The 288358-nt window shown below is 39.6% G+C and overlaps 6 protein-coding genes across 11 annotated transcripts; 3 read left to right on the top strand and 3 right to left on the bottom strand.

Moving 5' to 3' along the window:
* Window positions 1–24168: 24168 nt before the first annotated feature.
* mlxipl (MLX interacting protein like) lies at window positions 24169–90055 on the bottom strand. 3 transcript variants are annotated; one of them, XM_004911762.4, is made up of 17 exons: window positions 89716–90055; window positions 69312–69418; window positions 68687–68769; window positions 63949–64038; window positions 55282–55329; window positions 53140–53314; window positions 52473–52553; window positions 36172–36305; window positions 35187–35673; window positions 32361–32419; window positions 31206–31446; window positions 30429–30508; window positions 29584–29703; window positions 27860–27987; window positions 26985–27108; window positions 26327–26456; window positions 24169–25070 (listed from the first exon to the last, which is right to left on the bottom strand). In XM_004911762.4, exons 1-17 carry the CDS (start codon window positions 89952–89954, stop codon window positions 24949–24951), a joined length of 2448 nt encoding a protein of 815 aa, XP_004911819.2. In that variant the 5' UTR covers window positions 89955–90055; the 3' UTR covers window positions 24169–24948. The 3 variants fall into 3 exon arrangements, with proteins under 3 accessions (XP_004911819.2, XP_004911820.2, XP_031752574.1); XM_004911763.4 differs by having other exon boundaries at window positions 30429–30505; XM_031896714.1 differs by lacking the exons at window positions 69312–69418; window positions 89716–90055 and having other exon boundaries at window positions 68671–68756.
* Window positions 90056–102450: 12395 nt separating this feature from the next.
* vps37d (VPS37D subunit of ESCRT-I) lies at window positions 102451–134222 on the top strand. The gene is made up of 4 exons (XM_004911761.4): window positions 102451–102786; window positions 111812–111983; window positions 128762–128844; window positions 130478–134222. The coding sequence occupies exons 1-4, from the start codon at window positions 102541–102543 to the stop codon at window positions 131267–131269; spliced, it is 1293 nt and encodes a 430-aa protein (XP_004911818.2). The 5' UTR covers window positions 102451–102540; the 3' UTR covers window positions 131270–134222.
* Window positions 134223–147112: 12890 nt separating this feature from the next.
* Window positions 147113–150345, bottom strand: dnajc30 (DnaJ heat shock protein family (Hsp40) member C30). The gene is made up of 2 exons (XM_002933623.4): window positions 150257–150345; window positions 147113–149517 (listed from the first exon to the last, which is right to left on the bottom strand). The coding sequence occupies exon 2, from the start codon at window positions 149310–149312 to the stop codon at window positions 148380–148382; it is 933 nt and encodes a 310-aa protein (XP_002933669.1). The 5' UTR covers window positions 149313–149517; window positions 150257–150345; the 3' UTR covers window positions 147113–148379.
* Window positions 150346–150414: 69 nt separating this feature from the next.
* bud23 (BUD23, rRNA methyltransferase and ribosome maturation factor) lies at window positions 150415–166461 on the top strand. Of its 2 annotated transcripts, none has more exon segments than NM_001011475.1 (12): window positions 150415–150468; window positions 152804–152841; window positions 152949–153044; window positions 153158–153240; window positions 153329–153425; window positions 157136–157232; window positions 157466–157516; window positions 157899–157984; window positions 161296–161341; window positions 162218–162279; window positions 163915–164004; window positions 165947–166461. In NM_001011475.1, coding segments are annotated over 12 exon segments (849 nt in total). In that variant the 5' UTR covers window positions 150415–150420; the 3' UTR covers window positions 166002–166461.
* Window positions 166462–175477: 9016 nt separating this feature from the next.
* stx1a (syntaxin 1A) lies at window positions 175478–266853 on the bottom strand. Of its 3 annotated transcripts, XR_001169884.3 has the most exons (11): window positions 266316–266853; window positions 230760–230837; window positions 228126–228225; window positions 191520–191594; window positions 190224–190297; window positions 186466–186574; window positions 184191–184264; window positions 182735–182872; window positions 180686–180738; window positions 180002–180112; window positions 175478–176775 (listed from the first exon to the last, which is right to left on the bottom strand). XR_001169884.3 is itself a non-coding variant. In NM_001078723.1 (10 exons), the coding sequence occupies exons 1-10, from the start codon at window positions 266343–266345 to the stop codon at window positions 176698–176700; spliced, it is 867 nt and encodes a 288-aa protein (NP_001072191.1). In that variant the 5' UTR covers window positions 266346–266792; the 3' UTR covers window positions 176590–176697. The 3 variants fall into 3 exon arrangements, 1 of the variants encoding a protein (NP_001072191.1); XR_001169885.3 differs by having other exon boundaries at window positions 180002–180738; NM_001078723.1 differs by lacking the exon at window positions 180686–180738 and having other exon boundaries at window positions 176590–176775; window positions 266316–266792.
* A 12015-nt stretch (window positions 266854–278868) lies between these two features.
* On the top strand, window positions 278869–282598 carry LOC116408594 (fibrinogen-like protein 1-like protein). Its single transcript, XM_031896200.1, has 3 exons — window positions 278869–278920; window positions 280049–280219; window positions 281652–282598. Exons 1-3 carry the CDS (start codon window positions 278917–278919, stop codon window positions 282596–282598), a joined length of 1122 nt encoding a protein of 373 aa, XP_031752060.1. The 5' UTR covers window positions 278869–278916.
* Window positions 282599–288358: the final 5760 nt, after the last annotated feature.

The raw sequence follows: 288358 nt of genomic DNA, 5'->3' as shown, positions 1-288358 counted from the left end.
AACACATTGCACACTGGTTTGGACTCAGCTTCTTGAATTATATACTTTCCAGCAACTGTATATGCACAATGCAACTAAGCAGTGTGGCCTACAGTTTACTTTGATTATTTGGAACAAACATACGTACTTAGCTTAATCCTCCAGCAATAATTTCCTACCTGGGATAATTGTTGTGATCTCTATGCTACTTTAGCGCTGTATAAGCTGTTTAGTGTTATTTGTTAGGGGCCAATATTCTTCTCCTCTCTTGTTACCTGATCACTAGACCTTATGTTTTTTCAGCATTCAACATGTTTATTTATCGGGGTATTCATGCACTGAAATTTCTCCTCTTTTCTACAGCATTTGTCCACATGTAGCTTTGCAAAATAACCATTTTTCATGAGGCACGCATAGCTAAACATTTCTTCTTGATATGCAGTGAAAATAATCCTGTACAGATATAGGATATATTTTCCAGAAGCCCATTATGCAGAAAGGTGCAAATTACAGCATCTACCATCTCCCATAAACCCCATTTTATTCAAATAATTCAAATTTTTAAAAAACAATTTCATTTTTTCTCTGTAATAATAACATAGTGCATTGTACTTGACCACACAATATAATTAATCATTATTGGGGTAAAACCGTACTATTGGGTTTAATTAATGTGTAAATATTTTTTAAGTAGACTTAAAGTATGGTGATCCAAATTATGGGAAGAGATCTTATCCAGAAAACCCCAGGTCCCAAGCATTCTGCATAACAGGTCCCAAACCTGTATATGGGTCACACCAAACTTCTTGATCAAGAAGTTTAGGTCTTTTTTACGACCACAAGTGTATTTGTGTTGTGTTTGCGCAACTTTTACCACAGCCAGCTGTGCTTAAAACCCCACTCATTAAAGATACTTGGGTCAATATGTGATCCTTGCACTTCTGTATAGTTGCACTCACAGCCGTTTGCTTCCTGTATTAAATTTAGTGCTGCTGGAGCAATTGAGATAGAGATTAACTCTGGAGCTACAGCTTTCTCTGGACCAGGCCATAGCTCCTGTGTCCTTCATTGCCTGTGTCACTGTTCATAGTGCACTTGTGGAAATCCTGCCAAAATCAGTTTGCAGGTTGCATTTAAATTGCACTTTGCTCTCGGCATTTGAGGACGTAAATGAGAAAGAATTAAACATATATTAGAACATAATTACTGCTTGTATGAAGATGATTATTATTACATGTGTCTTATTAATGTTTGGAGTGGGCATGGTGGTGGGTATATGCAAATCTTGTTTTGGAAATCTGGCACCCCCAGGGTCCCTAGAGCAAAGTCTATTCCTCTGTGGCTGCTTTATAGATGATTTGATGATGAATTGAAACCATGAGATATATACTTGGTATAGTATGGGCATATTCTTTATATATTAGTACTTTTAAAACAATGATACATTACCTACTGAGTGGAAGGAAAGGTCATAGAATACTATACAATGTACAAAGTCACTAAAATATATAAATGTGAAAGCAGGCAGTGCTCTATAAATACCATTCAATCTATATCATCAATTCATTCTACAAACATAACTAAATTGCTGTTTATGCACATACCCTGTATCATTCATTATATAATATATTTAAAAGATAAACCACTAATTGATGACTATGAATAAATGTAGGCTACATACCATTACAAAACATAATTAAAACATACATTATTTTCAAAAGGTGCATTCTCTTTACTACTTTATAAAAGTTGATAAGTAGAATTTAAATTCTGCTGTTAGGCGTAAGCAAGGCTGCCATCAGACACTTTGGGGCTTCATAAAGTTATTTATTAGGGCACCCCATGAAAAGAAATGCGCAATACCAAAGTTTTTGCCACTCCCCTTGTGTGCACTACACAAATAATCAACTAGTGCATATTTCTGGTATAAAAGGTTGAACTTTTTGGGTGAATTTCTTTCAGCCACAGTTTCAATGATGTAAATTCACAAATCATTTTACTGATAAGCAACTTTAAAAATAAAGTTTCCCTGCAACTGCTGGGAAGCCCGGGGACTATAGGGGGCTCTCTGGGACTGATAAGTAGTTTCAATATATTTTCAATGTATAAGTTTAGGGGCCCAATAACCAATCATCTGTCTGCTGAAAAGTTAATGTAGAGATAGCTCAAATAAATCAGTAAAGAGATCCCCATGTAAATAGCTGATGTTACTCTATAAACTAAATGAAGCTCATAATAATAGTTCCAGTATTCATTTGTTAGTGCTAATAAGTTGGTTCATTGGCAGTTAGTGAATTTTTTCTGAGCTTATACCCTACAATTTTGGCCCTGTCACGCTGCTGTTTGCTGAAGTTCTGTACGATTTGTAAAAGTAAAATAATTTTTCCATAATTTACCCAAATTGCGTACATCTAGAGGTCCCAGTGATCTTGCTGTGTTGCCCAATATCTAGCCATTTCACTGCTGGAAAGGTCATGTGGGTGACGGCTCATATCATTTTTGGGAATGCAGTCATCTGCCTGTTCTCTAAACATTTTAAATGGTGCTGCCTCCTTTTATGCAACGTCAAACTTAGAGTGGACATTTCCATTGCTCAGTAGCTGATATCCAAAACTATTCCACATAATACACAGTTACTAGTACCAGGACGTTGTCTATCAACTCTCTATAGCCAACACAATGCTACGGATGTTTTTGCCTATTGGATTCCAATTTTTGAATTTTTGGCTTAGAGGCAAGTTGTTTGCATAAAAACCCAGTGTAGAGCCAAACAGAGCGTTCCATAGGCTGCCAGTCCACATAGAGGCTACCAAATAGCCAATTATAGCTCTTATTTGTACACCCAATAAGTTTTTCATGCTTGTGTTGCTCCCCAACACTTTTTCCATTTTAATGTGGCTCATGGGTATAAAAGGTTGGGGATCCCTGACATAGAGTTAGGTTGCTTTCTCTGAGAGACAGTTCAAGCAATTGCTGAATGAGATTGGCTACACCCTTGCTGTGATGTCACTTAGCAACTAGCAAAGTCCCTTCCTCCCTCTTCCATACTGAATAGCATCCTCATATCAACTGTTTGAAAGTTTCTTCTGAGAAATGTAAGACTGTTCTCTTTATATACATGAAGCTTCCGATTTTATTGGCAGAGTTAGGTCTGCACACTCTCCCAGTCAAATACAGACAGTAGAGATTGCTAAATATTGTACTGATGTTTAAGGCAGTTTGTTTTCTTTTTCAATCACTGGTTCTGTATATGTATGTATGTTTATATTTTTTTATATGGTGCTTCTTATATATACAGCGCTGTACAGCAGAAAAATAAATTAATACAACTGGGGGTTAATAAAATAATAAATAAATAAATAATACAAATTACAATTACAAAAGTGTCAAAGAGACAAAAGTAGGAGGAGGTCCCTGTCCCATAGAGCTTATGAACCAAAAATGAGGTGGCATTTTTACATTTTTCAGCAGTCCCTCACGCCATAATTCATTTTTGTAATTAATTAAATATGTGTATTATAGGGGGGAGGAAATTCTTACACAATTAGAATATTATATTTGCTGGGGGGTGTCTAACATTTTAAAATTAAAAGACAAACAATTTGAACTGTGAATCATAAAAACTTTTATTTGGCCCTTGAAAACCAAAGCCAGAATTACATAACATACCAAATGATAGAGGTGTCTTAGTGCTTCATGTTCCCCCCTCACATATGTAGACTTGAAGCTTGTGCAGTGCTAAACATGTCTAAAAAGTTTTTTAGCTTAAAGCAATACACTGACAGAACTGGGCAACATCACACTGATCCAATCTGTTTCTGCCAGTTTGCAATGAATGGACTGATTCGGCAGCTGACATCTGCTAGGTAAAGCAGTCTGTATCCTGTCCTGCAGAAGACCCACACAGTAGCAGCTCAGTCTTTGTTTACAGTGCTGAACATGTCTAAAAACATTTTTCCTGCACATGAGCTTATAGAAAGCTGGCCATCATGTTCTCTTGCTCTTCTGCACTAAAAACAAATATCTGGTGTGGATTGCAATAGTACTTGGCTGAGGTTTGCTCGTGCTACTGTTTTGCTTTGGTCCTCTCCAGACAGACCTGCATAGGCGATAGGCCTTCATTATAATTCAAATGCAAAACCATGGGCTGAACAAACACTCCCCCTATCCTCAGCCCCCTCTCTATTGGCCCTTCTCCAGACTCCCTTTCCCAAACATCTATTCCATTCAAAAGTTTCCCTGGGTGTAGACTTGGAATAAAAGTGGGTGTGCAGCAGAATTCACAGATGCCATCTTCTCCCTGTGTTTGCATTCTCTATCAGTTCCCTGATAATGAATTTTGCAGAAGAATGTACAGTCACAGCTGATTTTGGATGTAGATTCAACTGTGCATGATCCTGCAAGATCAGTATCAGTGAACTGACAGGAGCGGATGCAAAAACAGGGGAACATGCCACTTGCAAACTCTACTGGTTAGGTCACAAAAAATGTATCTTGAATGTATGTCCAGAAGCATTGTATGTATTATATGAATTTTGGTATAATCGAGAACATTTTCTCTGTATGTAATAAGCATAAAAATTGTATTTTCAGGGACCCGAGAAAGGCAGCTTACTGGGCACAGAAGAGCACTGATTCAGGTGTAGGGGATGATTCTCAGCAGAGCTCTGCCTAATGGAAGATCAGTTTATGAACATTTTTTCTTTTTAAACAGCATCTACTGACTAACTTTGTTTCAGAACACCTGGCCCCAAGATAAAAAAGAATACTGCATACTTTAAAAAAATAGACAACCAGGGTTTTGAAAAAGTAAAATCGGTCTGTCAAATAATATTAACAAAATAACAACAGACTCTCATAATGGTATCTTCGTTAACTCTTAGAATGGTATCTTCGTTAACGCTCTCTCTCTCTCTCTCTCTCTCTCTCTCTCTCTCTCTCTCTCTCTCTCTCTCTCTCTCTCTCTCTCTCTCTCTCTCTCTCTCTCTCTCTCTCTCTCTCTCTCTATATATATATATATCTCCTATTGTTAAGAGAGGCACAAAAACTCTATGAAGGGTTTGAATCCAGTCTGCATGTACAATTTTATGCCCCTGGTTAGTTATATATGTAAATTCTGCATTCCCAGTGGGATTAAATTAAACCCTTTAGGGGTTATTTCTGTTTTTCCTATGTCCTTTGGCTCAAGATTGAATGAACAATGGAAATTATACTTTTTATACATAAGTTATGGGGGTGTACAATGTTTTTTCCAAAGAATATTCTAAGTTAGGTAGACATGTAGTAGATTTTCTACATATTGTACACCCCATAACTTCCATTTTTAGTGGCATTCAGTGACACAGTTACCTTAGAACTTGCTCACATCAAAGAAAAAAAAGAATAAATTGTTTAAGACAAAATCTTTCAATTATGCAATTTTTATTTATTAAACTCTGCACACAACACCATTATTGTGAATAATCTTTAAAACTCAAGATATTTTGAAAAACTGAAAATATTAACAATATGTTGGTAGGGAAAATTTATATGCATCTACTATTATTTTAAAAAATATTAGAATTTAACATAGTTATTTCTATTAGCCTTAAAATTACAGTAGGTGATATGATATGTTATCTTCTACAGGTATATTTCTTTTAACTTATGATATGGTATTTGATGAATGTTTCTAAATTCATAACTGATAGTTAATGTGAAAGATGTTTTTCAACAGCTTCATACTTGTCCGGTTTAGGTTCCCAATCAATATTAGAAGGCAGAACAGGCTTCTATTCTAGATCTATGTCACCACAATCAAGCCTAATAGTATCTATGAGTAATTGAAAGAGGAAAGAGTTTGAAGGACGAGTGTAGACTAGCTTAACAACCCAGTCTTTTTTGACTTTGTAAACCCCAGTTTGTGCCTCAAAGATCCAAATGAGTCACGTTCAGGACCAGTTGTACAAACTCTGACCTGTTCTCTTTGGACATTGAAATTGTGGTCAAGTGCTCCTAATTGGGTTCTAGCAATCATCCCATCCATAAAGTAATGATGATGCTTAACTCTATATTTTAGCAGATTGCTATGGCAAACTTCCAATTCTCCAGTATGGCAAAAATGTGATAAATGGGCAAGGTCATCCAGAATTTTGCGCGATAATGCCCTCGAATTGCTCAAAAACTGTAGAGTCATCTAGCGTTCATTTTCTCTTGTGATCCAAATGGGGTGCAAGGGCACTTGTGCACACTCATGTCAGAGATGTCCAGTTTGCCACTGATGTACAGTACATTTGTTACACGATATAACAAGGACATCCACTTCTCTCTTAACAAATCAGGGTTGCCATTGCAGGTTCTTGCACGCCACCACAGGTGATTTATAGTTGGTGAAATTCACTCTCAAGGATTTCGCAAAATGCCACACATCAAATTGATGTTTAATATTTTCATATTTCTCATTGATGAGTCTGCAGATGGAGGAGTGGCGGTCGGAACAGATCATCTTAACAATTACATTTTGCTGTGTAAGTTGCACAAGGGATTTCTCAACTGCAATTGGTTCCTTGTGTGATGAAGTCTGAGGTGGAGAAATTTGTTCAACACAGAAATTAATAATCTTGTTTGTTGTCTGTTCCATTAGTGTGTAAATACAGTATTTTGCAGAAAATCCTGGGCTATCGCTTTGTCCGTCACCAGAGACAGCAATGGCCTTACCATTAAAAGACTCCATAAGCTGTTTCTGTTCTTTCTCGCAGTAATAGTTTAGTACTGGAAACATGAAAATATTTTGATATCTGTAATGTGTAGACTGAGATATTTGGTGTAGATTTAGAAGTTGGTACATATTGGAAACCTTAGAGAACTTGCAACCACTAAGTAAAATCGCCGAAGCCATCAGAATATTACCATAGTGCAAATGACCTTTGTGGGGATGGAAATGATGACCTGATTGACATGTAGCTCTGACAGAGAGAAATGACCCACACAATGACTTCTAGATCAATCACAAGATGGATAGTGAACACAGTGGGCAGCCCATAACAATTCATCAAGACATGATTCAAATACGATGAAGGTGCTATCATCCAAAGGATCTTTTTCTAAAAAAGAAACCAACATCTTCTGTAGTATCCATTGTAACACCTAACTCTTCATTTTCATCTTCTTTTGTGTCATCCATACTGATTTCAAGTGGTTGGAAAGATTCATTATCATTCACTGACATATCATTATGTGATAAAATTTCTGGACATGAATTCTCTTCTTCATCTGTTTCTACATCACTAATATGATTGTCAGGAATGAATTCAGTGAAATATGATTTCTCTTTGTCTGAAGATGAAGAATACATTCATTTTCGCAAAAATTTGCATTCCTTTATAAGAGTTGCACGTGATCCAAAATCAGACAGATTACACATGTACTTTTATCTTTCATTTTTGTTGAAGCTAAAGTTGAGGGGTTTCTTTTTTAGAAGGTTTTTGATGTGTTGCAACTAGTGTGTTTTTTCCTAATGAAATAATCAGTATTTATCCCAATTTCTTTACATCCTGTCAAAGAAAAGCATTGGTTTCCATGGTGGCTAAAGATCTTTTTGGATTCTTCTTTTTCCTTTTGGCTTTTTTGGTTTGAAAAATAGTTTTAACCATGGTTGCTTCTGTGAATGATGTCTTAGAAACAATATAACTATAGCTTGCAAAATTCCCATGCCTGCTGATAAGTCAGATGATTGATCTGCTGAAGCTGAAGAAGGGAATACACTTGGCATTTTTTTTTTACTTTTTCTTTTGACCTTCACAAACATATGGAATCATCTGTAAAATGAGCTGAACACAGTCTATATAGATCATTATTGTCTCCACTTAATACCTTTACTGTAAAGGCATTTAGATCCCCATAGTTCTGGCCTGTTGCTAATAGCCAAGATTTTATTCTATTTGTGTTCTTAGGGAAAACATGCATAATAATGCTAGCTGGTTTCTAATTTCCGGTGCATCCATGTTTGCAATCACGAATAATGCACTTAGGCATAATGACTGTTAAAAATTAAATTAAAAAATTGCAATGTGCCTCTTATAGCTACATACAATTTGTAAATAACAATATATAAGGCTGATAAATGTTAACAATGTAATTCAACATCTTCAATAAAGTTATAAAAAAAATAAAATACCAGACTAGATTGAACTTGAAAAAAACATGACAGCAAATATCATGTTTTATGTCATGTTATGTATATAGTTATAGTGTTGGGACCATACACTATATAGTACTACAGCTTTCCTTGGATTTTAGAATTTTGATAACATTTTTACTATAACTTCATGTAATTAATATGTCCGAGCAGCCAAAAGTTCTGCAAAGATTCATTTTTTAGATTCATTCTTTAGCTAGAGCTTTTCTAGTGCATACGCAGATTTTTGCAATGGGGGTTGTAATGTTAATCCTGTAACTTGATTGTCACAGGACAGAGCAATGGAGAAATGTCATAGCATGCACCCAAAGTCCCACCAGTGATGTCAGTGCCCATTTTGAGTTTTATGTAATAAAATCTATATTTCACTGCATGACTATTGGATTAGGTATCTGGCCACTATTCACACTGTTTCAACGGTTATTTTTTTATTTCAATTATTTTATTTTTGAGATCATTTAACACTTTTATCCATGCCAAGAAGTTAATTGCATTTTTTTTAAGCACAGCTTTGCGTTTTCAGTTTGGGGCCCCTACATGCCACATACTAAGGTAAACCTATGCACTTTGGGTATCAGACTATTCAGTGGACCCCTGGCATTAGTGTTTTATCTTGGTAGCTATTGAGATGTAGGAGTTAAGATCCTGTAAACTGGAATCTTTTAGGTGTTTTTTCATAATTTCTAAAAAAAAATAACTTCCGTAAAGCATTGCCAGTTAGTAATTTGTAGCAGTACTGATTAGAGAAATGTATTGTCTGTTTCACGACACAATCTGCAGTTTTGCCCACTGCACAATTTTTCACAAAGGGCACACTAGAATGTTGTTATTTGTATTGTTTCACCAAAAAACTATTATTCACAAGTTACTAAAGGCAATTAAAAAACACAATGTAATAACATAAAATACATGTAAAAGCAAAAGCTTGCCTTAGACTGTATGGAACCCTGGATTACCACACAATAAGGTAATATCCACTATACCATTTCACAGGATGATGGAGTCAATTTATTAAAAAGTGTATTTCCTAATGACCTACGTTTTCAACAGCATCAACTTCCCCCCCGGGTCGACGTCGGATGAAAGTCGAGGTCCCTGGTGACATTTTTCCTTCTGGCTTGTGCAATGAAGTGCTGGTGAAATGTCTCCAACCTCAAGGTGCATCAATGGTACCACTGAGGTCCCGGCACACACACACCTGGGGTGGGGGGGAGGGGCTGGCAATAGGCTGCTGGTGCCTTTTACCTTCTGTGCCAGTGAAATGAAGTAAGGTTACGGGGTCTCTGCGAGTGGTGCACCTTGAGTTTGGAGACATTTCACCAACATGCCCCCCCACCCCCGTGGCAAGCTCGGGCGAAAGTCATGGGGTCCCTGCGAGAGAGGTGCATTAGTCAGGTCAAAAGGCTGTTGTGTCTTTTACCTTTTGTGCCAGTGAAATGAAGTTGGGTCGCGGGGGTCCCTGCGAGTGGTGCACCTTGAGTTTGGAGACATATCACCAGCACCCGCCCACCGCTAACTCGGACGAAAGTCACAGGGTCCCTGCAACCCCTGTGCTAAATGTGCTTTTTCACTGTTAACTGTTGTAATGAGATCTACCTTATATCAAAATATTTTTTTCATAACAGTTCCCCATTAAAGATCCTTTTTCCTGTATTATGTAATTAAAATCCAAAGTTGAAAACTGGAAAAATTCCTAAATATCCACTATATGCAAGTACTAGCTAGAAAGCATGGGGTGTGAAATAGGGCCTATAATCTGACCATATTGTTGTAAAGAAGCCAAATAAAACCCATTGCACACTGGTTTGGACTCAGCTTCTTGAATTACAGTATATATTTTCCAGCAACTGTATATGCACAAAGCAACTAAGCAGTGTGGCCTACAGTTTACTTTGCTTGATTTTGTATCAAACATACGTACTTAGCTTAATCCTCCAGCAATAATTTCCTACCTGGGGTAATTGTTGTGATCTCTATGCTACTTTAGCGCTGTATAAGCTGTTTAGTGTTATTTGTTAGGGGCCAATATTCTTCTCCTGTCTTGTTTCCTGATCACTAGACCGTATGTTTTTTTTTTCAGGATTCTTTATGTTACAGCATTACATTACAGCATTTGTCCACATGTAGCTTTGCAAAGTAACCATTTCCATGAGGCACTCATAGCTAAACATTTCTTCTTGATATGCAGTGAAAATAATCCTGTACAGATATAGGATACATTTTCTAGAAGCCCATTATGCAAATTACAACAGGGCCATTTCCCATAAACTCCATTTTATTCAAATACTTTAAATTTTTTTAAAAAGATTTCCTTTTTTGTCTGTAATAATAAAATAGTGCATTGTACTTGACCATACTTGACCATAATGATGAATATAATTCATCATTATTGGGGTAAAACAGTACTATTGGGTTTAATTAAAGTGTAAATAATTATTACATAGAAAAAGTATGGTGATCCAAATTATAGATTTCTTTCTAATCCAGAAAAAACAAAGCTCCCAAGCATTCTGCATAACAAGTCCCATACCTGTGTATGGGTCATACCAAACTTCTTGATCAAGATGTTTTGGTCTCATTTGTGTTGTGTGTGTTCATAGATGATTTGATGATGAGTTGAAACCATGAGATATATACTTGGTATAGTATGGGCATATTCTTTATATATTAGTACTTTTAAAACAATGATACATTACCTACTGAGTGGAAGCAAATGTCATAGATTACTATAAACTGTACAAAGTGACTAAAATATATACATGTGAAAGCAGTGCTCACTAAATACCATTCAATGTATATAATCAATTCATCCTACAAACAACTAAATTCCTATGTATGCACATACCCTGTAACATTAATTATATAATATATTTAAAAGATAAACCACTAATTAATGACTATGAATAAATGTACAGTACATACCAATACAAAGGATAATTACAACACATTTTCAAAAAGTGCATTCTCTTTTCTACTTAAAGGAGAAGGAAAGGCAAAGTCACTTGGGGTGCCAAAATGTTAGGCACCCCCAAGTGACTTTAATCGCTTACCTTGTACCCTGGGCTGGTGCCCCTGTTAGGAGAAAACAGCACCAACCCGGGGCACCTGTAGCGAGCGCTTCCTCCTTCCTGCTTCGTTTCGCTGCGACTAACACAATAGGCGCATGCGCAGTAGAGTGAAAAGCCGACTTCTCTGTTAAAGTTCCACTATTCACTCTACTGCGCATGCGCGCGCGAGCAATACAGGAAGGAGGAAGCGCTGCAGGTACCCGGGGCTGGTGCTGTTTTCTCCTAACAGGGGCACCAGCCCGGGGTACAAGGTAAGCGATTAAAGTCACTTGGGGGTGCCTAACATTTTAGCACCCCCAAGTGACTTAGCCTTTCCTTCTCCTTTAAGTAGATAAGTAGAATTTAAATTATGCTGTTTGGCGTAAACAAGGCTGCCATCAGACACTTTGGGGCTTCTTACAAGTTATTTCTTAGGGCACCCCATGAACACAAACGTGAAGTTTCCACTCCCCTTGCTTGCACTACACAAACAATCCACTAGCAGGTATTTATGGTATAAAAGGTTAAACGTTGGGTTTATTTCTTTCATCCACAGTTACTATGATGTAAATTCAGAAATCATTTTACTGATAAGCAACTCTGAAAATCAAGTTTCCCTGCAACTGCTCGGAAGCCCGGGGACTATAGGGGGCTCTGTGGGACCGATAAGTAGTTTCAATATATGTTCAATATATAACTTTAGGGACCCAATAACAAATCATTCCTCTGCTGAAAAGTTAATGTACAGATAGCTCAAATAAATCAGTAAAGAAATCCTAATGTGAGTAGCTAATGTTACTCTATAACAAAATGTAGCTCATAGTAATAGTTCCAGTATTAATTTGTTAGTGCTAATAAGTCACTTCATTGGCAGTTAGTGGAGTTTTCTCTGAGCTTATACCCTACACTTTTGGCCCTGTCACGCTGCTGTTTGCTGATTCCCCTGTATGTTTTTGTCAAAGTAACATAATTTTTTCACAATTTACGTCTATGGGTCCAAGGGATCTTGCTGTGTTGCCCAATATCTAGCCATTTCACTGCTGGAAAGGTCATGTGGGTGACGGCTCATATAATTTTAGGGAATGCAGTTATCTGCCTGTTCATTTTAAATGGGTTCTGCCTAATTTGCAACATCAAACTTAGAGTGGACATTTCCATTGCTCAGTAACTCATATCCAAAACTATTCCATATAATACACAGTTACTAGTCCCAGGACATTGTCTATTAACTCTCTGTATCTAACACAATGCTAGGGATGTGTTTGCCTATTGGATTCTGGCACCTCTGATTTTTAGATGATCTGAGCACAACCCAGCATGGAAAGGACAGGGACTTCAAGTCCTAGAATCTATTTCTTCAACATGGAACATGAGAGGGCTTGAATATACCTACTATACAAGCCCAGAAGATCACAGTCCTATGACTGTAATCATTTTGAATTGAATGTATCTTTAGCTAAGATCTTATTAGCACAAAACAATCCTCCTACATATTGACATGAAGTACCACCTATGTTTTTAATAAAAAAAGAAATAAATTGCAAGCCAATATATTTGGGTTTTAGATTTGTTCTACTTCATTTTATTTTTTTACACAGAACAAGACAATAGTTTTTGGGCCAGTTAGGGCCGTGACACACGGGGAGATTAGAAAAGCAATGTATATCAAAGGCCATGGCTAATCGCCCCGTGTGTCATGGCCCCTACATGATATACATTTACTTGTAGCCTCTTCTTTTGTAAAGCTGTATTGCACCCTGCATGTTGCCTTCTGTTCCTGTGTCTTTGTGGCCTGGCTTGCCAGTTATTGCTTTTCTTCTGCATTCAGGAGCTGTTGAACTTCAACAAACTTTTTGTTCTTTCGCCTTCTGTCTTATGTTATTTTCTCTTGATTCTCTTCTTGGGCTTATGATCTTGGCAAGCTTTACTGTTGCTTTTTATATTCTTGTAAGAAATACAAGTATCTGTACTTTAATCTGTCAATGGGAGATTTTTGGAAATGCAGTAATCCGTCTGCTCTCCAAACATTTAATAAAGTGCTCCCTCATTTTTGCATTGTCAAACCTGCAGTGTACATTTCCATTGCTTAGTAGCTCGTAGGCAAAAGCTGTTGCATATATTACACAGTCATTAGAACCACGAGGTTGTCTATCAACTCTCATATATTCCATATTATTCAAAGGATCTGGAACCACGATTTGATAAATATGTTCAATCTGTTTTTCAACTGTTGAGGAGATGTAAGTTGGCTTACTATCTGCAATCTCTACTCGATCTTTTCTGTAACACGTTGTAAAGCAGTGCCCAGCCTCAATATCGCCATGAATCTGTACAGCTGGTCCAGATACAGGATTCATTTTGTCCCAAGGTGTCATGCAAGGCTGAAGCCCCTCAGTTTTAAACTGTTGGTTAAGAAGTGTTTGTGCTGCATCTATGATCCTGTAAGTCAAAAGTTGTTTGGGAGTCTGCAGCATTACTTTATGCCTTATTCTTAGGTTCAGTTCAGGGATCCAAAGTTTTTTACCATTAATGGTATTGCTGTCAATTTTTTGCCTTTTACTCTCTCTTTCAGTTAGACGCTCAGTCTTCCTCTTTCTTGAGAGACTCTGCTTATTATCTGTCTTTAATTTTTTAGGATCTTTCTCACTCTCATTTACCATTTCATTTCTCAGGGGCTGCTCTATTGCTTTATTTGTAGTAGTTTCATTTTTGGTAGGTAGAATATCACATGAATATTTTCTTTTCATTCCTTTTCTAGATAAATCAGTGTCCATAGTAAACTCTGAAATAGCTACGGTCAAAAAAATGGAACAAATAAGTTAAAGCAAATTGGCTATGGCTTGTAAGGCCAAGTATAAACAAAGCAACTAGTCAGTTACATGTTGAACATTTAAATCATCTGATCAATGTAAAAAATTCACAATTCCAATAATTGTTTTTAAAATATAGCAGATATAAAAAAGTCTACAATATAGTCAGTTACTCATTTAACTTTTCTGTTGATGGCAAAATAAATAGACTTTTTCATATACATAGGGGCTGATTTACTTACCCACGAACGGGTCGAATGGAGTCCGATTTCGTTTTTTTCGTAATGATCGGTACTTTGCGATTTTTTCGTATGTTTTGCGATTTTTTCGGATTCTGTACGAATTTTTCGGATCCAATACGATTTTTGCGTAAAAACGCGAGTTTTCCTATCCATTACGAAAGTTGCGTAAAAAGTTGCGCATTTTGCGTAGCGCTAAAACTTACGCGAAAAGTTGCGCATTTTTCGCGTAAGTTTTAACGCTACGCAAAATGCGCAACTTTTTACGCAACTTTCGTAATGGATACGAAAAACTCGCGTTTTTACGCAAAAATCGTATTGGATCCGAAAAATTCGTACAGAATCCGAAAAAATCGCAAAACATACGAAAAAGTCGCAAAATATTCGTTTTCAAGTCGGAACTTTTCCAATTCGGGTCGGATTCGTGGGTTAGTAAATCAGCCCCTTAGGGGCACATTTACTAACCCACGAACGGGCTGAATGCGTCCGATTGCGTTTTTTTCGTAATGATCGGTAATTTTGCGATTTTTTCGGCGTCTTTACGATTTTTGCGTAAAAACACGATTTTTTTCGGCGTCTTTACGATTTTTGCGTAAAAACGCGAGTTTTTCGGCGTCTTTACGATTTTTCCGTAAAAACGCGAGTTTTCCGGCGTCTTTACGAAAGTTGCGCAAAGTCGCGATTTTTTCGTAGCGTTAAAACTTGCGCGAAACGTTGCGCCTTTTAAGTTTTAACGCTACGAAAAAGGCGCGACTTTGCGCGCAAGTGTTAACGCTACGAAAAAATCGCGACTTTGCGCAACTTTCGTAAAGACGCCGAAAAACTCGCGTATTTACGCAAAAATCGTAAAGACCCCGAAAAAATCGCGTTTTTACGCAAAAATCGTAAAGACGCCGAAAAAATCGCAAAAAATACGAAAAAGTCGCAATATGTTCGTTTCCAATCGGAATTTTTCCAATTCGGATTCGAAATCGTGTCTTAGTAAATCAGCCCCTTAATGTTTTTGTACTAATTAATCTAGTGATTTTGATGATACCAAGCTTTTGTCTAATTGGTTTAGAAAGATCACTCATTAAAATTACATTTAAAATATTAATAAAAAAGTCTATATAACAAAACACCCCCATAATGTTTGAAGCAGAGCTGCACTCACCTCAAGGTTGAAGATAAAATAAACCGTTGCTGCAAAGCTGCTTCAAACCTAACTGAGGCGGTGTGATGTCACAAACAGTCAGCACAGCAAGTGTGATGTCACAAACAGTCAGCGCTCCCAAGCTGAGATGGAGTTACTTGGAGACTTTGCATTGTTTTTGTGTTTGTCCAAATCATAGCAATGTGTCACATGACAGTGATACTAAATGATGCGCTGATTCGCCTAATTTTTGGTACTTTTGCTCTACTGTGCATCCCACTGCATCTGCTCTATACGTCAGTGTCCTGCAACCTACTTAACTCTTATTAATTGATCATTTAGATTTCTGCTTGTATCTTTTTATCACTGTTACCTGCTGATTTGCTTGTATTTGTGGTAGCCACACCGCAGTGCTTAGTCCTCAGTGAGCCAGATACAATTTTATAGTTCAATACATTTTGCACTGGCGTTTTCTGCCTAACTTGCTTGATTTGATGATAGATGAATGTGGCCCTGGTTCTCCCAGTCAGCTGCTTATATATTACACACGGGGTAAAGGCACAAGGAGAGGTTGTGCTAGGAAATGCAAGTTGATCAAGGCAGTTGGACCATCAGTTGAGCTGAAAAACTAAGGCAGCAAATTCTCCTGTCTTGGCTCCTGATCATGAGACCCTATGTTTTTTCAGCAGGGCCATCTCCCATAAACTCAATTTTATTCAAATAATTCACATTTTTAAAAATGTGACTAAAATATATACATGCGAAAGCAGGCAGTACTCTCTAAATACCATTCAATTTATATAATCTATTCATCAAACATGTAATAACTAAATTGCTATGTATGCACATACCTTCTAACATTCATTATATAATATATTTAAAAGATAAACCCCTAATTAATCACCCCTAAACTACATATAAACAAATAATTCACATTTTGACATTTTTTTTTCTTTTTCTCTGTAATATTAAAACAGCACCTTGTACTTGATTCCAGCTAAAGTATAATGAATCCTTATTGGAGGGAAAACAATCCTATTGGGTTTATTTAATGTTTAACTGTAGACTCTAGTATGGAGATGCAAATCATGGAAAGACCCCTTATCCTGACAGCCTCAGCCCAGTGCATCCCAGTACAGTATCATTTTCTACACTCTAACTAGTTAGTGCCATCCTGTACATCTTCATTGATCACTTTTTTAAAAATATTTTATTATATTTATAGTGGGCACATTTATCAACAGAATAATCAGATATTTTTACAATTTAAAATGACTAACATCTCTACTTAATTACAGGATTTAGCTTTCACAAGCATCACACATTAATCGGTATAAATAACATTCCCTATTTCTAAGGCCACTAGTGATCAGGGATGAGTGACAAAGTTGGGCAAAGATTTTGTACCTTATAGGTCACCCCAGAGTGCAAATAAAAATTCAGCATTAACAGTTGTGTGAAAAATTAAAGAAAAGCCTGAAATTTAGAAACCAATGCACTTGTTAAATGAACGAATAATGTAAGCGTGTTGTTACATGACTTTCATGGCTTCCCATCAACTTTCTGCATAGTTGTCAATTTCAGGTTGTTTTAGCAGTCAGTGGTGACTAATTTGTCCAAGGTGACTCTCAGTTGTTTTACAGGGTATTTTAGGGTGGGATACCCTGGTTTGATTAGTACTAGTAGCAGAAAATGCACGGTATTAGGAGCTTTGAAGTTGGGGCACATCATTATTAACAGTGGCCATGGGTAAAGAAATATAATGTTATACAACAGTCACAGTTAAATAATCACTGATCTCTAATCTGTTTTGGCATACTCTGTGATTTACAAAACCACATGACTAAAAGGATGGAGAAGTCATTTTGTTAGTGCCATACCATGTGTCATTTGTATCTACATTGACTATTCAAGCTTCAGATGCTGAAAACATGATAGTAAACCAATGACCAGCATAATTCCTCTTGTTTACTAATCCCTTTAAGCCAGTGATCCCCAACCAGTGGCTCGTGAGCAACATGCTGCTCACCAACCCCTTGGATATTGCTCCCAGTGGCCTCAATATAGATGTCCATTTTTCTGACTTGGGGGCAAGTTTTGATTGAATAAAAACAAGATTTACTACCAAATAAAGCCCCCTGTAAGCTGATAGTGTGCATAGAGGCTGCCCTATAGCCAATCTTAGCCCTTATTTGGCACCTCCATGAACTTTTATGCTGCTTGTGTTGCTCCCCAAGTCTTTTTACATTTCACTGCGGCTCACGAGTAAGAAAGGTTGGGGACATCCAAATAGTCAAACGCTTTGGCAGATTCTCTGGGCTACAAATTAACTGGGAAAAATCCATAATCTTCCCCTTGGATGGACAAACACCACAAATGACAGACCCAGAATGTACCCTCAAAATCGCAAATTCCTTTAAATATCTAGGTATACATATTAATAAAGACCCAAGCCTTTTCTTGCAAGATAACCTCCATCCACTCCATAACCGATTTAAAGACACCCTTAAATTCTGGACAAAACTACCTTTAACACTAATTGGAAGAATTAATATATGTAAAATGATTTTTCTCCCAAAGTATCTATACATCTTCAGCAATACTCCCACCCACATACCCAAGAAAGCCCTACAAGACATTGACCGGACACAATCCGAATTCATCTGGGGAAACAAAACCCCTACCCTTTCCAGAGCAACACTTAGTGCCCCCATAGACCACCTAGGTCTAACATCCCCCAACTACGAACTATACTACTTAGCTTCCCAATCCTTCCACGTGGCCAATTGGAAAACATTTGATACCGAAAACCCAGCATCACTATTAGAAGCCCTTTACTTCACCTCCATTGAAAGTCTACACAACGCCCTCTATAGAACCCGAAAAGACATTAGCCCTTTACCGCCTGTCCTGGATGCCACTAAAAGAGCGTGGGACAGCATGACACATCTCACCAATGCAGCAGGGCTACTATCCCCTGATGCACCAATATGGGGCAACACCAACCTCAAACACTTTGCAACATTCCCAGAAGCAGAAACCTGGGCCAAACTGGGAGTCAAACGTATAGACCACTTGTATACAAACGGAGCCCTAAACACCTTACTCCAATTACGCCAAATTATCTCCCGACCCGACCTGTCAGAATTCAGATATGTCCAAATTTCACACCTTTGCTTAGCCCAATTCCCAACACCACCGCCACAAATACAATACACTGATTTGGAAGAATTAATAACCCAACCAACCAGACGAAAACTTCTTTCCAGCACATACAAACACCTGATATCCAAGAGGTATGACCCACGGCCCAGAGTAAAATATAAATGGGAATCAAGCGGTATTCGCCTAGACCCAGATGACTGGGACGAAATCATTGATAACCTATACCAACCCCTAGTGAGTGTTAGGGACAAGCTCATACAATTCAAAATTATTCACCAAACGTACTTTACACCCTATAAGTTGCACACCATTGGAAGACTTGCCTCTCCCACTTGTTTGAGATGCAAGGCCCCCTCCGCTAACTTCTTCCACCTGATATGGGACTGCCCTGATACGCAGAAATTCTGGAGACAAATTGTACACTTTATGGCTACAGAATTGTCACTCCCTCAAGTCTATAACCCAACTACATGCCTACTAGGCTTACTTGACTCCCTGGTGCCCAGAACATATACTAGATGCCTCATGAGACTGCTTTTCTTCTATGCCAAAAAGACAATAGCCATGCACTGGATGGGCGCAACCCCACCAACACTTGCCAAGTGGATTAACTCGCAGCTACAGTTGTACAAACTCACCTACTTGGCCAGAGGCTGCATAAACAAGTTCGAAGGCGTCTGGTCCCCATGGCTTGAATCCACAGCAACAACCGCGGAATGAAGAAAGTGACTGTCCAGCTCCCTTTCCCTCCCCTCTTCCCTATCTCTTTCTAACCTTTCCAGTTAAAAACAAAATCAATAAAAATACTTTAAAAAAAAAAAAAAAAAGAAAGGTTGGGGACCCCTGACTGACCTAACATAACAATTGTGGAATGAAGTGAGTTTGAAGTAACAGTTTGCTGCAGTACTTTCGGCTATATACAGGTATGGAGATCCAAAATATGGGAAGATTCCTTATTCAGAAAAACTCAGGTCCAAAGGATTCTGGATAATAGGTCTCATACCTGTACTGTATAGCCTGTAGTGAATTTTACTGTATTTTAAGGAAGGAGTTCCATCTACATACAAAATGACAATTTTGAATTCAAATGTATAAATATATGTGTGTGTGAAACAGACACAAGCAGAATAGTAATTATATGTGACAGGAACGGTTTCTGAGCAAGGGATTCCATGGAAGCTGCATGTAAGTGTGGATAATCCATCAGTCCTGGCCTATAATTGCCTTTGCATCATCTATTTTCTTGGTTAACAGGATTATGTCACTTGAAATGGCATTTTGGTTTTGTGTTTTAAAGGCACATTTCACAGCAGATTGATTCTAATGAAGGAATTTTCTGTTACGAGGAAAGCATCTTGTTCCTATTTTGCCCATCAGAACAGAAAGATGAGAACAGCGTTTGTGCATTCTGAGGGAAAAGTCTTTCAAAACTTTCTATATAGTAAAAAACTAAATCTGTTCTCTAAAAATGTACTGCCGTACACTCCAGGCATTCATAATGGTGTTCCATCTACTCACTGCATCCTACATCATCACCTTATTTTTTACCTTTTTGCTAGTACATTTTTGGCTAAATCCATAGCAACGTGGCCTGGACTGGCAGTCAGAGCTTATTTGTGAGAGTATACACCTTGATGCATATTGTATCAGCATCTGCCCCTGCCTTTATTTGGATACCAGTAAAATTCTCCGCCAAGGTTCTCTAAACCTACCCCAAAGTCACTTTTGGGGCATTTTGTGAATAAGTTTCTATTCTGCCTTTAGGGCTGGATTGGATCCCTGGCCCTGCTAAAACATGAGTCTTTCCCTATATAGTTTATAATAATGGCCCTGACACTGGCCCTAGCCCTAAGTTCCACCTCTCGGGCCTCAGGCACAAGGCTTCTTCTTTTGTTGGGATCACATGCAGCTTTCTGGATATTCTCTGTTTTTGGGTTGTGGCAGAAAACAATTCTCATAAAAATATACCCACCAATCCACCTGTACATCCCTTTGAAGCAAATTGCAGAGAATGTTAAGAAGAATGACCCTAAAGGGGTGGTTCACCTTTAAGTTAACTTTTAGTATGTTATAGAATGGCTAATTCAAAGCAACTTTTCAATTAGTCTATATTGTTTATTTTTTATAGTTTTTTTTAATTATTTGCCTTCTTCTTCTGACTCTTTCCAGCTTTCAAATCGGGGTCACTGACCCCGGCAGCCAAACTATTGCTCTGTGAGGCTACAGTTTTATTGTTACTGTTACTTTGTATTACTTATTTTTCTATCAAGGCCCTCTCCTATTCATATATTAGTATTAGTTTCATTTAAGCCACACCCTGGTTGCTAAGGTACTTTGAATCCTAGCAACTGGATAACTGCTGAAATTCCAAACTGGAGAGTTCATAAACAAAACGTTAAATAGTTAAAAAACCACAGAAAAAAATTAAGAATGTCTAAGACTTTCTAATTAAACCCATGGCTTGAATTTGTACAGCAGGCACCAAGAATATTGTCCTGTAGACTGTGCTTAAATGAATTTACACACATTCTGGAATTAGTTGAGTCACTTATTTATGACACAACGTGTAGTTAATTTTACAATTTTATGCATACTCATTCATACATGAGTAAAGTAGGCCTGCAACTGAATATATGATGTGTTGCAAATACCTTTCAGTTACATACTGGCATCCAAGATCAATTGTTATTAACTTTGATAGAAACTCTGTTTTCTTCATCCTTACGACTTTGTGAGAGCAGAAAGCTTTAATACTGAGAGAATAGAAGAAAACTCCATATAACGGCCATCTCACTGGAGGAGTATCTGTAGCACTGGTGGTTCCTGTGTAAATACCAGCATTGCTATAAAATCATTTGTAAAGGGAATAAGTAACTTCTAAAGCTTGTTTGGCGGAGAGTTGGATTTATTTTTTGGGAAAGGCTAACAACAGGTTTATATACCACAGTGAAATATTCTACTTGCCTGCACCTCTGCAACATAGAGTAACATCCCCCATTTCATTCAACTACAGGTATTGGACCCCTTATCCGGAAACCCATTATCCAGAAAGGCCCTCTCCCATAGATTCTATTTTAATCAAATAATTCACATTTTTACAAATTATTTCCTTTTTCTCTGTAATAATAAACAAAGATATAATTAATCCTTATTGGAAGCAAAACAATCCTATTGGGATTAATTACTGTTTAAATATTTTTTTTAGCAGACTAAAGGTCGAAGATCTGAATTACAGAAAGACCCCTAATCTGGAAAACCCCAGGCCCCAAGCATTTTGGATCCCATACGGGTCAGGTCCCATACCTGTACTCAATGGGTGAATATGGGTGAATGTTTATTTTTCTGTTTGCACTCATTGCCTGGTGGCCTAGACTAGGGTTCACATTAGTCTGTTTCTGGGGGTGAGGCCCTGTTTCAGGACCTTGATTCCTGGTCCCCATCTGCCTCTAGTACGAAGGTTAATAGGGGTCAGTTTTAATACGCTTGTTATATAGTAATAACAAGGCTAGAAATGGGCAGAAGAGAAATAATTAAAAAACCTATAAAAATTCGAGACCAGCTAACTAAAAAGTTAACAAGTGAACAACCCTTTAATAATTAATTTTCTAAAAAGTATTTCAATCAATTTTCTTGCCTGAGATCCCTTTGTTATTGCTTATCAGGGGCTGGCTGGTACAATGGATGGTTAACATTGAGATTATTGAGTTATATTTTTTGTGTTATTTATGCATTTGAATGAATAAATCTGCTTCGGCCTTTTATCCCCTCCAATGATTGTGTGTTGCTTCATTTGTTCTTTTATTGTTACTGTGCTGTCAATGCTTCCCATGGGATAGAAAGGGAAACCCAACCTCTGACCCCACCTCATACTTTTGGGGGTTACAGGCATGACCCATTATCTCCACCCCACTGTATTCCAATCTACCAAGCTTCAGTTATCCCTCTATGTAACCATAGGACAGACACATTTATTGGTGAGCCCATTGCCTCCTGCGTTTGCTACTGAACTGTTTATACTTAATGCTGTGTCCTGGGAGGAGCCGCTGAGGATACTGATACTTCTATACATACTTTATTAAAGATTATCTATAGATACTTCCATTAAAAGTAGCTTTCTGTGTCTCTGCCCCTATAGGTGCATGGTTGCTCCTAGTGTGCCTAGTCCACGCCCAGGTAGTTGCAAAACCCAGAGCCATATTTATATAAGCACCGGAGGGTGTGTGCCTACACCCAGGGTTGCAGCTTTAGGGGGCGGCACTCAGGTGCATATATTCAGTAAAGTTTTAAAAAAACCAATTAAATTCCCTAGCCTACACCAGATCATACCTGTATGAATCTGGGGGGGATACAGAGAGCAGTGTGTGTGGCTGAAGTGACATCACTTCCGACAGACATGACGTCAGATGTCATTTCTGCAACCAGAGGGTTTAGGTCTGGGCACTGGACCTCAATACATCTCTGGCTAAACCAGGGGCTCATACAGGTTATACAAGATATATTTTATTATTGATTTAAAAAAATGCACAAGCATTACAAATTACAATTAAAACCTTTATTAGAGTTTGAACAGAAATTCTCACATTTAGGGTTATAAATAGCTAAATACATGATCAAAAAATGATCAAAACTGTTTTTCAACATACTAGACAACATGGAAAACCTGAAATAAGACTAGATGGATTTAAAAAGAAGTGCAAATATTACTTTAGTAAAATGTATCAACTAATAACTAGTCGAACTGCAGGGGACTAATAAGAGCTGATTGCTGATTGGCTGGCACATGTTAAACCTCTGTACAATTCTCTACAATTACTCTAGTTTAGTCATTTTGGTCCAGAGCAATGTTATTGGTGCAAAGGAGGTGTGGCAGGAGGGCCCTCAAACATCATCTGTGGCAAATGCATTGTAAGCTTCAGATAAAGACTATGCCTGTACAATACCTCAGTAGATACCTGCCGAGGGACTACTGAAAAGCTCAGTGTTCAGCATTTATTTAAGTGGTTACAAAATGAATGACCTGAAAGGCACCACTAAAGTGATATGGGGAACGTTCTGCCAAATGGATGCTAATAGGTTCTACATGCAACACATTTATCAGTTCCTTTAGGTATATTAGTTTACCTTCAGGTAGAAAGGAGTAGATCCCTAACATAGATAGATATTATTGACACCTGATCATTTTCTATTGGATGACAACCATAAGTGGTTTTCATAATGTAAATGACTGATACATGAGGCCTGTAAAGTACAGAGAGCACTTTTTGTTTCTATGTTCCCAGATGCATATGTTTTACACTGGGTGAGTTGAAACCAGGATATGTTCTGATGATGGTCAGTTAGTCACCAGTGCATATGTTTTTTATAAGAGCAAACAGATTTTTTTATATTTAATTTTAAATCTAAAGCACTAAATTCTTAGATGTTCTTAGTTTTAAAGGTGCCCTCTGCCACGTGACTTGTGCTCTGATCAACTTCTTTATTTATTTACTGTTGTGCCGCAAGTTGGAGTGATATCACCCCCTCCCTCCCCCCCAGCAGTCAGTCAGTAGAACAATGGGAATGTAAAAGTAAAAAACTCAAATCCAGTCATGCCCCCCCCCATATACACTAAGCAGGAGAAACAATAACTTATCTGAAAGCAGTTCCACTGTGTAGTGCTGGCTCTTTCTGAAAGCTCAGACTCAGGCACAATGCAACTAAACTGAAATACATTGTTTTGGTGCAAGAATAACATTTTAAATGGTAGTGAGTGGGTACACAGTGAGTGGCAGAAGGCTATACAGTATATACGTTTCTATTACTTTCTTACTGTACCCAATAAGGGCACTGCCATAAGCAGTTCTGTGCTGGCACCAATGTGAATGTCTGTTATCTGCTTGGGTCTGTCAGGGATGTAGCCAGTTATCCTGAAGTGTGGAATTGAAACATTCAGCAAGTTTGGGCAGGCATACAATGAAATCAGGCCCCTTAGACTTTTTATAGCCTATAAATTCAGATCTGAAACTAAAATGTAATAGAGTGAACTAAAGGCACTATGTGTCATTGATTCAAACACTGATTTTACCAAAATTACAATTTGGATTTTAATAACATTCTATGTCTCAGAAACAACATGGTGGGGCATACAGACAGTGTTTCACATTGCACTGCAGTTCTATTAACTTATTTAGGTTGTGTAGTATTCTCTCTTTCTGCTAAGCCCTTGATAAATGTGCCCCTGTGTGTCAAGAGACAAAGCACAAGCTTACAACCTGAGGCACACAGTGATTCTTCTGGTACTGACCCGAGGAAAAGCAAACAGTCCATAGTTTTAATGGGCTATCACATGAAGAAGTTCATTGGGATTTAGTACAAACATTCAGCAGTCCAGAGGAAGGGGATATTTGGCTGACTGGCTCAGTTAGAGTAAGATATCTTCATTGTCCTGCCTTGTGACAGCCTGTAATGCTTGCTCTGGCAGGAGCGTTGGGTCACTGAGAATGGACGTGGAGGTGCTGAGCTGGCAAAGGGAACTTAGCACAGCTGGAAAAAAAGAGAAAGAATAAATCACATACTGTAGGAACTGTCAGATATTAAAGGACCACTATACCTACATTTTTAACTTGTGGAGTTGTCCAATGGAGCTGTTAAAGGCCAAGGAAAGGCAAAGTCACTTGGGGGTGCCAAAATGTTAGGCACCCCCAAGTGACTTAAATCGCTTACCTTTTACCCCGGGCTGGTGCCCCTGTTGGGAGAAAACAGCACCAGCCTGGGGTACCTGGAGCGCTTCCTCCTTCCTGTATCGCTTGCTCATGCGCAGTAGAGTGAAAAAGTCGAACTTTAGAGAAGTCGGCTTTTCACTCTACTGCGCATGCGCCTGTCGTGGGGTCCTGGCAAAATGAAGCCGGAAGGAGGAAGCGCTCACTACAGGTACCCCGGGCTGGTGCGGTTTCCTCCTAACAGGGGCACCAGCCCGGGGTACAAGGTAAGCGATTAAAGTCACTTGGGGATGCCTAACATTTTGGCACCCCCAAGTGACTTAGCCTTTCCTTGTCCTTTAATAAATGAACAAATTGTTTGGCTACAACTTTTTACACCCCTGTTGTATTTTAGGCATTTCTTTGTACAACAGAAAACATAGTAGCAGTTTCCCTACTACATTTAATTCCCTCTAAAGCCCCATTCTGCTGATCACCCCACAATTATGCCATATCACAAAACTATTGGCTGCTGGTCCTACCACTAGCATAACTATAGAGGTAGTAGACCCCTGTGGGGGAAGGGGCCCAAACTGTGGGGTCTGTTTCCCCTATAGTTGTGCAGAAGACCCCCACTCCAGCAACTCTCCTATCTGAGGGGATTCGGGCAGCTAGGGGCCTATTATGCCACTGGGTCCTACCCCATCTATTCATAACTGGTGAACATAAAATGATGGCATCGTTGTGAATCCCTTGTTTTAAGTACAGTATTTGAGAGGAGCATATTGGCTCTAATAAAAGTGTAATAATAGTGGAGCATCAATGACACGCTGTACAGAATATACTGAAAGCTGAACACAGAATTCAACTTTATTCTCTCTGATGTTAATATACAGGTACATAGGGGTTAATTCAGGAGGGTTGTGCCTCATAATGTGCCTTATCGTGGCTTTCATGCTGTAATTATCTCCAATAAATGCCTTCTTATTCTCCCATCCTCTGTTAGCAAATGCATTTATTCTTAAGTAATGAAAGAGAGGGCAGGGAATTCTCCCAGCTCAAAAAAAATGAAAAACCACCCATAGCGATTGGCACACATACAGGGCCGGAGGGCAGGGAGGGAGCAGTGCTGGTCCAGCCACTCGAGAGACGTTTGCCTTAGATCTGCCAGACTTGCTGTGGAAACCGTCCTGTTAAATGACTCAAAGAGAGGCCTGATGATGAGGCTGAACTGGGGGCAGTCAAGGAAACGAACAAGAATAACAAAAAAATATGCATTTCAAATTTACCAAAAGGGTTTCATTTTAGTGACTGCATATATATTCATATTATATTCCTATGTATATATTCATAAATTGATATTTTCTTTGCCACAGAATAAAATGCAATTTTATGTTTATGCCATTCCCATAGAGCAGACTCTGCCCTACTAAGAAAACAACCATTTCTGTGGCCAACTGCCCCAGAGTGTACACTGGCAATGGTACATGCCAACCTTGACACTTGGTGTGATGGAATTATTTGCTTAAAATGGATTCTATAAAAGATGGCCTTTTGGAGATTTCAGTATAACAGGTTTCCTGATAAGGGATCCCATACCTGTATAAAAGTAATTATCTGTGGAAAATAGGCTATGGGGATTCTGGCTGCTACTCTTTACATAGCCTTTACCTGCACCCTTCATGGTACATGCCACTGGATGTGTTGCTTAGGGTAAGCAGGAGGCATTTGCTAAGCAGTTATCCCACATGAAGGATACAAGCCAGAACTTCCAGTTTTGCAGGGTCCGCATCTGTACATAGTTCTGAAACAGCTGGCGCATGAGCTGGAACCGCTGTTGTGTCATAGGAACACCAGAGGCTGGTAGCTGCTGTTGACAAAGGCTGCATGGAAGATCAAAAAACAAGAATGGGCTTTAATGATGCAAATTGTTTTTTTTGCCTGTAATGCATTATTTTACCCAGAATCCACCCTAATTACAGGGCTTCTTTGTGCCAGAGAACCTTCATCTGCACCTATAAGTGTGCACAGCAAACATAACTGTTATTTTAGCAGGAGGTTGATGTTTAGGGAATGTTTAGGAATGCTGCACCTATCATATTCATGCTTCCTATGTAGTAATTTAAGGGTGTGAGATTAGAGCGTACCACAGGAAAATGCACCCAGTTTCTGTTCATGGGATTTTTAGAAGTGTATTTATCAAATCATTGATAAAAACACTTCTAAAATACCATAGGAATAGAAAGTGGTTGAATTAGAGGTGAGCTCTAATCTCACATTTTAATAAATCTGCCTCCTAGTGTTGGTTTTAATCATGTAGCAATAAATGCAGAATAGAGTGTCTGTCTCTGCTGACTGAATAGCCAGGCTGTCAGTAACTATCTCCGTTGCTTGGATATCTGAATTAACAGTGGGGGAACTGGTGCCACAAGACAGCCTTCAGCTCAGAAGCACTAGAAATGATTGTAACTGGGTGGGAGAGAATAGTACATGTGGAGAGGGGTGAAAGGAGGAAAGAATGTTCCACAAGGGAAAGTGAGGAAAGGTTGAAGGGGGAGAATGGTACAGGGAAATAATGTGCCTCGCTCAGGGAGGGCCTGTAGAACTGCAGTGTTGTGTGGTTTGGTTTCATACCTAATGCTGTCATTCAGCTCCTGGATCTGGCAGCGCAAGTGCTGGGCCTCTTCTTGCAGTTGGGCTCTCTCCTGCTGCAGTTTATACACATACTCCGCTGTCTTCTGCAGGGTGGTTGCCTTGCTGAGCTGGGGATACAACAACACAGCCACTCAGAAAACATTTCACTAACATTCCATCAGGGCCCGCTTGGAAACATAGTTTCTGGCTTTTATATACATGCAAAAATTAGTCATGTTTAAATAATTCTATGACTTTTAGAAAAAATGTAAATACTCATTTATTCTGTCTACTCTGTTCCAGCTTGGAGCTTTCTGTATAGTCACCATTAGTGAGTCGTATTAATCAATAGGTACATGCTCTATATTTGCTCCATATCAGGTAGATATTTAAATTACCGCTGCACAGATAATCTGTGAAACTCACATTAATAGGCTGAAGAATTTGGTGATAAACAAACATTTTAATCCACTTTAAACATCCACTTTTGTGGGGCCCCTACTATCATTGAAATTACCCTTGAATGCTATGTCCATAGGCCCAACCTCTCCAAAGCCCTCAGCTGGTTTTATGCTATTCTATTGCAAGGAAATTTTGACTCTATAAACCACATTAGACTAAAATGGGCCCAGGACTTCCCTCAGCTAGATGAGGAAACCTGAAAAGATAAAGATATACTTGAAATTAACAAGAGACAGCTACATTCACATTACATTTCTCAATAGACCAGGGCAATTATTTTCATGTGTTCTGGAACTGTCCCAAAATCCAGCAGTTCTGGGCCACGGTTCTGACCTATATTAACACCTCATTGGGACTTCCAAATATCCGGACATCTGCATTTTGCCTACTGGGATATACTTAAGGCCTTACTCTAGCCTCCAGCGACAAATCCTGCACTATGCCAAAAAGGCTATCTTATTGACTTGGAAAGCCACAGAGCCTACAACCCTGGGATTCTGGATCAAGCTGGTTGATGACACTTCCATGGCAGAAAATAACCTACCTGGCACGAGGATGTCCTGCCAAATTTGAAAAAATATGGAACCGTTGGCTGGCCGACCCATGAATGAGTAGTATAGCACACTAACACAGCCTAAGCTGGTTGCTTAAGAATCCTTAGTTATGTAGATGGATCCAATTTCACTGGATCTACCTGTGAAATCGGAACACCCATCACTGTCTTCTATCACCTTTCTTCTCTTTATACTTCTTACCTCATGAAGGAGCAATATGCAACCAATGTTCAGTAAACTGAGCAGGGGATTCACAAAAGTGGATGTTTTTATTTTTTTTGCATAGAATCTTTAAAAAAATATCCATATCCATTTTTGTGAATCCCCTGCTCAGTTTATGCAACATATACTGAACACTGTTGCATATTGCTCCTTCAGCTGAACAATACTTTGCTCCCCACACAGTCAGGTGACAAAGCCAGGTAATCAGGAATGATCAAGAATCACTTGGCAATACAGGCTACTTAGCACAAGGAATGGGACCTGAAATGAAATTACCTTTTGTTCCCCATAGTGATGCATGTTATATAAGAACAAGGGCTCCACAGCATAAATTTGGATACCAAGAACCTCAATATATTTAGCTAAACACAGTTCAACTGTCAGTCAGTTACAAATCTGTATAATTTGGCCACACACGTGGATTACTGATGACCCACAGGCCAACAAGCTGCAGATTTGGTGCAATTTTGTATGCCAGGAATATACCTTATTGCTGTGCTGTCCATGTAGAGTTGTAACCAGATTATGCAGAGTGTCAAACCCTATCTTGATGTTACAGCGCCGCTTCTGCTCTGCTGAGATGTGTGTTATCCGCCTGCTGTCCCCCTGGGGAGACACATGAAGGTAATGCATTTGAAAGGAGAGATCTGTTCAGTAAATCTGGTACTGATTATTTCATGTTTATTCTTACCATAGCTATTTACACTTATACAGTTATGAATACAGTTTACAGGGCTCAGCTACAGTCAGGTGATCCCAGTTGTGGCCAACAAAAAGGAATTTCCTTAAAAGCCTGGGTAAAATCTATATTGAAGAAAAAGAATTCTTAATAAACCAGGTAAAAGTGAGTGTAGGACTGGCCAGACCTGGGAAGATGTTGGCCAGATTTTAGTATATTACAATATACGGATAATCCACATTTTGTTTAAAGGGGAGGGCATTTTTGGTAGCTTAATGCCCAGAATCTCTTAATGTCTTAATATATATATATTGATAATAGGTGAGTGCAGAGGACCTCTTTTTGCTGTCTATATGAATTTTGTCTTCACAGCCTCATTGCACCCCCACCTGTTTAAAACATTGCACCCTGTTTAAAATGCGGAGGCAGTTTTACTAAAACTCATTTTTTTCTTTAAATATGAATAAATTCATTTCCACAAATGGCATTTATAGAATGTCATTTATCAAAAAATCTGAACTGAAAAAGCATGCTCGGGAAAAAGTTGCTAAAACATGGCAATGCATTTGGCTGGGTGGGGATGCTGAAACACTGGGAAAGGGTTCTTAGTGACACTTACAGTAAAGCAGCTTTATGGAACTTCTGGACTCACCTTTTTACACCCAGTTCTAACCCAGGAGGTAGAAGACTGAAAGCAGGGGACACTGAGTGAATCTTTGTGCTCGCCTCCTGCTGAATAAAAAGCCAACAGGACATTTAGCCAAACAAAGCCAACATAGCATCTGCCTCCTTATCTTGGGGCCAGGGCTCTGTAAATAACACTGTGTGCTGTATGCACTAACGGATAACTGGTCATGTGTTTATACTAGGCTATTCCTCCAATTCCGTGTTCAAGCACCAAAAACAGTAAATATAATGTGGTCCATAATGCCAGGGTGCACACTGCAAACCTTTATTCTCTTCCTGTTCTAGTCACCTTCCCACTTTCTTTGTCCCAACCCAAATTCTTTGTCTTCTTCTTCATGCCCCAAATAAATTCTGCCCTCCCACACAACTGTTTTTATCACCTCCATAAATGTATTTACTCCCCCAACATATTTTATCCTATGGCATAAAGTGCAGAATCCCTTCTGTTCTTGCTGTGCACTTTGTGCAGTGCAGGGTATTAGGGCACATTCACACCAATATCCTATACACAAGGCCAAGTCCTAGACTTTAAGAAGAAGTGCTGGGCCCCTGAGAAACCTGGACATTAACTAAGGCTTGAATGGTAGCCTATAACAGGCACAGGGCAGCTACATGTAAGAAGCTGCCCAGAAGCTTTCTGCCCTACTATTATTTGGAAAAATCTTACATTTCTCTTTAGAGTAAGAGAGGCAAAATATCAAGGTAGTTTTTGATAAGGGACTAAATTACTGTACTTGCTCACCACAGACTGATGTTGGAGAAAGCCTTTCTGTTTTGGGTTGCAGAGATGAACACGACCGGGTGGTGGAACCAGATATGGAATTGTTGCTCTGGGGGCTAAACATGGGGCTCACAAATATTGGGGGGGGAGGAAGAGGAGGTGGTGATGGTGAGAAGTTACACTGAATTGTAGGCGGCGCAAGGGGCTGTACAGCCGAAGCAGCAATACCAGGGAAACAGAGAGGATCCAATCCTGTACCTGTCTAAAGAGAGACAAAGGCCATTTACTATTCAGTCTAAATGAAATGAGAATCTGCTGCAATTATTGTCACCTACAGGAACTACGTGTTTTTGATAATTTGTTTTATAAAGTGCACAAAGATCAAGAAACTACTGAATGTTCCATTAGAATGTGTTTGACTAAAGCATGTAACCAGCCTCCCACATGTCCCTGTGCTCTTACATTCTGTTGTTAGAATTATTTGGCACTCACATAATAATTGTTTGTCGCTCACATAATAATAATAACCCACTCTGGCTATCTTCTACACATACTACACTTATAGAAAGTAAAAGGGTGGGGGCATGTGGGGAGGGTAGTGGTATCTAAGAAGTGCAAAAGTGAAAGTGACTGCTATACTTCAGGAAGCGGGGATGGAAATATACAGGGTTGGACTGGGCCAGCAAGGCACTGGGAGAACCAGACCCGATCCCAGTATTCTGCAGATCTTTGTACTGGGAAAGTTGGATGAGAAAACATGGAAACCAGAAATGGCATGATGTCTGGTATAGTTAAGACTGTAATTTCACATTTGTGTCAATATTTTCTAAATTATGCCCAAATATAAATGATGCCCAATATATTCTAAATTATGAGACAAAAATGTATTTTCCTTTTCAGTTCTTGTTAAGTAAATATGCACAAATGGCAAAGGTTATACTTATACAACAGATAATTCCTGACTGTGTATCAGTGCTCTTTATTGTTCAAAATAATCTTAGAATAGCAAAGGACACAAAGCAGGTTGGGAACACTCCTTTTATTCATCAAATGGGCTATTATTGCCCAATCTAACTTAATGGTTATAACATGTTATTTAGCAATCAATAAGAATGCTGGTTGTGTATCTGTAAATAACTGAATAAGACTGGTGTGTGTGTCATTGCCAGTTGTTACCGTGCTGCTTGGTCCAGTTAGCCCACAAGATGGCGCATTCGTGGAGGAATCTGACTTAGCTGTGGAATAAAGACAATAGTCAGAGCAATTCTAATACATATTCAGTGTTATATTTTAAATTGGGGGTTAATATAGTTGCATGTTTAATGGGTCCCTATCACACTAAATTGTTTCTCTCAGTGCAAGTTTACACACCCCACACTCTGGGTGGAGGAAACAACACTTAATCTGTGGAGCCTAGAGCCACTGGATTTCAAAGCACTGTGCCCAGAGGCACCTCATTGGTTCCTTTCAGAGCTATTGTCCTTTCACTCCACCCACTCACTACAATCTACCTTCTTAAACTGTGCTAGATTGCTGCCCCTCACCCTTTTGAACTACATCCCTGAATTACCCTTAAAGGAGAAGGAAAGGCATTTTGGCATTTTATTGCCAATAGATTCACCACATTAGTGCCACCTACAACAATATATTTATTCTGCAGAAAGCTTTATACCATACCTGAGTAAACAGCTCTAGAAGCTTTTTCTATTTGCTTAAGACAGCAGCTGCCATTTTAAGTAGCTTCCTGCTACAGTTCTAGCCCTTATAGATCAGATCACATATTCCTAAGGGAGGGGGGAGGGAGTTCTTAGCATTCTTGTGGGAGGGGGAAGCAGGAGAGAGGAGAGAGCTGAGCAGACTCTGGCCCAGGGAATTAAGGAGCAAGTCAGACACCCAAACAACATGTTTACAAAAAAGGTGACAAAATCCTGTGTTTCTTTTGATAGAGGACTCGGTGCAGCATTTCTGTGAGTGTTTTTGGCTGTATGTTTACACAGACCTTTCTGATAAAGCTTACTTAGTTTTTACCTTTCCTTCTCCTTTAAGGAACTCTCCCACCCCTTTTTAAAACTAAACCCAGGCCGACTTTCAAGAGCACTAGTGTGGTATCCAATTTTTATCCAGTTTTGGCACTTATGGGTCAGTGTCCCAGCCATCTGAATAGCAGCACCTATTTGTCCTCCTAGTTGTGCCATTAACGCACCCTCTTACTCACCCATGTGCCACTTAATCTTCCTTAATCTTCCTGTGTGTATTTATTATTTAATGTTTGTCCTATTACAATGCTGCATATTCAGTGTGACTATATAAAGATATACTATACATGTATACATATACAGATAGAACACTGGTAAAACCTTATTAGCAGAGCTTAAAAATTCACCAATCATATGCCAAGAAATCATTTGGTATAGCCAGTACCTAATTTGTGCATTTACATGACTCCCTGAAACTTCAGAAATATAAGACCCAATACATGCGCAGATTTTATCATTATCCAACCAAAATTTTCTAACCTAATTGACTAAACAACCAACACCATGGTACAAAACTTATCGGGATGATAATTTGGAGCCCACACACGGTCCTAAAATTGTATAAAACAGAAAGGGAATGCAGATCTTATGACATTATAATTCATACTGTGGGTGAGGCAGGCTGAATAGTTTGTAGTGTATTTACAGTACCTTGTAGATATGTAAAAATCATGATTTCAAAGGTACAGTACTGCAGTAATGCCGTGGCCTTGCATAACACACTAATTGCACTTGATATTGTAGCGTATGACTATTAACCTGATGTGATCTGCTTTAGCCAAGGAACCTTAGTTGGTAATATTTCAGATTGCTCTGCTACACTTTTCCTTTTGGCATCAGTTGAAGGTAAATGCAGCTGTCTGGGCAGGGTTAGCAAACTGTATGGGCAGTGAATTGGGGTTAGGGACAGGGCTGCATCCATTGGTATACTGACTGCACATATTAACCACGCCACTAATATGGAAATGTATAGTGGATAAGCTACAATTGATGCATATTAATTATCAAGTCTTGCACACTGTGGCACTGCAACCACAGATTACACACAGCTTGTGCGTCTCACTGATTGGGAAGGATCTGTGAAGAGATGGAAAGTATTTTAGTGGATAAATGAATTTTGCGAAACGCCAAAAATGACGTGCATAAAAAAAATCTGTTGTGTGTGTCCAAAACATTTTTCGGCTGTTTCGTGAAAAAATCAGAACCACAGAAATTCGCTGCAAGTCCATGCCTGCTAGTCATCACTAGCAGTAACCCATAGCAACTAATCAGCAGGTACAATATACTGGTCATCTGTTAAAACATAAATCCTATTAGCTGCTATAGATTACTGATCCTAGGCAAACTTAGTGACATTTATTACATATGGGGGTACTATTTCACAAGCTATGCACTTAATTATGTCATTTTATAGGGTTTACAATATAATGATACCATATAAAACAATACAAAAATTATGTTGATCCCTTCCTGTACAATATCTTATTAAAAACCATGGCCATTAATATAAAGTTGGTCCCCTCTTTGCAGCTATAACAGCCTCTACTCTTCTAGGAAGGGTTTCCACTAAATTTTGGCCTTGTTGGTGGGATTTGCTTTAAATTAGAGGTTGGGCACTAAAATTAGTTGACCAGGCCTGGTTCCAATTCATCTCATAGGTGTTCATTTGGGTTGAGGTCAGGGCTTTGTGCAGGTCAGTCATGTTTTTCCACTTCCATCTCACCATGGGACCTTGTTTTCTCTCAGTGTCACTGCTCTGCTGAAAAAGGAATGAACCTTCCCCATCTGCACAGAATTGTCAAGCATGTCATTCTATGATGTTAATTCTCCTGGGTAGCAAAGATGCCTGTGGTTTAAATAGACATTTCCAAAGGAAGTCCACATACTTTTTGCCATATACTGAACTTCTTTATGATGACTAAAGGAAGATGTGATATCCTACAGAAACAGGCTGCATTATGCTCACCTTTCACAGAAATGTGTGATGGGCTGCCACAAGTAACTTGTTCAGTGGTCTCCACTGCTGGCTTCCTGGCCTTGTTGTTTGCCAAGCTCCCGCATTGTTTTGGAACAGAGAATATGTGAGAAGCTTCCAGGGAAGAGTTTTCTGAATACAAGGGGTAGCTATCTGCATGGGTGGGTGCAGTGTGGCCAAGGATACTGCTTTCTGTGACTGAGCCAGAATAATTATTTTTTGGGCAGGATACTTGTGGGAATAAAATGTCTGCATTTTGCATGGGAAGGTTTTGGGAAATACATGGCATTGTTAATGATTGTTCCTGTGGGAAGGAATCGCAGTCTGCATTGAATTCATCACAAGATACAGGGTAATGGGGCAGGTTCTTTGGTTCAGCTCTGGGAGAGACACAAGGCACTCTGGCACTGGCATAGCTTGGGGAAATAAGTGCACTGGCAAAGCAGGACTCTGACTTAGATCCGAAGTGGCTGTAAGGCTGGAAAATAAACAATATAAGGGACACTGAGACATTCAAGAGAATCCAGAGATAATAAGTAAGCAGAACCAATGTACAGTATAATGAGTGTACCAAATAAAAAGAAAAAGGAACAGACAGATAACAGTATGTAGGTATCTACAGATAGAGAAAGAGAAGTGGTTTACAGGAAGAGTGAAGAGACAGGAACATGGCACTGAAAGTGAAAATCATAAAATAGAATACAGAAAAGAAACAGCACAGTGTCACACACAGACATATATTCCATGGGACCTGATATCCATCCTGCAGCCGCTAGTTAATAAACTACAACTCCCAGCATCTTCTACTGGTATTTCAACAACAGTAAGAGGGCTACTAAAAATATATAGCAGACAAAATGGCTTACATTTCTCTTAAACAGAGATAATATTAACTGTAAAGCAGCAGTAAAACTAACAACATGAATAAATAAAAGGTCAAGGAAGGAAATGTAAGTTGAGATTATTGTGGCCATACCTGAGGGATCCTCTGGCAAGCAGCAGCAGCAGCAGGGGGATGTTGGCTGGTGATTCCTTCATTGTAGCTGGAGAAACAGTTCTGCTCTTGAAAATACACAGGAAGTTGCTGAGTTCGGGGACCACTAAAAAAATCTGTGGAACAAATCAAGTGAGCTCACACCATAACGGGCAAACTATGCAGCCAATCAAACAACAGCAAACCAAGAAAAGCAACCTATTTCAAAGTTGTTGTTTCCATATGGCGCCAGCCATGGGTACAGAACGTAACAGAGATACATAAACAGCTTAGGGTAAACATCTGTGTATAACCCTAAATGTTTATTGATAAAACAAAGCACATTTAGGGGCTAGGATTCAGGCCAGTGTCGGACTGAGATGTCAGGGGCCCACCAAAGAACCTTGGCACAAGGGCCCACTTTGCACTATTATTATTATTATTTCCACTTTCCCACTATTATTCCTCCTTTGCTCATTTAGTCTCTTTAGTATCCTAATCTCTTTGTTTCTCTATTCTCTCATACAAGAATAGGGAATGACCATGAAATAGGCCGCCGGTAGTTTTCCTGGTATCCCCATGGACCAACTCCAGCAAATAGTTAGAAGCAAGAGGGCCCACTGACACCTGGGCCCACTGGGAGTTTTCCTGGTATCCTGGTGGGCCAGTCCGACACTGATTCAGCCTTAGCAATGCTGCCTACGACTGCTGTGTAGTCTATTCATAGCAAAGCCTGCATTTTGGGGTCAAACAGTAACCTACTGAGAGATCCACTGGGGTTCATGTTTAACCACACATTACACCAATAATATTAAAGAAACTAAAGAACTAATCATTTAAAATAAACTAATGGCAAATTAAGCACAAATGATGCAAAGTTTTGAGTAGAAAACCTTACATGCCTTTTATTCAGTGTATTGTGTCGGGGGGGTTCATTTAAGCGGTCAACATTACTTACTGAGACCCTATTTTTATGGCAGCAATAAATTATGATAGTGGCCATGTCCGCTAGGTGACATTGAGTAAGACGGTCATAGTTTGAAATCTCCTGTGGCCTTCTCAGACTTATAGTATGGAAGGCTGACAACTTGGCTAGGCCAGTTTCTGTCATACGCAAGCACACTGAGCCATAAAGCAGTGTAGACAAGACTCAGCTCTTGTACAGGCATAGTTTGGTGTTGATTCTGTATTGCGTGGGCTTCCAAACACTGTTCATCAGGTTTCTAGCTTTGCTGAGCCTACTTCTGATGTCCTCTTTAGTGCCACCATCTTTCCATACAATACTGCCAAGGTAACTGAATCTAATTGTGAATGAAAGTTGTTTGCCAATAATCTTCACTGATACTGGTGTAAAGTACAAGCACACGTGCTCTTTCTTCTGCATATGACAGCTAGTATGGGGCAGAAAAGTTTAGGTCCTTTAATATTGTAAGGAGTGTTCACCTGATACCTGCCACCAACCATTTAGCACTTTGGATTGTTCAGTGTATGGTATCTTTTTATTCGCTACAACCCTTATAAAAGGATTGCACAGGGGTGTGACCACTAGCCTATGAATAAGTGCCTCGAAAAGCCATCCTTTTGTGCTAATAAATGATTTTTTTACTTATGCTAACTACTGCATGAACTTGATTGGGAATCTCACGCTATGACTATTCACCATATAACTGTGGACCATGGTCAGTTTGGAGATATCCCTTACAAATTCAGCCCATTTTCACTGCACTAAGCACATGAAAGAATAATAAAGTAGTTATTGTGATTTTTAATAAATACACAGTATCTGTAATTTTGTTAAAATCGCCAATTCCGAATAAACAAACAAATTCAGCCATTTGGCTGCCTTTCACTTTAAAATCATGCTAGGTGACACTATACTATTATATACTATATACTATTTTTTCCAGGGCAAACATACAGTGTTTTTTGCTTTTGTGCCACACAACCCAATCAACTACAAGGGACAGTAACATTAAAACACACAAATATTTTTGTATCAGAAACTACTAGTAGCATTGATGTCCAACAAAAGTTGGAAAATGGCAGCAAGTGTTACAAATACAGGTGTTGGGGTAGGCTAATCTTATATTACCCAATTTAGGCAATTAAACACCCTAACCCGTAAAGTCTTGGACCCCCAAACTGGGGCCTAGCTAAGTTAAAGAATAGGTTAAAGAATAACAATATACTATTAACCCAATTTCATTATTCCAGTGGGGAAACGCCAGTGGGGAAACGGCATTAGTCAGATACACAATACATGCGCAGATTTTATCATTATCTGTCCGATCAACTAAACAACCCTTTGCCATGGTGCAAAAATTATCGGGGTTATAATTCTGAGCCCACAAACGGTCTGAACATCATAGAAAACTAGGTTTCTTACGATTTTATCAGTACGTATGCCCAGCTTTAGATACATTTCCATAAACTCAGCCTTTTATTATTGAATTTGAAATCAATCCCAGGAACAATGGAACAAGGTCTGTGGGGAAGGAATAGAGATACTTTACTGTGATTATGTCTTTCTAATGAAATAAGCTGGGGAGCCCTGACAAGGCCTCCCCTATCTCCATCCATACTGTGACTCATCTACAATATTTATTTATTGCCATTTTATGTTTTTTGTAATATTTCTGTATGGCTTTTTACAAACACTGATATTAAAATATTGTGGTTTTTATTCTAAGTAACAGATCTGTTTTTGGATTGTTGGTAAATAGTTTCTGGTGTAACAACTATAGTTGTATTTTGCAATATGAGACTTCCTGCTCAGCGTGCTTGTGTTTACGGTCTGACTGTGGGGGATGTCAAGAAGACAGAAAGAAGAAGAGTATGCAAAAAAACTGTCACATTGTTGGTACCAAAATAAATATCAGGGCAGGGTAAGTCTAGTGGAAAAGTCCACTTAGAGTTAAAGGGAAACAATACCCTTGAGCACCACAAGCCTTTAAAAAAAAGTCCATATTTAAAACACTTTTGTACATAATAAGTCTGTTTCTAATAGTATGTGCCATGATTTATTTGCCACTGAAAAGCTGCCATTTTAATTACTATAGTCCACCTCTGTCTGGTTCATAGCTACATAGTTAATTTTGGTTCAGCAAAAGAAAAAAGTCCTTTTGCTGCTTTAAATAAAAGTTCCTTAAGTCTAAAGGGGGGCATCATTTCTGTGTTAAAAAAAATATCACCGCAGTCTTCCTATAATCCACTCTAATTTACTTACAGAGTAATTATGTCCCCTTACAAGTGTCTTTTCTTCAGAGACAACAACCCCAACCTTGATATTATTTAAATTCTTTAATTCCTTTTGCCAGTTTGTTACACATCTTGTGCACTATTTCTGGCTCATTAATATCTCTCTGAAGCACTGCACATACTCAAGGTGAGGCCTTACCAGGGACCTATAAAGGGGCAAAATAATGTTTCATCCCTCCAGTTAAAGCCCTTTTTATTGCTTTATTTGCTTTAGCAGTCTCTGAATGTCACTGCCTAGAGTTGAACAGCTTGTTATCTAAAACATAACCACATTTTTCTCAACATCATAGCTACACAAGTAACAGATCTGAGGTGTGAACCCTACAGGGTCTTACAGGTATGAACAGTGCAGGGACACACGTGAACAATGTAGTCTTACTGGTGTGAACAATATAGTCTTAGAGGTGTGAAAATTCAGGGGCTTACAGCCTGCATCTGAGATGTGAATAATGCAGGGGGACAGTTAATCTCAGTACTGATACCATTTAAAGCTTACACAAAGGTAAGCAGTCACAGCAGCCAGACGGGGGGGGGGGCAACCAAGGGGAGCCTTCGGGCCACCAGTTGGACAGCACTGATTTATTGTATAACTGGCATTTATATTCTATTTCTAATAAAGTGCATAACCGTGCAGTTTTTAACATTGAACTTCATTTGCCAGTTTACTGCCCAGTTCTCCAATTTAGCCAAATCTCTTTACAATGCAGAAACATCCTGCATGGAACTTATACTTTTGCACAATTAAGGAACATCTGCAAAAATAGAAACAGTACTTACAATGTCAACCTCAAGGTTTATAAAGGTAGATAAATTAAAAACCTCTGCTAAACATCACTAACAACACTGGTCCAATTAGAAAATATTCCATTTGGCACCAATTTTTGTAATCTGTGCTTCAGCCGTTGCATTGTAGAAATATTATGTTTTAGGCTGTTTTTCTGCTTTAATAAGTAGTCTTTTGTTTGGTGCTGTATCAAAAGCTTTATCAAAATACTGTAGATCACACCTACCGCCATCCCAATGTTTAAGCAGCTGCTCATCATGCTCTAGTCTCTTTTAATCCCTACCCCCCTCAGTTCAGAGTCTCTGCTTTTTCCCTGCTTTCATCTACCAACTGCTCTCCCCTTGATAATAAGAGTCTTATTTCTTGTTTAATTTTTTTACTAACATTATTAAAAAAATATTTTAACAATTTTAGCTTTTTTTGCAAGCTTTATGGATCTCTTTGTACTTGATAAAGATTCAGCCGTCCTGGCTAACTTGAATGTGTTTTCCTAATAAACCTCACCATTAGCCTTTCTATAAGCCCATAATGGTTTAGCTTTGTGATGCCTATATTTGCTTACAACAGGTATATACTAACATGAATATTTGTTAAGCAGCATTTAGCATACATTCCTTCTGTATTTAACCCTGTGAAAAGTCTTCCCCAGTTAATATGTTGAAAAGATGTCCTTATACTTCCAAGGTATACAGTATTAAAATTTCCTCATTTTTTCCCCACTGTTTAGACATAAAATGGTGGCTCAAGGCAAAATATTTAAATTGAACATTTTATTGATATGTCAAGATTTTTTGATAGGTTACATATACCATACATAACCAATATAGATCCCTTTAAAGGGAAAAATAAATCACTTTACAGTCTTTTATTCTTATACTAGCCAATATTTTTTCATAAACAAAAAAAGATATATTTTGACAACACCCACTTCTAGGCATTTATAAAATATACAGAGAAGAAATGTTCTGTGGGGAAAGGAAATACAAACCAGAAATATAAAACCAGAAAGAAAAACAAACAAATGATTACAGAGCAGCTTTACTAGATTTATTTTTAGACTAGAATTATTTTGACAAACATCTTTATATTTTATCATTACTGTCTTTATGGACTACTTTCAAATGTAAAGCTTATGGTCAAGGGTACTCTTTTTTTCCATTACGCACTCATTGACATGGATTTTATGATTGGATAACTGAATAACTATGACATTTATGATGAGACCATGACAATGACTTACAAAAGTATGATAGAAGCTGAAGGCAGGCATGCATAATAGCCAACCACAGAGGAAGACAGATGATCAGCATGCACGAAGTAAGGTTTAGCAGAGCGGCACTAGTGCGAATGACAAGTTTTTTTCACAGCAGAAAGCTAAGCTGTGGCTAAGCATTGCAAATTAACTAAAAAGCAAATATACTTGGTATTAATGATGTGTGGCTCAGGAAAAACTCAACCCACACCTTAACCTGCACACAACCCTAACACTTAATATGTTGGTAGGACCTACACCCATTCTGTACCGGCACCTTTCTGCTCTGTGTGCTACATCTGCACTCACCTTAGGTTTCAAGACATAGACACAGAAAAATAGTGTACTTCCTCAGTCTGTCCCACATCCAACCTAAACCCGCAGTGGTCTCCCAAATTTCAACCCTAACCCACCTCACCTAAGGGTAAACCTAAGGGTCCCATGGGTTGCAGGTCAACCCTCATATCACTATTTTATACTGTACTTCTAAAAAGGGGCACAGAGATTTTTGCATCTCTCTTTATGTAATGCTGTTCATTTAGAAGGAAAAAGCTATGGAACCCTGTACCTACTTTGAAAAACAGCCATTAAGTATATGGCTCGCTTGCACTTGACAGCGCTGTGCTCTGTGTTGCATTTTTAATCTGCTAAGTGCAATAGCAGCACTGCAAAAAGCTAAACACAACTCAATGGTAATCAATGGTACTTCAAGGGCAATTTTGCATGAATTTGTCCCTATTGTCAGGGGAGTTTCTGGCCCCTGAGATGCCTAAGGCAGCTCCTGCAAAGCTGCCCCCCTTGGGCCCCCACACATACCTTTACAGCACCAGGGGTGCCACATCATTAGTGTAGAGAGCGCAACTGTGCCGAATTTCCGTTTTAAAAACCAGAAATTCAGCTCTGAAGTTACCAGATGCTTTTTTGCTGCCAAGTGGCAGCAGCCACACTGACTACAGTGGCCTTTTATTAGTGAGCTTCTTAGTCTGAATGATGAAGTACTTAAAAGCCCCCGGAATGAAACACTTAAAGCTACATCACATGGGACAATGGTGGAAAAAACACCCTATGTCTGACTATCATTGCTCCTTATAGCAGTAAATGAGAAGCACTGCTTTGGACACATATAGTGAGAACATAGTAGTCACAGTTAACAAAAATACAACATACAGCAGTTTCTCAGTGTACAAGGAAAAGATATTGCGGCTGATTTACAAAGCTTGATGCTACATTGCACCAATACAAGTGTTTTTCTAACTGGCAGTTCTGGTCAAAACTTATTACTGTTTGGTTCCTAAGGGCAACTGAACCAGCGCAATTTTGGGTCTTAGCTTTGTTAATAAGCCCTAGTTTATTTTATAGGGTTTTCACATGTAAAACAATGCTACTGGAAAGGACAAGAAGAAATCTTTGGGTACATTACCACACAAAAACCACTCCTCGGCTTATGACCTTTGCAGTTTGGCAAAAAATGGGCTGACAGGATGGGCTTTTTTATTGTTTTCCCCTTTCGGAAGTGGCTCCTCCCTGCCCTGTGGCTAACCCCCCTCGCCCTCCCTGATTATATGGAGTGACCTGGGTAACCACTTCCTGATCTCATCCGCTGTTAGCCTTTCTCTGCTCAGTTATGCTACCCCAAACTTTCAGTACCTTCTCTCAACTTTACTGTGGTAAATAAACTATTAATTAATTCAGTGCAGATTTTTATAATTCATACATTACACCATAATCTGATATTAAAGGAGAACTGAACTTTAAAAATGAATATGGCTAGAAGTACTGAATTTTATATACTTAACATACAGCACCAGCCTGAAAGTTCTGCATCTCTATAACAGAAATGATCCAGGCATTCAATTTTGTGCACAAGAGCTCACCATTTTGGATTTTGTCAGTGGCACTGCACATGCTCCCTATGTTATGGGCAGCTGTTGAGAAGCTAAGCTAAGGGGTTGTTGCAAATCATCAAGTAGAAAATAAGGTTTGTCTGTCATAGAAGCTGATGCTACAGGGCTAATTACTTAATTAAAATGCAGATTTCACTGGTTTCTGAGCGAATCAGCCTGTTTTTGTGACTTAAATATTCAATATTTACAGTATATTGTAAGTCGGTACCTCAGTAGAAACAGAGTTGGGAGGTGCTAGAGGTATCTTTGGAGGCACAGATCTTCCCAGCTAAAGGGCTATGGTCACCTTGGGCTGATAAAAAACCCAAAACATATAATGTATAACATTTCTGCCCTACTTCTTTGTTAAATTTTAGGTCTCTTTAACTTCTCAATTGTGTGTTGGCTTACACCAACAGCAGCTCTTCTTAAAACAACCGATTTGCCAGTTAAGAAGATATGTCATTAAGAAGGTATTCCATTTCTGTCACTTGTTCTGCTTACAGCACCACTCATGGGGTCAAAGCTATGAAACAGCAGAACATAGCGAGAGAAGTGTAGGGAGGTCGTAGAGCCTTATCTAAGTTGCCTATAGGACAGTCATTCTGAGCTGTTCTCTTACCTTTTCTCTTAGCTGTGGGAATGGGAATGCAATTATTGCACACAAATATATTGCAAGCAAATATTGGCAAACCTTTGGCCTCCTAGAGAAATACAATATGTGGTTGGGTTGATAAAGACATAAGACATAAACTGTTAGTCACCAGGAAACAAAGTTGATAAGATCCATAAATTGCACTTGATGTTTATTAATGCATGTTATTTTATGTAAAGGAAAATTAATTTGTAGAGTGGAATGAGCAGGTGGCCAAATCAAGTTCATTTTATATTGGCCAATATAGGCCAGTTCCGGCCTATGGGGCAAGTGACTGATAAGTGAGCTAACCTGTAAAGATAAAAGCATTGTGTACCCATGATGTGATGTACTTCCACACATCTCTACTGATCTACAGGCCGACTCTAGACTCTTTCTGGATCTTACGATATCAAACATACGCCGTCACTGTGTAACAGATACATTTGCCTATATAATCATGGGGGGGGGGGGTTTACCCCGTAGTGTTATAAAGGCAGTTCTTCTTTATAACTCTTTAGTCCAGCTTATTAGAATGTTTTGGTGCCCTGACCACACAGTTGCATATTCAGTTTGTGCTTCTTGTGTGCAAAGAAGGGTCAGCTTCAAGGAATTTTTTCCCCTCTGAGGCCCATGTTTCTATGGTAAATCTGCACTATATGTTAGTTAGTAACTCAGTAAGTTAAGTTTAAAAATGACACATGTCCATCAAGTTGACCCATTTATGTCTTTATGAAACCTGCCTCATTGCTATCTGATCCAGAGGAAGGCAAACAAAAACCCTTCCGAAGCCTCTCCAATTTGCCTCAGAGGACTCCCAAGATGGCAACTGGACCAGTCTCTGGATCATCTTAGTACTAAGAACTATTTTCAATAACCCTGAATTTCCTCAATGGCTAAAAGCCAACCAACCCCTTCTTGAAGCTATTTAATGTATCTTTAGGGAGAAAATTCCACAACTTGGCTCTCACTGTTAAAACCTTTTACGAAGAAGGTGGAACCTCCTTTCTTCTAATCAGAATGGATGCCCTTGTTAACAGCCTGATTGACTTGTTTAAAAAATGGAGCCTGGTTACCTTGGTTACCAACCTTCTGACAACCTGCTGAAAGGAACAGGGTCACTTTATATAAATTGTGTTTAAAAAAAATCAATTCTAAAGTCTAGACGCCCACATTTGTACTCAATCCACAATGATTTTAACACAATGCAGATAAAATGTTTCTGTAATTACATGCAATTGCAAAAGAATGGTCACAACAATTTGCATGCAATTTACCAGTGTAATGCCCCAGAAGGTAGGGGTAATTCCAGGGCATTCTTGAATCCACACACCATCCTTTGGGCCTTGCAACTTACACAGAAACGGGAAGCAACTGGTGTTTTAGACCAAGTATAGAGGAGTGTTTATATATACAAGTACTTTGCTAATGGCATTTAAAAGGACACACTATTGTGTCATTTTTGCACCTGCATTCATAAATAAGCCCTTATACCTGTGGTTTCAGAAAATAATTAATTTCTGAAAGGTAATGGATTAAACCACAATATTTACTGGGATAAGTTGGATGTATACAGGGCTGCCATCAGAAACCTTGGGGCCCCTTACGAGTTATTTATATAAAAATAAACGCAGGTGTGCAGTATAAACAGTTTTGGTCATGCCCCACAAATGATCAGCTAGCAGTAAGGTAAGTTTTGCTAGAATAAAATGTCGAATCATTTTACTAAAAAGCAATTATAACTATACAGGAAAATGACTCTGCAACTGCTGGGGCCCTGGAAACTATAGGGGGCACAGTGGAACAGATAAGCTGCTGCAATATATGTGCATGGAAAATGTCTGGTTTCCAGAGTTTAGGGGCCCATTTATCTCACTATTGGGCCCATTAACAAGGCATTCCCCTGCTGAAAAGTTCATGTAAGAGATGCTCATATAATTCAGTAAACAGATCCCAACAGCTAACATTACTCTATAAATAGCACTTCATATAAATAGTAAAAATGGATACTTAATGTGCTAATAAGTCAGTCAGTTCTATGGGGGTCACTGTAGTTTGCTCTAAGTTTAAACCCTTTCCACCTACCTGCTCCTGTCATGCTGTTCTGTGTTGTCATTGTTTGATATGTAAGTTACAGATGTTTTTACTAAAGTAATGTTTTTAAAGTAAAGTTTTTCTATAAGTTATGTAAATTGCAAGTAGTAAATATAAATAGCTACAATGATTAAATAATGTGCTAATAAGTCAGTTAGTTCATTAGTTGTCAGTGAAATTTACCTGCCCCTGTAAAGCTTCTCTGCATTGTCATTGATATGCAAGTTTCTAAGAAAATCACAGCAGTTTTCACAGAAGTTACGTAAATTGCAAAGTTGTAGCATAACTTTATAAGTACCTTACACAATTTGTGTAACTTTCACGATACAGCTGGGCCCCCCTTGGAAAGATTTGGCCAGGCCCTGGACAATAGAGGCCCTGGTTGTACAGCTTGCATCTAATCCAATAAAGGTTAATAATAACAGAGGTGGACTCCATGACTGGGAGCTCTGACTCACTGGCTATGGCCCATGCGCTAGTATCATAAGGCACCATGCTGCTTTTTGACTCTAACAGGCTTTCTTAATATTTGCCATGTTCTTAATCCACCCAGGCTGTGCCACAACCCAACAACAATCCACCTTAAAATTACTTTCTTTCAGAAGATGTGAGACAGTGAGCAATAGGATGATTGGCAAGGAGAGTATGATATCTGAGTCAATATAATATTGCAGAATGTGTATCTGCGATAGGCACAACTACCATAAAAGCCCACAGCTTTGCCCCTTCCAGCCAAATGACCCTTTTTCTATGTTGTGCTTTCAGTTGGTGTTTATCTCATTATCCCAGAACTGAAATCTTAATATATTCTTATAAGGCAGTGGCACACAAAGAGAGAGTCACCCATGGTTCAATCTCAGCTACCACGACCAAAATGCCTTTCAACTGTCTCTACACTGTCAATAAAGTGAATTGCGGGTGGGAAGGCATACGCAGCACTTGTTTGTCAAAGTCACCCAGGAGTTGCACAGGAAACTTTGTGTGCCGCATATGCTTACCATCCGGCAATTCACTTTATTTCCAGTTAGAAAGCATTTTGGGGCGGATTTGTTACCTGCGTTAGTTGAGATTTAACTGCAGACGACAAATCTCCCTGTGTGCCCTAAAAGTACAACTCCTGGGATCCAACTGAGACCGAGAAACAAATACATCTACAGCTGGTTTCTGCTGACACCAAACCAGTTCAAATGGAAACAATATTAAAGGGGATCTAACCACCTCCCCAAAAAAACTTTCATCTGCTTTCTAAAAAGGCCCATTTCTAAAAAATAAGTTCAAAAAAGAAGATTCATATAAATTGAAAAAATGCTCCGACAAGTTTTTATAAATTCATTCTTGAGTGTAGATCCCCTTAAACACATCTTTAGCAAACTCATTTACCCCAGAGATAACATTAACCCATCATTATGAAAAAATATATATATTTTTTTAATTTCTTTAAACTCCTTAGCAATAAGGAAGTACAGACAGTGTACCTGTGGCCCTAACAGGAGCAAGCTGGGGCCAGTCCTGAGTTTCTGCCATCTCCTTAGGTTTCAGTCCTTTCCTCTTTATCCTCTTGTTCTCAGTCTGGGTTTCTCTTTCAGTCCTCCTCCTTTTTAGTCGTTTCTCACTTTGTGCTGCCTGCTCTCCCTTTTGAATCAGTCCCTCTGGCTGCAGGTTGTTCCTCATTTGTCCCTAGCCTCGTGCCCTGTGCACAGACCTCAGATGTAGGCTGCAGATATGCTCAGAGTTCATCTCCCAATGCTCGGTGTATGCCTATTTCCACTATTACAGTACCACACCAGCATAGATCCTGTTATGGCTGTGGACTAAAACAAGTGTTCAGGTTCTTCAAAATCAGAACTGAAATGGTGACTAAAGAAAAGGAGGACTTGTAAATCTTAGGGGCTGATTTATCTAAGGTCTAGCTGAGATTCTAAATATTTTCTTAGCATTTTCCTAACAGTTGGACCTTACCACACAGTTTGCAACATAGGTATCACTTATCGCAATAGAAAATCATATGTAAACTGGAAGCTGGTAAAGCTTGGATTTGAGACTATCCTGTCTTATGTGAGATATAAAAATCTCAGAGTGGGATTCTAGATTTTATTATTGGCTTAATCATATTAAAAGCCTAGACTTATTTTAATTATCAGTGGTTTCTGGGCCCATTGGACCCCTGTCCGGTTGAAATATTTGCACTGTTGCCTTCTTCTTTGATTCTCTTCAAACATCATTGGAATTAATGTTATTGGAAAGATAGGCTAGCAGGCAAGGCTACTGAATAGGCCACCAGCTAAGGTGTTCACTCGCCATGAAACTTCCCTTGGAGAGGCATTGCACTGAGATCTTCCTAATTCTGTTCTGCCCACCGGAATATTTCTGCCTTCAGGGCAATCATCTTCTAGCTCTAGAGTTGTGTTACCTGAATGTTTGTTGCTGCAGGGGAGCTATCCTTCATTTCAGAATAGAAAGTACAATGGCAGATGGGGCGTGGGGTAAAGGTTATTGCTTAGGTCATTTCCTGTCAAGTTAATATCCTGGCAGGTCACACTTTCTTCAGGTTTCACCCTGCCTAACAATTCTCCATACGATTCTTGACAAATATTGTTTTGACCAGGAGTACATGGGATGCCATGATATTACTATAACCATATTATAGATTGACAACCCAATGCTTGTGTACCCACAGGACATAAATATGTGCACTACTGCTCTGTATGCATGTCATTGGTACACAATATTGAGCAGATTAGCAGCAGTCCTATGATTTTAAAGCAGCTTCATACTGGCCTATAATACAGTACATATAGGTAGGACTTCCCATTATAGGACATCTAAAGTATGAATTAATTTGTTTTTTTTATCGTAATATATAAACCCCTCACTTTTCAATTCTAAAACTGGAGACACCTACACACAACAGTAAAAACGTGAATGCAGTGTAGGACTTTATTTTCATTGCAACTTGGGTATATTTGGATATCTTTCAGTAAGGCTCTCTCCTACTCAGTTTTTTTTATTCTTGCCACCACTGCCTATTTGCTAGGGTAACTGAGAGTAGTAAAACTGCAAAACAAAAACTTAAATAATTTAAAATTATGCAGCAAGTTCAGAGAATAAGAGCTTTGTATCTGGGTACATACTGGGGTTATGTGTAACCGATATCAAAGAGATGGACCAAGAGGTGCATGTGGGTCACAGGTTGTCAAATATTTGTGTACAAAATTTCAGGTCTATGCAATGCTGTGGTCAAGAATTTTCCCTCACAACCATATTTCAATTTTAATCACATTTAGATTATAAAGTATACACAGATGTGGTGACCACAGTACAGCTATGTTACTTGCATGTTGTGCTGGCTCTACAGGCTGCATAAGGAAAATACATAATAATTGAAAGAACATTTAAATGTCACTTATCTGTATAAGGAGCTCAAAAAGACAAAATAATGATAGGTCATTTATATTTTGGTGTTACCCATAGCCCAATTACAGTACAAATAATACCATCAGAACCAAGTAGTATTGACTAGGAGGAAGCAAGTATTGGAAGACAGGTATAACAGACCAAGTCCAATAGTGGAGAACAGGCAATCCAGAATTAATACATTTGGGCAAGGGTTATAGGTAACACACTTTAAAGCCCATGTCCTTACATGCACATTCCTGCTCAAGTGTGTAATATCCAAAAACCAAAGAATTATTTGAAAGGACTGGTTTAAAGCAGGATCTAGCTGCAGTTTCACCTTTACTGGTCACACAACATGTTTCATAGCATGAGGCCCTTTATGTGTGAGATTTTAGACAAACACAGTCATTTGGAGTATCACACATGAAACTACGAATTCTTGGATTTTTTAAGCCTAAAAGAGGGGCACCAATAGGGTAGTCAGACAAAATATACATATATACATCCATCTTAGCTCCAGTTCCAGTGAAGCCTACAGTCTAGGGTCCCTGTCACATTTACCATGGTATAACATGTACATACTTTCAAGGCCACCTTAAAGGTAGCTATACTCCGGCTAACAGTATACCCTATCTAACCATGTGCCTGGGGGCCGAACAGGTAGGTAATGTACAATAGTCCATACACGGTTTCTGATTGTTCAGTCAGCCAGCCCTAAACAACCAAAAGAGCAGAAAGTGAAGAGATGCTTCAGCTCCTTTTCACTTACTCGTCTGCCAGTGCACCATACACTGACAGATATGTAGCCTCCGAATATAACATTCTCCAGCATGTCCAATCCCCAAACTGACCTAAATCCATTAACTAATAGAGAGCCGCTCTAGACACACTTGAATTTTGTATCATACAATGTGTGTGGCCAGATGAATAGTCTCTGCATTTCTTTAGCAATGCCATGGGACAGTAGGCATTTTGATACCACCCCCCATTGATTGTTATCGCTTACCTTATAACCCGCGCTGGTGCTCCTGTTAGGAGAAATCCGCACCAGCCCAGGGTAGCTGCGAGAAAGCGATCCTCTTCCTTCTTCTTGCCGCTTGCACAGTATAGTGAAAAGCCAAACTTTAACAAAAAAGCCAGCTTTTTCACTCTACTGCGCCTGCGCAAGCCCCGGGATTCCGAAGATAGAAGAGTGACGGCAAAGGATCATTTGTTCAGAGCTAACCCGTGCTGGTGCAGTGTCCAGCCCAGGGTATAAGGTAAGCAATTACAATCCCTGGGGATGCCTAACATTTTGGCAGCTCCCAGTGATTTTACCTTTCCTTATTTAAAAAAAAAAAAAAAAATAGAACTGCAGATGGGGGGAATAATTATTAAGCAGCACTTGGCAATCTATATTTTTGGTGACAGGGTTCTAATTTTTTATTGCAGCCTCACCTCTGAATGCAGGCAGGCTGTTTCACAGTCAGTGCCGTCATAGCATGAATATGAACTAAGCATTAGCGCACACACACAAATATATATATATATTTATATACACCCTATATAGTATATATTTTTAATTTTAATCAGAAATTAGCTTCTATTTGATGATCAAGTAAAATGGTACCAAGCTTCCAATTTCTGTTTCTTCTGAAAAAAAAAATCAACAATAAATTCTTATCTGTGTTCTCTAGAAACACAGCTGTAAGTCCTGTGATCGGAAATAGCAATATATACACGGAGACGATGCAAGGTTGGGCCAGATTGCATCAGTCTAATGTGAATGAGACTTTCCTTAGTCTGGCTAAGAAGAAAAGTCAGTTGTTTCCTCTCTTTCCTAGTAATGAGCTCTTGTGCTTCTTCCTTTTCTGTGACTTCTGTGGTTTGTCGAAAGTAACAAAAATTTTTTATAAACATCCAGAAGCTAAAAATATTTATCTGCACAAATTGACATTGTCAGAAAGGCAAAAAAAAATAAAATAAAGCGATGGTTTGAGTTATGGTACTAGCAGGACATGGATGGATAACGCAGCTACTTACAAAATGAAAGATGGCTCCAAAACCAATATAGAATTAAGTCATGTAAGATAATGAAACTAGTTGACCTTCTGTTCAGTATAACTTCCCAGCACTACTGTAGTCTATAGCAGACCCACCTCAGATTTATAATATATTTATAATATATTGCCTATTTGTGTCTGTAAGTTACCCTCCCATATAGATTGTAAGCTCTACAGGGCAGGGACCTCCATCCTCTTGTGTATTTGACTCTTAACTTATTGCAACTGTATTTATCTTGTATCTATCTGTATTTATTGTTGTACTTTGTATTTATCTAGTATTATCTTAATAATCCCGTTTGTATTAATATATTCTACTGTACAGCACTGCGTACATAAGTAGCGCTTTAGAAATAAAGATATACATACATACATATATTTCTTCTGCATCTAACCCTTAGAATACAGGGCATTTGGTGCAAAGGCGCTGTAAATAGTTGGACTGTATTTTGTACTTTGCCATTGTACTTAGTTACCTAGATCAACTGAACACAAATTAGGACCCCTGTTTGGAGGGACACTTTCCATTGTCGTGTTTTTATTATTATTGATTATTGTTGCACATAAAGCCAAAAAAATGCATTTTATCTGGTGATGGTTGAAATATTTTGCACAAAGATTGGTACTAAACTAAATGCAAGTAAGCTACTGGGCTATAGAAATGGGTAATAGAAAAAAAATTATCAATTTTTGCTTGCATTTTTATATGCTGTATACAGTATGTTAAACATTAGAGAAAAGATATAGCACCACTGTAACATTTTTTTAAGAATTTATTTTAAAAAATAATTCATACTCTCAAACTACTGATACCAACAGTACTGCATTTTTGACTCACTATTTTCATTCACATTTAGATCACTGTAGCTTGGAGAGGCCTTAACGGAATAATGTTGGAGTGGGTGAGACCTTAATTTTAAGAGTAGATCGGTATAAATTGAGATAAAGCTTAATAATGTACCTGTTATATCTACAAAGTCGTCTGGAGTGGGCTGAAACGTAGACAAACCTGGCTGGATCATATCGGAATTTCCAGCATAATCTGCAAAATAATGGCAATTTTTTTTAAAAGAAAAGCACAGGTACAAGGAAGAATACAACAATTTTCAAGCCAAGGCCCCCAAACAGAGAAATAGTATAAAGTGAAGTAGATCCCTGCACCCCAATCCTGCACCCCAATCCATAGGAGATATAAGTGCAATTTAGAATGCAATCTCCATGTTTTTTTCCCCACAGTCCAGAGTTGTTTTCCCCAGAATGCGAGAGTCATTGCGTCCAAGTTGCCCACTGTGTGGACATAAATGAGCCCTGGCGAGCTTATCCCTTGGTTTGTGGCAACAGTTTCTTAGGGACTATTTTCTCATCCAGGAGGAGCTTAACAACCACCAGATGCAATGGCCCTAATCTCTCATGTCCCCCTCCTGCAGACAGGTCTACCTATCTGACCAATGCTAACGTGGCATCCTGTAGTATTGAAGAACATCTCAGTAGAGCTATTATTTTACAACAAAATGTGTTTTTTTAAGAAGATAATATTCTGCTATTTTAAAGATGTAACAAAGATGTATCAAATTTCCCATGCAATGCCGGGGTACCTGAGCAAGAGTGGCCTATACATATAGACATACCATAGTCTGGAGACTGGTAAGCATTCTGCATGCCATGAGTCGTGGTAAACAGGGTGTCAGAAATGTCAGTTAAAAAGTAATCCAGATCATACAGCATGTCTTCTTCTGTCCCACAAATATCCTCCAGTCTGGGGCACCCATAATATACCTGACTGCACCTCCAGGTTGGAGCAGACTGCCAAAAACAAATCAATAAAAATTATTATTTCCTGATATAATACAGAGCCCCAGTGATCATGAATACAGAAAGGCTGATTTCCCACATTTAATATAAACATTAAAGGCAAGGTATTTTTAGAATAAATTGTTTTCCTTTTCTAATATAAGATATGTAATCAGCATGTGAATAGCAAGGGATATAAGCCCTAAATTTCACCAAGCACCAATGGTGAGAGAAAATTAATGAACTTTAGAGCTAAGTAGTAGTGCACCCTATTTTAGCATAATAAGCCACATTTTATTACTCATGAGCAGATACCCTAATACTGCCATGTTAAATCACGGAATGCAATGGGCATTTAGAGAAAGTTACACAGCTTAATGTGTCCCTGACTGGGTCAATTACAAAAAACATACCACTTGATATGTGAATGATCTTGTATAAATAGTTGAAATAGTTAAATAATTTCAAGTTTCAGTCATGTTTTTTGCAATTAAATATGTTTTTGTGCATACCACACGGTCTAAAATATATTCAGCTGTGTAGCTTTCTCTGATTGGCCATTGAATCTCATGAGGTGATTGGTTGTCTAACAATGCTTCATGATCGGTGCTTTTGCATTTAAATACGGTATCATGTTCTATTTTTCTTTAGCCTATGACTGTCCCTTAGATATGAAACGCATAAGGCTGCTAATTCTTGTTAATTATATATCTTTGGTGGCCATTTGGTGGCATTTTTTTCCTGTTTGTACAGTATCAGTCTATGGGTGGGTTGCTGGTTTTGTAACCATGTCTAGCCACATAAGCATCTACAACTGTTTTTGATGCCTCAAGCAACCTATTATGATCAGTTTGGTTCCTTGTTCATCACAAAGAGCAGACTCTGATCTTAACAACCAATATTGTTTTAATAGACAATGAGTCCTAAAGTCTAACATGACTGTTATTTCATCGACTGGAGAATTTAAATCAAGTTGCCTGTTAAATTAAAAACTAGGTTTTTAAGGTTCTCATAACTGTATAACAATAACAGTAGTGATTGTCGGGAACTTCTGTAGAGTAATCGTGGGTGGGATGGCATATGCGGCATATGCCTTGAGAGGCAACTTCAGCGATTTCGGGAAATTGCGGCGCCGCATATGCCATCCCACTGGCGATTAACATTTAAGCTGTGGGATGGCATATCAGGGAGATTAGTCGCCCGCGACAAGGGAGATTTGTTGTGGGCGACTAATCTCCCCGTCTGCCACGGCCCTTGAACAGAAGGCATTTAAACAGGGCAAAATTAAAAAATTAAACTAAAACCACATTCTACTTCCTGATCCCCACAAGCTGTATAATGAGTTTCTCTTTATTTAAAAAGATAAGTTGTAGCTGGGGGTTTACTTTTACAGAGGCTTTTCAGTGGGTTGCTGATTTGTTTGACTTTGCTCTTTGGAATAGAATAGAAGTAGAATATGGCTTTAGTTTAATTTTCATATTTTGCCCTGTATAGAGCAAAAAATAACAAAAACATGATATTCGAGAATAAAAAGTACAGTAGGTATAATGAACTTTTTAGGAGGCACTCCCGTGCCTCTTCCTAGCAGATGTATTAGAGCTAGCTCATATAACTAACTCCAGCACAAACAAAAACTAACATAATAACTGACTTCGGCACAAATCCTGAATGTAGAAAGTATTTCTATGCAAAGGGAGGACAAAAGAAATGTGTTGACCTAACTGTCAATCAAAGCTGACTCCAATTCCTGTATGAAGAGAGAATGAAGTTGCTGAAAGGGAGATTGTGAGAATTAACTTCTTTATTTCAGAAACAGTACAGGATTTTTAATTAATTATATTTATAAAGTTTTTTTTATTTCAGTGAGGTGAAGCTTATATTACATTTTAATTTTTGCACGGGTCTCAATTATTCAGGAAACCTAGTATTTTATACCCATTGATTTGTTATTACATTACATGTATTCCTGACATACCCACCTTTTGCTCATTAAATGATTTGTTGCCATCCTGATGAAGTTTCCGTAGCTGCAAGACAACAATATTGTAAAATAAGACCAATGCTGAGGTACAATAAGCAGTATTGAATTACCAATTAATTACCCCTTCCCACAAGCTCAGTTGTCCATTAGCATTAAGTTATTAGAAACTGTAATACTGACTGAATGTTTGAAACAATGAATGCCAGAGAGACCTTTATTTCATTTTCCAGCTGCTAAAAAAGTCAAACGATTGGGTTTGAGGTAGAAAAGCCCTGATTGCCTGACCGTGTGGGCAGTCTGCAGACATACGTTTTTGGTAATTAGGTAAGCTGCAGTTCACTATAGTTTGTAAAAAAACATGACAAAATATATTGTGTTGACCCACTTTCCATAGTGATACCAGGTCTAATGGGGGCCTGATGCATGATGGAGGAAGATAATAGTCTTCCTTAAAATATTATCAAAATATGTCTTATTAGCTCATTATTTTTTAACCTTGCCTGCCACCATGATTTAATGTTGATTATTACTAAATACAAGATTCTACTAACATCTGGCTCCCCAGTGTTATGAAAAGCTACTCTAGATCCTGCTCTATAGATTTCAGCTCTAGGGGTGGAAATCAGAGACCTTGCTTTTGAAAACAGGTCAAACTCTAAAACAAGGAATGTTGGAATTATACAATGGTGCAAGAAATCAATAACCATTTTAACAAATTCAGAATCCCAGTTAAATTCTCTAAAACTGAAATAGTATTTGTAGCTTTTGGAGCTGAAATGCTTGGCTTGGAGATGTATTTTGAAAAACTGGTGCACCATCTAGTGGCAGCAGCTGAGGTAAGACAAAACACAGAGTCACTCTTTCAATTGCAACAAGTAAATACAGCACACCTTATATAGTTAAGTGCTCAATACTATCTACTACAGCAGCGATTCTGGGGCTGTTGCCACCTCTCTCTTGCTCCGTGCTTACAACTTTAGCATTGCAGCAGGTCCAGAGGGTTGTTGGTGTTGGGAGAAAATTACTATAAAGATATGGAAAAACAGTGGGGGGGGGGGCAAATTCAGACTCACTTCTGGTGGGTGGAAAACTTAAGTTTATTAGAGCATCTCTGCTGTGCCTTTCATATACTGCCCTTATGGTAAAGCCTTCTGCCTTTTTCTGTTATGAATGCCTTCTCTAAGGAGCTCTCCTATCCACTTCTCCTTTAACTCTCTTCCATTTACATATTCAGTACCAAAACACCTCCGAAAAGCCCACTTGTTTCTCCTGTCTGTGCCCCCTTCTGTGTAGTCCTACCTCTTCTCCCCCTGGTAACCCCCCAATTAGCAAACCTACCACTAGATATTCCTCCCTTATGCTCACTTCCCAGCCCTCTTTCATCTTGTGTCTCCTTCTCTTTTCTTCCTGTTAGCTGCAAGGTGGGACACTACATTTATAAAACTAGGTGTGGTTGTCATGGAGGCAACACAGTTTTGGGGGAGGAGAGAGTTTTTTTCTGAATCTCCATCTCTTTTGATGCATAATACACTCACCCTGATTGGCCAACAGTCATAACTTTCCTGGGCTAATAGGGAATGCTATCCCATTTTTAGCATACAGGTGGCAGGACTTACCAGACAGAGGTAAAATCAGGCTAATTGGAAATGTCCCAAACCAGTAGGGGAGTTAAGCCTGTTATCTGTATGTCTGATGTACCACAAACACACCCATTTATTCTGCTTTCCGAGGATCTGGAAGCCCCACCTGCAGCTTCCGCTGTACCAGAACCCCCAGCAACTCTACACATTACACTGGGAGTTGTAGCTCAACAAAAGCCAGTGGTGTGGCGATATATATTCTTTTGTACCGATTGGAGGACCTTTAGTTTAGTATTACAGTGTAAAGAGATTAACTCTGTTTTCTGTGAATTAAAGTTGCACTAATGGATGTCCTTAATGTAACCAATCTGTAATAATGCCCCCTTTATTGGAGCTCCCTATAGTATACTTTCTTATAGTGTTAGGTTGTTGCTGTTACTAATGTATTACCAAAGAAGTATTGTGTTTGAAACTTTGAAAATGTCAATAAAAGTTACAAATAATCCAGTGCATAGGTTTGAAGGCATGTATACCTATCAACATTTGTCATGCACAGATGTCATAAAAAGGACTACTGTAACAAATGTCTATTTGGTTGTACATAATATATATTTAATATGCCTGCCTATTGTGAAATTGAAAAAAATTGCTTAAAAAAAGTTGTTTTGTTCATAATGTTCAAATACTTTAATAATAAAAAGAGATATATCAGATAAATTAAAAAAAACTCTAAAGGAGGCAGCAGGAAGTGGAACAGGGCGGGACTAGTGGGGTTTTTGGGGAAAATTTTAATAAACCAGCCTGAAACATTACTTTTTAAAGAACATTCCTTCTATATTTAAAATAATACAATCCATTGGCACAATATTGTTTTCACACAATATGTGCCCTTTAAATACAACATGTATGTTTCATGTGAAATTCAGATGGCTCCCCGGATCAGTCATCATAACCCGTGTTGCACAGTCTGGCACAGTGCTTTGCCAAATCTTGCCTTGAAAGGCGAAGAAAGAACAAGAACTATACAGGCCTATGGTCTTTCAAGTAAGGGTAAACAAATCTTATATTGAAAAGTCATTCAGAATTTATAACACAATAAGATTACATTTAACTTACCCTTTAATTCTCTTTTTTTCTTGGTTAATTCTAAACAGAAGCATGGAAAGAGCGTGCTGCAAATATCTGTACCCGACATTTCAGACTCAGAGATTTGCACCGCGCTTGGTTCTGCCTTGAAAGGCAAAGAAAAAAGAGCAACTATACAGGCCTATGCGCTTTCAGGTAAATGTAAAGAAATCTTATACTAAAATGTTGTTCCAAATTTATAGTTTAATAACACAAAAAGTTCCCCTTTAATTCTGATGTTTTCTTAATTCATTCTAAACAGAAGCATGGGAAGAGAGCTGCCCAGCGTGCTGCAAATCTCTGTACCCGACATTCCCGTCCGACACAGAGATTTGCACCGCGCTGGGTTCTGCCTTGAAAGGCGAAAAAAGAACAGCAACAATACAGGCCTATGGGCTTTTAAGTAAGTGTAAAGATATCTTATATTGAAAAGTCTTTCACAAGAAATACTTTTTTAACAAAATAAGAATAAGTCGAACTTCCCCTTCAATTCTTTTTTTCTTGATTAATTCTAAACAGGAGCATGGGAAGAAAGTTTCCTGGTGTGCTGCAAATCTCTGTACCCGACACTCCAGTCCGACACAGAGATTTGCACTGTGCTGGGTTCTGCCTTAAAGTGGACCTGTCACCCAGACATAAAAAGCTGTATAATAAAAGTCCTTTTCAAATTAAACATGAAACCCAAATTCATTTTTATATTAACACATCCAAACCCATTATAAAGGCATTTAACAATGCCTTTCCCAGCTGTCAATCATATATTGCTTGCCCTTAGGCATAGACAATAACGTTAGCTTTCCATTCAGCACAACCTAGATGCAACTGCACATCTCACTTTCCCTCCCTCCTCATTATCTAATTGTGTAACCAGTGCATGGGCATGGGAATCTGGTCCCCCATTCTGGCACATACAAGATTTTGGCATGATACAAAGCTTGCCTTCATAATAGTGCCCACAAAATGGTGCCTGTCTGCTTGCTTTGATTGAGTAATTCCAAGATGGAAGGAAACAAGATTTATATTATTTATAGAGATTAAGTAAAGTTTATTTTGCTTAACTAACAATATAGAAAATAATTTGGAGTTATGTCTTAGGATGACAGGTCCCCTTTAAACAGTCAAGAAAGAAGAGGAACTATACAGGCCTATGGGCTTTAAAGTAAATCTAAAGAAATCTTATTTCGAATAGATTCTATATTTGAAAAAATTTCCCAGGGAATTAAAAAATCTGCCGGAATTCTTACTGATGTGTAGTTTCAGCAATTGTTAAATGAGAGATGTTGGGACCCTAAAAGCTGTGGCTGATTAACCCATAATGTGTTGCTTCTAATGATTATTACTTGCACTAAACTTTTTTTTGTGTGTTTTTGCAGAAGACTGGTTCCATCCATTTTCCTGGGAAGATGTCTTGCACCAAAACAAGAATAAAAACACGCATCGATGAGCATTTTAAAAGGGAAATATGTTGTGTCCGATATATTATTACCCTCTCGTCTGACTCTTTTCCCCTGTCCCTGCATTAACCTCTTAATGCCCAGAGGGAAGTCCTTCCAGCCATGGTTCCCCAGAGGTTTCCTCCACAGGGGGTTTTTCCTCTCCTGAGTGCTGAAGGATGAATCTTTGTGAGTCCAGAGATTTCAATAATTATGCCCCTCCCTGAAATACTATATATTTTATTGAACAGCAGTGATAATTTTTATAATAAATGTACTAACTCTGATCTTGATTATTCTTTTTATCATTTCTTATGGCTTCTCACAGCCTGACACACAGACACACCTAAATGCAAGGATAAGCTGGGAATCACCCGTTCTCCCCATTCAGTGATTACTGATGATGTCCCCATGTTGAGGAAGCGAGAGGACAGGGACCTCACGTTCATAGGCGGAGGGTGATTTATTTTGTTTGGGGAGACTAAAGAATTGCCCACAGATACAGACTAACCTAAAGCTAATGTAAGATTTAGTGGATTAGTTGGACCAAGAAAATGTGCAGAAGTGCAGTTAGAAGCTCTTTCTAACACTAAATGGCTCAGTATGTAACTGCTCCCACATGCATTCTGTGAGGTTCAAACTGATGTCACATTATAGGTGTTCATTTGTGTTTGCATTTGTGTTCCCAGTCATTCCCCTTAATTCTAATGAAGGGTAATATTTTTGTGCTAAAAAGGGGGAGCTTTTTTCTTTGCAATTTTTATATTAAAGTGTGCTGCAGACTGAATGTTGGCATGGGTTTTTAACCTTGAGAAAATGCTGCACCAAGTATTAAAAAGTATAAACTGATGGAACATTGAAGCATGATGTCCTAGGTAAGTTAGATTAAATGACTTTTGCTTAATTTTATGGAGAGGAAAGGAGTTGGTACTGATATCCCAGGCATGTTACATGCAGCCAGATGCAGTGGCACTGAAACCCCAGGTACATTATACGCAGTAAAATATAGTGGGTACTGAAACCCCGGGTACATTATATGCAGTGAGATGCAGTAGGTACTTCAACCCCAGGTACTTTACATGCAGTGAGATGCAGTGGATACTGAAACCCCAGGAACATTGCATGCAGTGAGATGCAGTAGGTACTGAAACCCCAGGTACTTTAAGATGCCAGATATTTAGGCATTATCCCCCATACTGTAACATTATCATTAAAATCTAACATAAGTTTGTTTTCTACTATGCAGTATCATCAGGGATCCACCTGAAATAGCTAAAAAAGAAACAAAATAATGGCAACAGTAAAAATAAACTACAAGTGCAAAAACAAAAAGTACAATTTGCTTTTTCAGGGTAAAACAATGACAAATTGCAGGTAGGGTATAATGTGCAAGACGTAGGCACAAACCATTGTGTTTTTTGCAAATTGGCCAGGCCCTGCACTCTTCTAAATTGCTGCAGGTCTCTAAAACAGACCCGTATGCTGCTGGTGCTGCACTCTGCACCTAGCACTTTTGCACCCCTTAGTGGTCTAGCACCGGCATCAGGGCTCATAGGAAATGGCCCATAACATAACATACTGTTATTATGCTGGTATCTAAAACCAGTCTGGTCGTTTCAAAAAGACATAACTGGTTAATAAACTTTCTTCTGTACATTGTTATAGTAAGGCCCCTTTGTAAGGAGGTCAGGCCTCATGTTCCCCATATGAGTGCAGTTGTCGCTGTCACTTGTTTCTGTGTCCTGCTATAGGCACAAGGAGTCTGATCTGATTTTCTATGCAAGAAGTCACCACAAATCATTTCACAGGGAATAAGCTAACATGCATAGCTACATGGTGGAATTTAGTAACTTTTAGTATTTCAGATATTTTAAAAGCGATGATACCTAAGAATGCGAAACTTCTGAAATCCTATTTTTGGAATGCTTAGATGTCTATGCAGCTGGACACATCATAATACAGTGGAATAAGAATACTTTCCACTAAACAGTTGATTGCTTAAAATAATGCTGTGGAGTAGTGATGGCTGGAAATCAATAGTCCGCCACCAGCCCACTAAATAGTGACTGCCTATGGCATCTTACAGCAGCCCCTCTGGCATTTGCCAGAATCCCCAGATTGCCAGTTCAGGCCAACTTTCATTTCCCTTTTAATGATCAGCATTGGCATTTGGTATGTGGACAGGAGGATCAAAGTTTTCCCACCTGCCTATCATCTGAGGAGCAGATGTAGAAGACTAGAAGTGTCAGGAGAGGAAATAAAGTGTACTAGCAAACTGTTGGGCAACCATGGATTTTCTTTTGCAGTTATTGTCAGTCCCACGGACATCCGTGCTTGGCTGACAAGGCAGACAAATTATAGCACAAACTGGAGTACTGTAAAACTATGACTGTAATCCAGAAAAAACAGTGTGACCAAATCACTTGAAAATTCAAGCACATGTCTAAAAAATCTGAACTGATTTGTTTATTTATACTGCAGTTTATTTAAAATGCAATCAGTGCTGCCCTGCAAAGTATTTATGATGTCCTTGAATCTTTTTAGTAGTCCGATCACTCTAAGTAAAAAGCAAAATATTGTTTTTCAACTATATGTATGTGTAGCAATGTATTGTGCACAAGAAAATCTGATGTCTACGAAACATGTTGACCTAATGAGGGGAGGCCCCATATTTAAGACTGAAGACACATGGGGTGATTATTCGCCATGACTAATGCTGCCATAGGTAACAATACAAATCTCTGCGACTAATTGTGTGCAGTTTGCTCTGCACAGATTAGTTCCCCCAACTTTTTAAAAGTTTGTGGCTTCTAATCATGGTATGTGTCTTTGTCCTAACACTAACATTACAAGATGGCATTTTCTCTGCCAGTGATAACATATGTATTTAGCATGCATTGACAAGAAGCACATCCACCTGTCAGTGCACATGGGGTATATTTATTAACATTGAAGACAAATATCACAGGTGATGTTGTCTATAGCAATCAATCAGATCTTTGCTTTTGCTTTCTTGTAGTTGACTGACCAAATCTAATTGGTTGCTATGGGCAACATCACCTGTAATCTCTGTTTGCACTGTTAATAAATACACCAATTTCAGCACAAAAACAATAAAAGTGTGTATTTCTGTGGCAAAATCTGAACCTGTATGTACCGTGGGTGGCAGATGCTTTGGTTCTACTATACTCTTCAGTTGGTGCATCATGTTCTGTTGTACTTTTGCTATTACATCTGTGCGTTGGTGCTTAATATTATAACATATTGACATCAAGGAACTGGTGGTTTACACGATAATCACGTTTAATCATGATATAAAATAGTAATGGCTGAAAATAAAGTTGAAAAATCAGTCAAAAGGGTAGTGGGGATAGTAGCAGTGCAAAAGCCTACAAGAGTATACATGTTGCACTACCTCCCTCTCTTTTAAAGCTCTGTTCTGCACATAGTTCTCCATGTCCCAGCCCCCACACAGTTTTCAAGCACCCATCCACCCCCTTTATAGCCTTCTGGTTTGTGTGTTCCCTGCAGATTTTAATATCCCCCAGTCCTTACTTTGGTACTGCTATCCCCTCGTCACCTTCCATTCCTCCCTCACTTCACAATATCACAATGCAGGGAGGGAAGGGGGCCTCCAACTTATAACTACGGTAGGCACAGCGAGGAGACATTGTGTTTAGGGAAGGCGGGAAAGGAGCAGTCTACTTTCCTTATCATAACTGTTCGGAATAGACGAGGATTGGGATGCAAAGAGTGAGCAGTGCCAATTCTGGGTGTGCTGCCTTCTCTCCCACTCCACACTTAGAACTTTACTGCCTATAGTATTTTTGTTTTTCAAAATTATGTATATGTGCCAATAGTTTACCAATTGCCCATGCACAGGCTACACAAAAAGAAAGTGAGGAGGGCAGTGACATCTACAAAGTGCTGAATGGAAAGTAAAATTAATGGTAGCAGTGCCCCTGAGCACAAACCCCATTCATTGCACCAATGTTGAAGGGAGGCAAACAGACCCCTCCAGCACCCACCCACCTTTGTATGAAGCTATAATGTTTAAATCTTGGCCCTGGTATAGTGAATATTTGACCCACCACAACTGGAAAGATCTTAGACCCCAAGGCTAGAGTTTGCATGCTAGAAAGGACAATTTCCTCTTAAAATATATAAGTGTATATATATATATAATTGCATGCTAAGCTACTGTTTCCTTTCTGATGTCAGCTGGACATTACACCCACATGATCAAAAAAAAAGAAAAGCCAGCCAAAAACATATTCCTTCACTGAAGAGGTAACTGTGAGAAAGCACATTGAAGCTATAAATAGGGTTGCCACCTTTTGTTGAAGTCAAGTCCAGGCAGGGGACAGGGGTGATGGTGTCACGGAGCAGGGCTATAACACAGATATCAGCGATTGGCTGATGACAGTGTCATTCACTTCAGAGTCCCCTCTGGATTTCCTCATCTGAAAACCAGATAGGTGGCAACTCTAACTATAATAAAGCACACGAGGGCCTAAAATTCCTTACTCGTTTCTTGTAGTAAATTCTCCACTTGTTGTATTCTTTCATCACCGCTTCTATACGGCGCTTCCAGTAGTTGCCTTCCAATACAACAGCCTGTAATAGAGTGATATTGAAATAGAGTTAGGGATAAGAACACACATTTATCAGTCTCATAAACATAATTAAAAGCAATAATGGCAAGCTGGCACAAAAGTATCATCTTCTTCAAAGGTGCATTGGGTATGTCTGTACAGTAATAAGGGGTTACTGTAAGACACTACTGCTAAAATTACAAAAGTGAATAAATACTATATTGGGGCTAGGTGACAAAGATTAAGCATTCCCAGAAAAGGTGGTGGTCATGGTTGATACATACCACCTTTGTGTCTGGTCCTGGTTGATATTTAATGTATCATCTTGCTGTCTAAGGCCATATAATGCTGCATCCTTTCTTGTACCTCTCCTCAATATAGTCCAGGTCATTTCTAAGGTGGAGAATTATGCCTCCACAAGGGTAGACTTCTACTGAGCTCTCACTCCTGAACCTCTCATTTAAAAACAGATATCCAGGTCATAAAACAACATTCACTAGCAAAAAGAATAAGCATTCAACTGCTGTATATCTAAACTGCAATGTTTTTATGTACTGTTACCTTGCATAAAAGAGAGGGAACTTCTGGCCACTTTCTTCGTGCTATAAATGCCCTGGTATATGTGTATATACAATAGACAATGCTGATAATTTACTTCTAATTGTTTTCTGAAGCAAAGCACCATTAACGATGCAAAGTACCATTACTGAATGGCAAAAAAACTAGGGACACTTTGTGGCTCATGGTAGTGTAGATTTGCCATTGCCCTTATACATGTATATAACTGTTTACTTTGTTTTAGCAAAACAAAGCCTAATCTCTTTCTCTCTCACTGTTAAATTAGCCATATGCAATGCAAGCAGCAGTGCAGGAAATGTTAATGAGTCATTCAGATAGAGAGTAAAGCTGGCCATACACGCATACACTGCGGGAGGCTGCTGATATCGGTCGACTCGCTGATCGGGTGGGTTAAAAGATTTTGATCGGGCACCATAAACGGCACCAGAGCAAAATCTGCCTTCAGAACTGAATAGGCAGAAGGAGGTAGAAATCCTATTGTTTCTACCTCCTTATCTGTCGTTTCAGCCCTGAATGTTAGTGGGCGATTGGAACGATCTTTCGTGCAACCGATGGTCGCACGAAAGATCGAAAACCGCCACGTGTGTGGCCACCTTTTTGCCTCACGGGACAGTAGCTCTGATCCTAAGTACAGTATATATACAATCCCTGCTATAATACCAGATAGAGCTTTTTTGCTTGCCAGAAAGGTAGCAGAAATAGTAACATAAGTACCAGGAAATGGATTTCTCCATGCAAACATAAAAAGTGCCAATACATTTTCCAGCAGTAAATATACAGTAAGTATATATTTTTGGGCCCCAAAGTACAACATCTTCCACAATATTACACATTTAATTTTAGACAAACTGAAGCTGTTTACACCAAAACTATTTGTCAAAAGGGGAACTCTGGCTTCTGAACCAAAACACAGAAACCCCTAGTATACATATCATTGTAATCTGTTGAAAAAATATAATTACAACTTCTCCACAGTTTACTGACAGCATACAGGAACTACATAACCCACAATGCATTGCTTTGTATTGTTCCTGTTCTTATTCACATCATGTGTGCAGGGAATTGTGGCATTTGAAGGATGCAGGCTGAAGGCAGGCTGAGGACATTCGACTATTGTAACATTTTATTTGAGTCTCAAAATAGTCATCCTGATCAGCAGCAGAACAGGGGGGCAGGCTTAGTTAACTGTTCCAACCCATATTATTACATTAAATATAATCAAATGGCTGCATATTTCTTTTTTAATTGATGTATACTGCAAAGTTGCTTGACATTATGTTTACTTTTCACTTTTGCTCTTAATAAGACAATAAAAGTGTTAATACAAAAAGGAAATGCTTAATCTGTCTTTAAAGGACAATGAAAGGTTAATATAAATTAAAAGTAAGTCTAAAGGCATTCTTTTTAAGTACTTAATGCATATCTAAATTCCCAGATCCCTGCTTGCTTCTCTGAGATATGGTGCTGGCAGCCTACAGCAGTGTGAAGCCTACAGTGACATCACTGAAATCTCTCTCCCCTTCCTGTAGGCTGCCAGCGGCAGCCTTCCTATTCTCTGAGCATGTGTGTAACGTGATCCTGTCTCCTGTTCTGAGCTACACATGCCCACCAGCCAATCAGAAGCGGATCTGGCAAAGGGGAGGGGGGAGGGAATGAAACACATGTGCAGTATGAAGCAATACCTTTTTAGAGATGGCTGGCTGTTCTAGAAAATGTGAAGTAAGTGTGACTGAGTAAATATTTGATTAGGTGAGCCAAAAGGGTGGTGTTTTTACTAAACAATAGGAGGACTATTGGGCAGTATGCTTTTTAAATTTTGACTTGCATTCTCCTTTAAGTGTCATTGTCTAAATGTGCACATGAAATAACAGCAGTGCTAATATCAGTTGTGATACCTGCTCCTTCCCTTTATAACCTAGTGTGTACCACAGACTGGCTGTCAGGAGCTAAACACATAGCCTTTGCCCCTGTTTTTTACAGTTTGCACCTTGCACACCAGTTGTAAATGAACCCTCATTTGTTGCCTTTGAGTTAATATGTAGTAATATGTACCCATACTGCTTTGTTCCACATAAAAAAAGGATTAAACCCATTTCCTTAAAAAAAAAGAAAAAGAAATTATGTTTACTTTTCAAAAAGTTGTGTTTGGGTGGAGTTCTCCTTTAAGAGAATGGGCAAAATAGGGGAACAGCCATACAAAAGCCTAACATCGCCAAGCATAATGGCAAGCGTCAGTTTGGTATGTCTGGGTTTGGTGGATGCCGGGGAAAGCAGCCTGTATGAATGTGTAATTATGTATGGAATCAAGGGGCGCTGCTGCCATGAGGCGAGTTGAGCCAGACAAGTTACCAGGGGCATCAAAAAGCATAAACTTGGTGGCCAGGAAGCCTGAGGTGGCACTGTATGGAATTATGGTCTAAGCACTTATTCATGGTGTCTGATAGGGCCCCTGGTTCAGTGAAATCCATGACATTCTCACAATTCTGTGCTTTCTACTTTGCAACAAGTTATGGTTATTTCCTGTTTTTTTGCATGATTATTGCCTTCATGGAAAGTGAGATAGGAGTGGCAGAATTTGTAATGCCCTGCACAGAGCCTTGACCTCAACCAAACTAAACAACTGAGGGATAAATTGAAACTTTTGCAATGACCCAGGCCTCATCCCCAACATCAGTGGTTAACATCCCAAATGTTGTGGCTGAACGAAAGCAAATCCCACCAACAACATCTAGTGAAAAGCACTCCTAGAAGGATCAACTTCCTATTTACATCCTTGGTTGTTTGACAGGCAGATGTCTACATACATTTTGTACAATAGTACAATAGTTTATGTAACACATAAGAAAACACACAGCACTAAAAATCAGGAAAGGGCTGCAATGAATACATTTTAGATACTAGACATGAATACCAGACATGTAAATATTAATTCATTACTTTAATCTTTTGGTGCTTAGAGAGACATGCTGACTGCTAATGTATGTTCAAAAGGGTTACATTTTTGTACAGATTTTCACACTGAATTATGAGAATGCCCATTACGTTATCTGGCTGCATGCTTTTCATGTGGTTCAATGGATTTCATAATAATCTTATATATCTATACATGGCCTGTGTTCACTTCTGAACTTCCAGAGCAATTACTCTTAAGTTCATCAGCAAAAATAGACCAATGATAATGGATTCTTTGTGTGAGGTTTATCAGCCAACCCTAAGCTGCACAAGGCAAAGTTCTACTAAAGGTGGCCATACACGGGCCGACTATAGCTGCCGATATCGGTCCCTTGGACCGATTCGGCAGCTAATCGGCCCGTGTATGGGGAGAGCAGAGCGGCCTGGCCGACCGATATCTGGCCTGAAATTGGCCAGATCTCGATCGGCCAGGTTAGAAAATCTGGTCGGATCGGGGACCGCATCGGCTCGTTGATGCGGTCCCCGATCCGACTGCCCCATTGCCGCCCACATAATCCGATCGTCTGGCCCCAGGGCCAAACGATCGGATTATTATTTTTTTTACCTAAATGGTCCCCCATATCGCCCACCCGTAGGTGGGGATATCGGGGGAAGATCCGCTCGCTTGGCGACATCGTGTATCGTGTATCGTGTATGGCCACCTTAACAGTCTTTTCAGTTGGATAAGCACAATTTGACCATGCACATTAATTGCCTTCTTTGGCTTATATACTACTTATCTACCTGCAGGACAACCAATTAAACATTCTGATTCTCTGCCCATTAGTGGCTAACCCTCAGTCCAACAAACCATTCAAACATAATTTCATGAAATTTGTATAACAGCAATACTGCAGTTCCCACAGATCTAACCAAATGGAAAATAGCCAGTATTACATACAGTGAAACTTTGCCACTAGGCCTTGTGTTTTACATCCTCCAACCATTGCTGAGTCTGCTGTGTCTGTTATATTTTGCCTATAACTAAACCCAAGGAATCACATAGCTGGAAAGCCAATGTATCTTTCTATCTGTCCAGTGATGTGGCACTTTCTTACTGCATAAACGTACATAGGCCCAAGACTTTATTCTCAAAACTATTCAGCCTCCCTGTTTGACTCACCCTTCTTGTAAATTACCTCTGGTTTCCGGTGATCATCTCCCTCTGATCCGGTCAGTGGAGTCACAAACCCACACACTGGTGTCTTTCTTTTTTCTATATCTACAAAAGAAATTTGTCATGAGCACCAAGAAATAATTTGCTATGTAGGAATAATACTTGTTAGAGAGGGTATTTGCTGCTCTATAGGAAACAAACCTATATTGACAGGGACAGTAAAACAGGTCCTGCTGATTTGAGAACAATAATTAAAGTTGCTAGATCTGTAAACAGTTAAAATTTGTTTTGCACTTTTTAGTCACGTGATATTGGGGTTTTTTTTAGCTGAATTGGTACAGCTGAAAGCAAGACTAACAAAAATGCTTTGGCTGGCTGAATCTATAGCCTAACGGTGTATACACCAGTATGGGAGCATGTGACACACATGAAACAAAGCAAATTCTGACTAATGATAACAACATCTTCCTTGTATCATTTTATTGTCATTTTTCTACTCCTCTTTTTCTTCATAGTGTTGGGGGCATTTTGTAGTTATTTGTAACTTTGTAAAAAAAATTTTGGTGGGGGAGCATAACAATGACTCTTATTTCCTCAGGCTCAGTTTACATTCAGTATGTATAAAGCACATTAAGCGATATACTTACACTGAAGATACCAAGCCCTCCAGATGGCATTATTTAGTCGGATCTTGTCTCTCCAAAGTAGACGTAACCCCTTAAAGTTCTTCCATTTTGGGGAGACCAGTTTTCCACTATAATTAAAAAAAACAAGTATGAATACCATGCATTTGTAATTATAGCGCTGTTGCTTAGTGTAATGTTAAAAGGCAAACACATGGCCATATCAAGGAGTTGACTGATATCAAGTAGAGAAGGCCAAAGACATTGGTAATTGGAGGTGCAATTTGGGAACCAAATTTTGCTCAGAACTTCTCAGCATAAAATTATACCCCTATTTCAAGGAACAATATATTTTTTAACGCTCAGGGTGCAAGAATGCACCTCTTAGTGCTCACTTACCAAACACTTGTGTCCCAAGGATTGCTGCTCTCTGCACAGAGCGCCAGATCCAAAATCCAGTGCTTGGTGCAGAGAGCATTGTTGGGAGCTCAGCAGTGACCTGTTAGTTAGTTAGTTAGTTAGTTAGTTAGTTAGTTAGTTAGTTAGTTAGTTAGTTAGTTAGTTCCTTTAAACCTCCTTTTAATAATTTCCAGTCTGCCTCTCTTCAGGCTGAAATTGAAAATGCTATCTGGTCTTTAGAGGCATAATAGTCATGGTGCAGTCTTATGACCAAAACTGGTCCCTTTGAATCAGAGTGGCGTTTTCCAAACTGATCATTAATTTATACTGCCTTTATATTTTTTATATAATAGTTGTCATTGTCTTTTACTTGATGTTGGTACCAAGCTATTCTGTTTGTCTTGGTTATTTGTCATCTCTTGTTAAACAAAATATTGTTCCAGGAATGGCCTCAGAGAGGAGGGAATTAACTTATTCTCTGACTGTTCATACAACAAAAATATAAGGAAAGGTCACCTTTAATTAAAAAAGTGAGAGCTGAAGTAAAAGTGTTTTTATCAGTCCAAATATAATACATTGTAAATTAACAGTTAAAAGCTGTTTGTTAAGTCTAAAAGATAGACAGGAACTAGCAAGCAAATTTGTTTTGCAGTCTTCATTTCCTGTTCAGGGAAACAGCAAGCTGCACAAGGCACAAAGCTGCAGTAAAATGTATTTTTGAGGGGCACACAGCAAAATGGATCATTAATATCAAATTCTACCTAACTTTGTTGCCAATATCAAATTCTACCTAACTTTGTTGCCAGCGCCGGATTTGTGTTCCATGCGCCCCTAGGCTGCCCACCCCCTCCTCCCCGAGCACGCATGTGTGAACTTCCCCGCCCCCCCGCGCGGCAGCGAGTGAGCATGCGCAAACAGTTCAACTGCCATACGGAGCAGTGGGGAACAGTCCCCATTGCTCCGTATGGGGGCAAATTTTACGAATTTAGTTGCAGCGGGGCGGCATGCCCCCCCTAAATTTCTGCCGCCCTAGGCCCGGGCCTTTGTGGCCTTTCCACAAATCCGGGCCTGTTTGTTGCTGCCTTCTTGTTACCCCATCCCCAGCTCAAATTTTAATTGCAAATAGCGAGCTTATCACTTGGCATAGTGTTGCTCATCCTATGGTACTAACCACAAGCATACAGGTGTCAGGTGACTAGAGCTCTGAAGCACCTATGTGCCCATTTGTTCTAGGGCAATTAAGGTGTACCCCCCCAGGCCTGGATTGGCAGTCTGGATTCTGGTAAATGCAATAAGAGTTGTTGTAAGAAGCTATAAACAGTCACTATTTATTGGGCTGCTGGGGGCCTTTGTGTAATTGAAATGCCAGGACCTGGAACTCTCTGCCTCGGCCTATCAGACTCTCCCCTTCCTTCCAAACGCTCCCTAAAGACCCATCTGTTTACGGAAGCATAATATATCTAAGCTGATCAGACATTTATATATGTGTCATAAAACATCAATCAGTATCCACACTCCTTTTGTTTCAATGTACCCCTAACACCTGTAGATTGTAAGCTCTTGCGACAGGGCCCTCTGATCCTATTGTTACTCTGTATACCTATATATATATATATAAAATCTATTGTGAAGCGCTGTGTAATTTGCTGGCGCTATATGAATAAATGATGATGATGACCTATTTTGAATCCCAGTCCAGACCTGTACCCACTACCCATTTAACTGCACCAAATATGTACATACACATTAGCATTGATCTGCTGCTACATGGGGCACTGCGGCTTGAAATGTGGACAGCCACCTTACGTCGCCCCCCACCTTTATACATGCGCATTTGCTTCTTTCCTCCCTTCCACTGCACAAAGTACAGACATTTAAATAAGTAAAGCAAGGTATTACTTTAGTGATGCTATAGTTAACAGGAAAACTAAACCCTTAAACTCTATAAAATATATTACATTAAACAGCCCATATATAAAAACTTGCTTCATCTAAATCAGTGCTGTCCAACTTCTGTGGTACCGAGGGCCGGAATTTTTCCGACCTACGTGGTGGAGGGCCGATAATGGAAGCCAGTTTTGACCACTCCCCTTTTTGAAACTGCACCCACTTGATACCACACCCGTGTTATCACATGACCATACCCATATTAATGGTTGTAGTACAGCAAAACCTGCCATACTCTGCCTGCCCTACCCTGCCTGTGTGTGCCATACTCTGCCTGCCCTGCCTGTGTGTGCCATTCTCTGCCTGCCCTATTCTGCCTGTGTGTGCCATACTCTGCCTGCCCTGCCTGTGTGTGCCATTCTCTGCCTGCCCTATTCTGCCTGTGTGTGCCATACTCTGCCTGCCCTATGCTGCCTGTAGCCTGCTCCTACAGTCTGCACAATAACTATATATTAAAAAACTTTTTAATTGCAGTACCACCTCAGTATATGTTCTTCTGTAGTGTGCAGGGATTATTTGTGGGTTTCTACTGCTCTGAGGTGTGAACAGGGGAACAATGGGGGTGATTACAGCCTGAGCCTGAGGTGTGAACACTGCAGGGGGTGAACAATGCAGAGATTAAAAGGTGTGAACAACACAGGTGATTACATATTTAAACAATACAGCCTGATTACAGCCTGAATCTGAGGTGAGAACCATGCAGGGGACCAGTTAATCTCAGTACTGATACCATTTAAAGCTTACACAAGAGTAAGCCATCAAAGCAGCCATACAGGTGGGGGGCCACACAGAGGGGGGTCGCGGGCCGCATGCTGATCTAAATCAACCAGTTTCATAAAAAAAGCCCCCTGGGATCCTACGATTCACGGTGCACACAAACAAATTAAGAGCACACATACATGCTAGGTCACATCAGCCAAGTAATGGAAAAAGCTCTATCTTTTTCTTCCACACTTCCTGTCAGGAGATCTATGAGGGCACACACAGACCATTACAAAATGGTGGCTCAATGGAAAAGATGTACAAGGGCAATATTTACTAATAAATATGATATAAAATACCTGTTGGTTAAGTATTCATCCTGGGGGTATAGTATTTCTTTAACTCTGATTTTAGAGGGCCACATGGATCATACTGTAAGTATTATGTTACTATTAGGAATGCATTCAAATCTTCCATGTAGAACAAATCTATACTTTATATTTTATTAAGTAAAACTGTATAGAAAGTCAGTTGTGCTGCACCCCATACCCGATGGAAACAGGCTTTATGCTTTATTCAACAGGTGGGGGGTTTCCTGTATTTGTCATTGTTTGTGGAATCTGAGCAGTGTTAATATTTACTCTTTGCAGGTACAGAGAGCATCAAGCAATGGAACATCTGTCCTTGTGTGCACATTTGGAAGTGCTGTTGTTACAATAACAAAGCATGCTACAATTTAAAGGAGTACTAAATCCTAAAAAACAGATTAGTCAGTTTACAGCTACTTATAATGTATCTGCTGACACCATCACAGGCATGATTTGTACAGATAAATGCAGGCTCTGCCAACGAGAGGTAACTAGTGGTGATTCCAAGCATTTGGCTGATGCTAGTGTAGGGACCCATAGGGTTAAGTACCCTATGGCTTCATATCCCTACCTTTTGCTATCTTTCCTTATCTGTACTGTTATAGGGCAGAGCCCTCTACACTCAGGTTACAGTTCTTAAGCTATCCTTAATAGGTTTAGCCAGGTTGACCACTCCCCTTGCAGACTATATAGTGTCTTGCAAGGAGGAGTGTCTTCCTCTTTGGCTGCCGTTGTCTCAGGCATCAGACCACTGAGCCTGGAGGCATAAGGCCCCAGTAACAAGATTGATCTATTAACTAAAGTCGGGGACAGGGCCCCATGAATGAGAACAAGTAAGCACAGCAGAATATTTCATAGCACTCTCTAGGAGAAGTGAGCACAGTCAGTCTAGCTAGAAAGGGCAGCCATTAGCCCCAACAAAGGAGTTGTTAAGGGTTTAGCCTACCCCGGCTCTGTTTGCCTTGCGGAAGGGACCAGTGTAACGCAGGATTCAGGTAGTACTTTGCCCCTGAACCATAGTTGGCTGGAAGGAATCCACTCCAGTAAAGGGTATTCATCTCGGGTTCTCAGCTAAAACTCCGCACCTCTCCAAGTTGGGCTATACTGTTACTAAAGGTCACCCATGCGATTTACCAATGTGATAACATCTATATCTATCTGCTTGTGAGTATATATATATATACAACCCTGCATACTATCTGTGTCTTGGACCAATAAATCTGTATTATAGTTCACCATAAAGAATCCTCTGGCGTCCATTAATATTATGTTTTATGGTGGCTTTATAAAAATTCCCAGTGCCTTCTGGTTAGCCCCACCAGAAGGATGCCCTTTTTGTAGCCACACCTTTCATATACAACAACTTTCATATAATGGTCATTGGACTTAAGCAGGATGTAAATAACATAAGCAGGCATCATTTAAAGCAGTGCCGTCCAACTTCTGTGATACCGAGGGACGTAATTTTTCTGGCCTACGTGGTGGAGGGCCGATAATGGTAGCCAGTTTTGACCACTCTCCTTTTTTAAACCAAGAGCATTTAAGACCATACCCACACTAATGGTGGTAGCACAGCAAAAACCCAAATGGTTGGTGCTCACTGTAAGGATATCACCCTTCATTCATATGTGAAAGAATTATATTATGTTATATTATGACACACCCTTATGCCTCCTCCTCCCCTGTGGACAGCACAGCAACCCCAGCATATAATTACACACCTTAGGGACCATATAATGTCTATTTCCAACTGCTAACAAACTCCCAGAACAAACCACTTCCAGGTTCACCTCCCACAGGCAGCATAGGGCAGAGTATGGCGCACACAGACAGCAAAGGGCAGGCAGAGTATGGCACACATGTTTAAACAATACAGGGGGTTACAGCCTGAATCTAAGGTGTAAACAATGCAGGGGCCAGTTAATCTCAGTACTGATACAATTTAAAGCTTACACAAAGGTAAGCAGTCACAGCAGCCAGACAGGCCCGGACCGTGGGGTCTGCTTCCTCTATAGTTTTTAAAAATATAACTGAGTACCAGGAAATATTTAGATACCTACGCTCTGATCCTCACGGCTCCCTAATTTTCACAGCCAAATTTGATACAAAGTAGATGAAAACACTAATTAATAAATATAACCAGGCAAATATAATCAGGCAGAGACCGACTCTAAGAATAGCCCTTCATAATCTATATGCTAGTATTGAGCCGAGGATACTAGAGTAACGTTCTTCCACCTACAGGTCAACAAGTTCAAATCCTGTCCAGTAATCATGACGCAAATTGTTGATTCAGAATGCAGGATTCAGAAACATCAATATTAAACATTTACTATATTTGGACATGGTAATTTGTCAACAGAAATGACATGCTTTCCCTTCTAACGGTGCATAGCCAAACGTCTCTGTTTGAACAAATTATTAATTCCCACTCTATCTACTGATAAAAGTGCTACTTTCCAGCAGAAGGTACAATGTATTAACACTTTAGGTGTTAAAGCAGTGCACAGAAGTAGTGGAGTATAAAATAGAATGATAAGGGTACAGATGGAGCTGAAGCAGCAAGTTTACACAAATGACAAGAAAATATGTGTTGCCTGAGATGCTTTCAGCTACTTTTCTGAAACCTCACATCTTATTGGCATTCTTCTTTTTTTAAACCTTTTTTGACCAAAAGTGGGGTTGAGTCATTCAAACAAGGCAGCAGCAAAGTCTAAAAGACAAATAAAAAGCAAGAAGCTAGACAATGTAGTGGGCAATGTATAGGTGTGACAACTGGCTGTTCTCTTACCAGCCTGACAAGGAAATGGTAAGTCTTAGTTCATCAGATACTTCTCAACTGCATAACCCAGTGGGTGATGAAGGCCAGCCAGCAATTAAAAGGTCTCTGGTTAGAATTGTGTTCCTGGCCTATCATATGTCTACACAGGCAAGGCACCTCATACCAGAGTGCAAATATACTAGAATATGACCAGTTTTTGGTGCCTGAAAGTACAATAAAACCATGTTGTGGTAAGCAACCAGGCAACAAAAGTTGTAAAATAGCAATTAGAAAAGTAAAGGTAGAAAATGTAGAACTAATTGTTTTTAAAGCTCAGACTAAGAGCCACCCCCCCCAAGAAAAAGTATTTAATAAAAATAATTTGATTATAAAGGATTCAGAAAAAAGCTCTGTTCTTATTCAGTGTATACAATAGAGGGGTCAGAGTTTCAAGATCCACACCATAGGGGAACACATGGCTCAGCTCAATCAAGTCAGTGTCTGGCAGCAGATATTGTACTTAAATGTTTACTCCAAGTTATTGTGAACTAAGCAACAGGGGCTGATTAAATACACCCTGAAGTACTTAGAGAGCATAATAGTTCTGTTTCAGCCAGGTCACTTTTTCTTTTCTTCAGACTAACTTTCATCATGTTTGGTACCTATGGATTGGAGCTTAAAGGAATACTGTCATGGGAAATAATGTTTTTTCCAAAACAGAATCCTGCATTGAAATCAATTTTTCAAAAACAAAGATTTTTTAATATTTAATTTTGAAATTTCACATGGGGCTAGCCATATTCTTTATTCCCTAGGGTGCCACAGCCATGTAACCTGTGCTCAGATAAACTTCAGTCACACTTTACTGTTGAGTTGCAATTTGTAGTGATATCACCCCCCCCACCCCTCTCAGTAGCCAATCAGCAGAACAATGGGAAGGTAGCAAGATAGCAGCTCCCAGTAGATATCAGAATAGCACTTAATAGCAAGAAATCCAAGTTCAGCTTCGGACTCTAGTTGCATGGGAGTAGGAGAAACAATAGGTTACCTGAAAGCAGTTCTAATGTGTAGTGCTGGCTCCTTCTGAAAGCTCAGACTCAGGCACAATGCACTGAGATGGCACCTACACACCAATATTACAACTAAAAAAAATACATTTGTTGGTTCAAGAAGAACAATTTAAATAGTAGAGTGAATTATTTGCTGTGTAATTTAGAAATAAAAAGCATACTATAAAAATCATGACAGTATCCCTTTAATAAAAGACCAGCTGGTCTAAAATCTTGCTGCCTTCTAGGTCAGAGCCAATAGTTACATAGTTAGTTAGTTACATAGTTACATAGGGTTGAAAAAAGACCAGTGTCCATCAAGTTCAACCCATCCAAGTAAACCCAGCACACTTAACCCACACCTACCAATCTATACACTCACATACATACACTATATATACAACCACTAGTACTAACTGTGAAATAATGATTAAGAAGATTTCATTTTAAATACTGTCTATTGTAAAAATTCCTGAAGGATCAGGTGGACATGGCCACTGTGTGACATGCACTAAATCCAAACATTAGTGATTGGAGTGAGTGCTGTTATTGAATATAGACTTATGAATTGGAGGAAAGCGTATGTAATTCCAGAATTTAAATAGGGAATACAACCATAGTCTGGCAATTATAGACCTGTAGATTTGACATCTGTCATGGGACAGTTCCATATTCAAGCTTGGTCTTGGTAATGTTGTTTGCACATGGATAGAAAACTGGCTCAAAAATCATATACTGTTTGTGCTTATCAATGTTACATTCTTTACATAGAGTGCCTAGTGGTGCCCCAGGTTTTGTATTGTGTTCAATTTTATTTACTTTATTTATTAATGACTATGCAGGTAAATTAATATCATCTATGATGTGGCATGCTTGCAGCAGAATCTAGAAATCTGGTAATTTGGGCAGCTAACAGGCAGATGAGATTACAGTGTTGATAAATGTAAGGTTATACACCTCAGATGTAATAATATCCAAGCTACCTATTCTCTTAATGGAACTACAGCTGGCCAAGTTGGGATTGTTTACACAAGTAAAGAGGTGCTTAAAGGAGAAGGAAAGGTGGTTAAACAACAATGTCACAAAATGTTAAATTGCTTTTCCCCAACTGACTTATTGTATTAGTGTTTTAAAAAGTCCATGCAATACTGATGATATTGTCCGTTAGACTGCATATCTTAATTTCTTTGCCATTGCCATCTTTGCCAGAATACAGTCACTTCCTCCCCCTGCTACAGTCTAATGCACATGGGCAAATTTTTTTTTAGTTGAGCCCAAGCGCATCCTTCTTCTGAGTTGAATAAGGAGTCTCTTTCCTATGTGATGGCCCCCGGACCATTGCTCATGTAGGGACCCATAGGTATTAGAGTCCCTATGGCTTTAAATCCCTACTTCCTAGTTCCTAGTGCTGTTGCTGGGCAAAGCACCATGTATCTAGTTCATACTATATTGTGCTTATTGGTTTACTAAGGATGACCACTCCCCTTGCAGACTGATAAAGTGTCTAGCAAGGAGGGGTGGCTTCCTCTTTGGCTGCCTTCTGACTCTCAGGTGACATCTCCATCGAGCCTGGGATCAGACTTGGCCCCAGTAAAAGCCATTTGCCCTAGAGCACCCCCGTGGTGCTCTAGTGAAAGTCGGGGACAGGGCCCCGTGAATGAGGTGAAGTTAGCAGAGGGATAGATCCTGTAATAGCACACTCTATATAGTGTGAGTCAGGGCTATCTAGCATGAGCAGCACTCGCTCCACCATAGGAGATCTTAAAAGGGTTTAGCAATACCCAGGCTCTGTTTGCCTTACTGAAGGGACCGCAGTCAGACATAGGTATCAGGCAGTTTCTTCCCCTGATCCACCGTTGCTGTAGGGATCCGGCCCAGTACCAGGTGATCATCCTTAGGATTGCTTATATCTCCTTATCTACCTCCACCGTGGTGTTACTCTGCATTGCATAACTACAACTGTTATTAACTGCTTCACCATCTACCTCAGTATTTGTGAGTATTACCCTGCATCATCCTGTGTGTAACAATAAATGTTAATAGTTGATCAGCAAAGAACCTTCTGGCGTCCTAATTACTAGCACTACACCATACAGCATCAGGGAGGTGTAGATCAACACCATCCTCATCTCTAAAACAGCTACTAAAGGTCATCTCCCACTTAGCGGAGGCCCATCCTGGGAAAGGGGGATCGCATGTAACACATGCTCTACCTAATACTAGTCTGGATTGACCCTTTACTGGCCAAACAGGTGTTACACTCACAATAAAAGAAGGGAAGCAGGAGTCTTTTGATACAGACAGTAATTTCTATTGGCATAAATTGCAAGATTCCTGTAAGACTAAAGAGCACTGCTGCGGACATATGTTAGTAATTACTGTTTTGCTAATAGATACAGATATTGTCATTATTAGACTTTCCTTCTCCTTTAAGGGGAGATACAATAACTATGTATAAATTTATAAGGGGACCATACAATAATCTCTATGATGCTTTATTTACCAGTAGGTCCTTCCATGAGACACGAGAGCATCAATTTTGGGTTTTTCAAAGTTGTGGAATTCTTTGCCCGAAGTAGTTTTACTTTAGATAACATCAAAAAGAGGTTGGATTTTTCTAACAAGTGAAAAAATACAGGGTTACTTGAATTAGTCCTTAGTACAAGTTAATTCAGGAACTGGTCTGATTGCTATCTCTTATTCAGAAGATTCTTTCCCTTCTAAGGCAACCTGGAAAACTGGAGAGGCTTCAGGTGGGGTTTTTCGATCTTCTCTAGATATCCAGGTAACGCATTTAGACAAAATGTTCAATTTGATTGAGGTTTGTCTTTTTGCAACCTTAATTACTATTTTAATATCTAATAGAAGACTAGATGTTGGACAAATCATAATGAAAAGGTTTAGATGCCACACTTACCAACCAGGACCCCAAGGTATTTGTCTATCCTGTTTATCCCTGTTCATATTTTACACCCACTACGCTTCTAGTGCGCATGGTTGCCACTAACCACTATGCAGCTCTGCATTTATAGACCAGGCATAGGGCCTGAGGATATTTTTTTCCAGTGGCTGTGATGCACTTTCAGAGAAAGCAGGGAGATGTATACAGGGGGACCTAAAAACGATGGTGGGGTTAAGGACTTATTGCTTCTATTTGGCCATATGGCTGAACACAGTTCTTTCTGCAAAGGGGCAAGTCCTTAGTCACTTTCTGTGAGTGTTGTTCGATGTTTCTTTTTAGTTTGGCAGCTGGAGATGCAGTTTATCTCAGTACAAATATGCTCTGTTTAAGGTAAAGCAAGCAAAAAAACAAGGAATATCAGGGCAACAGATGTACCTGCAACAGTACATGAACCATTGGGCCATCAGTTTAAGCTAGAAACTGCATCAAGAGCATGACTCCTTTGGAACCACAATGATGCCGGAATTCTGGGCGCAGCATTGTGAGAAAAAAACACAACTGCATTCAACAATTTGCACTTTGCTGGACCGCACACACTTTCTCTGCTGTATAAAAGATTTCTAAATAAGGTTTTGCATTATTGTCTGTTTGGTGGCAAAGTACTACAGTTTGCATTTACTAATCTCTTTTCTGTTTAGAAAATATTTGTCCAAATCCATAATCTCTGCTAGCAACTGTCTGTCATTGAATGGCAGCTCTAAAATAATGGTATTTGACTACTTAAAGCAGCGTCTTATAATGTACACTGATATGTATGTTAACACGTTTTGGACTGTCAGAATAAAAAGACTCAAAGTCAGATATTTTTGTTGCATTGACTTATTAGGAATTCATATCAGTCTCCCATGGACAAGTTACATGTTTTTAGATACTGTTCTTCTAGTGACCATTTTTCTATAACAATATTAGAGGCATCGACTGTAGAATTAAGTGACAAAGTGTAAGAGTGTAAGAGGCTATTCACAAAACAAATACAACTGAGATAGTCCGGTACAAATACAGCTAAAGATTACATCTATAGATATTCCACTATGTAATGCACCTTGAAACTGCATTGGAATAAGGTGTAACTGCTAAATTAAACTATATCTGATTTACATTCTAAAGAATAGGGCCTATAATTCCTGAGTGAATAAGCCCTTAGGCAAAGCCTATCAGATTGACAGCTGGGAGTTTGCTACAGAGCCACAAAACTAGAGGACAGAAAATGTACTAATAAGGGGCATCCTCATATTTACCATTTACATTACATATAAAAATAGTCTTACCAAATACATTTTATCTCAATCCCTTTATAAATCTCAATACATTATATTAATTTTGGTATTTAAAAAAGAACTTAGGGGTTCTACAGCGGCCCACTCTGTCAGTTAGAGTGATCTGTTATATGGATTAATGATGTTTTAAATGTTCTTTTATTTTCGTAATATTACATTTCTGTCTAAGTTTAGAACAAGCGATTGTGACATGGCAAGAAAAGCAATATGAAATGCCAGTCTGTAACTGAAAGGTATTTACAAAGCCATGTACAGAAACTTCAGTTTCATACCTTTTCCGCTTTTTTAATTTCTTTTTTTTTTTATTAGGTCTGTACAGGTGCCATATTCACACTCTTGTATAGCAATACAATTCATAAACTAAATGAGAAGTTCGGCAATTAAAAAGAAATCTTAAAGAGGGGTTTATTACAAGTTTATAAAAGAGATTATTATAGGATGAATTAGTCTATCAAATGTACTTGTAGGTGGCAGTCACTTGCAGTGCATGGCAGAAGGACCGGAAGTTGAGTTATTCTCTGTGCTCCTTTGGCTGCCAAGCCCTGAAAAAAGTGCCACCCCTAGGATATTGGGTCCAGACAATGATACCGTAGAAATATTGAAATAGGTTGTAGTTCATATAAGTATCACTCTCAATATTGTTTTTAATTGTTAATTTACTGAATATATTTGTAATGTGCTTTTCAAAACTTCTATTTAAGAGCTATTTACAATACTGGTAGGTCAACCATTTATCCCAGTGTCACTGGCTGGTCACTCCAGTGACACTGACTGGTCTCTAAACTGGCTCAACAATGTGTGTATAACTATATATATATTTTGGCTGTTTTCTTTACATATATGCATAAATATTTATCCCTATATGTTGTATATTTGTCATACATGTATACATCAAAGCTCAGAGTGCAGACAGACATGTTGGGGCACACGCATGCACATAAACATCCCCTGATTCTACGTCACACATATGTGCACAATGAACGAGTTTGGGTACTTGCTCATTATGAGTGTGTGCCCCAACATGGTTGTTCACACTGGAGCACCCTCCTGATGTGGGTGGCATAGTGCAGGCAAGAGATTTATAATGTGAAAAACTGTGCCCATTCCAAATATGTCCATTTTACAATTGGAAGATATTTCTTTGCCTGTGGTTTTAGACAGGGTCGGACTGGGGGGTGCAGGGTCCACTGGGGCCACTACCGCCTTCACCCCCCCACTGGGGACCCCCACACCTGTCCAACCCCTTCACCCCAGCGCGCCTAGATGAAACGTACCTGAAGCGCGTCGGGAGAGGGAGACCACCAGATCAGTGGAGCGCCTTGCGGAGATCGGGTCTGGCTGGGGCCCACCAGGTCTTTTCTCGGTGTCCCGGCGGCCCAGTCTGACGCTGGTTTTAGAGGTATCTGGGTTTTTTGAAGCCCCATTGGGCGTTATTCATCTTAAAGGGGAACTACCAGAAAAAAAAGAAATATCTCTTTTTTAACTTAGTGTTTTATATTCCTCTCTCAGCAGTCTATCTTAGGGGATTTTTCTGCCAGGCTGCATGTCTGAGTCAGTGCAGGCAAGACACAAAGTACACGTGCTATTCATTGGTTGCTTGTTAGACTACTTGTGCTTCTGTCTCAGGCCAGGCGTCTAAATATAAATACCTGTAGTACCAATGGGGGCAAATACAAGACCGAGTTAAAGGAACAGTAACACCAAAAAATGAAAGTGTATAAAAGTAACTAAAATATAATGTGCTGCTGCCCTGCACTGGTAAAAGTTGTGTATTTACTTCAGAAAGTCTACTATAATTTATATAAATAAGCTGCTGTGTAGCCATGGAGGCAGCCATTCAAAGGAGAAAAGGCACAGGCACATAGCAGATAACAGATAAAACACTATTGTATTCTACAGAGCTTATCCGTTATCTGCTATGTAACCTGTGCCTTTTCTCCTTTTTTCCAGCTTGAATGGCTGCCCCCACGGCTACACAGCAGCTTATTTATATAAATTATAGTCGTGTTACTGTAGCAAACACACCAATTTTACCAGTGCAGGGCAACAGTGTATTATATTTTTATTACTTTAAAGCTCTTTTATTTTTTGGTGTTACTGTTCCTTTAAGATAGCAGTGTACATACTTCATAAATCAGTGATCCCCAACCAGTGGCTTGTGAGTAACATGTTGCTCACCACCTACTTTGATGTTGCTCCCGCTGGCCCCAAAGTAGGTGCCCATTTTTACATTTCTGGCTTGAAGACATGTTTCTAAAGCACAGAGACACAGTTTTACTCCACATAGGGCAACCAAATAGCCAATCACAGTCCAGCCAAAGAAATGTTGTCATGCTTGTGTGGCTCACCAACATTTTTTACATCTGTGTGTGGCTCACAAGTAAAAAAAAGGTGGGGATCATATTGCCTGTTCAAGAGGAAACTTCCACGATTTCGGGAAATTGCAGCGCTGCGTATGCCATTCCCAGGCAATTTACATTCGAGCCGGTGGGATGGCATTCTCTGGGAGATTAGTCGTTCACGACAAGGGAGATTTGTCGTGGACGACTAATCTCCCCATCTGTCACAGCCCTTAAGTATTCTGCCAATGGCTGGCAGTAACGCCAGGCTGGTTGCTACAAAACGATTTATACGGTATCCCAGGATATAAGGTATATTTAACAATGTAGTGCAGCTGGCCAGGTTATACATGAAAAATGTCCATCAGAACAATTATACCAAACACAACACTTGAGTAGCTCAAGAACAAAAAGGTTAAAGTTCTGAGATGGCCACAAGCAGATTAAGTGGATCTAAGACCTGGGTGTCTCCAAGACATGGACCCTCTTCCCATCAATGCCAGGGCCATTTTACTAAATAGGCAAAAATATGCATTAGTAGGGTTGCCACCTGTCCGGGTTTTGAAAGGGCTGCCTGGGTGAAAACTGCCTGTCTGGATAGCTGGACTGGGCTGTAAAGTAAATTAAGCCTCCTAACATCATGACCTGCACACAAAATATCATCAACTGCACCCCCAATGTTACCTGCCATGCCCACCCACTTACTAGTCTTAAAAGATGGGCATCCCTAGGCATTTGCCCAGGGCTCACCAGGACAGGTATCCCACCAACAGATCTATGTCTGATGTAATCTTTGACTGAAGCATCCCCCAGAAATGGCAGATGCCTCATTGTATTCAACTAAAAAAGGCTCTACAACATAATTGCTTACATATTTTTTCTCTTTTTTTCATTTTTTGTTTTTCCATTTTCTCTTGCGGTGGGATTATGGTTTATCTGCTCCCATGACTGTTGGTCACAGATGATTTCTTTAGTGTCTGCCTTACTTTATTCAGGTTCACCTGCATTCTGGTAGTTCTATCACAAGTTTCCTGGGCACTGGGTGCTACCAATTAGATCTTTATTATGGGCCCACTGGTACCATAAGTGACCCTAATTGATGCCACCCAGTTCTGACCCCTGTTGACAATGTGCATTTTATAGACTGTTATAGACTTTACACTCTCCTCTTGAAGCACTCATTTATGGGTCACATAAAGGATAGATGACAGAAACAGATAAGCAGGAAAATGAAGGGCCTATCACTTACAGAGCTGTTATGTGGAGTGTATGCAATGAAGGACTCAGCATGTTAGTACACTAAAATGTCACTGGTTGAAGGCACACATGTTAAATTAGGGCCACAGGTAACAGAAAATGTAATGCCATGACCGTCTTTAAAAGACACCTGTCTTAATGTATAGCTTTTTGTACATATACAGGCTTATTTATGATTGGTCAAGCCTTATAGCAGCTTTTAGGTGCTGAACTTTTTATTATTTAAGAATGCCCACTTGGGGGTAACCTTGCATGAGTTCCTTAAAGGAATACTGTCATGGGGAAACATGTTTTTTTCCAAAACACATCAGTTAATAGAGCTTCTCCAACAGAATCCTGCATTGAAATCCATTTTTCAAAAACACAACAGATTTTTTTATTTTTAATTTTGAAATTTCACATGGGGCTAGCCATATTCTTCATTTCCCAGGGTGCCACAACCATGTGACCTCTGCTCTGATAAACTTCAGTCACTTTACTGCTGAGCTGCAAGTTGGAGTGATATCCCCCCCCCCCCAGCAGCCGATCAGCAGAACAATGGGAAGGGAGTAAAAAAAGCAGCTCCCAGTAGGTATCAGAATAGCACTCCAAAAGGCTTGAACAATCATAATTGTGCCCTTAATGTATATATGTGTGTGTGTGTGTGTGTGTGTGTGTGTGTGTGTGTGTGTATTTATAATGTATACTAAGTTTACCTACACCTATGCTAAAGATGTTCAAACTCAAATCATGTTACTGTATATTGCCTAACAACAGGGTATATACATTTCTATATTAAGTCATAATGAACCAGCTGTGTTGTTTACAGGTGAAAGTGCCTGTTTTTCTTGTGCTTTACCCCAATGCCCTTTAAAGGGAGTGTTCACCTTTGTATTAACTTGTAGTTATAGATGGACCTGTTAAAAACAATTTCGATTGACCTTTATTATTTATTTTATACGTTTTTTTTTTAATATTAGCCTTCCTATTAAGCCTATTTCCAGCCTGCAACCAATCAATAGTTTTACTGTTATGCTTATATTTTGTTGCTTATCTCCCTTTTAAAGCTGATCTTCTAAACTTAAAATGCTGATGTCTACATCAAGCTAAAAGTTAAATATCCCTATAAAACACCTCCAGAGCAAATCCCAACTTTTTCAGCTTTGTCAAGGTGACAAAAACCTTTTACAGGATAAACTGATAATGCTTAATACACTGCTGACTTTTATATATACACAGAATTGGTTGGGCACATTGCACAATTTTGACCATACTGCCTGGCCATCTGGACATGTATGGTCAGTCAAGGAAGTGTTTCAGTTCAATAATCCTGCCAATTTCCTTCTCAATTTCTGCAACAACTCTTACTATTCCGATTGGGCTAGAAAGGAACAATAGAATGGTAGCCAGGGAGAATTAGGAAGGATTAACAGCAAAGTAGTGCAGTACAGATATCACCAGTTGAAGGTTCTGATTCCCACAAAAATTCCACAGTTTCCCATCCCGCTGCAGGAGGTTTCAAAAGGAGTGTGGGAGATTTATGTCTTATTTAAAATTCTGTACCCATAGAATAAAAGCAAATTTTAGCACATTTCCACCCTATCTGTTTAAGACATGATTTATGAAGGCAGCTGTCAACCAGAAACAGTGATCACTCTCAGGTTTACCTGCTTATTACAAGCATAATTTCAGGCATAGGTTCTTAAGAAAACATTGCTCACTTGCAGACCTAATCTAGGTTTTCTGAAGAAAAAGTTAAGATGTATGGTACTGCAATAGTGCGCCTATATACTGTACATACTGCAAATCATTTTGTTCTGCCACCCTGATGTGACAGGTTGGGTGGGCCACCTCTAGCAAGTACATACCCTCAGGCTTACACTGCCAACCAACCACATCCCAACCCTACCCACATTGCTTCCTTACTTGTGTTTTGTACCTATCTGCTTTATTAATATCAATTTGTATTTATTTTAACTTTTGCTGAGTGAAACATTAACTCACCTACAAAATATTTGTAGTGGCATCAAATATAACCTTTCTTTAAGAGATGCAAACTAAGTTGGCTTCATTAACCAAATTGGTAAAAACAAATTATTCACCTTATTTCATTACTATTTTCTGTTGTGGCTCAGTGGGTAGCAAATCTGCCTTGCAGCCTTGGGGAACAGAGTTTGATATGGGCCTGGACACTATCTGCAAAGACTCTGTATGTTCTCCCCACAACTAAATGGGTTTTTCCACTGTACTCCAGTACACTCCCAAAAACATACAGGCAGATTTACTGGCTACTGATTAAATTGACCATAGTGTTTGCTGAATGTGATAGGGATCTTAGATCATAAATTGCACTAATGTGAATCATTAGTAATCTCTGTATAGTGCTGCAGAATATATTGTCACTATATAAATGACAGGATATAAATATAATTCAGGAAGAAACTTCACATTATTAAATGGGATCATGGAAACCAATTTAATCAGCATGGAAACCCACCCTAGAAAAGTTAAGAATCGTTCTTCTAGTCAGTTGGCATTTTCTAGTTATCTAGTTTTCTAGACTTATGTACTGTGAAACAGCAGTCTGCGCTTGTTCATGAGGCCGTGTTTAACCACACACAGACAGAGAACAGCCCAGTGTTTAATGCCACAGATGTGCTGATCACTAGTCCATTAACTGATCCAGCGCCACACATTATTATTCCATTAGTCCCAACATAAAAGAGAGTGGCTATATTAGCTGTCCCATAAAAGTAGCTTTTCCATTAGCTTTCACACTGCCACAACTTCCCTCTGGTCTTTTGATTACCAATTTACCTAGAGGCATAACTCTTTTTGGCGCTATAACTAACATTAGCCCTTGAGCTTTTATACATCATTTCATACATGCTTAGTGCAGCATTCATAGAACTAGCCATATTATAAAGAAAGCGTTAATTACATGGTTTTTGGCAATGCAGCAGGTGATGTGCAGAGCTAGCAGCTGATGTAAAACAAAATGGCAGAAAGGCCAGAATTACAGATGCCACCAACCACTTCCCAAATAATGGGCCAGATTCAGTGTCATGACAAAAACCCTTCTCCAAACTCAATTTCAGATTTTTCCATAGAGCCCAATGCAATTCAATGAGAAAAACGTTATCATGGTTTATCTCATGAAAATTCTATTAAAGTCTATTTGGAAAAAAATAGAACTGAGTTAGGAGAAAATTTTAAATTAAATATCACTCAATTTTTCACATGATAAACTTTAAAATAACGGTTGCAAATAAAACTGAATCTGGCCCTTAATTTATTGAGCATTTTCATGCAATCATCTTTATAGTGGAAAGGTGGCCATACATGGGCAGATTTAAGCTGCCGATTTGGGTTCTTCAGACCAATTTGGCAGCTTATTTGCCCGTGTATGAGGACCTTTCCACTAAAAAGATGTCTGCATGATATTGCTCAATAGATGTTGGGCCAGATTCAGTATCATGAAAAGGAGTTATTTTATGGTTTATCACTCAAATTATGAGTGAGATTTAATTAATTCTCCTAACTCAGTTCCTGTTAAAAAACACAGCGATAATCCCCATAAATGCCATAGACACATATAAGTTTGCAAATCACATGGGCCTTGACTAAACTGTAAAATATATCCTTATTAAATGTCCTAATTTATTAAAGGGGTATGACGCTCATCTACATCTACACATCCATTATTACACCAACTTAAAAAAACAAAAACATTTTTATTGAAAAACTGGAGAATATGGCCCAGCATTTTAATAATAGTGGCCCAAGCAAGTCATGGGAGTGCCTGAAGTATTTCATTATGGTGTAGCCATAGCAATTGGTGTGGCCCCAGAATTTTTGATACATGGGCTAAAGCACTTTTTGAGACTTTGTCCCCAGTACTTCATGGCACAGTTGGCTTAGCATATGATGACACAGTGAGGCTCATTTATCAACGCTGGGCAAATTAGCCTGTGGACAGTAACTCACAGCAGCCAATCAAATTTTTGCATACATTGTTCTTCCTGCAGCTGGCTGAAAAAGGCCAATCACTGGTTGCTATGGGCTACTGCCCATGGGCAAATCTGCCAAGTATTGATAAATGAACCTTACTAGTGACTTCAGCAAATTGGCCCCAGAATTTCATGACACAATGAAACCAACATTCCATGACTAAGTATTGCCCCAGAAACTCATGGGACCCTTTGTGCTCTAGCACTTGCTCCCTTGAATAAAAGCATATTGCACCATTGTGTGTGACCTGCGTCGCCTGCCTCTTCCTAAGTTGCGCCTGTGCCTTCTAAAGCTGTGCTCTGCTCCTCACATTGGATTTTTGATCTGGCGCCAGAAGCAGAGTACATAATTCCACTGGGCGCACATAATTGCTAGGTAAAGACTATGGGAAGCCCACTTGTGCACCTTAGTTTCTGCACCATGGGGGCACAGCCTGGAAATAACTGACCACTAGGAATAAAAAATATTAATTTTACAATTACTTATTGATATAAAGCCTTCTGCACTCATTGGACAATGGGAACTGTAGTACAAGAACAGCTGGAGTAGCAGCAAAGGAACCATTCCTTGCTGATACTTAGCTGGAAGCCCACTGATCCCTTGAAGGTGAGTTATCTTTTTGTACCTTACAATCAAACCAGCTTTGTTCTTTTTAATTCCAAATCTTTACTAGACCCCAACAATAATCCCCCCCAGTTCAACACGTCCCAGTAGGGTTCAGATTTCTGGCACCCCAAACTCCTATTTACTATCACCCCAAACAAAATTAACCCATGCAGCTCCAAAAAAGATCCACTGTCTCTGCCCTGACAAATGTATCCCTCTGCAGCTCCACTGTTCTCCTAGTTTATGAGCTCTGTATTACTTAGCTATTTATATAAATCCAAGATTCATGCATAAAGGTTGCACTTTTCCGATCAGCTATCATATAAGGATGCAAACAAAAGCAAAGAGTTTACGAATATGTGGTATGTGCATGATAAAGCTACACACACGGTTTCCTGGCTCAGAGAATCCAGCTATCACTAGCCCCTCCCCTGCTGGGCTGCTACAGTTACACTGGGAAGGAGAGCAGCAGAATAGAAGCAGGAGCGGAGGAATATTTAACTCCTCAGCCAGCAAGGTGGGGTACAACTACACAGGGGCAGGATTATTGACTTTTGCCCCCTTGTCACCCCCTTCTTCCCGCCATGCACTTCGCACAGAACACGTTGACGCTATAAACTTGCAAGCTCCCCTACAAACAATTATCAGTTAGAGACTTGCTCAGCATAACATTTTATTTAGGGTAGTTTAGCCCCTAATACCCCTATGTTTAATGGCATTGCAGCTGGTATGTAGCCATACAAGCCAAATGTGTGTAGCCCTTGTACCTACCTGTATGCCAGACTCATACACTCGAACAGCCGAGTCAGTGTGGGATCAATGGTCCCGGCTGGCAGGTTCCCTGGCCGCTGCAGTTCACTTCTCCTGTGCTTGTCATCTCCATGTGGGGACGATACCATGAAGTGCCCGCTATGAATGATCTGATGCCGGGGCCCCAGTCCCTCACAGTCTGAGTCCGAATCAGAGTCTGCATTAGAACTCCGGAGTTGATTCGTGCCGCAGCCTGCCATGGTGTGGGATAATCCCAACGTACACCGAAGCGCAAGTGACAGAAGAGCAGTCACAGACACGCCCACCCACCATAGGTGAAAGGCCCATCCAACCAGAAAACCTCCAATCGCCTGCCATAGATCAGCATAACCACGCCCCATTAGACACTGTTCTAAACCTGCAGGCTGACAGCCCGAGAGTCCCACCCATCTCCCAGAAGTGACCAATGACAGCTGCAATGTAAGTACGGGGTAGCAGGTTGTGTACTTGGTTTTGGCTGCAGCACCTCGGAAACCTTCTCTCAGGTTATGTAATTCCAATGTAAGGTGTTATCCCAGAATCCTCCTTGCCGCCTTGTGATTCATCACTGGTTGGTTCCATGGGATGTGGCAGCACAGATTGTGCTTTGAACTTTGCACTCTCCTTACTTTAGCTGGATGTCATGCCATACATTGCCAACCCCTCTCTATGTTTCCATGTAACGCTTGCCTTCTCATAATGTTGTAGTGGAATCACAGCAAATCCTCTCTAAACATATCTCTTTGTAAATATTCCCTACCCAGCCTGTTGCACTTATGCTAAGCAAGTCTCTTAACTAATAATTGTATGTGAGGGGGGCTGCAGGTTTAAAGCACCAATGAGGGGGGGGGGGTACAGGGGTAATAATCGGCCCCTGGGTTGTTCTACAGCACTTTGCTGCCTGAGAAGTTTGCTCTGTTCCTGCCCATGCTGCTCTGCCCTGTCCTCCCTCCCAGTGTAAATTTTAGCCTGCCCAGCAAAGGGGGAGGGGGTGCTTCATTGAGCCAGGAAACCAATGCAGATAGCAGGAGAAGGACTATAAAATAAACTATTGAACAAATATTAATTTATTTAGCTTAGCTGTAATAATTAAGGCAATTATGAAAAAAATATGCCTGAATGACAATGAAAGCCCTAACATATGCACCGTCTGGGGTGTTATTCACCAGGGATTATATTTACTGAGCCAGGTATAGATTGAAATTCCAAATAGGCCCTGGCATTTCAAGCATAAAGAGGTCCGAACAGGCCCCACCAGCCCAATATTTTATTACTGTCTGTGGTATCTTACAGCAGTCCCTAGGGTTGCCAGCTGGTCGGCATTTTACCAGCCTGGCCAGTAAAACACCTGCCAAGGCAAGCAATCAGATCTCAGTCCATACCTGGCTCCAATATAACATAGGAATGTATACTATAGCAAGGAATTAAAAAGCAAGGAAAACCCTCTTTACCGAGGGGCATCAAAATGTTAGGGTGCACCCATAATGCTTGGGACCTGGGGTTTTCTGGATAAGGGGTCTTTCCTTAATTTGGCTCCATACCTTAAGTCAGTGATCCCAACCAGTGGCTCATGAGCAGCATCTTGCTCACCAAGCCATTGGATGTTTCTCCCAGTAGCCTCAAAGCAGGTGCTTATTTTTAAATAATTGGCTTGGAGGCAAGTTTTGGTTGCATAAAAACCAGGTGTACTGTCAAACAGGGCCTCCTGTAGGCTGACAGTCCACATAGGGGCTACCAAATAGCCAATCACGGCACATATTGGACACCCCCAGTAACTTTTTGCATGCTTGTGTTGCTCTCCAACTTTTTTTTATTTTTGAATGTGGCTCATGGGTAAAAAAAAGTTGGGGATCCCTGTTAAGTCTACAAAGAATTGAAACATTAATTCAACCAAATATGATTATTTTGCTTCCAATGTATTACATATATCTTAGTTGGGATCAGGTACAAGCTACTGTCATACCCCCCAACTGTCCCGCTTTTCGCGGGACAGTCCCGGTTTTTACAGCGCGTCCCGCTGTCCCGGATTGTTCAATGAATGTCCCGCATTACGGAAATGCAGAACATTCATTAAACTATCCAGGCCAGCGGATCGCTCCGGCTCCTTCTTCTTGGGCTCCCGCTCCTTATTCGGCTCCTCGTACGGCGGCGACAGGTCCTTTTATAAGGTTGCGCACGGGCGCAACCTTATAAAAGGACCTGTCGCCGCCTTACGAGGAGCCGAGTAAGGAGCAGGAGCCCAAGAAGTCTATGGGGGCTGCTATGTATGAGGTAATCACTATGGGGGCAGTTGGGGGGGCACTGTGTATGGGGGGGCTCTGTGTATTGGGGGCTCTGTGTAAGGAGGGCTACTGTGTATGGGGGGCACTGTGTATGGGGGGACACTGTGTAAGGAGGGCTACTGTGTATGGGGGGGGCACTGTGTATGGGGGGAACTGTGTATGAAGGGCTACTGTGTATGGGGGGGCACTGTGTAAGGAGGGCTACTGTGTATGGGGGCACTGTGTATGGGGGGGCACTGTGTATGGGGGGAACTGTATGGGGGGACACTGTGTAAGGAGGGCTACTGTGTATTGGGGGCACTGTATGGGGGGGCACTGTGTAAGGAGGGCTACTGTGTATGGGGGCACTGTGTATGGGGGGCACTGTGTATGGGGGCACTGTGTAAGGAGGGCTACTGTGTAAGGAGGGCTACTGTGTATGGGGGCACTGTGTATGGGGGAACTTTCTATGGGGGTATTGTGTATGGAGGGTACTTTCTATGGGGTGCTGCCTATTGGGCCATCGTGGGCACTATTTTAATAATGGGGTGTGGCAATTGGAGCGTGGCCACAAAGTGGGCGTGTCCAAAAAAAAAATTTTTTTTTTTGGCCACGCCCACTTTGTGGCAAGTCTTTTTGTCCCTCTTTTCATTTTTCAAATGTTGGGAGGTATGTACTGTTTTATTAGTTGCCCAGGACAACAACATCTTTGGTTTCTCCAAATCAATACACCATATTACTATTAGGAAAAGGAAAAAACAGAGCACATCCAAAGTAGCATAGTGTAGTACTTTACAAATATCAATCCAGATTTAGAGACACTCTCACCATCTTTCATAAGGGATAGGAGCATCAGTGTACCCAGCATCATTTAAAAATTAGCGGTTGCTAAGGGGTCCTCATAGCAACCCATAATCACTACAGTACAATGCTAATACATACTATAAAATTAACAGCAGCTAAATTCAAACCTTTATTAAGACCTAGCAGGTCAAGAGTATTTAGCCTATAAATCCAAAACGTTTCTTGTTGGTGTAATTCCAAAAATCTATCACCACCTCTACTGGAATTGGAAATGTGTTCTAAGCCTATAACTTAAAACACATCTGCGTTAGAGGAATGTTTTTCTAGAAAATGCAAAGAAACACCATGCTTCCAAAAGCATTTCTTGATAATACGAACATGTTTACTAATTTAAGTGCCCAGAGAACGTTTGGTACATCCCACATATTTTAATCCACATGGACAAATCAGTAGATAAACCCTATAAATGGTCTTACACTTCATAAACCACTTGGATATTGGGATATCATACCTAGAAACCACATATCTACAAGTGCAACATCTATTGCTGTGGCACTTGTATGTTCCTGTCAAGTGTCCATATAACCGTGCTGGCCTGAATTTTGGGAAAATGTTTGAAGAAGCTACCATTTTATTTAGGGTTTTTGCTTTCTTACGAAAAAAACAACGGCACCAGCACTTGATCTGCCTGTAAGATGTTCCAGTGTCATTTTAGTATTCTTTTTATAATTGGAATAGCTAAATCTTGTTAGAAAAGGAACACAATTTACCTGTTTGATTCATGTCAAAGATGCTTTTAGAAAAAAAGGTCGATCCTAGAGAATTAATTGTGTACATTTGTAAATTCTTGTAGACCTGTGTTTTGTGTTTTCTATGCATTTATCAGGTCTACCCTTTCTTATAATTGTGAGATACAATTTACCTTGTCATGGCTTGATATATAAGTTTCTATGTAAATTTTCAGGTCAGAAACTCCAGTGGGGGCGGACAAGTGCCCCCCTTTCTCCTATATGTGGTCACCCATGCTAACTACCAAAGTATGTGCCATGTAGCAATCTCAAAATCAAAATTGCACACTCAAAATTTTTAAAAGACATAAATAAATAGTCATGGTTAATAAAGCAGAATATAGTAAAATTGTAAAAAAAAACATTAAAATCAATATAAAAATAAGAAATTCATAGCACTATGTTGTGTTGTCATGCAGAAAAAAAAGCAATCAACAATTAAAGTAAGATGTGTGTGTGCTCACTTGTGAGTGTGAAAAAGCCCCTCACCCCCCAAAAAAGAATAAAAGTATCAGAGAAGTAAACAAACTTACTGTGGAATTATAATAATAGAGAGGATATTAGAACATGACTAATTAGCAACTGTAATACATCCCTTATCAACCCAGCCAAAACAAGAATCTTGGGCCAGTGCCCATATTCTTTACTAGAGGAACAGGGGCACCACCTTGCCTGATCTATCAAGTGTCACTGTGGTCTTACATCTCTGCATATAGCATTACTGCCAGTGTCCAACTGGCATGCCAAGGGCCCACCAGAAAACCTTAGACCTTGGGCCCATTTCAATATTATTATATGATTTACTTTTCTCACTCATCCTCTTTATTCTCCTAGTCTCTTTTCTTTACGTACAATAATCAATCTTTCCACCTTTGTTTTCTTCTTTGTTTCCATGCAGAAATATGGAATGGCCGTGAAGTATGCCAAATGGCTAGGAGCTGGAGGGCACACTGACAAATGACTATTGCATTGTTGCACTGAAACCAATACAAGCACATTAAACTGATTACATAAAGAACTATTAAGTGTTTTAAAGCTCGAAAAAAAAACTATTTGTGAAAGAATAAAAATATTACTTCTAAAATATCTGTGCTATGGAATTGTTTGGATACAGCGCTGCGGAATATGTTGGTGCTTTATAAATAAATGTTAATAATAATAATGCCCACACATCAGACCTGAAAATCTTTGCGCAGTCACAACGGAGTTAAAATAAATAGATATTCTGGTTACATAAAGTATAGTTTGATATATAATCTAAATACCAAATTTTTCACAGGAGATATAGATTCCTAAAGCTTTTCCTAGTCTACATTTCACACTGTTGTGTTCATGGCTGTGGTAAAGAATGTGTTTGCTGTCACTTGCAGGCCCTACATTTAATATCTGGAAGCAGTCACATGGTCAGCAGTGGGCGAAAACACAGCACCACACAAGAAAATAAGTACAAAGGTCCCTGTGAACAGCTGGAGCAAATACACTGGGAGGAAGAACATGTGGAAACTTGCACAAATTAACTGTTTCACTTCCAGGTGTCATAGTTGGATTACTATCAAAACAGCATGTGTTGCTTTGAGCTTCTGCAGTTACTCTAGCCAATTATAGTGTTTGTTGTGGTTGCTGAAATATAAATTATAGCATTTTCATAACCTAACTCTGAGAGATATAGTTCATCATCTTCTAGTTGTCCTTCCCTTGTTTTCTAGTTGAGTCCTTCTAGTCATTAGCCTTCGTAATGGCAGCACCCATGCAGCAAAGGGATTACAAATGTCAAAATACATTATTAATAGGCTAGGGCCACTATATGAATAACAGCAATACATCTGTAATAAAATGTCTGCTCATGATACAGAGATTTTGGTTTCTAGAGAAAGACGCAGCTAATTGAAAGAGTATTAGTGACATAGTTTGACTTTAGGCAAAATGGTCCCCCTTTAGGCAAAATGGCCTATAACCAAGATTTTTTCACTGTTAAAGGGGTTGTTCACTATAAAATTAACTTTAAGTATGGTGTAGAGAGCGATGTTCTGAAATAATTTCCAGTTGGTCTTCATTTATTATTTTTTGTTTTTTTTTTAATTTTTTAACCTTTTGTTCAGCAGCTTCCAGTTTGGTATTTCAGCTATTTGGTTGCTATTGTCTTATTTTCCCTAGGAATCAGGCACGGATTTGAGAGACTGGAATATGAATAGGAGTTGATTTTTATGTAACTCAGTCCTGAAAACACACATCTCGGTGAGAGTTCTGTGCACCTACCCACTTCAGTTTTTTCTCTTGATTTCCAGTTCCATCAGTAAGGGTGATGGCAGGTGATCTGTGATGTCTGGAGCAAGAAATTCCCCAAATATATAAATATGACATAACCTTATGGACAATGGAACTCCACCAACCTCGCTGCCTCCCAACTCTCCCTGAACTAGGGGTGCAGAAATGGGCCAACTAGCAGCTAGGCTGCTCTTGGGTTTGCTTACTGACTATTAAATAGTTGCTTTATTTTTTCCTAGGGGACCCAGATCAATTTGCTTAATGTGGACTTGCTTTAGAATGAATGGTTTAATGTACTTTAATCGCAATTGTCTATTGTAGATAGAAATGTCACTGTAGACCCACCCTAACAAGCAATGAGTTTTATGTCAGGGACTCAAAATTATTTTTAAAACCCCTACAACTGAACTCAGTAGTATTCAGTCTCTTTCTGGGCTGACTCACTGGAAAATGAGTCTCATAGTCAGCACTATGAGAAGCAATAGGGAGAAATTAACTAGACCAGTGGGTGGAATGGGGCAGCAAACATTCTATTGTATAGAATAGAATACTATTGTTGTATTAAACTGTATTATTAAACTGGCAAGTCCATTACTCACTGGAGGATACAGTCAGAACAGAACTTACAGAATAGCCTAAGGCCACATATGTTGTTAATACGTTTGCCCCTTTGCCATGCCCTGCACTTAAGTGATAGCCTGGAGCAGGAGAACACTTGGCTATTTATATAGCTGGGATTAGTGTATGAAAGTATGAGAATTAAACACATCTCCAAACCATAGTCCGTCTGCAAAGGGTTTATCTCACCTGAGCATCAATTTACCTTATCCACTCTGTTGATTTCCCCACTTATCTATGGATCATTAGGTTTATAACCTGACTGCACTTGGGTAGAAAATACTGTGCTCAGCTTGCAAAACAACTGTGTCCTCATGTACCAGATCCGTCATCTGCTATTTTGTTACTTAATGTTTATCATTCCTTAGACCCAGAATCCCAGGAAAAAAAACACACAAACATCACTTTAGATCATATAAAGACAAAGTTATATAACCTGTTCCCCTGTCATATGGTTTGTACATGTTATAAACACATAACTGTTGTTCTCAATTGTCTAGAGCAGTGCTGTCCAACTGGCGGCCCGCGACCCCCCTCTGTGGCCCCCCACCTGTCTGGCTGCTTTGATGGCTTACTCTTGTGTAAGATTTAAATGGTATCAGTACTGAGATTAACTGCCCCCCCCTGCATGGTTCTCATCTCAGATTCAGGCTGTAATCAGGCTGTATTGTTTAAATATGTAATCCCCTGTGTTGTTCACACCTTTTAATCTCTGCATTGTTCACTCTCTGCAGTGTTCACACCTCAGGCTCAGACTGTAATCACCCCCATTGTTCCCCTGTTCACACCTCAGGAGCAGTAGAAACCCACAAATAATCCCTGCACACTACAAAAAGAACATATACTGAGGTGGTACTTCAATTAAAAAGTTTTTTAATATATAGTTTTTTAATATACAGTGCAGACTGTAGGAGCAGTGCCAGCATTGTGTCACTGTAGGCTGCCTGTGTGTGCCATACACACAGGCATCATAGGGCAAGCAGAGTATGGCACACACAGGCAGGGTAGGGAAGGCAGAGTATGGCACACACAGGCAGAGTATGGCACACACAGGCAGAGTATGGCACAAACCAGCCAAGAATGGCAAACACAGTGAAAGTATGGCACACGCAGGCAGGATAGGGAAGGCAGAGTATGGCACACACAGGCAGGGTAGGGCAGGCAGAGTATGGCACACACAGGCCAAGTATGGCACAAACCAGCCAAGAATGGCACACACAGTGAAAGTGTGGCACACAGACAGGGTAGGGAAGGCAGAGTATGGCACACACAGGCAGGGTAGGGAAGGCAGAGTATGGCAGGTTTTTGCTGTACTACAACCATTAATATGGGTATGGTCATGTGATAACATGGGTGTGGTTTCAAGTGGGTGCGGTTTCAAAAAGGGGAGTGGTCAAAACTGGCTTCCATTATCGGCCCTCCACCACGTAGGTCGGAAAAATTCCGGCCCTCGGTACAACAGAAGTTGGACAGCACTGGTCTAGAGCTTTGAAGTTGCATCATTTAAATAAGTGTTTGGATTAAACTTGGCTGAACATTTAGAATTTGACCAAGTCAGAAAAAGGGCTACTGTACAGCTGAATCCTGAACCAGACCCTGGATGATGTAACAAAATCTGATCTCCAATGCAAGTAGCATCAGATAAAGTTGGATGGTGTGTTTTGTTCCCACATCTACATCCAACAGTCAATGTATTCCAATGAGAGAAAAAAGTCTGTCTGAAACCATCAGATTGTATGTCTCGCCTGGTGAAGATGCACTATGCAGCGTTCCCTTCCCACAGGCATGTTTGTGTCGGATAGCAACCCTTTTTTTTGTAGTATACATATCACATTTTTCTGTTAGTCCCATTATTTTAATCCAAGCATTCTGTCAACCAACACCATCTGACAAAAATTCCTAAGGATTTATCAACGTGTAAATTCACATTTTTGCAGTCATTCATTTATTTGCACTAAAGTTCACATATGCGAATGAGGGTTTTCAAAACTAGAATGTTCAATATTAATTAGGCACAAAAAACTCAGCATCTACAAGCTTGCAAAGGGAATTTTGCTAGCAAAATTTACAGCATTTTTTCAATTTAAGTTTTTCGAAAGAAAATGGGGCCAAGAATTGCCCCTGGTTGTGTAACCAGAACAGATGAGTGGCCAGAAATTTATAGAGAAACAAGAGAAGGATAAAGTGATGTGCATAGGAATTAAGCGCTTTAAAAGTAGGGGGGTAATTTTTTTCCTTGAAACTGAATGAGGACTCTACTGAGAAATTCAGGAATGGAATTTTAGAAGTAAGTAGCAGCAAGCGAGAAATGTTCCTTCTGCCATGAGGCAAAATGAGGATCTTGGCTCAGATGGCAGTTTGCTATTTGCACTATTGGTGGCATTTAATAGCAAGTTACAATAGTCTAGGCAGGATTGAACAAGGGCACAGATGAGTGACTGTTGTTTGCGAGAGAGAGGTATGAATATTGGCAATATTGATTAGGAAAAAGTGACAGTTTTTGACAGCGGTGATCAAAGAAGATTAAGGAGTAAAAGATTACCCCCAGGAGTCGGACCAGGTTTAAGTAGAAAGATAATTAGTTCTTTTTTAAGGTTCAGTCAGAGATGTTATTGATTCATCCAGGAGGAGATAGTTGGGGAGCACTTGTTTTGGAACTTCATTTCAGAGGTTAGTGAAGGTAATAATAAAAATATATCATTAACATACAGAAACTATCTAAAGCTAAATGAATGCATGAGGTCCAATAGACAGAAAGTACAGTATGAGGAGAACAAAGAAGGAACAAAAGGCACCCACAAATTAAAGGGGAACTGGGTAAGAGGTTTTGTAATAATTGATTTAAAGCATGCTGCACTACTTTTAGCACAAAATAAATCCCTAGCCTTAATGAAATGTTTGGGTGGTGTGTGTTAGCAGTAGCAAATACCCCTTTTATGGTATCCAATGTGTTAGAAGAGTTACATCGGGGGAATATGTTTACTATAGGTTTTAGTGAAATGCTGAATGGGAGCTGTTATCCAGAATGCTTGGGACCTGGGGTTTTCACAATTTGGATCACTGTTCCTTAAGTCTACCAAAAAATAATTTAAAGACCCAGGCATAAAAAGCTGTATAATAAAAGTCCTTTTCAAATTAAACATGAAACCCAAATTTCTTTTTATATTAACACATCCAAACCAATTATAAAGGCAATTAAAAATCCCAGCTGTCAATCATATATTGCTTGCCCCACCTCTATGCCCTAAGCATAAAGGTGGGGCAGACAGCTTTCCGTTCAGCACTACCTAGATGTCACTGCACACGTTTTCCCCCTCCCTCCTCATCATTTAATTATGTAGCCAGTGCATGGGCATGGGCAACTGGTCCCCCATTCTGGCATATAAACAAGATTTTGGCATGATACACAGTGTCCACAAAATGGTGCCTGCCTGCTTGCTTTGATTGAGTAATTCCAAGACAGAATGAAACAAGGTTTATATTATTTATAGAGATTAAGTAAAGTTTATTTTACTCAACTAACAATATAGAAAATAATTTGGAGTTATTTCTTAGGGTGACAGGTCCCCTTTAACCACTAATAACCATAACAGGATTGTTTTGCCTCCAATAAGGATAATTATATCTTAGTTGGGATCAAGTACAAGGTGCTGTTTTAATATTTCTGGAGAACGGATCCTGTATTGTGTTTTGCTCACAGCATGAGTAACCTAATGTGAACACTCCCTCCATATTCCATCTATTTGTCTATTTAATAGCCATGCAACCCTACAATATACTGTTGTTTTTTATACATAGATGGTACCTCAACACATTCCCATGGGCACTTTTGAGATTTTGCTTCCTGGGCCATGCTCAGGATATAATTTTCACCATGAGCATTTTACATTCCCATCAATGGGGGAAAATACATCTTATTTTGTAAAATTATTTGTTCAGATTAACACTGGACAACCGATTTTGTGTAATGCCACATATTATTAAGTCTAATTGAAAAGCCCTACCTTGAACTGTTTAAAGAGACATGCAGAAAACCACTGATTCCCCTACTTCTGTTCAAACCTAGACAAGTTGCACATTGTAAAAAAGATACTCTATATATCAGTGGCCTAACCACCAGGAGTACAGAGGGGTGCAGCATGGGACCTGCCAGAGATGTGATGGTGCAAATTCAAAGACTGATCTATAAAAGTCTTCCTGCGCCTGGGGGAACCCATGTGTGTGTGTGAGGAGGGGATTGTGGAATCTTACAGGAGCAATAATACATGCAGGCCTTCGTGCATGTTGGCTCAGCTGAATGCATAGGGGCCGTACATTGATTAACAGTATGATGAATAAAAGAGACCTTCACAAACTACCCTAAAATGTGGTATTGTGTTCACAATGCTAATAAATAGGGTTGGCATCATAAACCCATACCTCCCAACTGTCCCGATTCTGCAGGGACAGTCCCTCTCTTGACAGCTCAACCTGCAGTCCTGGATTCTTACTGAAAAGTCCCTCATTTCCCTTTGATTTCATGCGCTGAAGCTAAAAAAAATACAAATCTAATTAAAAGTAGGTTTTGGCAGAGAGCCCAGAAATCTTAAGGAGCGTCACCTGCACTTAGATACATTGTTTCTCACTTTTAATTAAATAAGTAGGTTTTTGCAGAGAGCCCAGAAAGGTAAAAAGCCCCCCCTGAGATACAATTGTAACTAATAAGCTAAACAGGTCTCTTGGGGGAACTGAGACTTTCAGCTTAAAGGGCAATTTCACCTTTTTCAGCAAAACTGTAATAACACATAAAACAAGACCCCAAAACTCCCAGAAATGTGTTCAAACTTTAAATAACCTGCCAAATTTAGTCAAATGGGAGTGGTATTTAGGGGGTGTGGTCACAAAAAAGTTGCATTTATTTTTGTCCCTCTTTCCATTTTTAAAATGTTGGGAGGTATGTAAACCCATTTAGTTAATTGGATGTGTGTTTATCAACAATTCATGAAAGTGTAGCCCGCAGATGTTGGTTTTGGCTGTTAGAGGGATGCAGGGAGCTGTACTGTAGTTTATCATATACAAAAATACAGATTGCTCATCCCTGGACTTTTCCATGCATTCCTGTGGCAGCCACACTTGACCATACACAGTGGCTGTGGGATGTGGCTTCCAGCATTTGGCAGTGTGGGTGGAACCAGAGGGGACAGAATATGTCTGGGCCGCTGCTACTGGAGGAACAGGGGTGAGGGCAGGAATGTAAGGGGCAGGTTAATGTACAGTTTATATACCTGTATCCAGTACCAAGATGTCTTGATTTGGGGGACCTTAAATTGCTGGAGAGCCAGGAACTTTCATCTACACTTCAATCTTGAAATGCCCATGTAATTGTCTGCAATTTTCATTTTTTTCCCCATATTATTAGTTTGTTTTACAACCAGATACATGTGGGTTGCACTATAAATGACAACAGAAGTAGCATGTGATCTTTGCTGTAAATAATCTGATTTAGTGGGATTGAGTGTAAATGGCTTAAATTGCAGTTTTGCCCCAGAAGTGTGGCGCTAACATGCAAAAATGTGCAATACTGATTAGGAGCAACTCTGGATATTGATTGGTAGTTTATAAGAGGTTTACAATGCCCCTTATATGATATGAAATTCTGGGATATATTAAATATAATAGAATTATTTCATACCTTTTTGTGAATACCTGCTCTTATACTGGAAAGTTTCAGAAATGGTTCTCTAAAATCACTTTAATTGCTAAGAAAAAATAGCCTTTATTACTTTCTTTCTGGCCATGAATGAATAGGACCACTACAATAACTAATATGTCATGAATATACAAAACATAAAAAAAACCCATTATATATATATATATATATATATAAAATAAATATATATTTATTTGCGAGGAGGGTGTATATTTAGCACTGTGTATAGGCAGACACAGCTCCAGGCGGCAGCTATTATACTCCAAGCTGGACACATAGCGAGGACTCGGGGCGCCCTCTACTGGCCGCTCCGGGTATTGCACCCCCCCGCTGCAGACTGCGGGGACCGCGGGTATTGAGAGTGGACCCGGAGCCCGGCAGCATGAACCCGGGGAGCCGCTCCCATTCGTCCCCGGAGCAAGAAAGCGCTAAGCCGGGTGTAACGCGAAGCCACACATCCTCGGAGGTCGGTAACTCGAAGCCCGCCGCACGCCCCGATCCTTCCTCGGAGGCCGGTAACGGCGGCTCCAGCCCATCGGACCGGTTCGGGGCGCTGAGCACCGAGCAGCTCCGGCAGCTCCTACAGGACGAGGGGAAATTGCAGCGCATTGTCCGCCTGAGCGAGCAGGTACCGGATGGGCTGTGTGCCATTGGACTAGATAGAGGTGTACAATACATGTATGTGCTCGGATGGGGATGCTGCCTGTGTGTGCAGCGGGCATAGACACACTGACATGGATGTGCATGGGCTTATCGTGTGTGTATTGTGTATGTGCTGATATGTGCATCTGCCTCAGGAGATATAGTGCAGCTGCAGACCCTGCCTGTTGAGCTTGGAGCTGCCATACACCCCATTCTCTGAACAATGCACCCCTATCCTATACATAGCTGGCTGCAAGGTGCTTGCCTCCATATACACCCAACAGCCTTTGTCACCCAAACACTGTGCTGGGCTATTCATGAACAGGGTGGCTAGTGTTGGCTTTAGTATAGGGCACCAGGGATAGCTGCTTGCCCTGTTAGCAGCATTGGCCTGGGCTTTGTATTGTTCATAGGTGCCCTGTATGGCAGGGGAGGCATGGCCACCCTACCCGTAGAGGCTGCTGATGAAAGAAATGGAGCTGCTTTGTTTAATAGGCTTTCCTACTACGCTTTATAGGCTTTCCTACACTATTGGATGGAGGCTGATTTTACCTGTGGCTCTGATATCCAACCTGTGGCCCTCTGGTTGTTGGTGAACAACAATACACTGATGCTGAGAGTTGCAGTTCCAAAACAGCTGGAGGGCCACAGGTTACAGGTGCCTGGCCTGTACACACTCCCAAATGACTTAACACACTTTGTCTGAATGGTGCCTTACAGGTGCCGCCTCTGTATCCTAGGGATGTATGTGCTGATGTGTGTGCTGCAGGCCTGCTTGTTTACCCTTTCATGCCGATGTCACTAGCAGCCCTTATTGCTACTCTGCCTGCCATATACAGACACTTTCATGTCAGCGTTGTGTTGTTCCCTATGTGCATCCAGCTCAGACAGGTCCATTTGTGGTGTGTGTAGGCAGCACCTATTTGCCTTGTTTGTAAATAAGCGGTGCCATTAGCAACCACAGATGCTGCTGTATGGATCTCAGGGAAAGCCGTCGCAGATATCATCCTTTAGGGGGTTTTTCTACTTATGTGGAGACTGTTCATCCTCTCCCCTTGTGTTTGCCAGGCCTAGATCCCTACAATGCCCACAATGGAAGACTCTCCCCACACCTAGTCTACGTGCAGACCTTGCATCACCATGCACCTTCCTAACAAAAACAGTCTGGGATGGCCGTCCGGCCGTGTGTTTGCTAGGCAATGTAACGTGGCCTTTTTTTTCCCTTTTGTCTCTGCACAAATCCCTGGCATCATTTGTATCGTGATGAGCTAAAGCCTTCTCTAAGACACAGCCACATAGTAACATCTGTGCGTGTTTATATGTATGGGCAGAGCTTCCAGCAGCCACAGACCTGTCTCATCCATACGCTGGGCCTGTACCACCCACATATCCTTCTGATTACACAGCCTGTAGCTAGGGGAAAGCTGTGATTTACTCAGAACCTGTAGCGTCTTTGTGATGCATCTGGCTCAGGCCTTCCATCGACCCAAATATATACGTGAAGGCCTTGTGAATATTCTGTTAGCCTTTATAGGCACGATACACCTGCAGCACAGAGGGTCTGCACATTGCCCAAGCTCCATTGCAATGGATTAGCCCATCAGTATTTGTTATGATACTGCAGGCCTGCTGCTGCTTCTGCCTCCTATTCCCTATGATGTGCCAGTGCATAGCCTTTATTTCTCCCTTTGTTTGGCCCACATATCCTCCTTCCTTTCTTTATTAGCAGCCTCCTCTCATTGTTTCATACCTTACCTATATTCAGTGTCTGTTGCTTCCCAAGATTATTCTTCCATTTCCATCTTTGTCCTCTTGACTCTTATTATTATTACACTCTTTTTATTTAAAATTATATTTCAATTCATTTGTGTATATCTTTGCACCCTGGCTATAGGGCTTCTGCTTGTTGGCTTTTGCCTGGCACTGCTTTTGTTTTATTACAAACTGTGTAACTTGGTTCTGATGCAGCCCATAGTCACAACACTGGATTTTCATAGTCACGGTCAGGTATGATTTTAATATACTATATTCTGTAACTGAACAAGGAATGGCAACCTGCTGCCATCTAGTTGGGTTACTAAAACACCAAGCTACCTGAGATGGCCATCAGTGTTATCAGTTGAGTTTATTAAAGGAGAAGGAGAGACAAACTCATTGGGTGTGCCAATTTAGGCATCTCCTAGTGATTCTACCCCAGGATGTGGTCCCTCTTTTTCCAGAGTATTGTTTGCTGAGCACTAGGCTGACATCTTTTTCTTGTCTTCTAGTTTCCTCTATTGGGCTATGGTGAGCGCGTGTGCAGTACAGAACTTTTTCCCAAACTTGTGAACTGCGCATGCTGCCTAACAGAATTAGTGCAGGGGACCCCAAAGGATGGGGAAATGTTTGTGGGGTAGTGAGTGACTAGCATGACAGGGGTGCTTAACAATTTTGCAAACCCTCCTTGATTTTTAATTTTCCTTCTCCTTTAAAGTAGTGATCCTCTATGCACTATCCCCTTTACACAAGGAGATTCAACAACAATCTGCAAAATTGGCCAGAGAAATGGAGAAAGTGTGCAAGAAGCAAATGTGGGCAAAGGCCCCTTATCAGTTAAAATTGATGAAAACCCCCAAAATTAGGGTGATCTTCTTAGCACTTTTCGTAAATACTAGGATTTTGTGTCTGTGAAAGTCAGTCAGCAACCCTAGGGTTAGACGACTATACAGGAAGTGCGGGGACAAGTGCAAGACAGTGCAAGGTGGCCAAGGCTGCTTTAAGACTACCCTCAAGCTGGACAATTTACAAGGTTCTCCAGTTTGAGGGTAGTCATGTCTGATGTGCAAATGGGGTCAGATGTGCTGTACTGGACCAATAGCATGTTGAGTAGATAAACTGTAATCATAAATACCTGCTTTTTAGAAAAATAATTCTATTATGAACATTTGTTGTAACAGAAAGTGAGAAATATGATGGTTATGCGGAGCTCAGTGGATTAAAATGAGAGGTCTGCCATATCCAGGGGATGGAAGGTGATGGTGGGCCCCCTATCCGAGTGGGCCCGTGGCAATTGCTCTTTTGCCCATTTACAAAAATATCGCTGATGGTGGGCTAACTAATGCCACTTTCCAACCAGTTGCCCCAGGCCCTGAAAGAATGCAGAGTGTTTGAGGGCTGTACATGGTAGGGGCTCCTTTTTATTTTTCTTAATGTTCAGGCAAACACTACTGCTCCTCTTTACTTTCTCATCAGCATGCAACATCCACTGGCCAACATGGTATATCATCTGCAGGATACATTTTCTAACCTGTCTGATTCCAAACCCACTGATATTTATAATATAATGATATCGGTTTGTAGGTGGGCCCCCATACACATACCAATCGTACAGAGATATTATTGATGAATGTACGGCCAGTGTTCAGCAACCTTTGTCCCTCTTTCCTAATCCAACCAGTGATGGTGATACTGGGGCATACCTGCAAGAGATAAACTTGATGGATATTTGTCTATTTAGCAATCCAACTATACTACATTCAATGGCATGACTTGTACGCTAACATCATCCATAGGACTAATTGGCTTTCTGTACATTATCGCCTTCCCCACCCATTCCCTGCGCACATCCCGATACCAGAAATTCATTGTATCCTTTCTATTAAATATTATGCTTTGAATTACTGATAAAATTCACCCTGCTGCATTGTTGTTTATGCAGTAATGGAACTCTTTCAACTTAGAATGCACCATGATGCTTCAGAGAGGCCATATTAAAATCAAAAATCCCCTGTAAAAACAGGGAGAGCATGTAGGAAATATACAGAGTTAACATTGTTAGACGTTCTCTTAAGCTATGTTATTGGATATCCCTAAGGCAGTCTGAAGCTCATAGTGAGCATTTCACAAGCTGGAAGGTTCCCAGGGACCAATGGATACCTACCATATTACTAGATGCTAATTCTCTATGTAATAGATAATGATTTACTTGTAACCTCTGCCCTTCCAACAGTTGTCAAATTACTTTCATAACTTTGGAGGGACAGCAGGTGGGCATATGTGGTATAAATAACAAATACCAGTTATTGCATGTATAGTTTTACCAACACTTTTTCTGGCAAAGGACCTCCTGTGAGGCAATTGTCTATCTACAACTGCCGTTTTTTGCCCTATTCTAAAGTGTTTATGATGTTAAAAATTCAAGGACTGCCTATACATTTACATATAATATACTTTTGTGCTCCACTTGAGAATGCAGAGCCTCTATTTAAGTGGAGGCAACTATGTGTGTATGTTTGGCTAGTACCATCTATAAAAGTAAGTGGCTGTATGGCAGTGGATATGTGTGTTTGACTAGTACCATGTATAGAAATAGGAGGCTGTATATCAGTGGAGGCAGCTATGTGTGAGTCTGTTTGGTTGGTGCCATGTGGAGAAATAAGAGGCTGTATATCAGTGGAGGCTTCTTTGTGTGTATGTGTTTGGCTAGTACCATGTATAGAAACAAGAGGCTGTGTGGCAGTGGAGGCAGCTATGCTGAGCCCTGTAGAGAATCCAATACAAACCATCTGTAACAGGAGCTGCTGCTGGTAAGTGAAGGCTGCTTGTGAATCTGTGTTCCAAAGTGATCCCTGCATAGTAGCCGCAATATCTGATGCAACAGTGTGGCTACCATGGGAAACAAATATGTCAGCAGGCGCAGGTGCTATTAACATCGCTGTTTTCCCCAACAGGATTGGGTCAACTGGAAACCCCAGTGTTCGTGGGTCTTAGGGCAAAAAATAAACTAAACATGTAAACAGTTTAGAATTGACACATACCATATATAGGATATATACATTTCCTATGCAATGCAGGACTCTTACTGCCAAAAAATACTAGAAGCTGGTTAGTCAGAATTATCCATAAATGTGTGTTTTTGGGTTTCGGGGGCAGCTGCCACATGTGGCCTGAGTTCAGTTGTATTCTTTACACTGGCCATTCTCTCCTTGCCTTATGACTGAATGGGCACTGATTGTATTTGTTACAATTGTAGAGAGAATTCAGATAACAAATGCTAAGCTAAACCCCATATTTAATAAAAAACACAGTTTGGGAAAAATTTAATAAATTATCTTACTTTTGCTACTTGTCTAGTAACCCATAATCAACCAATCACCAGGTATACTCATAAGCTGTTTGAAAACAAAACATCTAATTGGTTGCTAGGGGATACTAGATGTGGTTAGACATAAAGGGCTCCTATCAACCTAAATTTGCTTCCCCCACCAGAGGTACCAGCTAATAGAGCCCGAACTCCAGTTGGGGGAAACAGCAGTTTTAAAAAAAGACTATTGGTCCCCCCAACCATAGTGCAGGCTTTATTAGCCCCCACCTCTAGTGGGGGAAGCAATTTTAGGGTGATAGGTGCCCTTTAAGTCTGCCCACATCTATGGTATAGTTTAAAAATACTGACCTGCATAATCCAAACTCCTAGCAATCAACTCTGGATGTTTTTCTTCTGCCAATTGCTCAGCTGGCCTATGCCCCCTTGGTCTGCCCCACATGGGTTGTCCGATGAGTCTGCCATTGTTGGCACATTATATGAACATGGGAACAGAGGATAATAAAGGCAGCTTAATCACTAATGCACATCTTGGGATCAGTGGCATAAAATCAGGCCCACAGGACCCCCTACCACTCTTTTCTGTAGATCCACAGAAAGGGGAATTAGCAAGCAGTATAGGGACTGTGGCACTAGAAGGAGCAGGGATCATTGGTCCTTTCTGGGCGTTCTGTGTTACCGGACTCCTTGCTAGTTACACCGCTGCTCAGATCTCTAGTAGCACCAGTCATAATATCTCTGACTCTTGTACTGTTCTGCATATTTACCTACTTCCTTCAGAAGCAAGGCTCCATTAATACATTTTATTACACCTCCTTTAAAAGGCTGTACTATAATAATATCATTGATCTCATGTGAAAAGATATTTTTCAGCATCCACAAATACACACAGGGAATATTTGGCAATATTATTGTGCTAGTGTAAAAAATTGTCTAAAATAAATGGCATATTTATATAACTAAGTTGTTTACGCAAGGCAACTACAGGCTTCTAAACCATGCATATGTCTTACCATATGTAGAACATATGGCAAAATATATGCATGGTGCAGTAAAATATATTCATGGTGGTTTACATTAAAGCTGGTAGGACAAAACTTACCATATTCCAGGGCCCTTGAAGGGGAATTGTAGCTTATATGCATTAAATTGTAGTAATGCTTGTTTAAAAAATCTATTTAATGGATGGTTTATTATTTATTGCAGTTAGCACTCATGCTGTGAGTCGCTGCCAGACCTGCTCTGTCTGATCCCAGTCTGAGCCAACAATTTGCAGTGCAATTCTCACACATAGCAAGGTTGGCTTATTTGCAATAGGAAAATAAGAGTTTGGTTTAGGAAGCACACTAATAAACCATTTGGATCTCAAACACAAAAAAAATAATGTAAGCCTTTGGAAAGAATGAGTGATTACCTGTGTTCATCAATTGGCAGGAAAAATAGTGAAAGATAAATTGAATTGATAGCCATAGGTAAAAAAGAAGTAATTCTGTGTATGCAGATTTCCCCATAGCCTCCACTGATTTGGATAGAAGTTAGCCTGAACTGTAATGGCTGAATCTCTATAGACAGAGTTAGTCCACAGTTTCATGCACCTCAGTGGTCAGTGCAGTTCATGTGGCCCATAAAGGATTTCATGAAGCAGTTTCATGTTAACCCTTTATGCATAGCCTTGGTATAATGTGTTTGTTTAAAGGGTATAAATCCCAATTTTTTGTCCTGTATTCTGACAGTTACTCCGAATCACACGTATCATGCATCAAGTAAATGTTATGTTCAGTTTTTCTGGATTTTTCTGGGTTACCTTACTTGTGCAGATGGCAAATACTTTTCAGTCATTTTTAGACAGCTTTATGCCTTAATACCTGCCAAGGCTGGGACCAGTATTACAGATTTTGCTCCAATGTAATAGCTGGTAAATTTGTAAGCCCCTGGCCTGCCCAGAATCTAGCGGAAATCTACCCTTTTTCTCTTCCCCAATACTCCTAGAGTTACCTGTGATGTCATAGCCCTGCCCCTTTCATCATATACTGTAGTCTGTGATGTAGAAACAGTCCAGAAACTTGTAGACAACAATTAGCAGTTATCATGTACTTGTCTTGTACAATATGAACAATGTAGACAACCAGATTTGTTTGCTCTGTGTTACTGAGTCAGGCTATGCTTGGTTCTGTGTAGTTTGCATTAAGGGGGCACTAAGAGGTTCAGCAGAGTGCATAGAACTGCTACTTTTTCCTGTTCATTGAAAGATATTGTATGCATAGACATTAGCAGCCATGAATATCCTTGGATATCTATCCTAGATGATAACATCATGGCCATGGCCTGTACTCCGCCCATCCTCATACTTTTCCTTGCAAGGTGTAATTGTGTGCTTGGCTGGGACCCTTAACTCACAGATAGGGTTGCCACCTGCCCGGTAATTTACTGGCCTGGCTAGTAAAAATAATGCCTCATAAAGAAGAAATCTAAAAAAAATGGTTTGTTTTTTTTTGGAAAGGGTGGCATTCCTGACCCTAACACTCCTTAAGTGCAGACATGTCACCTCACAGATTCTTTGGGCATCAACCTGAATTGCAACCCCTATTTCACCCATTCACCTGCAGCAGGGGTGCCCAGACTTTTTCCCCCGGCAATCTACTATGGCTCCTCCCTGCGTACATACGCAGTACAGCATACATACGCATACCCAATAAATGCACCGCATTTCCGCAACTCCCGGCTTAGACGTGGCCCACCAGAAATCCACGTGGGATCGACTGGGGGACTGCCCCCCGACCTACAGTAACAGCCCAGTCACCACCCTAATAATCCAATGGAAAATGCAGTTGAATTACCTTAGAAAACAGGCAGCATAGGACAAAGCTGGGAGAATTTTTGGGGGTGTGGCCAGAGCATAATAGGGTGTGGCTAAGATACACCAGATAAATACAAATGCTTGGTTGCCATTAAAAGAATTACACCAGATAGCTTTCATTTTAAACATTTGTGTCGCCATGATATGATTTAATAATCAACATTTCTTGTTACAATAGTAATAGCAGAAATCGTAATTAAAATGTGTGCATAATTAATTTCTAAATCAATTAGTGGATCACAAGCCTAGCTCCCTGACTCCTGGGTCCCCTGAGATAAAGATGAAAAAAAACCCTTTCACTTTACATTGCGAGTTGTGACGTATGTTTGGAAAAAAAAGGGTCACTACAAGGAGAGACTCCACTCTGGCAGCAGAGGGGGAAAAATGGTGGTGGCATGGGGCAACATTCTGTGTCAGGCCAGAGAAAGGCTATGAATAAGTATGTTTATTCCATTATTATTTCCTAATTATGTGCTGTTTTCCCAAAGCTCAGGGTAGGATAGCCACCTTTTCTTCCCCATAATACCGGCCTTCGGGTCAGGGCGGTCCCTGGCATCATTTGAGGGCGGGGTGGGAAATGGGCGGGAAAATTGTGAATGTGATGGGGGAAATGGGCGTGGCCGGGCAGATGTGGGGGGATTTATAGGGTATTTCAAATTCCCCACAGATACTTTGCCAGTACATTTGGAATGCTGGTGCTAGCCCTAGGTTAAATACCGGCCAGGTGGCTACTCTAGCTCAGGGGTGTATTAGCATGAGCACTCCTTTTAGGAATCTTTTTCTGGGTCAGTAAATGGGGATTAAGAGTTGGAAGGGTCAGGACAAATGTTTTTTTCACAATTTACAGAAGGAGCAAGATGGGTGCATTTAAATTTCATAAGCATTTCACACACACAGGCAAATGGGTTTCCTTACCTTTATGATCTAAGCTTTCTAATACCCTGATTGACTACTGGCTGCTTCTAGTCCTGCCAACAAAAATATACCAGTGAGATATTTTTAAAGCAAAATAATAATATGTGTTTTTTGAAAGATCAGGCAGGAGTCACTGTCTCTGTCATCCCTCCCCTTTAGGTGCAATCACTTCAAGAGGAGAGGAAAGCTTCTCTGGCTTCTAACTTTGAACTTGCTCAGAAAAACCTCTCCCTTCGCCCGCGTCTGGAAACTGGGAAAGCCAACCTGGCTATCAAGTATCAGCTGCTTCGGGAGACGTGCGCGTCCTGTCGAGGGAAGCTAAGGAAGATCCGTGAGTGATTTCTCTGTTCCGCTTCAATATAGTAACCAAGTAAAGTGATGTTCTCTAAATATCATCACAACCTTTGTTTTCTTTATGAGAATACAGATTCTTTATTATAGGAATGGCACTATTTAAAGGGGAACAAACAGTAAGGTATTCTATTAAAAAATGGCATAACTAGAAGCACATAATGTTTTCATATTATAACAGAACTCTTAGTGAACCCAACAAGCCATTTTGCTGATACTACAATAGATATTGTTTTTATAATAGAGAACTCAACCCAAAATCAGTTGGGGGGGGGCAATTTGCTGACTCCAATCCAGGGTACAAGGTTAGCAATTAGAGTCACTAGTGGCGCCTAAAGGATTCTTCTATAGATGAGCAGATTTGGTCCTGAGGATCCAAGCGATAAACATATATTATTTCTCTCTACCATTAGATTAGCTTTGCCCTTGTTGCCTATTTGAAATAGCTATATAGTTAGGATACTGGGTCCCACAGGTCATTTTATTTTGGCCTCCCCTATAGTGTTTTACTGTAATTTAGAGCAAGGACTAGGGAAGCTCACTAGGGAAAATTCTAGGAACTCTCATTATTTCTCACTTGACGTAGTGATTATGCCAGGTACCAGTACTTTCATATTTTCGCACACCCATAAACCTCCATATGTAATTTAAGGCACTAAGTTTGCCCAGAAGCAGTAATTTATTGCAACCAATAAGATGTTTGCATTTAAACAGGTGACCACTAAATACCACCTGCTGATTGGTTGCTATGAGTGCACCTGGGCAAACTTAGTGCCTTTTATTACATAACCCCATTAGTATCTACATTATTCTCTTTTTATTGAATTTTATTGAATTGCTATATTAACCCTAACTTCAGAATAGAAATCACAGTCTGTGGGAGAAGTATTTAGTTTGAGTGGAGTGTATAAAAGAGGTGTCTAAAAGAGGTGTCTCAGATCTGCTCCAAGTACTGTCAGAGAGTGTTCTACACTTGATAGAGTGTTCCCCTGAAACCTCCCAGTGCCCCCCACTAGATGCTGCTACTGACCTGTCATAGTGTTTGTGCAATGCACCTAATTTTCCCCTTCTCTGTACCCTTCTGACTTAGCTGAGTACCATATCCTCCAGTTGACTGCTTCATCGTGTACATTACATCCCAGCCCAAACACATTTGTGCCAGTTAATAGTTCTTAATAAAATCATTTATGATCGCAAGCATGAAGCACTAAAATAGATGCAAAATTGAGCGTGATTTAGAGCCTTTTACAAGATACTTGTATCCATAAATGTTTATAACAATTTACAGCAGCACCAATGCATCCAACCAGCCTGCTCTGAATTGCATGCACATACACACATTATTGCAAGGGAGCCCTGGTATGACCTATAGATCTCTGCATTCATTTTAGCTATTCTAATTTTTTTATCAATCAGAGAGATTTCAAAACAGGCAGATGGAAAGAGCATATGAATAAAATACACTATAAACAATGCATTTGATACCAGTCTGTCCAAAGTTTATATCCAGTCATATACACTGCTTGTATCTGTTCCTACTATGGGGTTTTTAATTCTTTTACTATATGTGCTACAAGGTTATACCAAATATCTTCTAAAATATCTGATGCCAAATATGTCTTTAATGTGAACCACTAAGCATCATTTAGTTAGGGTTAATCTTCGGTAAGAACTTGGTATAATGGAGTGCATTTACTTAGCAAAGATTACGCCTTTTTTATGTGATATTAGCTAGATTTTTAACTCTACTTATTTTTTTTTGCTCTAAAACTTAGAAATTCAAATAAGTGCTTCCAAAAGTTAAAGGTTTGATATTTATTAAGCGCAAAAAAAAAAACTTGAATGTAAAATTCAATGGGAGTTGTCCTAGGCAAAATGTAAGCAATATTTTCGGGTCCAGTTTTCAGAATTTTTTTTGAGAGTTTGCAGATCCATTGAAAATGATGAACAGAATACGGATTAAATGCATTAAAGAGATACTGACACCAGAAATTAAACTGTTTTTTAAATATGTCATAACATTGTTTTTGCATGAGCTTTATAATTTTGCCTTAAACATATTTGGGCAATTCTTTTACATTACCTATCTGATCCCCATGTTCCCCTATGAGGGTGCTGCTATATTTGTGCAGCAGTTAGCATTAGAAGCTTTAGGCTAATGCCAGATGAGGTGTAGGGCAGATATTTTTGGCAAGCAGAAAAGCGCTTGCCGAAAATACCGCCCTACGCCTCCTACATGTGCCTGCACCCGAATAAATGGAATACGCTCGGGTGCAGGCACATGTAGCGGAAATACACATAAAAACGCAAGACTTTTAAACTCTTGCGTTTTTATGGGTATTTCCGTTACATGTGCCTGCACCCGAGCGTATTCTATGCGTACATCGGCTACATGTGCCTGCACCCGAGCGTATTCTATGCGTATATCGGCTACATGTGCCTGCACCCGAGCTTATTCTATGCGTATATCGGCTACATGTGCCTGCACCCGAGCATATTCTATGCGTATATCGGCTACATGTGCTTGCACCTGAGCGTATTCTATGCGTATATTGGCTACATGTGCCTGCACCCGAGCGTATTCTATGCGTATATCGGCTACATGTGCCTGCACCCAAGCGTATTCTATGCGTATATCGGCTACATGTGCCTGCACCCGAGCGTATTCTATGTGTATATCGGCTACATGTGCCTGCACCCGAGCGTATTCTATGTGTATATCGGCTACATGTGCTTGCACCTGAGCGTATTCTATGGGGCACATTTACTAACCCACGAACGGGCCGAATGCGTCCGATTGCGTTTTTTTCGTAAAGATCGGTAATTTTGCGATTTTTCCGGCGTCTGTACGATTGTTGCGTAATGGCTACGAAAAAATCGCGTTTTTATGCAAAAATCGTAAAGACGCCGAAAAACTCGCGTTTTTACGCAAAAAACGTAAAGACGCCGAAAAAATCGCAAAAAAATACGAAAAAGTCGCAAAATGTTCGTTTCCAATCGGAATTTTTCCAATTCGGATTCGAAATCGTGTCTTAGTAAATCAGCCCCTAAGCGTATATCGGCTACATGTGCCTGCACCCGAGCGTATTCTATGTGTATATCGGCTATATGTGCTTGCACCCGAGCGTATTCTATGTGTATATCGGCTACATGTGCTTGCACCTGAGCGTATTCTATGCGTATATCGGCTACATGTGCTTGCACCTGAGCGTATTCTATGCGTATATCGGCTACATGTGCCTGCACCCAAGCGTATTCTATTAATTTGGGTGCAGGCACAAGTAGGAGGTGTAGGGCGGAATTTTCGGCAAGCGTTTTTCTGCTTGCCGAAAATATCCACCCTATGCCTCGTCTGGCATTAGCCATAACTGACAGGCTGTAACAATAATAATATCCATTAAAATAACTATATAGATTACTTCCAATACGTTTTTTCACTCCATTATGGCTTTGTTGCCTTATAGCCTAAAAAGTCTTGGAAATAATCTATATAGTTATTTAAATTGATAATTATTATTTTAATTAATACATTCGGTGTTGGACTGGCCTACAGGATACCAGGAAAACTCCCGGTGGGAGCAGGTGTCACTGGGCCCTCTTGCTTCTATCTATCTAACCCAGGGGTCGGGAACCTTTTTGGCTGAGAGAGCCATAAACACCACATATTTTAAAATGTAATTCCGTGAGAGCCATACAATATGTTTGGCCTCGGATGCGGCAGGGCAAGCTAGGGTGGGTGCCAAGGATGCCGGATGCGGATGCGATGCAGAGAAGGACGTGGCCTGCGCTCAGCGGATAGAAGACGTGTTCTAAGGCTTAGAACACGTCTTCTATACTCCGTGCGCAGGCCACACCCTCGTTATTTTCTTTTTATTAAAGATTTGGCAGCGAGCCAGATACAGCCATCAAAAGAGCCACATCTGGCTCCCCAGCCACAGGTTCCCTACCCCTGCTCTAACCCTTTATCATATGTGAGATTTGTGAGAGTGTTAAGGGCAGTTCACCTTTAAGCAGTATGTTATAGAATGTCCCATTCCAAACAAATTTGTAACTGGTCTTCATGGAGATTTGGGGATACAAACAGCAGTATCAAAATTCTAACATGGAAATGAGAAAACGCTTTGTAAGTAGGGATGCACCCAATTTTGGGATTCGGCCAGACCCCCAAATAATTTGTGAAGGGTTAAAGAGAATCACATGCACAGTGCAGAGAAAAAGTCCAACTTCCCGAACAGCTTCCCAGTTTCTGACAAAAAGTCACTTGGTTTAACTTTTAGTATGTTATCGAATGGCCAGTTCTAAGCAACTTTTCAATTGGTCTTCATTATTTATTTTTACAAGCTTTTGAATAATTTGCCTTTCAAGCAGGGGACACTGACAAAAAATGATAGCTTTGTGAGGCTACAGCTTTATTGTTATTGTTACTTTTTAGTACTTATTATTCTATTAAAGTTCTCTACTAAAATCAGTTTTTTATACAAATCACACCCTGGTTGCTAAGGTAATTTTGATATTAGCAACCAAATAGTTAGGATCCAAATTGGATACTAGATTTGGTGCATCCCTATTTGTAAGCCTATGTTATTTCATAGAAGTAATACATAAAGGAAACCATAGGTTGAATTCATAGTGTATGGGACATCCCATAACCCATGGGACCTTGGCAGATTCATGTTAAAGATAAAATGTTTGTCAGTATTAAAATTCTGCTCTGATAGGTGGGAGCCTGGCTACCAACAATGTTATCCCATAGGATTCAGATGCACCCCTGATTATTCAGATCACATTCCGGCACCTCATATTTAGCAAATAACTAGAACTTCTTTAAATAACAGATATAAAGCCTGTTTTGCCATACGTTCCGAAAACTGTATTTAATAATAAATGGGGCATTCTGTTATTTTTCATAGGAGCCGGCGCATAAGGAAAAGTATTTCCAAGAACAAAATCTTTTACCTGACAAAGGGGCCTTAGAGCTCCGAAAGCTTGTAATGCATTTTTATTGTTAGCCAATATAGGTATCATTTCTACAATACTCTATTAATACAATACTACAATATTTGTGTGTTTTTTTTATTATGAATTTATTAGAACAATCAGATTCCCAACTACAGAACGGGTTTTGTCAGTCTCTTCTCCGGCCTCTTCATTATCCCAGGATTAACGTTGCTGGGAGAATATATCGTTTGGCTGGCCTTTCCCATGATATTGCCTTCCTTTTTTGAATGAGTAGAAGTAACTTACAGTATCTCCATCTTTTGGCAGATTAGATTCAGAAGCTGATTCTCTCATTATGTTGCAGCTTATTTTCTATCCAGCCATGTAATGTTTAGTTTGGGTTCCAATTCAACCACACAGGAATCTACTTTTTTAGGAAATTCAGTAAACTTCCTTCTCTCAAAGCAACCAATGAGATGTCTTCTCATTTTCTTGCTCTCGTACTTGCAGATGGGGGTTCCGCCGGACAGGAACTCAAATGCATTAGCAATAGCATAAACCCCACAGTCATGAGTGTTTTCTTGTTCATCAACATCCAGTATTTCCATAGTTCCTTCAGGATCATTCACTAGTTCACTATAGCATTCATTTATCTGTTTCTTCAGTAAGGTACCGTGGTGTTTAGTCACAGCGCTGTCTGCAATCTCCACATGATCCATTTTAAAGCAGCTTGTCAACCAATGTCTCTCTACACTGTCATAATGTATCTGTACTGATGGTCCTTTAACTGCATGAAATCCAATTTGAGAAAGGAGGCAGCTTTGAAGCCCCTCTGCCTCAAACTGGATTTTCAGCAAGGACTGAGCTGCATCAATGATTCTGTCGTCCAGACATTCCCTGCCTCGCAGGGCCATTTTATGCTCTTGTGTCAGGTTCAGTTCAGGGATCCAGGCATCAGTCCCCTCAGGGAAGGGCTGGCCTGGAACTCCAATGTACTTGCAAGAATCATCAGAGAATTCATTCTCTTCATCTGCATAGAATCTTAAGCGTGATTTGTATTCATCCGTTATCTTTTCTCTCTTATTCTTTTCCTCGGCCTTGATAGTCTGTCTGCTGTACTTTCTTCCTTTCCTTGCCTCCTTTTTGTCCCTTCTCTCATGTAAGAAGGGTGTGATTTCATGCTCCTTATTCATCCAAGGAGTGAGATCGGGATCAGTTTTCCATTTGTCAGTTTTGTAAGTGGATGGCTCATTTGTGCAGGCATACAGGGGTCTGTATAAGCCCACAGAGTCCCATTCTGGTTGTTTCTGTATTTCTGCCTTGATAAGGCGTTTCTTAGCTTTCCTCTCTTTTCTGGCCATCGTTTTGCTATTTCCCTCCGTTAGGCAGATAGTGGAGGGTTTTTCTTCTAATTCCACCTTGATGGTCTGTTTCTTATTTTTCTTTCCTTTCTTTGTAACCTTTCTGGTCTTTTTCTGCGTTTTGTTTTGATGTTCCTCTATTTTGCAAAGAGGGGAATCAGGTTCAGGTTTCTGTTCCTCCTTTTTGCAAGTGGTGGAATCATCTTGACTTTCATTGCATGTCTCAGGTCTCTCTTCCTCTAGGCTGTTGGTTGAGAGATTCTGTTCCTTTTCATCTTTGCATTCAGATTCTGTTGTTTCTTCAGGTTCCAAATTTGAGATATTCTTTTCCTCTTCACATTTGGATTCTGTGGTTTCTACAGATTCCACAATTGCTACCTCTTTGGTGCTTTCCTCTATTAAGCAGAGGGTGGGAAGCTCACATATCTGTTCCTCATCTGCGCAGGCACTGAAGTCTGTGCTTCTTTCTTGCTCTGCTTTGCAGGGGACGGGGAGCTCGTTTCTCACTGTTATGCAGGTGCATAAGGCAGTGTTTAGTTCAACATTATCGGTGCAGGTTTGCGGTTCTTCTAATTTGTTTGTTTTCTTAAAAAAACAAAACTTTGAAAAACATCCAGAACTCTTTTTTGTCTTCGCTTTATCTTCTGCACTACATACATTTTTTGTTGAATTTTTGCTTATATTTTTTATAGAACAAAGTTGAAAAAGTTTAAAAAGTCGTCTGATACAGCCAAAGCTCCTAACAGAGGCCATGGTATAACCACAGTCTAAAGTGGAAAAGATAAATTATAATTAGTAATTATGTTATAAAAGCAAGTTCTTACAAAGTCTACTAATTCTCATGATCACTAGTGTAATGTAACAATAACTATCATGCACTCATACACAGCTGGTGCACAATTAATCCCAAACAAAAATGACCTCTTAGACAGTCACCAAATCTAAATATAAAGAATTGTGATGTAAATTATCTATTTTGACCCGGTCATGTCCATTTTGACACAACTGCGCCTAATTTTAGCAGAAGTTTTGCGTAACAATTTGCCATTGGCAAAATTTGCTGCGAATCCATGCCTGCTGAAAAAATTAGCTCATTACTATATATAAGTTCTTTAGCGCAACTTTTCTAAAACCTTATGCTGCTAGTGTATACTGGTTTTATAGAAACAGACAGTCATGTCATGATAATGTCACATGACAAGGCATTTAGGTACTGGAATTAAAGATCAGAATTACAATTGGAATATCAGGTTCAGGTTAAAGCAAATTTTGTCGTTATAATATTTATAAGATTCTTTAAGATCTTTAACTTTTACATACAAATGCATTTATAATTTTTTGTACGTGTTTATGTACACAAACACACACACACACACACATACATAAAAATTTCTTGTGTAATCAGGACTTAAGAATAATAAGTGAAATGTGTTAAACAATTCCTATGAATATAAATATAAAATGCAAAAGAAGTGTAACACCACAGTTATGGAAACCCATTATCAAGAAAGCTCCAAATTACAGTACGGCCACCTTCTATAGACTCCATTTTAACCATATCATTCTAATATTTAAAAATGATTCCCTTTTTTTTCTCTAATAATAAAACAGTACCTTGTATTTAATCCCAAATAAAATATCATTAATCTATCTTGGAAGTAGAACAATCCTATTGGGCTGAGTTAATGTTGAAATTATTTATTAGTAGACTTAAGGTAGGAGATCCAAATTAGGGAAAGACTCCTTTTTCAGAAAACCCCCAAATCCTAAGCACTATGGATAACAGGTCCCATACCTGTACTAAATTGCATTCAATTCTATATTTAAGCATATTAGAACTTGTAGCTGGAACTTGTCAATCCCTGTGTATTTGTTGCAGAAGTGTCTAATTCTAATATGTGTTTATGCAGCTTTTAATGCAAATTGTAAGCCCTTATGTCATTACACATTTATTTATAGTAATTTCATGGTAGACTTTCTTTATTTATGTATAAATAACATACTTTCTAATAAGCAATAAAGAGAACGATCAGTTCTGAAACACAACTTTTCTAAAACTTTTGTTCATCTCTGCCAGTGTATACAGATTTGCAAACTGTAATAAATTAAAATAAACACATTTGGCCACAACTTGTACTCACCTCTGCCAGTCACTGAGTCTGAGTAAAGACTGATCACACTGTGCCTGTGATGTGTGTAACCCTTCTTGGGCATTGTGATGTCACAATGTCTGTATCATGTCACATGACCAAGCATTGTGGTACTAGAGATAAACATCATAACGAGTCATATAAATGTTACAGTATTGAAATCTAAAACTGGAATTTCAGTTTTGTCATCGTAGCAATTATAAGACTCTTTATGATGTTTAACTAAATTACATGCAATTGCATATATAATAGGCACATATATATATAAATACCTCTAGTGTAACTAATACTCAAGTGAAATGTATTAAACAACTAAACAACTGCAATAGATACAAATATAAAATGTATATGGATTGCTGTATTGAAGTATATTAAAACAAGACTGTACAACAGTGGCAGGTTTGGGAAGCATCAAGTAATTTTAGCTGCAGCGACTAATTCTGAAACTGTATGTGTTAATACAGACTTTAATTCACATTGAAAGTGCTTTTGTTATTATTCATTGTTTGAAGTTTATATATATTTTTATAATGTTTATACACATCTTTTAGAATAATCTTTGTTAACACAATTTAGGTTAGTTTACATAGGCTTGCTCATTTATATAGGAACAACATACTTTCTAATAAATTAAACAAACATATTTGACCAATTTGTACTCACCTCTGCCAGTCACCAAGTCTGAGTATAGACTGATCACACTGCGCCTGGGATGTGTGTAACCCTTCTTGGCCATTGTGATGTCATAATGTGATGTGGCAATGTCTGTATCATGTCACATGACCAAGCATACCTCTCTAGTGTATCCAGTACTCAAGCAAAATGTGTCAACAGTTGCCATGGATACAAATATAAACTGTATACGGACTTCAGCTCTTCAAATTTATTATAAAATTGTATAAATATCTTATAACTGTTACAGTGCCAAATAATAAAATGATGAAATCTAATTGATGCAGACTAAAAGCCATTAGTTAAAAACATAGTTTTGACTCAGATATTGCCAAGTGTGTGTTTATTTTACTGTGACCATATACTTGTACACCTGTATGAACTGTATTGCCAGGCAGTGTAGCAATAGTTAAAAATCATAAATGTACATCTTTATTCATAAACAAATAAACATTAGATGTGCCCTAACCTAAAAACACAAAGCATGGGGTCATAGATTGGTGAGGGGCCCCTTGTGTTTACCCAAACTGATCATTTTTAAAATGATGTACGTCCCACTATGGTTATGGGTTGCACTTGAATCCAGATGGTTAAATCAATATCAATTCAGGCCGCTGATGTTTTACTCCATAATTGGCAAACAAATACATTTAAGAATACATTGGAGGTGAAATAGTTCCTTACAAAGGGTTAAACGTATCTCAGTTATCATTAGTACATTATATGTATCTGTACCACATCATGTGCAATCTACATCCCAGCATACAGATTCACACTCCAAGTGAGAACATTGAGGCCCATATAGTTTACATATAAAGGCGCAGGCGTGTTACATACTTAGCCAGAACCTTTTTTAACATATTCAGATGTGAGCACATTTACCTGTCTGGACTAAGTCTGAAGGGGTGATATGAGACTACATATGGAGTTCATATATGCTTGCCAGCTACAGCTGCTCAATTTAGAGAGGCGTAGTTCAACATTAATTGTAAGTTGTATAACTGTGTGTATATACTTAAAGATGTATATAAAAGGTTACTTGAGTTTTAGAGCAAGTAGACAAACATTTTTACATGGGGCTAATCTGACAAGCCAATGCTGTAATGTAAAAACGCTTCATCTTTGGATCAAGTTAATATAAAATTAATATTAGGGAGAACATGGCGCTGCTTTATGAATCCTGTGATACAACAGAATTTTGACTCCCTGTACCTTTTCTACCTTTGCTGCTTACCTAGTTACCTCTCATTCAGTTGTTTATACTGTATGTCACTGTGGTCTAGAAGCAACTCTTATGGGTAAACTGCAAAGAATAAATTGCTAACAAAACCTGGGAACAAGGAATATGCTTTGATCATTTTGTGGACTTCTAGTCCTGAACATGCTTTAACACTTGATTAACTGTATGTTCAGATCAACAACACGAGGATCATTTACAAAGACCCAGATAAAAGTGCAATAGCACTAAGGGCGTAAGAGCCATAAGGTGGTAAGTACAGGGATCTATTGCAGCCTGGGTCTGCCACCATAACTTGGGTTTCTAAATGATGTTCAAGTTAGGGAGACGGGCTCTGTGTAGTAAGAAGGGTTCATTGGGACCGGGATTCACTGGGATTTTTCTTAGTTTTCGGGTGGGCCAATCTGACCCTGAGCCAAAACCAAAGATCATATTGTTCCATTCATTTACAAGACATCTGTAAAAACTGAAAAAATAAAAATGTATGTGTTATGAGTCATTTCTTTATTCGAATTTTCAAGAATGTTTTACTGATAAATCTTGAAAATTTGAGTTTGGCAAAGCTGAATTTGTAAATTAGAGACTGCAATCTTGAACTAGAAAGGGAAGTTTGAGAACAAACTTCATGTTGGGTTGAAAAACGTGAAGTCACTGAATGAAATCTGATCTGTTGTTGATGCCGCCCACATTTTCTAACCTTGGACCACAGTTATACAGTAAAAACCACTGTGCAAAGTTTGGGGACCTTGGTTTTAATAGTGATGGAATGGCAGCAATTTAAATGTCAAAGATTGACATCTGATTGGCAGTTGGTGGCTCCACCCACTTTTACTGTTTTTGCACTGCAGTCCCCTAGTGACCAACTATGCAAAGTTTGGGAACTCAGGCATAAACACGTCAGCATTTTACACTTTACAATGGAAAGTAAATAGGTGAAATGTGATTGGCTGTTGTGGCTCCGCCCACTCTTCTAACCCTGAATACGTAGTCAACCAGTGACTGACTGTGCATAGTTTGGGAACCCTGACATAAATAGTGTGAGAAAGGCAGCATTTTAAATTTAAACCAAAAGAATTCAATAGGTAAAGTCTGTATATGTCTCTAGATTTTGTATCATGAAGAGCATTTGCAGTGTTCCCTTATGCTGTATGGTTGGCTAGTCTTTTATTTTAGAAACCTCAAAACCTGCAATACCTTTACTAAACTACAGTTTTACCTTGATAATTATTTTTTTTTTATAATTTTTGAATTATTTGCCATTCTCTTCTAAATCTTTCCAGCTTTTACATAGGGGATTTACCCCAGCAGCTAAAACTATTACTCTGTGAGGCTACATTCATTGTTATTGTTACTTTGTATTACTTATCTTTCTATTTAGGTCCTCCTCTATTCATATTCCCAACTCTTGTTCAAACTGCCTGTTGCTAGGGTAAATTGCAGCATAGTAACCAGATAGCTGCTAAGATACCAAACTGGAGAGCTGGGAACAAAACCCCAAATTGCTGAAAAACCATAAAAAATTAAGGTCAATTGCAAATTGTTTTAGAATATAAATGTTGTTTTTATACTAAAAGTTAATTTATAGGTGAACTACCCCTTTAAAGGAGAAGGAAATTTAAAAACCAAGTAAGGTCTCTGTAAATACAGCCATAAGCACTCACAGAAATGCTGCACTGACTTCTCTGTCAAAAGAAACAGGATTTGTTGCCTCTTTGTTTCCCTGTGCCAGAGACACGCAGCACTCTCCTCTCTCCTGCTCCCCCCTCCCTCAATAATGCTAAGAACTCCCTCCCCCCCCTAGGAATGTGGATCTGAGCCAATCAGCAGGAAGCTGACTCATAGTCTAATCAACTGAGCATGTTCATGGGTCTTGGTCTTGGTGCAGGAGTGAGGCATTATGGGAACTTTCTTTACACAGCTTAGTGTTTTTTTTCCTATGAGGCTTCTGATCCTCTGAACAGGAGAAATATGGGGAGTCTTAAGGGCATTATTGAGAGAACTGAAGGTATGCCTGCAGCTTGAGATTAACTCTTTATTAGCCTTTCCTTCTCCTTAAAATAAAGAAAGTGATCAGTATGTGTAAAAGAATGAATGATAAGGAGCATGGGAGCATTCTCTACCTAAAAGTATCATTTTATTGAAAGGGTACCGCACACACAGGGGCTTGATGCATGACCGGTGCTCTTCCTCAGGCAAGGGAGGATTTTTTTGTCCCTGAGGAAGAACAACGGTCGTGCTCGAAACATTGGAATTTTTTCAATAAATACATTTTTCTTATGCATCAAGCCCCTGTGTGTGCGGTACCCTTTCTATATATTTTCCCAGTTAACCTGCACCCAGGGCATTTGGACTTGTTACGGTGTGCTCCTCTCTGTTCTCTCTCTCTATATACAGTATAACATATATTCAAGGGTAAAGCATGCTGGGAGCTGTAGTCTAGCACCATTAGGACTGTTTTCCTAAAGCAATATTTCTGAATAAAACCCAGCCCCCAGCTCTCTACAGCCAGCGGCTGCAATAAAATGCTACAATGAGAATCCCACCTGACCTGTATAAATCTGCCTCCATGCACTTTTCATCTGTATTTGATGGAAGCATTAAGCACAGTTTCCCCAGCCCTGAACAAGTCTGTTTTTCTCCCCATGTCTGATTCCTGTGTCATATAATGGAGCCAAAATGCCAGAATAATCTCTGTATGTAAGGTAGCAGAGAGATGCCTGACACAGTGTTCGGAATCGGCATTCTCAACAATAGGAAGAGAATGTTGGCCCGGCAAAAAGTCACAATCTCGTCAAATAAGTGGAAAAAAGCTATGAAGCATCAAACATGCTGTTCTTCTTACAATGTACATTTTAATTAGTATGCAGTAGGTTTGTATGTAAATACTAACATTGGGCGAATCTGTCCTGTTTTGCTTTGCCTATAAATTTGCGAAAATGCTGAAAAATTTCGTGAAATGCCGAAAAAATTTGTGATATGTGGCTACTGTGTGACTTTCTTAACACATGCAATATTTTTTTGCATGACCGCAACTTTCCTCATTTGTCAAATATTAGCTCCATTATATTACACTGTAACTAGACTTGGGGATAAAGGACAGACTTGTTTAATGTTGGGAAGGCTGCGCTTAATGCTACAAATACAGCAACAAAGAACATGGAGCCAGATTTACACAGATTAGCTGGGATTCTCATTGGAGCACTATTGTCCATTAATACAGCTGTGGGCACTAGAGAGCTGAGCTTGAATTGTTATTGAACACATTTGCTTTAAGAATACAACCCAACATGCTCTAACCCAGGGGTCGGGAACCTTTTTGGCTGAGAGAGCCATAACATAGTAACATAGTAACATAGTAAGTTGGGTTGAAAAAGACATACGTCCATCAAGTTCAACCATAATGCCTATATATAACCTGCCTAACTACTAGTTGATCCAGAGGAAGGCAAAAAACCCCATCTGAAGCCTCACTAATTTGCCGCAGAGGGGAAAAAATTCCTTCCTGACTCCAAGATGGCAATCGGACCAGTCCCTGGATCAACTTGTACTAAGAGCTATCTCCCATAACCCTGTATTCCCTCGCTTGTACTAAGAGCTATCTCCCATAACCCTGTATTCCCTCGCTTGTACTAAGAGCTATCTCCCATAACCCTGTATTCCCTCACTTGCTAAGAATCCATCCAGCCCCTTCTTAAAGTTATATAATGTATCAGCCAGCACGACTGATTCGGGGAGGGAATTCCACAACTTCACAGCTCTCACTGTAAAAAATCCTTTCCGAATGTTTAAATGGAACCTCCCTTCTTCTAAACGAAGTGGGTGCCCTCGTGTCCGTTGGAAGGCCCTACTGGTAAATAAAACATTAGAAAGGTTATTATATGATCCCTTTATATATTTATACATAGTTATCATGTCACCTCTTAAGCGCCTCTTCTCCAGTGTAAACAGACCCAACTTGGCCAGTCTTTCTTCATAACTGAGACTTTCCATACCCTTTACCAGCTTAGTTGCCCTTCTCTGGACCCTCTCTAACTCAATAATGTCCCGTTTGAGCACTGGAGACCAAAACTGAACAGCATATTCTAGATGGGGCCTTACCAGCGCTCTGTAAAGGGGAAGAATAACCCCCTCCTCCCGTGAATCTATACCCCTTTTAATACAGCTCAAAACCTTGTTTGCCCTTGCAGCTGCTGCCTGGCATTGCTTGCTACAGCCAAGTTTATTATCTACAAGGACTCCAAGGTCCTTCTCCATTAGGGATTTGCCTAGTGCAGTCCCATTAAGGGTATACGGGGCTTGCATATTTTTACATCCCAGGTGCATGACCTTACATTTATCCACATTAAATCTCATCTGCCACTTAGCTGCCCAGATTGCCAGTTGGTCAAGATCCTACTGCAGGGATGTCACATCCTGGATAGAATTGACTGGTCTGCAGAGTTTTGTGTCATCTGCAAACACTGATACATTACTCATAATACCCTCCCCTAAGTCATTTATGAACAAATTAAACAAAAGTGGACCCAGTACAGAACCCTGAGGGACCCCACTGAGAACCTTACTCCAAGTAGAGAATGCACCATTAACAACCACCCTCTGTACCTGATCCTGTAGCCAGTTTTCTATCCATGTGCAAACAACTTCACTAAGACCAATAGACCTTAGCTTAGAAAGCAGTCGTTTGTGGGGAACGGTATCAAATGCTTTGGCAAAATCCAAATAGATTATATCTACTGCATCCCCACTGTCCAGCTTCTTACTTACCTCATCATAAAAAGCAATTAAATTGGTCTGACATGACCTGTCCTTCATAAAGCCATGCTGATTACTGCTCATAATGCCATTCTCCACTACATAATTTTGAATGTGATCCCTTAACAAGCCTTCAAATAACTTGCCCACCACGGATGTCAAACTTACAGGCCTATAATTGCCAGGCTGAGATCTTACTCCCTTTTTAAATATGGGAATGACATTCGCCTTCTTCCAATCCCTAGGTACCATACCTGATGAAAGAGAGTCTGAGAATATCAGAAACAAGGGCCACTGCAATTCTGCCCCTAGCTCTCTCAGTACCCGAGGGTGTATTCCATCTGGCCCAGGTGCCTTGTTTACATTTATCGTGTGTAACCCTTTAAGCACCATATCCTGTGCCAACCACTGTGTAGTTGGAGCTGAGGCAACAGTGCAGCTATTGGGTGGGACTTGGCCCACTGGCTCCTCTACTGTATACACAGAAGAAAAGAACTGGTTAAGCACATCTGCCTTTTCTGTATCCGCTGTAACCATATTGTTATTATAACTCAATGGGGCCACACCCTCAACCTGCATCTTTTTACTATTAATATACTTAAAAAACTTTTTGGGGTTAGTCTTGGCCTCGGCCGCGATGCGCTCCTCATTTTCTATCTTTGCCTTCCGGATTGCTGTTTTACAACACTTGTTATAGTGTTTATAATCATTAAACGCATCTACTGTCCCCTCTGACTTATATTTCTTAAAAGCTTTCCTTTTTTTCCCTATTAACTTCTTTACCTCAGAGTTAAGCCACATAGGGTGATTCTTAACACTTCTACTTTTTCTTATTAATAAACACCACATATTTTAAAATGTAATTCCGTGAGAGCCATACAATATGTTTGGCCTCGGATGCGGCAGGGCAAGCTAGGGTGGGTCCCAAGGATGCCGGATGCGGATACGATGCAGAGGAGGGCGTGGCCTGCGCTCAGCTGATAGAAGATGTGTTCTAAGGCTTAGAACACGTCTTCTATACTCCGTGCGCAGGCCACACCCTCGTTATTTTTTTTTATTAAAGATTTGGCAGCGAGCCAGATACAGCCATCAAAAGAGCCACATCTGGCTCCCGAGCCACAGGTTCCCTACCCTTAATCTAACCTATTTCATGATCATTCCCCATTTCTATATGGGAACATGGAAGCTTGATAGATGGAGGAATAGAGGATAGTATGTAGAATAGGATAATAAAGAGGTGGAGAGGAGGAATGAAAGTTTAGAGAGCGGCCCATTATCCAGGGTTTTCTGGTGGGCCCCTGCCATCTCAGTCTGACACTTGATACATTATTATTATCAAACTATTTAACCAAACTGATACAGGGCCTCTCTGGAATTCTCACTTGGTATGGAACTGCAGGCTCTTGTGCACTGGTGCTATCCCTATTAACCTTTATTTCTCACAGTTTCATTTACACCAGCACATTCTTCTATCAGCAGACGCTTCACCATAATTTGGCTGTAACCATCACTAGATGTTTTCAGTATTACAGTACAGTAACCATGATCTGTGGTAGATATTAATATGACTGTTAGTAGATACTATGAAAACAAACATGCATAATGTTGATGGGAAACTGATCACGGCCTTAATTTTTTTTATTTTCAGAGTGCCTCTTGCAGGAATGTAACCCCCATGTTGCACTCAGTCACCTACAGGAGGAGCTGCAGAGCACAGAGGCAGAATGTGAGGTTAGTCTGTGCGTGCATTTCGATTTTTTTAGCTTTTGCCATTCATGTTCGTGTTTAGCAGAGTTGGACAACCCAGACCTGTAGAAATATCAATATGCATGGAACTGTAGTCACCACATAAGTATGAGGCATAACGCAATTGTCTATAGAGGCATGCAGAATCACAGTGTAAAAACAACACATTAAACCAATGATATGCAGCAATAATGTACCTTCCTTCCAACAGCAGCACCCCATCTGCACAAAAGCACCCACAAAACTGAAATGTTTGTTGTTGCTATTATATACTTTATACAGTACGTGTAATATTAAATCTGGTACAGAAGATATGAATATATTTGTATTTCAAAAGCTGACATGGCTTGGACTACTCCATTCAAAATATCCCACCTCCGTATTTTTGCAAATTTAATATACATGAGGTAAGATAAGCATTACTGCTGACACCTTATAGCATCTGATATTTTTATATTATATTTATGGTTAATATAAGGGCATTTAGGTAGGCAGTGAAAACCATAGGGATACTATACTCTTAGGGGGGCTTACACTATATAGGATGTTTACATGGAAGCCTACAGGATCATTTCCTTATCTAAAGCTGACTGTGGAATATACCCAGGCTGATTTATCAACGTTCAAATTATGGTTTTTTAAAAACTTGAATGTTTGATATTTATTAGGCACAAAAAAATTGAAAAGAAACTTGAACGTAAAGCTCCAGCATCTAAAAGTTTGGGAGTCCATGTCAGTGGGAGTTGTTGTAGGCAAAATTTATGTTTTGTTTTGTTTTTTAATTTGAGTTTGTTGAATTTTTAAGAGAGAGTTTTTAGACCCATTGAAAACAAGAACAATATGAATTTGTTTTTCATGGTTTCATTCAATCACGTTTTTTAATTGACCTTGCTAGTCAAGAAATGAAGTGTTGTCATGTCCCACAATGTGGGGGATATAGCTAGATAGCCAGGGGATTTATATTCTTGTATTGTAAAGAAACAATTTAAAAAGTAAAAACTCAAACAATTTTTTGGCTCAGTTTTAATATTTCTAGCTTTATTGTGCTAATTTTTAACATGTTTTGTCCCTCTAGGCATATATTAATAGGTGATTCAATAAGAGTTACCACATTTGAGTTTACTCTTTCTATATTATTGGATACCCTATACTCTACGAGTAAACCTAAAGGTATTTAGGCATTCCTGAAACTAGTGCTGCATCAGTACCGACCCAAACATTGCATTTCAGAACTTCAGGAACAGTTGCATACACACTAACCTCAAACTGATTTGTCTACAAATAGTTTTTATTGTATATGGGAAGGCAGTCTGCCACTTGTTGCCACAGTGTATCTTTGTTACAATGCTGGGAGTTGTAGAACAACAACAGATAGAAAGCAATAATTGTCTTTCAAATTTAGGTGCCTGTGATCCTAACTCTGCTGCCTTAGCCTAGGACTGGGCCTTTGTGGCCTTCCCGTAATCTGGGTCTGTTTCCCTAAATTACTATGAGTACTTTAAAATTTACCCATTTCAGTAAAAAGCCATTCAACTGTTACAAATCTTTTCTTATCTTTTTTTCTTTATGCATTTCTGTTGTTCTTCCCTGATTTCTAATTTGCCTGTTTTTTTTCTAGGCCCTTTCCCAGCTGTTCCTGGAGGGTTCCCTCCCTCTCCTTGTTTTCCTGGATTCTTATCACTTGCTTCGGGCTCAGTGTCACATCCGCAGAATCCAGAATGAGAAGCTGCTTGAGCTTTTGGGAGAGACTCTAGACCAGGACACACCGCCCCAAACCCAGGAACTGACTGCTGAACGGGAATTGCCCCCTCAGTCCAACAAAATATCCTCTGATCAGAACATCCCCCCAAAGCTTCAGGAACTTCCTCCACAGTCCAGAAAACTTCCCCCCAAGCAAGCCTTGCCCCAACCTCAAGCCACCAAATTGCCATCGAACCGGGACCCTAAAGTGAAGCCTCGTGATGTGGCTCCAGGGGGGCAACAGCCTTCTCGACCCCGAGAACTGCCCATCCAAACAAGTAAACTTCCCCCTGACCGGAAACTGCCTTCCAACCCCAAGGAAAAGCCCCATAATCCCAGAGATCAAAACCCACAGGCCTGTGCTCAGCCCATTCCTTCCTCTGCTGCTCCCTCACAGATGCCCCCTGCTGTGTTTCGTCTGCCTCCTCTGCCATGTGGAATGGCACCTGCACTGCTAATCCCAGCAGAGGTGCTTTCTCCTTTTCAGGGTCCGTCTGCCCAGTCCCCTGGATGCCTCCCACCACTGGGGCGCCCCAATGCTCAGCAGCAACAACAGCCCCCACGGGCCCCTCTGCGCTTCATTGCTCGCATCTACTTCCTGAGCACTCGGCACCTCAGGGTGCTGTCCAGAGCCCAACGGCAGCAGCAGCAGCACCCTCCGAAGCGATAAGTGACAGGCTTCTGTTGGATAAGGGAGTGGGGCAATTTATGGGACGGGGGACAGGGTAGTTGTCAGTGTGTATGCGCGACTGTGTGTGCGCATGTATGTCTGCAGGAGATGTGTTTTCTTTGTCAGACAAGGGTTGTTTGATTCACTTCTGGGCCTGTGTGATGCATGTTTGCTTGGTGATGAGTGTCAACGAGTTGTGTACAGAGTTATTATTGCATATTTCGCCCACTTTGGATGCAATACGCATCCTATGTCTTTTTGGATGCAACATGCACCCATTGCTTTTCCTTCTTAGTAAGGTCTAAATCACAGAACTGCAACAGCCCCGCAGCGATACACAGCTAGTGGGCTACAAGTTGAAGATCCTTGCCCCATCCAGTAAATAGGTACTGAGTAAATCATGAAGGTTTGCTGTGCATTGTGCTAGGCATGGTAAGAAGTTATAGTTCATGAGGCTGATGGAGATGTATGTCTGCTGTCTGTGTGTTGGGCATTAAACTTCATGTTGCCATTTTGCATATGAATGAGCTCCACAAATAATGCGTGTGTGAAGTAAGTGACTTGTGTAAATGCCCTTGACCCTGTGCCTGTGTGCCAAATGCTTTCTTGTGCTGAAAGTGCATTGGCAGTATTGCACTTTATCAGCCCTCCAAGTGTGCATCCTACTGTACGTTCTGTGAGTGCTGCCAGACTGAATGCACTGCATTTGCACAAACATACATTCCAGTGAGTATGCTAATGTCGTGTTTAAGCAGTGCATTTACACCTGAACTTCCAGCCTGCACCAGCAATAGCTTTATATAGGGTTGAGAGCCTCTCAGTTGCTCTTACTCCTGTTTTTAGGCAGCCGTGATGGGCAGATCCGCTTTATTTGTGTTATGCATGCTTGTTTGTTGTCATTTTTAAGTGAGAAATCAGCAAGATGATTAGTGCTGAGAAGATGTAGGTTTGTCCCAAAAAAACCCTGGTGTTGCACATATTACAGTTGTGGATTAATACAATGACCCTACTAGTAATACAGATATCCTCAGTCACTTGCTGAAGTTGTAGCTCTTTAAAGGAGACATTTAGCATATATACATAATATATGAATAATATATGACGCTGGTTTCACAAGCTAAAAATGATAATTATCTTTAAAAATGGCCCCTTTATTGGGAATTTCACAAGATCTGGTCCCTGCCCATGTTTCAAATGAGGGGTGGGCGTCCCTGCCAGAAGCACAGTAGATGGGGGATAGCCAATCACAGCCCTGCAGTCACACAAGCAAAGAGTGGCTTCAGTTTCAAGCTAGCTGCTGATTTCTATCCTACAGTGCAGTGTGCTAAGTGCCGCCGCCCCCTGCACTTCCTGGGAAAGGAAGAAGCAGGAAGTAAAACAGATGGGCGGGACTAGTAGGGTTTTGGGGGAATTTTGCAATACATCAGCCTGAAACACATATTTTTTAAGTACATTACTTCTATAGTTAAAAGAGTATAATTCACTGGCACTTATTTTTCACAGAATACATCTCCTTTAACACCTTTTTTATACAGATGCCTTCACGTTCATTAGGAGACTGAATTTTTAACTAGATTATGGTGCTAGAGAGAGTATAAACAGACACTGAAAGTTAGTAATGGATTTTAAGGCCTGCCAGACTAGCAATACATCACATTGCCTGCAGCTATTTGCTAGTAATTCTGCCCTCAGTATGGTACAATTCAAGTTTTCTTGATGATTCTCTTTATTGCCGGTGGAAAGGTATTTTGAAAAATTAGTCACCTGCAGTAGCAGAAATTTATGGTGGATGACCAATCTTTGGGTGGGGCATTAGCCTAAGGGAATGAATCTCCTGTTCATCATCACATTCATTATCCAATTCATCATTTAGGAGCTGGATTACCTGCAAGGTTATCTTTATGTGGAGCTTTGCATACTGGGTGAGGCCTACAAATTGCAGTATCTATTATATAGCAAGACAATATGCAGACTGAGTATTTTTCAGATGGTTGCTTAGTGTAGTGGCTCAGTACTTTACATCATGGAGTTGCCATGCTGTTTTTAATTATGTGTCCTTCTTGGCAGCATATCCACAGGTATTAAAACAGGAATATTTGTGTATATGAAAGACATTCTGGCCCTCTGTTGACATCTGGTAGATTAGCTTTGAAGCATATAATTTGTAGTTTAATTCCATATAAAGGACTAGAGAAAAGTCACTCTTATGAAGGTTTATTGGTAAGCCAAGTAATGATCTAGTTGGCTAGTTGGATCAATGCATAGATCCTCATGGCCATTTCCCAGAACCAAACCCACTATGTGAAAAGACAGTGAGTGTTGCACCTCTGTGTTATGGTCTGGACAACTTTTAAGAATCACACCCTCATTCACCTATTGAGTTGCCTCAAAACTATATACAAACAGTTGTGTTACCCATCACACCAGATAGAAATAACAAGCTATAAAATATATAATTATCATTACAAATGCATTTGCAGGTGATTTCACAGTTGTACAGCTGGAGTAAAACACAGATCTGATAGTTACCCTAGTGCATTTTGGGGCTAGGTTCCACTTCCTGTCCGATAGGTTTATTGACAATCTGGCTTCCAGTCCCTTTTTTTGTCTTGTATTTGATCCAGCCACCTTCATCTGCAGTAAGTGGTTACAGCTATGTGAAAATGTATCTGAAAATTAGACATTAGAAGTTTTTGATTCTGGTAAATTTTACAAAATGCTTTAGATGCATCTTCATCTCTATCATTTAGTCTACAAGTTTAATTAACTCTTTCCCAGATTTCTGATGCGTATGTTCTAAACAGCGGATTTGTTCACCTTTATCTGATAAAATGTACCTTCTACTGGTGTTACAACAGCTACAGGAACCAACCAACATTGTAACAACAAATAGAGAATTGCCATCATTTTGTCAAAGAAAGATAATGTTTAAATTAAACATCTCTCATATCCACTGCTTATGAATTATCATTTCCACAGAGGTTGCCTCTGGAAGGTTCATGATAAGGAATCTCCTTTTCTGATATAAGCCTTGCCCCACCATTTCTCTACACCATCAAATATTATTAATACCCTCTGGAGTAACTCATTCTCCTAACTTTTTATGCCACTCACAGTTGCTCCTGAGGCAGCTTGCTCCAGTGCAGTTAATTATGATGTAACTCCATAGCAAAATTGTCTCAGTACAGTACTGTATCATGTAACTTTAGGTTATCTGCTGGAGTAAATCTATTGTATCTCACTACTTAAGGTCGTGGGCCGATAAAAGCTGCTGAGACAGTGACAGCAGCTTATTTCTTGTGTATGGGGCCCTCTCCAACCATTATGTGCTAAAAATCATAGCAGATGTCGATCACACTGGTTTAAAAATCCTTTTGGGCTGAGGAATGTATTGGCTTATTGATGCCGTCCTCACTCTTGAGGGGCTGCTTGTACAGCATTGTGCCAAAAATCAGATCAGCCCGATATTGCCTAACTCAAGGTGGGCTTATCCGTAAAAGAAACACTTGTTTGATTACCTTTTTTTATGTATATGGCCAGCTTTACTTATACTATTTCCAGATTTGACACCACCCTGTTACTGTCACATGTCTGTATTTGATTTTCCTCAGTTAAGTGCATTCTGGTGTAACTTAAAGTGGTCATACATGAGCAGATTTTAGCTGCCAATTCAGGCCTATGAGACCTATTCTAGAGCTCATCTGTCTGTGTATGTGGCCCTCTGACAAACCTAACCAACAGATATCAGTTGTCAACCTTGCCATCTTATAATGTATGGGCACCACTAATAGGAACATTTCTATTGTGTATTTACTTTTGTGTGGCAACAAACTCATCAGATTCTTCCACCACATTATCTTCTGCTGAAATGGAAGGGCAGATGTGTTACACACAGTCACATTCACATCTTCAGAAAATATAAATGCAGCCTCAGGCATACTGTAGGTGACCAGAAGAACTTTGTCACATGTTGATTTAGATGTTTTTATTTTAAGAGGGATGCTACCTTCACATACTACAATCTTGCTACACAGACTTTCCTTTCTGTTATTTGCCATTCAACTCTCCATTGCAGTAATCAACTATGTTCACACTGTTATCTTTAAAAATCTGATCTGTAGCATGACTGCCTCATTCCCATCATCCCCAGATATGTCTCACTGATATCACTACGGGAGCCATTTACTAACCATTGGATTTTTTTCCGATTCTGATTTTTATCGCTAAAAGTCACAAAAAAAGTTGTAATTTTTTCAAGATTTACTACGCAACAAAATGGCTAAAAATCTGAATCTGACAATTTGCCTGCTAAAACTTGCTGAGATCATGTAGACGTCAATGGCAGATGTCCCTTCCGTGGAGGATCTTTCTTTTGCTTCAAAACTTTAGGGGTTTCAGATTTTTGAAGCTTTTTTTTGTGCGACAGTTTGAAAAGGTTTTGTAGTGACAATTAAAAAAATGTTTCACTGTCACAACTTTTCTGCAAATTTTCTCACGCTATTTCTCTTCAGACTTTTAAGCAAATGTCAGACATTCATGGAAATTACTTTAGTCGAATTTTCACAAAGAAAAAAATGAGAAATATTTTTGAGTTTTAGTAAATCTGCCCCTTAGATTTAATGGGTCTATCAAATTGTTTCCTGTACTTGCAGGGCAAAGACTAGTTGCATTTCATTATTTTCAGGAGATAACTTCATAATCCTACCTTTATACAGAAAATGCAGGACATGGATTCCCAAGTTTTATCATGATGTTTTCACATAATACCAACTTGCAGCTCCATGACAGCAATCCTAGGTGTTGCATTATAATCTCAGTATATCACTGCAGGGTGTTATTGTATAATATAAAACTGCATGAGGTGACACCTTGCCACATTTTCTCCTGTTGTAACAGCTGGATAAGGGTTGATCCTATCACATTATCTATTGATATATCATTCATCTCCATTACTAACAGCCCTTACTAATGTAACTGCAGTGCAGGGATTCAAAACATTTTCTAATCTTCTACCTTGCTCCATTGCATTGGCCCCTAATCTAACTGCCGGACAGAGATTGGTTGGGTTACCTTCTTATGCTCTAACATTTACGCATTACTTATTGAATGTTCCAGTAGTTTAACTACAGTAATTTATTCCATTGCATTACCACCAAGTACAACTGCTGAGCAGGGGAATCATTCCATTGCATTTCTAGCTGGTACAACTGGTGGGAAGGGAAACATCCCATTGCATTTCTATCTGGTACAACTGGTGGGAAGGGAAACATCTCATTGCATTTCTATCTGGTACAACTGGTGGGAAGGGAAACATCCCATTGCATTTCTATCTGGTACAACTGGTGGGAAGGGAAACATCTCATTGCATTACTATCTGGTACAACTGGTGGGAAGGGAAACATCCCATTGCATTTCTATTTGGTACATCTGGTGGGCAGAAAAACATCCCATTGCATTTCTATCTGGTACAACTGGTGGGCAGGAAAACATCCCATTGCATTTCTATCTGGTACAACTGCTGGGCAGGAAAACATCCCATTGCATTTCTATCTGGTACAACTGCTGGGCAGATAATCATTCCATTGCATTTCCTTGGGTACATCTTCTGGGCAGGGAAACATTACATTGTGTTACTATCTGGTTCAGCTGCTGGGTGGGTATTTATTATGTTGTGTTACAAACTGGTACAACTGCTGGGCAGGCATTTACTGCACTTTATCTCCATGTGGTACAACTGCTGGACAGGAATCCATTTCAATGCATTACCAACTTGTACTGGGCTAGGATTTAAAATATTACATGGTCACCTGATACACCTGCTGGGCAGGGGTGCATTTCAATTGATAATTGCCTGGTACAACTGATTGGATTCATTCCATTGAATTCTTACCTGCTAACAGCTGGGCAGTGGCACTCCACTCTGTCTAATATAATTACTGGGCAGGGATTCATACAGTTACAATAAATCCTGATTACAATGCTAAGTAAAGGTTCAGTCTATTAGAATATATTCTGATGTAAGGTGATATAAGGTAACTATAAGGCATTTATTTAAGCATTTGCTTTATCTTGTTTTGTCACTAGTCTTACTGCATTGCCTCTTGATGAATCTGTGAACTAGCCAGTCCATTAAGTCAACCCATTGCTAATATTACAAAATGCTGGCTTATTAAATACAATCAATCCATGACATTATCCTGATAACACTGCATCTCCTGTTAGCCGTCACATTATACACATGCTCTAGATATAATTGACTGGAAAACCAAAATTCTATAACCATTATGCACTTACAGTCATGAGTTGCTAAGACCCAGTTACATAACATAAGGTGGCAGTAAAATTAGAACCGGAGTTATCAAAACAGAGAGTTATGCACAATTTGTAAATAATCCATGTTGTAACTGAAATAGAAACGCATAAGAGCAGAGTCAAAATTTCATAGATAGCATTTCTGTAGATAAATACACAGAACAGATAGGTCAAAGAATTGAAATTGTAAATGATTGCTTATCGCCACCGTACTTCTCTTTGGTGTAATGTATCCCATAAGTGTCACAACATATATATTTATATGTATATTGGGGGGTGGATTAGATGTTTTGTTACTAGAACTGGTATTGCAAGGTGGGGTGATATTTGGGGCAAAAAGACCCCAAATTCTCTTCAGTCGGGGAGTGTTGAGAATGATTTTGCAGAGAATTGTGTTTTCACTTTTAATAATTACGTTTCCATGTATAACAAAAAGTAAAAACCCCCAAGCAAGTTCATGGTCTGCTGTACATACAGGCAAAGGCATAGTGTACTGGTGTTATCATATAGGGCGCTATCCTTGGGTGCTACGTTAACTACTATGTGTGTATCGGGTAGAAAAACCTTGATTCATTTAAGTGTTGCACAAGTGCAGTGGCATCCAGAATATCCTCTATGGTGTCACAGTCTGTGTTGGGGGCACAAACCTGTGAGTTTAGGCAGTTTGCACACTGAACATGTAAAAAGAAATGACTAAAGAATTGTGCTACATAGTCCTAAATGAGATGAACTGTACAGCCTGTTAGCTGCAACAATAAAAAGGAGATGGTTCTTACGTTCCATGCAATGTTTCACGCAGGTGCAGTGTATGAAGGCATGTTTAATACATTTAATCACCTTAGTAAATTATTTTTTCCATACTTAGTTTGGTGTAGCTGCATTTAATCCTGCTGGTGCATGAAGGGCTTCTTGTTGTGCTGTGATGTCTGTGTTAGGTAGGTTGCGTGCTGTGTGAGGTCTGCATACATCTTGCTCACCCCAATACATGCAGTTTATTGCCCGTTTAGGACTGCATCTATGACTGCAGTTGGTGGAGGTAGAGGTTGTGTGTTTCAAATAAGGAATGCACCACAAAAGATTTAGGCACACAGCTTGTGTCTTAACAATAATTTGCTGCATTCAGTTGTCATATGACTGTGTTCAGCCAAACCAAATCCAATATATATATATATATATATTGGGCCAATGCCTTCTCTAGCCTGAAAGCTTCCCTGTGTGTTGAGGTGAATGGGTTGTATGGGTTGTGTGCTGTGGAACTGCGGAGAAGTGTGTTTATGTATAGGTGCATTGTGAGATGCCAGAAGTGAAAGACATGTGAGAGTACAATAACAGTGGCTCTGTGTGCAGGATAGACATGCACTGTATTGCCTGAGACCTTATAATGACTCCTCCTGGTATGATCCTGTGTGAGCAATGAAATCTGCCCGTTTGTAGGGGATTTTTTTGATTCTGTGTGTGCAAGAAGCTCTTCCCGTGAGCAGTGATATCCACAGATGAGGTTCCACGTGTGTGTGCAGGCGTGTGTTACGGTGCCTCTCTCCTTGTTTCTGTGTGCGCACTGCGTGCCACTCAGTTTGCGCAGTAGTTTGGTTGATGTAACTCTTTATGATCCTCTGATATATACAAATAAATCCTGTTTCTTTCTCAACCTGGTTTCCAATTCTGACTTTCCGCTTGATTTCTTTGGGATAAAGAGAACTCAGACGACTATTATGTCCAATAAAATAGTGTTTGTAACAGCAAACTGAATGGATCTGCTCTCTGTGGGAGACATGGGCCCTCTCCCCTTACCTCTAATTGCAGGCCAGCAGCTCTCAGTTACACAGCTCACTCAATGGCTTATTAGGCTGCCTAATAGTCTGTTCACTTGAGGCAAAGATTGCTCCAACTGAAGCCATTCTCTCATAACCCTGTTGTTTACTCAACAGTTGCCGCACCAATAATCTTCTAAATGCTATGCCAAACATAACACTATCCTATGAGGTACAGTGTGGGATTGGGCAAATGATTGTAATGGGGTTAGCGGCATATATAGTACTAGGATTATGTTTTTTGTGTACATAAAGTAATTTTCACAATATAAAGACATAATAAACACATATACCAAGCCAAGTTTTCTCATGAGACAACTGAAGGTAGTTCTGTATGTTTAAAAGGTACTGTAGGCCAATACATTTGGGTGTACTCATTAACACTGGGGACAAACATCACCTGTGATGTTGCCCATAGTAACCAATCAGATCTTTGCATTTTTTTTTAACTTGTAGGTGACCGTTATATTTAAAATAATTGCTGATTGATTGCTATGGGTTACATCACCAGTGATGTTTGTCTCTAATGGTAATAAATACGCTCCATTGTGTATACTGAGCTCTAAAATTGGTAGGTTTGCATGACATGCCATTTTCAGACCCCCTATAGTCATACCAATGTACTTTTCTGAAATCAGATGTAATAAACACATCATGGTGCATGTGTAGAATGTACCAAAGATTTTTTTTTTATTTTACACTGGATTCAAATCAAAATCCATTTCTCCTTCAGTACTGAATGATACACATATCTCTTGGTTAGGATATTTCTTCCACTCCTCATGAATACACTGCCAACGAACACTAGCAGCAATCAATTTAGGAAGGAGGCACTGGCCAATCAGCAATGTACAGGGCAGGGCATAAATGTGCAAGTAACTTTTAGTCATTTTATGTATTTTGCACCCTGTCCTGCACTTGGTAATGATCACAGAGATCAATCCATCATGCATGTCCATATTTAGACAAATTACAAAGCACTAAAAATCTCAACATATATAATATAACATTGAGAATTCAAGGTACAGGTATAGAATCAGTTATCCACAAGGCTCTGATTTACAGGAAGGCCATCTCCCACAGACCCAATTTTTTATCAAATAATTGTTTTTACAAATTGTTTCCTTTTTCTCTGTAACAATAAAACAGTACCTTGTACTTGATCACAACTAAGATATAATTATCCAATTATCACTGGCTTTATATATATATATTTTTTTTTTTTTTTTTACTAGAAGAGTGATGTAGTGTATTTCATGTGATCGGGGCATGTCAGTTAATAAGTATTGAAGAAAATGTCCTGGGAAGGGCATATTGTTTATTTTAATACATCATTTTTTCTGTTAATGAAGTTCTGTTTTCCATGGCAATGTAACATGTGAGGGGGCAGACAATGGTGTGATAACTTTCATCCTACCGATGAAAAGTGCAGATATTCTAGTTTCAACACTGCTATCCAGGGTATGACATTCAGCTCTGGGAAAAAAAGTTAAGGACAGTTATTTCTTAGTTATGAGAGGAATTAAAGCAAAAGAACATTCTCAATGCAAATCTTACATACTCACTAGAGATCTGCAGATCACAGATTAGACAGACATGTTATGCATAAACCAATACCACACTGAATACATAAATGAACTGCCAGATAATTTTAAAGAGCAATCAAGGGCCCTATTCCTATATTTGACAGCACAGGACCTCACTGCCTTGCCAGCAATGTATACTCCTAGAGAAACTTCTGCTCATCCATTTGATCAGCATCAGTGGCGTAGAGAAAAAGAAGAGTGCTGGCTTTCGTATTTTCTAGTGTAGGGATCCCCAACCGTTCTTACCCATAAGCCACAGCAACACAAGCAGCATAAAAGTTCATGGAGGTGCCAAATAAGGGCTAAGATTGGCTATTAGGCAGCCTCTATGCACACTATGGGCTTACAGGAGGCTTTATTTGGTATTAAATCTTGTTTTTATTCAACCAAAACTTGTTCCGGAATTCAAAACTCAAACTCAAACTCACTGAGAGCAACATCAAAGGGGTTGGTGAGCAACATGTTGCCCCTAAGCCACTGGTTGGGGCTCACTGTCCTAGTGTATATGGGCCTATTTTGGCAGTATGTTAATATAACAATATCTCAACCTAGGGGGAAAAAAAAAAAAACAGAGAAGATTAGAAGATAAAATAAAAAATACATTTCACAGAACTTTTCAAATTATATAAGAATGGAATCACATCATCTTCTAGACTCCATTTTAAATCAAATAATTCACAGTTTTAAGAATGATTTCCTTTTTTCTCTGTAATAACAGTAAATAAGGAGTAAAAATGCTCCTACCTGTGCCGGCACCCAAAAGCATTGAATAAGCTCAGGTGCAGGCACATGTAGCCAATATCTGCCCCAAAATGCGAGACATTTTCAGCAGATATTGGCTACATGTGCCTGCACCTGAGTGTATTCAATGCTTTCGGAGCATTTTTAAGTGTATGTAGCTTATTCTCGGAATGCGGTTTTGGCTTACCGAAAATATGCTCCATATGCTGTGTGTGGCATTAGCCTTAACAAAAAAGCCGGCCTTTTCTCTCTACTGCACATGATTGGGCCCCCAGGATCCCAAAGGTAGAAGAGAGACGGAAGAGGATCACTGGCTCACAGCTACCCCAGGCTGGTGCTCCCTAACAGAAGCACCAGCCCGGGGTATAACATAAATGATTACAATTACTGGGGAGAGGGTGTCTAACATTTGGCACCCCCCAGTAATTTTTACCTTTTCTTCTCCTTTAAAGGACATGTAAAGCCTTCATTTACCTACAATGTATATCAGTTGGGCACGTTTCCCCCACCCAAATGGCATCATTTGTACTGCATATATCCCCTCCATTTGCCAGCACCATCACATTTTCCTAAAGTAAATAGCAGCTTTCATCCAGTGGCCATTTTTCCTCTGATACATAATCCAGACACACACACAGGCACAACTGTCTTTGATAAAAGTTATGCTTTGTTTGAGCTGAGCTCAGGAGAGAAGGTTAGGAGAAAAAAATTGAAGCAGGCAGCTAGAGCTGAGTTTCTATGGGAACCAGCAATGCCATCTCTTTACTGGCTGCTAGACTGGGGGGCGTGTTTAGTAATCTGAGTTTAGAACAATTGAGCAAGCCAACAGCCAAAGCAAATTCCCGAGGGAGGGGGCCCAAGTAGTCTAGAGCAGTGCTGTCCAACTGGTGGCCCCCCTCTGTGTGGCCCCTCACCTGTCTGGCCGCTTTGATGTTTTACCATTGTATAAGTTTTAAATGGTATCAGTACTGAGATTAACTGCCCCCCCTGCATGGCTCTCACCTCAGATTCAGGCTGTAATCCCCTGTACTGTTCACACCTTTTAATCTATGCATTGTTTACCCCCTGCAGTGTTCACACCTCAGGCTCAGGCTGAAATCACCCTTATTGTTCAACTGTTCACACCTCAGATCTGTGTGTAGGCAGCATAGGGTAGGCAGAGTATGGCACATAGGCAGCATGGGGCAGGGAGGTTATGGCACAAACAGGCAGCATAGGGCAGGGAGGGTATTGAACACACAGGCAGGGTAGGGCAGAGTATGGCACACACAGGCAGCATATGGCAGGAAGAGTATGGCACACACAGGCAGGGTAGGGCAGAGTATGGCACACACAGGCAGCATATGGCAGGAAGAGTATGGCATACACAGGCAGCATATGGCAGGAAGAGTATGGCACACACAGGCAGGGTAGGGCAGAGTATGGCACACACAGGCAGCATATGGCAGACACAGGCATCATAGGGCAGGCAGAGTATGGCACACAGACAGCATATGGCAGACACAGGCATCATGGGGCAGGCAGAGTATAGCACACACAGGTAGCGTAGGGCAGGCAGAGTGCTACCCTATGCTGCCTGTGGGAGGTGAACCTGGCAGGGGTTTGTTCTGGGAGTTTCCAGTTGGAAATAGCCAGTAAATGGTCCCTAAGGTGTGTAATTATGTACTGGGGGTTGCTGTGCTATCCACAGGGGAAGAGTCATATGGATTTTAGGGTGTGTGTTAATATGACATAATATAATACTTTCACATATGAATGATGGTTGATATCCCTGCAGTGAGGACCAAGCATTTGGTTTTTTTACCACCATTGTGATAAAATGGATGTGGTTTGAAGTGGGTGTGGTTTAAAAGGGGGAGTGGCTTCCATTAGCGGCCCTCCACCACGTATGCGCGAGAAATTCCGGCCCTCGGCACCGCAGAAGTTGGACAGCACTGGTCTAGAGAAAGAGAAGGAAATCTAAGTGATTATGGGGATGCTGCAGCCTTACTATTAACCTCTGGACAACCAGTGTGGCAGGTATTGAAAGATTTCAAAGAGGCTGTTCACTGATTACATTTTTGTGTGTGGGGTTTACATGTCCTTTAAGGTATGGATATGAAAAATATGGAAAGATCCCTTAGCTTGAATAGTTAACCCCATGGCTACACAGGAGATTATTTGTATAAACTATTGCAGTGTTTCTGAAGCAACACTATAGTTTTACCAATGAAGGGCAACAGTACATGAAATTACTTTAAGGGCTCTGGCACACGGGGAGATGTCACCCGTGACAAATCTCCCTGTTCGTGGGCGCCTATTCTCCCTGAAATGCCATCCCACCGGCGAAAATGTAAATCGCTGGTGGGATGGCATACGCGGCGGTGCGATTTCCCTGAAATCGCGGAAGTTTCCTCTCGCCGGTTTACATTTTCGCCGGTGGGATGGCATTTCGGGGAGATTAGTCGCCCGCGACTAATCTCCCAGTGTGCCAGAGCTCTTAAAGTAATTTAATGTACTGTTGCCCTTCATTGGTAAAACTAATCTCCGGGCGACTAATCTCCCCGTGTGCCAGAGCCCTAAGACGTTTTTGGTATTGCTACTGTTCCTTTAAGAGATAACATATCAGCTGAGAGCATGGAATATGCTGATGAATATGATTGCACTGAAACTGCAATGAAAGCTATGTCCATATATTTTGAAGAAAATGTGGAGAATACTAAATAATACAATGAATACAACCCCTACTTCTAAAAAAAGGGTTTTTCCTTTATGGAAGATGCTTATCAATCTGTGGGCTGTAAGGTGGGTCGCTATTAGCCCATTTAACAGCAACATTTTCTCTTAAATAAAAAAATAGTAACATTTTGACACCTAACAATTTAGCAAATCTTGGGTTGCAAATCTGTCTTTGCGACTGCAAATTTAGGTCCATGTTTCCCAGAGTATACTTCTCTACACTGAAATAGCTTAAATCTGACAGTGTTTTACAGAGGAATGGTCTGAAGGATTTTTTTTAGTCCTATGTTAAAACACTGCATTACTATAGTTTCACTGCGGAGGCAATGCAAAAGTTAGATAACATTTTTGCAGACACCTATAACAAACACCCAACCCTCCCAATCTAGTCAGGAGGCTACCAGTTTTCAGCTTGCAATTAAGTTAGGCACATACAAGCAGAGGACAAAAAGAACAGGGGTAGATTATAAAAGAATCAGAAACAGGAGTGCAAGCTTTGAAAGGTGGACATAAAGGAAAAAAAAAAGGTAACAGAAAAATAGGTTTTGTTAGAGAGGTAATTAAATGAAGTATAAGATCAAGGAAACAGTAGAGCATTATAAATAAATAGAAAAAATATAGGAAAATAAAGAATTTGCCACAGCATGCAAAAGAAGAATGATGTGGAGTTTATACTGGCAAACTGTCTGTACACCCTTTGACATATATGCTGCTAAGCCACATTTTAAAAAATGCATGAAAAATACACTATTGAAAATGCATTTAATTTTCTTCTGCAATGCTTTCAGGTTCATAAATAATCAAGTTCCTTTGAACAACACTATATATTTGTGCTATGGAGTTAATACACTCAATTGGACAGCTTTAACATCCTTAGATTAAATGCCTTACCCCCAAGCAACTCAGAGAACCTAATAGCAGGGCTGGGAGGGCTTGCTGCAACATCTTGTTCTAAACCAAGGGTATTAATATGAAGTTAGTTTTTCCTGATTCTAGGAAGTCCAATAATTCTGAGGCATCAATGGGAAGGTCGGCCACTGATTTTGCTAATCAGGCTTGGCTTGTAGTCGGCATTCCAATTCATTCCACAGAGGTTCTGCTGGGTTGAGGACAGGGCTCTATGCAGGCCAATCCTAACTAACTGAATGTATTTTGTGCAGTCCCCTGTGCATAAGTGCATTATTGTGTTGAAACTTGAAAGAGCCTTTTAGTTTCAGTGTTGCATGTACAGTGGCCAAGGAAACCAGCAGCTATATATTTCGAACAGTAGAAATGAAATAATTTAATATATTTTTACAAATATAGCTTCATTTCAAGGATTTTAAACTGAATGGGTTGACTTAATGGATATAGGTAACTAGTTTAGAATAGCATATTCTTTTGTTATGCAGAAAAAAGAACAAGTTTAGGGTGGAGCTTCCCTTATATGTATGAATGTAGAACACATAGAAATGTAAACGTTTTTTTTTTTACCCATAACAGATTTTTACTCCAAGAATAAATTAACATTTATATATATATATATATATATATATATATATATATATATTTTTTTTTTTTATTACAATAGGCTTGATGACATTATAAAGTGCTAAATGCATTCCGCACAGAAACGCAACTTGCGAAGAGAAATATAGCAGCATTTCTCCACTGCTCATCGATCAGCGCTGCAACCAACTGATCTATTTCAAGTTTTAAAAACACCCACTGTGGCCATACTTTGGTAAAAACAAACTAAGCACTGAATTACTAGCCATTACCCAAACTTGCAGTCATTCAAGATTCCGTCATCTGCTATGTTTATAGACATAATGCTTGCCAATTTACAGATCTTTTATCCCCTCTTACCTTTTACATTTCCATTTGATCAGTTGTTACATATAAGAGGGAGACTTGATTACAATTAAATTCACGTGCTGCACCACTAATTAGAAGTTAATTTATAGGCATGTCTCAACCTGTACTTGTACCACTGAGGTATCAGTATGATATAAAAGTCTAGAAAGCGACATAAAACTTTTTTTTTGCAAAAGAATAAAGAAAATATAGAAAGCACAAGCAAGAAAAATATGTTTTTTAGCCCATGCAGAAAAAGTCATAGGGGTAAAAGGGATACAGAAATAAAAGTGGGGTGTCAGATTTTCAGCTTCTTGAAAATGCCAAGCCTGGCTCTCTAAGCAGTGTATAGGAAGTCAGGCTGATGGGCAGTTTAACAAGGCAAAACAGTAACAATCTTACTTACATTGCTCTTTGCTAATACATGCAGCTGTTCCTCCGAAACCCAAGTGTTTGGGGAAAAAATATAACACATAGGGGCTGATTTAATAATCCACGAATCCAAATCCCGAATGGGAAAAATCGGATTGGAGACGAACATTTTGCGACTTTTTCGTATTTTTTGCGATTTTTCCGTCACTGTTGCAACTTTTTCGTAGCCGTTACGACTTTTGCATAGCCATTATGACTTTCGTGAATTGTCGCAACTTTTTCATAGCCGTTATGACCTTCGAGAATTGTCGCGACTTTTGCATAGCCATTATGACTTTCGTGAATTGTCGCGACTTTTTCGTATTGAGCGCTCGAAAAATTTGCGACAATTCGCGAAAAAGTCGCAAAATACTGATTATTACGAAAAAAACGCATTCGGACGCTTTTCGGATGTTTGTGGATTAGTAAATGTGCCCCATATAGTCCTACCTAGAAAATGTAAACCTGGGGATAACAATTATTTTAATATGTAGGTATCCCTATAACGTAAGGATGCACCAAATCCACTATTTTCAGATTCGGCTGCACCCCGAATCCTTCTTAAAGGATTTGGCCAAATAGCGAGCCAAATCCAAATTTACATATGTAAATTAGGATACAAAAGGGTTAAAGAGCACCACAAGCGCAGCTTCCGTGTTTATGTGATGAAAAGTTACGTGATTTTAAGGCTTCGAATTCGGTTTGGCCAGGAGTGTAGATTTGCCCGAATCCTACTGGAATAGGTGCATCCCTACTATAAAGAGCTAGTAACACCAAAAAGTAAAAACAAGGCAATGACACACTTGTCTCCTGTGTTTTGCCACAGTGATGGTTTCTTGCTTTAGGGGGAGCTGAGAAACAAGGCAGGCAAAACACTAAATTCTCATAATCACGTAAAAATATGTATGTGTGCAATTCTCAGCACCAATTTGGCAAGGAATTTTCATCTTGCATAAAAAGATCACAGCCATCTCTCCTGCAACTGATAAATAAAATATTTCTTGGTGTACAATGTATAGGTTTCATCATTTAAAAAGGTAAAGGGTCAGGAGTGAACCTTCTCCATTTAAGTATTAATTGGGACGCTTTGTTGCTTGTGAAAAATCTCTCCTGCAAGCCACAAAGTGTCCAAAAATCTCTCCTGTAAGCCACAAAGTGTCCAAAAATCTCTCCTGTAAGCCACAAAGTGTCTAAAATACCTGCCCACCGGAATTGTTGCATGTAAGCACAGGGTACAGCTGTCCATATATGCAAAGATCTGCTCTTGTTGAGGTAACCAAAGGATTTTTGCCTAATATATCCAATCAGTCTTGCAGTTGTAGGATTGCAATAATCATTCACACAGAGAGTGTCACATAATGTATGATATATATATTAAGAATACTTCAGAACCCTAGACTTTGTGCCATGAGTGACTTTAACCTATGTACCCAGTCTCAGATATGTACGAGCTGTGCATGAAACAGCACCACAAACAATGTTACAGAGACCTTTGTCAGGTATCAAGACAGGAATCTGCCTTTCTGGTGTACTAGAGAATACCATGTTGCAGACAGGCAGGCTTTTACTGTTATGTACTTATGAAGTAGTAGGAGAAAAAAATCATAGACTAAAAAGGTGAAGAGTAAGGATCCAGTAAGGATGGTTTCTTCCAATTTGGTACAAGCTTTGTGTATGTATTAGAGGATTTTTCTCTCATTTTAATGATGCCATAAGAACCACAGCTGAGAGCAAAAGCAAGATAGCTGAAATCTCACTAAGCTTGTGAAATGGCCATCTCCGACTTGGCTGATTCTTTAGCTTTTGTATGAGGTCTCGTCTTTGCCGCCAGAATTGTTCCCTTTGTAGCTGTTCTCCATAATGAGCCTGGTAGAATTCATCAAAATTAAACATTGGTTTAGATGGGGAGTTTGAAGAGGCACTACTTGATCGCTCCCTTTGGGGTGAAGTTGCTTTCCTGCTGGGACTGCTGGCTTTCCCACTTGGCTTCCCAGCGTTGCGAACATCCTCCCAGCTCAAGATGCCACGGTCATACTTCTTTCTTAGGCTTACACTCCCCAAAACACTGTATGCTTCACTGATCTCCCCAAAACGACTTGTCGCCTCGTCACTTCCAGCATTACGGTCTGGGTGGTAGCGAAAGGACTGCTTATAATATGCAGTCTTAATCTGAGTTTGGGTGGCATTTCCAGTCACGCCAAGGATGTCATAATATGCTGTGCGACTCTTGTATAGCAGAGAGCCATTCTGAGAATGATTATTATTGCCATTGTGACGACTTCCATTGTTTCTATATGAGGCCCTACTGCTTGTTCCATAGGTAATGAAACGAGGACAAACCACAGTACCTACTGGACGCTCCACTGGCCCCCAAGCAAATAGGCATCTGCCTCTGAACTGGTCTGCAGCCAAAATTCTCCATTCTCTGTGTCTACTGCAGGGAAAGATTGTTGGTCCATCGCTACATGGAACAACCTTAAATTTAAGGTCGTTTGCATTGCTTGATGTACTATAAGAGACCAAGGGGCTAAGGCAAAAGGCAGAGGCCCCGCTGCATCTGCCGAATGATGCTTCTGGTAAATGTTGTCGGCCACAAATACCAAGCAACCTCCGGCTGACTTCCGCCATTACCAAGGAGCCAAACAGCTCAGACTCCTTAGATGGAGATATGACGCTTTTTATTGTTGCGGTACGTATTTGTCACATGCTACCTTGAGTCAATCAAGTTGCCGATTCCCAGAAAGTGTGTGAAAAGCACAGACTCATTTACAAGCCGTCTTCAAAGGCTGGAATGTGCCTCCTTTGCCTAGGCAGCCATAAATGCTTTAATGTTCTGTAGAATAAAGAAAGAATATATGTTATATGAGCGTTACAAAATGCACAGACAATTTTTGTTCTGCACTAGACCAATGGGTTTATTAAAAACACGAGTTTTAGGGACACCAAGGCCGTCACAGCCCTCAGTCTGAGCCCTGAGTTTTGGTTGTGCCCCCCACTACTACTGCTGTTTCCCTCCTTAAACCTTTCTGCCTTGCTGCCCCTTACATTTGGAATTCCCTCCCTGATTTCCTCCGGAGATAATCCTCCCCCAGTCTTTTCAGAACTAAACTCAAAGCCTACCCCTTGGAGCACTTACACAGCACCTGATCTGGGAACTGGCACTTATATAGTAATGTCACTCACTGTGACCTATAGCACTTACATTTGCCCATTTGTGTCTGTTAGTTACCCCTCCCATATAGATTGTAAGCTCTACGGGGCAGGGACCTCCTTCATCTTGTGTTTCTGACTCTTATTGCAGCTGTACCTTGTATTTATTTGTATTGGTGTACTTTGTATTTATCCATTATCTTTAACCCCCTGTTTGTATTAATGTATTATACTGTACAACGCTGCGTACATAAGTAGCGCTTTATAAATAAAGATATACATACATACATACATACATACAAAGGTAAATAAACATTGGGCTAACAGTACTTCCAGAGACAACCAGAGCACATCTTTCCCCACACCATTAGCCCACACAACATTACTGGCAACAAGAAAAATGACAAAGAGGAAGAACTTACACACTAAGATTAGAATTCCTCTGTGTAGGGCAGAGGAACTGACCTCCGGCTAGAACCGGAAGTGCTTTTCGGAGAAGGCGTGTGAGTAGAGTGAGACGCGCAGACGCACTTGGGTGACGTAGAAAGTGTGCGCCGTCTGCACGCTTTTCTTACCAAGAGAAAACATGGCTGGGAGTGTGCGGAGACCGGAGCAAACCGGACCTCCCGAACTGGTGAGCGGGCCGTGAAAGCTGCTGTATAATTCGTTCAAGTCATAGATGGGGCTACATAGAAGCGCCAATAAAGCGCATTACTGTACTTTTTTGCTTTGAAATCTTGCAACAGCGTCTCAGGGAGACTGTGTTTCAGACTCTGACATTTTGTCAAGACTGCCAGAAGTCCAAGGAGGGCCTGAAGTTGGTAGGATTTGTGCCTTGTACTTGAGTAAACGCTCTTTAAAAGCTGAAGCGCTGTCTGTGCCGTAATCTGCCCCTGTGTGTCCAGTGAAACCACAAGTACATTGCTGACTGCTTACCCATGTGTGATTGTGTGTGCCATTGCAGATACACAGTAACAGCAAAGTTCAAGCCGCACTTCCCTCACCTGATAGTGTTGGTGTCCTGTTGCTTCTGAATGTGGGGACAGTGCAGTTGGACTAACGTTTTAACATGTTATTAAAGGATCTTTCCGACTTGTTCATGCTGCATATGTGAGCTGCTCCAGTTTTGGAACTATAGTCAGAATCAGATTGTTGGAGATCTCATAGCTGTTAAAGGGGAACTAAAACTTAACAAAGAAGAAGGGCAGAAATGCTGCACATTATGGTTACAGGTTCTGTATCATCCCAAGGCAACACCACTGTAGCAGGGGAGATCCGTGCCTCTAAAAATGCCCTCAGTAGCCCCCCATCTTTTCTGCTGATTTGAAGCACATGCTTAGCAACCAACTCACAATATACAGTGAGGAACATAAGTATTTGAACACCCAGCGATTTTGCAAGTTCTCCCACTTAGAAATCATGGAGGGGTCTGAAATTCACATTGTAGGTGCATTCCCACTGTGAGAGACAAAAAAAAAAATTCAGGAAATCACATTGTATGATTTTTAAAGAATTTATTTGTATTGCACTGCTGCACATAAGTATTTGAACACCGGGGCCATGTATTGTGAGATTTTGAGCAACAACCTCCTTCCCTCAGACAGAGCATTGAAGATGGGTCGTGGCTGTGTCTTCCAACATGACAATGACCGAAAGCACACAGCCAGGATAACCAAGGAGTGGCTCCGTAAGAGGCATATCAAGGTTCTGGAGTGGCCTAGCCAGTCTCCAGACCTAAATCCAATAGAAAATCTTTGGAGGGAGCTAAAACTCTGTGTTGCTCAGCGACAGCCCCAAAACCTGACAGATCTAGAGGAGATCTGTGTGGAGGAGTGGGCCAAAATCCCTGTTGCAGTGTGTGCAAACCTGGTCAAGAGCTACAGGAAACGTTTGACCTCTATAATTGCAAACAAAGGCTTCTGTACCAAATATTAACACTGATTTTCTCAGGTGTTCAAATACTTATGTGCAGCAGTGCAATACAAATACATTCTTAAAAAAAATCATACAATGTGATTTCCTGAATTTTTTTTTTTTTTTAAATACTGTCTCTCACAGTGGGAATGCACCTACAATGTGAATTTCAGACCCCTTCATGGGAGGAGAACTTGCAAAATCACAGGGTGTTCAAACGCTTATGTTCCTCACTGTAATGTATTTATAGAATAAAGAAGTGGTAATACTAAACTGATACGTAATTAATTTAGATTTTCATTTAGGGATGCATCTTCCGAATCCTGAATCTTTAATCAAGGATTTGGCCAAATCCTGTAACCAAACTATATGCAAATTAGGGTAAGGAAGGGTTAAAAAGTACCATCCATAAAAATATACTGTTGTTGTTGTGACCAAAAGTCACATGATTTTAAAGGTTTGGTTTCGGTTTAGCCGGTCACTTGGATTCTGCTGAATGCTGCTCAGAAAAGGCTCAGATTTGCAGGAATCTGAACTGAATCTGAGATTTGGTGCATCCTTGTTCTCTGTTCATGGCATCTCGTTAATGAGTGCCGTTTGGATTAGAAAGTAATAATCCTGTAGCATATTTCAGTGATTAACTGGCAAGAGGCAGGCATTTTTGGGTGCTTCATCAGCTGTGGGAGAGGAGGTTTTCTACTGGGAGATGAAGCGCCCAGTGTGACAGCACCCTAAGAGAGCTTGCACGGAAAAAGAAAATCTTTTGATATAATCACATTGAGAAGTCTGTTTTTGAGACTCCCCAGGAGTTTGCGTTGAAAAAAGAAATAATGTATTGGGTCTAAAAATGAAGCTGAGAAAAAAAAATTAAATTTCAGGCTTGTGTATGTATTACTTAGTAATGTTGCAAAGATTGCATAGAAATTTTGGAAGTAAGAGGTCTTTAGTTTTTATCCTTCTATATGAGTGTTGTAAAGTGATACAGTTATCTACTAATACTTTTTTTCCGGTAGATCTAATTATAAGGCTAAAATTCTGTTTCTTTTGTTCTGCAGTTTTATAATGAAACTGAGGCGAGAAAATATACACAGAAGTAAGAAAACTCTTTTATTTCTAATATTAGTTGTTTTTTATTCCTTAGTAAGTAATTTGCTTTTTTATTTATAAGTAATATTTTTTTTTTTTTTTTATGATGGCTAGCTCCCGTATGATTGAAATTCAGACACAGATGTCCGAGCGTGCAGTGGAACTCCTGAGTTTGCCTGAGGATCAGCCTTGTTTCCTTCTGGATGTGGGGTAGGGGATGTCAGTGGATCTGGTATGCTTTTAGCTATCTCCATAAAGCACTAAGCAGTATGGTAAATTACAGAATAAGTGGAGTTTGACAGAAAGCTCTTTTCTTTCTGTAGCTGTGGATCTGGTCTGAGTGGAGATTACATCAGTGAACAGGGACATCACTGGGTTGGAATTGATATCAGCTCTGCCATGTTAGGTGACTCACTCCTTCAGTTACTAGATTGAAAGCACATGCTTTTTTTTCCTTTTTAGTGTCTAGAAAATCTTGCTTTCTGTCTTAACAGATGTGGCATTAGAACGTGAAGTGGAAGGAGACTTAATTTGTGGAGATATGGGCCATGGAATTCCCTTCCGCCCTGGAACTTTTGATGGCTGTATCAGGTATAGGATCAACGGTATATTTATAATAGGGCCTGTGCCTAGGGTGGCAAGTTTTGGGGACAGCTTTTGGTTTCCTCTTTTTGTATTAATCAAAAGGAAAAAAAAAGGTTCTGCAACGGATTTCCATAGGTAATCCGGTGTCGGAGCTGGGGGGTGAGGGGGAGTTGCAGGCTTTGTGGAAGTGACATCAGATGAATTGAAAATTGAGGGACACGTCTAAAAAATCCATCCGATTAACTTTACATGCAGTAAGTGCAGCTCTGCAACATGCGTTTAGTAGATGTAGCAGCACAGGGCAAACGCAAATACAAACACATGTAAGGGCCAGGATTGCAAACATTTCTGGGGGAAACGATACCAGCCTGCCTATATATTTTCTCCCTATTTAAAACATTGGCATTAAGCATTCAGGGAGGCATTATTTTTGCACCCGGGATAAAAAAAAAAAAAAGGAAAGGGCTTACCAATGAGCTGGGCTTAAACCAGTGCCCTCTAGGTATTGCTATCCTTAAAAGTCTACCACTGAGCTCTGAAGGGATCACTGGTTGCACTCAATATTATATTTACAAGAGGTATATAGTTCTAAGCATTGCAAGTAGAGAAAAGCTTACCCATTGTAAATGGATGATCCAGGTGCTCATGCCCCAGACCCTAAGCATAGGGTAGCCAAATAGGAAACAAATGATTGGAGATAGGCAGGCACTCCGGAATTCCAATAAAGTTGAATTGCAGCTCAGGTATAAAGTAAAATCATAGTAATTTTATTGAAAAGTACACATACATGCTAAGCAGCCTTATGTGTTTCGTACCTTGCTCTGTACTTAATCATAGGCTAATGCAACTATCTCAGAAAGGCTTCTAGCTGTGACCTATATGCTGATTGTCTATTTTCCATAGTAAATATACTGGCACATGTGGGTTTAAAATGCACATTATCTATTTTATTTAGTGAATGTACTGACTCTGTGATTAATATGCTTCATTTTATGTTGTAATTATACTGGCATGTCTGGGGTATGTTGTGGTAAAATGGGCGTGGTATTTTCACAGTGCGTGGCAGATTTTCATGGTTTATACTCTCTACTTAAACGCCCCCCCCTTGTTATACAATTATGTAAGTTATGAGTGACTTTATGGGCTTCGCCAATAAATTGGTTTCCTACAAACTTGACCCCTACTTATTGGTATGCAGGCTCAGTGTTAGAAATACAGGTTGTTTTTGCTTGATGAATTTGCCTCCCTTGAAAATTTTTCTGCCAATGCCCATAATTGCTGAATTGATTAAAAATTCATGGACACATCTAGAAAATCCAGCTAGAGATGCTGCCCTGATAGCAATTGGTGGGTGGCCTTTCGGGTGCATATTTTGTATTTATTAATTAAAATAAAATAAATAAATGAAAGCACCCAACATCCTCCTTGGACCTAAGTACACCCCTGCCAATGGTTACACTTTACACTTAAAAATTCAGGGACATGTCTAAAGAATCCAGCCAGAAATACTGTCCTGATTGCAATTTACTTTCCATGCAATAAGTGCAGCCCTGCAAAATGCATTCAGTAGATGTAGCAGCACAAGGCAAATGCAGGTACAAACAAGGGCTAGGGATGGAAACAATTCTGGAAAAGATATTGCGGCCTTCCTATATTTTTTTGTTTTCTCTCTATTAATAACATTGGCATCAAGCATTCCTTTTGTTGGCCAGGAAGGAATTATTGTTGCACCCTGGGGGTAAGAAAAAAAAAAAAGGGAATGGGATCACCAACGAGCCGGGCTTGAACCGGCGCCCTTTGGATATTGCTATCCTTGATAGTCCGTTGCTCTACCTATGAGCCACGAAGGGATCACTGAGTGCAACTGTCTCACTAGGCCTCCTAACTATGACCTAGGAGGCATTCTCCAAGATGGCCGTGCTTTCCAGTGCACGGCCATCTTGGATTTTTTTACTTGAGCCAGGCAGAGGGAGCAAGCAAGAGGGAGCGAGACAAGCAGCAGGAAAGGAGAACTTAATAGTCCGTTGCTCTGCTTATGAGCCACGAAGGGATCACTGAGTGTAACTGTCTCACTAGGCCTTCTAACTATGACCTAAGAGGCATTCTCCAAGATGGCCGTGCTTTCCAGGGCGGAGTGCACGGCCATCTTGGATTTTTTTTACTTGAGCCAGGCACAGGGAGCAAGCAAGAGGGAGCGAGACGAGCAGCAGGAAAGGAGAACTTTGGTGTTGGGATTCTGCTTGTGCAAGTGTAGGTGAGGGAATGCGCTCAATCTACCCATTTCTGCATTCATCTTACTGGATTGTCTGGAGTTAATGGAACGCCCATTTGCCAATTCTACAGTTATGATACTGGCGTATCTGGTGTTATTAAGGTGATTATCCATTTCCTGAAGTTATTATACTGGCACTTCTGGGCTGAAATGACATGTCTAACCCTAATATAATTTATTTTGCTATAATAAAAGAAAACCGCAAGACCTCTAATCCGGAATATCCTTGGTCCTGAGCATTCTGGATAATGGGTCCTATACATGTACATATATGTAGATACACATAACTTAAATACCATAAAATTTTTGGGTTGATATGTCCTTTAAAATGCAGATTGTCTGTTTTCCATAGTAAGTACAATGGCACACCTGGGATTAAAATGGCCCATTTTATTTTGTGATTATACTGGCATGTCTGAGGTTGATATGCTCTTTATACATTTTGTGTAGTAATTATACTGGCACGTCTGGGGTATGTTTTGGACAATGGGGGCTGTATTTAATTTGTGCCCAAAATAAAAATAAATAAAAGCCCCCAACATCCTCCATGGACCTATATATGCCCCAGATCACTTAAAAATTCAGTGACATGTCTAAAATTCCAGCCAGAAATACTGTCCTGATTGCAATGCAATAAGTCTATATAGGTATTCAACCGCACAGCCTATCATTCAGGCACGATGCATCAATCCTCAACGGCACACCGCAAGGCCTTCCGATTCACATCAATATACAGAGGAGAGCACCATAGGCAGAATCTCTGCTAAAAAATGCTTTTATTGCAGACCACATCACACTGTGTGTGATGTGGTCTGCAATAAAAGCATTTTTTAGCAGAGATTCTGCCTATGGTGCTCTCCTCTGTATATTGATGCAATGCAATAAGTGCAGCCCTGCAAAATGCATTCAGTAGATGTAGCAGCGCTGGGCAAATGCAGGGACAAATGTGTGTACACCACTGCTTTTAACAGCAATTAGATAGATAGATAGATAGACCGACATAACTGCATATGACATCACTTCTGTGACTTTAATGTGTTTTTAGGTCTGGTTCCTAGGGCAGCACCGGACCTAAATACACTCCTGTGATTACAAGAAAAATACAACTGACAGCATATAGAACTGTTAACTTTTCATACAATGCTTTTTAGGAGTTTCCTCGTCCTTGTTACATTAAAATGGATGATGTCAAGTGGTAGGAAGGGGAGTGCAGTGTTAAAGTGAATAAGGGTCTTCAGGTAGCAAGAAACTCCTATACACTTCTGACTTTTGTAGTAGAAAGGCCAGGATCATCCTAATCAATAACAAGTGTAACTTTCTTGACCAGTAGCAGTGCCTCAATCTAAAATGTACATGTACTGCAAATTTGGTGTTGCTGTTTTTTCTGGGTTGTTATTTCAGGACATGTTATTCAAATAAGTTTTTTTTTTGTTCCCCATTTCAGTATCTCAGCACTGCAATGGCTCTGTAATGCTGATAAGAAGACTCACAATCCACCCCGACGTCTCTTTTGCTTCTTCTCCACCCTGTATTCTGCTCTGGTGAGTACTTATATTCTGCATCCCAATAGATGTGCTTCTGAATAATGTTGCTAATTTGGGCTCTCCTCTTGCTGATGAGATTTCTCTCAATAGACCCATTTTATCAGAAAAAAACAGGTTTTTCTGTTTAATTAATTGCTACTAATCAAGATTTGAGATTTACAGCTTCTTTGCCAGGTATTAAGTGATAAAAATCTGCTCAATTCTTTTCTTTGCATCACTGTATCTGATAGGCTCGTGGCTCCCGTGCTGTTTTTCAGTTATATCCAGAAAATGCACAACAGGTTAGTAAAGCACTTACTTGTATCTGTTATGTTTTAATGTTATATTATTTCATCTGAATAAGTATGGATTTTAGTCTGGTTTTTATAGCCCTAATGGATTTTGTTTATTTTCCCCTTTAATAGACAGTATGGATAGATTAAATAGACTACACTGACAACATATAGACTGCATGACTATATGTGTTTGTATGACCGTGAGTTCCCAAAAACAACAAAATAGACAGATTGAAAAATGTCTTAGAATACTGATGGGTACACCATACTAAAAGCTATTTTTTGGTGAACTACCACTACCTGACTCTCTTTGAAGCCCCTTTAGTGGTGCCCTGTAGGTATTCCATCTTTGTCCTATAACTTTTTTTTTTTTTTTTTTTTTTTGCAGCTAGAGTTGGTGACAGCTCAGGCAATGAGGGCTGGCTTTACTGGAGGGATGGTTGTGGATTATCCTAACAGTGCCAAAGCTAAGAAGTGAGTAGAATCCTTTTGTGTAATAAAAAGTGCCCATTAGCTCTATATTTTATACCTTCTTCTGACTTTGTTTAGTGTAGTCACCTGGGCAGTATTTTATGCTGCCAGTGTTAGAGTTGATGCCAATTAATAGGGAAGACCTATAAGAGGTATGAGGCTGGTGTTTTGTGTACTGTGCTGAGCTTAATTTATCAGAGGGATAAAAAGAAATTAGGACTAAAACGTAAGTAGGTCACCTTCTCTGCTTTAAGAGAGTGATGTTTAGTCATCCCTGCTTCCCCTAGCTTTATTTGTTATCTGTTCTTTGTAAAGTGCTGCACTTTACAGAGATTCCTGCCCCTGTGAAGCTTTAAGTCTACAGTCCCTATCACATTCACAAACAGTAGGGCCAGTTTCTTTCAGGAGCCAGTTAGACTGTCTGTACCCAGAGTGTGACACGACATTAATGGGCTTATTTATCAATTTGTGAGTTTGTTTTTCTAAATGAAATAAACCTGCATAGCGAATGCTCGCTTATTCATTAATAAGGAAAACTTGTTTAAATAAAAACTTGAATATTTGAATCGAATACCAATTGTTCAAGTCTATAAACTTTGCAAATATGGCTTGACTTTGCCTTGGATAACTCCCATTGACTTCTATAGAAACTCGCAACCTTTTAGATGATGAATGTTTAGATTCGAGTTTTCTGTTTTTTTGCACTTAATAAATACCAGACATTTGAGCTTTTAAAACATAATTCAAATTTGAGTTTTTTTAGCGCAAAAAAACTCAAATCCTGAAAAAAATCAAACTCAAGCGTTGATAAATCTCCTTCTAAGACAAACAAATGAAGTTATATTTTACAGGTTTTTACTCAAATTAGTAGTAGCTGACTACAATGAATTGCAATGTAGTTTTGGTGAATGTTACATACACTAGTAATGTGTATGTTTGCAGAAAATATGTTATGGAATAACTAACTAAAACAAAAGTTAAGGCAAATAAATTACAACCTGAGTCCCAGTCTCAAAAGAGCAGCTCCCCTGCTAATGCTGACAGTACAGCTAAGGTTGTTAAATATCTGGAATTTAAAAAAAAAAACCTACTGGCTGAGGACTGATGGTTCAGGAATTTTACTGCCATTAAAGTGTTTATATTTGTACGTACAGTGGAGGAAATAATTATTTGACCCCTCACTGATTTTGTAAGTTTGTCCAATGACAAAGAAATGAAAAGTCTCAGAACAGTATTATTTCAATGGTAGGTTTATTTTAACAGTGGCAGATAGCACATCAAAAGGAAAATCGAAAAAATAACTTTAAATAAAAGATAGCAACTGATTTGCATTTCATTGAGTGAAATAAGTTTTTGAACCCCTACCAACCATTAAGAGTTCTGGCTCCCACAGAGTGGTTAGACACTTCTACTCAATTAGTCAACCTCATTAAGGACACCTGTCTTAACTAGTCACCTGTATAAAAGACACCTGTCCACAGAATCAATCAATCAAGCAGACTCCAAACTCTCCAACATGGGAAAGACCAAAGAGCTGTCCAAGGATGTCAGAGACAAAATTGTAGACCTGCACAAGGCTGGAATGGGCTACAAAACCATTAGCAAGAAGCTGGGAGAGAAGGTGACAACTGTTGGTGCGATTGTTCGAAAATGGAAGGAGCACAAAATGACCATCAATCGACCTCGCTCTGGGGCTCCACGCAAGATCTCACCTCGTGGGGTGTCAATGATTCTGAGAAAGGTGAAAAAGCATCCTAGAACTACACGGGAGGAGTTAGTTAGTGACCTCAAATTAGCAGGGACCACAGTCACCAAGAAAACCATTGGAAACACATTACACCGCAATGGATTAAAATCCTGCAGGGCTCGCAAGTCCCCCTGCTCAAGAAGGCACATGTGCAGGCCCGTCTGAAGTTTGCCAATGAACACCTGAATGATTCTGTGAGTGACTGGGAGAAGGTGCTGTGGTCTGATGAGACCAAAATAGAGCTCTTTGGCATTAACTCAACTCGCTGTGTTTGGAGGAAGAAAAATGCTGCCTATGACCCCCAAAACACCGTCCCCACCGTCAAGCATGGGGGTGGAAACATTTTGCTTTGGGGGTGTTTTTCTGCTAAGGGCACAGGACAACTTATTCGCATTAACGGGAAAATGGACGGAGCCATGTATTGTGAAATCCTGAACGACAACCTCCTTCCCTCTGCCAGGAAACTGAAAATGGGTCGTGGATGGGTGTTCCAGCACGACAATGACCCAAAACATACAGCAAAGGCAACAAAGGAGTGGCTCAAGAAGAAGCACATTAAGGTCATGGAGTGGCCTAGTCAGTCTCCGGACCTTAATCCAATAGAAAACCTATGGAGGGAGCTCAAGCTCAGAGTTGCACAGAGACAGCCTCGAAACCTTAGGGATTTAGAGATGATCTGCAAAGAGGAGTGGACCAACATTCCTCCTAAAATGTGCGCAAACTTGGTCATCAATTACAAGAAACGTTTGACCTCTGTGCTTGCAAACAAGGGTTTTTCCACTAAGTATTAAGTCTTTTTTTGTTAGAGGGTTCAAAAACTTATTTCACTCAATGAAATGCAAATCAGTTGCTATCTTTTATTTAAAGTTATTTTTTCGATTTTCCTTTTGATGTGCTATCTGCCACTGTTAAAATAAACCTACCATTGAAATGATACTGTTCTGAGACTTTTCATTTCTTTGTCATTGGACAAACTTACAAAATCAGTGAGGGGTCAAATAATTATTTCCTCCACTGTATATGCATCTATTAATACCAGGACCATTGGAAGGCAAAGGTAGGCCCAGTCAAAGATCCTATTAGTGGGTCTCCCTGGCAGCCAACCTAGCACCAACAAATTTGTGGCAATACTGCCCATACATGACTTCATACACATAAATCTGTTTATATTAGGACTAGAAAATCTATAACGTTAGTAAATAGAACATCTAAATGTATAGAACCTTTATTATTTGTAGTAATACATGTAAGTAAAGTAAAAAGAAATTAAATTTTGTTAGATCAATCCATTCTGCACATTGTCTGGGTTTTCTAGGATTGAAAATGTATAAATTATAGTCTGCTCAACGGGGCCAGAAGAAGCATGTGCCTAGGGCACAACAGCGGGGGAGGGGGGGCTTGGCATGTAACACTTCTATGTGCTTACCCCTGGAGTCCTACCCACAACCCACATTTTGCAGATGAAATGGTTGATGTTGGGACACCTTTTGTCTTAGTAGGTCCTGAGTAAATGTCCCTTTGCACATTTTTTGAAGCTGAAATCTAAATATTTTCTGGTTTTTTTTAGATTCTTCCTTTGCTTGTTTGCTGGGGTATCAGGAGTATTACCAAAGGTAAGCCTTTCTCTGACACAGGGGGTGGCACACATATTGACTGTTACAGCTAACCAGTTTCTGTCCAACTAATTCTATATCCTAATTCTAATTCTGTCCTATGATAGGCAGCTTTGAACAGGCCTAGATAGATGTTGCTACTGTGGTTGCTTAAGGGCTGTGAGGGCAGACGACTAATCTCCCTGCAATGCCACCCCACCGGCTAGAATGTAAATCACCAGTGGGATGGCATACGCGGCACCACGATTTGCGAGCAACTTCGGCAACTCGTGGTGCTGCGTATGCCATCCCACCGGCGATTTACATTCTAGCCAGTGGGGTGGCATTGCAGGGAGATTAGTGGTCCGCGACAACGAAGATTTGTCAGGCGGCGACTAATCTCCCCGTGTGTCACTGCCCTAAAGGACAAGGAAAGGCTAATAAAGAGTTAAACTCAAGCTGCAGGCATACCTTCAGTTATCTCAATAGTGCCCTTAAGTCTCCCCATATTTCGCCTGTTCAGATGATCAGAAGCCAAACAGGAAGAAAAAACGCTGAGCTGTGTAAAGAAGATTCCCATAATTCCATGCTCCTGCACCCAGACCAAGACCAGCTACTCAGGGAAGCACATGTGCATCTTACATATACTCGTGCCTGTGTTTGCGCAGTGCACAGTAGAGTAGGTCACGCTCGCGTCCAGGGGGTGGGAGAAGATTTGCGCATTTAGTTAAGCCATGTTGGACTAATTTAAATATCCAACATGGCGGCCACAATAGATGATAAAGAGAGCTTATAATGATCGACAAGTGCTCTGAAAACACTTGCTGAAAAGGTAAAAAAACATTGGGACATGAGGCCTATGTATGTACTCTTTTAAAGAGTATTTTTTTTTTCCAGGGCCTGGGCACAGAGTCAGCAGAACAGGAGTCGTCTCGTCATGTTGGTTTTACAAACCAGAGGTAATGGTGAGGGCAGGATGAGTAGTTTTTAAACATCTTTTTCTCTAGCCAGGTCAGTTACAGGGTACAGTAGCAAATGTCAGGCTCATAATATCCCCCTAAACATCCTCTGATCATATAAAATTACACTTTAAATATACAGACAACAGGCAGAATAATGGCACCGGTCACTTTGGCAAATAGGTTTATCAAAATAGTTGAACTTTTTGTCCTTAAGTAAAGTCCAGTCCTTTAGCCGGACAGCTTAATGTTGTTTCAGTGTTGGAGAGGGAATTTTCTTCTCACTCTTATTTCCACAATTAATACAAAGGTTCAGAAACATTTAAATCTGGCCATTGTGGATAACATTGACAGTCCTTTTTTTGCACCTTTTCCGCATCAAACCTTGACTTAAAACCAAGTTGTCAGGCACCCACCAGTATTTCTAGTGACTCTAGGTGCTTACCCGCTATACTGTGCATAAAGCAGAGCTTCAGTGGAAGTTATCTTTGCTAATGCTTTAGGGTCACCTAAAATGTTTATAGTCACTGGCTTTAATTCTTTCCTGCAGAGTTAGAATTGTCCCTGGGGAATACCACTATTATGATGATACACATGAGACTTAAAGGATGATAGGTAATGGTCTGGGTAACTGTTACTGGATTATTGTCTGTACATGGTGATGGTGTACATGAGATTTGCTATTCAAGAAGCTCTAATTTTCCTGGAAATGATATGTCGCCACTGTTAATATTTTTGATTCATCCTATTGTTTGTCCCAATCTGTGGTAAATGCTTTCATAATCCTTGACTCCTAGATATATCAAATCAGCAGATTTCTTCATATACCCCACATTCCAGATAGGCAGAAGCAATGCCATAAAAAGCATTTTAATGTTACTGCTCCCCCAGCCACCGGTGTCATCTCCTGACACGCTCAGGGGAGGATGTTGGGAGGGGGTCCTTGCAGGGGATTAGGGTGCGCAGTGGGGGATGTGGCCGGCAGGGGCACCTTGGGGGGTGCGGGGCCCCTGGGGTGGCAGTTCCGGTGGGCCCTGCACCCCCCAGTCCAACCCTGCATGATGGATCCTAAGGGTAAGGTCCCACTCCAAGTCTAGCGTTTGTTGGTGGATATCAGTTGCATGTGCCTGTGGTGGATTCACTGCTCTGGGTGCAGGCACAGTTAGGAGAGTTTCAAATGTGTATAGGCGGATTGTCAGCCTGCACTTATACACAGGCTGACAATCCACCTCGTGCTCCTTAACCTATGAGGTGTGGAAGCACCTTCAGTCAGTTTATTTTGTAGTTAATTTTTATTTGGGTATTTCATTTTGTTTGGGAAAACTTGGGGCTTGGAATCAAGATCGGTGTGCCCTGCAAATGCAGAGATCAGTGAGTCACAGTCTGGAATGGGCGTCTGTATTCAGGGAATGCTTTCATAAGCACACGCTTTGATTCATTTGTCTGTCTGTAAGTGCTGGCAGGAACAGACTTCCCTTTCAGCTCCAGGACAGACACAGAGAAAAAGAGGTTTGAGTCATGCTTGCTGCAAGGAGCTGGCATGTTTTCCTGCCTCTCACATTGTCAAAAGAAACCGTTATAAGTGCAGGAACACAGCATTTTCTACTGCTGAACTGACCATTTAATGTCCTGCAGGATGCGGTTCAAGGTAACACGAGGGAAATCTGTGAAGAAAAGCAAAGACTGGATCCTTGAGAAAAAGGAAAGGCGTAGGAGACAAGGAAAGTGAGTCAATTTTTAAGCTGTGTGTGTGTATATAAATAAAAATCCAAAAGATTTCAGCACTCCCACGAATAGTCAATGAAATGACCCGGGTGCTACCCACTCGGCATACTCACACATAGTCCCACAGAGGCAGGTGCACACTGGGATCGTTTACAAAAAGTTACTTTTATTGTTCTATAAAACTAGGTCGACGTTTCAGTCTCCTTCTAAAGGTCCCCATACACGGGCCGATAGAAGCTGCCGATATCGGTCCCTTGGACCGTGTAGGGGCAGAAACGAGCGGGCCGGCTGACCGATATCTGGCCTGAAATTGGCCAGATATCAATCGGCCAGGTTAGAAAATCCCGTCGGATCGGGGACCGCATCGGCTCGTTGATGCGGTCCCCGAACCGACTGCCCCATTGCCGCGTGCAGAATTCGATCGAATTCACCTACATGCCTCCCCGATATCGCCACCTATAGGTGGGGATATCGGGTGAAGATCCGCTCGCTTGGCGACATCGCCAAGCGAGCGGATCTGCCCATGTATGGCCACCTTAAGACCTTTTTCAAGACCAGAATGATAGCAATTCAAACACATCTATCACTAACCCAAATCGGACCCAATGAGGTGTAACAATAGAATCACGTGAATGAACCATGTGATGAAATCCAACCCTGCATCAAGCAGAGAGTATAATATCCAAAAAGCCACAACGCATAGAATATATTGTACACATATTTAACAATGTACCCAAACCGGTGAAGGTGAGATCAACAAATGTATTGATATACCCCAGTACAGTAAAACTTTTTTATCAGGTATAAGTCCCAACATGTATAACAATAAAACCATAAAACATGTAAAAAATATATCCAAGGAAATAGACTGAGATAGCACCGAAAATGTAACGCTGGTTAAGGAATCATAAGAATGAGCAGTATTCATTTAGACCAAATGGAGCCAGTGTATTCAATGTTTTGATCCAAAATGCTTCTCTCTGTAGAAGGCATTTAGACCTATCACCACCCCTCCTTAGTGGGGGAACTAAGGAACTATGTAGCGAAAAGTGGGTACCCTATGCCCAAATTCTAAAAATAGTGCTTAGCTACTGGTTTACTTGTCACACCATCCCAGAACGCTGTGCTGATTGCTATATATATTAGTGGTGTAACTTCTACCTTGGATTTAAAGTCTCTGTTCTCTCTGACTACATAATTAAAGGGGTAATTCACCCTTAAATTAACTTTAAGTATGTTGCAATTGGTCTTTTTTTATTGTTTTTTGTGTTTTTTTTTTGTTTTTTTTTAAATTTAGCCTTTTGTTCAGTAGCCTTCCAGGTTGCAGTTTCAGCAAGGGTTTGCAAGGGTCTTAATGAGAGACCAACAAAGTTTAATGGGAGACCAGAATTTGAATAGGAGAGGGACTGAACAAAAAGATAAATGAAGAAAATAACAATAAAATAGTAGGGCATCAGAGAAATAGTTTTTTTATACTTCTGGGGTCAGTGATCTCTATTTGAAAGAAGTAGAGGCAGAAAAGGAAGGCAAATAATTCCAAATTTGTAAAGACCAGTTGAAAATTTGCTAAGAATAGACCATTCTGATTGATTTATATGACTCCTGTAGAACGATTGGGGCAATTTGTTTTCTGTCCACAAAACTTACTGCTGCTCTTTCCGCAATGTATGAGATGCCCAGGCCTAGCGATGTACTGTACTCCTTTATTGTCCTACAGCAGGCATGCCGTAATATTCCATGTAAATATGTTTCCTAAAGCAGCTGCTGTATTGACTGCTAGTAAGTGATCTGATTTGCTGTGCAGCTGACCTGTGTAAATGGTTTACAAATGGGAAGAATAAAATCTTTTAGTGGTTCATCTACCAGAATAAGTGAAGGGAAATGCAGAATGGCAGATTTAACATTCTTGCTGCAAATAATTTTGTGTGTTTTGTTATTGCAGGGAAGTTCGTCCTGACAACAAATTTAGTGGCCGGAAGAGAAGACCACACTTCTAATGAACGCTGTGCTGGTCTTTTAATGGAAGGCAGATATTGTGGTGTCCAGAGGGAAATGCTGTGACTTCTACTTTTCTACAAAGCACAGAGACTTTCCCTAGTTTGGAATGGACTTCATAGGAATAGTGCGCTGAGCAAGTTATGTACGTGCGCCAGAGGAGGCGTTGCTTTCAGTAAAAGAATTGTGCCCAAAGCAATGGCAACGATGAAATGGGAGCTTTCTGTGTGTATATTAAGAGATTTTAAGACAACTGAGAACATTTAAGAGAATTAAAGTACAGATTAAAGTTTTCCCATGTTTTGATTTACAGCCAGTCTGCAATAGTGCATTTGTGCTTGTGCTGTTATTGGTACCTCGATGGTTGGCAAAAGGCATCCTTCTCCCCACTTGGGGCAGTTGTAAGGCAGGAATACATGAACTGTATCGTCAAACAATAAAATTTATCATTCTGCCTGAAAACAATGTGCAACCTATTAATGGAAGAAGACCGCTCTGGAAAAATCATTTGATCATATTTTGGAAACATTATTAGCCTTTGTGCAAAGTGTATCTTTTCCTCACTGAGCAGCAGTTCTGACTTTCTTAGCGGCTGAAATTCTGGTTATATGCAACAGATTCTCATCACAGTAGGAAAATATGTTATCTGAAATTTTAGGTTGAAAATTAGAATAATTAGCAGAAGACCACTGTGCACTTATTAAACATCTTGTCCCAGGTGCTGGTTTATACTTAGCACATGTGCAGTACAGGAATCCTTGCAAAAAAAGTTTGTACCTACCTAGGAGGTAGCATTGGCTTGCTTAGCAGCAAAACAATCTGGCCCATTTCAATTTTTTTTTAAAATATGAGTAGTCCCATCCCACTGAAGGAGGCTGATTAGGAGTGTTAGAGTCACTGTGGGGAGTGCTTGACAAATTGGAACCCCCAGTGACTTTACAATTCCTTCTCTTTTAAAATGTCAGCTAAACACTAACCCCAATATGTAATAACATGCACTATGTTTGCCCAGGAGCAGTATCCCATAGCAACCAATGAGATGTTTTTTTTTAAACAGGTGACCAGTAAATGCTGCCTGCTGATTGGTTGCTATGAGTTACTGGTCTTAGGAAAACTTAGTGCCTTTGATTCCATAACCTTATATAAGGAGACTTTTTGGGAATGTACAGCCTATTTCAGTGCCTGAAAGCAAACAGTTCAGTATCACTATTTGGTTCCTATACCCACTAATAAATGTGCTCTAGTACAGGTATCGGACCCCTTATCCGGAAACCCATTATCCAGAAAGTTCCGAATTACGGAAACACCATCTCCCATAGACTCCATTTTAATTAAATCATTCACATTTTTAAAAATGGTCTCCTTTTTCTCTGTAATAATAAAACAGTACAATGTACTTGATCCCAACTAAGTTATAATGAATCCTTATTGGAACCAAAACAATCCTATTGGATTTAATTGTTGTTTAAATCATTTTTTTAGTAGACTTTAGGAGGAGATCCGAATTACAGAAAAACCCCTTATCCGGAATACCCCAGATCCCGAGCATTTTGGATAACCTGTACTACCTGTACTAACAAAGAATAGCCATAAAAGCAGTTATGACTATATGGTTTATCTGACTTGACAAAAAGTTGTTGTACCCATTTAGTTAGTAATAACTGTGTCATCTGCAGTGGTGGAATTGCTTCCCACTGAAACATAAAAAAACATATAAATAAAATTAACTAGGGAATGAGCGAGTTTTCCCTTAGAGACTTGACAAAAAAAATGCAGCTGCTGTTTTACCATTTACATTGCAATGGACATTTTTACATTGTCCATTGCTGACCAGTAATAGCACTGTGATTCTTGGCCATTTTGCCTATTGCAGTGAGTCTTCCCATGATACCAGCAGCAAAGAGACTGGGGCTTGGCTACAGGTAGTGATGAGTGGAATTTTTCGGCAGGCATGCATTCTCAAAAAAATTTTCTACCGCGCAGACTTTTGCAAATTTTTCGCCAAAGTGAAACGGGACAGATTCACTCATCACTAACTACAGGTAAATAGTTACCGCACAGTATCACACAAATAAACGCCTGCATTGCAAAGCTGATCATCTCCCACAGCCCAGTCACATGACTATAGTGAGATTTGATGTGTATTTGCTTCTGCTGTAGTGTGGGTGAAAATGACTGATTCTTCTATTTTCTGCTATTTCTATGATTTTTTTTTTTTTTTTTTCTGCATGAAATGAGAACCTGAATCTAGGGTGGATACCTAAGAACTCACCGAATAACACTGTAGCCTCATTAGTATTTTGCTATAAGAAGGTAAGTTTCAGTAAATATCACTTCTAGTAAGGTATCTATTTTGGGCAAGTCTTCCCATGAAAAGGCAGCTCAGGTAATTGATTTGCATTTCCATGTCTCCCTGGGATGGTGTGATTGGTATGTGTGCAGGGCCAAACCCATGTCAGCATTCCCACTGTGGCATTTCCGTAAAGGATTTTTTATTTTCCTTCCTTTGGATCAGTATAACCAGTAGCTCATGGGGTTGTATGTTCATATGGTGTCCATTTGTCAACCTTAAAGGGCACCTATCATTGTAAAATTGTTTTCCCCACCAATTGGGAAAAATATCTATTTGGGCCAGAAAATGCTCTTAATGAACGCTGTGCCACCCATACCAGAAGGGAGTCCTTGGCTCTGGTGGTCATGTTGGGCTCTAAACAGGCAGTTTATTCATTCACAATGCATTATGAGTGTCCCATAAAGTCATTATGGGTGTCTGTCTGGCCAAACAGGGACACCTGTACCAGGAACTGTCTGCCAGTGTCATATTGCTTGCTAGAAACAGATTTTGGCCCAAATTGTATTACCCTGCATCTCCAGAGGGAGAAACTTTATCCAGAACGCTCAGAATTAGGGTAAGGATCACCCAAAGACTCAATTTTAATCAAATAATTCACATTTTTAAAAAATATTTACTTCTATTTCTCTGTAATTATAAAACAGTACCTTTTACTTGACCCAACTAAACTGCATGAATCCTACCAGGTTTATTTAATGTTTAAATTATTTTTTCATAGGTTTAGTATTTGGTGATCTAATTAAGGAAAGATCGCTTATCCAGAAAACCCCAGGTCGTAAGTATTCTGGATAATGGATCCTATACCTGTATTGTAAGAATTTTTATACAGAAAAAGGCTTGATAGGAATTTTCAGAATAAAAAATTGTATTTTCCCATCCAGTACGACCCACACATTAGGGGTCAACATTTGCAAGGTTTGCCTAAGTTGCTACAATATTTAGGGTTCTGTGCTAAAACAGATTTCCCTAGAATTTCACCAGATAATTTAATTGTGAGTTCACTTGTGATCAATGTGATCACTTCTTTTGTAGCCCCCATAGTGGGTGTCCAGGTTAGAAGAAAAATTAACCCCCTATTTTGCATTCAGTCAGACCTATGTTAAGAAGGTGCATAAACATGATCTGAACTTCAAGATTTGTGACAATGTTGGGAGTATTATTTCAATGTGTTTTAGCCCTAAGTGTTTGGGTCTGACAGGAACTGTAGCAGCATGACATGTAATGCTTTAGTATGGCCACATGATGGCACTCTTCTGCCACCAATAGGGAGCCAGCATTAGCAGTGGCCTACAGCAAAGCTTTGGACCTCTATGGAAAAAATACCTTAGCAGCAGGGGCCTTGTGATCCACTTCCTGCAGCTCAAACTGTGCAACAGAGCGCCAGAGACCCGCTGCTGCCAGATGCACTTACCTTACGGAATGTCATGTTCTTAAAATAGCGGATAGTAAACATGGAGATGTTACTGACTATCTGAATAACGGCACCAAACTCTATTCAGATTATTTAATACATGTGTGAGAAAATCTATGTCCTGTTTGTCTCATTAAGCAAAGGGATAAAGGCACTTTCTCTTTTAGCCAGGCATGAACAAGGCATAACAGCACAGTATTTCTTAAAGGGATAAAACAAACCAAATACCAGGAATGGGACCTGGGGTTTCCCAGATAAGAAGTCTTTTCATAATTTGGATCTCCATAGCTTAAGTCTACGAAAAATTAATTTAAACATTAATTAGACCCAATAGGATTGTTTTGCCTCTGATAAGGATTAATTATATCTTAGCTGGGATCAAGTACAGGTACTGTTTTATTATTACTGAGAAAAGGGAATCATTTAACCATGAAATAAACCCAATAGGGCTGTTCTGCCCCCAATAAGGGGTAATTATATCTTAGTTGGGATCAAGTACAGGTACTGTTTTATTATTACAGAGAAAAGGGAATCATTTAACCATTAAATAAACCCAATAGGGCTGTTCTGCCCCAATAAGGGGTAATTATATCTTAGTTGGGATCAAGTACAGGTACTGTTTTATTATTACAGAGAAAAAGGAAATCATTTTTGAATTATTTAATTCAAATGCAGTCTATGGGAGACGGCCTTCCCATAATTTGGAGCTTTTTTGGATAACAGGTTTCCAGATAACAGATCCTTTACCCAAATGAACATCAGGTTCTCAAAAGCCTCGGCTCTTTCGGTGCATACAGTGGTTTTACATACTTTGTTGCAATGTGGTACACAACTTCTGCAAAGTATTTTACCGACAGCAATTGCATCAAATTTAGAGAGCGTAAATGAGTGTAAAGGGCACACAATCGTCACTTGAACCCCTCCTACAGAATGTTACGCAGGGTTACTCACAAGGTTAAAAGACAAGAAGGCTCATTCACAATGCCCAATGCAGTGTGCAAAAAAAAAAAAAAAAAAAACCCAGCCTTTTTTAGTGCTTTGGGAAATGGCTCTTCTGCTGACAGTGCCTGCAGTTGGCTCAGTTTTTGCTGAAGTAATAGCCATCGGCAGTACTGTCTTCTCTGTTAATGTCAAAAGAATTTCTTGAATGGGTTCAAATGGCTTCTGTGAGAGAACATCAAGGACTAAGGGTAAATCCCATGTCAGGGAAATACTTATTCTTGAGACCCCCAGCCATAAACTATATGGGTTCCATGCCCACATTTTGCCAGTGAAATCGGATATAGCGGAGATTTGTGATGTCAGTGTTCTGAGACTCGGATCTTTTTTTAAGACCTGCCTGTGACACAGTTAATTCTGTCACCTCCAATTGCCTCTCTTGAAGCACATTTTTCATGTTCTTTCATAAGAATAATGTGTTGACACCTTTCTAGACTTAAGCTGGTGTCTATCACTATATCAAGGAAGGCCCTGTAGAATCAGTCTTTGCCTCTCCAAACCCAAACCTTGAGGGACAATTCTTTCATCTGAGAATACATTATCGGCCCCTGCATGATTGGCTGTGGCACAGAAGGCAAAACAGCAGATCCCATGGCCTTCTCAGCTGTTGTCCTGTCTGATCTTCCTAAACACTTTGAATTAAAGGAGTTGTAGGAAAATTGTAAGGCAACTTCATTCCCCAATTCTGTAAAAAGGCACCAAGTTCTTCCACTTTGTCATCTGGGAATCTTGAATAGAATCTTCTTACTTTCCTGTTGCCATCTTCAGTGGAAGACCCAATTCTATGATTAAACGATAGAAAAAAAAATTCTGGTCTAGTTTCCACCTGTGTCTATTGATTAAGTTTCTGCTGAGGAAATCTGCCAGTTTGTTTGAAGGAAGACCACAGCTCTCTTTAGCCACTCCATCATGGGCATTAACTCCTCCAGCAGTTGACAACTGTGAGTACCCCTCTCAATATTTAAATAGCAAACTCATTGATTTTCCCAAAAACAAATATCCTAGAGCTGTCAAAGCCGGATGCACCGCTCTCATCTCTCTCACATTGGAAGAGAGTAGACTTTCTCTGAACTCCCAAGGACCCTGGACTGTATGTAGGCCACAAACTGCTACCTATCCTGTGCAACTTGCATTGGCAGGTCATTGCTCCCAATGAGTCAAATTCAGCATCCTTCCTCGACAGATTCCTTATATCCATCCATATAGCTTCACCAAATTAACTTTATATTCTATGCTTTTAAAGAGAGACCTTCGTAGTAGTGGGAACTCAGCTGTTGGCACAAAGATAGGGCAATATGTCATAAACTTGGGACGGAGCCCGACAGCTGCACAGATTCATGCTGGAACAGCCCATTTTCTAGAGAGTTTGCCACTAGTAATGATATTGTATTAAAATGTCTACAGAATGAAAAATTGTAATTAAAATGGTGATTAAGCAGGAGCTGTTTATAGTATTTATATATCTATATCTATATCTATATATGGGGAAGCCCAAATGTAACAAGCTGCACCAAAGGACAAGTAGCACTAACAATAAATATTACCTGGATTACTGTACCAGATGCTTCTATACATTTCATATTTCATTAACATGTTTCTTTGAAGCATAAATCATGGTTTTCAAGCCGCAGCTGCTTTCCATTTATTTAACCCTTTAACCACCATGGAATTTACAGCACCAGCCTAAGCCATTATCACAGATGCTACGCTGCCAGGGTGCCCTTTGACCTATGCCACGTGACTGGCTAAGCATGGTACAGCAAGATTCAGGGTGATCCTAGCACAGAAAGGGTTAAATGGCAAACATGCTGCCCAAAGGGGGAACTAAGGTGTCAAACTGGGATCATTTGGGAACAGAAATGAGAGGTTATGAGCATTCGCCTCCCAATAGTATCCGCGTCTGTCCGAGGTTGCATGTGTCCCATTAACTGGCATGCAAAAGGCTGTAGTCGTTTTGATTCCCTAAGACTGAAGAAGAAAAGCGTCAGAGAGTGCACCAGCGGTCCCTCACGTTGTCTGCTTCTTCACATTTAAGAGCAGGCGTTATTAAACTCATTACAAGCTCTATCCTTGCATACAGCAGCCATGCAATTGCCTGCTTTAGACACCTGAAGACACAACATGAGCTGTGTCTTTAGGCTTAATTTATCATAAGTATCATGCCAGCAATGTCCTTGTAATGTATTTGATACCTAATGCAGGTAGGCTCATGTATCATGGCCCATTATAGCCCTGTGTCTGTGCGCAGGGACAGGAATGGCATCTGTCACTTTGCACAGGGTGGATTTTAGCTAGAAAATGCAAGAGTAGGTAGGTCAGTATTTAATCCACTGAAAACATTATAATATGCCAACTAATAGAAACTGTAGCGGGCAGCTGGCAGTCGTTCAGAAGCCTTATGAGATACACACACAATATTTGCCTCAAAGCTAAGCTATAGGTATGTTTAAGCTGGCTGTGTGCTCACCATTACCTGCGCACATCTACAAAATTCATTCAAAGGCAGCAGCAGCAGCATTTTTTTTTATTGCTTTCTCGCAACTTACTAAGTTTAAAAGGCAGCTAATGCCCAGATACATGTAGTTTAATAGTCATAGTCCTGCAGTGCTGCCTTCCACGGCTAGCAGTCCTGTGCCTCTAAAGTTAGAGTCTCCCTAAACCAGCTCTCCTCCATTCCCTTACAAAACCTTTGTCTATCCCTCTGTATTCAGTTGTGCAGGCCTTGTGCTATCTTGGTAATGTTGAAGAAGACAATATGGCGGCTATGATCAACTTCTTTGATAAAAAAAAAAAAAAAAAACACAAAGTAAGTACTAAAGTGACAAAACTTACCAATTAGGGAGCACAAAATGGGGTCTTAATAGTTAGAGAAAATTGGTAGGATTGTTGCCTTGCACTGGTATTCCCAAACCTTAGTTATTAGCAGGTTATGGGGCCATTGTGTTGATCAGGTTTAAAGAGGAGCCGCAACTATGCTGGAGCTAAACAGGTAGATATGGGGCATCGGTAGATCGGCATCCAAACCTGCTTAACTTGGAAATGGCTCAGGTTAATGGGCCCACTAGACACATGCCTAAAATCAGACAACACGAGGTGTCTTCAGAGAGAATAAAAATAAATATTTGGTATTGTGCGTCAAAACATTCCTTTAAGACGTCATAGGTCAATACAATGGTCTTCCTTAGCAGGATTTTTATCTTCTAAAAACTCTAAAAACTGCTGCTGGAACATTTGGAAACAGGATGGAGGAGTCTAAATATTTGCTTGCAGGTTCCAAACTGCATAAAAATCTGCACAGGTAGGGGATCCATTATCCGTAAACTCATTATCCAGAAAGGGAAGTCCATGTCCCATAAAGAAAATAATTCTTATTTTTTAATCTTGTTTTTACTCTGCAATTATAAGATGCTTGCGCCATATTGGAATGGATTTATTTTAATATAAACATTTGTTTTTACAACATAGATTTAAGTTATGGTGATCTAAAATGTGGCAAAAAAAACCCAAAAAAACCCCAGGTCCAAAGGGAAGTAAATAATGGAGTGCGGCTATTTTACTTACCTTTCTCAGACAGTTTTAGTGCCTTTACTGCACATGAATAAGCCCAGGCCAAAGCAGGGGTGACTGGGAGTAGAAAACAAACCTGCCTTGCGACTGAGCAGATAAAGTAGATTGTAACTGTACTGCAGTGTTATCTGGGGTTAGAAATACAGTATCTGTGTTCCAGTCAATAATCTAGTGGCTTTTTTGCCAACTACAGATTGTACTTTGATTCATTAATCCATGCCTACCATATTTTTTGTCATTTGGGTTGAAAAAAGACATACGTCCATCAAGTTCAACCATAATGCCTATATATAACCTGCCTAACTACTGGATCAACTAGTAGTTAGGCAGGTTATATATAGGCATAATGGTTGAACTTGATGGACGTATGTCTTTTTTCAACCCAACTTACTATGTTACTATGTTACATTTTTTCCCCTTTTCCCCGAACCAACTAATTTTTCCAGTACCCCCATTTCTGCACTTGAACTACTATTCCAGATCCCTCCTTTTGCCCCTGCCAAATACATGTTCCTATTTCTTCCCCTTCCTTTGTCCCACACCAGATTCATTTTCTAATTTTCCCTTTTGCCAGATTTATTTCCCCTATTTTCCCATGTTTTGCCTGCAATACTCCACAGCTCCAGAAATATATATCTGCTTTCTCCAGTTGCCAGTAGCTGCTTTATTCCCAATGCCAAACTGGAGGCAATTACAGTTTTTCCCAGTCTCACCACTTTTTCCACAGCTAGAACCATTTCCCCTATTGACGGATTTATCTGGTTTCTGGGCTTCTTTCCTGGATTCCTGTGTTTCCATTCACATAAGCAATTTTAACCAGCTTCGGACTGGGCCGGCAGGACTCGAGAAAAAAAAACGGTGGGCCCTGCCAACCCAGTCCCACTCCCTGCTCACTCTCTGACCCAGGCGCTCCTCCCTCATCCCCCGATCATGGCTGCAAATAAGAGCAATGCTCATGCAGGGGGGTGGGATGGAGGTTCTCAACTTAGGGGAGGAAGGTCTGAGACTGGGGTGGGGGTCCCTGAATGGATACCCCCGGTGGGCCCCAGACACCCCAGTCCGAACTTGAATTTGACCCATGAAATCATCCTCCTGTGTATATGTTGCAAACAAGGCGGTTTAGTACAGTGATTGCAACTCACACGTGGTTCTCATTGCTGGGATCTCCTCAAACTCATATCATTTATTAAATGCCACACAAGGGGTGCAGACAAAAATACACACCAGAAAGAAGTAACACCAAATATAAAAACTCTCCTCACGAAGCATGCTGGTGAGCAACCCCTTCAGAGCTGGTAAGTACTGGCAGCACTGAAAGGGTCAGCAACTGACTGGTACAAGCCGTAAGGCACATCAGGACTCAGTTTGCCATCACTGACTCGACTGATGGTACTGCATCGCCTCAATGTGACACCGCCACCACTCCCAAACCTGCAAAGTGTCTGTAACACATAAAGTGCAAGAGACGTGCACAATGTACTTGGCGAATGCACCAGTGGAGGTAGCCAGTACAGGCTTTTAACACCCAACCAGTAGGTTCCACGGCAACCCAGGACATACATACATTTCATGGCAACCAGAGGCAATGTCAATGCCAATCCTGGGTTGAGGTGAATTGCACACACACCATATCTGCATATGTGATCACAGAGAAACATATATGTAGACATTGTTCTCACAGAATTACAAAAGGGAATGTAGTCACTGGATACAAAAGAACTTAAAATGGCACCCGTCCCTCTCCAGAAGAGTTGCTGGAAGAGGGCAGGGTTCACATAAAACAGATTCCAACCTTTAACAAGTTAAACCAAACACTGAGCCCCCGTCATGCAAAAGGGAAATCACGGTCTCCAGCACACTGTCCCAGTTCAAAGCATGAAGAGTGCAATGGATGAAGTAAAAGATGATGGTTTGGCTCTGCTTGGCACTTCAGCCCAATGTTAGGGTCTAGTTGGCTGTGGAAGAGGCAGATTCTTTTCTGAACCCAAAAGGCATCCGGTGGGCAGTGGAACTGAAAATAGAGGCTTTGGAGGAATGATAACCCTCTGCCGCTTCCTTCATACACTGTATGGGTCCAATAACTGGGAAAGTCTTTGCAAACGTGAGGATGTCGTGATGTCAAACACAGCTTTGTTAGTGGGCTAAGCGTGTTCTGTCCCATCCCATACTGTGTAGCGAGTCTCTTCCTGGGTGCGTGTGCTGGGTTACAACGATAGGGTTGTCATGCAGAGGGGCTCTCCACTCAAGAAGTGTTTTTTTGTTTTTTTTTGTTTTTCCACTGCCAGTGCCTCGTTGTACAGGGCACACACTGTGTGCTGCATATGTCTTCCAATGTCCAGAACATGCATTCTGTGCCGCTCCGCTTGCCTTATCCAAAAATCCCTCCAAATGTTGAAGCAATGACAATACCCAGCACCACACAGCAGATAATGATCATGATTTTCTTCTGCAGGAGAAAGGAGATCCTTATTACATTCACAGTATCAAAACACAGCCAGACTCTTAGAAGAAAATATAATGTCATTAATGAAAGAAACGTGTGCAACCTTAGTATTTTTTAGCTAAAGGAAAAATGGTTAACAATCCAGCCCTTACAGGACACCTTACAATTATGATCTTTACCGTGACCACTGATTCAATTCTACCCCTATCGGTCAAATCAGAATTAACATTTTGCCTATGTTTGGGTGGCTTTGAGGAGATAAAAATGATCCCTCCTGTCCGATTGGCGAGACGATATCCAAGGCTTTTACCAATATCGTTTGCTTCAGCTCCCACCATACAAGCACCAATTATCAAGCAAAACCTCGTTTCGGATGACAATATCGATGTGTGTATGTATGGCTGCCTTAATTATTCAAGGCGGGTAGTTTTCCTTTTTCATTTTTTACTTGTTGTTTAGGAATTATTTAGTGATTTGTTCAGCAGCTCTCCAGTTGCTAGGGTGAAATTCTTACCTAGCAACCAGGCAGTTATTTAAATGAGAGACTGGAAGACAAATAGGAGAGGCCTGAATATAAAGATAAGTAATAAAAAGTGACAACAATAAAACTGTAGCCTTGCAGAGCAATCATTTTTGGATGCCGGGGTCAGTAACCCCCATTTGAAAGCTAGTAAGAGGTAGGCGGGTGATTCAGGTAAGAAATAAATTAACTAATTAAAACGTAACTAATAACAGGCCATTCTATAAAACACTGAAGATATACTTGTAAGTGAACCACCCCTTTAAAGGAAAGAGAAATAATTCCTAGGGGTTCCTATTAGGCAGGCCCCTCCTAACTTAGACAGCAGCTGTTTCAGAATGGTCCCTTATGGGCGTTCAGGACTGGGCGGGTGTGCAGTGGGAATTCAGATATTTATTATACTGCCTGACAAATAGGGATTTTCACTTTCCTTGTCCACTCCCGTGTATCTCTGCTCTGAAAATACATTCTCTCCTGGTCCCTTTGCTCTGCTTTGGGCCTTCGCCATCATCACTTCATGCCATTCACGACTTATCTAAAGCTTCTGCCTCGCTCTGAAATTCCCTACTATGCCCTGTAAGACTCTCCCTTTGCCTTCAAACACTTCCTAAAGACCTCTATATAGAACCCGTTTTACCCCACCCAGAGGTTTGGTTGGTACCCACGGTTAGAATAGACCGGAAGGAGGCACCATATTAACCCACCCCCCCATTGCTGCTATGGAACTTGCCTGACACACTTATGCAAATGTCTATAAGGTGATAGTCACTTGCCAACATGGCAGTCCCAGCACTTTCAGGCAATTAGAATAATGAGTAATATGGGGGCCATAACCCGAGATACTAAAATTGTGTGCACTACAATTGCCCCATATTTGGCTTTAGACAAGTTGAGGCACAGCAAGAACTACATAATAAAAATGTATTAAAAAGCCACGCCCTTCTGAAAGTAGGGGAGATTGGAAACTAAAAGGATAGAATTGTAGTATCCCTTTAACTTTCATTCCTTTCTAGCAGTCAGTCAGTTGGCAGATGGGGCAGGTTGACCTCTGCAGAAATCAGGGGGCAACAATGCATTCGATACAATCACTGCATTCCGATACACACAGCCAGAAAAGCTTCTGTATATAGATTGTATTGCCTGGCGTCACATTGTTTCAAATGAAGCATTTTTTAAAGCTAATTTAAGCCAAACATTAACCATTTTTTGAAGTGTTAATCATGTGTTTCATTTGGGGTTCATACCCAAGGGTCACCTGAATTAACACCCGTTTTACACAGATAATCCGAGCCTGTACCTTAAATTTAAGAGCATTCAATACACAAACTGGACATAGCACAGAGTAATAACACTCTATCTGTGGATATAAAAATAAAGATGTAAAAATGGAGGTGCTGTCTATATTTCTACAGGAACGTATTTTCACCCTATGAGACATAATGGCACTTTCTCATTAACACCTGCTCAGTCGCACCTCTGTTGCTGTGTGTCATTCTATGTTACTGCCATCAGCTTATCTCTGCCTCTCACTAGAGACTGAACCCCCTACACACGTCGGATTCAGCACCTTTGTTAGTACATAAGCCTTCATGTCAGGAAATACCCATCTTAGAATCCATTTTACAAACCACCCATTAGTTATCCAGAGAATAGTGAGTTCCTATACTCTGCATTCTGTAAACGTGCTTTATAAGTCAGTCTTGATTCAATGATTGATTAAATGTATAGTATAGGGTATATTTATAAATCTGGCCAATAAATACACCAGAAATCCCCATACCGATATAGGATCCATAACCTGGAAACCCAAAATCCAGAAAGCTCCCAATTACAGGAAGGCCATCTCCCATAGACTGCATTTTAAGCAAATAATTCTTATTTTTAAAAATTGTCTCCATTTTTCTCTGTAATAATAAAACAGTACCTTGTACTTGATGGTAACTAAGTTGCATTATCTATATTGGTGGTAAAACCCCCATTCTGAGACAAACAATATTTTGGCATGATACAAAGCTTGCCTGAATAATAGTGCCCACAAAATGTGTAGGAAGGAAACAAGATTTACATTATTCATATTGTGTAAGTGAAGTTTATTTTACTTGACAAACACAACAGAAAAAAATTGGAATTATTTCTTAGAGTGACAGGTACCCTTTAAAATGTGTAGGACGGTACATGTTATTTACTTTACTACAGTGGGGGGAAAATGGTTTTAAAGCACAGTAATGGGGAGGCAATGGGGAAATCTGCCAGGGGATGCTGGGAGCTGTAGCTGAACAGGTAGAATTGCCTCCCTCCTTTAAGTTGAGGTCCCCAGAATTCCACCACTGCCTGGTTTCCCTTCTTCTGTCTCCATCAAGTATTTTTTATCCAAATTGTAAGGAAAATGTTTTCCATTATTCCAGTCACTTAACCAATCATACGTCTGGAGTTTTGGCATCATGAAATACTATTAGACCCATTTAACCTCATCAGAACAGAAATTAGGTTCTTGGTTCCCATGTATAGAAAACTGGAGCTGAATTTCATTAGAGAATCAGATCTCTACAAAAATAACTTTATTTTTATAACTCATACGAGTCAAATAACAGGAGAAGCTGCACAATGAATGGGGTCACACAAGTCAAACACATCTCCTCTGTGTCCAGGTGCTGGACTATATGTTTCTATGTCAGTAAAAGCTCCATGAGATTGCACACAGGGACTTACCCTTCTGGCTTTACTCTGGTACTTGACTGCCTTCTTGGTGTCGGACACTGCTCTTTCCACATAATCCACGGAGTGTTCCACATTATACTCTATGCGGTCGATCATTTCACCCTGATGAAGTGCAGAAAAAAGGGAGGAAAGGAAAAGGAAAACAAAGAAGAGACCAACAAGAAGGAACAGGAGAGTTTGGGGAAACATTGAAAGAGGAGACATAAAGACCATGAAAGAGAGAGTGTAACACAGGGGTTAGAGGGGGACATGCAGTGAAACATGCAGGCGGTGAGAATTCAGAACAAGCAGATGGATGATATAACATGCATTTAGATTACAATTTAAGAAGAATTAAGTAAAGTGAATTAGCAGCCATATGGCAAGAGTAGAGGGAATAGAGAATAGTAGTAAAGAAGAGGTGGCCATTGAAAAAGAAAGGTATAGGGACAAGATGTACAAGTAAAAAAGTAGTAGGAGAGGTGTATAACAGATACAGTGGCAAAATATGTACACGGCAATAGAAGAAGAAGTAGAAAAGAGAAAGGGAGAGTAACGTGTATAGGAGAAGTTAGAAGGAGCAGGTGAAAGTGATGACAGGTAGCAGACAAGATAGTGAAAAAGGAACAAGAGAGAAGGGCCAGAGAAAGAGAATCTTAATAAATTGTTATTAAACCTTCCTGCCTTGCTTGTTACCTGTTCTTCTGTAGGTGACTTTTACCCCACTTGCTGCTCCAGTCAGCTTTAATCTATATAAATGAACAGAGAGAGTGAGACAATCAGTCTTACCATCCAAACACTATAAAACATAAAAAATCAATTACAACATCCACTAATCTACAGGACACAGACACAGAAAAGGGTCAGAACACAGCTAGAACGACCATAACATCCAGCAAAAATCAGAAATTCCTGTCTATCTTTAAGTTCCGATGTGTACCCCGTATAGCCCAAAGTAGAGACAGTGCAAACAAATACCAAAATTATTAACCAAAGGGACACTTGGGGGCTCGGCTTTATAGTCCCGATCAATGGACAAGACTGAGAATCCCTGCTTTATATCTGCAGTATAAAGGGGCATGTGCGTGTTTGCCTTTCTATGCACATACACATCTCATATTGATTTTATCCCTACATGCCGGTATGAATACCCCTCAATTCATTTCCCATGATTTATCAGATGACTGAAATATATGAAAAGACAATAACAACTTAAAGTCACATTTTAGGTCTATATATGCAGGTCATTTTGAGATGTTTGCTGCATTTTAGTGACTTCTGTTACACTTTAAGCTGACTTCGCATTCTTAGGTGCCTATTTATAAATTTGCGTACAGTGATTTATGTTGTTTTAAACGGTGTAATAAAATGTGTATCAATAAAGCGGCCAATGTCTTTTTGACACTGATGAAGAAATTAGAGATGAAAAGAACTGGTTGTGATATTTTTAAAGGTATTTTCTTTTACGCTGCCCAAATGCGTTTATAAGCCAACATTTTACAGCATTTTAGACCTCATGTAAGCCATTAAAATCACTAGGAAATATGCAGCGAGTCATTTTTCATAGATTTATACTGTAAATAGTCCCATAAATGTTTAAGAGGAAAGGGTTCAAACACCAGGTTGAGTCAATGCCTTTTGGTTTTCTGATCCCCAGACATTAGAGATTCCATTTTTTTCTAAGTCCATTCTTTTTCCAGCAGAAACCCCTAGTACTAGTGTAACCATCTGGCCCAATCTTTAAAATGAGTGCTTGATTTTAGTACAGGACCATTTTTTACCAGAAAATGAGTGCCTAATTTACACCACAGACAATTTTAGGTTTAATACAATAGAAGGCAGTGACTTTGGGCTACAGACCTTACAAACTGAGAACAAAAGCAACAGAAATACCTATTTACCTAATCGGGCCCCTGCATTTGCAACGCATGCAGCTGGTGAATATGTGTTAAATGGCAGCTTTCTTTATAAGGGCCATTCAGTAGTGATAAGACAGGTCTGGAATTTTCCAACCTGCAACTATCCCACCCCTTTCAAACCCAGATCAATGTTACTTGTCAATTTTAAAGCCAAGAACTGTGTGTTAGAGGAAGGAAGTGAGGATTAACAGGGCAGAAGGCAAACAGGGCAAGATGAATAAAAAAGTGATATACAGTTGTTGTAAGAACATTGTGCTGCATGACTTAAACAGTCTATATAACTGACCTGCACCAAATATCTAAGGTGCTTCCTGAAAATGTTGTTGTGCCATTATATAGAAATATTTGTAGGGTTTTGACCATTTTCCAACTTCTATCTTGTCTTCCATAGTCGAATGGCGTCCATTTTGTACATATAAACATTGCTTCAGTTTTATGTGGAAAATATGCTGCAGCTTGCAATAATGATGCTAAAATGTTATTTATCTTGCCCAATGTGTCCCAGCAGAATCTCGCCAACCAGACTAAACAGAAGACAGCACAGCACACAAGCACAGATACAAACCCAGTACCTACCAGCTGAGCTCTCATCCCACATGCAGCATGGGAAGTAAAAAGAGGAGGGAAGGTCAGAGAACCATTGCACAATGGCAAGGTACCTCCATTCCTATATTCCTAGTGACTGTCTGCTTAATATTAAGGGGGAAAATAAGGGATGTTTATTATGACAGCTTAATACATATTTAATGCTGCATCTTCAGGTTGAAGCAATAAAACATACTGTATAAGTTTGGGCTGCTGCTCTCTTGCCTGGTGCCATACCCACCTGACTCTCTACAAGCATAGCCATGTCCATGAACATATCATGCAGCTCGCGGATGCTGTTCTCTAGCTTGATGATTTCACTGTGCCGCGTCTCGATTTCATTTAGAGCCTGCTTGGTAATATTGGAATCCATAATTATCTGAAAAAGAAAGGATAATAAATGGACAGCCAGCACTGCCCCCCAAAGACCACAGTACACGAGCAGGTAAGTACAGAGCCAATGAGTGTAACTTACTAAAAATGTAAATACAATTCTAATAATAATTACCCCAGCCCACTCGTATTATTAAGGGCTCCTAAGACTATGGCCTTAGAATTCCACCCAGCCCTGAGCCACTGCACAAGATATTGATGCTAAATCTATGGCTGGAACCCAAAAATGGGTTGCCATTCTGTTAAGTTTGGGTCCCCAAAAATTCTTAATATTTAGCCACATTTCCTGCTATATAATGAAAATAAAATAAAATGTTCTTCAATCTTAACCAAATCATGAACCACAAGTGAATAGACTCACTTTTCCAGTAGACTTGTTCTTCTGTTATCATCATGTACAGGATACAAAAAAATACCTAGGGTGCTCACCCTGCTATGGAGAATCTAATAAAGGCCCAGTTAAACCGACCACTACCCCAAAGGCATAATACCATGCCCCTTTTAAGTATATGGTCATGCTTCCTACTAGGTCCTAAATATGAAATATACAAAAATAAAGTAATAAAGTGATCTTGTGGCCTCCCTCCCTTCAGCTCTTAATATCTCATAAGAATTAAAAAAATGTTGGCCCTTTATACTGGGACCCATCCATTAAAAGATTACTAAATACAGACATAAAAGAAAGCTATAATTCCAGCATATTCCCTCAGCTCCCCCTCTGTGCACCATGATTAAACACTAAATGGAATATTGAGTAAAACCCTTTGATATCCAACAAGATTGGTAACTTTTGATCTGCACTGAATAAACAGTGCCCTATGCCTTTAATATCTAAGACACAGTAGCTATTGTGAATGAGGCAAAGAGCACAACACTTAAATTGCCTTTAGCCATCCATTAAGTACATTTGTTCCCTTCCTTGCACTTTATGCACCTCACACAAATTATTCTGCATCAATTGAATATTATGCAAATGTAAGGTGTACTACAATACCCAAACCATTGCTGCTTGATCCCCATATATTGGAATTCTGTCCCAAAGTGTTACAAATCCTAATGATGGCCGAATGGGAATACAGACTATATAACTAGTAACAATTCCCACTACCTAAACTGGGATGTAGGCACAAAGGCTTAAAGGGGCACTTACTTACAAGGTAGCGTGTGCAAAGTGGGCACAATTTTTTACCCACAGTGCAGCATTTTCCCCCTCACTGTGGCTGAATGCAAGAGTTGCACTGCCACAAGTCTGTTGTGCCTACTAAAGCAGCAAACGACCGTTTAGTGTCCGAGGGCTAACTTACCCCTGAGGAGAAAATAGCTGGATTTCCACTCTCCAGCATGTCCTCCAGCTCTTCACTGGTTGTGGTCCTGCCAGCTGTAAAGGAGTAAAACTTAATGAGTTATTTTCTCTACTAATTCAGTGCATGCACACATCAGTCTCTACCTCTCTGGAGCCCAAATCCCTAAAGTTAAAAGTTCATCAGGCTCTGGTTGGTTTTGCCTGTATTTAATGCCAATTATTTAACATACAAAGGATATAAAAAAGGACCAGAAAATAGAAAATAAAAGCTTTCTGTTTCATTTTTATATGTAACTAATTTTCTGAGCATTTCAACATCATATGTGCCCTCAAATTCCTAAGACTAAAATCAGTAAAGAGGTGAGTGGGCCATAGTTGCAGTAGTGCAACCATAGGTGTCAAGGGACACTAGAGTAATTGCTGGCTGTACAACAAATGAGGTGCCTAAGCGTATGTACTATTAGCCTGCCTAAGTATGTGCACCTTAAATTAACTTATTTCTCTGAGTGTGTATATTTGAGTTTGTATCTGTCCAAATACAAATATCCTCTAATACATATGAAAGATGTTTTTTTACTTAATTATTCTTTAGGTTTGTGTCATTGCATCCAGGATCTGTTCATCTTTTGACATTGGAAGACATGTGAAAATGAACCTACCACATCTCAGTTATGGCTCCAACTATCTGTGGTTTTTTTTTTTGGACAATAGGTATCATACGTGTGGCTTCTGTGCTGCTCTATCGCTGTGCTGCTCTGTCTAACAGCGCTCCAGCTTACAAGTGTTATATTGCACTAGCAAATAGCAACAGCTTTTTTTCTATACAAAGGATCTTCAGCCAGTGGAAGCCACAATCCAGCTTCCAGCACAGCCCAAGGACACATCCAACAACATCAGATATTTTCTTCTCTCCCAGTCCCTGTCCATGTCATGCTGTGAGCACACTGTCACTGTGGATGCATGCTCTGGCGGGGATGATGTAGCCTCCATAGAAATAGATAAGACATTTCCTGAGCTGCCTGCGGAGACCATGACTTTTTTTTATGCAGTATCTCCATTTCTCATCATCCAAAGACAATCATTGCAAAAGTTTAACTAGTTCTGTACAAGAACTAGTACTAGAACGAGTAATTTTTACATTTAAATGTAATCTTCTACATGGGGATCAAACTGCAATTACATTTCTTTATTATATATATATATTTTTTTACAGTTTTTTTTACAGTAACTGCATCCGGGGCACTTTTAGATGACAGATGAAGGACAAAGGCAGTTGCTTTGTGAGAGATGTCGGAAACAGGATTAATATATCAGGGCAACAGCAATTTATAATATTCTGCCCCTATTCTCCATGAAACCCACTGGAAAGGTACAGAAACGTACACAAACTTATACTCGCACTTATACTCCCTTAATTTACAGAGGAACAGAACCTTCATTTGAAGCAGCGTCAGTGGGTTTTTATGGTGAGAGCAGTGAGGATGAGTTCTTGAACAAGCACAATATCAAATGCTATTGTGATACTAAAATCTACAATTAGTATAGATATTGTTTTTTATATGTGAATGTATAAATAGGTCAGTATGAATTTGTATGTATGTGCACTGGGGTTTGTTTGGAGGGGTTTAAGTTAGAAAATCTTGCGCTGTGCTTCTTCATACCCAGTGACAATGAAACAGCAGTTTATGGAACCCTGATTTTTGCCTCCTTATACCCAATGACAGTACAACTTCAGTTTATGGAGTCCTGCTCCTGAACTCCCTAATGCTTAGTGACAGTGAATAGAAGTTTCCAGAATCCTGCCCCAGAATCCAGCCTTTTTATATCCAATGCAATGGAACTGCAGACAAATTACAATTAGATCTTTTGCCAAAATCTATGGTTATCTGGGTACTCCAAAAACATACAGGTTAGCTGGCTCCTGTTGGCACTATAGAAACTATGGATAATAATTATATATATATATATATATATGTATGTATATGTTATACAGGTAAAATGGCTTATCAGGTCAACACTCAATCACTCAATGGGCATTCTTTTATAAACACTGGACAACTTTGCACCTAGGCAGTAACCCATAGCAACCAATCAGTCATTAACCAACTGCAGAAAAACAATGAATAATAAAATTTGATTGGCTGGTTGCAATAGGAGTGAACAGGTGCAAATCTACCCAGTGTTCATAAATGACCCCCAAAAACGTTTTTGTCTAAAGAATGGCAGAAGGTTCCATAGCTTCACGTTTGTGCATACTATATTGTGTTCCCACTTACTGATTTCCAGCTGTCGCTGGATGCGGCCTTTGCATCGCTCACGGTAGTCGGATTGTGTGGCGTTGTATTCGGACATCACTTCAACAAATTTTCGTGACAGTGTTGAATGCTGAGATGGAATAAGAAGAAAGTGAGCCCTTTCTATAGATGGTAGAGAGGAAAGCTGATGGCAATTTCAATATTAAAAAGAGGTTTATAGTCTGAACCTGACAATAATAGGCCTGTATGGTTGCTAGCTGAAGTCGGCAAGCTATCCATAGATTGTTAAGAGAGAGTGGCATTAGAAGTAAGGAACTTAGTTTTATGAAAAAAAGATAATACGCAGCAAATATACCTTCTTTTTTTTATAATAAAGGAAGGTGGAAAATGAATTTTACTTAAATATAGTTGCTTTGTTTTTGCTAAGATTTCAGTACAGTGCTATTCAAAGAGTTAATATTTGTACATGTTTTATTTATACAGAGCCAGTGAGTTACATATTACTTTACAGTAAGAGGGCTCTTGCTTACTTAAAGGCGTAGTATGCCCTCTCTTCAACATGAATTCAATGAATAGGGTTTGTGCCAAACATACTTTATTGCCTATTGTTTAAAATAGGCAAAAAGTACAAATATATAAATGGTTTTTGTTATTACTTAAGCTAAACGGCACTAACAGGGAAACTGAAGCAATTCCATTCGGTCCTTGTGATGTTGATAATTGGATATCCAGTATCCTATGCCCTTTGTTGTGACTGCTTTGTTACCAGGAAATCATTATGCAGAGATTATCTGTAATCTTATTACTCAAAATATGAAGTAGCTTCAATTTCCCTGTTTTTTTTTAGTGAGTAAAACAATTAGCAATAACTATGTCAGCAAGGTGTATAGACAAAGGCGTCATTTGTCCATTTGCAAAAGTACTGTTAAAGACCCATGTAGAGTATGCAGTGCAGTTTTGGACTCCAGTACATAAAAAGAACATCTAGAGAAGGTCAAAAGGATAAATCTAGAGAAGACTAAATAGCTTGCAAAGTGTATTGAAGGTCTTTGATAAGTAAAAAAAAAAAAAAAAAGTGGCCAAGCTATGATTGTTAACAGTAGAGAAGAGATGGAGATATGATTACTATGATTACTCTCTGATGCCTTATTCCTCAGTAGTTCATTCCAGAGGACACAGGGGCACCCTTTGAGATTGGAGGCAAGAAGATTTATTGTTAATAGCTATATACATAAAAGAAAAGTGGAACAAATTTTGGATTCTTTCCTTCAATTGGGTCTACAATAATAGCAGAGATATTAGATCCCACTATTCCCACAAGGCTAATTGGAGATGACTTTACATTTATTTGTTAATGGGATACTGTCATGATTTTTATGGTGTACTTTTTATTTCTAAATGACACTGTTTACATAGTAAATAATTCACTCTACCATTTAACATTTTATTCTTAAACCAACAAAAGTATTTTTTTTAGTTGTAATATTGGTGTGTAGGCGCCATCTTAGGTCATTTTGCATTCAGAAGGAGCCAGCACTACACATTAGAACTGCTTTCAGATAACCTATTGTTTCTCCTACTCCCATGTAACTGGAGGAGTCCAAAGCTGGACTTGGATTTCTTACTATTGAATGCTATTCTGATACCTACTGGGAGCTGCTATCTTGCTCCCTTCCCATTGTTCTGCTGATCAGCTGCTGGGAGGTGGGGAGGGGAGGTGGGGGATATCACTCCAACTTTCAGTGCTATGTGAAATTTAAAAATTAAATATAAAAAAAAATCTGTTTGTGTCTTTAAAAAACGGATTTCAGATAACCTATTGTTTCTCCTACTCCCATGTAACTGGAGTTCTGATATCTACTGGGAGCTGCTATCTTGCTCCCTTCCCCTTGTTCTGCTGATCAGCTGCTGGGAGGTGGGGGGGATATCACTCCAACTTTCAGCGCTATGTGAAATTTAAAAATTAAATATAAAAAAAAAAAAACAGATTTCAATGCAGGATTCTGCTGGAGAAGCTCTATTAACTGATGTGTTTTGGAAAAGAAAAAAAAACAACATGTTTTCCCATGACCGTATTCCTTCAACCTTACTCTGGATCCACTAGAAGTTAGGCAGGATTTACTGGGACAAAAGGCTGAACTTAATGGACTTCTTTCTATGTAAATTTGTACATATAAAAGAAAACTTTGAAAATCTGGTAATTATGTGTCATGTTAGCCCAAAGGGGAAATCTGCTCTATGTGCATGTAGGATTTATATATAAATCTATACAGTACATACTGCTTGCCTTACCCGAGGCATATCCCCCAGACAAGTAGCATAGTATATTTACAGCCATCTGTTTGTGCATGTTCTGTTGCAGTCTAAATTATAGGTCTCTGCTATGACAAGTAATGAACATTTTTTTTGCACACAATATGTTATATCTACTTAAACTATAAATAAATATATTATTTTGCTTTTAATAACATGGAAGTATATCAATGCCTTGCCATCAAAAAGGCAGTTGGCTCCTAGCAAAAATTATTTACAATTATAATCATGCATTTAAAATTAAACCTTTAAAGTGTTACAGATATTTTTTTTCTGATCGAATGTACAAGTACAATCTGAGCATCCACTGGTGCCTGGATGGTAAGGTCACTTTTTGTCAAGGTTACCATTCAGGCAGATCTTTGCCAAACTTATTTACTCAAGCTGGAAGCCAAAGCAAAGTTGAACTAATCATTTAATCTTAAGGCCAATGTTCCATTCCAATGGGGGGCCTTGAGGCACAGCAGCTCCAGATTGCATTGATGGTCCCAATATGGCCCTCAGCCAACAGCATTTTCCAGTTAGATACTGACTGAAGCAGGATACATCAGCCAATTGGTTGGGTATATGGTCAAGATAGAATGAATCAGCTAATGATCATGTATTAACATCATAAGAAGTGGCCTTGTTTCCAAAATCTTTTCCAACAAACATGTATTTATGCTAGCTTTGCAACATAAATAAGCACTTCTTATTGCAGAGAAGAAACAAATCCGTTAGATAACTGGATAACTGGTTTCTAAATAAAAGATTCCAGACTTGTGACCATTATATCCTATGATACAGAATACTTTTATTTTAGTGTTTTCGAAGAATCACTGAAAAAATAAAAACTGGGCAGAATTTGATAAAATGTTGGTGTTTTGGGGCAAACTTCTCAGCAGGGGCAGGACCACAAAAAAATGAAAAAACTGACATTTAAGTTCTCCAGAAACATCCATATGCAGATCCAGCTATACATTTTATTGCCAAGCTTTGTTGGTAAGATGATGCTAAGTTGGACACACACTGACCAGTCATACTGGTGCATGTTACGGTCAGAGTAATGCGCATTTTATTTGATCATATTCAAAGTTAGGAGCTCACCTTTTGCTTCAGGTAATCTATAGCAAAACAGCTAATAGAGTGACTAATTGGATAAACCAGAAGTCAGGCTGTCTGTGTTTGTTAACTGTGAGCCACTTATAAATACTTAAAGCCCTCCCCCTTAGGTTTGGTGATGTGCATATTAAAGCACTAGTGCTGTGGGACCCAGAGAACTGGTTAGCTAACTGAATGAGGAGAACCCCAATTACCGGACACTACAAAGATGTACATCAGTTAAAGGGTTAGTGAACACCAAGTAGCTTGCTAACCATGCTTGAGATCACCTATTCACATCCGTTTTCCACGCCCTTTTTCTTTGGCTTAAAACCCCTTTGCTTGCACAATTAAGCAAAGACAATGGCTGCATTATTGGAACCCACCTGTGTCTTACGTATACGCAAGTCAGCTGAGGAGCGGTTCATTGCTTCTTCCTGTTCAATGCTCTGCTCAATACCTACAACAAAAGATGGGCTCAGATTTGTCAGCAAGAAACAGGAATATAATACAGATGGAGGTTCTCTTATAAATCTTTGGGTATTATGCAGACCAATGGGATACCTCTATTCACAAATCACACAATATTATTGCTTTTCTTTAATATATAAAACTATACTGGCTTCCCCTTAAGTTATACAGGTATGGGACCTGTTATCCAAAATGCTTGGGACCTGGGGGTTTTCAGATAAGGGATCTTTCTGTCTTTTGGATCTCCATACTTTAAAATCATTTAATCATTAAATAAAGCCAATATGATTGTTAAGGATCGATTAAACAGTATCTTAGCTGGAATGAAGTACAAGGTACTGTTTTATTATTACAGAGAATTTTTTTTTTTTTTAATTAGAATTATTTGCTTATAATGGAGTCGATGGGACATGAATTTCCAGTATTTTCAAACTTTCTGCATAACGTGTCCCATACCTGTAGTATATGCTTTCAATATACAGGTTTTGGACCCCTTATCCGGAAACCCATTATCCAGAAAGTTCCAAATTACGGAAAGGCCATCTCCCATAGACTCCATTTTAATCGAATAATTCACATTTTTCTCTGTAATAATAAAACATTACCTTGTACTTGATCCCAACTAAGATATAATAAATCCTTATTGGTGCCAAAACCATCCTATTGTGTTTATTTAATCTTTAAATAATTTTATTAGCAGACTTAAGGTAGGAGATCTGAATTATGGAAAGACCTCTTATCCGGAAAAACCTGGTCCCGAGCATTCTGGATAATGGGTCCCATACCTATACTTCAATTTTAAAGGTGCCTATAGCGATGCAGACACATTACAAGTCAGCAAAATCTGCCACGGCACATCCATTAAATGACTATGTTCTATTAATAGGATCCATAAAAAGGGATAGCCATTTGCAACCCTTAAAGGAAAAGCATGGCCATTGTCAAGAAACATTTATTTTTCCCATTCCCCAGCTAGGCTTTTACCATCGGTTATGGCTTTGTGTTTATATAACAACACTGATTCTATTATTTTGACAGATACAGTACTTTAACTTATGTTCTTGTCACAGGACTGAGTGTGGGGCTTTGAAGGAATATCCATTTTGGTTCAGTTAGTGAGAAAAAAGACGAGCTGTAACAGGCCAGGAAAATAAACAGCAAAGGCAAAACATAACATATGTGAGTGCTACTAGAAACACAGCAGGACTCACCCTTCAGCTTGGAACGGACCTTGTTGGCTGTCTTTTTGATGTCCGACATCAGCTCTTCCAGCTCGGCCTTTGTTTCTGTGGAGAGAAGCAGCTGCTGAACAACATCTGTCACATATTACATAAACAAACAGAGCAATAAAAATTGAACACAATAAAAAAATGAAAGCAATAATAATATAATATAGAAATAGATAAGCAAGTAAGACTGTGCACAAAACAAATGAATATTGTATATATAAAAAAGACATGGTTATTGATTGCTTTATGTGTTACGCTGTATGTCCAATGTATAAAACCCACTTATTGTACAGCGCTGCGGGATATGTTGGCGCTTTATAAATAAATGTTAATAATAATAATAACAACAACATGAATAAGTGGAAATAAACATAGGTAATATAAAAGATAAATATTAATACTAAGCATTAAAACTTTGACAAATTCTCTACTTAACGGAGTATGAAACTAACACTGAAGCCTGAAACTGTCATCTAGTCCCAGACCTTTTTGGAGAATTTGAACAAATCCACACGATTCCATCAAACCAAGTCCCAACCCTTAAAGTGTTACTTTAAAGCTCTGCACAACAAAATATGACATTTTTTTTTGTTCATTATTGATTCAATTTCTTTTATTTTTCTCAAGTCTGCAAAGGGTTTGGCTTCCACACAGGATTTAGACAAAACGTTTACGGAGTATTTATAGATTAATATATATCAAACATTATATATGCAATGAATCTAATTTCAAAGCACTGAACTTGAGAACAAAGTCACATATATAAAATATTTAATGACAGAAAACAACAAGCAAAAACCAGAATATTTTAATTGCAAGAACTCTGTTACATAGGTACAAAGTTAAGTCGGGTTAAAAAAAAAGACCATGAAATTTAACCTCTCCAAACAAACCCCAGTGCACATATATACACATACTTATACCAACCTATATATATACACTAACATATATAATCTCTATATACAGCTAAGGGATCCTATACCTGTACCAATAACTATAATAATTAACTGCAGATCTTAAGATCACAATAGCCTTGAATATTCTGCATGTTTAAGAACTCATCCAGGCCCCTCTTATAGGCATTAACAGAGTCTGCCATTACCACATCTCTAGGAAGGGCATTCCCCAACATCACTGCCCTCACCGTGAAAAAACCCCTACACTGTCCTCTTGAAAGAACCCTTTTTTCTTCAAAAACCAATCCCTACCCTCATAGTTTAAATCCATTCTTATTACCAGTTTAGTTGCAGTCTCTGCACTCTCTCCAGCTCATTAATATCCCTCTTAAGTACTGGAGCCTTAAACAGCACTGCATACTCAAGGTGGTGCCTTACAAGGGAACTTTACAGAGGCAAAATTATGTTGAATGACACTGCCTGGAATTACACAGCTTGTTATTCATAAATATCCCCAGATCCTTCTCACTCGCACTTATATTACTGCTACCAAAGTGCACTTATCAACGTTCAACCTCATTTTCCAGTTTCATGCCCAGTTCTCCAATTTAGTCAAATGGCTCTGCCAAGTTCTAGTACTCAGTACTTCTACACTGCACAAGTGCACTTGCAAATAGAAACCAGTCAGCAGCTATTTTTGCCAAAAAAGGTAAGTAAGTTCAGGGATGCTTTAATAAAGGGGGGCATTTGCCCAGGGCCCACCGTGTATGGGGTCCTACAACTTTTCCCCAGTACTTTCGCTCTTGCTCACCCTAACCCTGCCTGTTTGCGGTCTTTCCTTGACATGTTCCCTCCTTGTCACCAGACACTAACCTGCATAAGCACTGCATTATGAGCTAGGGAGTGTGGTTGATAGCCAAGGAGCCAGGGAGTGCCGTTTAGCGCAATGGTGCGCCTAAATATGTGAGGAGGGAGGCACAACATTTATTGAAAAGGGCAAAGACTGCCAGTATGAAGAAGCAGAAAGAAAGGTGCTCGCTTAGTGATGAGACATGGCTGTAAATTAAGTTAGCCATCATCTTTTAAATTGAGCATGCAGCTCTCCCTTCTGCTATTGCAGTGTGCCAGTTTGAGATCGGGATCAGTAACTAAGTACAAATTCAATCTTTTATATTCACAGAAGTGAAGAAAAAGACAGAACTGAAAGAAAACAGTAGAACAAAATACAAAGGGGCTTAAATTAAAAAAAAAAAAAAATAGTAGTGAGCAAAAGAATCAAAGGGGAACGTACAAAAATACTTTGAAAAAGCTCTGGCATATGTATTTCACAGTGGAACGCACAGCCATTTTTAATGCTTGCTGAAGTTTCAGTTGAGGAGAAGGGGAGAGTAGAGCAGCATGACTGGGAGCATTTAGGGTGGAAAAAAATGTATGGCAATCTGCTTGTGTATGTGTGGTGGTGTAATATTCTTTGAATCTATCCATTTTCTGATTTTACTAGTATATCTGGGGTTAATGTAGCAGTATACTGGTATGTAAGAAGTTAACGTGTCCTTTACATTTAGTGATTATGCTGGTACATCTGGAAATAATATACTGATAATCCATTTTATGTAGAGATTATACTGGCACATCCAAGGAGTGCAAAATGGGTGTGGTATACAGGGGGCATGGTCAAAATTTTCATTGTGCTACACGCAACAGATCTTTTTGGTGTTGGTAGTATGACATTTTGTGTGCACATCACTGCAAATTTAGAAGGGTGGTGTGTGATGGGCTGCCTATGCCGAGTTAAGGGGTGTGCCAAGTAGATCTTTGCCCAGGGCAAACCAAGGCCTTAAAACAGCCTCAAGTAAGTTATCTAGTTTGTGTTCCAATTTGATTGGAAATGTTTGGGGACTTCCAACATATAAAGTGGGAAAGTGGTGATATGTTTCTATTTGTTGGCTGAGTTTGGAAACGTATAACTGGTCTATTATTCAAACTGGGTGGTGTGTAAATGTTTCAATACCCCTGATTTATAATAAGTGTAGTATTTAAAATCACTACGTGCCCTAGGAACGTGCCTCTTCTACCTACCCTTAGTTTTGGCCCTGGGGCCACCCTTACAATGCCTCAACTGTATGGAAAGCACTGCCTTGGTGAATGTAGCCATGATGCTAGAGCAGATCACTTTCTTTCTACTGAGCTAAATAATTCAGTGATGCTTCACATGTACAGCTCTATAGACTAATCTAGAACTCTGCTTTCTAATAAATATTATAGGACGCAGGCATTGTTCCACATAAAATAAGATGTCAGACATGGCAAAGAGAAATCAAAGACAGAGTCACGATCCCTGTTGACGTTGGACAAAGAAGCCAAGCTTATCTTTAAAGTACATCCCTCAGGGGAATCCAAGGAAGAGGCACAGAATAACCACAGTAACCACAGTGCATCATTCCGTGAACTCTGACTAATGCCTGTTTGAGAACAATAACCTTGCCTTTCATGCTTCCCACTGTGTACAGTAAGTCAATATACAGCATCAGGATTCTGTAGGAGAACAGGGGGCCAACCCAGGTCAGGAGGCAGCTTTGACTGACCATCCGGCAATCCAGCTAGGTCTTGGAACTGGCCACAGGCTTGTGTTGTATAATAAAATGCTTGGCTGTTTATCATTTATAGCCAGTGCACGCAATCATTGTTGCATCAATGTACTAGAATGGGATGCCTAATGTTAAGTGAATATATTTTACTGATATAGTTGTAACGCTGGCAAAACAATATTGATCCAGGTTGTTATTTTGTCAGGCTGATGCCATGTGGGGCTGATTATCAGCCTGTGGGCAAATGGAGCCCAAGAATCAGACCCTACACTGGCATCATCTCTCCCTGTGCCTTCAGCCGGAGCCACTGCATTGCCCTGGGTGGAGGCACACAGCGCGGATTTTGTATCAAAATGCATACTTGTGTGTTTCTGTCACAAAATCCATGCTGTGTGCCAACACCGAGGCTGATGCAATGACTCTGGTTGCAGGCAAAGGCTGATGCCAGCGTAGGGGCAGACGCTCGACCTGCATTTATCTGCAGCCCCATGTTGCATTTAGGCATTAGCCTAAAAAGTAAAGTCTAAGAATTGTTGTGTATTTAGTTTCATTGCCCTTTTAGCTTGGATAAAGTTCATCTATTTGTGAAAAAAGGAAAACTGCTTTCCTTTACAGAGCATGGTAGAACATGGCTACAAGGGCATGCAAATTGTTGCCAGGGTAAAAGTTCAGAGCAAGTTTGATTTTTTTTTTATCATTCATGAAGGCAGCAGAGCATCCCTCTGAGCAGCGCTCCCAGCTCTCCCTCCCCGGCATCTCTCTGCTCAGCATTACTGCACTGCCTGCAGAACATGTCGTGGCCCAGCGGCGCTGCGTGGGAAGGGAGCAGCATTGTAGCAGCTGGGTGCCTATTCAGTAGTGCCGGGCCTCCCGCAGTGAGTCACAGCCTTCTTGTGACACGCACAGCAGCTGCCACCTGTACAAAGTCATGATTCATATTTACACACAAAGGCATCAGCGCCAACGAGCACGGGGAACACCCACCCACAGGCTGACATTGCAGGCCACCCTCCTACTCACATGTACACTCAGCTCCTTCCCTGGCTCTATAGTAGCTTCTCCTGGCAATTCCCCTCTCGTTTTAGGTTCAAACAAAAACATGTTTTCATGACTCTTAAATAGAAATAAATAGCAACTGTTCTAATGCAGAAGCTCAGATAGAGAGAGAGAATAGCATAATCATGAGCCAGGTCTGTATTCATTTGCAGCTGATGTTAAACAGGCCCAGGTCATCCTTCTGCCTAATATTGTTCCAGTAAAAACCCATTTGTTTAAGCAGGCCCGGATTTGTGGAGAGGCCACAAAGGCCCGGGCCTAGGGCGGCAGAAACCTGGGGGCGGCATGCCGCCCCGTCGCACCAAAATTGTGAAAGTTTTGTCCCCATACGGAGCAATGGAGACTTCTCCCCACTGCTCCGTATGCATGTTTGGCCTACAGCGCATGCGCGCGCACCCCCGCCCCGCACTGTTCGCGCATGCAAGCGTAAACCCCGCCTCCCCTTGTTCGCACACGCATGCGCACTGCGGGGGGGGGGGGGCGTGCGAGCGGGGGCAGCCTCTGGGCGGCCAATTGGTAAATCCGGCCCTGTGTTTAAGCCTGTGTATTTGGTTTTATATTATGGCAACAGGTACAAAGCATTTATTGTTATCTTCTCTCCTACACAGGCAGGTATGTGCTATAGGTATGTGATCTATTATCTGGAATACTCAAGCCCTGGAATGTTTTATATGAAGTTCTTTATAAAGGACTGAATTTTCTCACCCCCCTCCCATTCTGTAATTATGGTTTAACTGCTCCCATGGATATTGGTGGTTTAGCATGGTACCCCTAAACCTCACTTCTACAACCACAAGATGCCCTTCAATTAAATCTTTGCTCTGGCAAAAATTACTAAAGGTAACTTGCAAAGATGCCAGCACTGTAGTTTAGTATATTAGATGATCCTTGACCATGCCCTGTTCTACCCCAACCTTACTGGGATATATTTGGGTGTGTTTGAATGCTTTTCAGGTGCAAACAAAAGGGGGCAGGATAATGGGCCGATATCACGGGTGACTGGGAGAAGGTGGGAAATAAGGTCTTTGTTGGAGGCAAAAAAAATTCCTACTGAGCTTAATTAAAGTTTAAACAAATTTTTAGGAAACATCCCTTATCCGAAAAACCCCAGGTCCCGAGCATTCAGAGTACCTGTACCAGTTTTTCAGACTCTGCAAAGCAATTTTATTGTAATTTTGTAGCAGGCAGACTACTACCGCCCTAAACAGACTCCTTTATGTCAACACATGCAAATATTTCTTTTTTTGGTCAATCAAAAGTTTATATTTTAATGAGTTGTAATAAATTGGTCTAAATGTGCTAAATGGATTTGGGGCCTGAAAAAATAAAAATACCACAGGTTTGGGAGGGACTTAGCAAAGAATGACCTACATAAACAAGTTGGGGCATTGGGATATAAATGAAAATATAAGGGGGAAATACTGGATTGGTAAATGACTACAAAGAGTGAGATTGTGGAACAGCCCCCTGCATCTCTCCAGCTGAAGCATGTAGCAGCAGGAAGGGAGGCAGGTTGGCCATACATGGGTAGAGGAGCCTGAAATACTGACGGTGCTTCAGTAAATGATTTCTCCTAATTGTCGGCGAGTGTCTGCACACTACATTACGTCTTCAGAAGGCAGCAGCATCTGACCTACTTTCTAGTGCACTAATATGTGAGAGCCCTTATTGTACGTTGGCGCGTGTATAATACGTAATAATAAGAACTAAGTGGGTCGAAATGCAGTTCAGTCAACGGGAACACATTTATAGGTACATGACTGCTTATGTACAATAAAATACCATCTGGCTTATTTCTGATGGACATAGCTCTATGTATCATTGCCCATTTAAAACTGGAGTATATGTAGATCGGGCAATGTTTGCCTTGGGCAAGCTGCCATGGCTCAAGCAGCAGCAGAGTATAACTATACAGAAAAGGCACTTGTTTATTACATCAATTACAGAGGAACTGAAGCATATATTTTTGTATATTATGAGTTCTTTATATAATTATTAAGGATATAAGATTATTTTTAATACTGTAAATGAGTATATGTATGTAATGAAGGTTCTTTTAGACACGCCTTGTACATTAAGATGCCTGCCCTTTGCCATGTAGTCTAACTGGATAGATTAAATTAAAAAAACAAACCAAAAAAAAAAAAAAGACTAAGGCTTTAGGGTGATGCCTTGTGTGTTTGTGTGTTAATTAGAATAGATCACATTAAAGCACATGCTGGGAATATGCAGTAGGCCTGGCTAGAGGGTTATTTTGTGGGAAGTCATCTGGACAACACTTGATGCCCCATGCTGGGCCTAGTGCTATTTTTAGGCCCAGTTGGTGAATCCATATATCATGGAATTATTTCAAGGGTTGCTGAGCCTGCCGTACACTATATCAGTTTGGTGCCATTATTAGAGCTATTCATTGTGAAATATAATTGGAAGGAATGATCATTTTCTCACTGTGCTGCATTTGTTCTAGTGACTCCAACAGCATGCAAACCTAGGAACACAAGGGGAGCCGGGATTATTTAAACAGCATACAAATACAGTATGGTACAGTTTAGAAACAAGGTCAAATGTGAAGTTTACAGCTGTTATGTGATAAGGGTATACAAGTATATGACATGTTATCCAGCATGCTCGGGGCTTGCTGATTTCCAGAAAAAGGGTTTGTGTGTAACTTGGATCTCAAGTCTACTAAAAAATAATTTAAACTTTAAATAAATCCAATAGGATTGTTGTGCCTCCAATAAGGATTAATTATATCATAGTTGGGAATAAGTACAAGGTACCATTTTATTATACAGAGAAAAAGGAAATCATTTCAGAAAACTTTAATCATTTGATGAAACTGGAGAAGATAGTCCCCCTTAAAAGGAGAAGGAAAGGCTAGTAAAGAGTTAATCTCAAGCTGCAGGCATACCTTCATTTCTCTCAATAGTGCCCTTAAAGGAGACATATTAGATAAATGGGAAAAACCCTAATTTTGTAGGCAATTATGAATAATATGGTGCTGGTTTCACATTGTGCTAAAAATTAATCCTCTCTGTAAAAATGGCCCCTATATTTGCGCTCCCTATAGATCTTATCACTTCTCCGTCCAGTATGAAATGAAGGGTGGGCGTGTCCTAACGGTCCCTGCCAGAAGCACAGTAGGAGGGGGAGGGCCAATCACAGCCCTGCACTCACACAAGCAAAGGCCGGCTTCAGTTCCCTATCAGGTCAGCCTAGCTGCTGATTGGTTCCTATCCTATAGTACAGTGTACTGAGGGCCACCGGCTCCCCAGCTCATCCAAAGAATTCAGCCAGCAGGAAGTGGAACAGATGGGCGGGGCTAGTGGGGTTTTTGTGGAATTTCTCAATAAATCAGCCTGAAACAACATTTTTAAGCACAATCCTTCTATATCTAGAGGAGTATAATTCTCTGGTACATTCATAATTTTTATAGGATATGTCTCCTTTAACTCTTTTACTGCCAACGACGTATGGCACACGTCGTGGCAGTAAAAGGGCTTAAATGCCAACGACGTGTCCCATACGTCGTTGGCATTTAAGCGCAGCTCTCTGCAGCGGTGGCATGTGCCGCCGCTGCAGAGAGCTTCTATCCATGACAGCCCCCCTGGGCAACGTGCCAGGGGGGCTGTCATGAGGGTTCTGCGAGACGATCGCTCGCAGAACCCTCCAGGAAGCAGCAGACGCGATCGCATCGCGTCTGCTGCTTCCTACTTCCCCCCTGCTGGCCGGCCCACTGAAGAGGAGGCGATCGGGTCTTCAGGACAGGTAAGAACTTTTTTTTTTTTTCATTTACACACTTACACACACACTTACATACATTTATACACACTTACATACATTTACACACACTTACAGCACACATTTTAGCAGTTTTTTTTTCATTTTTCACTTTTATACACTTATTTACACTCATATACACACTTACACACATGTACACACATGTATACACAAACACTTTGGCTTTTTGCCACTTTGTTTTTAGTTTCTTTTACCTAAAAACTGTTTATTTTGACAGCGTGACTATTGGATCAGATATTCTGACCACTAATTACACTGTCATGTGACTTAGTTTGTTGTTTCACTGATTTGCACAATTTTTGTGGTTTTATCGCATTTTATCCCTGTATAAGTGTTCCTAATCTGTTTTTAGCGTAGCTTTGCCAGGTGTAACTTTGGTGTACAAAAATAACGGTCAGGGGGCTCTGTGTGCAAAAGCTGAGCTGGCAGGCGAGAAATCCTTATGCACTATATTCATTTTGGGGTCAGTACTTTGGTATATCTATGCATATTGGGCATCAAACTGTTCAGTAGGCCTCTGGTGTTCCTATTTGGGGTGATTTGCCTTTGTACGCAAGAAATTGTGTGAGATAAATGCGACAAATTGCAACATTTTTAGGCGATTTTCTGAAATATCATAAAAACCAATAACTTTAGGAAAGCTTTGCAGATTGGTACTTTGGTGTAGAAAGGACTCTTTACCCTTGTTGGATTTGTCAGAATGTGTACTTTCCAAAAATATATGGTTTTGTGGGGGTCACTGTATAGTTAGGGGAAGTTTCGGCACATAATACACTGACAGGGGGCTCTGTGTGCAAAAGCTGAGCTGGCAGGCGAGAAATCCTTATGCGCTATTTTTATTTTGGGGTCAGTACATACCGCAGACTTTAGTATATCTATGCATATTGGGCATCAAACTGTTCAGTAGACCCTTGGTGTTCCTATTTGGGGTGATTTGCCTTTATCTGATCTTTATCAAGAAATTGTGAGAGATAAATGCGGCAAATTGCAACATTTTTATGCGGTTTTCTAAATTTCATATAAATCTGCAAACTTAGGAAAGCTTTACAGCTTGGTACTTTGGAGCAAAAAGAAATGTTTACCCATTATAGATTTGGGGGAATGTGTACTTTCCAAAAATATATGACTTTCTGGGGTGAGCATACTTTTTACTAGCTTTATCCCACATATAATGATGTAAATGTGTTGATTTTGCAGAAGCTGAAATGATACATCATATGGGGGTATGTTCCCATTGGGGCCCCTACATGCCACATACTTAGATAAACCTATACATATTGGGCATCAAACTGTTCAGTGGACCCCTGGCGTTCAAATTTAGGGTGTTTTATCTTGGTTCCTAACACTATGTAGGAGATAAGATGCTGCGAAGTGGAAGCTTTGAGGGGATTTTTGGAAATATCATCAAAATTGCTAACTTTAGAAAAGCTGTGCGGCTTGGTACTTTGGAGTAGAAAGACATGGGTACCCATTTTAGATTCGGGAGAATGTGTACTTTCCAAAAATATATGACTTTCTGGGGTAAGCGTACTTTTTACTAGTTTTATCCCACAAATGATGTAAATGTGTTGATTTTGCTGGAGCTGAAATAACAGAAATGATTGATCATATGGGGGTATGTTCACATTGGGGCCCCTACATGCCACATACTTAGCTAAACCTATACATATTGGGCATCAAACTGTTCAGTGGACCCCTGGGGTTCATATTTAGGGTGTTTTATTTGGTTACTTTATGACCTGTAGGAGATAAGATAATATAGACTGGAAGCTTTGAAGCAATTTTTAAAAAAATCAAACAAATTTTGATAAAAACCAATAACTTTAGGAAAGCATTGCGACTTGATAGTTTGGAGTAGACAGACAGTTCTGCCTATTCTGTATTCCCCAGAATCTGTTCTTTCCAAAAATGTACAATTTTCTGGGATAAACCTTCTGTTAGTGGAAATTTTGTCCTTGAAATCTAAAGTATGCAGCTTTCTGGAGCAGTGCTTTGGAAATTTGGTAATGTACTGCTGGGAGTTTTTGACCTATACAAGTGACAAATCTCCATAAAACTACAGTGGTGTGAAAAACTATTTGCCCCCTTCCTGATTTCTTATTCTTTTGCATGTTTGTCACACTTAAATGTTTCTGCTCATCAAAAACCGTTAACTATTAGTCAAAGATAACATAATTGAACACAAAATGCAGTTTTTAAATGAAGGTTTACGTTATTAAGGGAGAAAAAAAACTCCAAATCTACATGGCCCTGTGTGAAAAAGTGATTGCCCCCCTTGTTAAAAAAATAACTTAACTGTGGTTTATCACAAATGAGTTCAATTTCTGTAGTCACCCCCAGGCCTGATTACTGCCACACCTGTTTCAATCAAGAAATCACTTAAATAGGAGCTACCTGACACAGAGAAGTAGACCAAAAGCACCTCAAAAGCTAGACATCATGCCAAGATCCAAAGAAATTCAGGAACAAATGAGAACAAAAGTAATTGAGATCTATCAGTCTGGTAAAGGTTATAAAGCCATTTCTAAAGCTTTGGGACTCCAGCGAACCACAGTGATTATCCACAAATGGCAAAAGCATGGAACAGTGGTGAACCTTCCCAGGAGTGGCCGGCCGACCAAAATTACCCCAAGAGCGCAGAGACAACTCATCCGAGAGGCCACAAAAGACCCCAGGACAACATCTAAAGAACTGCAGGCCTCACTTGCCTCAATTAAGGTCAGTGTTCACGACTCCACCATAAGAAAGAGACTGGGCAAAAACGGCCTGCATGGCAGATTTCCAAGCGCAAACCACTTTTAAGCTAAAAGAACATTAAGGCTCGTCTCAATTTTGCTAAAAAACATCTCAATGATTGCCAAGACTTTTGGGAAAATACCTTGTGGACCGACGAGACAAAAGTTGAATTTTTTGGAAGGTGCGTGTCCTGTTACATCTGGCGTAAAAGTAACACAGCATTTCAGAAAAAGAACATCATACCAACAGTAAAATATGGTGGTGGTAGTGTGATGGTCTGGGGTTGTTTTGCTGCTTCAGGACCTGGAAGGCTTGCTGTGATAGATGGAACCATGAATTCTACTGTCTACCAAAAAATCCTGAAGGAGAATGTCCGGCCATCTGTTTGTCAACTCAAGCTGAAGCGATCTTGGGTGCTGCAGCAGGACAATGACCCAAAACACACCAGCAAATCCACCTCTGAATGGCTGAAGAAAAACAAAATGAAGACTTTGGAGTGGCCTAGTCAAAGTCCTGACCTGAATCCTATTGAGATGTTGTGGCATGACCTTAAAAAGGCGGTTCATGCTAGAAAACCCTCAAATAAAGCTGAATTACAACAATTCTGCAAAGATGAGTGGGCCAAAATTCCTCCAGAGCGCTGTAAAAGACTCGTTGCAAGTTATCACAAACGCTTGATTGCAGTTATTGCTGCTAAGGGTGGCCCAACCAGTTATTAGGTTAAGGGGGGCAATTACTTTTTCACACAGGGCCATGTAGGTTTGGATTTGTTTTCTCCCTAAATAATAAAAACTCTCATTTAAAAACTGCATTTTGTGTTTACTTTTGTTATCTTTGACTAATAGTTAAATGTGTTTGATGATCAGAAACATTTTGTGTGACAAACATGCAAAAGAATAAGAAATCAGGAAGGGGGCAAATAGTTTTTCACACCACTGTATATATATTTGGTATTGGCACGTTCAGGAGACATGGGACTTTTCAAATCAGTTGTATATTCGTGCATAAAATAATTTTTGTTTCTAGTATGTGTGTTTATATTATGGAAAATTAGATTTTTTTTGCATCTTTAGACATTTAGAAGCCTATATCTTGTTACAGAATTGGAATTACACAAAAATTCTACCATATTTTGAAAGCTTAGGTTGTTTTGAAAAAAAACGATATATTGTTTTCCTGGGTAAACTAAAAGTCACCCTGAGGAAAGGCCCCTAAAGTGAAATGTTCAAAAACAACTTGGCAATACAAGTTCCGCTTTGACCAAAACAGCTGGCAGTAAAAGGGTTAAGTCTTTGAATCTCACAAAGCAGGATCGCTCGGGTAGAGTAGGTTGTGCTTGCATCTAGGGGAGGGAGAAGGTTTGCTTATGCGCTTTTTCTTACGCGGCGTCATGTTGGACTAATTAAAATATCCAACATGGCGGCCGCAATAGCCGAAAAACAGCTTTTTATTAAAGTAGGAGAGTGCAGGGGATATACAGGGTATCAAGCAAAAAAAAGGTAGCGATCAGCTACAGGGACATGAGGCCTTTCTATTTAGTGGGTCGCACTTTAAACCCTTTCCTTCTCCTTTAATTAGGAGCTTTCTGGATACTGCATATCATTTCCAGTGCCACAAACAGACAAATATATTGTAAGTGCTACTGAGCGGGATCCTTATTCCTTGTAGCAGTATTTAGTATGTAAGGGTTTATGTATGTAATCAACATGTTGGAGAAATACAATTGTACAACACTACAGATTATGTGGGTGTTTCATACATATGTGTTAATAAAACTTGAAGTTAAAAAGAATTTGAAAATGCAACAAATGTGACCTAATAAGTCACTATGAAGTTTAGGTTTTCATAATTCAACTACTGAAATCTCTTTCACTGTTCAGCAACAAAAAAAGGCGCATAAGTGATTTTAAACCATTATTGGGCCAACAAAATGTGGAACCCTTGAGAAGAAGGTTAAGAAACAGTGTGTAACACAGTAAGGGAGCAGTGGTACCATATCAAAGGGCAGAATGAATCTGATAGTTCTGCACACCTATGTGAAGCTTCTATACCTAGACAAAAGCTACAAAGCACTGCTTTAGAGTCTGACTTATAAGTTTCATAATAACCTATAATTATTATTTTCTGCCTCGTACCCAATCTGCTAAATTATTTGGCAAAATGCACATGCGGCTAAGCTCAGCCATTTAAAGCAAAAACTTCATTCAAAAGTTATGGCGGGAAAATACAGTAATGAAAAGCAGGTTTATAGATTGTTAGGCCAATGTTTTTTCACAAAGCTCTCGTAAAATCTAATTAGGGCCACATCTCTAAAGTTCCATCCAATCTTATACAAAAAGTTCCATCCAATCTTATACAGTATATTGTGTATTAAACCACTCAAAGGACCACTCAATGCAGCCTTTCATTAGCCAGTCATTTCTACCCACTGACACATTGGATTTCTAAGGCAACATTTCTTTTCAAATATATGAGAATGACAGACCCGCCGGCCTTACTTTTTAACAAATCAGGTGAATGTATTAAGAGCTTTTAGCAGTATGGAAACATGGAGATGTTTGATCTCAGTTGTAGGCAGTGTAAAATGCCTTGTAATGTGCACCAAAATAAAGCAATTTTATTGTAAAGATGGGTTACACTCATCAAGGAGGTAAACTCTCACAAACTTCGGATTCTTACTGAAAAGTCTGTCATTTCCCTTTGATCTCCTGCACTGAAGGGCAAAAGAGATACAAAGTTTCTCAAACTTAATTAGATAAGTGGCTTTTGGCAGAGAGCCCGGAATGCTCAACAACTGCACTTAGATACAACTGTAACTAATAATCTAAACAGGTCTCTCGGGGGAACTGAGACTTGCAGCTTAAAGGGCGATTTCACCTTCATTAGAAAAACTGTAATAACACATAAAACAAGACCACCAGAACCCCCAGAAATGTGTTCAGACTTTACATAACCTGCCAATTTTCACTGCACTACACACCATTTCTTTTTGTCCCTCTTTTATTTTTCAAATGTTGGGAGGTATGCACTCTCAGGATCCAGCAGGAGCGGCTTTATTAGATGATGCCATTTACTGCTTCACATACTCTCTGTAACTACCAACAAGTCTTGGTTAGCTAACTCTTACACAGGTCTAAAACAGTGAGACCTCTAGTGGCCATATCTAATAAATCATATTGCAACATTTACGAGCTGCTATACTTTGGATTATCAATTCAGTAAGGGTAAAGTCTCTTTTAAGGGCAACTGACACTGAAAAGTACATCTTTGTTAAAATGAATGGTGTTTTAGTGGTTTAGCATCCTGAACTTAAATGGCCTGGGTTGCTAGTAGGCTTAGGGAGCCAGGATGCTGCCTTCATTCCTGACTTCAATCCTGACTCCCTAAGCCCGCATTAAAAGTCCTACCTGTCTTATAAAATATTTACCATTTTGAAGCAAAAAGTGCCATTAAAGTCCAGGAAAGTGTGTTGCTGTCTTTGTGAGCAGAGAAAAACTAATCTGGCTTTTATTCATATTTTTTTTTACTGTCTAAAAATGTTTAGGGATTTATGTCACCTTGCAGCCACTTCATCCCTGCATGCAATATATCCAAACTGCCTAGATTTAGTTTACTTAAGCCAAGGGCGGTTTTGACAAATGTCAAATGACAATTAATAGATAAAAGAAAAAAGTACCATGTCATGCTTTATGGGAACAATTTCTAAGATATATATGACAATGAAAGGAATACAAGCCACATGCTGAACACAGAAAATTCTAGCAGCTATAAATAATGGTTGCAGCATGCTAACTAGGAAAATGAGTTGGGAATGCAAACACCAACTGAGCAAAAGTGTATAGATATTTTTGCACTTATTTGTTGCCCAAGGGCTGACTTTAGCCGAAATCTGCTCCACGTGCCAGCACCCCAACTGACCCAGTGGCTCCAGGTGCAGACACAGGACACAGAAGAGAGCTGATTCAAGCAAAAGGGCAAATTCACACCATGTGTTTCTCAGCAGGCCAAAAATCCGCCACATGCGGCATCAGCATATTGCCATTTCTATGGGGGCAAAGCTATGTCCTGTCTGACTGATGTCTGGCAAGGCCGAGGTTTAGTCAGATATCTATGGAACAGCAGTAGTTTCTAATCATTCTTGTGTACAGAGCGAAGCGAAAAGTGGTTGCATTGCAGAGAGTGTAGTTGAACACTCTTCACTAAAAGAGCCAATTTCGTGTTGAGAAACTGGTAATTTGGCTTTTAAAGTTACTAGGGGAGGCAATTTATATACACAAGTCTCAATTATGGATTAATTTATGGCACAGGGGACAAATGAATGAATTAGCAAAATTTAGATGCTAAATAACCAGCTGTTTGAGTTTTAGCACTTTAACTATGACAACATTTTGATGAAAAGTGAAATAAGCATCCTTTTATATGCAATTCTGTACCATTTCTTAAATAATCAAGTTCCTCTTTACTCACTCCCCCCTCAACAATCTACCTTTCTTCCTGCTGGAGTCAGAGCCAGATTTTCACTGACAGTCCTGGTAAGTGTTCCCTTTGCCTAGGCAATATATTTAGATCTGTCTTTTAAAATAACCGACTCCAGCACAAAACAAACAATTTGGTGGGAGGGAGAGAGTGAAGGATAACTTGATTATTTTAGAAACAGTGCAGAATTTTTAATTGATTACATTTTGAAAGGTTCTTATATTAATTGTATTTTTGCAGTAGTTCTCTAACTTTTTTATAGTGTTGTAGCAAAAGAGCACATTTATTAAAGCCTTTTGGCTTTTTATGTGTCCATTTGCCATAATTATATAAACCAGTGCTGTCCAACTGGCGGCCCGCGACCCCCCTCTGTGTGGCCCCCCACCTGTCTGGCTGCTTTGATGGCTTACCTTTGTGTTAGGTTTAAATGGTATCAGTACTGAGATTAACTGGACCCCTGCATGGTTTTCACCTCAGAACAATCCCCTGTATTGTTTAAAAATGTAATCCCCTGTGGTGTTCACATCTTTTAATCCCTATATTGTTCACCTCCTGCAGTGTTCACACCTCAGGCTCGGGCTGTAATCACCCACATTGTTCACCTGTTCACACCTCAGACATTGTAGGTACTGCCTGGATCATAGGGTAGGCAGATTATGGCACATAGGTAGCATAGGGCAGGGAGGATATGGCACAAACAGGTAGGGCAGGCAGAGTATGGCACACACAGGCAGCATAGGGCAGGGAGGGTATAGCACACACAGACAGGGTAGGGCAGAAAGGCACAAAGGCAACTAAGGGCAGGCAGAGTATGGCACACACAGGCAGCATTGGGCAGCTAGAGTATGGCACACACAGACAGGGTAGGGCAGGCTGAGTATGGTACACACAGGCAGCATAGGGCAGGTAGAGTATGGCACACACAGGCCGGGTAGGGCAGGCAGAGTATGGCGCACAAACAGGCAGCATAGGACAGGCAGAGGGCTGCCCGTGTGTGCCATACTCTGCCTTCCCTATGCTGCCTGTGGGAGGTGAACCTGGCAGGGGTTTGTTCTGGGAGTTTGTTAGCAGTTGGAAATAGCCATTAAATGGTCCATAATGTGTGGGGGTTGCTGTGCTATCCACAGGTGAGGAGGCATATGGATTTAAGGGTGTGTCTTAATATGACATAATATAATTCTTTCACATATGAATGACGGTTGATATCCCAGCAGTAAGGACCAAACATTTGGGTTTTTGCTGCACTACCACCATTGTGATAAAATAGGTGTGGTTTGAAGTGGGTGTAGTTTAAAAAGGGGGAGTGGTCAAAACTGGCTTCAATTAGTGGCCCTCCACCATGTATTCTAGAGAAATTCTGGCCCTCGGCACCGCAGAAGTTGGACAGCACTGATATAAACTAATTTGGCCGGGCAGATTTAGTTCCCTCCTATAGGTGTAAAAGTTCAGTGGCTGTTTTTAACCCTAATACCCTATCAATTTGTAAAGTCCCCCTTAATAAGCATTGCATTAAAAAGCAGCCATTACCACTCATTAAGAAGAAAAGGCCTGATAATTCTACCTCTTAATCTGCAGAAGATGTTAATAATTATAAATGTATAATAAAACAAAGTATTCCACTTTTTAAAAAAATATATATTTTGCAATATTGTTTTAGACTTTAGAATCTACAGTGGATTAACAAATTCTACCTTTTTTTACCAAAATTTTAGCTGAACATGTTCAATAGTAAGTCAAACACTGCCAAAGGCATGAGGGTATTTCACTGGGGAGTCTACAGTTTGCAGCACCACAAAATCCAATTATATCTTCCAAAAAGACCAAGAAGGGTCAAAGCCGTTTCTCAAACTCTGAATAACCGCACAGGGCAAATGGATTTAGGACTGAAAGAAACAATTACCCATTTTTAATAGGTAGATGTGACAGCTGCCAGCAGGTCTCTAAAGAGCATGTGCCGTTCCATTTATAGCTAGCTTTCCTTCCTGCAAAGGCTAAGGAAAAGCAGTGTGTATGTAAATATACATGGGAGATACAGCTATAACAAGGATACAGATGCAACATGCTTCATGGACCATAAATCATTCAAAGTCACATACTGTAAAGCATACAGAAGGCTTTTCATTTCCACATCTCATTTCTGAAACTCACTGTGGTTTGTTAGAAAGTTAAAAATTAAGAGCTGTTTTGCTCCTGACATATCTATAGAATGGAATTTCATTTATAAAATACACATGTACATATGTGATTTTACTGCTTCTTTTTAAACGAAACAGGATCAATTTAGATGGGAAAATGTCAGTTGAGCCCTTATATGGTACGTGCTAATGCCATACACTGGGTAGATTTGCACATGGCAGTAGCCAATGGCCAGGATATGAAGATAGAAAGACACACTGAAGCATAGCTCCCTCTCTGTAACCCATTCTAAGCAAAATTGGAAAGAGGATATAAGGTGATTTTGCATGACATAAGGTGCCTACCCCTGTGGACAATCTGCAATTATGCCCCCCAAGGAACTTAAAAACAAGTCAAACTCAATTTCAAAAGTTCTTCATGAAGGCACCCTCCCAAGATGGCGGAGGCAAGCCTGACTCTGCAATTCTGGACTCTGGGGCACAAACACAACCAGCTACAGGCCAGATCACAGCCATGGAACTGCGTAATTTCTGCGTGATTTACTAAACTTACATGAGTGAACGACTAAACCTTGCCAACAACCCCAAGCCAACTTCTTACATGTTACCTGGTCCCACCCTTGAGTGAAAGTGCTTTTGGCTAGAGTGTCTTAGTGATAGACTAGCTTTACCCTAATATTTTTTACCTTTACCATTTTGTCCCCTGAGGTAATTGGAACTATAGAAGAGTTGCTTCCTAAGCACAGAACCAAGCTCCTATTTAGAACAATGTTTTTATGCTAAAAAGGATATAATTCTGCACTGGTTGCAGCCTGTGAAGCTGGAGGGATTGCTGGGAAATTTAAGAAGATCTGGGATGTTTGGGTTGAATTTTATTCTATTTATTTGAATTAACTAAATATACTGACTGCAACTGTACTGCACTTATGTAACCTTAGTGGCATTAGTCTGTTTAAGCTATTCAGTGCAAAATATTGTGTGACTGTAGGGGGAAAGCCGACAAATGAAGTGTCTTTTTGTTATGTTTTTCTTTCCTTTTGTTAGCAAAATGAATACATTTTTAAGAAAACAGAAAAGTAATAAACCTCTCTACCTGCATTTCCTATATTATTATTATCCTAGTTTCTGTAATGCACTATTACTTGTTTGCAGAGATGTATGTTATAATTCAGATACAGCCAGTACCTGATTCACCAAGCTCATCCAAATGTTGTGCCTAATTTACAAGCAGATGAAACAACGTGCTCACAACTGCAGGAACATGGCAGGAAATTCAATGCCAGGAATCAAAGCCAGAACTTGAGGAGCCTGATTCCAGTGACTTATTTCCTTCAGCAACACTTTCATCCAGCAATGGGAATAAAACAACAGGAGTAAAGATGGGATTTTGTGGAATACTTCATGAAAGCTACATTTGCAGGTACAGACATACATGAATGCAGAATGACAAACTGCTGCGAATATACTCAGAAGTCAAACACATTAAGAAACTTCTGGTAATCCTGATGAGGTTATACAAAATATAGTTAGGTGGTCATGGACACACAAACAGGGTGAATGCCCAGAAGGACTTACCCACAGGTACAAACAGGTGAAACATGCAGAATGGCTGGATATATATGGATAGGTACAGTACAGCACTTAAAGGGGTAGTTAACTTTCAGTATGTTACAGAATTTCCAGTTCTTAGCAACTTTTCAATTGGTCTATATCTTTTATAGTTTCTGAACTATGCCTTTCTCTTTAGACTCTTTCCAGCTTTCAAATGGCAGTCACTGACCCCTGAAGCCCAAAAACTCTGTAAGGCTACAATTTTACTGTTCTTGTTACTTTATATCAATTAGCTTTCTATTTAGGCCCTCTATTAATATTCCTGTCTTTCCTTCAAATCACTGCCTGCATGCTAGGTTAAATGGGACCTTAGCAACTAGGTAGTTGGAAAAATTCCAGCTGGAGAGTTGCTGAACAAGAAGCTAAATTATTCAAAATCCACTAAACAAAAATGAAGACCAATTGCAAATTGTCAGAGAATAGCACTCTCTACATTAGGGGTCCCCAACCTTTTTATGCGTGAGCCAAATAAGGGGTGCCTAATAACAGATAGGATTGGCTATTTGGACTGGCAGCCTACAGGCATTCTGTTTGGCAGTATTCTGGGTTTTAATGCAGGCAAAACTTGCCACCGAGTCAGGAATTCAAAAACAAGCACCTGCTTTGAGGCTACTGTGAGCAACATCCAAGGGGTTGGTGAGCAACATGTTGCTCCTGAGCCACTGGTTGGGGATCACTGCTTAACATCATACTAAAAGTTAATTTAAAGGTAAACAATCCCTTCATTTAAGTACAAAGACTGAGGGTTGACTGAAAACTCAGGATAGTAATATACACACAGATGCACCACCACATTAATAAATAATGTGGAATCCAGGATAAATCCACAGGATTTATATCCACAGTGGAATTGAAATCCTACAGTGACTCAGCCATACACAGAGGTTTTGTGACTGCACACTGTCAGTGGTCTGCATGGTCATAACATCTGCCCACAGGAGGAGCTGAATGCATGCAGTGAGTATGGGGCAAAATGAACTAAAGGCAAAGCGTGAGTAACTTGGCCATACAGACAGGCACTGCATGCAGAAAGACTGATGATAGCAGAGACAGCTAAAGAGAACAGACAATAAAACATTTATGATACGAGTGTGAGGAGCTAAATCTGAGGCTTGCCCATTACACCTATGTAAATTAAAGGGGTACTAGAACACCCCTTTACTGGAATAGTTGCATACCATTTCTTACCAGCACAGGCTGTCAGAGTTCTCCCTAGAAAGAAGAAGTGTTAATATCCGATAGATATCGATGTTTTCCAGCCAAATAAAGTGAGCACATGTATTATTTTCATATAAACAAGTGATACAAGCCATTCAACTGCATACATGATATACACAGAAGCCTGCAAAAATGCTAGTTAGCAAACTTTCTATAATCAGAGCCCAATTAAATCCCTTGTCTTAAATGAACAGTGATAGGCTGCAAGTGGGGAACAGTTTCTAATGAGTAGACACTAAGCACTTCTTGCTTCATTACACAGAAGATAACATACCCCAAGAGTGTTTATTAGCTCTGATAAATAAGCCACTTCGGCTACAACACTGCTACTGTATGACACAAAAGGACAACGTATGAAAATCTTGACTAACGTTAACATTTGTTGTTAATTTAAGAAAAAAAGTCACTTGTCTAAGAATACACTTGCTTTCCCTGTTTTGTTTGATAAACAGTTGTTAAGTTGTCAATGTAATTGCTATTGAAAACAATATCTGTCTGGCTGTTTACAGTCTCTGCACTGCTGGCTATGACTCCTGAAACAATTACATTTACAAAACATTTAATGCATACTGGAAATTTGAACAGAATCCTAATTTTCTCTAGGGATGCACCAAATCCACTATTTTGGGATTCAGCCAAATACCGAACTGAATCGTAATCCTAATTTGCATATGCAAAGAAAGTCATGGAAGGGTTAAAGAGAACTGCGCGCGTGATTTTAAGAATTCGGATTTGGTTCAGCCAAGCAAACAGATTCAGTCAATACAAATCCTGCTGAAAAAGGCAGAATCTCCAACCAAATCCTGGATTCAGTTCTTACTTAGTTTTAAGCTGAAATGTGTAAGAGAAGCATGTTCTTACGTTATCTGCAACAAAACAGGGGGGTCATTTATATAAAGATATGCTCCTGTAAGTCCAGAATGGTGGAAATGGCCTACCAGAAGAAGAAAGAAAAGAGAAGGCATAGAGACAAAAAAGAAGAAGCCTCTTGGTTGTTAGGGCCATGGTGGGAGTTACCAGGGTTATCAGGGCCAGCTTGGGCAGAGCAAGTGGGGGAGGATTACATGAGCTGCCAGGGGACCTTATTAAGTTTCCCAGTGGACTAAGAGAATATCCAACCCACCCTCCCTGCTGCTGAAAGTAGTAGGTGGGCTGTGGGTGTTATGAGTGGACAAGTTCCAGGTTGTCAGTTGGCTTATGAGAACAGCTGGTCTTAATATGGGAAGTTTCCATTGTTTTGAGAACTTCATTATGTGTTTGGAGTCCCTGCAGCAATCTCAGATAGGGCATATGATGAGAGAGCACTTGGGGTCGGGCACTCATCTAATCAAAGTGGTGGTGGCTGGCAAGTACCCTCTGGGCTGGTTTGTGATAAAAGTGGGTAAGGCCAGAGCCAGGCTAAAATTTGGTGCTTTCCATGGAACCTCTGCTAAAGGAGGGAAAAGGTGGCTGATCTCACTTAAAACGTTCTTAGAATTTGTATTTGGCAATTAATTGGATCAAAAAAGGGCAACAATGTGGTGTGTTTATTATATGTGTTTGCGCTGCAATGCTGAGAAATGGACTTTAAGTACTAAAGGGGCGGGCACTGTCACTATGTTCATGCATCACAATACAAAATTTGTATGAATGCAAATGTTAAATGACACAGTACTGAATAAAACTGGAAAGAACACACAGACTGGAACGAACACAGAATGAAATGAACAGTGTTTTCAAATATTATATATAAATTATTGTAGTTCTGAATGTATGCCCTTAGGTAAAATATTGAATAGGATAAGAAAGCTTAAATGTAAGGGAAAATGCATTTAAAGATAAAGGAGAGGATAAAAACACTTTTATAAGCTATTCCAATATTACAATGAGCCTAAAGCAGCGACCAAAACGGCAAAAAGAAAAACAAATGAGGGATCATCTGCTAACAATAAGCACATCTGTAAGCCAGCATAAATATTTATATATTTGATCAGCCCTCTGCACCTAGAATAATGCAATATGTACAGTTATTATGCAATTCTGACCTGGGGCAACATATTCTACAGCAGTGATAATCTATAGGAACGAAACTGGAAAGCAAATCTGCTCCACCCTCTGCAAATTTATTGTAAGTGACTAAGAAAAATAAAAGGAAAATAAATTCTGGAATCTGGAATGACAAAGTATTTAAAATAATATTTATTTAATGAAAACTATACTGACTGTTAATGACTTGGAATGGCTAATGAAGATAAAAGTGCTCAGTCTTTTTTTATATATATATATATATATATATATATATATATATATATATAGTCTTTTTCATATATAAATTACAATACAAATAATCTTATTTATCTAGATACCTATAATTATTTGAATCCTTAAGTTGTTTATTTATTCAAATTTTTAGAAATTTCCTTTTTCTCTGTGATAATAATTAAACAGTACCTTGTATTTGATGGTAAATAAGCTGCATGGATCCATGTTTGTGGCAAAACAAGCCTATTGGGTTTATTCAATTATGGGTATATTTAAATGAGTTTTAACAGACTTATGGTATGGAGATCCAAATTACAGAAAGATCCCTTATCCAGAAAACCCCAGGTCCCAAGCATTCTGGATAACAGGTCCCATATTTGCATTATAATTTTTGCTTATTCTGTGATTTTATTTACAAACATATATTTGTTTTTCAATCTAGTGCATCGTTTGACATACTATTGTACCCCACAGTGTAACTCATCATGTTACTGGATGTCACAGCAGCACTATTTGCGGGGCTTCTATGTGCTGATATGTGCTACTGATTTTTATTTTTTAAACTCAAATTCAAAAAAAATATTGAATTGTTTTTTTAAAAACCTTGATTTAAATGTTGATAAATTTGCACCTTAGGATATTGTCTGACATGCATTTTTCAAATAGGGAAGCACCAATACTACCCGATACCACCCGTGCCTCATGACACAGACTTCAATCATATTCACTACCCACAGAGGGAGCCCAGTGGCATAAGGAAGAGTGGTATGGGGCAGTATAAGCAAATATTAGAGAAGATGCCATGTCTCAAAACTACCCTTAGACTTCAGAGGTATTGTTTTGTCTCTCCAGTAGGAGGAGATGCCTGATTAGCGTTGGTGCCATCTAATTTCAGGAGGTGAGCAAGAGAGGTAATTAGTTATTATGAGCTTGTTGCGGTCTGGCTATTTATTTTTTCTCATGCTCAAAATATCCTAAGATGCAAGTTGAATATTTAAAATTCTAACTATTCTTAGGGGCTGATTTACTAACCCACGAATCCGACCCGAATTGGAAAAGTTCCGACTTGAAAACGAACATTTTGCGACTTTTTCGTATGTTTTGCGATTTTTTCGGATTCTTTACGAATTTTTCGTTACCAATACGATTTTTGCGTAAAAACGCGAGTTTTTCGTATCCATTACGAAAGTTGCGCATTTTTCGTAGCGTTAAAACTTACGCGAAAAGTTGCGCATTTTTCGTAGCGTTAAAACTTAAAAGGTGCAAAGTTTCGCGTAAGTTTTAACGCTACGAAAAATGCGCAACTTTTCGCGTAAGTTTTAACGCTACGAAAAATGCGCAACTTTTTACGCAACTTTCGTAATGGATACGAAAAACTCGCGTTTTTACGCAAAAATCGTATTGGTAACAAAAAATTCGTAAAGAATCCGAAAAAATCGCAAAACATACGAAAAAGTCGCAAAATACCGATCATTACGAAAAAAACGCAATCGGACTCATTTCGACCCGTTCGTGGGTAAGTAAATCAGCCCCTTAGTGTGTATGTACGGTATGCTGTACTCTATCTGGTGAATCTGGTACAGGGTGTGTATGTTTTGCCAAGCAAGGGATAGGCACATTTCTTGGAAGCTTATGGCAAATCAGCTTTATTTGAGGCTTTGCTAAGAGTAAAGTTCATGTATTAATTCTAGTGTAAGTGTCTGGCTATTCTGCACCAAATCCCGGTGCTTATCTGCCATCTGATCCAATGCCTGAACTTGACCTACCCCAACATCCCTCTTTCATGTTTTCATTTTGCTGAGTTGATGCTTAGCTGATTCCCTGCTCCTTGTTACATAAATCAGCTGTATGACGGGTGGCGGAGTTGTCACTTTCTTGCTTATATGCGTTTACTGAACAGCACTGACAAGCCCGACACTTTCACCACTCATTTATTTTTCCTGTTTGTTGGCAATCAGTCATTGCTGGTACTTGCTCAGTCCATTTTATGGGGTTGGCAATCCTATGGTTTGCTTTTCATCAGCTGATTGCCAGGCCTGTGTAGTGCTGTTTGGGTCAATGCCCTACTTTTCTGCCTTGTTGCACACTGTCCCTAAATCCTTCACTTCCTAAGTGATTCATTGCTGTTTTTTAATGCAGATCTACATCAGGTGACATATATCAGTGTAATAAGCAGTAATTTATTTGGTTTCATGTATAATATGCAGAGCTACACCTAGTAACATTAATAATATTAACGTATAAATAGAATCTGTAATATTTTGATGAGACTGTATATCAAATAAACCAGTTAATATTCGTCTGAATACTCAACTGAATTTAAACCCGATCCAAACCCTGTAAGATATTTACACAGAATTATAATTCCACAGCACATGAAATGTATACCTATCATTCACACATACTTGTAAGTTAATTTGGGAAAGGACTGAGCACGCCTTTTAACATATGTTCTTGCCTTTTATAGATACTTGGGGGGAAGGGACATACTGACACCCGGCATATACTCTTGGACACAAGTCTCTTGCTCTCTCTCTCTCTTCCCAGGAGGGACACACACATCTCGCTCTCTGTCCTGGAGGGACAGACAGGTGTCTCTCCCTGAGAGATGGACACACATCCAGACACACACACACACATATATGAAACACACACACATACTACATATACTTAACATTATTTTTTATATGCATTAATTGTACAGATTACTCCTGTGAGCTGTCAAGGGTATGTTTGACTGGCTGTTTGTACTTTGCATATAATTTGTAACTCCACACAATAAAGATATTTTGCTATCACATTGGTGAGTGGTACTTTGACCATAATACTTACACAAAATTTTATAATAAATAGATGATATTCTACATTGGCGAGCCTGCCAGATTAATAGACACTGGGCTTTACATATCACACATATACCCACTTTGAAAGCTTCATAAGGGGGGATAGAGGATAGAGTGTGCTGTATGTATGAAGCTTCCAGAAGTCTTTAAGTAAAAGAACCTAGAGCGGATTTGTGTAAGTATCAGAGGCACTGACACAGGAGTGCAGCAAGGAGTATTCTGCTTTCTGTAAGTATGGATTTTATTAATAATTTGTCAGGTAAGAGCAAATTAGAATTTAAAATTCCAAAAGACTTGTCTGATGCAAAGTTATGGTCGTATCTTTATAGTCAGTGTGTGGATGCGAATATAAAGTTAGATGAAGGAGTGTCATTTTCTAAACTAAAGCACAAAATTAACAATGTAATGTTAATGGTTAAAACATTTAACACGTTAATGTGCTCTAGTGAGAGGGACACTAAGGGAGTACAGACTATCTCTGAAACTTTAAAACAAGAGAAATGTGACTCAGTTAGTTCTGAGATTTTGACAGAGATAGAAAAACATAATGTCAGACTGACAGAAATTAAGTCAGTTTTGAAACAAAGTAAAGTGACACATGTTTCTGTGATCACTAAAGAACAGAGACAGTCCCAGAGTATGCCGGATATTAATGACCCAGAGTTAGATTATCAAACGGCAAAGTTAAAATTAAAAATTGAAAAACATTTGTTAAAAATTGTTGAGACTTTTCCAAAGTTTGATAAGTGCAGGACTTTGATTGGAAATAGTCACATATTTGAGACTTACTGTTCCAAATATGATCTCTCAGAAGCACAAAAAAATACCATGTTTAAAAGATGGCTGCCTGTTTCTATAACAAATCGGTTGCCAGACTTAAACAGTATTGATGGTGAGTGCAATGAGTTTGAAAGAGTCAAACAGCTGTTTTTAATCACTAATGGTGAGATTCCTTCTGTAGAATTGATCAGTAGATTTGAGACATGCAAGTTGCAGGATGATGTTTTTGCATTTGCAGCAATGTTTGAAAAAGCCTACAGATTGGTCATGGAATTAACTGATGCAAATCAACCAGCACCCAAGGCCATGATCAATGAATTTGTACAAAAATGTATATTTCTTGATCCTGTAGCTATTGTGCATGCATCCAGTTGTAGTTCATTCCAAGAAACAATAGCTTTTATTGAGAAATATAGACTGGAACTTCTGTCACGCAGCTCAGAATCTACTGACAAGCAGATAGGATCCTTGAGGGAAGAAGGTTTAAAAAAGACCTTTTTGGTCTGTAATTTTTGTAAAAACACAGGTCACATAATTCGCAAGTGCTTCCGGCTACGTCGGCATATAAAAAGAATTAATAATAACGGAGAAGGTCAGGTAAATAGGGATTCCCAAAGATGTGACTCTGGTATACAGACAAGCAACAGCTGCAATCCCAAAATGACCAGCACAACCCATAGAGGTCAGGAGAGAAGGAGCTATTCTCTGTTGTTAAAACGGTTAATAGAAATGAAATCAAAGGGTTAATGTTAATTTGACCTAAATTATTCACTAAAGGTTTGTAACATTTGTATTAAGTAACCAAAGGTTTAAGATTTGTTGTAATGCAAAGTTAATATATACATGGAAACGTGTATTGCGTTTAAATAACCTATCTTTCACATAAACATATATTTAAAGCAGGTCCCATATAATGTTGCCTAATATGGGCAGGGTTATCCCCAGATTAATTAAACAATACTTTGTATGCTGCTAACTGGCGCTGGTAAGCCATGGGATAATGTGCAAATATTGTTTATGTGGGAGAATGTGTTCTAGTATGTTGCATTTTCATTTCCATGTATATTGACTGTTGAAAAAAGTATCCTAAATTAAAATTTAGTTTGCCAACCTTTACTGAATAAGACCCTATGAAGGTTAAGTCATTATGATGTATGTATATTAACAGATGCACTTAGTGGATATTTTTACTTTGTTAAAAGGGAATGGAATTTGCTAAGGTGCTAGAACAGCAATTCCTTGAGACAGCAGAACAGCTGCTGGGGGTCATTAGTATATTGGGTATATTCCCCTATGTGAGGGGGAGGGAATAGCCAACTCATAGTATGATATGGCAAAAAGAAAATTATTTCTGAACCTATGTCTCTAATATATTGAACCTTGTTTTTAATGTTTTTCCTAATTTTTCCCAGGAATTATGGACTAGTTCAAGTGGAAAAGGAAATTGTTATTTGTATTTTCTTGTTTCCTCTTTTGAAAGTGCATGAGGAAAATTGCATGTGAGATTAATAGTTTGTTGCTCATGTAGCCAAACGGATTAACCTACTGCAATATAATAAATTAGACTGTAATTGAGTGACCCAAGGTGAGGGAATGATGTCCTTACTTATTTTAAATACTTTTGTGGTGTTCCATCTGCACGAGGATTGTAGTCACAATGTGTCACGTGGTGTTTATAGGTGCCTGACAGGTGCATGTGAATATGGTGCATGTAGGGATGGTGGTTGATGTGGATAAGGGGTGATTAACATAAATTAATAGTCTTCCCCCTTTGTTTGCAAAATGTTTCCTTAAGGATTAAACCCCATAGATAATATGTGGTAAATGAAGAACTAAAAGCGCACAGGAACAAGTGGTACTGCGCAGATTAATGTATTGGCATTTTTCTAAAATTTATAAAGAATGATATCTTGCAATGATATTTTTTTTTTAAAGAGTACTCCATAGACATCTTAAAGATCTTTGATGATTATATTTTGAGATTTATCGGATAATCTGGCCAATTATACGATAAACAGTTTAAAATCAACAGAGATGAATTACAAGATGTATATGTTAATGTTTTTTTTATGACCGAGTCTGGATCCATTATTAAATTTTTATTTTGTTATGTATGTACACATTGTTGAATGTAAATTTTGTCAAGGTCATAGTGTCTGAATGACATGTTTGTCTCCCATTTGGCAACTGTTAAAGGTATTTTTGTTTAACATGCCAGGATCCCTGAGTTAGCTATAGCTATGGATTGTATTACAGAAGTAGTTAATACCCTGAACTGACTGACAGCAGAGATGTGTGAGAACATAAATAGTTTTACAAGTTCCTTTAGGGAATGTAAGGTGATCCAAATCAAGTGTGGTTTTGATATGGGTCAGCTGTTATGGTGATGATATGATAATATATTCCTGTATCTTTATACATTGTAGTATAGGTTGTAAGACTTACTAACAAAGGATATTAGAATAAGGGGTAAGAATCACAGCAAGCATATTAAATTATGTTTTTAAAAGGTAGTAACATCTCTGAAGGGGGTAATCTTTTGTTAATGAAGCCATAGTCTAGTAACATTAATGAAACCCACATAACGGTTAAGGTATCGTTAATTAAAAATGTTATGAAATAATGCATATTTATTATCTAGAAGGAGGGAAAATAACTGATCTCTTAAGTCATTATTATGTTAAACCACATGAGTTATTTGTATGAAGTTTATGTCCAGTAAGACACACATTTTTGAGATGTTTTGCCTAAATTGTCATTAGTACCTGATTTATCAAGCTCAAACTAGCAAAATTATGCAAAGAAGAGTTATTAATGTTACATTTTTTAAATTGGTAATGGGTCTGGAATAGGTAAAATGGTATGAAATACTTTTGTTTGCAAAACAGTTGGGTGCAGTTTTTCCAAGTTTGTACTTGCTGTATAAAGCTGCTGATGCCGTATCAACAGTACAAGTTTGTGATAAAAGGCAAAAAGCACAAGTGATGATCTCTGGTATTAGTTTACATATTATTATGATGAATTGTGGTATTAGCATAAATAAAAAATGTACTCATATGTATGATGATATATATATTATTTTATACCTCAAAGAAATAATAGTTAAAGTGAATTTAATCATGTACCTCACTTTTCAACTTTTATTGAATAGACCACTAGACCAATAGGTCTAATTTTAAATCTACTCACATTTGTGTATTCATGTGTACTTTGGATAAATTTGTGTATGAATGTTTAGAAGTGTCTCTATGAAACGTGTTCATTTATATTGTATTCTCATCCATGGAAATGTAAAATGATAGGTTTTAAATTAATTATTACTTTGGTTAGTGTAAAATGAGGGTTCATTTTTATAAACATGTTCCCTTTATTCCCCTTACAGTACTGTACCCCTACTATTATTTGGGTTGTTTATTTATCTTTTGTTAAATTCAGTTTTATTTTTATTAACTTCATCATACACTTACATAATACATGAAAGCTTATGTTTTATTTCTTGATGTTTTCCAGACAGTAACAAGTTCTGCATGGAATGACATGGTAATACAGTGATTGGGTTATTATATACCTATAAATATAGGTTTAGTGACACTGATTTTTCAGTGTAGGTCAGGGATAGAGGACACATGAAGAAGATGCATCTGTCCGCAACAGGAATGGAGACAACATCACCCAAGGAAACCTGATGTAAAGGTGATGCAATTGTAACAAAGACTGTGATTTAGGATAAAATTGAGGAGTATTTGGAAATACAAAGTGGAATTTCAGCAAAAGACAAATCGAGGATGATTGAAACTTGTCATTAACCAGTAGTGGACTGGCTACATTTTGGACTCTCTTCTAAAGAGGTTGTATCTTTGCCTGTTATTCCAGCTGGTGTTTTCCCCAAAGACTGTGTTTGCTGTTAAAGGCCTACCTAAGGGGTGTGATGAATCTGTTCTTAAGCTCAAAGTTATTTTTAAACCTGCAACAACTGTGTTACTACTCCCAGTGTTGCCCCCTGCCTCCTACAGTATCTGAAACTCAGTGACTGATATTCTTCTTCCCAAGAATACATAAGACTAAACGAGTAAACCTTACCCAGGCTACACCTGTTCCTGACTCTGTATAGACTGTGTTCTAGCTCTGAGTAGCCAGAGACTGGCCAGGGCCTAAAAAGTGTGTTGGTGAATACCTGTACCAGTGCGGCTCCCTTATTCTCCATAGGGGCTCAGTAGCTCATGTCTGAATGGATGTCAAGTATTATTGTGTTCTAAGCCTTGCAAGACCAGAGAATCAAAGGAATCTCTTATATGGAATGGATAAAGATTCCAAAAAGATGTTCCTGGCATCATTCACGGGAGAAATGTTTGCCAAGTGCTGGATAAAAGAATGGGTTAAGAAATAACAAGAGCTACTAGTTAATTGATTTCTGGACACCTGTAATACTATTGGCTTCTGCTTAGGTACATGATGGTACTACGCTGTAAAAAGACGGGATAAAGAAGTTACAATCAACTACAGTCAAATACAGAGTGATAAGGAAGGTTGCATGGAAAGTTTAATACTAAAACATTGGAGGACAATGGCTAAAGCTGAATCCAAAAGGAAATAAAGTCCATCTGAGTTGGAAGAGACAGGCTTAGGGACAGTTAGATTAGATCTTATATCCTATCGCTGTTTACCATCTCATTACATGATAATGAATTGTTATTACATAATATTTACATCATGGACATTTCACAGGTTCCAAGAGACGTTTGAAGATCTGAGGATTTTTTTCCCATGGACTTTACATTCCTGAGTTCAAAATAAAGTTATGATGTGTTGAATATAGGTTATCCATTTGAGGGGGATTTGTAAGATATTTACACAGAATTATAATTCCACAGCACATGAAATGTATACCTATCATTCACACATACTTGTAAGTTAATTTGGGAAAGGACTGAGCACGCCTTTTAACATATGTTCTTGCCTTTTATAGATACTTGGGGGGAAGGGACATACTGACACCCGGCATATACTCTTGGACACAAGTCTCTTGCTCTCTCTCTCTCTTCCCAGGAGGGACACACACATCTCGCTCTCTGTCCTGGAGGGACAGACAGGTGTCTCTCCCTGAGAGATGGACACACATCCAGACACACACACACATATATGAAACACACACACATACTACATATACTTAACATTATTTTTTATATGCATTAATTGTACAGATTACTCCTGTGAGCTGTCAAGGGTATGTTTGACTGGCTGTTTGTACCTTGCATATAATTTGTAACTCCACACAATAAAGATATTTTGCTATCACATTGGTGAGTGGTACTTTGACCATAATACTTACACAAAATTTTATAATAAATAGATGATATTCTACAAACCCTAATATAAATATTCAAACATTCAACAAAATCCCCCCAAAATTGCATGTTCTAAAGAAGATAGTCAGAGGACTTTCAAGTCGCATGACTAAGTGGGAAATGTAATAAAAGTAGTTAGACTCTTATTAAACTCAGAATTTGTGCATTCTTAAGATTTGCTTTATGCTGAAGAATTTTGATAGAAAAATGTAAGAAGTTTTCTTGCATACACTGGGCAGTGACTCCGATTATAAACTTTGCAATTTATTTCTCTGCCAGATAAGAGATGCTAAATGGTTTTTCGGGTTATCAAATTTTACGAGAACAATTATAATTTTTTTTTTCATTTCTTTAAATTTTTCTCTTTATGATAAAACAGTGCCTTGTACTTAATGTTAACTGCGCTGCATAAATCCATATTGGGGGCAAATCCTATTGGATTTCAATATTTTTTTAGTAGACTAAAAGTATGGAGGTCTAAATTATAGAGAAAAAAAAAACACCTTATTTGAAAACGTTATGTCCCAAGCATTCTGGATAATAGGTCCCATATCAGTATAGTGTAGAGCACCAGGGTCACTGCTGCCACCAGGCAAGTGGAGAATTTCACCTCAGGCAGCTTTGCTCTGCAAATTAGCAGGGGTGGCAAAAGTTACTGTAAAAGATCCAATATTTCAATTTTTTAATCAGAATTTTGACTTTTTTTTTTAGTGCCGGGAGCCTTATTTTGCTTTCTGCACTAAAGATGTGAATCCTGAGATGCCCCTGGGCAGAGCTTTGCCTGGTGCAGTCTATAACTGGTGTTGTATATAACATACAAGCTACTATTGGGAACCATAACATAATATTCAGGTGTGTAAAGTATCATTTTTACTGCCATTATATGTAATTCAGACATTTATAAGGTGTCAAGTGTCTAACTGACAGCAGAACCTTTTTTTGGCAAAACAACTAGCTTAACCCTAAAAGTGCTAAGTGCTAGTAGTAATACACTCTTCTATTTCCCCTACAGGCTTACTGGCAGTTGCAAGGTTGGTCTGTGTTCTGCAGAAGGCAAGCTGCAATAAATCTGAGCTGAGAAGGTTATCATAAATGGTAAGCATTATACTTTTATGAAGGACAGAGCATAGCAAATAAATTCACTTGCATGTTATGATGCTACTGTGTACTTAAGATTCTGCCGAGGCCTTTGGAACTCCTGGATGGTATATTCTCTAACTGTCCAACTTCTGTGATAACGAGGGCCAGAATTTTTTAGGTCTACGAGGTGAAGGGCCAATAACGGAAGCCAGTTTTTAGCAATGACTTGGATGAGGGGAACTGAAAGTAACGCATTTATGGTTGCCTGTAACACAACATTTTAATATGTATGAGAATGCATCATACTTGCAAGAGACCGGTTTTGGGGCTCATCAGTGTAGTGCAGGGCTTTCTGATAAGGCTCATCAGTGTAGTGCAGGGCTTTCTGATAAGCTTAGGTAGAGCCCAAGAAGGGCAAAACTGGTCTGTAGTTGGGAATGTGATCAGCTATTATCCTGGCTTTTGCTTCAAAAACCCAGTGGGTGAGCTTTAGCCTACAGGATTGTAAGATATTTTCACAGAATTATAATTCCACAACAAATGAAATGTATACCTGCCATTCACACATACTTGTAAGTTAATTTGGGAAAGGACTGAGCACGCCTTTTAACATATGTTCTTGCCTTTTATAGACACTTGGGGGGTAGGGACATACTGACACCCGGCATATACTCTTGGACACAAGTCTCTTGCTCTCTCTCTCTTCCCAGGAGGGAACACATCTCGATCTCTGCCCTGCAGGGACAGACAGGTCTCTCTTCCTGAGAGATGGGCACACATCCAGGCACACACATATATGAAACATACACGCATATTACATATACTTAACATTATTTTTATATGCATTAATTGTACAGATTACTCCTGTGAGCTGTCAAGGGTATGTTTGACTGGCTGTTTGTACTTTGCATATAATTTGTAACTCCACACAATAAAGATATTTTGTTATCACCTTGGTGAGTGGTACTTTGACCATAATACTTACACAAAATTTTATAATAAATAGATGAGAGTCTACAAGGATAAACCCATGTAAATGGGATTTTTTTTAGAAGCCTTAAAGAGCAAGGAAAGGCTTCTTCTATTCTACCTTATATGTTGTAGAGCCCCCTTTCCTGTAGCAAATCGCCAACTTTATATTTTAAAATAATACTAACTTCTCCCCAAAATGGTCTTTTAACTTCACAGTTAGTATAGTCTATCACGGCCGCCATCTTGGATTCCCAAACACCTGCGCTCGCACCCCCCCCCACGCACCAAACACGCGCAACCCCCCCCACGTCGCCACACACCTGTGCTCGCAGCAGACACCAGCGCACTCCCCCCCCCCGCCGCTGAGACAGTGAGACACAAGCGATGCTGACGAGTACAACAGAGCGCAGCCCCTGCCGCCAGTGCCCCCCCATACTGAGTGCTGTAGCCCAGATGCGCAGGGATAGCTTAGGCGCCTCACTCACAGCTACCTCTCTCGGCTGTTCTTGTCCTTCGGCTGTTCCTGTGTCTCAGTGAAGGGGAGCGTGCCTGCTTCTGTGTCAGCAAAGCGCATGCGCCGCCTGCAGTCCCAAGTCGCCAAGTCTGGGGAGGAGCGAGGCATTATGGGAATCTTCTCTACCCAGCTCAGCGTTTTTTCTGCCTGTTTGGCTTCAGATCTTCTGAAGAGGTGAAATATGGGGAGACTTAAGGGCACTATTGAGACAACTGAAGGTATGCCTGCAGCTTGAGATTAACTCTTTACTAGCCTTTTCTTCTCCTTTAAGGCCTTTGGTCTATTTGCATACTTTAATACACAAGCATGAATAACCCCAAAGGGGTCATTCTATTACACTTTATTATTGCTGCAAATATTTACCTTTCCTGTGCCCAATTAGTTAACACTTTAAAATGTGCATTAGGAGTACTGCGCAATAATAAACTGTCTGTAAAGGTCCCCATACACTATAAGATCCGCTCGCTTGGCGATGTCGCCAAGCGAGCGGATCTTCACCCGATATCCCCACCTACGGGTGGGCGATATCGGGTAGCAAGTAGCCCTGTGGCCAAACGATCGAATTACATTTGCGGCCATGGGGCAGTCGGTTCGGGGACCGCATCAACGAGCCGATGCGGTCCCCGATCCGACTGGATTTTGTAACCTGGCCGATCGAGATCTGGCCAAATTCAGGCCAGATATCGGTCGGCCAGGCCGCTCGGTTCTGCCCATACATGGGCCCATTAGGCGTCGAATCAGTCCAAGGGACCGATATCGGCAGCTACTATCGGCCCGTGTATGGGGACCTTAACTCTCAACATGCTAGGGCAATCGTGCATTACATAGGGGGAGATTTACTAATCCACAAATGCTCTGAGCGTTCATTCGGCGACTTTTTCGTACCTTGCGTGACTTTTTCGTATTTTTCGCAACTTTTTTGTACTTTGCGATAAAATTTGTGCGACAAAATCGTATTGTTGCGCTGAGTATGAAAGTTTCGGATTCATTCAAGCTTCGGTATTGTGACTTTCCTTGGGCCAGGTTGGAGCTGCAGAGTGCCATTGAGCCCTATAGGAGACTTTCCTTGGGCCGGGTTGGAGCTGCAGAGTGCCATTGAGCCCTATGGGAGACTTTCCTTGGGCCGGGTTGGAGCTGCAGGGTGCCATTGAGCCCTATAGGAGACTTTCCTTGGGCCGGGTTGGAGCTGCAGAGTGCCATTGAGCCCTATGGGAGATTTTCCTTGGGCCGGGTTGAAGCTGCAGAGTGCCATTGAGCCCTATGGGAGACTTTCCTTGGGCCGGGTTGGAGCTGCAGAGTGCCATTGAGCCCTATGGGAGACTTTCCTTGGGCCGGGTTGGAGCTGCAGAGTGCCATTGAGCCCTATGGGAGACTTTCCTTGGGCCAGGTTGGAGCTGCAGAGTGCCATTGAGCCCTATGGGAGACTTTCCTTGGGCCAGGTTGGAGCTGCAGAGTGCCATTGATTCCTATGGGAGGCTTCCAAAATCATGCACAGAAGGATCAAAATCGGAAAGGTTTTCCTGCATTTTACGATCATTCGGATACGAAAATTTTGTGGCTTTCGGATCGCCAATACAATACTATCGAGACTAATGCGATTTTTTCATAAGCATATTCATGATATTTGTGATCTTAAGAAATTATCATATCCGATCTGAATTTATCCCATTCGGGATTCGAACTCGCGTTTTCATGAATGTGCCCCTTAGTGTAGATTTACTGTTGTGAAGCTCTATAAGCCTGGGAAATGATGTCCATGATTAATGAGAGGCTAGCATGAAAGGGTTATATAGCAGAATAGTTTAGTGTTCCCTGAATATGCACCCTTAGCCTATAATGTTTTTTGTATCTAGGATTTAACCCTTACACATAGGGGACGATTCATTCGCCTTTTTCCACTATACCAGAAAAATGCAGCAAAAATATGCTAACTTGTAAATACTCAGAAGTGTTCTTAAGAACCACAAATCGTATTTATTAAAGTAAAAATCTATGCAAAGTCACCAAAAAAAAACTCAGAAAGTAAAAGCTGCCAAATTTCAAAAGAAATCACTAAGAATTGTCTCTATCAACCTTATTTATATATTTTCCCAGTTATTAAAACATTCAAGTTTTTAGCCTGGTTGAAAATAAATGGAACAATGTGATTCTCGCCAGCTGCAACAAAATGCGTGCAGGGATATTCTGTAGCATTTTTTTTTTCTTACAAATGGTTTTCTGTTACGTTCTTTTTTCTTAAAATTGGTAAGAAGGTACAGTATGTTAGAATAACACACATGTAACTGGTTCCACTTACTCTCATCAGGGTTGGGTGAAGCGAGGATAGCGCTGTGTTTTCTTTTAACTTCCTCCACATTTTCAGCAATCTTGTCAATGAACCCTCTGATCTCTTCAACCTGTAAAAATGAAAGCACATCATTATAATGTAATGAGTAACAGCAAAACATATTCTAAGGGCAAGGGCACACAATTAGTATATCCACTTCTCTCAGCCCTCAGTTTTTCCGTCAGGCAGAGAGAAGTGGATCTGCTTGCCTACGCTGCAGTATGTGCGTGCACTAAAAATTTCACATGGGGTAAGCCATATTCTTCATTTCCCAGAGTGCCAGCCATGTGACCTGTGCTATGATAAACTTCAGTCACACTTTACTCCTGAGCTGCAAGTTGGAGTGATATTACCCCCTTCCCAACAGTCGATTAACAAAACAATGGGAAGGGAGCAAGATAACAGCTCCCAGTAGATATCAGAATAGCACTTAGTAATAAGAAATCCAAGTCCATCTTAGGACTCCTCCAGTTACATGGGAGTAGGAGAAACAATAGGTTACCTCCAAGCAGTTCTAATGTGTAGTGCTGGCCCCTTCTGAAAGCTCAGACATAGGCACAATGCACTGAGATGGCGCCTACACACCAATATTACAACTAAAAAAATTTGTTGGTTCAACAATAACATTTTAAATGGTAGAGTGAATTATTTGCTATGTAAACAGTGTAATTTAAGAATAAAAAGTACAACATGAAAATCATGACAGTATCCCTTTAACATACAGTGGTGTGAAAAACTATTTGCCCCCTTCCTGATTTCTTATTCTTTTGCATGTTTGTCACACTTAAATGTTTCTGCTCATCAAAAACCGTTAACTATTAGTCAAAGATAACATAATTGAACACAAAATGCAGTTTTTAAATGAAGGTTTACGTTATTAAGGGAGAAAAAAAACTCCAAATCTACATGGCCCTGTGTGAAAAAGTGATTGCCCCCCTTGTTAAAAAAATAACTTAACTGTGGTTTATCACAAATGAGTTCAATTTCTGTAGTCACCCCCAGGCCTGATTACTGCCACACCTGTTTCAATCAAGAAATCACTTAAATAGGAGCTACCTGACACAGAGAAGTAGACCAAAAGCACCTCAAACGCTAGACATCATGCCAAGATCCAAAGAAATTGAGGAACAAATGAGAACAAAAGTAATTAAGATCTATCAGTCTGGTAAAGGTTATAAAGCCATTTCTAAAGCTTTGGGACTCCAGCGAACCACAGTGAGAGCCATTATCCACAAATGGCAAAAACATGGAACAGTGGTGAACCTTCCCAGGAGTGGCCGGCCGACCAAAATGACCCCAAGAGTGCAGAGACAACTCATCCGAGAGTCCACAAAAGACCCCAGGACAACATCTAAAGAACTGCAGGCCTCACTTGCCTCAATTAAGGTCAGTGTTCACGACTCCACCATAAGAAAGAGACTGGGCAAAAACGGCCTGCATGGCAGATTTCCAAGGCGCAAACCACTTTTAAGCAAAAAGAACATTATGGCTCGTCTCAATTTTGCTAAAAAACATCTCAATGATTGCCAAGACTTTTGGGAAAATATCTTGTGGACCGACGAGACAAAAGTTGCACTTTTTGGAAGGTGCGTGTCCCGTTACATCTGGCGTAAAAGTAACACAGCATTTCAGAAAAAGAACATCATACCAACAGTAAAATATGGTGGCGGTAGTGTGATGGTCTGGGGTTGTTTTGCTGCTTCAGGACCTGGAAGGCTTGCTGTGATAGATGGAACCATGAATTCTACTGTCTACCAAAAAATCCTGAAGGAGAATGTCCGGCCATCTGTTCGTCAACTCAAGCTGAAGCGATCTTGGGTGCTGCAGCAGGACAATGACCCAAAACAAACCAGCAAATCCACCTCTGAATGGCTGAAGAAAAACAAAATGAAGACTTTGGAGTGGCCTAGTCAAAGTCCTGACCTGAATCCTATTGAGATGTTGTGGCATGACCTTAAAAAGGCGGTTCATGCTAGAAATAAATAAAGCTGAATTACAACAATTCTGCAAAGATGAGTGGGCCAAAATTCCTCCAGAGCGCTGTAAAAGACTCGTTGCAAGTTATCGCAAACGCTTGATTGCAGTTATTAGGTTCAGGGGGCAATTACTTTTTCACACAGGGCCATGTAGGTTTGGATTTTTTTTCTCCCTAAATAATAAAAACCCTCATTTAAAAACTGCATTTTGTGTTTACTTGTGTTATCTTTGACTAATAGTTAAATGTGTTTGATGATCAGAAACATTTTGTGTGACAAACATGCAAAAGAATAAGAAATCAGGAAGGGGGCAAATAGTTTTTCACACCACTGTATATACACAGTGGCAGATCACCCCTAAAAGGCAACTACGTAAATCCATGGAAAATCCATGGGCAGAACCCATATCTTATGTTTGTGGGTAGAGAGGTTCGGCCCTTTGACCATACCTTTTGGCCAGCAAGGTATGTTGTTAGGTTATAGACTTATGGATAATATTAGATTTCTACAGTAAAAGCTATGGGTTTAACCGATTTTCCCTGTCTGTAAAGCTAAGAAAACCTTGGCAGAGGTGGATTAAATAAGCATGAGTACGCGTACGTGTCAGACTTGTAGACTGTTTACATACCTGTTCAAAAAATTCATCCATGAAACGATCTCGATCCAAGCTCACAGTAACCTCATCATCCTCATCGCTGTCCTTTGCCTACAAAGGGAAAGATTCAAAATTATATAGTGGTATCAGGATCCAAAACTACTGTTTGTTCTGAGAGATGGGACCTATTATCCAGAGTACTGAGCTGAGCAGGGGTCTTCCAGTTATGTTTCCCTTGTTGTGTTGGTGCTTACATATGTCCTTTTTGTCACATGCTTCAATGACACTTCAGTATTGTGAAAAAAAAAATATATAAAATCCATTGGAAATATAAGGATTCCTCTATGACACAAATCAGCAATGCCGATCACTAGTCCCATGCTAGACCTAACTATGTTGTGAATAATGCTTCCATTCTTTGTAAAATTGATACTCAAAAGGAGTTCTGGGAACTGGCTTTTTACATAACATATAAGAATTGCTTTACAAACTTTTGAACACCGTTCATGATAGGCTCTCATATTAAAGCCTTGTCCCCTCCAACAGCTCCAGCCTTATAGAACTTAATATGTGTCAGGCTCTGGTATATGCAGCCTTCTAAGTGGTGATATTGGGTTTGGTAAAAGTCCTAACTGAGAGGCTGGTGTACCAGTTTAAACATGTCTTTTTGCAAAATAAAAGATATTCTGATAATATTAGCGCTCTCCAATACCTGTGCTTACAGTCACTCTGTCAAGGCCTCTCTATGCTGGAATCTTTCAGATAAAGTGATGTAGCATGACAGTGCTTCTCTTCTGACAGTTAACCTCCTCCACCCAAGCAGCAACAGTTAGCGCCAGGGTCAGACTGGGGGGTGCAGGGGCAACCAGGGCTGCCGCCCCAGGGGTCCTGCAGGTGCAATTGTTACTGCATTGTAACATGAACAACATCCATTTCCAAAAAAATTGTTTTAGAACAGCACAGAGACTTATGGCAATTCTGCAATAGCAGCACATTGTGCTCATTTTTTGTACTGTATAAGTTGTCTCATGAATGGAAGGTTACCTCAAATTAACAAATGTATTGGGTGAAGCTTTTAGAATGTGTTCGTACCATAAATTAACAAACACATTTATGACTGCCAGAATGTAATGGTATCCCCACATTAACGAGTTTATGGTTGCAGTCTATAGAATGGATTGGTATAAAGCCATTTACATTGGTAGCGTAGCTCATGTTAATAACGCGATTATAGCTTTAGGCTCTAAAACGGATGAGAGCCCCATAATAATTATGGCTGGAGTTTTACCAAAGCCAAATATGAATACAATTAAAGAAAGAAACAGCTGGGAAAGGAGGCTTGCAGCCAGGAAGGGTAATGCAGAATACTTGAACTAATCAAACCTTAATGTGCTTGTGTCATTTGTGATGCTCAAGGGGGGAGTGCAACAATAGTAACATTTTTTAGTGGCATGATATCCTAGCAATTAGTGGTGTGATCTATCACACCCTCCTTCCTCCCTCCCTCCTTTCTATGTACCCTTTCCTGGAAAACTATAAATAAAACCATTAAAAAAAACATGACCGAGTAAAAATAGTTGATATACAGTGAATTAAAAATATATTTGTCTAAGCAAGCAGTACATAACTTGAAAAGGTATTGGATACAGCTCACAGCTATATTTTTGTTCTGAAAACTATGGAAAAACTATTTAAGTATGCTGCAACTCTACAAATATCATACAGATGTTTGAATTTGGCCAAGCCAAACAACAGAATATGAAAATCGATGTATTACGCCAGCTGGACATTACAGAAGGTTGTCAACCAAAATGGCAGATAAAGCGGAGTGCAGATGAGAGTGAGAGTAGGAACATGCACCTCTGCTTCAGAAAAAAACAAGATTCAGGCACCTCTCTATTTGAGTTATCCAGGAAAAGTATGAACAACACAGGAATTTGGAAAGCAGCTACCTGATGAACTAGCAGCTTTTGTTGCTCTCACTATAGGCACAGTGCGGAATTGATATTAAATATACACTAGTGGGGAGAAAATTGCAAGTAAAATGGTGCCATTTCTCTGACAAAATTGTACACTGGAATTGAATTTTCTGTTGCATTTATGAGATTTTCCCAGAGATACATATGAAAAAATGCACATATATAAGTTTTCCAGCAATAGGCTTCTCAGTGAATCATGCAAATTACTGCAGGAATAAATCATCCAATTTCACTCAGAACTTAGCATATCTATTCACTGCAGGCCAACTTGCCTTTTAGTGAGCTCTAAGTATACACCTTTGAAAAGACAGAACCCAGAAAAATGGAACACTAAGCTTTCAGTTGCTTGGCACCAACAGTTCAACAGACATGACTACAGTGCTTTTATTCTGTCTCTCTAAAGTCACAAAGATTGGGACTCATTGGCTCTTTTGAAGTTAAATACACAAACCACTTGTCATTCCTGCACTTAGAACTCTACAGGGAAGTGGTTATTCATGTAACAAACAAGCCTGTACCCATATATACCCTGTAAAAAGGAAAGGCTTACCTTCACTTGTAATTTTAAACTGAATCTTAGATATCACTATGTTTATTAACAGTACCCCTGTGTGTCTGCAGCACTCCACCTGGTCTCTTCACTGGGTGTCAAACCCTTCCCGGGGGCAAACCACATACAAAATAAAAGTCACCAGCACTCCTTAAATATGCAAAAATCCATCTTTATTGAAAAAATTAAAAGCAGCAAACAAAAATTACATGTAACGTTTCAGACTTGCACCCCTTTCTCAAACATTATATATATTCCCAAAATGAATCACACTTCTTTTAGCCATAAGTCTTTGTTCCTGCTTGCAGCACCATCTTCATCTTAAAGATACATGACCAAATTGTGTATCAATGTTCAACTACAACTCACAAGTAAAATAACACAATTGCAATTACAAGTATCACACAAAGCCTCATTCGCCGGGGCTCTAATGTTCCCAGAGGATGAATGCAAAAATGCCTCATGTTTTTTCAATTATAATCTCTACCTCCACACTTAAGTACCAGGATGATTCTATCACAGCATATCACAATTCAGAGGCGCAATGCCCTGCTTGTTTAAAATTATGTGGAACAGGCAATTTAACTACTTCATTCCTGATTGAGGTCAATGCTGGGAAATACAATCCCTAATTGGCTGCATTGTGTTTCCTACATTCATTAGTCCACATGAACATTTAATATAATAAACAGTAACTATTGGAACATTTCTAGTACCCTCTAATCTTATACATTTTACCAGATTGTGGATAACTAAATGTGGAGCCTTTTATTAAACAACCACATTGTGCACATCCCAAACATGGGTACATTCCATCCTTCCTCTGTGTCAATGTCATCTGTCTCTCCTTGTTAGATCCAATGTCAACTTTTACTAACATATCCTGCATATTTTTAGGTCTCCTATATGATGACATAGTGGGTTGTTGGAATTCTAACACATAGGCATGTGATAAAACACTCGAATGTTTGTTAAAAATATTTAAAATCCGCTTTATATTTGGATGGTAAGTATATCCCTCAGCAATTCCTATCTATCTATCTATCTTTTTCCTTCACTTTCTGAATCTCTACTTCTAACTCATGTTTAGGAAAACCTTGTGCAACAAATGTATTAGCCATTTCCTGTAGCCTTTCCTCCACTACATCTGACACAATCCATTTAACTCTAATCAACTGTGAACGTGGTACTGACCTTTTAACATGTGGAGGATGATTGCTGGTATATAATAGGAGATTATTACCATCAGTACACTTCACATATAAATCTGTACATAATCTCCTGTATCAGCTTAACAACAGTATCCAAAAATGTAACCTTAGTAAAATCATACTGCATCGTAACAGTAATACCAGGTACACAATCATCTGTTTAAATTAGCCTAAGGATCCAACATTGCCCTGCCACACTATAAACGAATCGTCTATATAGCACCTCCAATGTAGCACCTACTAAAATCTTGAATTGCAATACACAAACCTTTCCTCAAAATCATTCATAAATATGAACGCAAATAAAGCGTATCCTTAATAAACAAATTTGTCAAAACCATTTGCATCAATGACAGCAAAATTTCAACCTGTTTTGCGTTGTAGTTTTCCAATACCATTCATACTGCTCTTAATCAGTCTTCATTTGGAATTGAGGTACGGTATATAAGCTATTAATATCTAATGCCACCAAGATTACTTCCGCTATATTTTATGGAATGTGCTCTAACTCTTAAAAAATTGGAAGTATCCATAAAATGTGACCTTCCTGCCGTAGCTAAAGGAAACAGTATTCTATCTAAAAATACACACAATGGTGTTAAAACAGAATCATTACTTGCCACTAGTGGCAGACAAGAGAGGTGCTTATGTATTTTGGGTAGTACATACTACACTGGATGTAAACACAATAAGAAATTTTTCAACTCCTGTGTAATGACTCCCTGTTGCCTGTACTATATTTATTAATACATCAGGAGCCACCATACAGCATATGGCCAAGTTACAACCTCCTAAGCTAGAACTCTCTGCATTCCTCATTCTGGAAGAAGTATAGCAGAGAGGTCTAATCAGAAGGGTTTATACTTGCTTTCAGATGTCATTAACTTGATGTACACTGTTTATTGTGGTGTATGAACTTTATTTTACACTGCTTTGCAACTTCACACCTTAGCACTGCATCGCCATGTATCATTATTTATTTATCTGGATACTAAGAGACAAATACTCGATAAAATCTTTTTCCCTCCACTTTAACAATTAATATCTTTTTTGTTGTTGTACAGGTATGGGATCTGTTATCCGAAAACCCGTTATTGTTCCAAATTACGGAAAGGATATCTTCCCATAGATTCTATCACAGGTATAGGACCCATTATCTAGAATGCACAGGACCAAGGGTATTCTGAATAAGGGGTCTTTCCATAATTTGGATCTCCATACCTTAAGTCTAAATCAATAAAACATTAATTAAACCTAATAGGATTATTTTGTATTCAATAAGGGGTAATAATATCTTTGTTGGGATCAATTACAGGTACTGTTTTATTACTACAGAGAAAATGAAGTCAGTTTTAAAATTCTGAATTATTTGATTAAAAAGGAATCTATGGGAGACAGGCTTTCTGTAAGGGAACCCATACCTTGTTAAAAATTATTTCTTTTTTCTTTGTAATAATAAAACAGTACCCTGTACTTGATCCCAGCTAAAATATAATTAATCCTTTTTGGAGGCAAAACAATCCTATTGGGTTTAACAATGGTGAAATTATTTTTTAGTAGAATTATGGTATGGAGAAACAGAGTTCCAAATTACAGAAAAATCCCTTACCTGGAAAACCACAGGCCCTGGGATAACAGGTCCCATACCTATAATCTCTACAGGTATGTGAACCTTGTGGAAAAACTCATTATTCAGGAAGCTCCAAATTAAGGGAAGGCAAGCACTCCTAGGCTCTATTTTTAGCAAAGGGTTCTAAATTTAAAAACAATTTCCTTTTTCTCTGTAATAATAAAGCACGACAGTGTACTTGATCAGAACTAACGTATACAGGTGGCAAAACAATCCAAAGGAGTTTAGGACCTAAGTGCAATTATCTTTGCTTGTGTAATTTGATTATATAAATGTGGGTGCCTTTCTTTTATTACAGGGGCACCCTTAAGGTCCTGAATGTTTCCCATCACTGGAGGTGCTGCTCAATTAAAGGTATCCCAACACCTGACCTTCCTGTCCCTTAAGCTAGCCCAGTTTGGCAAGGTTGCCAAACCAAGCACACCTTTGCCCAATTTGGCCACCCACGCAGTATGCCAAATCTGCCGGATCCAGTCATTTAGCCCCAAGCCAACAATTGGAACACAATGGAACCTATGAAGATCTATAGAAAGAGAACCATATGAATAAGGCTGTACAATCCTCACCAGGTATCAGTTGGGTAGCCCGGTTGGTGGGCTCTAATTAGTGGGCTACACCTGGGCCACTGTGTCGGCCCAGGTGTAGGCACACAGAGTAGATTTCAGGATGGAAACGCTTGGGTGTGCATTTTGGCACCAAAATCAGCTCTGTGTGCCTGCACCTGGGGCAACATGACATTTCTGTGTGCAGGCACATCCATCAGAAAGCAGTCAGGAGCATAGCAGCAGAATCTGCCTGGTGTAGCACTAGCCTTGGTTCTGCTGTTAAAAACTGCTGCAACTGTGTGAGATCACCTGTAACTCATTTTACCATATTCACCACACGTTTTATTACATAATAAAATGCTTCTCGACCCATTATTTTATTAACCTGCCCATAAGAAATTCACCTAACCATAATACCGGGTACCTGAAAATATCTGCTGTACTGTTGTACTAGGTATCTCTTACCCTTGTAAGCAACAGAACAATATTGCTCACTGAAATGAAAAAAAAAAAAAAAAAAAAAAAAAAATTAGAAAACAACTTACCCTTTGGGACCTTACCAGGCAATAAAGCTGTGCATTTCCAGTAACTACATACTAATGAAAATGTGTGCCCTGCATGAAGATAAATTGAATTAACTGTGCATATATATCCTCTGAGGTGTGGAATTTCTTGATATTATCAAATCATGTCTATCTAAACAATGTTATGACTGACCAAACATTTTACTTCTTATGGCAAACCTCAATTTCAAACGGACTCATGAAAATGAAAGCCATATAGCATTGAATTATTTAGGACCCCTGAGTATATGTGAGATTGAACCCTCATTGTAATTATAATGTATGCTGTACAATGTTTTTATGTAGAGGGCCAATTACCTACTATGCCATATAGCAAAAGAATATGCCCTACGTAACTTAAATAATAATTATACATTACAGTTCTTTATACCATAAAAATTCAATGTGGATACTCTCTGCCCTATAAACTAAGTGGCCTACTAAATATGCCTTAAATTAAACCTTAAAACACAGACAGGGATAAAAGCAACTAAAGTGGCATTTGTGTGTCTGTGTGTGTCCCTCATTATTGTAATAGGATGCCAGATGCCAACTGTGCTTTCAAAGTGAGAGGATTTGGACAATATCTGAAGAAGAGGCACATGGCAACCATTATGTAACAGTCGTGAGGGAATTAAACTTATAGCAATTTCACCTGACAAGACAGATCTGGACCAGCAATTTGCATACACTGGAATGTACCATAATCATGTGTTTGAGCAAGAAAGTATGACTTGTTGGACCTGATTATGCCATCACATCAAGTAACAGGAAAAGGATGATGCTGTCAGAGCCCTTTTGGTGGACTGATCATATACGTAACAAAAAGATGACATAATGCGTTTTGTGCATAAGTGAACTGTTTGTGTCAATAGTTTGGTTTTAAATTACTTTTATCAGGACATAATGAGAACATACACCTAAAATACCCCAACAAGATGAATTGTTTAAATTATGAGAAAAATAGTTGCAAATGCAAAGGTCAGACATAATAATGAAATATATCTCGCTAACATAGAATGTGTAACAGACATAATAAATAGGTCACAACATTCATAGAAAGCATAATGCAAAACATGGCTAGAAATCCTATCTTCAAAAGCAACAGTAAGGCTACTGTATTTGAATAAAAACAAAGGACACTGATCCCGTTTCTGGGAGAAAGACAAAACCAAAATAATAATTGCAAAAAGGAGCTGTAAAGTTAAGTTAACAGGGTAACCACTTTGGTGCCTTTGCTCAAGACAAAGAGATTCTGAACCCAAATAAAAAAAACAATTAAAATATGCAGTTTGCCTAAATATTTAATCCCCACACATTAGTATTTAATATAAAAATTTTCAGCAATTAAAGCTTAATATCTGTTCACCTCAAGTTTCTAAAGGACATTCATTTTTGTGTTCTTCAGCCAATGCAGTATCATTTTGGCTTTGTGTTAGAAAACAGTTTTTGCAAACTGAACAAAATTTACCATTGCTACCACCGCTATACTGCACTTTTAGTTATAGGTGTTTTGAAATGTGGGCAATGTTAGGTTTGCACTACATAAACTGTTCTAAAATTTCACAAGATAGTTATTATTGGACATGTCTGACCAATAAACAGGTTTCTTACATTGTAACTGGATGGCTTGAATGCGTTTAGTTAATGCCGGGTGCTTTTTGAGCTACACAGGAACCATAGGCAACTGTAATCCAAACCTCTTTATTTTGTTGATGTATTTTGAAGTAATGTGGTGGTAGCATCATTCTTGAGCCTACTATTCAACAATGCTAATCTAATCATTACATTTTCATTTAAAGCTTTTGTCCACCCTCATGAAATATGATACTGCTTTGGTTTATGCAGCATTTGGTTTGCAATCCGGTATTTATTCTGTCCTCATGCAAGGGCCTACAATATTGGTCCAACAATATGAATGCAATTTATGAATGTCTTACTTTAAGGGGAATTAACATTTTAATAGGCAGATTCACTTCTCAATAGAAACAGATCTACCAACTTTCCTGAAACATGGTGTTTAATGGTTATGCAATCCCTATATTGGGTAATCTCTATTCCCATTTGTGATGGTAATGCCCTGTGGTTCTGGAAGTCTGGAATTATTTATTGAATATAGCTTTGATTGTTTTTTGATAGACCCACAACTGGCCCTCTTGTGATCTTTGAAAAAATACACAATTTTCTAGTTCTGGATTAAAAATAGGACTTGTCCTTCTGTGTGTCTCCTGTTGAAGTCAATAATACAAATCAACAATATCTAGGGTTGCCACCTCTGCCGGCTTTCTTAGCCAGGCAGGGGTGACGTCATGGGGGGGGTGGGTCGGGAGGGAAGAGGCGGGGCTGTGATATGTTGCAGGGCGAGGCTGGACCATGGCATCACAGGGGCAGGGCTATGACATGGCAATTGGTCAATCTCCGCGTCAATGTTACAGAGTCCTGCTTGGTTTTCCTAATTTGGGAAACCATGCAGGAGGTTTTGACCCAGGCAGCCCTTCCAAAAACCAGGCTGTCCAGGTCAAAACCAGACAGGTGGCAACCCTAACAATATCCCATTCACAAAAAAGTACACAAACCAATATATCGGTATGGAGGGCCAGAACATGCAAATATACATTTTATAAGTATTAGGCTAGTTGTGAGGGCTGCCAATTCTTCTGTGTAATGTATGCCCCATAACAATAATATTTTCAGAATATTCCCTCTAACTAGACCATTTTAATGCGCAGTGAACCAAAAATAAGCATTTCCAACAAAGCAAAAGACAGACTGCTTGGCTGGGTTCTGTGTTATAGATATATTTTACAGTTGAAAATATACATATTTGTGTTATTTGACTACAGTTAATTCAACACTACTATATATATATATATATTATATATATACTTTAAAGTCTATTGCAATTAAATTTATTTCATGTGCTTTGATATAAGTACCTATATGTGTCCTCTCAATAAGCACGTTGTATCTTTATGTTGATTTCAAGGTTTTTGTGACCTTTATTAAGCAACAGGTAAAAAGAGCTAGCAAAATGTGTCTGTATGAACAGGTCATCTTTGTCAAACCTTCAAGAAGACTCATTGAACATATATACTGTAGAGTAGAAAGTTGAAAATTCCAGCACATATAAAAAATACTAATATTACTGTTTATACTAGGTTTTTACACCTGTAGAATTTATTAGTTACAAATTGTAGGAAGGTGCAGTTCAAGATATCAGATACAGCTACAGAGAGAATAAAAGATAGATAAAACCGGCAAAACCTTCTCTCTATTTGGAAACCACTGCAGTATTTCCATATTAGAGCTCTTGGTAGAGGAGACTTGATTACTAAAGAGAGGAACTGTCACCGCTGTGTGCTTGATTTTGTATGTGGGAAGGCAGAGATGCTCCCACCTCCCTCACAGTAGAAGAGAATTACTGGCGTGAGAGAGCAGAGCTGACACTGTCATAAATCATTCTCTTCAAAGAGTTGAACTGCAGATGAAGCTATCCTCCCACTTGTGCACCGTTGTATATATACTAAACAGAGGAAGGCAAGCCAGGGCAACCAATTATGCCTACAATGGGAGCATGAGTGAGAGAATGAACAAGCACACTACAAGTAGAAAAGGGCAGCAGAATAGAATGACTGTAGGCAGCAGCTTATCTTCATTGCAAACTATTCCTGTGCCAAGCCTTGTAATGCCTTAACGTCAGACCCCCATAAATTTCAAAGGAATAACATGCCAACTCTTTGAATCATGCTGAAACAATGCCTAAAAGTAAGGCCTACATATACACAATCAGCATTTGTATCATCCTTTTACTTATTCTGATAACTAGCAATAATTAAAGAAATCTGCAAATAAAAACATTTGATTTCTGTTGGACATGCTAAGAACCAACGTTCAGTTTCTAAGCAGCTTCCAAATGTTCAAAGGGTGACCATGTTGTTATCAATGACGCTAAGCCTTTAAGTGAACTTTTTTTTTCAGGGTAATGTGGACTCTAGCTACCAGATATCTGCTGAAATTCGAAACTGCGCTGAGAAAAAAAAAAGTAAAAATAAGCCCAACTGCAAAATGTCTCAGAATATCACTCTCTCTGTTATACTAGAAAGTAATTTAAAGATGAAGAACCCTTTTAGGAAAGCTAATGGGGCTCCCTGTTACTTAATCTCTTTGCGTAAACAGAAAAGAGATGGGTATCTCACAAATATAAAAGATAATAAATACAGGTATGGCATCCCTTATCCGGAAACCTGTCATCAAGAAAGCTCTGAATTCCTGGAAGGCAATCTTCCATGGAGCCCATTTTAATCAAGATGGCCTTTCTATCATTCAAAGATTTCTGGATAACGTATCCCATGCTTATATTATCTTTTTGTATAGGTATAGAACCTTTTACCATAGACTTCATTATAAGCAAATAAAATTTTTAAATTTTTTTTCTTTTTCATCTGTGAAAACAAAACAGTACCTTGTATTTGATACCAACTAGGATATAATTAATCCTAATTGGAGGCAAAACAATCCTACTGGTTTTATTTATTTATTGTTTAAATTATTTTTAGTAGACTTGAGGTATGAAGATATAATGGTTTGATCACAAAGTAGGGCTCCTGCACAGAGTTCTGTAAGTTCCAATTGGAAAGGTTCATTCTATGTGCCAGGTGGGGGAAAATATAGAAATATACAGAAACAGAAAAAGAAGCTAACGAGATGCCAAACTTTTAGGCTCCATCACATACAAACACAAGCATATCTAGTAAACTGCATAACAATGCTGGGTCCGGAAATAATGGTAATACCATTAGTTCTCCAGTTAGCCTACAATATCTTGTGATGCCACTGACGGCAGCTGAGATGATCATTATCTGCAACATGTGGCCAATTATTTACAGCACACCTGTCTGTATAAATATGGGTTAGGTTCTGGCTGGCACATATTAACAAATCATACCCATTGTTTGCCATCCTTCTCACGACTGACAGACACTACAGAGCTGTAGAATGGGGGAAAGCTTGTTAAGATTCGTGAGTCACTGGAACAAAACAGACCAAGATGTTGTCAGCACTGAAAATCTCACCACACTGTAATCATCTCTAAATCCTAGCAAAATTCTATAGTCTCTTATTTACCAGACTCTAAAGAAACCTTTCTTTCTAAGCCAGAGGCTGAAAAATCATGGCTAAGATGTGTGCCACACAAAGAAACTGGAGAGCAGTGGCTGTCAAACAGTTAAGCCTGTTGAAAAGCTATGTGTTAGTTAAGACTGCCTAGAAAATGAAACGCCATCTGTCCCTAGGAACATCTGGTACATGTTCCCCCTGCCCTCACTCCAATGGCCTTCCTAGTGCAGGTGCTCTGAGAGAATGTACCAGTACAGGCAGACACTAATTACAGGCAGGTAACTGCAAACACAACAGATACATTCAGACTCCCAAGACATGAAGAACTCAGGTCATCTGCCACTTCCCTTGCATCAACTCTTCAGAATGAAAAACTAATGTTGCCACTCCATAATACACATATCTAGCAGTTAATCTAATCCCCTATCCCAATAATGTGGGGTATCAAAATGAACACAGAATGAAGGACAACAGCTGGAGTAGATGGCAGTGGCAATTCCAGTGCAGGGACCGATTCTTGCCCTGCATTTATCAGGCCCAGAATCAGCCCTGTGTGGTATTAGCCTTAAGGTTTTTTTAGCAGTTGGTTTCTGGCGATCTTGGTGGCATTGGTGTATATTGCGGTCTACAATCCTTAGGTTGTAGCCTCTGTCAAAGATACTGTCTTAAGCCTGATTGGATTTACATAAAATTATTTCTCATTTGGCCAGGAATGGTACATACAGCAGATGGCCACACAGAGCCAGCAAGGTCACCAGAAAACCAAATGCTAAAAGAACACACAAAAGCTAAAGGCCCTCAGAAAAATAGCCAGGGATCTACAAGGCACACTACAAAAATATGAAAGGCTAATAATTATATTTCTGGATCCACCTCATCTAGCATTTAGATAAACTCCAAACATAAGGAGACTTATTATATAAGGTTCCCTTTCAGGACCCACTAGCAATGGAACCCTTTCATGTGAAGGAAAAGATGCAGTACATGCCCACACATCCTCTCCTCAGATAAAGTGCCAATTCCTGGCACACTAGAGGAATACTATGTTTATGGCCTCTACACTTGCTGATCCAGCAGTGTGGTTTTTGCAATTAGATGCACAAAGTGTCAACAGGAGGCATTTACGCTGGAGAAACTAGACAAAGCTTTAGAAAAAAAAGATCACTCACCACTGGTTTACAATAAACAATAACAAACTGGCCACATCAGTAGGTAGACATTTTAATAGTCCGAACCACAGCCTGTCTCTACTTGCAATCCAAAGTATGCTTTTTTTGTGTTTTTCAAAGTTTTAAAGTTATTTTGTATACAAAATGCTGTATCTATGTCAGAGCCAGCATAACCCCATAAGGCAGAGATTTCTGGATAACGGTATCTGGATATCAGATCCCATACCTATACATTTAAAGAATACCCATCGACTTAATAAGGACTAACTAAGCCAGGAATAACAAGCCTAAATGCAAAGGTCATCCAATCCAAAAAGTAAAACCCAACATTTAATCTATATTGACTTAGTAATACTAAAATGGACAGGCAATATCATGGATAATTTTAATAATGCAAAAATAAATGAGCAGAACGTTAATATTACATTTCGTGCAGTTTAACAGTCACTGGCCCTGACCTCATTCTGTTCATCTCAGGCAGTGTCTGGTATGAGTGTAATGGGATAAGAATCTTTCCAGTTATTAGTGAATTAAGTAGCTTACAGAGGCTTGAGTAATTAATGCAATTAGTAAAGCCAATCTATAAGCCACGAAAATACTTCTCATTGCATGGGGAATGTAGGGAAAAATGGATCATTTTTATTATTGCCCCCGGATGACTGCATTCCAGCTTTATATACAAAAGTAGTGTTTATTCATTTCAGTACAGTTAGCAGCCATATTTTTCCTCATTAGAGCAACAAGTTAGGCCTTTAATTTTAAAGCCAAATTGTGCGATAAAAAAAGAAAATTAAAAAACTGCTTGTTTAATTATACGGAGGAGTTACTTTTACAAGCAAAAACTCTATTTTATTGTGCAAGAATACTAAATAATATTTAAAATAAAATCCTAATTCATTATTAAAGTGTTTAAGTCATATTGATTGCAGTTATGCCTTAACAGTACATCCACTTGGTGGAAAAATAGTGGTTGCTATGTGCATTTCTAATCATTCTATCGGTCTTTCTCAATTAAATCCGTTCCTGAATAATATATTTTTTTTACTTGCATAGGCAGAATCCTTTGTTAATGCAACATTAATACATACATGCACTCACAGCCAGGTATATAATGCACATTTAGCTCCATAAATACACACTGAGCCACAGCACACAGCAATAGACACACATATATGGATATTTTATATACTGAAATTTCAGTTCAGAGGTTCAGCAGCCCTAAAAAAGTAATGATACATATCTTCAAAGTTATCTGCAGACGCTCCCTGTCTTAGAACTTGTTAGGCCTTGTTTGAGTGCAGATGGCACTGCACATGCTCAGTGTGCTCTAAGCTTACAGCAGTTAGAAACCATCTAAAGGAGAAAAGTGAGGTTACATATTATACTGTGTTTCCTAAGCTCAAACTGACAATATGCCAAATCATGTGCAGTAGAACAGAAGATAGGGGAAACATAGGGGCATTTTTGGAGGGACAGTTCTTCACTGTTAAAGGGTTGCAAAGACCTTGGGCTGGTACATAAGTTTAAAACATAAAGCGTAGCATTACTTGCCCAATTATTTGATGAACTTCAGTTGTCCTTTAAACAGCTTGAAACGCCTTAACATTAGAGATTTGTAAATCTGTGCAGAATCCCTTTCCAAACACCAAGCATGTAAAATTGGGCTGCTGCAATTCAGATCTACTGTATTCACTGAGGAAGAAGAAAATGATAAACTGCCTTGGCAGGTATATATAACATTAAATCCGATAGCTAATCCAATTTTGTACCACTAGGGAAATCTCAAGTTTCCTAATTTACAGTTCATTCCATACCCAACAATCATGGAATCTTGTCTTTTTAATGCCCATCTGTTCCTCTGTTTTAGCAGTGATTGTGCTTCCCCCAGAGTGCAACAGGATAGCTGCCTGATTCCGTAGAAGCCTGCAGGATCTGAGCAAACCACCATGGCCTCTTCTGGCTTCCAAGACAAAAGCAGCCTCTGACCTACTTCTGAATTTTACTCTAGCTGAATTCGAGCATGGCAGGATCCGTCTTACACACTGACTGTAAAAATGGGGTGTTATTTGTGCACACATACATACACAAATACATATTTATATACAGTAGCTTCACTCTTTTACTGAAAAACAAATCATACACTGAAATGAATGTGCTCATGTATTATTTATAAAGCTATTTCTTGTAGCAATAATAGATAACAGGTAATTTGGAACAAGTATATATGATATATCTGAAGTAAAAAATATCTGAAGATTTTTGCATAGCTTTTTTTTTAATATTTAAAATAAGGTCAAGGGTCAAACTACTTTTCATGGCAATGGGGCTCATTTTTAACCGCAAATGCAGTGGGCAACTTGCACATTTCCCCAGTCAGTTGAGTGTAAAACCATTTTCATTACATGTACTTGCTTCAAAATGAGCTCCTTGCACTTCCCTATAGTTGTGCTCTGCTTCCTGCCTTCCACTGAGAATCAGGCTCCGCACGCTTCCTGACTAGGTGGTATCTCCAGGGTTCCCTCAGTGCCCGGCGTCAATGGGCGCAGCATACTTTCACTGAAAGAACTGGATGCACACATCACTCGCATGCTCAACACCAGCAAATATGCCAGGCAGACTCAAAATATTAAAAATATTCCATTATAGCACACAACTGCCTCAAGAGAAGGGTCCATTTAAAAATATCATCAATCAAAACTCAGTGCTTCAATAGATGAGAACTTTTTCCTCAAATCTCCCTCTAACAGGCCTTCATGTGAACCCCAACCACAGTTCAAAGCCCCAAAGGGACTGGCACCTCAATGTTGGAACCACTGCTAGAAAGAAAATCTAACCAAAAATTATGATACAGTTGCATCCGGCCAATAGAAGGAAGCAGTGCATGAACATCCTGAATTTTTTATTTACATACTGGCATATATTCTTCAAAACAAGGAACGAAAAAAATGATAAGCGAAGGGTCTGGGGCATAAGCACCTGAACCTACAACCTAATTTGGTGAGTGCAAGAACTAATTGAAGTATAGATTAGCTTCTTTTATAGATTTGTAGTGGGAAGAACTGTGAGCCCCCGAACAAACGAATAGTAAAGCATTTTCTATGATAAAACTTGAATCTCACTTGGTAGCTTAAAAACCAGGAAAAAAATGTTTCTAAAAATAAAGTCATAGGAACTGTGAATGAGATTAAAGGGAAACTATACCCCCAAACAATGTAGCTTATATGTAAAACCATCATCTAAATAAACCATTTTCATAAAAAACATACTTTTACTTTTAGTAGTATGTGCTATTGGGTACTCCTAAATAGAAAATTGCCATTTTAAGAATTAAGGGCCGCCTCCTGGGATCACAGGATTCACGGTGCACACAAACAAGCCAAGGCACACATACATGCTAGGCCCCATCAGCCAGTTAATGGACAGAGTTCTGCCTTTTGCTTCCACACTACTTCCTGTTACAGTTAGAGCTGCATTATTTCTGGTCATGTGATCTCTGAGATAGCACACGGCCCTCAAGGGATAGGATGTAAGGGCAATACAGGTATTGGACCCCTTATCTGGAAACCCGTTATCCAGAAAGCTCCAAATTACGGAAAGCCCATCTCCCATAGACTCCATTTTAATCAAATAATTCAGAATTTTAAAACTGATTTCCTTTTTCTCTGTAGAAATAAAACAGTACCTTGTAATTGATCCCAACTAAGATATAAATAATCCTTATTGGATGCAAAACAATCCTATTGTGTTTAATTAATCTTTTATTGATTTTTTAGTAGACTTAAGGTATTGAGATCCCTTATCTGGAATACCCTTGGTCCCGTGCATTCTGGATAATGGGTCCTATACCTGTATTTACTAATATATATATTTACTGATGAATTTGGAGGTACTTGTCAGGCACTACAGCCCAAGACATCGAGGCTGACGCATCCATATGCAAGAACATAACACACTCACAGAATGTCCTTTCCTATATCCAGGAACTGACCACCAGTTTGGCCCTTTCCCTACCATTTATGTGTGTGCATGGTGCCCAGGGAAAGTGCAGGCAAGCCAGTAATGTAATAAAAAAAACAAAATGTTCCTTAGTACAAGTAAATAGATGAAAATCAATTGAATTGATCAAAATGAATTAAAGCTCCCAGAATAATAAAAAAAGCTTTATTCACTTAAGTGCCAAATGTTAACAGACACAGGATGACCTTAATAAAAAGGAGTGGCCATGGCTGGTTTTTCAAATGAATTGTGTCACATCTAAAATAGCTTTTACAGTATATTCTGGAAAAATGTAAATAACCAGCAGAGCCAAGGAAACTTGCATATATCAATGTATCCTTGAGGTGTGTCTCCCATAGCATCATCCCCAATGGTGTTTCAATCTCTGTTTCTGAGGTACAGTAAAACCACAAATTTACTTACCCGGATTAAAAGTTTTCCTGGAATTAATGTTTTTTTTTGCAATCCCACACAGGCAAGTGCTGTTTTTTTCCCTCAATTTTAAGTTTTTCTAGAATATACACTGTTCATAGTAACATAGAATCAGGGTTCTACTATATATTTGGAAATATAGCCTTTAAATGATATCCTTATAAACAGTGCTTAGTGATGTCACCAGTTAAGGAAAAAAACAAAGTTGGCCATTAGCCGAGAAAAAAAAATATTGACTGCACTGTGTTAGATATTAGAAGTCACCCTTGAAATTCCATGACCTGCATAAAACAATTAGGGGCTAATTTACTAATCCGAATCCCGAATGGGAAAAAATCAGATTGGAAACAAACATTTTATGGCTTTGTCGTATCTTTTGCGATTTTTTTCGTCGCCGTTGCGACTTTTTCCTGAATTGTCGCAACTTTTTCGTATTGATCGCTCGTAAACGGTGGGCAAACCTTTCCGACTTGATTTTTTTTCTGCATGATTTTGGAAGCCTCCCATAGGACTCAATGGCACTCTGCAGCTCCAACCTGGCCCAAGGAAAGTCATGATACTGAAGCTTGAATGAATCCGAAACTTTCGTACTCGGCGCGACAGTACGATTTTTTCGCGACGGCTACGAAAAAGTCGTGACGGCGACGAAAAAAATCGCAAAATACCGATCATTACGAAAAAAACGCGTTAGGGCGCTTTCGATCTGTTCGTGGATTAGTAAATCGCCCCCTAGACTTCATATGGTCATGGAACTCCTCTGTATCTTAAAATATCCTTATATTTTACAATAGGGGGAACATTATTCCCTATATATTTCCTTTATAACTTGTTTCAATGCTTTTTAATCAAGGGGGTTAAAAATACATTGGATGCAACTCACAGGGAGTAAGAGACTACTGTAGACCACCCAGGGGTGGGTGAAACATGGTGACTTCCAAAAATCTGTGTGAGTTGACATGATGTAGCTGCTTGTGCTAAACTTAGAAATTCATGTTAAATTAAACACACAGCTCTGCACAAAAGCTGGTATTCTCTTTATACTCTGATTTGTCAAAAGAAATGAGAGCAGCAGCATGGAGGATTCTGGGTGGGGCGAAGGCATTTAGCAGATTTGTTACTTATGAATTGTTGTTTAGGGAAATGTGTGCTATGGAGTCTCCGCTTACAGTAGGCACATTGAGAAGCAATCTGAGCAGCTCAGCTTGTGCAGCTTTTTTAATCACTTCTGTTACCAGTGTAATCAAGTAGGAGATTGTACATTGTAGGAGTTGTCTTCTTGCCTTATTACTCATTATAATGGTGCTCTTGAATTTCATTTTCTTTTCTATGCTAGAGGTGAGTGTTCTACCATCAAGGTGGATTGCTTTTTAAAAAAAAATATATAAAACAGGAATGATATATTCACTTATTCTCAGCTCAAAACTCTCTGCGTTGATCAGTGATATGTTCCCACAGGTTTTGTTTGGCACCAAGCTGGCTAAAGGGTAAGGGGTCTGCAACTCTCTCACAACTAAAGTCTAAAAGGAATAAAAAATGGCAGAACATCATGAAATGTTGGGGGGGGGGGTTATAATATATATATATATCCCCAAACAAAACCTTGGTTTGTAAGGATAGATATTCTGCAATGGTACTGGGGCCTACAGGCTTCATTTTCTAATGGACAATGGAGGCAGGGGGCGCAAAACAATGTCTTGCCCTTAGTCCCTCCAACATTCAGTGCTGCCACTGCTGATTTCAGTACATCTCCTGTTGACCTATAGTTATCATTACAGAACCAACAGAACAGTCTAGTGAACAGTGCTGCTAATGAAGTTAGATGAAGATACTGAATACCAGATTCAATTAGCGTTATTAACACCACAGCCTTTCATAGAAGCCAATGCGAATACTGCAAACCACATACCATTAGGAATGCAGTTTGCCTTCAGCAGGGAGTTGGAACAGGAAATCAGGGCACAGGAGAGAAAACAAGCCGAGCTATAAATATATTGATTGGAATGTCAGGTTATTTTGTGCAGCATTTACAGCCAAGTGATGAAATGAAAAGAAATGCAGCCTTTGCCCGATAAATCCTTGTAAGGTGAGTGATTAGACTAAGATTGAGTATGTACTCCCTGCAGCTGATCTCCTACCAGCCTTAGATGGCCAATGCTGTGCTTACGTCTCATGTGTCAAGGGCTTTAAGAAAAGATGGTGTCTGAGTGAGATTTAGAATCTAGCAAGAAAATCTAATAATTATGCACATAAGACACAGTAATGGGAGAATACATTTTAAAATACAGAAAATAAAAGTTGAATGAATGAATTTAAGCAATACTGGGCACTAGTGACTCCAGGGAAAGCATTCAGGGGCCTTGTTTGCATATTAACTATGACTAGCAGCTGGCTAGAATAAGGGAGGGAGGGGCAGAGACCTAACTATAAATATTGCAAAAGAATGGGAATTGGGGGGAGGGTAAGCATTGTAATTACATATGTAAGAAGGAGTGAAAATAATTGTTCCTCTGTGCAATGTTCCCTGTAAGATGAGCACACTCAATTATGGGGAATAGAGTCTTGTGTAAAAACTTGTAATTTAGTGCATATTTGCACAATTTTTATCTCAAGGCATGCATGAACGGTAATTTTTGAATTCTTGAGCAAAAGGAAATAAAAGAGAATATTGTCTCCGACTCTGAAAAAAGGAGAAAGCCCCTTGGCACAGAAATATTGGCTGGGCAAAAAAAAGGCCAGGCTCTTTCTGTAGGTTGTTTTGTATGCACATTGGTGTCTATATTAGTAAGTGCAAGATTGCAATATTCACCATCACAGGGAAGAAAAATGTCACTGAACAATAGAAACTGGGGAAAGTCAAGCCTTCATCCTAAAGGTAAAAGAACAGAACCTGTAGCTTGTTTAGTTTGGGTTTTAAATACTGTATTTCCCTGAAGCACCAATAAATCATGGTACCATTCCCAAGTATCAGCCCATTTGCCCATTACCATTTCTAGTGCTGGGCTTCTTCAAATGGCTTCAGAGACAGAATGCCAGACTGACCAGGGTCTAGTCACACAGACTGACCAGGGTCTGAAAAGTCAGAAAAGAATCATGTTAAAAGCACACAAGGAATTTATTCACATAAAAAATGTTTTGGTCCTTTGAATGGGCCAGTCAAATGAGGTGCTCAGTGCACAAATTGAGTTCAGGGAAGTCTAAAGGTAGCCATACACTGCCCAACCGTTCATGGTATTTTACCATAAAAATTAGTGACAACATTTGTGACAGCTAATCTACAGACACATTTATGCACATAATATACTACTAACAAACACTTACATATGTGTTCCATAGTGAATGATTAGTCCTAGGTCTGTTGTATCACAAGGAGGCAGATCAAAATTCATAATTACTAAACACACATTTTTAAATCATGAATGTTTCCTTGTTTATTAAAAAAACATGGACATAAAACGTGAATACCTTAAAAAAGTGAACTTTACATCACCTTAATAGCTCCCTAAAAATATAAGGAAAAATCAAATATCTCGAAGTAAAAGGACTGAAAAGAAAATTCCTAGGACTACTCCCATTGACTTCTACATCACCATGACCACTTCACACCAAGTCTGCACCCGCCCAGTCAGCCCCTAGTTATGCCAATGAGCACAAAATATGAAAGTTAAAATTGCACTTATAAATAGGGTTGGGCGCCAGGCCAGTATTTGAGCAGCCTTGCCAGCCACTGACTAGCACTAGCTACTAGAGACAGGGCTAGTATTACAAATTTACCAGCAATGCAGTTTCTGGTAGATGTATATCTGTCCATCTTTTCCTTCTCTCACTAAAGCTTTTTGCCACTAAACCCTGTTTAGAACCCTACTTTCATTCCTGTCTAAACTACTTACAATCTTCCTGATCTGCCTATTTCCTGCACCCTAATGTCATTGACCTGTTTCCCACACTGTGACAATCTCAGTCCACCTATCCCATGTAAGCAGTGACTAATGTGAATGTATCATCTCTGTAAAGCACTGTGTTCACTGTTTTCACAAAAGCAGTTCCCCATCACAGCATTCTGATTTCCTTAGGGGCAATGGCGTAACTATGTGCTGAGACCACCCCTTCCCCGGCCACAGAAAATCTTTGTAGAGACCTGGCAAACAGGGACTCCTGGTACAGAAGAACAGGAACAGCACCTCTTGTCTTTGTAGATTAAAATGCCTTTATTGCAAAGTTTTTTGGGGCAAACAACAACAACAGCAGCAACGTTTCAGGTCACATAAGACCTTTTATCAAGCTGATAATAAAGGCATTTTAATCTACAAAGACAAGAGGTGCTGTTCCTGTTGTTCTGTACCAGGATATGCCGATGGAAAGTGGCCATTGGGGAACCTGCACTACTTCTAACTAATCACAAGGCTTGGTGATGACTACTACTCTCCAAACAGGGACTCCTACCCAGCCCTTTTCAACTTTAGGGCTCTGGCACACGGGGGAGATTAGTCGCCCGCGATTAACTCCCTGTTCGCGGGCGACTAATCTCCCCGAGTTGCCTACCCCTGCCATCCCACCGGCGAACATGTAAGTCGCCGGCGGGATGGCAGACGCGACGGGGCGATTTCCGGAAAACGCCGAAAAAGACTCGCGAGTCTTTGCGCCAGAGCCCTTAAAGTAATATTAAAAGTGGCATAATACAGAACACACACAAATCCTTAATTTGGTTAGTACTGATGCCATGAATCACTCACCTTGAGTTACTATTCTGACAGGGAAAGGTTTTCTCAGTCATTCCCCACATTCCAAAAACATTCAAGTCGGTTAATGGAATGCAGATGAATTTGACCCTAATGGACTATGTAAATGTAAAAGGGACCTTTACATGTCGGAGCTAAATAAATAAGGGATAAATATTGTAGGAATTTACTCAAATGGCAAACGTAGTAGAGACAAAGAACCCCAATGTAACTTAAATCAAGCATTCCCCTGTGTTTTATTTACAGCAGGGTCTATCACAAAACAAGGCACTTTCAGCTTTACACAGTGCATGCAACAAACAAATTCAATTCAATTCATTCTTCCGAAACCAGAACAGACTTGTCCACTGCTAGTCTGTATGTATTGTATAGGTAACCTGCTCATGGATTATGCCTGGCCACTGTTAGGGCAATTGATTCCAGGAAAAAGGCAGCTATATAACTTAAATTATTATAGCTGTTCTCTCTCTCTCTCTCTCTCAAAATTGCACAATCTTCTCCCTCACTTCCTGGTTCCCCCTCCCTAGACAGACAGCTCACACCTATCTCCATCACGTTATCACAGATGATGGCCCACCAATGCCAGGATGTGCACAGGCTTTACAGCCAAAATATACACAGCCCTGTTCTTCTCCAAATCTGCTCTGTCTCACATAATATTTTGGGAGGCCCTTCCATGATGTAAAATCTGGGAATTTTTAAAATCAGGGAAATCAATTATATATTTTATATCTGTAGGATCACAAAAGAACAGTGTATCAGGGTATCTAAAAATTAAGGTTTCACTGTACATACACAAAGATGTACCTAGTATAGGTGCATGTTTAAAGCCCTTCCTATACTTTGGGGCCGATTCACTAAAGTCCTAAAAAACGAGTGTTATTTTTAGAATGGGTTAAAAATATTATCACTTCTTATATTTTGTGAGTTAACGATCGATTCACTAAAAGGACACTTGTCTGAATTAAGAAGCGATGCTATTGTCTTCATTAACATTATTTTAAACCCTGCAATATATTTATGTGTTATTTCATAGCACACGATATTAGCGCACACTATTTCGCACGTAGCAGTTACTTTCTGAAAACTACTGTTCTTAAAAATTCCCTTTTCCCTGAAAACTGGGGGATGTTAGGAAGATAACATACTTGAAAAAATCCGACCGCAAACTCCATCTTGTCACCACAGACAATCACCAGCTGCAATGTTGTTTAATAACGCCTACTCCTGGGAGGCGTTAAGTTTCACAGTAATTATCGCCATATTTTATGCTTTTAACTCTTCATATGTGTTTGTGAATCATGTGTTAATATTATTTCTATTCGCTAATTACCGCAATGTGATGCAAATATCACTTAGCGTTAATGCGTTTTTTTGCGCATGCGATATGAGTAGTACCGCATGCAAAATGACTGATGAATCGGTACTTAATTATCGCACACTTTTTAATGCAAAAAACTATGCGATAAGCGTTAACAACCTTTGATGAATCAGCCCCTTTGTATCCTTGAGGGGCAAAGAAGGTAGGCCCCCCTCTTCTTCCACCATCTATCCTGCATGTTTGAATGGTGGGAATTAGGGAGTGCTGGCATACAGTAAGGACAAGACTGCCTTGTGCCTAACAGCCCCTTACAGCTATGACCTAGAGTGTAAGTAAATAACCCTATTTGTATTCTTTGGGTTTCCTCGCGCACACACCCCAAAAACAGCTCCCCTGACCTATGGACTGAAGAAAATCATTTGTAGTTCTATATCTTTGAGGAATAGGTTATATTCTATATAAATAAAGCATATATAATGTTTTCCTTTGCTTACTAATGTTTGAATTATATTATATTACAATCTTTGAATGTTTGTTTTTAATGAAAATATTTTTCTCCTGGTTTTTGCATTTGGAAAAACCAGACTGCTAGAGAAATCACATCCAAATGCCTTATGGGCTAAGTACCAAACGTAATAACAGACAGAACAACTTTAATGAACCTGCATTTTGCAAGCTGTTAAACAGGGCTGTAGGGACAGAATTCAGGAAAAATGGAAGAGTATTCTTTTATTAAAAATGTTACGTAAGTGTGGTTATTTGCATGGCTAAAAAGAATATGCCTCATCTAAAATTCTTCAGTGAAACCAGACAATTCAATTGCAATTAGCATCACCACTGGGACAAAGTCTATGTGAAGTCGGCAGGAGCTGACACTGACTGAGCAAATAGATTTGACAGTAATTTTCAGGTTGGCTGTTTTATTGCACAGTGAATCACCCCCAAATCCGCAGGCTGTGATGCATCGCCCCAGCCAGCCTTGGAAGAGCTGCTACATGACAGTTGATGGATATGCTCAAAGTTCTGTCTTTTGTTTCGTCAGATGCTGTCTGAGCTCTAAGGCAACTTGATATAAAACAAAAATCATTTTACATCTAATAATCTATAAAACCTTCCAGCCCCCCAGCAATTTCCTTTAATAGGGAAGTTCTGTGGATGTTTAATCAGTTTTACAAACTCCAGATTCTGCTTTACTTTTTATATAGTTATTAAGACAAGGTTTTAGCCTGCTATAAAATCCCACCATTATTTTTCTCTACTGCAAACCACTTAAACTTGCTTTAAACCCAAGACTGATAGGATCGATTTGTTGCACCATGAGAAAATTGGAGCATGTGGGGGCCAGCAGGCTGACTGTGGCATTTCAATACATTTTTATGGCCCACAGAGAGCTCCATAGGCAACATCATTTTAAATATAATCTGTTATTTGAACATTCAATAAAAGCAATGCTTCATACTTTTCTGCTGCAATTCTTTCTAAGATACAACTCCATGAAGCGCATTTATCAAAAGGTCAAAAATTTCATTCATTCTTGACAAAAAAAAAGGTTTTCTCCAGGCCAAAATTTTTATCTAATTTTATTTCTCAATAAAAATGTTATCAACTAAAATTAAGGAAGTTTAAACCTACCAAAATCAAACCATTCAAAGCAGCGGGTATTTCAGCATTCTTTTAAATGGAAATCTTTTAATCACTTCACGTATTCTCAAGTAAATTTACCATTAAGGTCTGTGTGAACCTTGTGAAATTTGAGAAGAATATATTGGGCGCTGTCATACCATATGAAATTAAAGTGACAAAAAAAAAAATTGAGCAAAAGTTCTTCAACATTTCCTATGTACAGAAAAATAAAAAAAATCTTGATAATTCTCGCCAAGGTGTGTAAATGCTGCAATAAATGTACAAACAGAATAAAAGATGTGCTTAAGCAAGTAAAAATACTACAATGACACTGCAATTGTGAAGCTTGTGTAACTGAAATTTATTGAAAAAAGAAATCCATTATTGTTTATTCTGTCCAAACACCATACTATACACAATAGTCATCAAAATACAGAACATAATTTGCATCTTTGCAAAATTCCCCCTCAATAAAATTGTTAGTTTTGAAGATTCACCCAAAACGAAATCTGCTAATGTTCCAGCCAAATCCTGAAATGAATTCTGGATATAAGGAGATATTTGATACAGATATAAACATTATATTTCCTTTTTGTTGAAGACAGAACTAAAAACTGCTTAAAAATATCTTGGCATAAACATTTTAATGAATCTTTCCTATGAGTCACTATTTACAGATTCAGAGAAAAATAGAATCGAGGCATTTGTGCTGTGTTTACATTTCTCCCCAGAAACCATGAAATAAGTTGTCAAACAGAGACTTAACTATCGCATATGAAAACTGAAGTCTGATATCGCATAAAAAAAAAAAAAAAAAAAAAAAAAAAAAAAAAAAGAGTACTTTCTAACAATTTCTACCTTAAAGGAAATATGTAGCTAGTTTGCTTGACTAGTAAACATAAATAAATATTTTGTATTGCTCATGGACAGCTGGAGGAAGTGAGCCCTTGCCCTCAGCTAAGTAGATTTTTATAATAATTACGCTACTGCATTAGCAAATAAAGCCCAGTATTGATTATAGTTTATAACAGTGCTCCAGAAGGCTGAAAGAAATAGATATCGCAAGGCCTAGGATTTCAAGAGTTTAAGATTAAGGTAAATTGCACACTGTCTTGTGCACTTCGAGTATTAGGTGCCCCCAGACCTGTTCCTGTCAGTGCAGCTACAAATGAGAGCGGCTCTGCTTTTTTTGGCCTGCCTACGAAATGGCGCTGGAGAGAAGAGGACCCCATGCCAGGTATGACTTTGGCCTAGGTCATGTTGACGCTAATGAGCAGTATGACAGCTGAAGAGGAACTACACCCAAATAAAGGAAAAATTGTAAGTCTGTTGCCCGCGTTGAGGGTTTTTTGCCACCCCCGGTAACTTGCTGGGCGCTGAAGCCTGAGGCAAGTTTCTCAACTCACCTCATGGCAGCAGCGCCCCTGACTAACTGTAGATCTTTGGATCATAATAGCCTTGGCTATTATAATTGTCCAAGAGGTCATCCAAGCCACTCTCAAAGGCATTAATAGAATCTGCCAACACAACATCTCCCAGCAGGGCATTCCACAAATTCACTGCCCTCACCATGAAAACCACCTACACTGCTTCAAATGAAAGTTATGTCCCTCTAATCTCAAGGGGGGGCCTCTCAATGCATACTCAAGGAAAGGCTTTACCAGGGATCTATAAAGAAGCAAAATGATGTTTTCATTCTTTGAGTTTGTATAAGACAACACAAAAATAGAAAGAGAGCAGTTTAATCTGTTGCCAAGTAAAAGCTCCCAGTAAATGTGTCATGTCTCCTATGTTTCCCCATCAAAATACATCAGTCTCTGAACACTCCCACCAGCAAATAAACCAGCATTCTGTCCAAAAATCTCCTGACTCCAACTACACACTAAAGAATAAGGCCCTCTAAGGGCTGTGACAGACTGGGAGATTAGTCGTCGCGCAACAAATCTCCCCAAAATGGAATCACACCGGCTAGAATGTAAATCGCTGGTGGGATGACATACGCGGCGCGGCAATTTGCCAAGTTGACTTGAGAGGAAACTTTGACGATTTTGGAACTACGTATGCCATCCCACCGGCGATTTACATTCTAGCCAGTGGGATGGCTTTTCTGGGAGATTAGTCGCCCGTGACAAGGGAGATTTGTCTCGCGGCAACTATCTCCCCGTCTGTCACAGCCCTAAAAGCCCACACTAAAGAATAAAAGGCTCTCTAACATACTGGAATCAAGTGTTGTGTTTCCATTACAATACCAACAACTAATGTTTCATTTAGAGTTCAAACAATGATTATGAATATGCAAAAACAAAATAATGTCAACCCTAAGGGGCTGATTTACTAATCCACGAATCCGAATCCCGAATGGGAAAAAATCGGATTGGAAACGAACATTTTGCGACTTTTTCGTATTTTTTTCGATTTTTTTTTGTCACCGTCGCGACTTTTTCGTAGCCGCTACGACTTGCGCGAATTGTCGCGACTTTTTTATAGCCATTACAAATTTCGTGAATTGTCGCAACTTTTTCATAGCCATTATGACTTTCGTGAATTGTCGCGACTTTTTCGTATTGAGCTCGAAAAATTTGCGTCAATTTCGCGAAAAAGTCGCAAAATACCGATCATTACGGAAAAAACGCATTCGAGCGCTTTTCGGACGTTCGTGGATTAGTAAATGTGCCCCTAAGAGTTCTGCTGGCGAGTGCTAACTTCCATGGGAACTGAGTTGTGTTTAGCGAGAAATCATTTCTTTGCTATTCTCAGTAACTTTACCAACCAAAAAGCAGACTGATTTAGAGACATATCTGTCTCTCTCTCTTCCTGATAATCTTCCTTTCCCTTAGGCTGATGTCTCATAGGAGCAGGGTGTTTTGACCGCTGCTGTTTTTCTCCTTATGGCAAGTAGAGGTCAAAATGCTCCTGTCCACCTCTCACAGTAATAATCTATGGGAAATAGTTTGCCTGGAGCATAGGTAGCAGTGAAAGGGGAGACTTAACTCTTCGGAGACTCTAAATGCTAATAAAATGAGTGCTCCCAGTTGTGCTCATAAACACGCACTGATGTCGTGGAAGTGGTGTCATCGCTTCCACAAATCCTGCAGCCCTCCTAACCCCCCCCCCCCCCCCCCCGTCGTCTGATATCCTACAGAAATCCGTGGCGATGCTCCCCAGAAAGTGTTAAGCTACGCACAGGTCCTAGGGTGCCATATTTGAAAGCCGTGCCCTGACCATGGTCAAAGAAAAAATTTTGGTGGAGGGAGGGGAAAAGTAATCAAGCAAAAACAACCTGTTTTTCTAACATTGAGCCTGTATACAATAACTAGGTGTCAAGATTGCAGAAAATCAATTTATTGGCAAAGCCCATAAAGTCGCTCACAACTTACATAATTGTATAACTAGGGGGGCTGTTTAAGTAGAGAATATAAACCATGAAAAACCCGCCATGCACTGTGAAAATTTTTCGTCACGTCAACTTTGTGAACACACCCTTAAATACCACGCCCATTTTACCACAACATACCCCAGACGTGCCAGTATAATTACTACACAAATGGATAATGAGCATATTAACCCCAAACGTGCCAGTATAATTACTACAGGAAATGGATAATCAGTATAACACCAGATGTAGCAGTATAATGACAGTAGAAATGGCAAATGGGCGTTCCATTAACTCCAGACAATCCAGTAAGATGAATGCAGAAATGGATAGATTGAGAGCATTCCCTCACCTACACTTGCACGTGAGCTGCACTGATTGCATATAAAGTAAATTGGATGGATTTTTTTAGACAGTCCCTGAATTTTCAAGTGATCTGGATCAGAACTAAACAAATCAACGTCACGGAAGTGAAATCACATGCAGTGTGCGTGCCGTCACTTCCACAAAGCCTGCAACTCCCCCTCACCCCCCAGCTCCGCCACGGGATTTCCTATGAAAATCCGTGGCAGTGGTTGGGGGGTTTTTAACTTAAAATAGGCACCTAAGGGCCGCCCCCCAAAACTTGCTGCCCTAGGCAGAGGCCTTATTATAAATACGCCTCTGGTGCTAATATTCAACAAGGCACGGGATTTGAAAGCATGCTGGCAGATATGTTTGTAGACAATTAAAATCCAGATACTAGCAGTATTGTTGTTCCAAACAATGTGCATACATTTCTGCCTTAGCTGTCAACACACCAAACACAGCCATAAAAAAAAGTCATCATACTATTTGATAGCAGCCGCTAAGCTAAAGATGATGGTGCTTGTAATATATAGGACTGAGGATAGACATGTCTTGCGCAGACCTTTACACACAAGTGGTATGCCAAAGTGCAACATAGCCAAAGATTCTACAACATATTAACCATCAGCAAAGCTAAATTCCAAGCATAAAGACAGCTATTAAATGCATTTTAGCACGGGGTTGTTTAATGGCATTCGGATTCACTGTAAAGTCTTATCTACAGTCAACATGGTACATGGACTGTAGTTTTCCATGCTTTTGCACTTGCTATAGGATACAGATGCAGCCAGTAGATGTAGGAGCTGCATCTACTGTTGTTACGTTCAGTGGGAAAGCAAAACATTTTGGAGGTGGATTATGGTCCTCTTTATTGCTCAAATAATTTATGTATGACTGCATCTAGTGTGCTGATATCATTGCATGTAATCCAATTAATGGGAATCCAGAAGTGGGCCACCATGCTGTCTCTATGCAACTGTTGAATGCAGTAACGTTTTCTCCTATGTGAGAAAATAGTTGTTATAACAAGAACCATTTCATAACCAATTTTTGGATAATAAAAGCGGATTCCAAAATAATTTGTGTCAACTGTGAAAAAGTTAGGAAACGCTGGCATTAGAATTAAAAGATTAATTTAGAATTAATAATATTAGATTTTACATATCGTAACCCAATAAAAATATAATAAATAGAACAATACATTTTACCTCATTTACATTTGTAGTTTTATCGATAACTGAAGTCTGATTAATGATTTTGACTGACTATACCCAACTGTCATTCAATTACATTGAATAAGACTGGCCAAATCAACTCTGGTCTGGGACTGAGCCTTACAGTATTCAGGCAAAGAAAGTATGTTGTTGGATGGAGCACGCCAGGATTGCTTTTCAGTAAAAATTATATTCTTTATTTGTTGTCTCCATTAAAATCATAGCAAAACTACACCATCAGCCTGACGCGTTTCGTGGCTTACTGCCACTTCCTCAGGCAAAGAAATGACTGGGCTGAAATGTACCTAGGAGTTCCATTTTTAGGTACCCACCAGTGACTAAAACAGCTTTCTAGCCTGGGTTGGGGCTGCTCTTTTTCAAATAAAAATGCACCAGGTGCACACATGACACAGAAAAAAACTTTTACAGAGAATATGCTGACACTTGTAGCTACTAGTTAATAATAAGAATAACAGAAGAGTACATAAACATACTGGCATATGCAAGAGTTAAAGAAGACCCTGATCATTACGGCTTGAAATTGGGCTTATACTCCCTGAACAGCAAATGAACATGAATCTCTAGGATACAAACCTATTATAATAATTGTGTAGGGGACCCACAGGGATAACTTTCCCCTATTGCTCAGCAAGCCCCTGTCAGAAACCTATGCTCTGTAGGAGGGAAGAATTTCCCATTGGCCCAGGAGTATTACATTCGTTTTTGGTTGCCTAGTGTATAAAAAGGAGGGGATTTGTGCTTAATCTCTTTTTTGGACTCCACGCCATAGTAGGAGGTAGGTCTGCAGGGAATTCAGTGTGGTAGGGTTCAGGGTGCAGTGTAACTCCTTACGGCGCTACTGAATACCTGGTACAGTACTGGACACCTTATCCGGAAACCCATTATCCAGAAAGTTCCGAGGTCATCTCCCATAGACTCCATTTTAATTAAATAATTCACATTTTTAAAAATGGTTTCCTTTATCTCTGCAATAATAAAACAGTACCTTCGTGATTCCAACTAAGATATAATTATTCCTTATTGGAGCCAAATCAATCCAATTGGGTTTAATTACTGTTTAAATAATTTTTTTAGCAGACTTAAGGTAGGAGATCTGAATTACGGAAAGACCCCTTGATCGGAAAACCCCAGGTCCCGAGCATTCTGGATAATGGGTCCTATACCTGTACACTGAAACAGACACCTGGGGTAAGGTTTACCATAGATGCCTCTTGCTGAATCTGTTGCCTCATTAAGTGTACAAATAAACCAACAATGATCTTTATTTAGTTCAACTACATCACCCTTTCTCCAGACACTTCCAGAAAGTGCTCAGATGAGAAAGAGGGTCATAAAATAAAAATGTTCAACTGTTCAGCAGCTGTGGTCTTGACGGGATTTCATATGCCCCCCCCCCCCCTTTTTGTTACAACAGCAAATTACAGTACACATTTGAAATATTATATTATTGACTCTTGTGCACAATGCCATACCTCAGTCAGGGGAAACATATGGAAAGAGGAATACAAACTATACTGTAGAGCAAACAATGCTATAACCAGAGAAGGCACAATACAGGTAAGTATACTTGAAAACATTTCCAGCTCATGTGATATAGAAATATTGTACAAATATTACTAACATCTATCAAATATGCAATTTGGTCTCCATAACAAAAAGTATTACAATTCCATCATTAACCTCTTATAACTTACAATTATATTTATATATAGCTATATATTATATAGTTATAGTAATTTACAGTTTATTTATAGTTATAGCTAGAATTGAGTTTATATTCTAGCTATAACTAGTTTATATTCTATGAGTTATATGAGTTTATATTCTAGATATGCACTGATTTATTCATCAGAAAATCCCACCATGCTTTGGCAGTACTGATGAAACTGCATGGTCTGGGACTCTGCTAAGTAAGGAACTTGCAGCTACCTGTGTTTCAATTTTAATTCTTTTTTATTTTTTTGTAATTACATTTTTTTTTTTCAACAAAAGCACCTACTTTTGAACAAGACACACATGACTACTTACTACACGCATAGCAGGAGGCCTGCAACAGGCAGCAGCAGGAAGGACTACACCATGGAAAAGGGATGCTACTGGCAGTGCTCCACGGGGAGGTCCTGTACTGGACTGCCCAGCCCTTGGCAGAAACCACATCCGCGACTACAGTTCCCTATGCTCAGTGGACAGACAAGTGCAACAACTGCCAAAAGCGACGGAGTTCCTCGCCTCCTCCAAGCCATTTTTTAGAACGGGGCTCTCAGGGGATAGTGCAGATAATAATAAGGCACCAGTACAGAAATCCACCATTATTGAATCCTTTGGGGAGCCCTATTATATGAGGTAATGGATAAATACTTAAAGGACATGTCAACCCCCAAAAAAATGTTTTGCCTAAAAAAGAAAACTTAATTCTAAGCAACTTTCCAATATCAGTTTATTAAAAATTATTAGTGCTTTTTTTATTTGTAAATGAAGCATTTGCTGAACTCCTGGTTGTTACTTTTTAGGGCCATGGCAGACGGGGAGATTAGTCGCCCGCAAATAATCTCCCTTGTCGTAGGCGACTAATCTCCCTGATATGCCATCCCACTGGCCACATTTTTCCGATGGCATATCGGGAGATTAGTCGCCTGCGACAAGGGAGATTTGTCAGTCTGTCACACCCCTTAAACCATGTTGCAAGTGCCAGGCTCCTCCAGCAAGACAAGTCTGTAAAATGTGCTGTTTGTGTTAGATTGTTTCAAATGCCAGAGCCGCCAGGGCAGAGAATAGAAAGGACAGGCAAGTACTACTTCTAATAGCAATTATATAGAGAAATAACTCAAAAACCATTACAAATATTTAATGAATGTACATTGCAAAGTTGCTTAGAATTAAGTTTTCTTTTATTAGGAAAAAAAATATTTTTGGGGTTGACTTGTCCATTAAGCCCTTATCAAAATTGGTTGACAGCTACCTTCAACCAATAGTCTCTAGCACGCCTACATGTCTCAGAGACACCACTGATTTACTGTGTAAATTACAACATACTAAACTGCCACAGGGTGACCTCTACTTATTTAGTGCAGCCATACAAACTCTATATACATATCTATACTGTAAAAAGAGGGTACAGACAGTATCAAGAAGCTTTACTAGAAAGAGACATATAGCAGCATCTCATATACTGATTGACTATCTATGGTGCTGCAAAAACTTCAGTTTGGGCAGTGGTCATCTTATCATTTGCCAACATGTTTGTATATATTTGTATAAAGCCATAGGACAATTGTATCATAAGGTACTGAATATTTGTGGATGATCAACTGGTAATATGGAAAGGGACAGAAACTGAATTTGTTTAAATGACTGATGAAGCTAATCAGAAGCACCACACCATTAAATTCACCAGTAAAATTTCTGCCACTTTTCTAGATGTAAATATCAGTATCCACAACCAACAAATTACAACAGCAATGTATTTGAAACCCACAGAGTGCAATACACTACTTATTCCATATAGCTTCCATAATTCTACAACAATAAAATATATACCTACATCTGTGGCCAACAGATGTCCTCCAACACAGGACAAATTAATACCTCTGTAGAACGTCTGACAAAAAACGTGTATATAGTAGTTACAATAGGAATAAACTGTCCCCTATTATAAAGGAAGCATGTGAAAGGAATCAGAACAGCTACATGTTAAAGTAAGTAGTCCTATGGATAGGGTAGCTTTGGATCAAAATTTGGTAAACACAGTGATCATATTGGAAAAATTGTTAAGCAATAAGGGCCCATTTTGTAGCAAGATGGTCAATAAGGTAATCCTTTCCTTTAGCTAAACCAACCCTGTTCTGCTAAACCAGAGCATGATCTTATGGCGACATTGTACACCCCTTGGATATTCAATAAAAGAGATACAAGCTTTTTCAGTACACCCAAGTACCCATGTTTAAATTAGATTTGCTGCTCATCTATTATACAGGGAGATATTCTCCCATCCCAAGAAAAGTGTACCAATAAAACTACAAGATTATGCAACTTGTGACTCCAAATATGCCATATATATATATATTTATATGCCCATGAGGACTAGCATATATTGTACAAATTAGCAAAGTTGTTAAGGAATGCATAAAAGAGCTTCAAGGTAACAAATTATGCCTTGGGCATAATTTGAGCCAATTAAATTTTCTGGTATTGAAGAAGGTAATATTAACAAAATGAAGAGGGGATATTAAAAATCTCTATCATAAAAGGTAGCCTATTGGATAAAAAGAATGAATACTGGGTCTCCACTAGGCACAAATAATTATTGGATTTTAATGCCCTTTTCATGATACATAACTTAATCTTTTCCTTTTTTCCACAGATTTTGAGGTCTGCCTTCAAGTGATGTGCAGTGACCCACACTTGACCATAGCCCACCCAATTCCAACTTGCCATGGCAATTTATAGACCCACACCTGCCCCACCCCATCTCTGACATCACAAAAGGGGCAGGTGCCCTTAAAATGAGCAAGGAGGCTCTCAAAATAAGCAGTTCCTAGTTGTATGTACTGTTATGAACTACTAAAAACCTGCACTCTATAATCAAAAGACTATGCTTACATGTTGCATTTCTAGATATGTTTAGAAAATCTTTTATATGTAGGCAGCACATAAGATGGACTATTGCACATTATTGCTGTATACATTTTCACAGAAGCAAAGAAAAATGGACTTACTGAAAAAAAAAGTAAGGGTTAACAAACTTCACTGTGATAATTGGTGGGTGGGACTTCCTGTGTGGTTCCTTAAATGTTTTTTCTTCTATATGCCTAAAGCATATTGTCCCTACATCTACTCTATTTAAGGATATAACTAATGGATGTCAGCAATGGCACATCCAGGGAATCGTAAGACCTTCTATGAGTCTAAGCTAATGTGTGTTTTTCCTATGTTTGCAGAAGGCAGAATGCCACAGGCAAAACAAGACCAGGGACCTAGTGTAGGACTAGTGCTCCACCCTCCATTATATTCTACAGCCAGTTAGGGACCAAGAGCAAAGAAATATACTTTTGCAGCACAATTTCAAGTCTGCACTATACTACGTTATTTTTTATCATGGTCAGTCTGCTAAGTGAATAATGCCTGCTCTGAAGGATCAGGCACCCAGTGTTAATGGAAAACAGGGATTCAGGGACAAGTTCCGAGCAGCCAAAGAGATGTACTTTGAGATTCCTGTATTGGCACGGACAGGATTAAAGACATATAACCAAAAGGTTTTAAGTCAAGAAAATTCAGCTACCCCTTCAATGGGAATTGTATATTATGGAATATGTTTATTATACAGAATACACATACCCAGCATAATTCTTATATCAAGAAAAAGGGAAAAGTTTGCAGCTGTTCATACTTTCATATATTTACTGTGTAAGAGCCTCATGATATAAAGTCATTTTGAACGCAAAGCACATTTGTTTGTATCTGTTGAGCTGCCCATTAAAGCCACGGTGTGTCGGAGGCAGCAATCTCCTCAGTGCTGCATGTCTAACAGATAACGCCCTTCTGCAGGGATGCTCAGTGCAGCCCCCCTGGCGGAATACCTTAGGAAGTCGATATAAAAGCAGAGTCTCCAGTATTAGCAAGACTAACGCAACAAGTATATTATCCAACCTGTCAGATGGCAGCAGCAGAACTGCCTCACCCCCTTAGAGCCCGATGCATTGGGCAGATGCCCTTGTCGCTGACCAGCCAGATTGCTCGCCCCCCTACAGTAAATCGTATACTCACAGCACGTAGCTCCCTGGTCCGATCCTTCATGCTGATCCCAAGCAGGAGCCCACAGGGCCACACAATAATCTGCTCAGATGTGTGGCTTCTCCCGAACACTCGCCGGATGCAAGCTGTGGCTCAGTCTGACATAGGGGCAGACTGTCTGGAACACACAGGTGCCTGCCTGCAACTTGCCTGGGAAAGGAGCTCTGTGCCTAATATCTTCCCTACTAGCAGCAGCCCAGTCCCCTGAATAAAGATGGGTGCGAATACACTGCACTCATATATACAGCTCGGATGGACCTGTTTGCACACAGTAGTTCAGCTGCCTCTTACAGACTCAGTGCCAGCCATACATGCAGCTTCTCCTAACTGCCGCCCTGACGTATCTAAATGGAGAGAGTACCGTGGTGCTTCCCTCCTGTGCCACTTCCCTGTCTCCTTGCTGGAATCACAGCCCCTGCTCCCGTCTCCTGCCTTCCTCCCAAATCTGCTCTGCACAGTCCCCAGCTGCGCTCACATCCTCCCCTATCTCCCTCTCCCAGCCGGGGGATTGTGGGAGTGGGCGGAACACACAGGCTCTTGTTGACGTTTAACCCCTTTCTCACTTTGGATCAGCCGTGCTGTATCTGTTCTTGCTCATGGATTTCTCAGTATGGGGATTAACACTTGTCTCTGCTTTAAAAAAAAAAAATCATTAATTGAACATCCATTTAAAAGCATATGCAGTGTGGCTGCTGTATACTCAATGCTAATGACTGAAACAGGTAAACAGCCCTCCTGTGAGTTTGGGTAAGTCTGTATCCCCAGGCACCAGCCATTATACTGTAATACATAACAGTGTGAGGGGAGGGGATCACTGTACTAATGGCTACAGCACAAAATACTGAACTTATGCAGTGCTGTAAATATTATCTCTTCTAACTTTCTGTCTTATAGAGTTATTGGGTACTAGCCACATATCATTTCTGAATAAATATGATATCATTTCTGATTTATTTACCCTTTTTTTAAGTATTGCAACAGTTTCACGTCAGTATATGATTTGATATTTGCAACTAGATTATAGGGAGTACAGACAGGGTGCTCATAACTCATTTCTGGGTTCTCCCCATTTCATTTCTTGAATTATAATAATAATATCACAGAAAAATTACCCTGCACCTCTATATAAATAAATGAAATTATTGTCTATTTTAGTAGCCGTGACAAGCTAAGGGTGAAGACACATGGAGCTACTAGAAGCAGCTATTTGTCACGGCTACTAAAATAGACAATGCTGATCATTTACTGATAATTGTCTTTAAATGTGTTTTAGCAGAGGCAATGCTCAGTAATGTCTATGGCAAGGAATTTTTCGGCATTTAGTAGCCATGAGTAGCTGCTACTAAGTAGCTCTGTGTGTCTTCACCTTAGGGCTGTGGCACACGGGGAGATTAGTCGCCGTGCGACAAATCTCCCTTGTTGCGGGCGATTAATCTGCCGAAATGCCATTCCACCGGCTAAAATGTAAATCGCCGGTGGGATGGCATACGCGGCGATTTGCAGCAACTTTGGTTATCGCGGCGCTGCGTATGCCATCCCACCGGCGATTTACATTGGAATTTTGGGGAGATTAGTCGTCCGCGACAAGGGAGATTTGTTGCGCGGCGACTAATCTCCCCAAGTGCCACAGCCCTTAAAGACAACCAGGTCTGTTTACCAGCCGGCTTGCAACATTGTTGCATGAATGCAGACAATATGAACAGACAGATACTGCTTTCAATAGCAATTCAATTTACAAATAATTTTAAAACCACAGAACATTTTATATTATTATATTGGAAAGATGCTTAGAATAACATTTCTGTCATTAGTAAAACATGTTTAAGTGGTGATCTTTAATATTTAAATTTATTTCAAGTACAGAATTAAAATATTACTAAAGACACTTTATTGTAATAGAAATTGTCAACTTGGGTAAAATATGATAAAGTAATGCCATATCCATATCTTGTCTCTTTTTGTACAAAGACCTCTGGATTCCAATAGAAAGCAATGACATTTCATAAGTGTCAGCAAGGGTGATATTTTGGTTTTTAGTTTCATACATAGTATTTGCAGCCACACAGAAACCCATGTCTCCCAGAGTTAATGGATTGATAGAGACACCTTTGCTGCCCTCTGCTGCTCTCTTGTCATGCAGCATATCAGTGTAGGGCCTAGCCAGCCAGGTGCCCTAGGGAGTAATAAAATAATAAGCTGGCAGTGGGGGGGCCAGGGGAAATAAACACACAGACCCCTGTAAATGACTCTGACAACTAGATAACCTGCCTTTTCAGCTGAAGGTCAAAGGGAACATAAAGGCAAATGATTCAAAGTCATAAATATGCCAGTTGTATACTTACAATCAATCCAGCCTGTAGCGATAAGTTGGATACCTTAATGGCTTGGCCAGTACATGGCTACCTTAAGAAACATAAGTTATTTTATTTATTCTTCTGCTGCAGCTGCTGTGCTTCTTCTTACAGACAGCAGAAACTGTTGCCACCAGAATAGAATCCACTTACCTTATCCCATATATGTGTGATCTAGGCCTCAATGCCACACAAATACTCAAATTATGTTGATAATATGGGCAAAAATACTGCATCTGAGGAAAAATGAGAAGGAGATACAGCTCTCCTCACTCGTGCATCTGCTAGTGCCCCATCCACAGGAAGCAGCATCTTGGGACAAAACTTTAAGTATGCAGAGACTGGCTAATAGTATAATAATAATTGTAAATACTGAGATGGACAGGCAGTATGGATAAAGTCTGTTAAACATGAAAAGAAAGGTTAATATAAATTAAAAGTAAGTCTAAAGGCATTCTTTTTAAGTACTAACTGCATATCTAAATTCCCACATACTATAGTAACAAGTTGAAATATTACTTTACAGCAGTAACCTATCAGATATTTGCATTTTTTTTTTTATTTTAACTGCACTTAACCAGCTAATTGCTTGTGGGTTTCCTCTCCAAGTACTGCTCCTCTTTGTGTGGGAAAAATTGTGGCCAAACGTTTTACCTTAGCTATGAGTGAATGTCCACTATTTGCCATCTCTTCCCAGCCTGCATGCACACAGGAAGGCCATCTCCCATAGAGTCTATTTCAAGCAAATAATTCTAATTCTTCTTTTAAAAATCATTTCCTTTTTTCAGTAGTAATAAAACAGTACCTTGTACTTCATGGTAACTAAGATGCATGAATCCATACTGGTGGCAAAACAATCATATTGGGTTTATTTCTTGTTTTTTTTTAGCAGATGTGAAATATGGTGATCCAAATTACGGAAAGATCCCTTATCTGGAAAACCCCAGGTTCCAAGTATTATGGATAATAGATCATGTACCTGTATAAATATAAGGTTATTTACACCAAAGCAAGCCAAACCAGATTTAATTTATATTTTGGAAACAGGATCTTTTATGTAACAGTTTTACTGGATAAAAATAAAAGAAAAAGTCTGTGATCCTTTATGACCCTTTTAATAATCTGTCAGAGAATGCAAACAGCAAATAAATGGCAGCTCAGCTGGGAACTGAGGAGATTTATTACCAGATTGCCCTTCTGACTGCATGCTATCAACTGCCTTGGCACCTCTGCAAAAATTACCTCCCACATGTACCAACTGGCCTTTCTCTGAAAGCCTTTCACAAATGGTTGAGATGAAGGAGGATAACAAGGGCAATCACCATTGTGTCCTAGGAAGAAAAAAGGATGAACCTTGTCTGTGGAATTTCTTTTATAATTAAAACATAAAATTCAGTTAGTGTGAAGGGTTCCTTGTTTTATACTTTGTAATAGAGGCTTATGGGCTGATCATCTTCTAATTAAGCTGTTTTATGCCACTATGGTCTACAGCTCTACAGGCTTGTGGAAGATGAACGTCTTTATAGTAACACTAAAAAGTAGCTCATGAAATGTTTGTGCTCTGTTGAAAAATGTAACCCTGACACTGACAGGTTTTTAGTTTTATGTTACAGAAATATTAACTAACCATATTAACTAACCTTCTCTTGTTTGTATCTGGCTGCCAGCAGCAGCAAAGGTTAAGCAATATTTTGTTAGTATATATAGTATATTCAATATTTCTGACCACCCCCTTCTAGTCTTGACCTTGGTTTAGAGCCCTTTGGAACACTAAATATAAAAAAAATATATAAAAAACATTATTCCATGCTCACAAATTGATGTCTTTAATATCATATGGACACTTAACAGATTTAGTAAAAGGTTTATGACATAGTAATACAGTCTGGAATGACAAGAGTATGTCCAGCTGGATTTATTCTAGCCATATTACGGCATGTTTGTTGTACATTAATGGCGTCTGTTATCAAAAAAGCCTAGAGCTGGATAAAAGACGTTAATATTTTAAAAATCCAATACAGTTATTTTTATCATATAACATACATTTTCTTTAGAAGCAATAGGAGATAAAGGAGTTCCCAATTTTTTGCACATTATAACATTCCCCACTACAATTTGCATAACACAACTCTTTGCACAAATGGGCAGAGCTCTATTGCACCGGACAGTACTGCATCTTGCACCAGATTTTTATCTTGATGCATGACCATGTGCACCTGGGCCCATGGTCATGTAGTTCCAGCACTGGCCTGAAGGATATATTCTGTCTCCTAAAGTGTATGAGTATGATTAAATGTTACAAGTTGTAAAATATATGTAAATTAGGTCTTTGTATGAAAACATACAATTAATATAGGCAATGGCTACAGAAGATTATTAGGGTTAGGGAAAAGGAACAGTAACACCAAAAAAATAAAGTGATCTAAAGTAATTAAAATATAATGGACTATTGCCCTGCAATAGTAAAACTGATGTGGTTGCTATAGGAACACAACTATAGTTTATATAAATAAGCTTCTGTGTAGCCATGGGGGCAGTCATTCAAGCTGGAAAAAAGGAGAAAATGCACAGGGTACATAGCAGATAACAGATAGGCTCTTTAGAATATAATGGTGTTTTATCTGTTATCTGCTATGTGTCTGTGCCTTTTCTCCTGTGAATGGCTGCCCCCATTGCTACACAGCAGCTTTGTTTATATAAACTATAGTAGTGTTTCTGAGGAAAATACACCAGTTGTACCAGTGCAGGGCAACAGTACATCCTTCTGTAATTACTTTTATACACTTTCGTTTTCTGGTGTTACTGTTCTTTTAAGGCTAATGTCACAAAGAGCAGATTCTCGGCCTAGAATCATTGCATAGTGAGTACTAAGAGGGGGTTGTTAGCAAAGTGAGCACTAGAACAATGGCTCCTGATCTTCATTATTGGAATTGGAAACCACTCTAAGGAAAAGAAACAATCTTTCAGTAATGAAGGGAGGCCCGGAAAACAGTATTCCTCCAAGCAATGCCCTTTGGACTGTTATGGAACATTTAGCCCCACTGGATTTGTGCAACTTAAAGGTATACTAAAGCTGGCCATACACGCACCGATACTATCGTACGAAACCTCGTTTCGTACGATATTCGGTGCGTGTATGGCATGTCGGCAAGTCGATATCGCAGGAAGCTGCTGATATTGAACGACTCGCCGATCGGCCAGGTTAGAAAATTTTGATCGGGCGCCATAGAAGGCGCCTGACCAAAATCTGCCATCAGGGCTGAATCGGCAGAAGGAGGTAGAAATCCTCATCGTTAGATCGCCACGTGTATGGCCAGCTTAACATCAGTGACTTCAGTATAAAAGTCTACTTGTAGCTTGGCTACCCATGGACTATATGTGGGATACTCTAGGTAAGTCCTGCCAGTTGGTGGTGCTAACATGTCTAAAATTGCCACTAACATCTTGTGCTAATTGCTGGTTAAAATTACTAGAAAATCACATCCCTGACCTCTAAATTCTCTTGCCTGCTAAATGTACCATGTTATGGTTTATGGGTCAAGAAGGCCCGTTACACTGACAACAACAAAAATTGAATATAGAATTCCTATATATTTGTTTTGGGTTTGATACAGTCCTATAAATGATTTTCACTTTATTTTCTTTCTAGAGCAAATAGAGGCATAAACAATGAAGTAATGCTCCTAATTTTAGGGTGACTTGCCATTTTTCTTTATAGATGTATATCCTGCTTTTCTGACAATAAAGTAGAATGTAAAACATAATCTGCTGAAGTGAGTCATTTTGTTTGTTAGCATTTCTGGCCATATGTTAGGGGAAAAGATACTGAGAGATGAACTAGAATTAATTTAATTGTGTTTATGCATAACTGTATGTTACAATTTAGTAGCTTCGATAATACACATGGGGCAGATTTATTAAAATGTGAGTTTAGAACTTAAAACATAAAACCTTACCCACATTCTATTCATTCCTATGGGTTTTTTAGATCCCATAGAAATGGATAGAGTGTGGATGATTTTTTTGTGTTAAGCTTTAAACTCATATTTTGATAAATCTGCCCCTTAGTGGCTGATTTATTATTAATCAACCAGGTCCTATTTTTTACATCAATATGTTAAAAATCAAAAGGTGTCTAGGTTTTATTGGTGACATTTTAGTTATTTAAATCATAAAATTGCTACATCATTACAAAAAAATTTTGGGGGGGAAGTAAAATAACAACAATAGACATTGTTCTTTTTAAATTACTGACTGTAATAGATATAAAGGCTTGGAATAAAGGCAAACTAAGGAGTTTTGTTCACCTAGGCCCCATATTTATAGGATGGAGACCATATGCTGTTCTTACGCAGTCTGGGAACATCCCACTTAGGGGTACATGAGTCTTTTCTTCTCAAATGCTAACTTATTTAAGAAAAAAAAAGTGAAAGAATATTCAAAAAAAAGCTGCCTCGAAACTAGAAGTTTTGGATTTTTGACACTGGTTTTTGTGCGACAATTTGAAAAGATTTTCAGGGCAACAACTTGAAAAAGTCGCAGTTCCTGTGACTTTTTTCCTGCGCTGACTTTTTCAGTTTGGAATTTTTTTTGTAATTGTCTGACATTCCTGGAAATGTTTAGTCAAGTTTTAGTAAAATCGGCCCCTAAGTGTAATGGCCAAAAATGCTCAATTCTGGTCTAATCAGAGCACTGAACCTTTTCCCAGCTGACTTCAGAGTCTCCCATGTAGCTTCTGGCAAACTGTAGGCAAGATGTCATGAGAGTTTTAGATAGAAACAGCTTTCTTTATGCCACTCTCCTATAAATATGTGACTGATAAAGCACCTGGGCAACAGTATGCATAGTCGCTCCAATCTCAGTCACCAAGGCTTGTAACTCCTTCAGCGTTGCCATGGGTCTCTTGGTCGCCTTTCATTAGTCTCCTTCTTGCATGATCACTCACTATTTGTGGATGGCCTGGCAGCCAGTTGGCCTTTCCATTTCCTAAACACTGATTTACCTTTAATACAAGACATAACCAGTGGCTTAGAAATGCTCTTGTATGTGTCCCGACTTATTCACAGAGTTGCTTGTCATGTTCTTTATTCTTTATGAAGTAGCGTTTACCATAATACTGATTTACTAGATGTTGGAGTTGCTAGACAGACTAGTAATAGTAATAATAAACTAGTAATACTTGAGACCCTTTGAATATACACAGGTAATCTCCATTTAACTAATTATGTAACTTTGAAAATGAGTTGGCTGTACCAGTGTTGTAATTTTGTCATCTTAAAGTGAGTAAATTTCAATCAGTTTTGTGTTTTTCCATTACCTGTGAGCATCCTCTTCCTTTTTTGCACCACTAGCACACACATAGTAGAGCAGGGATCCCTAACCTTTTATACCCATGAGCCACATTTAAATGAAAAAAATTTTGGAGAGCATGAAAAGTATGAAATATGTTCCTGGAGGTTCCAATGGGAGCTGTAACTGGACATTTGATAGCCCCTATGTTGACTGGCAAAACTTGCCTCCTAACCAGAAATTCAAAAATAAGCTTTGAGGGAACTGAGAGCAACATCCAAAGGCTTGGGGAGCAACAGGTTGCTCACAAGCCACTGGTTAGGGATCACTGTAGTAGAGTGAGAACCCAAACTTTTACATAAAAGCAGCATTTTCACTCTACTGTGCATGTGTCGGGCCCCGGTACTGCAAAGATAGAAGAAGGAGGAAAAAGGAACATTCACTCACAGAAACCCCGGGTCCAGGGTAGCAGGTAAGTGATTACAATTACTTGGGGGGTTCCTAACAATTTCACTTGCCAGTGATTGTACCTTTCCTTCTCCTTTAAAAAAATTTAGCAATAATAAAAAATAATAAAGACTAATTCAAACGTTGCTAAGAATAAAACATTCAATAACATACCAAAAGTTAATTTATAGGTAACCTGCTTTTATTAAATTGGATTTTCAGTCCTTTTAGTTAAATCAGTAATTTTTATATTCATGTTATTAGTGAAGAATGTTTAAAAGCATATAGCTAGCTAATCATTGTTTTTTTTTTTACTCCCAATACAATGATATCTACTGCAATTATAAAACTGATGCTAGTGTTCTATATGCAATTACGTTACTATTTATAAAATGTGGATTGGACTTTTAGTTATATGGTTACCATGACAATCCCAGATGCGACTTTCAAACCCAAAGTGGGCATATTCTGGCTCAGTTTAATTATTTCTAGATTGTATTATGGCTTGTCACAGATTTCCTGGAATAGTTATTTGATATTTCACAATAAAGCTGGAAGGGCTAATTTACAAACAGCAGCGCAGTGCAATTGCAAAAAGAAGCAAATAGTCGTATGTATTAAAGGTACATATTTGCAGCAGGAACCCAGTCTGTCTGATGAATCATGTGCAAAAGTGCCTACTTAGGCACCCCCACCCTGAATGTGTCAGTAATTCCAGGGCTCCCGCTGTGGGTTATGTAAATATGCATAGCAGACTTGCACCTAAAGAGCAGAAGTGACCTATAAGGCAATCCCCACTTCTAACCATGAAAACACGCAATCACAATTGTGGGGATTGTCTTCTAAATGTAAAGTAAAAAAGACGTGGTGATAAAACCTTCTTAAATGATGCATGAAAGAACAAAAGCTTCTTCTCTTTAAAGGAGACATATCCTATAAAAATTAACAATGTACCAGAGAATTATACTCCTCTAGATATAGAAGGATTGTGCTAAAAAAGTTGTATTTCGAACTGATTTATTGAGAAATTTGCCCAAAACCCCGCCCATCCATCTCACTTCCTGCTGGCTGAATTCTCTGGATGAGCTGGGGAGCCGGTGGCTCTCAGTACACTGCACTGTAGGATAGGAACCAATCAGCAGCTAGGCTGACCTGATAGGGAACTGAAGCCTGTCTGTGCTTGTGTGACTGCAGGGCTATGATTGGCTCTCCCCCTTATTAATGATATTCTTATAGCGACCTTACACAGGGACCTCTCCAGGCAGTAGTGTTGTAAATGTATAGCATGTTTGTTTTGATTAGCTGCCATGAGTCACTGCCCTTTGATATAAGTGTGGATAGCTGTAGGTTGCTAGAGAAAATAGCTGTAATTAGCTGCCCCTGGTAACTAGGGCTGTGGCACACAGAGAGATTAGTCGCTGCACGACAAATCTCCATTGTCGCGGGCGACTAATCTCCCCAAAATGCTATACCACCAGCTGAAATGTAAATCGCAGGTGGGATGGCATACACAGCGCCGCAACCGGCGAAGTTGCCACTCGAGGCAACTTCGACAATTTTGGCAAATTGCTGCGCCACGTATGCCATCCCACCTGCGATTTACATTTCAGCTGGTGGTATAGCATTTCAGGGAGATTAGTCACCTGCGACAAGGGAACCAATGTATCTCTTAGATGGCACTCTCTGCACTAGTGATGCTCACCCTGGTCCAAGCGCAGAAGTGGTAATGATTGCAGGGAATGAGGTGGGGCAGAATTAGGTCTGTTGTCTTAAGCTGGCCATACACGCACCGATAATATCGTACGAAACCTCGTTTCGTACGATATTCGGTGCGTGTATGGCAAGTCGGTGAGTCGACCGGTATCGCAGGAGGCTGCTGATATCGGTCGACTCGCCGATCGGCCAGGTCAGAAAATTTTGATCGGGCGCCATAGAAGGCGCCTGAGCAAAATCTGCCGTCAGGGCTGAATCGGCAGAAGGAGGTAGAAATCCTATTGTTTCTACCTCCTTATCTGCTGTTTCAGCCCTGACGGTGTGTGGCGGATCTGACGATGTTTCGTGCGACCAATGGTCGCACGAAACATCGCCAGATCGCCACGTGTGTGGCCACCTTTAGGAGGCAGTCAGAACAGTATCACCCCAGGCCACAGTATTATTGTTCCCTGCAGAATGCAATTTCCATAAGTGCATCCGGCTGAAAGGGAGGACCGGCTAGCTCTCGCTGTATGACAGGTCTGTTTGCTTAGGAGGAGGAAACTACAGCACAGATAAGATAGGGCACAGGAGTAGCTCAGAACAGATGCTAAACCTGTAATTAGTGGGAGGCTGCACGAGAGATTTCATAGGTGTGTCAGAGTCATTCAAGTCTTCCATGAAGATGAAAAAATGCTGAAGCTACAAGTTAGTTCCACAGCAGTTTTGGTTTTAATTGAATAATGGATTCCAATTGATTACATGCAAAATTAAAGAATAACTATACCTCCACCCCACTCCTATCTCCTTTAATGCTTATATAGCACCTCTGTGGCAATAAAACATCAGGAGTGGTTTAATGTTTAGTATGCCAGGCTAGGATAGAGCAGGGGCTACTCCTGGCCCTCACACTTAGTACAGGGTCCTCTCTTTATAGTGAGAGGATCACCAAACATTTCGCTGCATAAGAGATTCTTTAGAAGTTATATTTATTTGGTTTGAAAATTTAAAGAACAGTAACACCAAAAAATGAAAGTTAAGCCGGCGCTACACAATAGAACTAATTTCAGATAACCTATTGTTTCTTCTACACAGTGAAGTGCTGTTATCATATTTACCATTAGGTGGGGTATGGGAGCATTTAAGCAATACAGGTGTCAAGGAGTTATCTTGTTACCTTCCCATTGTTCTGCTGATCGGCTGCTGGGGGGGGAGGGGTGGCATCACTCTAACTTGCAGCGCAGCAGTAAAGAGTGACTGAAGTTTATCAGAGCAAAAGTCACATGGCTAAGGGCATTTGGGCTATGTCTAGCCCCATGTCAGATTTCAAAATTGTGTATAATATAATTTGGGTAGCAGTACCAGTACAATTATCAAAAAATCAAATAACTATCAGTGGGTGAGTTAGTGGCATTGGTGAATGTGTAATGTTTTTCTAATTGTATTCTAGCATTTGTTTTATTACATTTTACATGTGATACTTAGGTTATATCAATCCTATAGTACACCACAACCGTGATATATTTTCTTGCATTCCAATGAAAGTTTTGAACACGTAACATGTGACTGTGGTCACGGTGCCACAGTGTGACACACAAAGTGGATTTCTACATAGAAACAGTCAGTATTCTGCCTAAATTCACTCCTGTGTCTGCAACCAGGTCAATGCAGAGGCTCCGGGTGCAAGCATATTAGAAAGCAGCTAGGAATGTAGGGATGGATTCTTGGCCTGCTTTTATCTGGGATAGTGTGGCATTAGTCTAAAAAGCTGGCTTTTATTTCACTATCCTATACTAATAAAGCGCATCTTCTGTGAGTCGGAAAAGCTGGCTTTAATTTGACTATCCTATACTAATAAAGTGCATCCTCTGTGAGTGGGATCTTTCTGTTTACTGCACGGATTTCTCATTTACTCAAATAAGAATGTTATATTTATTGCTGCACAATACACAGGACACCAGCCCCAACTGATTATATTGGAAAGTGCTCTGTCTCATGTACTATATATGTACAGCAATAACTATGTTCTATACTGCACCCTTTTATTGGAAACTGAATGATGCACAGCGGGATGTGCTGTACTTTGTGTGGCACATTTCTGCACCAATCTTTTTCTGTGCTTTTTTAATCACAGCATGAAGTTTACAGCTTCCATGCTATCTCGCCATTGTTTAAAGTTGGCCACACACGGGCAGATTTCAGCTTCAGATTTGACTCCTTCAGATCGATTTGGCAGCTCATCTGCCCATTTATGGCCCCCTCAACATGCCTAACTGACTAATGTTTGGCCTAAAATTGTCCAGATCTCAACTGGGCAGGCGTGATTCTCCTGCCGGATCGGGGACCGCATCGAACAGCCAATAAACCGCCCTAGAGCCAAACTTTTGAATTAGCCCAATACCATCCAACTTAGCTGGCCATATTGAAAGAAAATCTTAATGTGTTTGGCCACCTTAACTCACTTGGTTTGCTCCATGCCTCTCTTATGGAAGGAAGCCTAATTTTTTCTTACTCTGCTTCTTTACACAATAAAAAGGGTATGTTTGCCATCCTGCTGTTGTTTTGGAAAATGGTTCTGGTCCCCGTAAGTAACATCCAATGTGCAGCCTTATCTTATTCTAGCTGCAGTATGGTATGCTCTCACATCTCTCTGGCCACACCTGGTTATTAAATATCATTTATCTCGGTTTCCAGCTGTCCTGATAGAGCAATTATACCCCCACCTAGTGCTCATAATCTGTATAAATAGAACTGCTGGTTCACTGAGTATCTGAGCTCAGCTCTTCTGGACCAAAATGGGTAAGGTGTTCACTTGTACAGCTTTTATTATGTTACAGTGCTAGATTTATACAGTCCTTTCTGTTGTGTGTTACATTATTTATTGTATGCTTCTCTTCTCTTCTTAATTATCAGCTTTTAGCTGAAACTCAGGGTTATAAATGTCAATTTATTCATTTATTCTGTAAATGTGCTATACCTATAGTCAACTCAGTGTTGTTAATGGTTTATAAAATGGTTTACAATGCAAAAAAATGAAGGCTGAATTATTTGCCTAAAGTTATATAAATGGGACTAATTTGTTTGAGTGGTTTTAGAACTTTTTCTACTTAAACGCCCCTTTTTATGCTGTATATGATACTGTATATGATGATGTATTTGATGTGCTATACCTATAGTCAACTCAGTGTTGTTAATGGTTTATAAAATGGTTTACAATGCAAAAAAATGAAGGCTGAGATATTTGCCTAAAGTTATATAAATGGGACTAATTTGTTTGAGTGGTTTTAGAACTTTTTCTACTTAAACGCCCCTTTTTATGCTGTATATGATACTGTATATGATGATGTATATATATATATATATATATATATATATATATATATATATATATATTTATGCATAAGTGTGTAACAAACATTTTCTTTGTTTTTAAGACACCTTAAAACAGTACCTAACTTTTGCAATAGGATGCTGTACACTTAGAGAGTTCATTACCATGTATGCTGTATACATTAAATAAGTGAGACGTTTATAGGTATGGAGGGTAAGGAGCTCTCATTGGGTAATGTAAAAATAAGTCTATAGTTTGCCCACATTTAGTAACTCAGCTGGCCAGTAAATGCTACCTGCTGATTAGTTAGGTTAGTAATAGGTTACTAGACAAGTAGCAAACGTCAGACCAACCAGTGTCTTGTGAGCACCATGTTGCTCACCGACCCTTGTGATGTTGCTCCCAGTGGCTTCAATGCAGGTGGTTATTTTTTAATTTATAGGCTGCTATTGCACAGAGAAGCTACAAAAAACACAGTCACAGTCCTTATTGTCCTTACAGTTACTTAGCTGTCTGATTTACCTTTTACTAATGATGGTAATATACATGATATACTAATTTATATAATATACTTTTTATATTTTTTGTCATTACAGGGGTTCAGGGAAAGTATGGGCATCTGCCATGGCTGCTTTTGCTTATTGGGGTGCTAAGTTTAGTGCATGGGGACACATTGGAAAAGTCTGCAGGATCGACCATTGAAAACCTCAAGTTTCTAACTGGTGTACATTTGGAACTAATCCGTAATTACCAAACCGGAAGCCCTGGTGAGCAGCATTCAGCCCTCTGCACACATATTAGTTTAATGTTATAGTTTTATATTATTTAATATCACAGTACTACAGTGATCTGGTAATTCTCTGACATAAGTTTAAGGTATAAGTTTAAGGTACACGCCTTGAACAATAGTGTCAAATATCTTCATGCTCAGATACCATGTGTTCCATTTTTTGATCAATTTAAAGACAAACAAAACACATGAACAGAGACAATAACAATGAAACATGTGTATCTACACTAAATAAACTAGAGTATGTCTCTGTATCTCTTTCATTGCCCCACAGGGCTCGAAGAAAATTTAGTAATATCAAGCCATGTAGTTAATTTGGACGTGTCCTTCATTTATATTATGATTGTATGTATGTATGGTTGCATTTAGGTCCGGTGCCACCCTAGGCACTAGATGTAAACAACCTCCCAGGTTGCGGAAGTGACATCATGCACACAGCTGCACAAGACATAATTTTAACTATGTGTGACATGTGTGTCACGTTTGCCCTCCAGCACCGCTCTGCACCCCCAGCTCCACTGTCGGGTTTTCACAGGTATAATCTGGAAGTGACTGTGGAGGTTTCTAATTTGTTCAGTTTGGAATTTCAGCAGCTATCTGGCTGCTAGGGTCCAAATTTACCTAGTAACCAAGCAGCGATTTGAAAGAGACACGGGAATATGAATAGACAAGTGCATAAATATAAAGATAATAAATAAAAAGGAACAATAAGAATAAAACTGTAGCCTCGCAAAGCAAACTATTTTTGGCTTCCGGGGTCAGTGACCTCCATTTGAAAGCTGGAAAAGGTCAGAAGGCGGCAAATAATTAAAAACCTATATAAAATAAAAAATGAAGACCAGTTGAAAATTTAGGCCATTCTATAGCATACTAAAAGTTAACCTGACAGTGAAGCACCCCTTTAAGCAGGCCATAGGTTGATTGTGCAGTTTATCTAATCACAGCCATGCTGACCGACCATCTGAATATTTATGCAAGGTCAAGGCCATTTTATCAATAAATCCTGAGGGATCACAGATATCAGAATCTTCCAGAATCTGCCTATGCAGATAGTATTGGCTAGGGTATGGCCAGCTTTATCTTGAGCAGAGGAGGCTGAAGGAATGCTTTGGTGCTCTCTGCAATTCGCTAAGGAGCATGTATACCTAGATGCAATTACCCTTTTGAGTACTGTTTAAAAATGTGCAGTTTAGCATCCAAATTAGCACTTTGCGTAACAACTCTACAATATTCAATAGTTTATTTTCAGTGCTCTACATGTGTTTCTTTCATTTTTCTCTTCTTTTTAAATATAATAGAAAATTTGGTATTCATATTGCATAATAATATTGCAAAACTGTACATGTGGCATCAATGAAAGATGAACAGTAGCTGCCATAATAAATAAGTTTCCACATTTTGCTTCACAGGGACAAGTTACCCAGAGAGCTGCTCTGTAATAAAGAATGGTCAGAGTGGTCTATATATTATAGAACCAGTTCAAGGGAGAAGGATAGTAGTAAATTGCGTGCTTGGCACAGAAGGAGGGTGGACCATCATCCAGAAAAATTGTCTAAAAGACAGGAAGATGTGGGATGCTACATGGGAGAGTTATAAAAGAGGCTTTGGAGACCCAAGAGGTGAACACTGGTTAGGAAATGAGTATATTCATCTACTGACCTCCCAGAAAATGCAGAGGATACGATTCCGGATGTTAAATGCAGCTGGTAAAAACTGCACAGCCAATTATGATTATTTCTCACTGGAAGGAGAACAAAATTGCTATCGAATTCGACTGGGGAGATATTCTGGCACTGCTGGAGATGCTATGACTTCTGGGGTGCCTGAAGCTGGACATGATAACATGAAATTTTCTACTCATGATCGTGACAATGATTTGTCTGGAATGAACTGTGCCTTCATTGGTGGTGGTGGTTGGTGGTATGAAAATTGCAGATATGCTAATCTTAACTCGGGAACTAGCATTTACTGGCACCAACTGTGTCGAGGGGATTGTCATGCAAGTGAGATTCTTATACAGCCAGCATACAACTGTCCAGAAGGTGGTGGTGGTGGTGGCGAAGGGGGAGATGGTGGAGGAGGTGACAGCGGTGGAGGAGGAGATGGTGGAGGAGGAGGTGGTGATGGTGGGGGAGAGGGTGGTGATGGAGGTGGAGGTGGTGATGGAGGTGGAGGAGGTGATGGTGGGGGAGAGGGTGGTGATGGAGGTGGTGATGGAGGTGGAGGAGGTGATGGTGGGGGAGAGGGTGGTGATGGTGGAGGAGAAGGTGGTGGAGGTGGTGATGGAGGAGGTAGTGATGGAGGGGGTGGAGGAGGTGGTGAAGGAAATAAGCCAACTACACCCAATCCTTGCTGAAAAGGGCAAATAAAAATTATATTCCATCAATGTTTCTTTTCCTTTTTTGAAATATTTGCCCTTGCTGCATTTCTACTTCCAACATGTCAAATTGTTGTTCTTCTTGATCTTACTTTAATGCTTCTATCCCAAAAATGCTACTGGAATATAAAACTCTAGTTCAATAATAATGAGAATTTTTAGTCATACAGTGAGTTGTCCATCTCTCAATAGGAAAACCAACACCAGTCACAATGCTCTAGAACAGTGCTGTCCAACTGGCGGCCCGCGACCCCCCTCTGTGTGGCCCCCCACCTGTCTGGCTGCTTTGATGGCTTACCTTTGAGTAAGCATTAAATGGTATCAGTACTGAGATTAACTGGCCCCCTGCATGGTTCTCACCTCAGATTCAGGCTGTAATCCCTCTGTATTGTTTAAAAATGTAATTTATTATTTGACAAAATTGGAAAACTGGGCAGCAAACTGGAAAATGAGGTTCAATGTTGACAAGTGCAAAGTTATGCACTTTGGTAGGAATAATATAAACGCGAACTATCTACTGAATGGTAGTGTGTTGGGGGTTTCCTTAATGGAGAAGGATCTAGGGGTTTTTGTAGATCACAAGTTGTCTTATTCCAGGCAGTGTCATTCCGTGGCTACTACAGCAAATAAAGTGCTGTCTTGTATAAAAAAGGGCATTGACTCAAGGGATGAGGACATATTTTTGCCGCTTTATAGGTCCCTGGTAAGGCCTCACCTTGAGTATGCGGTGCAGTTTTGGGCTCCAGTCCTTAAGAAGGATATTAATGAGCTGGAGAGAGTGCAGAGACTGCAACTAAACTGGTAAAGGGGATGGAAGATTTAAGCTATGAGGTTAGACTGTCGAGGTTGAGGTTGTTTTCTCTGGAAAAGAGGCGCTTGCGAGGGGACATGATTACTCTGTACAAGTACATTAGAGGGGATTATAGGCAGTTGGGGGATGTACTTTTTTCCCATAAAAACAATCAGCGCACCAGAGGTCACCCCTATAGATTAGAGGAACAGAGCTTCCATTTGAAGCAGCGTAGGTGGTTTTTCACGGTGAGGGCAGTGAGGCTGTGGAATGCCCTTCCTAGTGATGTGGTAATGGCAGACTCTGTTAATGCCTTTAAGAGGGGCCTGGATGAGTTTTTGAACAAGCAGAATATCCAAGGCTATTGTGATACTAATATCTACAGTTAGTATTACTGGTTGTATATATATAGTTTATGTATGTGAGTGTATAGATTGGTTAGTATAGGTTGTGTGCTGGGTTTACTCGGATGGGTTGAACTTGATGGACAATGGTCTTTTTTCAACCCTATGTAACTATGTAACTATGTAATCCCCTGTGTTTTTCACACCTTTTAATACCTGCATTGTTCACCCCCTGCAGTGTTCACACCTCAGGCTCAGGCTGTAATCACTCCCATTGTTCACTTCTTCACACCTCAGACATAGGTACTGTAGGCAGAGTATGGCACATACAGCCAGCATAGGGCAGGTAGAGTATGGCACACACAGGCAGCATAGGTCAGGGAGGGTATGGCACACACAGGAAGGGTAGGGCAGGCAGAGTATGGCACACACAGTCAGGGTAGGGCAGGCAGAGTATGGCACATGCAGTCAGGGTAGGGCAGGCAGAGTATGGCACACAGAGGCATCATAGAGAAGGCAGAGTATGGCACACACAGGCAGGGTAGGGCAGGCAGAGTATGGCACACAGAGGCAGCATAGAGAAGGCAGAGTATGGCACACACAGGCAGGGTAGGACAGGCAGAGTATGGCACACACAGGCAGCATAGTACAGGCAGAGTTCTGCCTGTGTGTGCCATACTCTGCTTGCCCTATGCTGCTTGTGGGAGGTGAACCTGGCAGGGGTTTGTTGTGGGAGTTTGTTAGCAGTTGGAAATAGCCATTAAATGGTCCCTAAGGTGTGTAATTATGTACTGGGGGTTGCTGTGCTATCCACAGGGGAGGAGGAGGCATATGGAATTTAAGGGTATATCTTAATATGACATAATTCTTTCACATATGAATGATGGTTGATATCCCCACAGTAAGGACCAAGCATTTGGGATTTTGCTGTGCTACCACCATTGTGATAAAATGGGTGTGGTTTGAAGTGGGTGTGGTTTCAAAAAGGGGAGTGGTCAAAACTGGCTTCCATTAGCGGCCCTCCACCATGTATGCTAGAGAAATTCCGGCCCTCGGCACTGTAGAAGTTGGACAGCACTGGTCTAGAACAAGTTATAGGCAGACAACATAATTTTGTGCACAAGGTACACTGCAAATTATTGTATACATTCATTTGCATTACATTATGCACATCAATGAACATCTGCTTTTAATTTTGTACAACACAATTACGTTCCCATGGCACAAATTTCTTGATATACAGTGAAGGACAGAGAAGTGTCTTTCAAGTTAAAATTAACATTTGCTAATCATTCAAATTCAGTTAAATCAATGGGAGGCAACAGGAGCAGTTCAAACACTAGGGCTTTCATGAAAGGAGGTGCCACAGGGTGTCATGGAATGCTTAGGGCACAATATCCAATAGTGGAAGCCACTGTGTCTATCTTAAAAAGCTAGAGCACCTTGCATGTGTGATGCTGGAATTCCATCTAGGGTAAATGGGTGTGATTTTGTAAAATGGGTGTGGTATATGGAGGAGTGGTCACAAAGTGGGAGTGGCCATCTGCAAGCAGCAGATATTTTCTGTATCCTGCTTTATGATTTTCAAATGTTAGGAGGAATGTCAGTGATGTTGGGGATGTCACTGCGCACCACTCACTTATAAAAGCCATAAAAACCGGAGGAGGTTTTAAACTGGACAACCTCCTCTAGCCGCCTCCTCCTTTTTTCTTGCATTCCTTATTACGCATTCCTTTAACCATCTTCTCTTCTTATCCCAAAGATTATCTCATTTTGCCATAGTAGCCATTTTGCTAATTTTCTTTGCTCCTCCATTAACAACTTCTTACTGATACCTTGCTTCCAACCCCTTTATGCAAGTTTTCCCTTTTTCATTTACTTGTTCTCCCATCTCTTCCTCTTCATTTTCTTATATTTCTGTTCTGCACATTTCTGTTATCTTCACCTTTTTACTGCTCCTTACTTCTCTCAGGTTCTCAGCTTTATTATGGCCATTCTATCCTCTTTCTTCTTTTGCTTCTGATATTATCATCTCCTTTTTCCAAGCATTTTCCGATTTCCCTCTCTCTCATCTATATTTTTGGACTATTTCCCTCGCCTGACACTGGTGCCCAGTAAAGTAACTCAATCCTTACTTTGGAAAGTGCTGTTATACAGAATAGAGCGGGATATTTTTTTTAGCCTAGCCTATTTTATTAAGTGCAGCCTTTACCGTTCAGTACAGCTTGCTGGGCAAAGTATATAACTGTAAGCACATTTCAATGTATGGGAAGACTTACTTCACTGAGCACAGGGTGTCTGGATAAGAAGTCACTTACAAATGTGGAGTGGACAGAAAGTGGGGAAGCTTTCAGGCGACTACTGATACTTTTTTTGTTTTTTGCCTTAAAGTAGTCAGCCAGATCAGCAGGGGAACAGGGGGCCAGGGTGAGATAACTGTTAAAAACCATATTACAATAATAAAAAAGGAGACATGTTTTTTTAACTGATCTATATTGTGAAATTGCTTGAAATTATGTTTACTTTTCAAAAAACTTATGTTGTATTTGGCTGAAGTTCCCTGTAAGTAATAACATGTTGTACAGGTGTCAGGTAGCCACACCAGTGCATTCTGCTCTAGGCACCAATGGGGAAGATGTCTACAATAAATTGTCAAAATCCATTACCAATTAAGAACAAAACACTCCAGGTTAAAACCATTATGCAGTACCTACATCATTCTGTATACAGAATTTAAATACATTTATTACAACTTTTTTAAGGCAGCTTATACTTAGCAACTTTCCATTTAGTCTTCATTATGTATTTTTATATAGTTTGGTTTTTTTTTTGCTTTTTTTCTTCTGACTCTTTCCAGATTTTAAATGGGGGTAATTTACCCCGTCAGGCATCCCGTCTTACGTTTAGCGTGGCAAAATGTTCTTGGCCACGCCCATTTTTGTGACCACACCCCCTAAACACCACCCCATTTTATAAAGTTTGGCAGGTTATTTAAAGTTTGAATACATTTTTGGGGTCTTGTTTTATGTGTTATTACTCTTTTGCTAAAGAAGGTGAACTTGCCCTTTAAGCTGATGTCTTAGTTTCCCTAAGAGACCTATTTAGCTTATTAGTTACAATTGTATCTAAGTGCAGGTGTTGCCTGTTGAGTTTTCCGGGTTCTCTGCCAAAAGCTACTTATTTAACTAAGTTTTTTTTGCAGGGAAATGAGAGACTTTTCAATAAGAATCCAGGACTGTGGGCTTAGCTGTTAAAATCAGGACTGTCCTGTTAAAACTGGGACAGTTTGGAGATATGCTACGGACACTGTGGAACCTACTGTCACCTTCAAGTTGCAGTAGCTGAAGAGTTCCCACAGCAGCCTGCATTAACTGACACCGTTTGACACTGAGCCCTGGAGTTAGTGTTCAATCTGAGTCGTATCACAAGTTTGATTGCTCATATTTTGATGCATAAGCCATAATTGTGTCAGGTGTACCTACCCCTCACGGCAATAGTAATTACATTATGGGAGCGCCACAAAGAAATGTACGTAGAGATTATTGTAATCAAACTCCTGCGTCAAGACTCAAAATGGCAATTTTCTATTTTGGTTTATTTAGATGAAGCAGGGTTTTATATATGAGCTTGTTTATGCAATATATTTTTATATAGACCTACATTGTTCGGGGGTATAGTTTCCATTTAATATTTAGTAATGTTGCAAAAACAAAAATTGGAATCTGCTGTTTGCAAAATTATTCAGCCTTAACATTTTAATATATACAGAGCAACACTTTTGAAGCAATAGCAGCTTGTAGTTGAGAATTGCATGGAAATGTATATTCTCTCCACTTCCTAACTGATGCCTTCATCTCCAGTGCTTAACTGATAAATCCAATGGCATTCACAGATTTTCCTACAGCCTTTTCATGTTTATTCAAGGTTTCAGTTTTTGGGACTTCCAAAGATTCATGTCAAGGCACATCAACTGGGTTAAGCAAGTCTAAGGAATATTTTCCATCCAGACAAAAATAAAAAGATTACAAAGCAGCAGGAACATCAACCCGAATGCTAAGCAAAGCCTGAAAACACAGACATCATCAAATTATGGAAGCTGAATCCCCCCAACCCTTTAAATAGTCTTAAAGGACAAGGAAAGTCAAAATCTATTAAGCACACTATTAAATAGTACTACTATTGCTGTGTAAAAACACTATATTTCTGACTTGCCTAAGGAAAGATTTACAGATACACATACTAGAACCTACATACTTGTTTCAGTGAACGGCGCCACCATCTTGTCCAGCATGTCTGTATGGGCTATTGCTGAAAAGCACAAGCCAGCCCCCCCTCCGATCCCTGCACCTGCCACAAACCCCCCCCCCGGCTCCCTGCTCCTGCCACAAACCCCTCCGGCTCCCCGCTCCTGCCACAACCCCCCCCCCCCCCAGCTCCCCGCACCTGCCACAAAACCCCCTGGCTCCCCGCACAGAGCAGAGTTCTCCTGTCAGCTGCGTCACCATGACAACCAGACGCTCCTGCTGTGCGCGCATGAGCCGCCTACAGTCTCAAGTTGCCAAGTCTGGGCAGGAGCGTTGCATTATGGGAATCTTCTCTACCCTG

The sequence above is a fragment of the Xenopus tropicalis genome, chromosome 2 (genome assembly GCF_000004195.4).
Source record: "Xenopus tropicalis strain Nigerian chromosome 2, UCB_Xtro_10.0, whole genome shotgun sequence".
NCBI classification, from domain to species: Eukaryota; Metazoa; Chordata; class Amphibia; order Anura; family Pipidae; genus Xenopus; species Xenopus tropicalis.
The sequence above is the reverse complement of the archived record's forward strand: the minus strand, read 5'-3'. Positions and strand labels throughout refer to the sequence as shown.

Bases quoted from the DNA above. Each gene is read 5' to 3' on its own strand.
- mlxipl (XM_004911762.4), bottom strand. From the start codon at position 89,954: ATGGCAGGCTGCGGCACGAATCAACTCCGGAGTTCTAATGCAGACTCT. The intron at 55,330-63,948 runs GTAAGGAATTTT...GTTGTCTTGCAG, and splicing joins GAATTTACTACAAGAAACGA to CTACGGAAACTTCATCAGGA. The intron at 30,509-31,205 runs GTGAGCAAGTAC...CTTTTTATTCAG, and splicing joins TTCTCCAACATCAGTCTGTG to CAGGAGGCGAGCACAAAGAT.
- vps37d (XM_004911761.4), top strand. From the start codon at position 102,541: ATGAACCCGGGGAGCCGCTCCCATTCGTCCCCGGAGCAAGAAAGCGCT. The intron at 111,984-128,761 runs GTGAGTGATTTC...TTTTATTTTCAG, and splicing joins AGGGAAGCTAAGGAAGATCC to AGTGCCTCTTGCAGGAATGT. The intron at 128,845-130,477 runs GTTAGTCTGTGC...TTTTTTTTCTAG, and splicing joins GCACAGAGGCAGAATGTGAG to GCCCTTTCCCAGCTGTTCCT.
- dnajc30 (XM_002933623.4), bottom strand. From the start codon at position 149,312: ATGGCGGAAGTCAGCCGGAGGTTGCTTGGTATTTGTGGCCGACAACAT.
- bud23 (XM_012956880.2), top strand. From the start codon at position 153,038: ATGTGGGGTAGGGGATGTCAGTGGATCTG. The intron at 153,067-153,157 runs GTATGCTTTTAG...TTCTTTCTGTAG, and splicing joins AGGGGATGTCAGTGGATCTG to CTGTGGATCTGGTCTGAGTG. The intron at 164,005-165,946 runs GTGAGTCAATTT...TTGTTATTGCAG, and splicing joins AGGCGTAGGAGACAAGGAAA to GGAAGTTCGTCCTGACAACA.
- stx1a (NM_001078723.1), bottom strand. From the start codon at position 266,345: ATGAAGGATCGGACCAGGGAGCTACGTGCT. The intron at 191,595-228,125 runs GTAAGTGGAACC...TTCTCTCCACAG, and splicing joins TTCACCCAACCCTGATGAGA to AAACAAAGGCCGAGCTGGAA. The intron at 190,298-191,519 runs GTGAGTCCTGCT...CTTTTGTTGTAG, and splicing joins GGTCCGTTCCAAGCTGAAGG to GTATTGAGCAGAGCATTGAA.
- LOC116408594 (XM_031896200.1), top strand. The intron at 280,220-281,651 runs GTGAGCAGCATT...TTTGCTTCACAG, and splicing joins TTACCAAACCGGAAGCCCTG to GGACAAGTTACCCAGAGAGC.